The sequence below is a fragment of the Balaenoptera physalus genome (assembly GCF_965194825.1).
Source record: "Balaenoptera physalus genome assembly, chromosome: 4".
Classification (NCBI taxonomy): domain Eukaryota; kingdom Metazoa; phylum Chordata; class Mammalia; order Artiodactyla; family Balaenopteridae; genus Balaenoptera; species Balaenoptera physalus.
The window spans coordinates 48,296,084-48,584,441 of record NC_138891.1 but is presented as its reverse complement, the minus strand read 5'-3'; the positions used below and the strand labels follow the sequence as shown (position 1 = coordinate 48,584,441).

General features: G+C 39.3%; 1 protein-coding gene, 2 long non-coding RNA genes and 1 pseudogene across 11 annotated transcripts; 3 read left to right on the top strand and 1 right to left on the bottom strand.

Moving 5' to 3' along the window:
• Window positions 1-63,588: 63,588 nt before the first annotated feature.
• LOC309659148 lies at window positions 63,589-186,506 on the bottom strand. 5 transcript variants are annotated; one of them, XR_014262621.1, is made up of 6 exons: window positions 181,562-186,506; window positions 150,634-151,884; window positions 77,805-77,963; window positions 76,454-76,690; window positions 74,856-75,060; window positions 63,589-66,877 (listed from the first exon to the last, which is right to left on the bottom strand). It is a non-coding gene; the product is annotated as an uncharacterized lncRNA (long non-coding RNA). The 5 variants fall into 5 exon arrangements; XR_014262622.1 differs by having other exon boundaries at window positions 74,856-76,690; window positions 150,634-150,762; window positions 151,604-151,884; XR_014262623.1 differs by having other exon boundaries at window positions 74,856-76,690; window positions 181,562-181,713; window positions 183,071-186,506.
• Window positions 99,998-103,112, top strand: LOC309659315 (ER membrane protein complex subunit 3 pseudogene; annotated as a pseudogene). The gene has a single exon. The product of its transcript is annotated as an ER membrane protein complex subunit 3 pseudogene (transcript).
• On the top strand, window positions 151,878-171,564 carry LOC309659152. Its single transcript, XR_014262631.1, has 3 exons — window positions 151,878-154,707; window positions 155,015-163,897; window positions 163,929-171,564. It is a non-coding gene; the product is annotated as an uncharacterized lncRNA (long non-coding RNA).
• Window positions 186,507-186,833: 327 nt separating the features above from the next.
• GOLIM4 (golgi integral membrane protein 4) lies at window positions 186,834-261,346 on the top strand. Of its 4 annotated transcripts, none has more exons than XM_082458408.1 (16): window positions 186,834-187,166; window positions 228,722-228,796; window positions 230,072-230,121; window positions 231,834-231,887; window positions 233,193-233,343; window positions 237,479-237,561; window positions 238,404-238,487; window positions 241,675-241,833; window positions 244,042-244,374; window positions 246,231-246,478; window positions 246,947-247,026; window positions 248,923-249,032; window positions 251,726-251,893; window positions 252,222-252,290; window positions 259,207-259,287; window positions 259,627-261,346. In XM_082458408.1, the coding sequence occupies exons 1-16, from the start codon at window positions 186,980-186,982 to the stop codon at window positions 259,774-259,776; spliced, it is 2,082 nt and encodes a 693-aa protein (XP_082314534.1). In that variant the 5' UTR covers window positions 186,834-186,979; the 3' UTR covers window positions 259,777-261,346. The 4 variants fall into 4 exon arrangements, with proteins under 4 accessions (XP_082314534.1, XP_082314533.1, XP_082314536.1 ...); XM_082458407.1 differs by having other exon boundaries at window positions 246,947-247,029; XM_082458410.1 differs by lacking the exon at window positions 238,404-238,487.
• The last annotated feature ends 27,012 nt before the right edge of the window (window positions 261,347-288,358 follow it).

Below are 288,358 nucleotides of genomic sequence, written 5' to 3'. Positions count from 1 at the left end.
CAAGCTGATCCTTATTCACATTCGAGTTTGCGTAGTAATGGCCTATAAGGGAAAAGAATCCAAAAAAGAGTGGATATATGTATATGTATAGCTGATTCACTTTGCTGTACACCTGAAACCAACACAACACTGTAAATCAACTATACTCCAATAAAAATTAAAGAAAAAAAAGGAGTGGAATTAATAATAAAGGAACTCCGTGGAGAAGATGACTGTGTAGCCCAAACAATCTAAAAAACAAGCAAGAAATATGAATACTTACCAGAGGCAAAGGACTGTGTTAGGTGCCATACAACAATATAAAGAATTCATCTCACGGTCATTAATTTCCAGGAGTCTATAATATAGTTGAGATGACATCGTGGGCAGATGTATTCACTGAGTTTAAGCCAACCAGCTGCAGTGCCCTAGCACTGCATGCAAATACAGTGACCCCCTCAACACTAAGCCTGCTTACTATGGGAAGCCGGAGGCAACTTCACTAAGATAGTTCGAGAGCAGAAAGCACGGCGGGGAGGGGAGCAGGATACCAACAGACTCCCGCAGGTGCAGGATAACAGGAGAGATGAATTGTTGTGCTGTGGTCTGCACTGACTGCAACACACTGAAGCATTTTAAGTGACTTCACAATAACCATAAACACATAGGTAAAGGAGTCGCTATACAGAGCCATTTCTCCTGGCGTGAATGAACTATATAATGCCACTAGTTCTGCTGCTTGAGGGCTGTCAAATATACTCCAAAGGTTCTGCAGTACCCTCAACCAGAGGTTTGTAAAAAGTACTGCATGCCTCATCTTAAAAAGTAAACTGCCTCCCGAGTTCTGCAATTAATCATGACAAGCACAAGTCAAGAAATCCCATTTAGATTTAGTACAGTGATTTCCCTCTGGACTTTTGAATCAGCTGTGGATTACAAATTTGATGATATGGGAAAGGGGCAAACAGAAAAGGGAGATGGAAGCTTACAAGGTGTAACCTGTCTGGCTTTAAATAAACTGTCTTTTACATAAAGAGACAGAATATAAAGCGGCAGTTCTATGGGTCCTGAATTCTGACCTATCATTAGCAGCGCTTAATAGAAAGGCTTTTTGTGCATTTCTGCACATGTCATGTGTGCATTTTCAGTCCAAAGAGATGCTCTGAATCCGTGGTGATTCTAAAGATGTCTAAAACTTGACAGGCATGATATGATTGAAGCCCAAAACAGAGTGAAACCACTACTTCTAGCGACAGAGAGTTAGACAGGAAGAATTATAACTTACAGCATAGACAGCCAGGTTCATCGTCCTGCCAGCTCCAACCAGGGCAGCACCTGTAGATGGTCAGCTGCTCCATGCTGTATGCCTGTCTGTAGATGGTGTAGTACCGGGTCCTAAGAAATAGGAATCTAGATCAGTAATGCTTCCTCTTAAGGCCAAAGCTGTCACCTTAAACTCACTAAAAAATTCTCCCTGCAATCCAAATCCTGCCATTTATACACACACACAAAAAAAAATATATTATCTGTATACATTATACATGCACTCACGTGTGCACACACACACACCTCACTAAATATATAACCAAGATTCGATATAGGTATAGGTTATTGAAAATTAAGAGGGGCCTCCAGTCCTGCAGCATAAACTAACCTAAGGGTCACTGAAGCTATCAAAAATGGAACCCAAAATTATGAAGAGAATAATGAAATCCTGGAGGATAATAAGGCACATGCTTTTCAATCTGACAGTGAAGGCCCCGCATGAATTGGTCTCATGATAGTGTGCACTCTCAACAGTGGTGACATCACCCACAAGTGGGGGGACAATTGGTTCTTGGGTAGGAGCGGTGAAAAAAAATCTTAGCTAATACAATGGTCTCTGGTCCTACGAACCAGCAGAGTTCACAAACAGAAACAAAGTATATCTGTGGTATTAAAACTTCATGGGGGAGGGGGACGATTACTAAAATTAAAAAAAAAGTTTACAAAGGTTCCTTATGGGGGCAATAATGAACAAAAATTGAAAACACTACACTATAACTATTTGTGCTGACCTCTTAATAGACCATAATACCAAACATCTCTAAATTGGCTTACTTCCTTTCTATCAAATCGATGTCATATTTACTCTTTATCCCCAAAGTATTATATTCTCTTCCTTTCACAAACCTATCCTCATATCCCCAGCCCAAATCCCCTTCATGTTCAAAGCCATTTTCAAGTTTCACTTCCTCCAACTTCTCTTTCCCCATCATGTCAATATATATTGTTCTTTCTCTTCTCTCAAAAATAGGATTTAATGTCAATTTTTATGACACAATTATTCACCATTTTGAAGTGTCACCTAATATTTTGGAGGTGCATCTCTTCAACAGGGATATAAGTGTAGGTTTGCAAACTTACATACAAACAAAAGGGATATTAGTTTGGCAAAAATGCCAAACATCTTTTAACACTGCCTCAACTCCAAACTCAGTTTCATAAATACTTGCTGAATAAACAGATGTATAAAACTATTAAGCTCTTGAAAATAAATAAAACATGTTTTACTTATTCATGTTTGCTTTCCCAAGTCTGAACGTCTATATTGTAGTGGACTTTCTTTGGTTCAGTGTAATATCAACAATGATTAAACCTCATGGGATGAGTACCAAAAAATCTAAATGAAAAGCTATTTTCAAAAACAGGTACTCTAATACCTACTATGTACCAAGCATTGTGCCACAGGTGTTAAATATGTTTTCAGTTAATCCTCATAATATCCATGTGTGGTATTATTCTTCCAACTTTACAGACTAAGGCACAGAGAAATGTAGGAAATTCTACCAGTGCCACACAGCCAGTAAAAGCCTGAAGTTTTTTCTGATTTAAATTTAATTTAAAGGTCCTGAGTATAGACCAAAAAAAAGACTATTCATCTGAAGATTAAAAATACACACACACAATGTATATGTAAATATCCACAATTATAAATGATTTAATCTTATTTTACTTAGTCCTATATTATCAGTGTTCTGCCATTTCTACACAATGGCAAACCCAGTTATTTACAAATGCCCTCAACTTTCTTTTAGTAATCGTAGTAGTAGTAATAATAAGAATAATAAATTCATTAATCTAAAGCCACACTTTTTTTAACTTTGTTTCCTGAATTCAGACCAAATTGATTCATTTACGTAAAACTTGAACACATTAGCAGCTATTTGTGTTAAGAGATACTTAGATATTTTATAAAATTATTTTAAAACTTTTTTAAGAAAGTCCCTATGAAGCCTTCACGCATAGAAAGTGCATACTTGCTTTTTCTCTCCTCTCCCAGCCAGCCAAGTTAATCCTAATTCAAATGCCATAATAAAGTTAAAGAAGCTCTAGGTTTCAGAGCGTTACGAGAGAACCAAGGGCAGGTGAGATGGTTCACAGTCGTAGATGCCCAGATCCAAGTCATGCTAAATTTAGCAAACCAACACAATCTTCCTTGTTTCTCTCAAGCTTCTGATCTACAGCTTTCAAAAGTTTATTATGTCAAGAGGTAAAATCAGTGGCATCTAACTCCAAATAGCTCACACATAAAATGAGGCATGAACTAAAGTAATAATATAGCCTATTTCTGAAGGAAAATATATAACTTTGAAAGTTCCTGGTGGGCATATGTTATACTCGTTTACTTAATTTTGTAATTATTTTCTAAAATTTATTGGATGAAATCTTTAGATGCAGTTGAGGCTTTGGCTTTGATTTTCAGGAATCAAAAGGACATAGCAGAAGCACCCTTACCTTATTTCAGAACCCACACACCACCGTGGGCCACTGCAGCCCTGTTTCCAGATCTTGATGATGTGTGTGAATGCTTGGACACATGGGTGTGGTAGTCCCACCACAGTCAGCTGCTGTTCTTCGCAAACATTTGGCCTTGGAAAGAAAAAAAAAAAGAATAGTAATGCAATAAAAACAGATTACTTCTTTATGTTTTATTCATGAATCATTTGCTCCTTCATTTTCCACAAAAAGCTTGTGGTGACTTACATAAAGTAGGAGAGAAAAATATGGGCAATGTAAAAAAAAAAAAAAAATGCAGGCCAGGAAAAAGAAAAATCAGAATAGATTTTAAAAACAAGGAAAAATTTAGAAGACACATATAAAAGTCATAAATTCCCTTGTGCTTGAGAAAATTGAGCTGCAAATTAAGTTCTGATCTCTTTGGTAGCCAAAATATCTGAAGAAACACAACTGCAGGATTCCCAATATCCATGAAGAAAAAAGGCAGGCTGATTCATCAAAAGGAGTTAAATTTTTCCTGGAAATTATTCCTGAACAATATCTCCATCGACATGTTTAGTTAATTCAGATTCACCCATAATGCTCATTTAAACACAAATACTTTTCAACCAGCACCATTATATCAATATTTCCTTATAGAAAGTTTATATAAATGTACAGGATTTTAGATATATTATCTTTAATTTTTAAATGTGTGGGGCTAGATAACACTCATCACCTGGAGTGTCAGAATTAAATTCTTTTGTAATCTGAGGAATGCTTTACTTAGCGATGAACGATTTACTAATCCATACCAATTGCTTTGCTTTTGAAAACAGCACTAATTATAAAAGCCATTTGGCCCAAACACTCATACTTTTCATGCATTCAAAGTCACCTGCATGCCATACACTGACCTCCCTAGGGTCAGACTTTGACGTTCTTTTTTTGCTGTCAGGAAACTCATAGTCTAGTTGAACTCTCCATATTCATAATCTGCTGAAAATAGAGATGATTTCTGATTCAGGATTCTAGTCTGTCTCTAAACAACTCTGTGAACCTGTCCAGTGTTAACACTGATAAAAAACAGCTAATAGCGATTCCTGCACTAAAATCAGTTACCTTACCCTCCACAGCTGCAGTCCGTTTTTGTGATCACTTCTTTCTGAGGGTCTGACTAAACCTCACCCTCCGATTTCACTTACAGTCCAATCCTCACTTCCAGATATATTTCTGAAAGGTAATTTTTTTGGACTGTTAACTTCACCTAAACTGAATAAAATTCATGTTGAACGTTATTTATGAGTTTGCATAGCACATTTTAACGCTTTAGGTAAATACTGTAATAAAACAATAAATGTAAAAACTGCACCTAAGTCGGGCATCCATGCGATCATCAAGAATTGGGCAGTGGGGCTTCCCTGGTGGCGCAGTGGTTGAGAGTCTGCCTGCCAATGCAGGAGACACGGGTTCGAGCCTTGGTCTGGGGAGATCCCACATGCCGCGGAGCAACTAGGCCCGTGAGCCACAACTACTGAGCCTGCGCATCTGGAGCCTGTGCTCCGCAACAAGAGAGGCGGCGATAGTGAGAGGCCCGCGCACCGCGATGAAGAGTGGCCCCCACTCGCCGCAACTAGAGAAAGCCCTCGCACAGAAACGAAGACCCAACACAGCCAAAAATAAATTAATTAATTAATTAATTTAAAAAAAGAAAAGAATTGGGCAGTGGACCTAAAGAAAACTTAGCTTTTAAAAATGCCGTATTAGATTGTCTCTAACTTGCCTATACCTCTACCTTTACATGGGTTTATGTGTTTTGGGGGAGCCAACTAGCCCCAGTTAGAAGGAGCTCACCAAACATTTGCTTTTTCAGTCAGTAGTCTGAAATGTTACACCTCATGCAGCCTTGAACTCTATTTTGTAACCTACTTTTTATCTATTATTCCATTTATCCACCCACCCACCCAGCCGGCCAGCCAGCCAGCCATTCATTCATTCAGCAAATACTGTCACCTACATGTGCCAGAAGCACCCCTCACCCCCGCCACCAAGGATTTGAATATAAGTAGTTTATTTGGAAAGTGCAGAAAACATCAGTAAGGAAGTGGTGAAATGAGACAGTGAAGGAGAGTTAGCCAAGAAAAAGGATGCATTACTGAGCCAGCCAACTTTAGCTGAGGAGCTCCCCAAATGGGGGACGGAGCCTGGGCATTTATACACTAATTCCTATCAGTGACTGGTTGAGGGCTACTTCCTCTCCAGCATTTCAGGCAGAAGCACAGGTAGGAAGAGTCAGCTTCCGGATGCCAGAGTAAGTCTTCAGGCACAGAACTGCAAATGCTAGCAGTTGGAAGCCTGCAGGTGAGCAGTGATAAAGGAGAGGGACTTGGGCACTGTGCTGACAGTTTCAGCTGCAGGTGGTATAAACGAAAGAAAGGCCATGTTCAGTTTGCGCCAACAATCTAAGTAGAAGGGAGAGTAAGTAAAAGCACCTCAATAAATACAAAATGTGAAGTGCTAAGATGGAAACAATCAGGGGACTGAAACAGAGATAGAAGAAGCTTACTAAGATTCATTAATTAGGAAAGCCCTCACTGAAGAGGTGACACTGTGACCTGAAAGGGTGAACAGAAGCCAGCCACAGGAGAGCCAGGGGATGCCATTGAGGTGGAAAGAAACAGAATGAGCAGAGGCTCCAAAAGGGGAAAACGCTTGGCCTCCAGAGATCTGAAAAAAAGGCCAAATTGGCTCAAATGATGAGATGCTTGGTAGGGCAAACAGGGCCTTTCAGGCTGAGGGGTTTTGATTTTATTCTCAGGGCACTGGAAGCCACAGAGAGTTTTTATTCTGGTCTCATTTCCTACAGACAGAACGTGGAGATGAGCCTGTGATCCTCTCTGATACCAACTCTCCTCCTTGATAATGACTTAGGTCATATCTGCTCCTGCGCACTAGTAACAGCCCAGCCCAATCCAGCAATGGGCCCCCAAGCCTCAGGAATCCACCAAGCCTTCCTTGGGGTTTTCCTCATTCCTACAAAGAAAGAAGTCCCCAAGGGAACTCTGTACCTTCAGAAGACCCAAACCCAGCAGCACCAGTGAACAAGAAAAAGCACAGCACAAATTTTATGCACCAAAAGGAAAATGTATTAGACTAAAGTTTCTAGAAAATTATATGTAATCCAGATTGTCACCAAATAATTTCGCTGATAACATCATAAGAAATGTTAATGTGACTTCAGAACTTCACATATTATATTACTGAACCATAGCTAACAAGCAACATAGTTTTGGATGAGATGAGTTTTTCTTTTAGGTTAATTCATACTAGGGAATGTTTTGGTAAAGCAGTATCATCCTTGCCTACTAAGCAGACGTGGCTAAATAAAATCAGTCACTTAGTTATTCTGCAGGTGTCCTGGTATGTTTCGATTAAAAAAATTAAGCTCCTTTCTTAACATTGAAAGCCATAAATGTTAGTGGTAAAGAAGCTGGAACAGTGAATAAATACAGAAAGTCAAGTTTGCCCCTAAGATGCTCCCAGATATAACCACTGCTAGTAATCTGATGTATTCATATCCAATTCTTTTTGGGAGCACACAAACATATTTTTGCATAAATGGGATCATAATCTACTATTTTTTAATTGTATAAAAAGTATTTTTAACTTATCAAATAACATGGTATGAATATTTTTCCATTTTGAAATTTATTGAATTACTTTAACCCTTTTTTTTTTCCAGAGTATGGACTTATCAGAATAATATAGCAGAGTTAATTTAGCCAACATCCTATTGATAGACATATAGTTGTTTCTAATAGTTTGTGACTGTAAACAACTCTGATGTCAGTCTCCTTATATAAACAGCTGACTTACAGATTAAATTTTTTTAATATTTTCCTATGAAATATTTGTTTCTTCTGAGTCCTTTCAGTTCAGGAATTTTTTAGCCCCTCTCTTCTGTTTTAGGCTTTCTCAAGTATCAGGTTATCAGTGCCTGTCTATATTTAAGCACGAGGCACCAGAAGCTGATTGGGAGCTATGTGTGATAGAAAGGGCTTACAATTGGTGGACTCACTGTTAAGTGACTAGGGGTGAACTTTATTTTTGAGAAGCTCCTGGATGTCAGTGTATGGAAATCTGATTTTTAGGGCCATTCATTTTTTCAGAAAAGTAGCTCCAGTTTCTTGCCTGTGAAAGCAGACAGCTTGTGGCTGGTGCTTGGGGACCAGATAGCGGAAGGGAGCTATGTTTTTAGTCCATATCCACTCCTAGACAGTGTCAGTCTGCACCCCTTCTGAAGCTTCTCCGGTTCTCGTTCTCCAGAGGAAAGAACCAATCCAACTTCTCCCTCTCCCTCCCCCTCCCCCTCCCCTCCCCCTCCCCCCTCCCCCTTCCCCTCCCCCCCCTCCCTCCCTCCCCCCCCCTCTCTCTCTCTCTCTCTCTCTCTCTCTCTCTCTCTCTCTCTCTCGTGGGACTAGAGCACGGCTATTTGTCCAGGTCTACAGTTTGGAGAAAGGGACCTGGGGATTGCACTAACTTTACATTCACTGTTTCAGACAACTCTCTTCCTCCAGCCCCACACATCTCCCCTGTGCATTGCTTGCCTCCACTCTAAATGCTTAATGCGGAACCTCTCCAGGGTTCCATGTGAAAGGACCAACGACCCACCAGAATGGCATAAAGATTACATCAAAGTGAAAATATCTGAGGTACAGGTCCAGAAAGAAATCTTTTCTGAACTTCTCCTATTGACTAAAGCAGAGATTTACAAGAGCCATCTGCCACAAGTGCCCCCTCCCACCTCCCTCCTCACCACTCCAGGGAAGTCTCCAGTGGGGGGAGGGGGGAGGGGGGAGCAGGGGGAGGGGCAGCTGACCTTGGGCAGTGGGACATTTCAAAGCTAATTTGTGTAAACAAACCTCATCAGAACCTCCCATCCTTTGAAGCACCCCCCTTATTAAGCTAGTACGTGAATCCTAATCCCTAGCTGTTCAGAGAGCTACTCCCTATAGAGTACTCCTGCATGCACGCGTAATAAACTTTTCTCCTGTTAATCTTTCAGGAGATTAACAATCGAACCTCAGTTGACAGAGGAAAAGATTTTCCTCCCAACAGTTTTGGCAACAAGGATTGAATGGTCACAAATCTTCGCTCACTCTGGAGACAGCAGCTGAGCTCTTAGGATCTCTGACCAAGCTGGCAAAATTAAACTTTCTTACCATCAGACTCCCAGATCTCTGCTTGGGGTCCAGTTGAGCAAAAGTGATAACAGCCTCTCATCTTCTCAGAAAGAAAGTTTCCAAAACTTAGATTTACAGGAGAAAATGTTTTGGTTAGAACTCGTCTTGTTCTTTGGGTATTATGACCCTTGGTTTGGATCTTCCAATAAATCGTCATTGTGCTGTCTTTTTGTCACTTTCTTTTTTGCTGTTGTTTTGTGTTGTGATGTCTAAAAGTGTTGCTTGTCATAAGAAGGACAGTCAAAGCAAAGAACACAGGTATAGGTTCCATAAGCCTGTTCAAGCCACCCTCACAGACTGGTGAGTTTACGGTTCTCACTGGACCAGTATCTGCTTGGACAAATTTGCTGTGGGCCACCAATAAAACCAGATGAGTTTTTCCTCCTGTCTCAATTTTGTGTCCTGAGGGCTTAGCTTGGAACCAGAGAGTGTACTGAGACATGAGGTGCACAAGCAAAACTTCCTGCCAACCACTGCCAGCTCTCAGGCAGGTTGTCTAAGACTGAATCCTAAAGGGTCTCAACCCATAAGGTACCTTGTCATCTCCTTCCCAATGCCTTCGTAGTGCTGTGACTTCCGATCTCTGTATCACCCATCTGGTATCATAGATTTGCAGGCCTGTGATTGGAGGTGCCTCACTTTTGTGGGAAGACAGGAACTAAGCATTCTTAGCACCTATGGCAACTTGGTTTTCTTCATTTCACCTCTGGTTGGGAGTTATTTTGAATTATGGAAGCTGCATCTTCTGCGCCCTCTTCAGAGACACCTATTGTGTTCATGACTAAGCCACAGAAAGTCTTATTGGTTTGAGTCACATTTGGAATGGGTTTATCTATGCGGATCCTAATTGTCAATGGCCAGATGATGGATTATTTCAGAAAAACTTTTATATTTAAAGGATTTTTCGAGAGCTTTCATCCTAAGAAAATGTCCTATTAGTACCTATAGGAGATCAAATGGAAAGAACATAAATAGTATCAAAGCTAGCCTAAAATATTCCCTTAACAAAATTAAAGCGCAGAAGTCACTCAACTGATTTAGGCCCCTTGACCCTTTCAGGGATGCTTAAAGGACTCAAGGACCCCCAAAAGCAACTATCTGAAGCTGAAAAGGGAAAAAAGGGGGCCAATTGGAAACAGACTGGATATTTTATCCACTTAGAAGAATTTGGAGACACCCAGACAACTACTTGATGTCTCCTCAATCCCTTGCTCAAATTCTAGTCTACAGCCTCCATAAGATTATATATCAAGGCAAAAGAAAATCTTAAAAACCTTCTCTGTAAATATTGGTGGAAAGATTTGCTCTCATGTTGAGCAGGTAACAACTTATTCCATCTGCCAGCAATGTAATTAGGATAAAACATAAAGTGGGGCAAAGACTAGAACCAACTCTTGTATAAACTAGTGTAATTAGCATTACTATAATATGCCTGACTCACAGCTAAAATTTCAGAATGAAAGCCGCGTAAGATCTCTATTTGCATCTGTTTGTATATTTATGTTTGTCGTATGTTATGTATACGTGAGATATTATCCTACCTCTGGATGGTATTATCAATTTATAAAATCCCTTAAAAGAGTTCTATTATATTTGGCTTAAAGAAAAATAAGCTCTTTTATAAATTAAATATTTCTAGGGCTTCCCTGGTGGCGCAGTGCTTGAGAATCTGCCTGCCAATGCAGGGGACACGGGTTCGAGCCCTGGTCTGGGACGATCCCACATGCCGCGGAGCAACTGGGCCCGTGAGCCACAATTACTGAGCCTGCGCGTCTGGAGCCTGTGCTCCACAACAAGAGAGGCCGCGATAATGAGAGGCCCGCCCGCGCACCGCGATGAAGAGTGGCCCCCACTTGCCGCAACTAGAGAAAGCCCTCGCACAGAAACAAAGACCCAACACAGCCATAAATAAATAAATAAATAAAACCCAAAAGTTTAAAAAAAAAAAAAAAAAAAACCAATTTAAAAAAAAAAAAAAAAAATTTCTAAACCTCCCAGAAGTATAGGAACTATCCCAAATATTTTTCAAATTTATGTGATTTGGATAAATCTTTGTAACTAAGACTGGTGTAATATTATTATTGGTTTAATAAAAATAGGTTTGTCTTCTGAGTTATCAGCATTAAGTATAATACAAGCATAAATTTATCTTACTAGGTTTGCTAGTCAAGTAAGCTAATAGTGTATCTACTAGATATTTAAAATTATAAATATAATGAATTTGATTTTAATCAAATTGAGTCATTATTTTGAAATTTTATTTCAATAATAATAATGATTTATATTATGTCTGCCTAAAAATAATTTCTATAATCTTTTGGTAACCTGTAGCCTTAAAGTGATGATAAGTAACAGATATTCACTAAATAGCTCAATCATTTCTAAATAAGATCAAATGCTGACATTCATTATTAAGCATAAGTTAAATTGTATATACTTTTGCCTTTTTATTTTTACATGGTATAAAGAGGTTAAAGATATAAATCTGTAAATAAACATAATCTTTTGCCGCATTGAGAAACTGTACTATAAAGACGTATATATCTTTAAAATGGTGAGATGGTATATTCATAAATTTTACTATCTGCTACAAAATGCTGGTATATGACAGACAATTCACAACTGCCTACTTCCTAGCTTTCTTTGTAAAAGAAAGTCTTCTGTATTAGTCAGCTTAGGCTGTCATAATGAGATTCCACAGACTGGGTGGCTTAAACAACAGACATTTATTTTCTTGTACTTCTGGAGGCTAGAAATCCAAAATCAAGGTGCCAGCAAGGTTAGTTTCTGGTAAGAACTCTCTTCCTTGCTTAGACAGCTGCCTTCTTCCAATGTCTTCACACAGACTCTCCTCTGTGTGCACACACAGAGAGAGAAGTCTTTGGTGTCTCTTCCTCTTTCTGTAAGGACACTAGTTCTATCAGATCAGGGCCCCACCCTTATAACCCCATTTAACCTGAGTAACCTCTTTAAAGGTCCTATCTCCAAATACACTGACATTGGGAGTTAGAGCTTCAATGTATGAATTTGAGGTGAGGTCCATAACAGTTACTAATTCAGTCTACAACAGTTACTACTAATAAAAATAAATTATAATAAAAATGTGAATAAAAATACTAGAAATAAGAGAGTGAAGGAAAACAACTTTGTATGAAAAGTATGCAAGGAATGTAAGATGCATTATTGTTAAAAGAAAAAGGAGAGTAATTTTGTCCTAAAGTAAGGAAAGAATAGGACAAAACCTGAATGGTATATAGTCATAGAAGGTTTGCAGAAAAGGAATTTTATGTTGAATGGTCAAAGCTGGCTACAGTTAAATGGGTTTATTTATACTTTTTTTTAAAATGAGCTTTATTATTAACAATACCTGAATGCAAAACTAGAGTTTGGTTTCCTCTCTCTACTAAAACCAAACTCTAGTTTTACATTGGGCTATTGGTCTGCTCTTAAGAAGGGACTGTAGAAGGTTTTTCTAGACCCTTTAAGTAATCTGCCTAGAAAACAAAGATTATGTCTTTTGAGAATAATTTCCTGTATTGTCTTCATTATATTCCTGATGGCTTAAGAGAACCAAGTCTTCTAACTATCAAAAGAGCTAAGCTTTATCTTATAACCATGTAACTTCCTATCATTATTTTTACAATCTTTCATTGTCACTTTGTTGAATAGATTAAGTATTGTTAAACAGTGACCTATGATCCTATTATTAATCAAGTGTTCAAACCTTTTGACATTTTTCAACTTGGATATTTTGCCTTCTCAAAGTCAAATCCTAAATAAAATCTTGACATTGAACTGACTGAAACATCCCAGAGGGACCTAAAATATCTCAAAGGATTTGTTTTTTCACCTTGTAAAAAGAGAGATGTTAAAAATTAATTAGGTATGTTAAACTGCATGAAAAGCATTGTTAAATAAGGAGAGATGCTTAACCTTCCCTAGGTTATATTTGTATGGGTAAATAGTATTAATATAAGTATTCAGAAATTCTATGAAGTTCCTTGAGATTTATCAATGCCCTCACTGTCCATGATATGTCCTGGTACTATTTTACCTGATATTAGAAAACAACAGTAAATATTATCAGTCATATCTCCAGTTTTTATTTTAAAATATTTTATGTCATGGAAACAACCAAATTTCTCTGCCAACTGCGTTACTTTTATAATGAACTCTCATCAGATCTTTAACCAAAGCTATTTTAAATCTTTTTTCAGCCACAGATAGTTGTTTTACTCTGATGCTTTCCTGAAAGCTCTTGCAGTCAGCTACAGGCTAGAGTGTTTATCTTAACAAAAAGGATCATTCTTAAAGACCCATGAAAAAGGACTATGCCAGGTATTCTGGGGTACAAGCTTCTAACAGCATGGCTTAAATAACTTTGAGATTATACCACTGAACTAAGTCACGATTTCTAGAACTCTAGCGGAAAAGCTGATAGGTTCATGAAACTGCTAATCCGAGATCAAGCAGAACAAGAATTACATGGGACTGAATGAACTCATAAAGGACGATTATGGCTTTTATTTGGAATATTGATGCTGGATTTAAAGAACACTCTTCGCTTTTCTCTTAAGCTATCTATACCTTACAATTTTGTAAATTATACTTTTGTAAACAAAAATGAAACATTTAAACATTTATCTTTTTCTCTCTGCCTGATACCTCCAGACTTCGGAAGCTCTCATTAGGTATTCTTAGTTTCATGGCAATATAGTTACTTGCATAAATTTGATAAGAATCTGTCCTCCTTGTAACAAAACATAATTGGAAACATGGTTATATAATCAAGGCTTTGACTAGAATGTCATATTTTTAAATGATGCATAGAATCACATATGATCAGACAGTTTGCAGGAACTAAGTTTGACTTGACGGAGCCAAAGCTTACAAAGCCCTGTTGGAAAAACTGGACTTAGAGGGTTCCCAGCCATACGGGTAAATGAGGAAGGTCTCTTCTTCAGAGGCCTTGGAATCAGGATATTTGAGGGACCTTGAGAACAGAGGACTTTACTCACATATATACTGCAGGTGAAGTCTACTGACAAGTTTTTGCCTTGGCTTCCTAGCCTTGAGAGGTTTGAGAGGCTTTTAAAGTCCAATCTGAGATTCCTTTATAAAAGTTCCAGCAAAGCAAATTTTAAAAAAGGCCTATGTGGTCAATTGCCATTCTGGCAGCACTTATGTAAATAATCTGGCCAAATGTAATAAGATCAGACGTATTTTGTAAATAATGCTCATCTTATTTTGATTATTTCTGATTAAAATTGAGAGGATCACAGAGAGAAATTTTGTTTCAAGGGAAAGCTATAACCCACCCTTGTGGGTTATCAGACTCTAGCCCTGTTCGTTGCCTTTGAGGTTCTACTCTCTATCCGTAAACTGGACTAGATCCTGCTATCTTACGTATTTTGTCAATCCTTAACAAATTCTAGATTCTTCTAGTTCCCTTCAATATCTAGCTACAACCCTCTAAGTTAACATTTCCTACTTTTCTCCCACCCTCCTGATTGGAAATCACTGAGAACTAAAGCCTGACTAACCCAGGCAATTCTAGGTTGTCTTGGAGCTGTCCTCTTCCCCCAGGAACTAAAGAAGCCCTGAAAGCTGAAGCTGAATGACTTGACATAAACTTCAAAGGACCCATCACTACAATAGATCATATATGGGCAGCTTTTGTGGCTGGTGCTCTACTGTATGGACTGCTCAGGAAGTTCACCGGAACACCTTCATTCTTCCACGCTCTGCTCCAGGAAGTAACCATGACTGTGACATTGATATCTATGCCATCACCAAAGACATTCAAACTTCAAACCAGGAAATTCGTTGTATTGCCACTGACGTCCTCGCTCCACCACCTAAAAATACTTCAGACCTAATGCTTAAAATCTTATCGACTAGCTGCACTATAGACTTAGAAACTGAATTTATAGTTTGCTCTAAACATTAATCTTTTATTTTCTTTCTTTTTCTCATGCTAATCTATGCGTTTCTCTCCTTCTGCAGATTTTTACCTCATAACTTCTAATCTGAGCCTTCTCTCCAGAGCAATCAACCCAGCTTCTTTCTAAGATGTTTTACGTGGGGGAAATGAAGCAACCAACAACCCACTAAAATGATGTAAAGATTACTTCAGAGTGAAAACCTCTGAGCTACAGATGCAAAAAGAAATCTTACATAAACTTTCCCTATCTGCCTAAAGCAAAGATCTACTAGAGTCATCTGCCACAAACCCCACCCCCTCTACTCCAGAGTTCTCAGTCAGGAATGCAACTGACCTTGGGAGTCAGGACATTCCAAAAAAATCTGTGTAAGCAAACATCCTCAGAACCTTACATCTTTTGAAGCCTTAAGCACCCTCCTCCCCACTTATTAAGCTGGTGTATAAACCTTTACCCCTAGCTGTTCTGTGTGCTCCTCCCTACAGAGGACTTGCATGCCTGAATAATGAACTCTTCTCCTGTTAATCTGCCTACTGTCAATTAATTTGCAGGCCCCCAGACCACCAAACGTAAGTTGGTAGAGGACAAATTTTTTTGCCCGACAGATGGAAGAACTGACTGTTGTTGATTTCTAATTAAATTATACAGATGTCAAAGACTATCATCCAGATGATAGTGATTCTTCAAAATCTATGACTATAAAAAGATCTATCATTCTTGTGTAGTTGTGTTTAAAAGTTTTGTGTACATGTATACTCAGTAATATGTATTCTTTGTAAATAAGAACATGGATATGTGCATATGTACACACACAACACACATTCAATCTTGTGCATTATACTGATCAAGCCTCTACACTTAGTAAATGTTTTCTCTGCTTGGTTTTGGATCATGAGAGATGAATATTGAAATCTTCCATTAGTTACCTTGGACATTACTCTTGCAATTTTGACAGTTTAGTTCTTTATGTATTTGAGGCTATGTTGTTAAGTGTTTACAAGTTGATGATGACAGTTGACCCTGAACAATGTGGATGTTAGAGGCACCAACCCTACATGCAATCAAAACTCCAAAGAGCCCTTGGTATAGCCAGTTCCTCTGCATCCCTGAATTCAACTAACCACATATCGTGCAGCACTATAGTATTTATTCTTGAAAAAAAGCTGCATATAAGTGGACCTGTGCGGTTCAAACCATGTCGTTCAGGGGGTCAACTGTATTGTATATACCTGGTATATTGTTCCTTTTCATTATGCATTGTGTCTTCTAACTCACGATAATGTGTTTGTATTGTTTTGTTTTACCTTAAAATCTGTTTGCTTGACGTTAACATTTTTATACCAAATTTCATTTGGTTTGCATTCTCTTAGGCATATCTTGTTCTGATACTTTAAATCTTGCTATGCATTCTTTTACAACTTTAGCTGTCTTTTAAAAAAATTTGTTAGTTTCTGTCTTTTAATAGGTAAGGTAAATATAGTTAATACATTTTCATTACAAGGGTACTTATTTTTACCATCTCATTTTGTGGCTTCTGTATACCAGCAATTTGTATTTACTCTTTTCTTCTCTCACTCTTATGCCTGTTGGAAGGAAAATGTTTTCCATATTCTCTATTCTCCACAATCTATTTGACCTAGTTTTAAATTATATTTCTAATATTTTAATGGTTACCTTTACATTGGCAGGTGCATTCTTGGAAGTACTTAGCATGAGTCCCCTGGTGTCATGGAGTCTTATGTAAATGAGTGCCTGATTCTGGTCCATGGATGTGAGAACCAAAGTAGGGAGACCCTACAAAAAAAGTTTATAAAGTAGGGCTTGTCAGTACTGAGCTGCAGTAATCCCACTCCATCTCAATCCTCCACAAAGTTGGAAGGTCACTTTGGTTTCGTGCAAAGGAGACCAAGATGAGTGGAGGGGAAGAAGTCATCAGGCTCCATGTGGCTACCGGGTCAAGTGATCACACACCCAACCAAAGAAGCTGTTGAGCATGTGGACCATTGTTAGGACCCAAAGAGAAACTGTGCAGCCCCTCTCTGCAATGATCCTCAAAGATGGACTATGTTGAAGATGACTATTTCTCCCAAGAACGTAGGGAACCTAAAATAGAGGGCACCGACTTCAGACAGAACTCTGCCAGATCCAAGTAACACCGGGCACCACCTCCATGACTAGCAGGAAGTCAGCCTCCTTGACCCCTTCTCCCTACCTTTCCCAAACCGGGAGGAGCTATAGGGCTGTCAGAGGAAATGGGAGAAAAAGAAGATGCCTCAGAGCCATACCACAACCAGCCTTTGCCCTTGCTGATCACTTCAAGCTACCAGGGCTACAGTTCTAGCTTGCCGTGGCATAAAGGAGGAGCCAGATTTTGAAGATTTAAGTTTTACACTGAGCGGGAATAAGTTAATAAATGAAAGTGACTGGAAAACTCTGGAATCAGCTAATGACTTGTAAGGATGGGAAAAGGGGAAGCAACTTAACATAACTGAAAGTAGTGATTAGAAAAAAATAAAAATAAAAACAGTCCCATGTTATACCCCAGCATACTGAGATGTCTTCCATATCAGTATCCTTGGCTGATCTGTAGTTCCTTCCACCTATCCTCCTGGGCACTCAGTCCAGAGCCAGGTGTCTTATCTTGTTAGCTCCGAGTTGCTGCCCCCATGATATGGCTGGGCCTTCTACAGACACGTAAACCAAGGCAGCAGATGGTTTGGTTCAGGTCCTGGTCATGGGCTGATTCTGTCCTCCCAGTGCTAAACACACAGCTTCCTGGAAATCAGTGTCCCACGCAGCAGTTGAGGGGAGGGGGTCAGCCAGGTAGGGATGGCTCCTAATTTCATGTTGTTTCTGGCTTCAGGGTACTTTTATCCTCCTCCAGCCCCTCCACTGCCTAAGCTACCTCTGTCTGCTTCCAGACCCAGAGCCTAGCAAGCCCACACTGGACTTCAACTCACCACTGCTTGGCATTTCTGTCCAGTCTCTGGTCCACCTAGAGATCTAATTTAAAATTTTCACATTACATTGTTTTTTATTATTATGTTTTTAAAATATTTCATCTAGCTTTGGTAGATACTTTGAGCAGAGCGTCCTCAAAATCTGAACTTATAACACCAGATTGACCAGAAGTTGGACTTATTTTTTAACAACTCTTAAATATGATCATTGTTCTCCACCTTCCTCTAAAACATTAATGCTTCCAACCTAGTTCCGTGACCAGCACAGACACGGTGTTCAGTAAGTAGTACCTGAACAAGTAAATGCATCACTGCCTAAAAAGGGCTCCAGTACCCAAGATAACACAAATGAGTTAACACATATAAAGCATTTAAAATAGTGTCTTTACTCTTTCGTATTATTAGTTTTTGTATTTACTCTTTTCCTCTCTCAATTTTATGTCTGTTGGATGGAAAATGTTTTCCATATTCTCTGTTCTCTACAATCTATTTATATTTATATAATCTATTTATATAATCTATATATTTTTTTAAGCTCATAAAGTCTGAGGCTAGATTTCTCAAAAAAAATTTATAGACTTGAACTTCAACATCACTGTGGATTTGTAGTGCAGTGAACCAAATGAAAGTAGATAGTGTGTCATTTTTTAAAAAATCAGAATCTAATATGACACTTCCTAATGAAAACACTAATTAAAATTAATATAAGGCACCATACTGCTGCCGCTGCCATCTGACCCTCTATCCCCCTAGGTATGGTTAAGCTTGTGATCTCCAATGTTATGACATAATTTGAGAACTTGTATCAATTTTCCTGTTCCTTAAGCTATTAGTATAATGTTCTGGAGTCAACAAACAAAGGTGTGGTGACCTGAAGGGTACCATAAGGTATTGAGAAGTTAGAGAGAAATCAAAAGGAGGGGTTAAAAATGAATCCCACCCTTATGTTCCAAAAGTTTATTACTATACGGCACTTCCCTCTTTGTTTTAACGTGCTGGATCCCACCACAGCTGCAAATTAATTTTCTCTGCTCCCTAAATGAATTACACATAACTGTTTCTAAAAATGACTACAGACATGAAAGTCATTTTCACTTAATAACTATTAATCTCATATTTCTTGGTGTCACTTTAGTATGAAATGCAAACAAATATTATGCTAAACAGTGCAAATTTATGGCAAACACCAGCCCTTGATTTATATTATTATAGATGGTTTATTACCAGAAGCAATCTAAGCAAAACTCCATCAGATAGATGTTACAATTTGTATTTATTTCTCCCAGCACTAAATGATTCTTCAATTTCAGAACTATCATTAATTTCTTATAAATGCAAATCTTTATTTCTTATTTTAATCTACGATGATTTCTCTGAGTCTTCAGAAGATTGACTTTTATATAAAATATTCAAATAGCAATTATAAATGATACTTTTTGTTTTCCCTGGTCAATCTATTAGCTATTACACATAAACTATTTAAAAGGAATGGGTGGTCTCTATTGATCAGGGATATAATGGACTAATAATGTAGTCCTCCTTCCTTTTAAATGACCCCCTCCCAACTCTAAATCCAATCATTAAGGAAAACCTTTTCAGTGCTTGTGACTATCTTTAAATTGTTTTGCCTACCTCCTTAATCCTCTACTTTTATTATATTTTCTTGCAGAATCTCTGCAAAGACCTAAGCCACCACATTGAGCTTAATGAAGAGAACGCTGCAGCTATTTATTCTTCGTTTATTTTTTACTGCCATCTCAAAGCAGAAACACTCGTGAATCTCACCTGATGATACATACTCGAGAGCAAAGGAGGCAAACAGCTCAGACCATACTCCAGGATCACGTGTTCTCCTGCTGTTAGTCCATCCTCACCTGAACCTGGCCTCCCAAGCCCAGTGCAGTAGCCAAAGCTCCACTAAAATCATCCAGAAATTGAGGACTTCACTAGAGCAAATTCTCCACCACTCAAAACCTCCCAGCCCTATATCCTCTAAAAATTAGAAGACAGAGCAATAGAATCTTCAGAATTCCAAGCTAACCATCCTTGAGTTGTATTTGTCAGGTCTATCAGGCTGACATCCTCCCTGGCCTAAGCCATTCATCATCACCGTTTTGTCTTCACTGCTAATCTCTTTAGCTTAAGATGGGAGGTCCCTTATGAATATCCTATTGATTCTACACAGAAAAACACTGGTTGATTTAGATCCTGTGTTTTCTTTCTCTAAAAAACAAAACAAAACAAAACAAAAAAACTAGTGCTAAATACACGTTCAACATCAAGTTACTGATAGTGACATCAATAGCTCAAAAATAATGGAAATCACACTGCTTTGAAGATACGGTGATGAAGAATTCATAAATTCACTCCACAAAATTTCCTTGAGCATCCACAATGTGTTATCAATTGTGTCAGGGCTCTGTAATACAGTCAGAAGTGAACTGTCCTTGAAGCAAATGAAACTTAACCTTCAGGGCCCCTCACTAGCCTGGGCTGCTTCCAGCCCTGGAAAAAGTTTAATATTTTCACATTGGCGTAAGTTTTTGTAAAATTTGCAAATATAAGATATATTTGTACTCGTTAGGAGGGCCTCCCAGATTTTATGTCTCAGGCTACATAAAAACTGGGATTTACCCCTGATATCCAAGGAAAAGTTGCACAACTTTTCCATAGGCTAGGTGTTACATGGGGCATTCATTTACTAACTGGAAAACACAAAGGGCACCAAAGTGTATCCAAATAAATCTCTGATATAAAGCCTTACTTGAAAGAGGCAAGCTAAATTAAAGTGATTTCTGCCTGTCATGTCTGGGTCAGATAAACTTCCTTTCAGGAACTTGGATGTCTTCTGTGAAATCTTTCTTGTACAGGTTAAAAGAGTTCAGCCTTCTCTCTTCAAAGATAATTGGCCTTACTATTCACCATCCTTTTGTTTATCAAAATTAAATTAAGGTCAGTATTAGGGTACTAAAGCAATATATTACTTAGACTGGGGATATGGGATGGGAGGAAATAGAGACGATTGATAATGATCTTCAATTATCAATGATGCCACCTTTCTAAGGTCAAAAAGTCTAAGACAAAGATGAGGTAAGTTTCAGATAAAGGTTTTATAATAGATTTTTTTTAATTGAAAAACTATTTGAATAAGTTATGAGGAAAGCTATTGTCTCCCTTCCTGAAAATACTTAAACACAGATTTTCTGATCTTCCACAGAATCATGAATATTCCAAAGGAGAATCCATCCTCCAATAGGTGTTTTTTCCTTCCAATTTACATTTTTAAGAAGTAATCATAGTTTTACGCAGTAAAGGAAGCTCCTAGATTAGTGGTTCTCAAAATGTGGTCTCTGTACCAGCTGCACCAGCAATACCTGGGACTTGTTAGAAATGCAAATTCTTGGGCCCCACCTCGATGTACTGAATCAGAAATTCTCGAGGTGGAGCCCTGCAATCTGTGTTTTAACCAGCCCTCCAGGTGATTCGCATGCATGCTACAGTTTGAGAATCGCAACCCTAGAGACCTACTGAAGATCAACCAGATCTTACTGATCAACCAGATCAGTAAGAGAACTTACTAACTAGTAAGATCAACCAGATCTTACTGATCAACCAGATCAGTAGCACACATACCCTTTCCCTATGGTCATAAGAGAACTAGCTATCTTCCAGCAATTAAAGAATTTTATTTTACTCTAAAAGGTCTAAAAAGGTCAAAAGCCAGATCCAGTTTTGTCCACAGTGGCAGATTCACAATGTTGTACAATTTGCAGTCATGAAATATACATTTCATTCACACATGTCCAGCAACAATCTCAGTTGTAGCTCCATGTCCCCAATGATTCTCCAGCTGTGACAAGGAGCTGATCATCTCTGGAGTCTGACAAATACCAAAGGTGGAGAATCGCTGCTCAGTGAATCCATCTCATTTCAGAGTCTCGGGAACTGCTGCTATAATCCCGAAACTGCCTCTAAAGATCATTGGAGGAATAATAAAACGGGCAACATCCCAAGTCAAGTTCCTGGTTTACTGGATTATAAATGAGATAAAATGTTGAACTGAGGAGAAAGTAGTATGTAAAGAGGACTATTCAAAAAATAGCACACTGTAGAAACAGCAGGGAAAAAATGACAGTCATGTATTTGCTCAGCCTTCAAAACACAAGTAATAGCATGAGAAGCTTTGCATAAACAGAAGTTATGTGCAAAATTCTGCTTTTGATAAAAGGTGATAGTAAGTAGGTAAATGCAATATGTAATCATTCAACAATCATTCATTAGGACTCACTACTGATCTCCCATGGCTGGACAAAAAGCATAATCCCACCTCTAACTCCAAGGCTTATATTAATCTCCTTACAAATCTACCTCTCTGTATATTGTTTCCTCAGTATAAGGACCATTTCTATTAGTCTTTATATCCATAGTATTCTGCACAGTATCTGATACATGGTTGGTGCTTAATAAATATATATTAAATCAAGAAGTATTTGTGATCGGTCATCCAACACAGAAGGACATGGATTTTCTGGACCACCATGGGCCTAGGGACCTTGCATGGAATCCCTAGTCAGTTCAGATGAGAAGGACCTTCCCTCAAACAAGGCTCCAAGAGTCCTCCTGAACCAAGGGTAGTTCTTGGGCTCCAAAGAAATAATCAGTGAGAGAACCAAGTCATTGTTGGGGGAGGGACACTTTAACATTCCCTTCCCCCACAATATCCACAAGACTCCCCAAAACTATCCCAAATAAACACATATAAGCCAAAGTTCTGGGATAAACACCTTGTCTCCCTTTCCAAACGTGCTGCCACGCTAACCATTCATACACCTGAGTTCTGGGCCCCCACAGTCTGGCATAAATGCATTCAGTGGCTTTAATACCCAGACAGGACAGAAAAGACTGTTGAACATACAAGTCTTCTGTCTGACTAAAGATGCTCTTGGAATGTTTTCTCTTCTCCCATCTCTGTTTCGATCCCACAAGTCCACCACATTCAGGTCATATCAGGTCCTAACTTGTTATTCTGCTTGAACTTGGATCCCAAGACATGTGCCAATTAACTCGTGTTTCCTGTTTCTGACCATGTCCAGTCATACGTCCAAGAACCTGTGTGCCAGCCAGCTGCCATGAGCAACTGCCCTCACAGTCTGCCCCATCAGGCACAGAGCAGAAGTTCCTCCCAGGTCACTCCCTGGCCATCTGCACTCTGGGGGATGACATTAGAGGAGAGAGAAGCCTTGGCATGGAGCCCACTCAGGTTCAATGACAGGCCTCTTCTTTATGCCCCCCTCAGAACCATTGTGAAAGTGAGTAATGATCTTAAGCTGAATCACACTAAAAAACTGTTCAGCCAAATCCAAAAAGTATAATCGCAACCAAATATATACAATACCCATAATATAAATAAGCATTAAAAAGACTGGAAGAACTTGAAACCAAATGCTAACAATAGTTTTTTCCAGCTTGTAGGATTATGTCTTTTTGTTTGTTTGTTTTTCATACTTCCTTTATTTATTTTACAGGTTGTCTATGGTGAGAGTACATATATAACTTGAAAAATTATCATTTTAAAAAATGCAAGGGCTGAGTCTTAAGTTCAGTCTTTAAAGAAGTATGAGTCAGACAGGCTGTGAAAGATTTTTATCTGTTTTAGAATGATTAAAAACAAAAAAATAGGGAAAAAGTCAATATGATAGAAATATCTTTTTCAAAAATAACCATCCCAAATACTTAACAGTGTATGTGGTTTGCTCTAGATGCATAGGCATTTTTAATATACTTACATTGTTTATCTTCACTCTAAGGAAGTCCAGGGTTGCTCAATAATAGACCTAATCCCTCTAATATTGAGACACTGGCAGGAATTGATTACTGAACATCAAATTTTTTCCAAATATGCAACCCTCAGTCTTAGATTATTTTTTAGTCTCTCCCATGTGGGTTTTTCTCTCTTCTCCCCAGACTGGATCACTAAAGCCTTGTGGAAAGGTGGGAGAAGAGGATGGAGAAGAGAACTAACACTTACTAAGCATCTAGAATGTGCTAGCTCTGTGCTAGATACTTTAGACACATGATCACGGTACTACTAGAAGGATCTAGAACACAGATTTAATATCTGTTCAAATGAAACTCCCTAAACAGCTAGCTCCTCTACACTTCTAGTCTCCTATTCTTTAGGGTAGAAATCTCTCTTTTTTAAACCAAGTGTGCCTGATTCTGTGCCCAATGTGTGAGAAATACTAGTAGGAAAAAAAGGAAGGAAGGGAGGGAGAAAGAGAGGGAGGGGAGGGATGGAGAGAGCAAAGGAGTGAGGGAAGGAGGGAAGAGAGAGAGAAAGGGAGACATCTGTGATGCCCGATTTATATGAATATAACACATAAATGCATGTATGTGTATGTGCGCATATACAAATAAACTAAATGCATCAGCTGTGAACGGATTTAATTGTTATTCAGTCCTTTTTTAAACAACGGTCAGAGAATGGAGACTCCACTCAAAGGCCAATTTTAAAGTGCAGACTAACTAGGATTCCTGGCCACTACTCTTTCACAGAGCAATTGCTAAGCAGAAAAAATACTGGTACTGTAATTTATTTCCTTATGAAACCCTCTTCTACAATTCTTACCCACAGTGATCACTGCCTTTCCTGAATTCTTACTTCACTTAGGGCCTAACTTATATTACGAAGCAGTCAGTTACATACTATTCCTGGCTTCTCTTCTTCTTTATTTTCTCGTGTTTTAATGTTCTCCTTCCTACAACATTACACAGTCACTGAGGACAGAGGCCACATCTTGGCATCTTCCATCACGTCCAGCTCCTAGACATCTACCTAGGTACCCAACAAATTGTCACGTGAGCCCTAGCCTTATAATTGTCCCCTCCTAAATGTCCCAGGGCACACTGTTTCTCCCACTGTCAACACACGTATGACACTAGGCTTTGCCTGTCAGCTGTTTGGGCATAAGTCTGTCTGTTCATGATGCTTTAAACACCTTAAAAGGGCAGAATCAGTGCCTTATTCATTTCTGCAGCCTCCTCTGGGCTTCACGGCGCAACTGGTGCATCACAGGGACTTGATATATATTGATTGGCTTAAATAGATTAAGGATGGAATTCTGATGTATCCTCAAATCAGCAATGGATAAGCAGGATTTTCCAAGGACCAAAGGGAGGTCAGAGATTCACCATCCCCTTTCGTGGGATTTTTTTTTTTTTAATATTAATCACACATTTTAAAAAGCCACATCGTTTAGTAGAAGAAGCACAAATGTTGGGGTCAGACAGCCCTAGTTGAAATCAGAGCTGCCACCACTTTCTTTTTTAGTATTCTCATTTTCAAATGTTCACTTTGGCAGCAAAAGTCCTGTCTGGATCTTTAAGTTTGTAATTACCCCAAGCAACACATGAATTAAAGATTGTAACAATTTAAGAAAATTAATGAAAGAAACTTGAAAAAATTGTTCTACTTGTTCTTCCCCTGCTCAGCCACCTCAAATAACCACTGTCAGCCATCTAGTATGTTCAATTCTGTTTCTTTTTATCTGTATTAATATACATGTGTCTGTGTGTATGTGTGTATATATATCCACACATTCTTTTTTTTGTATTTTTACAGAAATAGTTCCATATTAAATACATATTGTTGTGTTACATTTTTACACTTAATTTTTATCTATTCAACGCCAATTTACAGGTTTTCTCGCGTTTTAATAGCACTGATGCTTTGTAGTTATGGACCTTTGGAAGGATGATAGAGGCTCTGGGCCTCAGTTTCCGCATCAGTAAACTGGAAATAGTATCTTCTTCAGAGATGGGGTAAAGATTAAATAAAATAATGTTTGCAAGACTTGTGGTTGCCAAGGGGAACGGGGGTGGGGGAGGGAAGGATTGGGAGTTTGGGATTAGCTGATACAAACTATTATACTATACATAGGATGGATAAACAAGGTCCCACTGTATAGCACAGGGAACTATATTCAATATCCCATGATAAACCATAATGGGAATAAATATGAAAAAGAATGTATATATACGTATAACCGAATCACTCTGCTGTACAGCAGAAATTAACACAACAGTGTGAATCAACTATACTTCAATAAAATTTTTAAAAATTTTAAAAAAGTAATGTTTGCAAATCAATTGCTACACAGTTGGTGCTGAATAAAATATAACTATTGTTGTTGCTACTGTTATTACCTTTGAATCATAGCAATTAGACTGAGAAATTCCTAGCTTCTTTCAGTGTTGGTCCTTAGTGGGATTTTAGGGAATCAACAGGAGAACAAAAAACTGCACTATCCTCAATGTCCTAATTCACTGTTTGCAGGAGGACTTCTTTCCCTCACTTACCAAACAGGAAGTCATTGGGCTCCGTGGGAATTTAGATTTGCTCCTGGTGCCTCCGTTCCCTCAGGGCTACAGAAGTGTAAGGGTGAAGAGAAATATCTCCCTCCTAATCGCCCTCCAGGGAATCAGCCACGCGAGTTCACCTTTTCATTAACCAGAGCCTAATATACAAAGACCTGCTCACAGCGGTAGCGGCTTGACAGTAAATCGTGACAAAAACAATACCCACTGGCAGCACCACTGTACAGCTGTTCTCCCTTCCGCATCTGCCTCCCTGCCACAAGAAGTTGAGCCCTGCTTGTCTAAGAGAGCATCTCAATACGTACATTTTAAATCAGATCTGAACTGCTGATCAAAACTGTTTGAAGTTTTCCAGATGCAAGAACATTTATTCTACAGCACTTCTAAAAATAAGGGGGAGAAAAGCCCAGAGCCTGTCAAAGTTAATTAGATTCATACAAAAAGCTTAACAGTCCCATGCAATGTTTTTACTCTATTACATATAAATGTACAATAATTCCGTGAACACGGCGTTTAATTGCTCATAATATTTTAATTAAGGTTATGCTTTGTATAAATATCAACTCATCATTTACTGTGACTACAGTCCTATTTAAATGATGAAGTCAATTTGACAGTACATTCATGAGAAAGAGAGCCTTTTAAGAGTTTTGCTCTTATGTGGCCTAGAATACTAATGGAGGTTAATTGTCAAAACAAGCTCAGCACAGACTTCAGAATTATCTTCACATTTTAGTGACAGAACAACGTAACCACATTTTTATGTGACCTGCTGACCTAATACCGTGAATAACATAATGGCTATTATAAATCTCCATGTCTGCTTCCTGAAAACTAGAGAGCTCTCCTTTTTAATATTTACATTTTGCGGCTGCCCTTTAAACAGACACCCTTTAACTACTGTATTTGCGATTCAGATGATCAGATAATTAGATGTAAGATTAGATGCAGTCTGTGCCTCTGCAAATCACTACTTGGTGTGTAACAGAAAATATCAAATTAAGTTTTCAGAGGCAGGGAAATTTCAAGTCTGCAGTCATTTTAATTCCATCTGAGGCAAGGATACAATTTATTACTGTATTCAGAATTCATGTTCTCTTTTTCCAAAACACCTATTTTAATTAGAGAACAGAGACCCGAAAGAGGAGAAATAGGAAAAAAAAGGCCTTCTAGTGCCCCACAGGGATCACTCTCTACTCCTTCTAGAGACAGTACCTGTTCTGAAGTCAGCAGTTGCCCTGAGTGAATATCAAAAGATTAGATTCAGTGAGCCTTTTCCTATCAAGTGGCTCTCAGGGCCTGCAAAAGAGCAGTGAGGCATCTCCCATCTGGCAAATACCTCCACTGTTTTTCTTCTCTTTGCTACTGGTTTTTCATATTTAAATTTCACAAATCACTGTCTTCCGAAATGATCTAGTAGTTTGTCTCATCAAATACACAAAGATGCAAAAAAATCTCATATTGCCAACTATATGTACTTTTTATAAATAGAAGAGAATTTTTAACAGAATAGAAACAGGACATAAAAATAGACCAGAGAAACTAGAAAACAGATGGTAACAAAAGATACCAGTATTTATCCTTGGGTGCTATTAAGAGGGAAGTGCAAAATAACCAGCCCATTTTGGATTCTTTTAACATTTTGGAGTAAAATAAATTCTTAGAGCTTCTACTGAAGTCACAGGTCCTTTAAAGATAGGGGATGGGTGCGTGGTGTTTAAAATTTCTAGTTCACAACTGCCGGATGTGAAATCCAAAGCTGGAATCCTACACTAAGATATGACCACGATAAATCCGACCCTGAAATCATTTGAAGGCTTCACTTCATCTAGGAATGCTGTTATTTGAAAGTTGGGGTTAAATTAATTTAAAAAGGTCACTCTATTTGTTCATTCAACAAATATTTTTGAAATACAGGAAAGCTTTCAAAAATGAATTATCTGCAATGTAATTCCTAGGGAAAAGAAATCTCCATAAATAACAAGAGGGCAGGAATAGCTTGTCATAAACTTTTTTAATATTCCTCTGATCTCTGAATATAAGGGTGACAACACATGGGAGATATGCTAACACCTTCAAGGGTACCTGAAAGAGAAATCTGGTTCAAACTAGAACCAGAACCAATGAGCTTGACCCCATTTATTACCTGGTGCACAACTAAAATAGAGCACGCTTTGCACATCCACTTCTAAGTTTAGCTTCTGCCGGACAGAGACCTTAACCCACCATTTTTCTCTTTTGCACTCACACGGTAGTTATATTATCTTTAACTGTGTGCTAATTATTTCCGAACTATGCATAGATCCTATTCCCCAAACTAGATGGTGAGCAATTAAAAGGCAAGGGGATGTCTTTTGCATGTTTTTATTTCCCTTCATTACTTTACATTGAGCAGAGCAGGCACAAAGCAGAGGCTTCATGCAAGGGATAAAAGGGAGGATGGGAGGGAAGAAAGAAAAGCAGGCAGAAGAGAAGCAGGTTTTGATTCCAAGGACTTGCTTATCAATATCCTTTCCGTCTCTCTAGTTTTTATCAATGGCCTCAACATTCTACTAAGTATCCTCCCATCTTTGGTTCTCTCTGCATTCCCCCCTTTTCACCTACCCAGGTCTTTCTCACAGTTTCTCCCTCACGACTCTTGTCATTTTCATTTCCTTACCTAGGACAAGCCATCATTCCTTTGCCTAAACTAACTCAGTTGCTGCCTAACTGGTCTTCCTGTCTTCTCGCTCCTTCAAGGTTATCCTGCTCTTTCCTCCTTTAAAAGCCCTTGTTGGCTTTCGGAAAACACCACACATTAGGCGTAGAGCTTCTCTGTACTACCAACCACTGTTCTCTGCTCCTAGGACGCCTGTCTTCCTCTGCTTGCATATCTCCATCCGTCAAAGCCTCCATCTCCCCTCCAAGGCCCAGCCCAAATGCCATCCCTCCAGGAAAGCCTTGTGTGTTCTCACAGAGCCCACACTCACTGCCGCCAGCTCTCAGCTCTGGTAGAAATGCCTTGTGCCTCCCGGGGGGCCCTTATGGTGTCTGCTACCGTCAAATCTCCCTGATGATCCTGCAAGCTCCTTTTGAAAAATCCATCACATCTTTGGAACCCATGCCGTTTTCCTTAGTAGTGTGCTTAGTAAACATTTGTCTAATGACACCCACATGCACTCGGAACCTCAGAGCACACACTCAGCACCAAAAATCACAATAATGATGAAGGAATCATAATTTAAGAATTGATTGTAGGAGACCATTGATTTTATCCTTCTCCTTGAAAGCCCATAAATATCTCAGCCAATTCACAATCTATCACTATTTAATATTCTTCAGAGAAAGTAATTCAAATGTTTTAAATAAAGAGCTATTTACATTTTATACATATTTTCCAGACACCAAACCAAAACATTTCTACAAGCACATAACTGTTTGCTATAAACACAGCAAGCTAACATTTTAATTCCTCTCCCTTTTTCTCGATCTTTTTTTCACAGTGTGTTTTGCTTCTCTAGACAGTTCCTTCTGTGCCTCTTTTATATTCTGATGTGCATTAGCACCCCGACTCTTCCGCCATCCCTGAGATGATGTTTTTTTAGCCTAGGAGTGATTCTTTGCTATTCCTCTTTCTTTCTATCAAGTCCCGAAAATTCTTTGTAACCGTAGCTTGTGTACTTCTTTCACGTAACTTTTTCCCACTGCTCTCTAAAGACTCTTACTGTAATGCATTCAGGGGTCAGGGGTACCTGCAACTCCTCTGCCCCACTTTTAGGCCTGCAACGTCTCTTGGGTAACACTTTCCAGTGTTTAACTATCCTACCAGAATATTATTCCTTATAACCAATCTAAATCTCTCACACTGTAGTCTGCAGTTTAAAGACATTTTCTCCTCCTTTTCTAACCTTGGTGGATGTGGAGCACGGTAATTTTCCTCTGCATAATTAGCAGGGGGAAGTTCAAAGTATGTCCCAAGAAACTCTTTTGATATTATTTTGGTTTTCTCTTGGACAATATTGCCTTTTCTATTATTTATCTGCTAGAAAGAGAGAATATGTTAACTTTTGTCTCTGCGAATGACGTCCTATTTCTTTTATCCTGTCTGCACAGTTATCTTGTCTAAGCTGATGGTTCCTGTATTAAAAGTCTATGAAGGATCGAAAGATTCACCTTAAAGCTTGGTGAACTGTGGTTGCTAATCCACCCTCCACACAACATGGTAGTATGGCCAACTCTCCTTAAGATATGTGTGATCTTAATGAAGAAACGGAGAAATCCAAAACAGCTTATTAGCTTAGAGGATTTACATGTATTACCAGCACATCTGAGGTGTCCAATTAACACTGTGTTCTCATATAATATACCAACCAAGCCCTACTAAAGAGTTCACTCACCTGGGTCTAGAGGTTCAGTCCCAGACAACCCTGGACACTGTACTGGCCTCATGAAATGTCCTCATTAGATGGGAGAAGATTACAGGATGCACTCCCTAAAGAGCACCATGGAGGATCTATAATCAGGTCTAGAAGCTTTCTTGCCTTATTTCCTCCAACAAGACATGGCTACACAAGAATCCTTTTGGAACAGTGGATCATTCAACTCTCTTCCCTCAATTTGAGGAACAAGGAAAAGTTAACCAGAGCTGGAATTTTCCCCCAACAGATTATTTGGAATAGAGTAAGAAGGGACTTTGCTGATGACACCCACAAATTTAAAAAGCAAACAAACCAATAAAAACCCTTCATGGGCAGTCAAAGATCTGCTTATAGCTCCTGAGATCCACTAGAAGGGACTACATGTTCTATTCACTTGCTGTGTCTTGATCACAATAGCCCTTGAGGATGAGCCCCTGTGGTTATCTATCCATCATCCCAATAAATAACAAGGCCAGTCTGATAGACTTAAGCTTCTGAAAAATAACCTGACTTATCCTCTGCAACTAAGCAAAGAGGTCACTCCCCAGCTTAATGTTGCTCTCATGCACCAAACTGCCCACTCACCTCGTTGGGAATGTCCATTCAAGTTAGAAGCCCTGATGTTCACACCACCACATCACTTACTCCACCTGATTGGCACTTAAGTCTGAAGTACCAACTGGGACTTCCCTGGTGGCACAGTGGTTAAGAATCCGCCTGCCAACACAGGGGACACAGGTTCGAGCCCTGGTCCGGGAATACCCCACATGCCATGGAGCAACTAAGCCCGTGCGCCACAACTGCTGAGCCTGTGCTCTAGAGCTCACAAGCCACAACTACTGAGTCCACGTGCCGTAACTACTGAAGCCCACACAGTGCTCTAGGACCCATGTCCGTAAACACTGAGCCCGCATGCTGCACCTACTGAAGCCCGCGCGCCTAGAGCCCGTGCTCCACAACAAGAGAAGCTACCACGATGAGAAGCCCACGCATCGCAACAAAGACCCAACGCAGCCAAAAAAAAACTGTTTTTAATAAAACAATAAAAAATAATGTACCAACTGAACACTTACTTAGCAGCCTAATTCCCCTTCATTTTACAATGCAATGACACATGTAAAAAACTTCTGTACATTTTTGTATTTTCATAACCAACCCCAGACATACTGCTTGTCATTTCATAAAAACATTAAGAGAGAAAAATAAAAGATTTCATGATTCCTCCAAAGTTAATAAAGCAAAGGATGTTCCAATGAAGTAATTATTTCCTACTTACTTGCCACATAGCAATTTATGAGATGTCTAAGGAAACTATACAGACACATATACACACATTTTTTTTTTCCGTTTTAGTTACCGACATTTTGTTTTCCATTCTAGGTACTGGTTTTACAGATGTTATATAATGAAAAAGTCAACCATTTGGGGCAACCTGATCTATTGCTGGTGGCACTTTAAGGTGGTGTATTTTTGCAGAAGGACAACAATTTAAATTATATATACATATATATATTTATATGTATATATACACGTACACACACACATATGTATCAAGAGCCCCGAAAATTTGACTCAGTAATTCCACTTCCCAGAATTTACTCTCAAGAAATTATGAGACTTCCACTCAAAAGGTGAGTTACAAAGATGTTCATCATATTTTGTAATTGTAATAACTCAAAATACCAATGATAGGGAGAGATTAATACATTATAGTATAACTACAAGATAAAATAGTTTGCAGCCCTAAAAAAAAATGTTAAAATAATATTTGACTCAGGGAAATGCTTATGATTAAAGTTAAGTAAAAGCAACAGATACAAAGCAATGGTTAAAAGGGATACTGATTTAAAAAAAAAAAAAGATACATGTTCTTTACTCTGCATGAAGATTCTAGGTGGAAAGTCACTCACCCCAATATTAACAATTGCTATCTCTAGGAAGCAGGTTTACAGGTGATTTATAATTTCTTATTTATATTTTTATATACTTCAACTGGTAAATAGTGAATGTGTTTTATTAATTTTAATCACACATTTCTCCACCTCCTTAACCCTTCACACTCTAGGATCCCTGCAACTGTTTATACCTAAATTCTAGGACACTATACATGGAGTTTGTCCAGGACAGTCCCTTCCATTTTTGCTTATTGTCTTGTCATTAACTACTTCCATACTCAAAGGGGTCCTGGTTTACATAATAAATTAACAGTGACCCTATCCTAACTGAGTTTTTAAGATTAGGGATATAAAAGCTTCGAGCAGGGGTAAAAGGCTCAAATATACAACCAGTCTTATGTTTAAAGATGTGCTAAAGCTCTATTCCAAGTATAGAGGAGGGATTGAGAGAGAAAGGCCTCATCTCTATTTATCTGTATTTCTCCATTTCCTAAGAGATTAAAGACAGCTTTTTATCTCCCTTGAATTGTCCTTAACACTGAGGACAGGGACTAGGTGTGACCTAAGCTATCGATACATGAGAGCAGTATGGACACCCAGTTATAGATGCTTCTGCAAAACTTGCATTTTTTTTTTAACATTGGAAGAATGAGGGTTTTCAAAGCAGAACAAATAATCTCTACTGGTGTGTGGAGTATGGCTGCTGTGTTTTAGTGTCTCAAGTTTGTTGTAAATAATCAGATAAATTGCATGCAGTCTCCATTTCCACAGAGATTAGAAAAGTAATTATTATCCTGTATGTTGATACATGGTTTTATTTTCATTCTTCTAGTTTGGTCGAGGAACCTAGAATCCTAGGTTGGTCTAGAAATATATAATTTGTTCTGTTTTCTAGCCAAAGTTAAAGTTAATAGGTTATAGATTAGTATTAATTACTCTAAAACTAAAATCAGTATCTGCAGAAATTTTTCTTTAAAAGGCAATTGGAATTTGTCTGTTTCCCCCTTTCCGCACCCCTTTCAGGAGGTAATCTGTGCAACTAATCATTTGGCTAGATCTTCAGAAAAAGTTCTTATTAAAATAAACCAATCCATGAGAGTTTCTTTTGGATTTTTTTATTGCCAGGATGACTAACTAGACCAATATCACTATGGCCATGCAACATGATGGTAGTTTTCCAAATTTTTAAACAAAATAATTTATTTTATTGTTTGTCGCATAGTCTTTTCCAAAAACCCAATGTGTAAAAATAACTAAAGCTGAAACTGCTTAATTTTACCCCTCAAGTCTTTCTCTTCCTTCACCATCCCCTGTCACCCAACCAAGTGCCCTGGCACCTCTCATGAACTCCGAGCTTCAAGATTTGGTGGAGAAATAAATTATGGTTTTCTTCATAGTGGGCTGACTTAACTAGCTTCCGAGCCGATTTTTAAAGCATACTGGTCTTGCTAAAATTCCCAACCGGAGAAATGACTTGAAAAACACTACTGAAGGATATACAGTCAACCTCTAAACTAAATCTTGGATCAAGTCAGACTACATGAAGTTCACATACATAGAGCAAATTAGCTTAGCCTTTTATAATAGTGCCTTTGCTGAACTGACATTTAATAATAACTTTTAGACTTTTTTCCTAAGGTTGTTTTAAGAAAGAGCATTTGCTTCAAAACATATTGTTGAAGGAACTGCCTATTAAATCAATACTCACTATTTATGGTCCCATGTGAAAAATCTCTTTTAAAAATCAGCACTAAGGAAAAATTCCCCTGAGGAACCTATTTACTTTCTAGTCTGGGATAATGACAGTGACACAATGGATCCTATCTCCTTTGTCATCTTGGCTGCCAAGAACCTCAGAGCTCAATCTAAAGCCCAGTGGTAACATATAATGTTAGATCCTAGGTCCCATGCTTGGGCTCTGCTGTGCCATAGTGCCAACTTTCTACTTTTATTTACATGTTATTTCTTTCATTATTGGTATTCTAATTGTAAACTCCTTCAAATTCCTGATGCAACAAAAAATGTTCATGAGCCATTAATTAACACTGTAATTGTATGAGCACAAATCTGCAAATCCAGCTAACGGTGTTATAATCAAGTCCATCATGTGCACAACCTTATCATTAGGTTTTGTTGGATGGCTTTTGAAAATACCATTTATTTCTTAATTGTCTTCAGAAATATCTCCAAGCTTCCAAGATGATTACCAAAAATGGTTCTATCATAACCTACACACATTATCTCAAGAATCTGGAATGTAATTAGTCTAGGTTTAAAAACCTCAAACTGGGGCTTTCTTACTATCTCCTGACATCTTGAGATTCAATTCCCCTTCAACTGTCGTTCTACCCTTTCTGATTTGAAGACCATTCTCCTCTTTTAATGGTAAGATTAATCTCATAAAGATCATTTAGTGCTTACTCTGTACCAGGCACTGTTCTAAGTATTTTAGATATAGTACCTCACTAAATTCTCATACCTAGTTTTACCTGGTTTTAGAGAGGAGAACACTACAGCCAAGTGAAATAAACTATCTTACCCAGTGTCACACAGCAGTAAGTGGCCAAGCCACGATCTGAACCCAGGTGGACTAACACCAGAATTCATGCTCTTAACCACTATTCCATACTGCTTCTCTTGAATAGGATGTAAAATAACAAGCTTGAATCCTGCTGTAAGAGATTAAGTAAAATATTAATAAGAAAGTTCCAATAGCTTGACTTATTATATTTTGGAAGAAGGATACCAGGAAGAGTTCTGAAAATAATTTTAATGGCTTCCAGCATTTCATTTCCTTGAGCAGTCTTAAGTGTGAGGCTGCCTGAAGATAAGAATGGGGAAGACATTCTAAAGTTTCCTTCTAACTCAGTCACTATAATTTTTATACTTTTGGATGAAAAGAGTTTTATGCAAATCATGGGCAATTCCCAAGCCTCTGTTTCTTCAACTCTAGTCCTGTATAATTTTTGAAAATAAGCAAGTATGGTTACCATAGCAGAAGATAAAATATTATTACCATTCAGATGATATTTCTGTGCAAGGGTAGGGGTGGCAATAAAAGGCAATAAAATGGGGGAAGGCCATTCTCAAGAGATAGAACTCTTTTGAACATATTTTCTGCAACCAGGGAAAATAGACCAACACCCAGAGGAATATGGGAAACTTTACACTACATTTAAGCACAAGCACATTTTCTACTTCTTAATTTAAAAAAGGAAAGGACAGCATTAAAATGCACATACAAATAAACAAGCCATTTATTTACTCCTACTAATTAACATCTCTTGAGATCTCCAGGGTCTCTTAACTTCTCTAGGGCCTCTCTCAAAGGATGTTCTCATGGCAGGAGAACCAACGATTCAAAAACTTGCTGAGTCCAGAGGGAGAAATGTCAGAGAAGAAAAGACACCCTAAAAACAAACATGTTAATTAAAAACATGAGATAAACACCAGCATCTTCCACCTCTACCCACTACCCCTGGGAGGCCAGGGAAAATAGTCTTCCTGCCATTACCGCCAAGAAAGGCAGCTCCTAAAATGAGAACTAAGCAGCAGGAGTAGAAATTTCCAATTGCTCAGATTTAAAATATACGAGATTAAATGAGTGTCACCCCCCCCCCTTCCACAAAGAGGGTCTAGAAATTCCCTTGGCTACTTCCAGTGGAAGAGAAGGAATAAACTAAGATAGGTGGGAGGCATCCAAGAGGAAATGACCAAGGATGGGAGAAGACCAGTCAGGAACAGAGGGGAGGCTGGGTGAGGCAGTGATTCAGTTATCCACCGGAACACGGTCTTAGTAGAAATACGACTCTTGCTGGTTGAGAACTGAAAGTGATGAGACTCAGGACACACTGCCCCAAAATATAGTATCTTGGCATATTGAATATTTTAAGCTGAAGAAGTTTGAGAAAAGAGCAGAAGCAAGAAGCTTCTCTGACCTTAACCCTCCACCTTCCCTTCTCCCCCGAAGCAGGTCTTAAGACCCTCCTGTGACAAGCACCCTCCCTATACCTGGAGGAAAAATGAACATCCAAGATGCCAACATGCCAAGTTGGAGACTTTGAGAAGAATCTAAAGGAAACAGCCTCACTAAGTTTCCACATTTTATTATACTTATCTCCTACTCTGTCTTATCATATCTTTCCACAAATGTCCGCTCTTCATCAAACGTAGCATAAAAACACTCAGGTTTACCATTTCTTTGGGTCTTCGTTTCCCTATGAAGTCTCCTGAATCACATAAAACTGATATTAAATAAGTGTGTATGCTTTAGTCCTGTTAATCGTTGTTGGTCTCATTTTCAGACCCAGCCAAGGACCCTAAGAGTCAAGGAAAACTTTTTCCTCTTCTACAAAAGTATGGGGAAGGAGAAAAGAATAGGAAAGGAAAGAGAAGAATGAATGAGTATAGGAAAAAATGAAAGTGGAAAGAAAATTAAAGTTGAACAAATTAAGTCAAAGAAAAACTTTTTATGGCACCATTTTGGATATCTCATTAATTTTCCTTATAATAGATATATATATTTTATGTGTCAAAGAAGCAACATTACAAGTTTACTATAATCTTAAGGCATGGTCTTGGGAGGCAGACAATGCTGGGATCAGGTCCAAACTCTCTCACTGAGTAGCTGTGTGACCTTGACAAGTTACTTAACAGCACTGATCTGCAAAATGCTGATAATAAGAGTAATTAAATGACTACTATTTTCCATAAATCTATTTTCATATACATATTTGTGAAAATATAATAATAAGTTATCTACAATTTTACCTGTGTAAAATAATTTTTCACCTAGCATCATATAAAAGCAGTTTCCACATTGCTAAGACCTCATAAACGTAACTTTCAATGCCTCCCAAATTCTGTCAAGTGGATGCATCATGTCCTATAGGCTTCTTTCAGCTTCTCCTTTCTATAAACTAGGCAGTTATGAACATCTTCATGCTGATGTAGTTTCCCCATATTTTACGTTATTCCTTTAGATGAGAAGAGCTTCTCTATAAAAGAGCACTGATTCAACAAAGGGTATGAACGCTATTCTTTAACAACAAGAAAAGGAAGTAGAAATCTAGTTCTGCCCTTACTAATCTAGAGAGTCTGGTTACACTAGTATTCCTAATTATCAAGATCTGTAACCAGTTTCAACTGATGACATTTTGTCATCCTTACACAGGCTCCTATGTTCTTCAAAAACTATCTTGAGTGAATTCCAGATTCTAGATCAATAGTTAATTCATGAACTTTCCCAGCATTCTCACCCTAGCTTCACAGATTAACATACTGGCACATACACAGCACGAGGCTATCCAATCAATATGAAGTGAAAAACTGCAGCTCAGTGTATTCAGCCAAAATGCAACTATGAGATGTTTGCCATAGCAGCTTGTGTATTATTTAATCGAGATCTTTATGACAACTATTCCATTATGGTTTTTGATAAGTGCAATCAATAAGCATATGTACACAGATCGATCATCTAACTACTTTGAATTGTCTGGAAACTTGGTTGAAGTGCCAAGAAAACTAAGAACTATAATCAGTGTAATTGGTAATGCTGGAGGGAAATCAGACTTGGATGTTTTAAGTACGCAGGTGTGAAACATGACTTCCCGTCTATTCTTTACTGTCCCTGCAGGCCTGCTGGATTAACTTTAAGTCAAAAGTTCACCTGGTATTTTTAAGGAAGCCGTCACTTCCCATATTAATACCTGCTCCTTCATATTACTAATAGTTATCTGCAAAGATTACTTCTACCTCCTGTCATATATATAAAACTCATACTAATAGCTTCTTGGGCAAATAACATTGGGAGAGTTTTACTCTGGGTTTAACCACAAACCTTTGAAAGGTCATGATACACAAGATAGAAATCAAAAAAAGAACATAAAACCAATTTCTAAGTTTATGAAACACTTGTGTCCATCTGGATTTTGCACAAGATTATCTGTTTTAAAGCACTTCAAGTTACTCAGTGAGATAGAGAGGTATAATCCCATTTTACAGATGAAAGAAAAATAAAATATAAAATGTGATTTAACATGCATTTGAGTCTTATTAAGCCATACATGAAAGCATTTTGGAATAGGAAAAAAAATGAACCAAACAATATATAACTCATTTTTGTAGATACCATGAATGGAGAACATAAGTCAGAGTCCTACATACGCTTACTGAGATAAAAGTCTCCTATTCTGGAAAGAACATTGTATAGTGGAAGATGTCCAGGATTTGGAATTGAAAGTTTCTGTGTGGACTCCATAATTCATCTGTGTGACTTTGTCAAGTTCACAGTTATCCTAACCTCTTTGAAGATTCCTTGTCTGTAAAACAGGATTATATCTCTTTATCTCACTGCGTTTTATGATAATTAATAACATTTGTGAAAGCATTTGTTCAATTATAAAGTCATTCATGAATTCTAATTATGAACGTTGTTTCTTTCACTTTCTCCAAATGTCAGTAGCATTTCCACTTTAGAAATCAAGGTTTCCTACATCTTCTCACTGTCCGGCTCTGCATGGATGGTTCACAAACGTAACACAATTTTCCTTTGTCCCCAGCTCCTGCTTTATTCGATGGAGATTAACAAACACCAGTTTTACCCACGCAGTGGATGCTTTCTATGGATTTATAGGTTGAATTGTGAATTCTTTCTATGGATTTGTTTTCCTCAAACACTTCAAAATCACTAGGCACAGAGAGTTAAGATAAAAATTCCAAACTTTAAGGCATTCCCCCATCTGATGAAGGAGATATCTAAATAAAACTACATTTATCCAAAAATTTGATCATGAATAAGTATGCAAGCTAGTACTGTGGGCGCCTAGAAAACAAAGCATTTGAACTTTACCTAGAGGTCTCAGAGGCTTCGCAAAGAAGACCCTTAAAGCAGCGGTCCCCAGCATTTTGGGCACCAGGGACCGGTTTCCTGGAAGACAATTTTTCCACGGACCTTGGCAGGGGGGAATGAATGAGGCTGTTGAGATGAAGCTTGCCCACCGCTCACCTCCTGCTGTGCAGCCTGGTTCCTAACAAGCCGCGGACCCATACTGGTCTGTGGTCCGGGGGTTGGGGACCTCTGCCTTAAAGGATGAGTCCCGAATGTTCCCATTCAAAATGGCCTTGTCACACTATTTCAGAATATTTAATGATTAGAAATAATTATGTGAATTTAAACAATCTCTACCCTCATAAAGGCTAAAGGTCTTTAAGCTTAAGTCTCCTAAAAGCACATGTTGCCACCTACACCAAGGACTACCAGGAAAGAGGCAACAGGCATTTGTACAGAGTTAAACATTCCTCCACCAAAGGAGGCAAAGTGACATCTGTATCTTGGGCTTTAAGACTAGACAGAGTCGCTTTTTTGCTCTCTCTCTTCACAGGTTTTACATTTTGACCTCAGATTTTCAAGTGCCTCCTTTCCTGACACAGTCAAACCTCACACCTACATTCCTCCCTCATTTCACTTCTCCTCAAAGGCAAAACGGTAAAATATGAAGTGACGTGTTATTTTGTGATAAACAATTACACACAGAGAGAAAAGTGAGGGCAAAGTGCACGCACATCCTAACAAACCTGTGTACCAACCACCCAGGTCACAGACATCACCCCAGAACTACCCCTAATACCCTTTCAGAAGACCTTCCCCTCTCTCTAGAGCAATAGTTATCCTGCTTTAGGGTAATTACTTCCTTGTATATCTTTATAGTTTCATCAGCTTGTTATTCATCCCTAAACACTGTAGTTCAGTTTTGCTTTTGAATTTTCTACAATTGTAAATCAGGAGAAAAATGAACAGACCAGACAGATAAGTTCCATACTGAGATGCTTTCGTGATGCTATAAAGTGCCAGTTTCCTTCCATCTCACCCCATCATGTTCTCCAAGCAGACTGATGTCAGAACTTACTGTCTGGGGTACAGCACATAAATAGTTTGTAGACTTTTAAAACAGTAAAAGAGGATGGTTTTAGAGGCAAAGAAATGACTAAACAGAGCCGGTCTTAACATCTAACCTCCAGGTTGTACAACTTTGGGAAATTGACGTAACCTCACTGAAGTTGAATTTTGCCATCAGAAAAACAGGAGAAGGGGCTTCCCTGGTGGCGCAGTGGTTGAGAATCTGCCTGTCAATGCAGGGGACACGGGTTCGAGCCTTGGTCTGGGAAGATCCCACATGCCGCGGAGCAACTAGGTCCGTGAGCCACAACTACTGAGCCTGCGCGTCTGGAGCCTGTGCACCGCAACAAGAGAGGCCGTGATAATGAGAGGCCCGCGCACCGCGATGAAGAGTGGCCCCCGCTTGCCGCAACTAGAGAAAGCCCTCGCACAGAAACGAAGACCCAACACAGCCAAAAATAAATAAATAAATTTAAAAAAAAAAAAAAGGAGCCAAAAAGAAGGCTTACTCATTTAAAAAAAATAGAGAAAGAAAAACAGGAGAATAATGGTGAGGGACTAGCAAGGTGCCTGGCATATCACAGGTTCTGGCTAAACATGTGTACCTTTCAGCCAAAGCCACCAGAGGTCGACTCTAGCATTGCACTGACTGCCTTCCTCCTTCCTCCACTGTAAGCTCCCTGTGGAACAGCACCTGCTTCCTACTCATCTTTGTATCCTAGTGGCTGGTGTTAGGGGTGATGCCCCACTCTTTGGGGATTAGTATGTCGTCACCACTTGAATAGGGACAGTACAGCTATTTCCAAAAGCAATGGATACTACTGTGGAGCATATGCAAAGCAATATAGCAATAAAATGAATATTAATATGACATTATTACTTTTTTATTTGTTCAACAAGTACTTGTTAGCAACTACTGCATGCTAGATACTTTTTCAAATGCTGGGGATATAGCAGCAAACAAAATGGACAAAATACCTTGCCTTCATGAAGCTTACATCCTAATGCAGGAAATGGACAATAAATATTGAATAAATAAGATAAGCAAAATATATAGTTTCTGAGATAGTTGTAAGTGCTATGAAAAATGTGGAATAAGGAAGGGGGGAGAGGAATGGTCAAGATCTTGGGGAGTTGGAAGCTTTACTGAGAAAGTGACATTTTATTTTTCATTAAAAGAGGTGAAAAAGGAAACTTTGAATAGAGCTATAATCACATAAAGTAACCTCCCCCTTCCTCATCATTTTAGTTTATTTGTCCCTATGGGAATGAGATAGTGGAGACACACAGTAAATGTGAATGAAATGTTACACCACACACTCCACAATTCACCTAACAAAGGTGTATATTTCACTTTATTTAATAAAAATAGATGAAAAAGATTCCATTCTTTCCTTCTCCAAATGGAAGAAGCAACCACACACACACACACACACACACACAGTGTTGCAGTGTCTAGGGACCTAAAATACACTAATTTTCAAAATTTGATAATCCGGTTCCCGTAGCAACCATAAATCAGTCTTTTGAGGGACACATAGGAAGGATATTCTGGCTGGAAACAACATTCTCTGACCACTGAGAAAAATGAAAACAAAGTCCAATCATAACAAACCAAGATGGCATTTATTTAAAGGTCCCAAGTTTCTTCTCTTTGACTGTTAATGCTAAAGCAGGCAGGCGTCCATCCGCCTGCTCAGGAAACCTTGAATTCCATGGAGGCGCAGAGCGGTGCCGCCTGGCCAGCTGCCAGGGAGCCTCCGGCGGCGCTGTGATTGCCTATCGACCTTGCGCCCGCCTCCTGTCCTCACGGGGTGGGTCAGTGGTGAGCTTGTACCAGGCGTTGGCCATGCCCCTCGGGGCAATCCCGTTTCCTAACAAATGCAGCGCGATGCATTTTCACAGCACCCTTCCTCTCTTTCAGAATTCAAACGCACATCAACAGAGCTCTACTTCCACACACTCCACTGCAAATAATTGCTAGAAAGCCTTCGCACAAGATTCGAGTCTCTCCGGATTTGCTCAGGAACAACTAACTCTACTAAGGCCATGTGAGTGTCTCCTGCTATGTTATCCCAAGCAAAATACTGGAAACTTCAAACATTTGTTAGTAGTCACCAACTGGCAATAAAAATGAAATAGACAAAATCAGGGCTAACATTGCTAGAACAGCATCTAGGACTTACCCGGTTTGCTTTGGCCAGTCACAAACAGCACTTTGTAGTTCTTTATTGTTAAGCCTAGAATTTACCCAATTCACTGGGTTTAAAAGAGCATTCATCAGAGGAAAGTTAGAGTTCAATCTAATTTTTTCAAACACTCCCTTCTAAAATTCCTTGACACAAATTCATTGAGTTCTCTCCAGGGATATACCTTCTGCATCTCTTCGTTAGCTTTCCAGCTGCTGTCCTCTAAGATGTGTCCCTTTGAAAATTCAGTTCATTTCCGTTACATCATGATGATCCTTCTCAAGTGAGCCTCCTTACAGGAATTTTCAAGGAATTGCTCATCCCAGCATCTCCTGTTCTTTAACAAACTGATCTCTTCTCCCAGTCCCCTCCGTTCTCCATTCACATGTCCAGTGCAGTAGTCTCATCAACAGGTAACTTCCCAACAGACCACCCTGATTCTAGTTTCTCCCTTGTCTTCCCTGTGCCCTAATCCATCTTACGTATGGTCCTCCGGGTCCTTTCCCACAAATCCCGTTTGATCTCTGTGTTCTGAGAACAGCAGCCTCCGGGGGCCTCCTTCTCCCACCTCTGCCCTTACAGAGCAGGAGACAGAAGATCAGCATCACTGTTGCCCGATATCACTTAATTAGTTGGACGAAGAGCAGCCTCCATATTCTAGCCTAACCAAACTTCTCTCAGGTTCTGGAAAGTACCAGACTCTTTCATAACTCCACACATGCTGGTTCCTTTACTTTGAAAGCTCTGCCCCCTGTTCCCTGCACCTGGCTGATCCCAACCTATCTTCCAGCTCAGTCTTGCCATCACTTCCTCAGGAAGATGCCCTGACCTCTCTGCACAGAACTGCGGGCCTCTGCTCTCCCTACAGGAGTGTGACTGTTTGTTTCAATGCTGGTCTCCCTCACAGGAATGCAAGCTTTTTGGGGCACGCACTCCACCTCTCCTGACCCCCTTGCAATCCCAGCCCATAGCATGTTGTCTGACACACAGTAGGTGCTCAATGCATAGTTTTGAATGAATGAATGAATGAAACAAGTAAGCTTTCTGTTATCTAGCTTCATGCTCTTTCCAATACACTGTTGTGCCTTTGAAAGAGAAAGTATCCAAATGAAAGGTGTTACCAGTGGTCATGTAGGAAATAGCTTGGTCAGCATGACTGCAGGGGGGTTTTCCTCACTCAGGAGGCTCCCTGCACGGTGGTCTGACCTGCTGAAGAAACTCTTCAGATGATCTCATATACTTCAGGTCAACATCCAGGGGTCCTACTACCCCTAACCCAGACCAATACTCTCAGGAGAGGTTCTTAGCCATGAGAAGGCAGAGTCCCTCCAATGCCTTACTTCATCATCAGCCGGAACACAAGGATGTTAGACTTCTGGCCACCTACCTTCATACACAGCCTAAGACCAGAGTTCCTTGAGAGTATACTCAGCTTACGGCCCAGTGCCAGACACAGAAAATACTGAGGGAAATCTGATGAATAAATGAGGGGTTCCTTTAATTCAATGCTCAGTCCTCTCCCCTGTCCTAGTTCTTTCTTAACTAATATAAAATGCTTTAGATTCACCCATACTTTACTTCTGTTTTTAAACATTTTAATTTATTTATTTATTTATTTATTTTTGGCTGTGCTGGCTCTTCGTTGTTGCACGCGGGCTTTCTCTAGTTGCGGCGAGCGGGGGCTACTCTTCGTTGCGGTGCGCGGGCTTCTTATTGCGGTGGCTTCTCTTGTTGCAGAGCACAGGCTCTAGAGCGCAGGCTCAGTAGTTGTGGCGCACGGGCTTAGGTGCTCCGAGGCATGTGGGATCTTCCCAGAGCAGGGCTCAAACCCATGTGCCCTGCATTGGCAGGTGGATTCTTAACCACTGCGCCACCAGGGAAGTCCCCTCACCCATACTTTAAAACAAACATAAATATTCACTCGACTCTCTATCTCCCCCTGACCACCATCCTTATTCTTTGGCTTCAATCAAGTCCCTTAGAAAAGTGGTCTCCACTTGCTCACTCCACTCTCAGCTTGCATTCATTCCTCAGGCCAGGATCAGGATCTGGGCCCCAACACACCAAGGCCACCAGCAAACTCTTGTAACAAAAAAACAGAGGACACTTTCTAGCTCTTACGTGGCTTGTCTTTCCTGTAACATTAATACAACTGATCTTCCTCTGGTCCACTTTAATTTTTATGACCCCCTCTCCCCTCACAGATGTCCTCCCCTACCATTCTGACAATACCTATTCTCTATTCTTCACTAACTCTTTTTTTTTTGGCCAAATTTCCCTTAATCATTATAATGTTAGAGTAAAGCCACAGCTATCAATTTTTTTTTACTACAAGCCAGTCTACTACATACACTTTAATATATTAACTCTTTATGATTCACAACTACCCTACGACTGAAATATGTGCCATCTCCATATTATGGATGAGGAAACTGAAGGACAGAGAGAATAGGTAACTTGCCCTGGTAACTGGTGGAGCTAGGATTTGAACCCAGAAGCAGAGCCCACACCCATATTCTATGCTGATCCTTTCAATGATGGTGGTCCTCTAGGACCCCTCTGAATCCACAGACGCTTCCTGAGTGAGCCTACCCCGCTCCCTGGTTTCACACTTGTATTCCCAGACAACCCCAAATCTATTGTTCTGGTCCACAGCTGTCTCTCATCTCAAGGTCCACACATCCAGCTGCCTGCTGAGTACATTCAAAACAAACTCATCATCTTTGACCTGCCCTCTCAATCTGCTTCATTCCCTGCATTCTTCACGTGTAGAAGACACCACCGTGTACCCAATCACCTACCCTGGAGATGATGATGTCACCCTCTCTCCCACCCACTCCCTTGCCTCCCACATCCAACAATCAGCAAGTTAATCAGTTCAACTACTTTCTCTCCAGCACCTTAGTTCAGATCCTGATCGTTTCTTATCACAACTGAGAGCCTCTTCATATAGCTGCCAGAGTGATTTCTCAAAACCACAGCTGTTCTCCTCAAGGATCCACTGACAATATATTCAGTGACTCCTCATTCCTTTAGGATAAAATTCCAACTCCTCAGCATGGCATACGATGCCTCTCTGATAGGCCATGGCCAATTCTCAAGCTTTGTTCCGCCTTAGATCCTAATCTCCATGACCCTAAACACCGCATGTTTGCTCTGTAGTCCCCAAAATCTTTTATACATGCGGTCCCTCTACCTGAAACATACTTCATCACCCTCCTTCCCCTCATCACTCACCTACCTTCTCACTCTCAAGACACTTCACGCAGGCATCTCTACGGCCAAAGAAGCTTGACCATGTGCTTCTCTAGCCCCCTAAGCTCACTTCTCTCCTTGCACCTGTCATACTGAATGGCAATTACCTTCTTATTTGCTTTTTTTCATCGTTAGACTGGACTTCTCTGAGTACAGAGGACACATCCTATACCTCTTTGCATTAAATAAGCATCTAACACAAGGACCCACACAAAGTAGGTGCTCGATAAATCTTTGTCAAATGAAATAGCAAATGAAAACACAGCTTTTGGAAGCTGGTCCTGCCCCTCCTCCTGAATTAAGTAGGCTGATGGATACAAAGCTAACTGCATCTCAAGTGAAAGAAGCAGATGGCTTTAAATTACATCAGCTCCAGCCAGGGAATGTATACTCTTCCTTTCAAAACACTCTTAAATTATCACTCTCATTATTGATCCTTTTTTCTTTACTGAAAAAAAAAGGTTACTTTAAAAGGTTTAATCTAAATAGAGGAGAACAATGAGAGCTCTGTGGCATGAAGATAACTCAAGTACATCAGTGCTTCACTGATATAGCATAATTAAGAAATGAACTGATTCACATGAAATAATTTTCTGGATTAATATACATTTTTCCTTAAAGCATCAAATAAATGTTTCAGGTTCTTTTTTAATCCTTTCTGGAAGAAAATCATTCTCAAATATATTATATACCTCTTTACTTTCATAATCAAAGAACATTTTAAAAAATGCTCACACGATAGTGAGGACAATATTAAAAAGTAAAGCATGGTCCCATTTTGTTAAAACATAAACATACATATTTATATTTACATTTGTATTTATAGTGTGTAGCTTTTTCAAAATGTTAACAGTGGATATCTCTGGTTGTGAGATCATGAAAGATTTTTATTTTGTTACCTCGTCTGTAGATTCTAATATTTTCTCAATAAAATGTATACGTTATATAATAAAATTAGAGACTTGTCAAAAAAATTAGGACTATATTGAACTTAACATTTTATTGACAAGATAAATCTACCATGATCAAGTTCCATATTTAGTCATTGGTACACTTGATAAAGTGAACAAGATGCCTTACCTAACCAATCCAGAATATAATGCTTTCAGAGATCTTGAGAATATATTCTAGTTTTTTTCAGCTCCTCTTACTGTCCGTCTACAGCCATATCTTCTTTTTTGCTATCAATTCCTGCTTCTAGAAGTCCTCTCTTCCTCTTTTCAAATATGTTATTTGTAAATCTGCTAAAGTCATTTGAAAAATAGAGTGATTCTTACTTGGGAACTTGAAGTTTAAAATCCAGTATTTTCTGAATAGAGACTTTGTGACATCAGTTTGCACTTTTTATTTACTCTAATAGTTAAGTATACGTTTGGGCTTTGGAATGTAGTTCAGTTTCTAGCTCCAGAGCAACTAGCTATGTGACCTTGGACAAGCTACTCAACTTTTCTGAGCCTCAGTTTTCTCATCTGTAACTAGGGAGAGCAATACAATTGCATTTGTCTTTTGTAAAGGCTAAATGAGATGATGAGGTAAAGTACCCCACAGAATTTAAAACAATAACAAGTACCCAATATGGGTTAGCTACTGTTATTCATGTTACTATTATTATTTACTTCCTGATTCTCAATTATTTTCCAGGCAGATAGGCTGCCAGAAAATTGAGTTGCAGGTAAGCAAAATAGTGCTACCTGTAACCAACTGGTTACAGAAGTAAGAGTCACCTAAAAGCCAAGTCAGGTTAATCTCATCCTTTGGAGTAGGAAAAAATGTGATAAATTTGTTAAAGTATTTAGCAATTTACAGCTAGTAGATTAAATGTTAAGACTGTAACTCTGAGTTAGTAACTATAGGTCTGAAGAAGCCATGTTTATGGCCTACTTGTTCCTGAATATGGTTATGTCAGTTAATCGTGAGCCAGATTACAAGACTGGAGCCCATGAGGTAAAGCTACCTCTTCTCGCCTTGCTCTGGGATGCTTCCAGAACTTTAAACAGAGGACACTGCCTGCATCTTTTTTTTTGGACCATCAATGGAATAAATCATAGCAACCCAGATAGAGCACACAATGACATGTTTTTAATGAAATACAAATGAACCATAAAGGTTCTTACCAGAAATAATTTTGTGGCACTGGTGGCCTCAATAGTAGTCTTACGAAGTTGTCTTCTAGTGGTTCTGGTCAGTAATATATGTCAGGTCAGAAAACTATTTCAGAAGCAAGTTGAATTTTTTTAAGTATTTATCCTGAGAAAAAAGTAATAGATGTTCATTATAGAAAAACTGGCAAAAACTGAGAACTGTAGATGAGGGGATAAAAATTATCCATAATTCACCACCAAGAAATAAAACACTATTAAAACATGTTGATGCATTTCCCTCCTTTTGTGCTTATTGTCTTTATATTTGTACATTTCTGTATAAAATAATGTTGTTACAGACATTTGTATCCTGCTTCTTTTTTGACTTATTATAAGCATTTTATAGAACGTTAAAATTCTTTGTAAACATCGTTTTTAATAGCTGCATAAATGTTCCATCGTAATGGATATACCATAATTTACCTTACTGTTTCCTCGCTGTTGGACATTTAGGCCATTTCCAATTTTTTTGCTAACACACAGAAATTTTAAAGATGGTTTTCAAAAGAAAACAAGTTTTATTTCGTAGGCAAATGAAGTACACAATGAAACAGACAGTGATGATATGTTCGTGTAATAGATTCACTGCTAGCCTCCGGTTCAATCAGAATAGGCATTTATCTTTCCTTCAAACAATAATTAATTTTAATTCAGACTTTCCATTCCTAGCTGCTTTCTCACAAATATGTTTTCCATCTCACACAACTGCAAAGACTCAGCCATAAAGCTCACATTTTTGACAGCTGGCATTTAATTTGTCTGTAGGTCAAAAGCCCTACTATCTCTTGTTGCCACACTGAACAGAGGCAGGAAGCCTCACCTGCAATCCTGCCCATGTGTAACCCTCCTCCCTTGTGAGACTGTTTACCTCCTCTTCATGTTCAATTCTTGGCCAGTCTGTCAGATGTAAAAGTGTCTTCCTTGGGCTTCTGGGGTCCTTCAGAATTAACTTTTCTTCCAGACCCTTAGGCTCTCTTGAAGTGTCTGTCTCCATGGGGACCAGAACTCCCTACCAAGGGACTTACCCGACCTTAAGAGGACCCCTATTTTCTTCAGAACAGGCTTCTTTCCTGCTATGCTAGAAAGTCATGCCAGAAACATAAGTGCCCCACCTACGCTACCAGATGAAGAGCTTAAACTCTGAGATAATTGAAGTAGTCATAGCAAGAAGCAAAGCCTTGGGGAGGCCATTAATAATGCAACATGTGGTCACGCAGATTCTACATACAACAGAGAATATCACAAGCATATTTAATTTGAAATGCAAGGACTACAGCAAAGTGAGTTAGGAATTTTGGTTGACTCTCCTTGGAAACTAATAGCTTACCACAGTCTAAACAGCTATGGATCTATCATAAATGCAATCTCAAAAATATAACGGCTTGCTGGAGTCAAAATAAGGACTTCACAGAACAAAATAAAATTTATGAAGAAAGTGAAATAGGAAAGTTTGTGAGGCAGAGGAGAGCAAAAGACTTCGAAGTCCACTTCTATTAATATTAATCTGGTACTAGGGGGTCCAGCAGACTGATCCTAACCAGACCGCCTTACCTTTCAAAAGACCAGCTCACCCTCTGGAATTAGACATCATAAAAAGTAACCAAGAGTAGGACCAAAGAAGTTTTATCCTTACTTCACAGAGAATAAAATTGGAACGAATAAAATATCTAAATTGTAGAAATGGGTTTTGTTTTGCCTTATCGCTATCCCTAAATAATGATTTTTCAACATTAGAGGCATGGTACAACTGCACAGAGTTTGTTGTTCAGATGAAATAAAATGAAACAATATAGAAAACCCTTGTCATGTTGCCTGGCGTGGAGATCCTGCTCAGTGGATTCCTTTGATTCTGCTTCTTTCATACAGAAGCAATGGGCTTAAGAGAATAACAATAAAACTCATTTTCATGCATTACCCTTAAAGGATTATCTAATCTCTATTTTCTGATGATTAAAATGGGAAATTTTTTCTTTCTTTCTTTCTTTCTTTTTTTTTATTTTTGGCCACACCATGCAGTGTGCAGGATCCTATTTCCCTGACCAGGGATTGAACCCATGCCCCCCACATTGGGAGCATGGAGTCTTAACCACTGGACCACCAGGGAAGTCCCTGGGAACACTTTTCAATGATAAAATCCGCTAACTTTTTTTTTTTTTTTTTACTTTTGACAAGGTATGTTATAAAATGTTGGGATTTCAGATAAAAAACATCCATTAACATTATGATAATGTTCTTTTTTACTCTGGGGAACAGAAGAAGCTGAACCTTCCTTCTTTACACCACCCAACATCCAGAATTTAAACAAACAAAAATAGGTGGGTACTTCTTTGCTTAAAAGCAATTCCTCATTTTATAAAAGAATGGTATGAATAAAAAAACTCCTAAAAATTTAAATTATCCTGTGAAAATCAGTATGTTCTTCAAATATCATATTTACAAATATAGGTTACAAGTATCTGAATTTCTTGAGGCCAAATTGCTTTGGAGTTCAGAATTTTTCAGATTTTAGAAAGGCAGTATGATACATATGTGCCCAGAAGTGTCTAGAGTCACACCCTAACCAAACCCATTAATATTTATTTAAAGAAACTTGAGGATTCTCATATTGAATAAAATAAAGTCTATAATTAGACTCACATCAGCTCGGTGTAGGTTTTGCCACCAAATTAGTTTGTGACAAATAACAGCAACAACCAAAAAAGTACCTGCCAGTATTTGGAGCTCTTTGGATTTCAAAATTATGGATAAGGGCTAATGAAACTATTTTTTTTTTGAACACACACTGTCAGGTAAACCAGTCTAGTGTGTAAATGTAAGATGGGTAAGTAATTTAAGACATAAAAAGGGCAGCTTGTGTGCTGATATCATACAGACAAAATCTACTGGAAATAGAAATAACTTTTAGGAAAACTACAAGACAAAAAAGAAATGGTGAAACCAAAGCACATACCTCCTAAAGCAAAAGAATTTCAAGAGCCTCTAGTGCAGATTTGGCCTGTAAAAGTACCACCTTGGCATAAGACTTCTTAAAATCTACTCTGGTCATTATTTACCACCACTAACCAAAATCTTCTGGCAATGAGTCCGAAGCCATTTTTTTTTTTTAACAGACAACCGAAATTTATTTCCTACAGTTCTGGAGGCTGGAAGTCCAACGTCAGTGTGGCAGCATGGTCTGGTGAGGGCCCTTTTCCAGGCTGCAGACTTCTCGTGAAGCCATTTTTTGAAGGCGTAAAAGAGTACTTGGAAACTGAGCACACAGTGTGGGCAAAGCCCATAGGAGATACTTCCAGAAACTGACAATCACACAAAACTAGTTCACCTCACCCTTCAGGTTTATAAACACACAAAAATCACATGGTAAAAAGGATAAATGAACACACGCTCCCTCTTATTACTGTTTTTGTATAATCTGCATCCTAATATTACTGCCAAATCCCAGGATTAAGAATAGATCCTTAGCACCCCAAATAACAATTTACAGTGAGATGATCTTGGATCTTCCTGGTGTTTAATGCACTTTGATGGTGTACGGCTTCTGGATCCCCTTGATGTTAGACTTTATATCTCTCCATCTCAGTTTTCTCTTAGAAAATCAAATATTTTATCTCTATAAGCAAATGAGAGTGTTTCATTATTATCAACCAGAAACATTCTTTAGAGAAAAAACATCCTTTAACTACATCTTATCAGGGAAGGCTTAACATAGAATAAAGCCAAACAGAAAAAATAATGTCTTGGGCAGACATTTCCTTACATTTAAGGGACCAATGTTAAATAATCACATATAACAAATCACATTAGGGACATATTTTAAGGCTGGTTAATCCTTGAAGAACATGTAGTGGCTTGGCCAAAAAGTTCATTTGTGTTTTTCCGTAAAATGGTATGGAAAAGCACAAATGAACTTCTTGGCCAACGCAGTATCTCTTGGAACATCTGTTTTAACAGATAAATGAGAAACTAGAGACCAGAGATGTTACAGTCTCACCCAGGTAATAAGTAGCACAGCCAGAACAAGAACTCCCAATGCTTACAAATAAGTTTGGGGTACTTTTTAATCTACGAGGGGGCAATAGAGGGGCTGCAGAAACAGATTACCAGTGATTAGTTTAAATTCAACAAACAATTACTGGGCTCACACATTGCCCTCAATGAAATTAAAATCTACCTGCAGAATTAACATGGCCAACTAAATAAAAACTGACAGAAGACGCTCAACAGGACTTTAGGAGACCCTAGGATTCAGATAAGGGAGAAGGGGGGGAGACTTTTCTGGTGGGATTGAAATGGGACAATGCAACAACTAACTGGGAGCACACCTGGCCACTACAAAGAATCCCTCAGTTGTTCAGTGAGCCAAAAATATATTTAGAGCCTTCACAACCATCGCTAGGTCATTAGAGTAGACTATGAACTTACTGGTCCCTTAACTTTTAATGAACCTGAGCCCTTTTAAAGGTGGCACTGACAGCAACTTTAGCTGTGAAACAATTAAAAGGTTAATGGTGTTTCTACTATAAATAGATTTATCAAAGGAGAATGCTGACTGAGTCATTTCCTGGTCCCAACTTGTTACTGTCAGTTGAATTCAAGCAAGATGTGCTTTACAAGAGATGTAAGGCATACCTTTTAATGGCTGCTGCCTATTGTGATTCCTATTTCAAAATTCATTTCATATTGCATATAACATGCCTAAAGCCCAGTACAAATACTATTCTGTTATCACATAATAGGCCAGTGTGTATTGCTGTGTCTTGAGTCTCTACTTGTTTTATTTTACATGTGGTATTTCAGTCCATTGAAAGGAAACCCGTGTTCATTTTTGCTCAGCCTGATACAGAGAGAGTTCAAAAGTTCAAAAGATAAGAAGCGGTTCTCAGCATGAATAAACCGTGAAAAGCATTAGAAAATAAATTTTTGATGTCAAGATACATTCCCAGTTTATTCACGCTGAGAACACTTTTCTTATCTTTGGGACTTTGTAAGCTAGGATAGCCAAAATTTGTTTAAACTCCGCAATAAATAAAAAAGCAATACAATTTGACTATTATTCTATTGTCGCATACCTTTGTCTATAAATCAAACCCTTTACAGTATAATGACAATCTGGAAGTACTGCAAATAAGATTAGTGCTTTACGCTCCAGAGGAAAAAACAAATTCAAAATTAGGTTGCGTTTCTCCTGATCCTGATCAGAATCTACTACGTTAAACCATGAAAATAGTGCTCTTAATATTCAGAGAAACCAAACCTCAAGTCTCCTGGGACTGCCTCTTCCCTCAAGAGTAAAAGCCACTAAAGCTCAGAAATACTGTCAATTCTTAATTAACCATATCAGTGAGGAGGAACACTTAACACCCCTGAAAACTGTCCACTGAAGAGTGACAGAAAACACTTCCCAGATCGTGAGTTGACAAGCCACATAATTTATAAACCAGGAGCTGACTTTACAAACAGTTGGCTGGAAAAGTCTTTACTTATTCCTAACATGTCCTCATCATTATCACATGGTTATCAAATAGATTTCTTTAAGAAAACTAGAGATCTTCACATACCTATGACAAATACAAGTGACAGCTCAGATTGCTGGGACAGACAGAGAGTCAACTAATCGTATCTGAGGGACCTGGAAGTTCTCTGTGAAATAGATGACTTTTGTGTTGGGAAGTTCATTGAGAGTAAAGGAAAATGTGGAGAACACTGGGGGCCTCTGGGGGGTACCCTGGTGAGGGGAGAGTTCCAAGGGCATGGGAGCAATGATGGCAACACCATTTAACCACAGTATTTATCACCCCTGGAAGATACTCCGCCCTTCCAACAGCCTCCGAGGCCTTGCCGTGCTCTGCTCTCTTCCTGTAATGGATGCCCTTCTGCTTTGATTCCTACCTCGCCTTCAAATGCCACCGCTTCCATGAAGCCTTCCATGATTTCCTCTCATGAGTTTGGTTTCTCCTTCCTTTTTAATTACACTCATACTTTGGTCTAAGTATCCTACAACAAAGAACACAGTTTTAGAAGTTCCTTGGGGCTGGGGACTTTATCTTGCCCATCTTGACAATCTCCTCAGAACCAAGGAAAATGCTTTGGCGATTGTGAGTTGATCTTAAAGTGTGCCCCATCTGTAATTTACGCTGCTGGAATAGGACAGCAGGAAGTCCTTTGCCCTGTCATGTCTGGCAACGGGAATAGTGAGGCCGAGAATGATGGCAGACACTAGTCCAGCACAAACTCAGACACATGCAACCACTCTCCAGGAGTCTCCACTTCTTGTCACCACAACCGCAAATGACGGCTGCCACAGGTAAGTTCTCAACTAAAACAAGGTTCTTCCATCGAGTGTGTTTGGGTAACTCTAAGTCAATTACTTTCCAGTAGTGACAGCCTCACTTTCCATGTTCCTCTTTTATTTAACGTTCCTGAGGCCTTCCATGGCATTTACACTCCCTCCTTCCTTCTTCTCAGGCAGTTTCTTAATCTCCTCCTTGGGTCCTTTTTCATCTGTACTCCTCTCATATATTACAATTCCCCAGGTTCATTCTTCAATAATCTTTTCTCCTCACGTTTTATACATATTTGTCTCCTGCCACTTCAACACCCAAATATAGCTCTAGCCCAGACCATTCTCCTAGCCTCAAGCCCTTTTGTAGAGCTTCCCCAGAATGTCTCCATCTGAGATCCCACAGACACATAAGTGCCCACAGCGTCACTGCTGAACTCACCTTCTTCTCGCCTTTCCTGTGTTTCTGATTTTCTCTGTTACCCAGAGGTCACCTCAAGTCTTCTTTCTCTCTCACTCCCTTTCTTCCACACATTCACCAACTCTTCTTTGGAATCTGTCCCTTCTTTTAATCACCACCACTATTTCCTTTGTTAATAAGACTCACACCACTTCTCCCTCTACTACTGAAGGAACGTCCTAATTAGGCTCCCTACCTCTGGCCTCTTCCCTCTCCAGGCCATTCTTCATTCAATAAACACAAATCTGAATAGGTCCCTCCCCTGCTTTCAGTCAGTCACTTCCTGGCTCCTCACTGGTCCACTGCTAAATCCAAAGCTCTCTATTTGATATGTAAGATCCTTCCTGAGCTCTATCCCCTCTCAGCTGCCCTAAACCCATTTTCTACTGTGGCTCCTTTTATATTCTTCTCTCCAGACATACCATTAAGAAAATGATTTACGGTTTTTCCTAAAGGAGAGGAGACCTCCTTCTTCCTGCACATGCTCTTCTCACCAACTAGAACCCACCAGCACCACCTTTATCGTCTATCTAACCTTTACTCAATGAATCAGCTTAAGAAAAATACACTCTTGAAAACCTACACTGAGGCCCTGGATTCTTTCCAACTAGGTTATATGTTCCATCTCTGCAATTTTTTTTTCTTTTGACAGGTTCTAGTCTGTTCCTTGATCTCCCCCCAGGTCTATGAGTTGCTCAACGACAGAGGGTCACCTTATCCTCTCTGTATCCCCAAAGCCCAGCAAAGTAGTTGACATTGACCAACTATTTGTTAAATGGAAGTAACAAGAAAAAAAAAAAATCAGCTACACATTAAGCAACTAGGTTAGTGATTTGATTTCAGCTTCAGTGGAGAAAAGACAGATACTTGGGATTTGAACATAGCCCCTTGAGTCAGCTCATTAAACCTCTGTGTTCATCTAGTTCCAGAGTTTCCCACCTATTGAAAAAGAAATGGAAAAACAAGTGCTGGATTTAACAAAAAAGAACAAAACTAGATTTAAGCTTTAGCAAAGCCCATGCTGCTGAAATTGGGAAGGAAGATGTTAGGGGCGTTGGGAGACAATTCTTCAAGGTCTCTTACATTTCTTCATACCTTGTGAAGACGCTTTGATGGCTTTTGTTCTAGAAGGATGTTTGTATATAGCAAACAGCTTTGGAAGACTTAGAGAGTGTGTCCTGCCAGGGCTGAGGACGGAGTTGTTTCCTGAGCAGGATAATAAAGACGATGTCTCCCTCTAAGGGCAAAAGTTGGGCAAGGTTGCTATCAGCCCCCTTATAAGATTGGAGATTTTTTAAGGCCCAGGTTCCTCAGCTGCGACATAAATCCACTATGTACACAGTATCCATTTGGGCCACCCCTCACTGCCCCATGGAATTCGGGGTGGGGGGGGATGGAAGCCGGTGCAAACATGAAGCTCACACTACCTGCTATGGCTTGATTAATAAAGTCCTTTGTCTCTGATCAGGAGCCTCATATCTTCTGTCAGCAGCTATGTACTGTGGCAGACTAACTTGTTACCTTGAAGGTAGAGTAAAATCTTATACACTGCAGAGTTCCTGACAAGGAGAAGGGAACTAAAGGAAATTTTTTTAACTCTTTGATAAATGTTTATGAAATCGAATACTACCAGAAAGATAAAGTCTTAAATAGAGTATAATAGTTAAGGGCAAGATTCTACAGTCAAACAGTCTGGGTTCATAGCCTAGCTTTTAAAATTATTAACAATATAAACTCTCCTGAGCTTTATACCTTTATATGCAATTTCTCCAGAAAACCTTAACTTCCCTAGATCTCAGTTTCCTCATTATAAAATGTGGATACCAATATTACCCTCTGATAGGGTTGTTGTGAGGATTAAATGAGTTAACATATGGAAGGTACTTAAATTGTTCCTGGCATTTAATAAATGCTATTTAAGAAGAATATTCTGATGCTCAAACTTTACTCCATGGACAATCAAAGTTTTTAAGAAAGGAAATGATGCTAGTAAGTCTTTGCTTTAGAAACCAACTTTGATGAAAGTTAAACCATATATATAATAAAAATAAAGAGGGTCCAGAGAATATGAAACAGAAGACGACCCAAGAGATGACTATAGCAGTCTAGGAGTAAATATAGCTTGGCTGGGCTTGAGTGCTGGCAATGGGGAAGAGAACTAATTCAAGAGATATTTCATTGCTGGTGTTTCTAGAATTTTGGTACCTGATAGGAATATAAAAATTAATTTCTAGTTATCCATTGTCATATACAAAGGCCTTTTCATAATCATCTCACCTAAAGCTCATAATATAACTACAAGGTAAAGTGGGAGAAAAGTGACAGATAAAAGATTTCAAATACGAAGGGAGGGGAAGATGAGGGAAGTACCTCAGAGGGACAGAACGTTGATAACTAGAGATTATCTAAGGACATTTTGAGTCTGAACCCCATGGTGATGATAAATCTATCGTTGAAAATGCAAGTCTGTAGCTCTGAAGAGAACGGGGCTAGATGTACAGATCTGGGTTGCACTAGAATAGAACATATGATAGAAGCCAGTGGAAAGGAAGAGATAAACCAGGTAAAGTATATAGAACGGGAAGAGGAATGAGGATAGAAGGTGAGAGGAAGCAGGGGCCGGTGCAGGAGAACTACAGATGATACGGAGTGTACAAAGGAAAGGAACAAGTGCAGCAGTGGAGAAGTGGGAAATAGGAATAGGCAGTAATATCACATACTATGGGAAAATGAGAGTAGGGTGAGTTCTGGGAAAAAGGCAGCCTCTGAGAAGGAATTTCAGCAGAGGAGGCCAGACTGCAGTGGTTTAAATGATCAATGATAAGATCACTGATAAGCATCAAAGAGCTGTTCTTGAGAAATTGAAGGTGAAGGAGAGAAGCAGGGTCAAGATAGATCCACATATAGACACAGACATATAAACATGGAACAGAAAGAGATGTAGATAAGGAGACTTGGACACATTGGGGAGAAGAGGAAAAAACAGTAGAAAGGAAAGAGTTGGCAATAAAAGAAAGAAAAGAGATGACTAATAAAGAAAAATTTTAAAGGTGGAATGTGGAACATATAGGGAAGGGATTACCTTGAAAAAAGCAGAAAGTTATTCCCATGAGACACCTAAGAAAGAAGTAAAGATACAGAAAACAACATTGAAGCTGAGGACAGGGAGCCTGACAAAATATTATACATTAAATAATATAATGTCAATCTCATCAATAAAGTATGGGTTGAAGTTGACTGCTAAAACTACATGGCCGAGGTGAGGCTTAGGTCCACTTGAAGCAATAGGAGAAAGAGTAAACTACTGCTAAATATAAGCAGGAGGGTCTGGGAGGCTGGTAATTTGAGACCCTAGGAAGCCTAGAAAGGAGAGGTCAAGGGCAGAGGGACCATCACAGGTAACAGTGATTAGGAACAAGTCTCTGGGGTTAGAATGCGTCCAAAGCCCATCCCGCCACTTCTCAGCTATGAAACTTCAGACAAGTTACTTAACCTCTCTCTCTGCCTCAGTGTCCTCATCTGGAAAATAGAGATGATAGTATTATCTACCTCAGAGGATTGTTGTTAGGATTAAAGATATCAATAAATACAAACTACTGGAAATAATGCCTTGCCCATGGAGAGAACACCCAGCCTTCTCTACTTCACTTTATACTCAGTGTGGCTGACTTCATGAGAAAGGAAAATATTTCTGAACTAATTTACACTGAGTAAATGACAGACCACAGACCATTCTTAAATTATTTGTAAATTTAAAAGTGGACTGTTATTAGCCCCAGATGTCTCTAATTGGCTCAATTTCAGGCTTTCTCAGAAGTAAAAAACAAAACCAAAACAAAATAAAACAAATTCCAACATGGTGTGATTCTGAATTATTATACCTTTTTACCTTTCTCTACTTCTAAATTTACTCATTATTTGAAAATCTAAATCTCTGCCACTCTGACCACAAGTTTCTATATCAGCTACAGAAGGCTGAGGTGAAACAGTTCTACAGGCATGTGCTGGATGCGAGGGTAGAGTGGATAAACTGTATCATATCAGGCACATTTTGGATTTGTATGTCAACCTGTATTGGATACCTACATTAGGGAATGGATGTGTGCTGTCTTAAACAGTTTAGGAGACTGTTGAGTCACAAAGTGACCATACCTTTTTAAAACTCCCCCCAAGTGTCAGAGAACGCCAAGTATCTCAAGTCCCAGGAGCTTCAGCTACTGGATCTGCCTTTATAGACTTCTGCCTGTGTGATATCTATCTGCAACACTCTCATGTTTACTACTTCCATCATGTTGTATACAATAATTATGCAAGTGTTTACAAGAGAGCACTACAAAGGATAAATTTTAATAGACTGTATTACAGCCAGTCATTTTCCTTTGATGTCTCAAAGATGTGGAGTAGAGTTTATTTCCATCTATTTAATCCTTGAGAAAACATTTGCAGAGTACCATTAACATAAGTAAACTCTTCAATACCCCTTTATCAAAATGCCATCACCAGGACTTCCCTGGTGGCGCAGTGGTTAAGAATCCGCCTGCCAATGCAGGGGACACAGGTTCAATCCCTGGTCCTGGAAGATCCCACATGCCTCGGAGAAACTAAGCCCGTGTGCCACAACTACTGAGCCCGCATGCCACAACTACTGAAGCCCGCGTGCCTAGAGCCGGTGCTCCACAACAAGAGAAGCCACCACAATGAGAAGCCCGTGCACCGTAACGAAGAGTAGCCCCCGCTGGCTGCAACTAGAGAAAGCCCGCATGCAGCAACAAAGACCCAACGCAGCCAAAACTTAATTAATTTTTTTAAAATGCCATCACCGGTTACAACTCTCCAATTCATAATATACTTGCCATGGATAGCTTTCCCTATTCCATAATTCCCAGTTTAAGCCGAGCCCATTGCTTTAAGTGTTTTAAGTGTCTACAGCCATGAGAGAGCAGGAAATTTCTTATGAAGAGTCTCAGTGAGGAGAGAAAGCAGATCTTCCTCGTGTGGAACGATCTTACCCACTGCAGGACAATCAGCACCCCAACCCACCTCCATACCCAGCACCAAACGCCAACAGAACCCTATAGCTTTCACAACAGTCAAAAAAGCCCCACAGGTTCCTCAATACGCACTAGGTAGAAGGTACCAGCCACCCTCCCACTGAGAACCCCCCGCAGTGATTACAAAGAACTTCTTAGAAACACTGGCTGGGCCTGGGTGTTCTGAAAGGGAAGATATTTGTTGAGAACTCCAGCACTGGAATTCGAACAACCTGGATCCAAATCTCATGAATTCTAGGAGTGTGAACGTAACCTGACTGTGTCTCTTCCTTCATCATAAACAGAGATGATAATGATGCCTACCTTGTAGGGCTATTTCCAGGATAATATGAAATAATACATGTAAAGTAGTTAGAAATTTGCCTGGCATCTAACTAAGAATTCAAAAAGATTAAGTATACATTACCTGTGATTTCCAACGTGGAATCACATAGTAGGTACGTAGGCACTCTTTGTGAAATACTGACTTTATGAATCTGCCTAACCTTAGTTATACAAGGTTTCCTAAAAGTGAAAAGACAAGGTTATCTGATCAATTATCATTAGAGTTGGAGGGCCTATATGTCATATGTCTTTTGCTTCATTAGTAAAATTTCCTTTGAAAATGAGCTTACCTGTGGAGTAATGTACCGTAAATACAATGCATTACGTTTAGGCTGACTGTTATTTAGCTGCACAGTCATTTCCTCTTTTCAGTTGTCACCCCAGCTCCAAAATCTGCTCAAGTACAGGATCAGCTACACAAAATTTTTACCTGTGTTAATGACCTATAAGTGCCAGTCAGTAGGATGATGTGTTCTCATTAGTGGTCCTCATCTCATTAGAAGCCTGCTCTCACTGATAATGGACCTCAGAGGTCAATAAAAATCTCAGGAAGAATTCTCTTTAATTTAATAGATGGACAGGTGTGTGGAAGCCAAGTGCTATACACGGTTGTATTGCACATGCCTACAATGATAGCAAAGGCATCTGCAGAAACCTAGCACTAAATCCCAACATGGTTCCTGCTGAAGAAACCATTAACTCTAATACCAGGGCTTCCTACCCAGATTTCAGAAAGTACTGAGTCATCAGAGTGATCTCAATAACTCCCAGAAAGAGCATCTCTATTAAACACCCAAGAATTTATATTGGTTTTAATATCCAATCTCATCTCACCTGATAAATGAATGAGCTGCAGCAGCAGTGTCCTTTAAAAAAAATGCAATATCATCCTTCCAGCATTTTCAACAAAAGTTATCAATACTGAAACATGAGGTAAAATATCCAGGCAATATGAAAAGTGAGGTGGTATTTCTGTTGGTTTTCAGTGTCCCTCCCCCAAAGGGATTTTTCTGTGTCATGTGCATGGGTAGCTACCTAATGAGCCAGCCAGGGTCCACTTCAATAACAGCACTTGTAAAAGTAAGAGCATGGCTAGCCAGCAGCAAGCATGCTAAAAAAGCAGCTGCTAAAAAGTGGAGGCTTATGCATGTACAAGCTACCCAAAGTAAGATGTGTTTCCTGAGATAAACTGGAGAGGAAACGCCTATTCAGATAAACAAGACACATCTTATCAATGTAAAATAAATCACCTACCCAGAAATTTCTTGCATTTCTGCCAAAAAACGTATTTACAAACTATGTAGGCAAGTTGTTCTGAGATGCCACCGCACTGTGGCCATGTCTCAAGATTTACAGTTGGTGACATTTGCAGTAACCAGGTAGCAAATCGAATCTCACATGAGAAGAATGAAATATGGAAATGTAAAGTGAATCCAAGAATAGAATTTTTTTGATAAGAAAAACTCAAGACCCAGAAAGGTATGGATGGCTTTGTGTACTCCTCTAAACCATTTTTCTACTATAAAGCATTCACATTTCGGAAAATCAAAGATGAAGCAAAGAAATAGCAAAGACGTTTAAAGGTTCAAAATACCCTGGGGTCTATTCATAACCGCTCAGGAGCAGGAAGGAAAATCAGTTAAATTTGGCTTCTCTCTCAGACAGTTCGATGACGATCCCCTGATGCTACAGAATTTAGTGCAAACTTCTTCCGCCGGTCAAGGTGACCGGGCAATTGGTAAAGATTCACACTTCCCCTGAGCTTCTCGCTACAGTTGACACAGTGACCAAGAATGAGTATCTGCTGCCTTCTTCACTTCTAATCTGGAAATGAAAGCATGCCCCACCCTCAGAGGATGCGTTTCAGTCATCTTCCTACTCTAGTTCTCTCCTAACCGGGCCAGCATCTAAGTGGCTGCGCATTCAGTCCTTGCCATACTCTCTTCCCCAGCTCCTCACTTCTGCGAATGAGCCGGGGTTCGCCTGTCGTCAAACCTGTGGAATAATCCACTCCTTCGGACTCGGAGATACTAATCAAAAAAAAAAAAAAAAAGATTATATATATATATATGTATATATATATAAACTCTTTGGTCTCTAGAAAGGACATGTCAAGTAACGATTTCATTCAAAACCCTTTCAGAAAGTGGAACTTAGCATTAGCCCATTACTCTTCCAAACAGGAAATTAACACACACACACAATTTGGGGGAAAATTCTGTCAGGCGCTGAGAAAGTCTGTCAGGTGGAAAGCACCCAGCGCCCCCGGGTCCCCGTCTCCGACCCGAGGACGCGCTGGGGACAGCGTTCCCGCCGCGCTCCGCCTGGGACTGCTCGCCGACCCCGCCCGGTGCCCGCCTGCCACTCCTGCCCTCCATCCCTTCCGGGAGGGAACGGCTGCGGCCGCCAGGACTGCGGCAGGTCTGGGGTGGGCGGAGGCATACGGGGCCGACTCTCCCCCCAACCGCGTCCCGGAGCGCGCGGGCGCCACTTACATGCCGGGACGGAGCTGAAGGGCTCTGCCTGGCGGCCAGCCGGCGGCCACCCAAGCGCAGAAGCACCAGAGCCACAGTCGCCAGGTCATCTCCGCCGGGCGGAGCTGCTCCAGCCGCCACGCCGGCTGCGCGCCGCGCGCCACTCCGGCTCCGCAAGTCCGAGCCCCGCGCAGAAGTTGAGCTCGCTGGGCGGGCAGAAGTTGGTGTGCGGGGCTCGCGGGTCCGACGAGATGCGTCTCCCTGCGGAGGGCGCGAAAGCAGCTCGGGCCCACTAGGCATCACCCGCGACGCGGAGAGCGCGGGCGGAGCGCCTTGGCGAGTCCCCGAGGCGCCCGGGGCCGCCGAGATGCGCGCCCTTGCTCCGCCGGGAGCGACTGGCAACCTGCGAGCCCAGCAGCCCCGCAGCTTCCTCAGCCTTGGTGCCATGGAAACGCGCTCGCCGCCCTCCGGGCCCGGCCCCTCCGGAGCGCTTAAAGAGACAGCCCCGCCGCCACCGCGGCTCGACTAGCTGCTGGGCGCCCCCCACCCCCGCGCCCTCCTCACCCCCTCCTCTCTCCCGCGCCGCCAGGAGGAGGCGCGGCGGGGGCTGGACGCCGGGGGCTGGAGGGGCAGCTAAGAAGAGATTTAGGGGGCTCTGCTCAATCCTCCCGCCTAACCCTGCTCCCTACCTCTTGCTACCCACCCACCCAAGACACACACCCAAACCTCGCCAAAGAGGCGAAGCGGCTCTGGCTTCCCCTCACACACCAACCTGCTCAGAACCAAGCCAGCTGTACATCTGCCACAAGCAGAGACCAAAGGAAGGCTGACTTTTGATTCTTTCTTGCTCCTCTCGCTCCCAACCCGAGTCTTGGGAGTCGGTCAGAACACAGGCCGGGGGGTGGGGCGGGGGGGGGCGAGGTCGGTTTGAAGTAGGAACCAAACAGCAGTTGATTAAGTCAAATCTCCTGCCAAATCGACAGTTGCAGGACACCTCGTCGGCTCATCCAGAAATCCTCGTTACTCCAAGTGGGATCATCTCCCTTCCATTTATTTGCCCACCGTCTATCTCACCCCCTTCAGGCACCAGAGTTATAAGGAGGAGCCAACCCTTTTCCAAACCTACTCCCTCCTTTCCTTCAAACCAGCCCCTCTGCCCCCAAATTTGCTGAGGAGCAGTCAGTTGCGAGCCCCTAGAGCCCTTCCAGAAGGGAACAGCGTCTGCTCGGAACGGGAGGCTTAGGCTGCGGTGCTGGCCCGCCTGCCTGGGACGCATAGCCAAGCGCCGCGCGGTCGCCAGCAGCTCCGGCCCGAAGAGATGCCTCTGCCCGGCGCCAGCTGCTGTCTGGAAGGCCACAAACCTCTGGAGTCTGATTCGTGAAAATAAAAATCTATGGTGCATTGTGCCCTCCAACAAGGACAGCCCGGCTCCGAAGCCATAATCTGCAGTTCAGCCCTGCAGGAAACGGATCAATCTGCAGCGGGACAACTTTTTTCTCTGAATCCTAAACTTACCAAAAGTGGCTCTCCAATGACTCACTCCTAGTCAAACATTTAAAGTGGTACCACCTGATTTCCTCAATCCTAGGAGCCCTAAAAGGATCTTCCCCAAATGGTCTTTTGGGCTTCCCTTTGCCCTTCATAGCTGAATTAACCATCTGGCTCTTAGTTTCAGTCTTCTGAGCCTTTGTTCTCCCTTCTTTTCTTTCTGCTTTTTCTGCAACTAAAGAAGCAACTGGGTATTTACAGGGGAGACTGAGGAGAAAACTTTTGGGGTTTCTATGAAAAGAAAGAAAAAGATGAGGGTGCGTTAGAACCATTCCACTCCTGAATTATTTCGCATTCTGTGACTTTGCCCTCCTTGACGTGGGGAGTTGGAGTTCACACCACCCTGCAGTCTTCTCTATTTCTCTTAGACATATTTATTCTTTTTACTTTTTTTTAATTGAAGTTAACTTAAAGTGAAAAATCATAAATATACAACTAGGTATCTCCATCTTTTGACAGATATCTTTAACAAACAGAATTTTGAAGCAATTTGCACAATAGAAATCATGATTTGAACCCCTTATTTTATAAAACAGGGATTCATTCTTTCTTTTTTTTCTAAATACTTGTTATACATGAACCAAACCTTCTCCAATCACAGAGCGGACTTCGGAAAAGTGCTGACATCTGTTGTAGAAATGCATTGTCACTTGGCTAACTCTTAATTAGTTCTGATAATGACATGCCCAGCATGGGTCGCTGAAACACATTGATAATTTTAACATCTATTTTTAACTCTTAGTTTTAACTTCTCCTGAACCTCTTTGTCACCTTTGTTACCAAGTAACAAAGTTGAATGCTTAATTTCACATCCTCTTCTTTTTCCTCTCCCTCTTCTAGTGAGGTGCTAATGAACAGTGAAATGACCAAGGGCAGGCAGGGCACGGTGAGGGCGGAAATGAAGAAAAGGAAACTGGTAATTCACAGTAATGGTGATTCCTGAGCTGTGTGTACTAACTACATAAGGTGAGGCTGTTTTTCTTCCCTTCTGGATGTAAGTAGAGGTGAAAAGGTTAATTCTTTCCATTGATTCAACTTTTAGTTTGTCTTTGGATGAAACCTAAAGACTCCGGGTTATTTCAATACAGTTTTATCTTAATTGTTTTAATGAAAATGTACAGCACACCTAAAGATGACAGTATAGCTTAACTGTACCCTGGAATTCGTATGATTTGCTAAGCCTTTCTTTGCTTCTGGACTAGTTTTAAGTCCGTAGGGCTCTATCTTCAACTAATCTCATTCTCTCCTGGAGTGTAAAAAGTTTCTAATCATTTTTTTTCTTTATATTAAAGAAAGTCTTGCATAAATAATAGACCTTCTTTATTACAAGGCTAAATTTTATGTAAGCCACAGCTGAAACTCAGAACTATTTTAAGAGCTAAAGAATAATGGGGAAATATAGGAATGTATGTAAATTATCTGACTGCATGTTTGTTTAATAAAGGGCATGCTTAGTTTGGGTACAGGGGAAGTGAATCAGTAAATTGAAAATCCCAAATTAGAAAAATTTCCTTTTATGTACATTAGTTTAAAACCATGTTTATTATAGATGAATATTTAAAAGCACTTCAGATGTGATGCTAAATGTGATTACTGTATATTTCATAAAGTGAGGTTGATTTCAAATTATTCTAGCATGGATAATAATATAACACAACGCCATGTAAGCAATTACCATTAAATGAAATATACTCTTCCAGCATAAGGATTTAAAATTTTCCATGAACTGGGAAGCACTAATTTGAACTCAGCTCTCCTTCTGCAGTTTGTCCATACAATTTAAAAATAATTGGTAATTTGGTTTTATTGGCTGGTTATGCTATTCTCTTAAAAAAGGGTGCATTATGAAACCTGTTACTTACAGTCTTACACAGTAAAAGAGCAATGCAGTTTGGTGGTTTGGGGATGCTATGAACACACAAAATGAAGCCAGATACAGACAAAACCATTCATTCAGCGTTTATTGCCCAACATGAAAGAAATTTTAAAATTTAACAAAGCAAGGGAATGAGCCACACACACAAAGAATCAACTTTTTAAATTAAGAGAGAGAGAAGTTTTGTGTTGATGGCATCCGTTGCTCAGACATAAATTTCATGGAGGAAAAAACAGACACATCATGAATTGGGTTTTATTTTTGTGAATGGTATTTTACACTGCCAACCTGAACAGGTTTTTAAAAATGGGTTTGCTACAGCAGACAAATGTTCTCTCTGAGGAGAGCCCAAAGGATTTGGGGGGACCTCCGGTGGGAATGCCACATGCTACCCCGCTCTCTCCAGACCTGCATCAAAGGAGTGATAAATCTAACTAGCTTCTCCCTTGTAAGGAGGAGTCGGGGTAAGCCAATTTCACGCTGTATGTATGCTCGTTGTAAAAAGGAATGCTTACCTAAAAAGAAATAGATTCTGACCAGATGTTCCAAAATCTTCCTCAGCTGTTGCTTGAAGCTTTCCAGTCCCCGCATACTTTATCTTCTCGTCTATCTTCTTCTAATTGAGAAATTGTTGATCCATGCAGTTCGACAGGCAGGCTGCTGCAAAAACCTTCCTGCCAAAGCTTTTCAAACCCTGCTCTCCTGCACACAAAAACTTCCAGTGTCTGTACGGGGACAGGAAAAGAGAACAGGCCACTTCATCTGGCAGGTGTTGTGGGTGGAAAGAGGAGGAGGTCAGAAAGCCATTCTTCAAAGGACAGATTCTGTCACCTGAAAGTGTAATAAATTGCCATTATAGAAATGCCTACAAGCACTAATGAGCCATGTACATTGAAATCTTGATGTCAGGCAAAATAGAATGAAATTCACCCAGGAACCCACTGGGATTGTCACACCAAGATGTGAATAATCATTCTTGCTTTGGTTTCATCTGCCACTATATTTTGTCCCTACAAACCAATAGCTCTCTTTTTAAGGAAAATGATAAATTTAGCATAAAACTCCTAAGATATCTGTCTAGTGATTAATACATAATTTCTCAGTATTGTGCTACTCATTGGCCGTAAAGACTTGACCAATCAGATGTGAGTTATAATAGAATTACCAACTCCAGAATTATGTATATTTATTAGAACATAATTAGAAGATCAGCCCAGATAAACATTTGACTTGTACTTTTTTGGAAACTGTACTTTACACAGCTAATTTCGTGTGTGTGTATGTGTGTATGTTAAAAAAAAAACATGTAACATTAAATTTACTGTCTTAACCATTTTTAAATATACAGTTCAGCAGTGTTAAGTATATTCACGTTGTTGTGCAATAGATTTCTAGAACTTTTTCACCTTGCAAAACTTAAACTCGATTCCCATTAAACAGGAATTCCCCCTTCCCCAGCCCTTGGCAAACACCTTTCTATTTTGTTTCTATGATTTTGACTACTTTAGACACTTCATGAGTAGAATCATACAGTATTTGTTCTTTTATGACTGGCTTATTTCACTTAGCATAATGTCCTCAGGATTCATCCATGTTGTAACATGTGACAGATTTCCTTCTTTTTTAAGGTTGCATAATATTCCATTGTATGTATATGCCACATTCTGTTTATCCATTCATCTGTTGATGGACATTTGGGTTGCTTCCATTGTATGTATATGCCACATTTTGTTTATCCATTCATCTGTTGATGGACTTTTGGGTTGCTTCCACCTCTTGGCTATTGTGAATAATGTTGCAATGAATGTGGGTGTGCAAATATCTCTGCAAGATACTGCTTTAAATTCTTTCGGATATATACTCAGAAGTGGGATTGCTGGATCATACGGTAATTCTATTTTTGATTTTTGGGGAAACCTCTATACTGTTATCCATAACAGTTGCACCTTTTTATACTTCCACCAGCAGCACACAAGAGTTCCAATTTCTCTACATCCTCGTCAACACTTGTTGTCTTCTATTCTTTTGATAGTCACCATCCTAATGGGTGTGAGATGGTATCTCATTGTACTTTTTACTGCATTTCTCTTACAATTTGGGATGCTGAGCATTTTTTCATGTGTTTGTTGGCCATTTGTATATCTTCTTTAAAGAACTGTCTGTTAAATCCTTTGCCCATTTTTTATCAAGTAATTTGTTTTTGTTGTTGAATTGTAGAAGTTCCTTCTATATTTTAGATATTAACCCCTTATCAGATATATGACTTGCAAAGATTTCCTCCCATTCCTTAGGTTGCCTTTCATTCTGTTGATTGTTTCCTGTGATGCACAGAAATTCTTAAGCCTGATGTAGTCCCCTTTGTCTATTTTTATTTTTGTTGCCTGTGCTTTTGGCGTCATGCCCAAGAAATCATTGCCAAATGTAATGTCTTAAAGTTTTTCCCCTTTGTTTTCTTCTAGGACTTTTATAGTTTTAGGTCTTATGTTTAGGTCTTTAATCGATTCTGAGTGAATTTTTGTATATGATGTGAGATAAGGGTTTAACTTCAGTCTCTTGCATGTGGATATTCAGTTTTTCTAGCACCATTTGGTGAAGAGACTGCCCTTTCCCCATTGTGTAGTTACGGCATCCTTGTCAAAATTGTTTGGCCGTATATGCAAGGGTTTATATCTGGGTTTTCTATTCTATTCCATTGGTCTATATATCTGTCTTTTTGCCAGAACCATACCATCTTCATTACTGTTGGTTTGTAGTATATTTTGAAGTCAGGAAATGTGAGGACTCCAACTTTGTTCTTTTTCAAGATTGCTTTTTTTTCTGTCAAAGAAGAAAAAGTGAATACAAAAATCCCTTCCCTGGAAGCTTTTATTCTGAATTCCAAGTTTTAATGTCTGAATGCCTTGGGTAACTGATCAAATCCTAACAGCCACTATCAATGCCTCTACAACTAACCATGCTAATGTTGAATGGATCTAATCCTAAAGAACACACAGATGGAGCAACACAGCCTGGTACGTGCTTCATAGTGGGCCCAGTTATTTAGGCCCTGGCTGCAATAAGCTACTCATACTGTGCCATTAGCTCACCTTTTATAAGCTAAGCATTCACATCCAGGAAACATCAAAATCAATCATTGATAGTATAGAATTTTCCATTCCTCTCCAACTCAATATGGATCAATCAGAGGAGGGTTTCACAAGAGTGAATCACTGAGCATAGTAGTGACGAATGAACCTCAGTGTAAATAAGGAAAATATATCCACCTAAGGAAAAATTATCAAACCTAATGTGGTCTTGAGCCTATCCATTTAAACCCCACGTAAGAAGATAGGAAACATTGTCGGCTATTCTCTGGAAGGATAAGCCCAAGTTATAGCTGAGGCTCTAAATCACCAACCCAAAGCTAGTGTATCTGAAAGTTCATTATCCTCCACTTTCATACAAGCATAGTACACGCTTGCACCTGGAATATCTTCTGTAGTTTTGACTGTGTGTTTTCTGAAGCATATGAGACAGACAGCTTCAGCTATGGCGCTATGGTATACAAAGTGCAATCAGCACACTATCAAGAAAGTGAAAAGACAACCCACAGAATGGGACAAAATATTTGCAAATCACATATCTCATTAGGAACTGGTAGCCAGTATATATAAATAATGCTTACCACGCAACAATAAAAATGGGGAAATGATTTGAATAGACATTTCTCGAAGAAGATACATAAATATCCAATAAGCACATTGAAAAGATGCTCAATATCATTAGCCACTAAGGAAATGCAATTCAAAACCACAATGAGGTACAGCTTCACTCCTACTAGGATGGTTATAATCAAAGAGACAGTAACAAGTATTGACAATGATGTGGAGAAATTTAAACCCTCACACATTGCTGGTGGGAATGTAAAATCGTGAAGCCACTTTGGAAATAGTTTGGTAGTTCCTCCAAACATTAAACACAAAGTTACGATATGACCCAGCAATTCCACTGTACGAGGATGAAAAACATATGTCCACACAAAAACTTGTACAAGAATATTTGTAACGGTGTTACTTATAAAAGCCAAAAAATGGAAAGAACCTAAATGTCCATTAGTTGATGAACAGATAAACAAAATGTGGCATATCCATACATCATAATATTATTCAGTCATAAAAAGGAATGGAGTATTGATATATTCTACAATATGGATGAACCTTGAAAACCTTATGCTAAGTTAAAGAAGCCAGATACAAAAGGCCACATACTTATTTATGATTCCATTTATATGAAAAGTACAGAGTAGAAAAATCCATAGAAACAGAATGTAAATTAGTGGTTACCAGGAGCTGGGAGAGAGTGGGAAATGGAGAGTGTTCCTGGGTACAGGGTTTCTTTCTGGAGTAATGAAAACACTCTGAAATTAGGTAGTGGTGATGGTTGTATAACTTTGTGAAAATATGAAAAAGCACTGAGTTGTACACTTATTAAAAGGGTAAATTTTAAGACATGTGAATTATACCCCATTTTTTAAAAACTTTTATTTATTTATTTATCTATTTATTTATGGCTGTGCTGGGTCTTCATTTCTGTGCGAGGGCTTTCTCTAGTTGCGGCAAGTGGGGGCCACTCTTCATCGTGGTGCGCGGGCCTCTCACTATCGCGGCCTCTCTTGTTGCGGAGCACAGGCTCCAGATGCCCAGGCTCAGTAGTTGTGGCTCACGGGCCTAGTTGCTCCGCAGCATGTGGGATCTTCCCAGACCAGGGCTCGAACCCGTGTCCCCTGCATTGGCAGGCAGATTCTCAACCACTGCACCACCAGGGAAGCCCCCCATTTTTTTTTTTAAGTGCTGTTTCCTGACCAGTGCCAAACTGCAACCTGTTTCATACTCGTCCCTGACGAGATGAGAAGCTTTTGCCAGAATGAAAGTGGACTGCATCACTAAGTGCACTATTTAGTTCAGCTGATATTTTTTAATGGCAAGACTTTCCCAGTGAAGTAAGCAGTCCATTGATTTCCTTCTGAGGTAAGCTCCTTATCATCCTTGGGACCAGGTAATGAAGAGTTCACAGATCAGCTACTTTGCGTAAAGCTGCTGTAATCTGCATGCCTGACTTCAAGAATGTGCCTGCCAATGGTTACATGACACACTGATGAATGAATTAAGACATTCACAACTTCTGAGAGAAACCATTCCAAAGTTGCGTCCTATGTATCAACTGCACGTGGTAACAAAACTTCCGTTCATCGTGCCTCTATATGTGAGGCAATGAGTCCCATAATAGAAATGAAGAAGGAGGAGCAGGGGAAAGAGTCAGAGGAGGTTGGGAACTGGAGGGAGAAGGGAGGGTGGAGAAGGAGGAAGAAGAATGTAAATAAATAATAAGACAGGTGCTACATGCACGAAGAGTTTACTTTCTTCTATGGAAGTCAGACATGTGACTTGTCCTATGTGATTAGTATAACAAGTAGCAATAAAATATAGAGGAGAAAGGGGTTAGTTTGGGGGAGGATATGCTTTCTATATGGTCTGCAAAGCCTTCCAGAGGATGTATATGGGGTAGGTGATAAAGGATGATTAGGAGCTCAGCAGGCACATACTTCTGAATACGAAAGACTAGAACCAGAGTAAATTAAACCAAACGTCCATACATATAAATTGGTGTTTGTCAAAGTGGGGCTTCCAACCCAGCAGCATCAACATTGCTTGGGATCTTGTTGGAAATAGTTCTCAGGCCCATCCCCTAACTACTGAATCAGCCAGTCTGGAGGTGAGCAATAGCAATTCGTTTTAACAAGCCCTTCAAATGATTCTGATGCACACTAAAGCTTGAAAACCACTGTTTTAGATAAACGTAGCAACTAGTTTAAAAAATAGATGCTGTGTCCTGAAAAAAAAAATAGTGTTTCAGTTTAATACAGCGAATTGATCATAATATTTTATATCTGTTCCCTCCCCAAATTTTACTAAATGAAGAGTAAAGAAATGTTTTTAGATACTATCCTCCAATACGAACGAGAGAGGAGACAACTAGTCAACTATTTCAAGAAGAGTTTGGAAGATAGAAGCCTGATGCAGGATTACTAACTGCATTGGTAGATAGAAGTCACAAAAGTTACAAGGTAGGTGCCTGTAAAAGACAATGCCTAGGAGAAGAGAAGTGAGCTAGTTCCCCAGAGAGAACATCTGAGAAATCTGGTGCTTGAAGAAACCTGGAAGGAGTGAGTGATGCCTAAAATGAGGGGTATGCTTGTAAAATATGTAGGGTAGTTGACTTCCTGATGTTCCCTCTCCTTATAACCCTCAAGACACAGGTGATGTATTCTCTGGAAAAATTGAATTGCAGGGGTTTATCCTTGACACAGTGGAAAACAGAGGTTGGCAGAGGGCTAAACGCAAGAGCGTTAGGTGGAAAGTCCACAGGATAAACTGAAGCCCTCTCATGGTTCTTCTCACTTGTGGTCCCCAGAAAACCTGTATCCAACTGTATATCTTGCACCATGCAGGAGGTTGGAGGACTGTTTTCTGGAGACCCCAATAAAAAGGTCAGTGATTGATAATCTTCCAGTTAAGTCTACCACTTGACTACACCCACCCACAAAAGCAGAACTTCTTTCTAATAATCTTTGTAGTGCTTACTCTTAAACATAATCAGCCAAGGATCACCAGATATAAAGAAAGCTTCCAGTATGTAGAGACCACATGAAAATAACAGATAAAAGAAACCTGAAAGAAAAGGAAAAAAATCCCCTCCCTCCCAAATTATAAGTATTATCTTAAGAAAGAGGATATGTTACATTCACATACACAAAAAAATGTTTTGCTATGGAACAGGAACACTCTGAGAAATATCTTTTTGAAATTAAAAATAGGATAGCTGCAGTGAAAAAACATTCCATAGAAAGGTTAGAGAAAATCAAGGAAGTCTCCCAGAAGATAAAAGGAGAGACAGACAGGCAGAGACAGGGAGGAAGAGAGAGAAACTAAGAAATAAAAGGAAATAAAATGAGTGGATTAATCCAGGAGAAGCAGAAAGAGAGGAGAAGAGAAAACAAAGGTAAGGAATCATCAAACAAATAACTTAAGAACCAGAAGACGTGAATCTCCACATGGACCGAGTACACAGAGTTTGTGGGACAACAACTCACAGTGATGCATCATCTTGAAATTCCACAACAGCAGAGACAGAGAGAAAATTCTAAAAGGGTCAGAGATAGTACGATACGAAGGACATCATTCAGAATAGCATTGGGCTTCTGAAAACAAACACCAAGTGATATACAATAGGGGAATAATAACCTCAAAGTTTTGAGGGAAATGGTTTTCAACCTAGAATTCCATACTAATCTGAACTATCAATCAAGTTTAAGAGAAAGACATTTCAGACATACAAAAGCTCAAAAAAACTGACCACTCACATATACTTTCATAGGAAGCTAGTGGAGAATATATCCCAGCAAAATGAGGAAGTGAGCTAAGAAAGGAAAATATGGAAACCAGAAAATATGGAAAAGAGGATTCTCAGGAAGGTGACAAAGGGAAGTTTTACAACCCAAACTGTGAGTCAAAATTAAAAAGCATCCTACAGCCAGCGAGTAAGTAGAGAATATAGGAAAAATCTCTGGAAGATAAAAGGGGAGGAGGGTCATTTAATGTGCTTGGGAGTTACAGAAATTATTTCTAGGCATTAGAACACTTGGGGAGAAAACTAACTACTGATCAATGAGAAAAAAAAAACACAAGAAAATTATTAACTGAAGAAAAAACAAAGTTTATTGAGAAAGTAAATATCCTGACATTATTTGGTGTAGTTGCAAACAATATGCCATCTATAAAATAATGCAAATATTGATGCAGATTTGTTTAACAACTACTGAAGGCATAGTGGAAAGCAAGGTTTGGAGTGGGGTATAATGGAGCCAAAATAGGGAGGAAGTCAATAAATACTGCCTAATATGATAAATTAAGAAATAATAGAATAGGCTACTCTATCAGATAGACGTATATGTATGGAAAAATAGGAGAATGTTATAGAACAGAAAGAGAAAGGAGAGGCAGGCTATTGTGTAGTGTGATCAGGCCTTTTCTATGTAGATATCTGCATTCTGAAGGAGATATCTGAAGGAGGCAGTCACACCCAACCTGAGGGACCAATATTACAGAGAGAAGTAAGAGCAAGCGTTAAGACTTTGAGGCAAGAATAAACTTAGTGTGTTCTAGAAAGGCAAGAAGACTGGTAAGCATTGAATGAGGTCAACAATATGGGGAACAGTGGATGAAACATGTCCAAATGGGAGGAAAAGCATTGGAGCTTCATGACCTGCTGTGTCTAAGAAGATTCCATGATTCAAAGAAAAACAAAGCAATACCATATCTGTTTATTTTAGTTCGTGGATTTCTCCTGCCCTGCATTCATTTATCCTACCTTCTTTACCACTTTAGTACCATCAACCATTAACACCACCGGGCCCTGTAATTGTAGTAAACATTCAGAGGGAAGTTCTTTTTAATATATCTGAATCGTTTGCATGTCTGGGAATTAGTCTATTACCACATAAATCATAGGCTCTCTGTTTCTCTCTCTACTCCATTTTGCATTTCTCAATGTCATCTTCATCATACCAAGTTCCTATTTGCATTTGAAATAGTAGTAACCTACAAGATTTCACATTTCCTGAAAATACAAGACTCTTGTGTAGAGATTATAATGAGGCTGGCTGGGCAATGTTCTATTATTAGTAAGAATTGTGATTTTTAGAGTTGTGGGTTAATTGCTAATAACTGTATGCAGTGTTTTCCCTCAAGATGTTTTCTATTACAGTAATTACCTGAGCAGCTGGGAGAGCAGACATTAACCATTTGTCTTCACAGTAGCCCTCACTGGGGACTCTCCCCAAACCTCTGCACATGACTTTATTTGCTGTTTGATGGATAATGTAGGAGGGAAGCATAAAAGATATAGGATCTTCATACTTTGGAATGAATATCCAATTTTAAACAATTTTTTCTTGTTGAAGGGATTCTTTCTCACACCTGTGATGAATAGATTACAAGAAACATAGAATGTCTTTTAGATATATGGATTTATTTGACTAGTTTTTATGTGCCTATTTCTCTTCGTATCCTCACATAATGAAATTTTGTCACAGAAATTGTGTCAGAAGCCTCAGCTACCCTGAAGACACCACTGGTTTATCTGTTTACAAATTAGATTGGACCAGTGAAAGCTGGCTGATACTGAAGAAATCTGTTAAGAGCCACCTTGCCTGAGAGCCCTGTTCTTTTTCATGACACATGAATTCCCATTTGATTATCAATGCAGGACCCTGATTTTAGTATCTTGAATCTCCCTCTGGGACTCTTGGTGCTTCCTTGTGTGAATTCCTGTTTACTGTGTGATGTGGCCCTGCTCTCAAGACTATATGCCAATCTGATGCTTGACCCCAGGTTCTCCCAAGCAACTCTGCTGTTGTCTGGACTCCATCTCTGCCAAGTTATTTTCTACATCATGCCTTTTGTTAATGCAAAAGGCTGTTTTGTTTTGTTTTTGTTTTTTATAAATAGGGAACATTTTATTTAACATTTTTTAATGAAATGTCCCAAACCACAAGCAGAGACTAAATACAAAAATAAATAAATAAAGCTATGCTTTTAGGAAATCGTTAAGTATATAAGAATTTTTTGTCTTCTCTCTCATTGAATAAAACAATACATTTACTACTGTTCAGATCTCATTGCTTTTTTACCGTGCTTTTCCAGAAGCTACAATTTTCTTTCTTCTTAACATGACTCCATTTCTTTAAATCCAGAAAAGCTCTGGTTTTATACTGTCTTAAGTATTTGGTTGTAAGAACCTCAATAGAAAGAATGCTATCTGACTTATATTAATTCCACAGAAGTCACACAAACAAGAGTATGCCAGGCCCCCTGGCAAATGAGGCAGAGGCCACAGCTTTCCTTCTCCTTCCAGAAGGATACGGGACCCTGACCTCTATGCTGTGGTCGCTGGCGGCTCAGCACAACTTACTGGGGCCACCCCCTCAGTGTCAGTGCTCAAAAGAGAGATCCACCTGCTAATCAGAGACCACGCCCTGGGTCTGAATTCTGCAAGTCTCAAAGGCCCACCTGGTACTAGGAAGAGTATCATACACTGAGGGTTTGAACCCAACACGTCTGGAGGATAATGGGAGGGAAACTTCCACACAGACTTAAAAAGTGGAAATCCCACAAGAGCCTGGGCCACTGGCTGGAATGACCCTGGAGACTGGATGACGAGACACTCAGAGTCGGGTAGAACTTGGAGTCTGGTTACAGAGACATTCAAGAGGGCAAATTGCAAAGTAGTTAGAGGCGAGAGATCAGATAGAGAAGTGTAAAACTGTGGTCTCAGGGCCAGCAAGAGCTTCAAAAAAAGTAAAGCAGTAACCTGGGTGCCCTCATGGAAGTGGAGTTGCTCTGATGACTTGGTTGTGGACGAGGGAGCTCTGAGTCACTCTGCCTCTTCTTTTAGAAAATCTTGACTCCATAAGCTGGTGCTCTCTGTACAGCATTCAAACCTAAATGACGCTATCTTCTTACTTTTTTATAAACAGTGCCTTGCAATGAAATGCTTTAATGAATCCTTTTTGATTTACTGGTTGGTTGAACCAATTTTGGAAAAGCCCTGCAAAACATGAATTAAAATACAAATTGAATTTAGAAAATATCAACTTGCATATTCCAAAGAAGATAAGCCCTTCTTAACTCAACCTCACAATTTTTCCTCATTGCAAACTCCTTCTCAATACACTCATAGTAACAGCTAATATTGGAAGGCCAAACAAACAAACAAAATCTGCAACATTTTCTGTCCACTTAAAATGAATTTCATATGCTAAAATCTGAGTTGATTTTTTTCATATTAATATCCAAGTGTTTCAATTTTACTGTCCACTTCCTCCATCTAAATTTATTGTGAGCTCCTTAAGATGAGAAATATCTTATTTATATCCTTCAGAGTACCAGACTGTATCAGGTGAGGTCATGTTGAGTGATTGAAGTGTTTTAGCTAAAACTAACGTTTTCTTAAGGCCAGCCTAGAGAACCATTTAACAAATGAGCTGATTTATACTGTCATTATTATGTTGGTTAACAGATAAAAAAAGAAGCATAAGATAATAGCAATGCCTCTTTGGGCTAAAATATAAACACCATCCCACTTAAGAAATGAGAACCAAGGACAAGTCTTGGCATTTATTGAGTCCTTCATAAAACAAGAAAACACATGAGATTTTGCTATAATTCAAGAGCCATTCTTGTCAGTGCCTTCAAGGATAGAAATTAAGCTATATTAAAGCTAGTCTTGGCCCAATTATAGAATAAAAGTGAGGCATCTATGTCATGGTTCCAGGATAAGTTTCAAATCAGTTTGGATTCAGCTGCTTGGTCCTTACTAGGACTTCAGGGGACAGCCAAGAATTACATTTAATTCATTATCTTGTTCTGAAAGTGCTACAGTGGCTGCTACACAAATTGAAAGCAGCATTTACACAGGATAATACCTATGGTAACTTTCCAATTTATCTTTTGGGCATTATCACCTCCCAGTGTCCCTCCTTGAAAGTTTGACATGTGCCCTGAATTCTTATTTTGTAGGATGATAGATACTCACCCTGAAGAGAACACTGAAGAAAATGACCCCATGTTAAAATGCTAAGAATGCTACCTGAAAGACATTTTCTTAAAATTTGAAAATAGGTACAGTCTTGTGGCAGAAATTGTGTTACATATATACTTGCCTTCTAGGCAGTCTAATCTTTCTGGGTGGAAGCTGTGGCATTATTGATTTCATTCATTGCTGTTTGACTCATGTCCAGCAGCCTGGTATAGTTTCACAGTGGAATTATTGGTTCCCTTTGAGAAATATTCAGAATCACTGATTTTTGTTTTCCATTGTTCTTAAAAAGAGAAAAAAAATTAGACACTATGTTTGTCTCTGTGATGTGAAAGTAAATATGACCTGTTGAAATTCAAGATAGGAAAATGTTTCTTTAGGAAACTAGGAGGGATGATACAGGAAGAAATGTTGCCCACATACAGAGTGATTTCTAATAGCTCATTGATCTCATGCTTTAGCATCCCCTTTTAGAGTGTGCATTAACAAAAACCCTGCATGGATATTAAATTGACAGTATAATCTTAGAGTGTTTTATGTAACTAGACACTAGCAACAGAGAATACTGTATTGACTCCCAGATTTCAGGCAATGGCACTTCAAGCGACTCATATTGATGCTTTATATTGATATAAAAACTTTCTTCCAAAAAGTACAAAGCACTTTCTTAAAATTGCCTTATCGGGTTTTGTAACAACTCAGCAATGCACAGTATCTGAGACCACGGTGTGTTGAGCTGAGATAATACCTTAAGTTTCCTGATTTCTAATTTAGTATTTCAAACATTTAATCATTAGACATCCTTTCAGTTTCCAAAAATGCCAAAAATTATGCATTCTATACAAGACTTGAGAAAGGTTTTACTTCAGAGACGATCCTTTTAGAGTCCATAAACCAGTAAGTAAAAGTTTAAAAATCAATTGTAAGAATTCAAGTGACTTTTTCTTTCAGCCAAGGATGTAAGTCTATTATATTCCATCCCAAAGAAGAATAACACAAATGTTAAGGAAAGATGAACAAAATAAATATTTTCCAATAACTACACAAAATATTCCAAAAGTTTAGCACATTCTCTACTAATTCAAAACGCTTGACTAATCTTTTAACTGCAGAAAATTTTCACCAGACTTTAAAAAAGCTAAGGATCAGCCATATTAGGAAGTATTTAGGATCATTTTGATATAGATAGCGACTGGAAAAGTAGTTCTTTCTTTTGGAAGGTAATCATGTCATACTTTCTTATAACATTATTTCTAGCCTTTGACTTAACAACATGAAGTGTCTAAGTTATAAAATCTGCCACCAGATGTAATGAATGCATCCAGAAATGAACACTAAAAGAACAAACTCTATACAGGTGCAAGGTAAAGGGAGCCTTGGAGGTTCAAAAGCAAGGTATATGCATCAAGGCCTCAACCATTAATTTGCCTTCTTATTTTGTAGGGTTTAATACGATAAGCTAAGGTCTAACCAAATGCACTGTCCATCTCTGCTCTTCTAGAATACATGTTCCCTTATTGCCCTCTTATTCACTTGGTCTTTTAAAGATATTTACATCAATGGGGAGGAAAAACCCTTTCCTAGAGCTAGCAGCTGACGGTTAGCAACTCACTGAAATTTCACACAGAGGAGCATTAAGCAAGTTCTTTTACCTTAAATTTTGATAAGACGCATGATAGCCTCACCAACACCTGCCATTGCAATTTTGTTTACCCTTTGGACCAAAACACAGCAAAGAAGAAAAATGCATACATTTCATTTAGGTTCAAATGACCTCACACTAGCACAATCATGTGCCATCTTTGCCTTTTCTAGATTCCATACACTTTTTCTTTCATTTGGAACAACAGTGTGTTTGGTTAATAACCACACCGTTTTCTGCTGTTAAGTGAACTGAAGTACCATTAACACATATTAAAGTACCATTGATTCCATTAGTGCCGACAAGCACTAAATCCCAATTTCTTTTTTAAATAAGCATTTAGACAAATGCAGATGTCCTTTATGAACAAGTAACATGCTGAGCAACCCTTATTGCAAGAGTTTAATATAGGAAGGATGTCTTAAGGAACAAGTTAGCATCTTAAGGAGCTGAAACGCTAGCACCTGGGTACCATGAAGGACAAGTGAAGGAATCAATATGAATTTTCTACACGCACAGGAATCTATCCAAAGGGCCATTTTTTCTCTCTCAGATTCGAGTCCTTATCACTCTTCACCTTCATATGTCTCTGCATTTGTATACTATAACACAGATAATACCACAGTAGTGAAGACACACAAGCTATAGAGTACAATAGACCAATTTATGAATGAAGAACCTAAGCCCAGGAAATGGGCGTGGCTTAGATGAGCTCTTACTCTGTGGTTTAATCCTGGTCCCCATGATTAGATGCTCCCACAGAATAGCAGAGCACTTTCAACTCGAAAGAATCTCACAAGGAAGATAATTATGTGCCTGGCCGTTGGACCTTCTTGAAAGATGTGCCCATTCTAGGAAGCTTTTCCATACCCAGAGAACTTAGAAATTTTCAGCATAAACCTTAGAGCCAAATTTGCAGCAAAAACAAGTATGCTTCATCTTTCGTATTAATCTCATCCCTAAGCACTGTTACCGTTTTTCTCTTTGTTTTTCATCTCTTCTTTACCTGTATCTAGTATGGATTGTGCTATTTGTATGTATTCCTTGAAATCTGTTTATAATATTTTTTTTTTCAAATAAAGATGAAGATAAAGATACAACAATGAGAGGTATTAGCTTGTTGTGCTTGCTCCTGAATTTGCATATTCTGGAACAGTGCCTGAAAGAAAGGAGATGCTCAGTAAATATTTGTTGAATAAATGAAAAAAATGGTAGATGACAGATAAGTAGATAGAGATGGATGGATGGATAGATAGATAGATAGATAGATAGATAGATAGATAGATAGATAGATAGATAGATAAATATATATAGAAGATAGATAGATAAAATCGGTAGGAAGCCAGGAGGGAAGGAAGGGTAGAAGGGAATGCCCGTGCATTTAGCTAGATATACGGGCTCACAGCTGTGGAGATTTTATCCTACTTAAATGAGTTTGACAGAGTGGAGGGAGGCTGGAAGCTGTAGAACACTGAATGAAATAGCTATGCAAAGTGAGTAAGCAGCCTTCTGCAGTTCCGTGGTTGCTAGACACAAGCCTCTTCGTCAGAAACAAAGGCCTTTATTACTCACAGCAAAAGCAATAGCAGACATATCAGTATGTATGTGCTGGTTCCCTAAGCTCCAAATTCCACAGGGCTAGACAAAGAGTCAGATAGAACCTGAACACGGAGTGGAGTGTGTCACAGGAGATGAACAACAAGCTTAGGGAATCCATCACTTTTATAGCAAGCACTTTTATATGGTCTGCAAGGAGAGCAGACGTGTCGTAGGACCTGTGATTCATTACCTTGCTTTCCAAGATTGCCACTTTTAGGATTCCCAGTCCAGGAAGATGAGTAAAAAGGGCAGAGGCATAATGGAAGATACATCTGCTACAGTATGTAGTTTCAGAGATAAAATTGTGTTGAGCTACAATGTATGATCAAGAGATAAGCTGTGATTGTGTGTGCCATCGGAGCTAGAAGACATGCTGAGAGGTGATTGGCCAAATAGATGAATAATAGCGGAAAGTTATCAGCACATTCATCATACGGAATAGCCTTAGACAACTTGGAATACAGAGTAATGTCTCCACTCAAACAAAAAAAAAGTGTGTATTATGGATGATTTGTACATTGACATAGGCACATATAGAAGGCATTGGAGTGTTATGTAGAGTGTGACAAGAGGTGCTGGCCTGGAGTGACAGGGGAGTGAGGGAGTGTCTTCGGGTATAATTGGTACGTTGCTTCATTGGAAAACACTGAAGCTAAAATTGAGTTTATTTCCTGGTTGTTCAAAGGAATGGTTTCATTGCAAATGTTGGGGAAGTGAAGGTAAAGTTTGGGCATCTATGTCCACAAGGTAATGTTCTCTCACCAGACCTCTCTGGTGGCTCGTGTGAGCTTTCTGCAGGAGGTTTTGCGCTAAACCCCTCCCCGGACTCTCACTTCAAGTTTTTCAAGGTTGTCACTATCTGCCTCGGTTCTTAAAGAAGCTTTGAAAATATTCTGAGTATATTCTCTTTAGGAAAAAAACTGTGGCTCACTATGTTTGATTTTTACATGTAACTACTTTCTGAAGGATTTTGTTGGACAGCGGGGAGGCTGGAAAAGGAGATGCAATAATGAAATTTAAAAAGAACATCTTTTTATGTTTCAGGGTTTTAGTGGTTTGGGTTCATCTCCTGAAATTCTAACTTCTTTTTGATATCCAGATCTTAATTTCAATTCATTGGCTTATCAAAAACAAAACAGAGACCATGCTCTTTCAGCTGAGGAAGAAGCAGCAGGCTAAATGAATTTCTCTGCATACTTCCCTTGAAGTTTTTGTGGTCTATAGTTAATACCTTGCTATTCAGCTTGCTTAAAAAAAAATTAAAAAAAAAAAAAAAACCTCAGAACTACTATAGCTTCACACAGAAATTCAGGTGGAGTAACCAAAAAAATTTTGCTACAAATCTTCCAGATTTGTATTTCTACACAGGTTTCTCTAGGTCCAGGATGCATCTGTCAGCGCATTTATTTTTTTACCTCCGTGGGCTGCACGTGTCATTTCCATCACTGTAGGTATGGGGGGGGGGGGCACATCCTAAGTGAGTTATAAGGGTTTCCCAGACTGTGTCTTCTGTTCATCGCCACCAACTTATTAGAACTGCATGAACCAAGCAGTTGTTTGGGTTTGAATTTTAAGATAAAATAATGACAAATCTCCAAGACATTCCACAGATACAATTTGATAAATATGCCCATATTTGTTTACAATATGTTAGATGACTTCGTTCATTTAGCTGTAAATAAATAAATCTAAGAGTAAAAATTCTAGAAAGAAGCAAACAAGAAGCTAATTATCAGTAGCACAAAATTAGGCTTCTTACTTCACTCATAAGTTTGCTTTTATCTTGAATCTCACTGAAAAGAGCCTTGAATGTTTTCACATGGCTGTAGTCCTGGTGATCATTCTACCTGGCATGGCTTTACTACTACTTAGCCAAGGGGCGCAAGGTCTTAAATTACTTTAATTTGTTTAAGTTTCAGAGTGTCTTCTTTCAAGTTATCCTCCAACTGAAACACCCTGAAGTGGAATGTCTCAGACAACAGGGTGAACACCTTCAAAAGTGCATGAAGTAAGAAAGGAGTGAACATCCATATTTTCCATTTATACTTTTTCTAATTAATTATTGATAAATAACAAGCTCAGATAATAAACTACACAAAAGTTTGCTCCATACTTACTTACATCAGTAAGGGGAAAAAATTCTATAATAAGGCAAAAAAAAAAAAAAAAAAACAACCCATATCTAATTCTCTTTCTTTTTAAAAATTTTTATTGGAGTATAGTTGCTTTACAATGTTGTGTTACTTTCTACTGCACAGCAGAGTGAATCAGCTATACGTATACATATATCCCTTCTCTTTTGGATTTCCTTCCCATTTAGGTCACCACAGAGCACTGAGTAGAGTTCCCTGTGCTATACAGTAGGTTCTCATTAGTTATCTACGTTATACATATAGTATAAATAGTGTATATATGGGTACATACAGTGTATCAATAGTGTATATATGTCTAATTCTCAAACATGCTGGTCAGAGGCCAGAGTGGCAAAAATCAGTGAAAACTAAGTCTTTCATTTCTTTACATAGGACAGTCTCAAATGACTATTTTCTTATTAACCCCTATGCAAAACTAAAGAAGGTAATAATAGTCATCTGATGAACCTTTCTATAATAGGTTTGGTCTCCATCCCGTGGATAGGCTTTCGAAGGCCACCGAAACCAGTTAAACAATCGCTGAACTACAACAATGAACCTGCTGCTCAGCGGGAGCCACGGGGATACGGGCCAGCGGGAGGCAGGGAGGGTACCTCTTGCTCGAGCTCTCTCCCTGTCTCTGGCTGCTCGGAGTTATATGCAAAGGCCAGACTTTGAGCATCCCTCTGTTTTCGCAGTGCTTTCTCTGGTATAGGGTTTCTCAACCTTGACACTGTTGACATTCTGGGCAGGACAATACTTTATTGTATGGATCTGTGTAACAGCATCCCTGGTCGTTACCCACTAGACATCAATAGCATCTCCTAAGTCCTGACTATCTAAAATGTTTCCAGACATTGCCAAATGTACCCCAAGAGGCAAAATCCCCTCCCTTCCCCCACTCCGACCCCTACTACTGAGACCAACTGAGAGCTACTCTGTCCAGGTTTATTAACAGTTTCCCCCCATTGCCCCTTCAGGCCTAGGGGTAGTAACACGTCCCTCATTGCCAACACTGCAGTGCCTCTCTAGCCCTGGTTGGTTCCCTTTGTTTTTGTAAATAGCCCTTTTATAAAAATTCTCCTCAGTTGCCTCATCTGAGTGCATTATGTGTTTGCTCCTGGGATTCTGACTGATATACTCTCCACCCTTCTCCAATCCCACTAATCTACTTACTGTCCACCCCCAAAACACTTGTTCACTTTCTTTGAGTTCTTATACAAGTCCTGCTTATAAGAGAAACGAAGGCAGCGTTAATTGAGAGCCCACTACATGTCAAATACGGTGGCTGGTGCTTACATATTGTGGTAAATATTAGTGGTTGATTGTCTCACCAGCATCCATTTTCTCCTTCCAAAAAGTACCTTAATTTCGGTTCAAGTACCCACCCCTTCCACATATGACCCAGGTGCTTCAGGCAGAGCTGGCCCTTCTGCTAGCTTCAGAGACTGATTATTCTAAGGATAATCCCTTTGTCCCTGAAGTGATGGGCACAGGAACCCAGGCCTTGAGCAGTCAGCACACTGCATTAATTGAGAGTTTGACTCAAAAATGAGCATGTGTTACAATTTGGTCAAATGAGACAAGAAGAGAACCTTGATGGGAGTTCTGGGAAAGACATTTCCTCACTCCAAAGACAGAATCACCAAAAATGTTCTCTTTTTCTCTGAATTTTCTTTGTCTAGGACTCTTGCAGCCATCAGTACAGCTATGAAGAAGTCAGCATGGGCAGGAAGTCAAAGTTAGAGAATTACAAAAGAAAAAAAAAAAACAGGGCTATCAATTCAACCATAATTAATCATTGCCAAGTTTCTGGACTTTCTCAATTATGTTATCCTATATATTAATATTTTATTCATTTTGAAGAGCATCTGAGTTGGGTTGTCTGCCACTTGTAGCTAAAAGCCTCCTAGCTGAGACATTCATTCAATTCATTCAACAATTGCTTATAGACCACTATAAGCACTCACTATAGACCAGGCCCAGTTCTGCAATGACCCAAAGAGACCAAAATTAATGAGTAGAGTTATGTAGTTAATTTTTATATTGCTCTAAGAGCTAAATGTAAGTGCCTGATGCTGAGAGAAGAATTCTCAGCTGAGAGGTGTTAAATGACTTGTTTAAGGAGAACAAACTAGAAAGTGCTGGAACTGGATGAGGTTTGTCTGACCACATGGCCTTTCAAGTCCACCCCTCTCAGTGTGAATCATCCACATTAACCATTCAGCTGCCACTTACTCTAGACCAGTGTGCATTCAGAAGAGACATAGTTAGGTAACTTTGACAAGGAAGAAGCAGTTAGATAACCCAGGAGTCTGGAGCAGTTTCCATGAGTTCAGGGGAGAACTAAAATAGCTGTGGAGTTGCCCTCCCCTAAGGACTTGACCCAACCTTGGTTCTCACTGATTCAGAGCTCTCTGAGTCCTGTCTATGTTCTCCACTTCATAGCATCAGAGTAAGCCAATGGCTCTCAACCTTCTGCTTTCTTGTAGGGGCCAAGAGAACATCTGTAGCCTTTCCACGTCTCATGGAACTTTACACAATTATGTCCTGCTTCCACTTTTACTCTATTCCTATGTTTCAATGGGAGACCAGAGTACAGCTCTGCTTTCAGATTTCCTCTCAAAATGGCTGCCACTGTCCCAGATGCCCTCCGGGGTTTTCAACCCAGAGAAAGAAAGGCATTGCAACCATGTCTGACCAATCACCTCCCCTCATTTTGTAGCCTTTCCTCCTTCCCTTTCCTACATGGGGTGAACGGGGCCGGCTTTACCCATCTTTGGGTTTGTCAAGTGTTTTTCTATTTCACATCCCTGACTTTGACCTTTGCTGAGACCACAGGGTGGACCGTGTGCAGAGAGAAAAGCTACTTTTCTGGTAATATTCCTCATGAAGCATTCTAGAAATATTTCCCTCATATCATTACAAATGCCAAAATACTGACCAAGTGGAATTGTTTCCAAAGTAAAATGAGGTTGTATAAATGCTGTTGATAAAATGTAAGGGACCATAAAATGTAAGCTCTCATAGCATCATTGTTAAGTCACAAAGGAAACAGTCACTTAGCCCTGTATTCCAATTCCAATATATTTCTGTACTGAAAACAAATTATGAAATTTAAAGATGCCAACTATATACTGCTATAGTCTGGAGTAAGAAACCACTCGATAGAGTATATCAGTAAGTTATTAGTAAATCTTTGACTCATCGAATTCCACTTTAGAGTGAGATGCTCTTATGGCTTCTCAGTCAGTGGTTCTCAGCCCTGGCTGTACAACAATCATATGGGGAGCACTGAAATCATGCTAATGCCAGGCCCTTCAAACTAACTAGAATTAAGTGTTCCTTCTTGAGAAGAATGATATTACATGAAAGAAATAAAAGAATCTAAGAGTTATTAATATACGATTTTAATTTTTAAAGTTTAGAGCTCCTCTGGAAAATCAGGACCTCCACGTAGGTGAGTAAACTACAGTAAAAAACCTGAGGTCACTTGGCCAGGCTATAATCTTATTTCTGGGGCTGGAAAAATAAAAAGTGATTCTATCTAGACATAGTTTCATTCTTAGAGCAAGAAATATGAAGACTTTGCCAGATTTGTCCAAAGTTTTCCTCTGTAACTCACATTCTACATTCCTTGGATTCCACCAGGACTCTCAAAGACAGCGACGGTGTCCCTGACAGAATCTCTGCCCTCTGACTCGGGCATCTCGGCATCAACACACACTTCTCTGCCCCTCACCCAAATGAAGGCACTACTTCAGACAAGTGTGAAATAGTTTCAGTTCCTCCTCACACTTAGATTGGCCTAACACATGAGCTGATCAAAAACACAGATGCCTGAGATAGAAATTGCCGTGTCTCCCTGGCTCCCAGGGCCAGAGATAAATGGGGTGGAGGCCAGAGCAGCAAAGGAGGTGCTGTTGGAACCAGCATCCCAGCAGCAAAATGAATTATCGCTGCCATCCAAAACGTGTCCAAAAGAAACCAGAGCTTAAGGGGAAAGGAAGCGGGTTTTTTTATCCCGTGACGCCATAGATGGTGGTGAAAACAGCTGTGCTTCCTCCCCTTAGAAAGTCATTTTAGCATTAGATTTTCCCTAAGGAGGAAGCAGATGGAGAGAAGCTTGACTTGCACATATGTGACTGCTGCTGGCTTTCTTACTGCTGTTACTGACCCCAGATTATATGGAGAAACAGGGCTTTGGAGGAGGGAAAGGATGATTATTCAAGAGGCTCTTTTCAGACCTACTGACCTAAAGCTCCAAGGGTGCATTAATATTAGGGGTTAACTGTGTATTCTTTGAAATTCTTCTAAAGATGGTGGCAATAGGCTATCATTTTGTGTGAAATGATAATACCTCCTGATTCCCTAGTAAACATGACAGGCATGACAGGTGTAATAGGCAAGGTAGCTACAAAGATGAATAGCATTGAGTTCCTGGCCGCAGAGAGGTTATAGTCAAGTTTTCTGGCAGCACAATGAATTGAATTATAGGCTATGTTTTGGCATAATAACCAGCATATTTTCTTTTTGCAGACAGAGTACTTCTCACCCTCACGTTATCCTACAGAGAAGCACCAAGTCTGTGCTGCGCATATTACCCAGAAGAGTGACATAATTGGGTGAAAAAAGCAAAGAAGAAAAAAAGTCTTCCTTCTTTCTGACTTTGCTTCCAAAGATTTAACCCTAAAAGGACATAGTGAACTCCTATAATGGATAAAATATTTGCTTCAAAGATAAAGATTCTCCTTTTCTTTCAGGGAGGAGAGATGAAAGGGGAAAGGATGAGGGCAGAGAGTTTAATGAGAAAGGGAAGAGAGGGCCAAATTCACTAAAGCCATGCAAACTGAAATATATTTTCAGCAAAGGGCAACTATGGCATTGTTCAGGCATCCGGGAGATGAATGGGAGCTGAATTTTCATCCTCAGACTACCAGGCCTGCAAAACATTCCACACTCTCAAGATAATGCTAGCAGTTCCTGCCACTGGTAACTGCATCTGTAGAGGATTTCGCTTCATGGGCAACCAGCACTTTGTCAAGGGGAAACACAGCAGTTGACATCTGTCCCAATCCAGAGACTTAGCTTTTACCCTTCCTGTGTGCTTCACATAAACATACCTTTGCTACATCCCAGAGAATGAGAGTGGGCACTGGTACCCAGCAGGGTTATAAGGAACCATAGGAAGTCTTTACACCTACTGTTTAGCACTACTTGGAAGAACAAAAGAAAATCTGGTCAAAATCCTTACTCTCCTGAGTAAGGAGACTAGTAAATATATGCCATTATAGGCATTACAGAGAGAATGATATAAGCATGAGTAGAGTAGAATGGGAAAGAAAAAGAAAGGGTCATCCATGTTTCTGGGACAAGAAAAGGAACCACTTCTTTGAGGAAGTGCCACTGGGCCCCAGTCTAGAAAGAGGAGTGGGTAGAGGCCCTCCAGGTGGAGAGTGAAGCAAGAAAAGCATCCAGACCAATAGAAGGACCAGAAAGTTGTATGAAATAAAACTCAAAAGAAGGAATATGGAAGTAGGGGTAAATCACATCAAACACATCAGAAGTTTCCTAAGAATCTATTGGACATGAAAAGTGTCCTTTAGACTTAGCCATTAAGCATTGGAGTTAGCCACAGGAGAGCACTGGTGCCTCTTGTCAGAGCAATGTCAGTAGATGGCGAGGCTGGAAGATAGATTGTGCTGTACTGAAGAGTGAATGAGAGGAGACTGAACAGTGCACACGAAGAGCAGCGGTTCTCCAAGTGCAGCCCCTGTACCAGCAGCATCAGTATCACCTGGAAACCTGTTACAAATGGAAATTCTCACACTTACACACATATTCCCCAGCCAGTAATCTGGGGTTCACAAGCCCTCCAGATGACTCTGATACTTCCTAGGGTTTGAGAACCACTGATTCTTGTGAGGAACTTGAAGTGGTTATTTAATAATAGTGAGGAGGAATTTATACTAAGTCTTTACTTAAGAATATGGGGGGCTTCCCTGGTGGCGCAGTGGTTGAGAATCTGCCTGTCAATGCAGGGGACACGGGTTCGAGCCCTGGTCTCGGAAGATCCCACATGCTGCGGAGCAACTAGGCCCGTGAGCCACAACTACTGAGCCTGCGCGTCTGGAGCCTGTGCTCCGCAACAAGAGAGGCCGCGATAATGAGAGGCCCGCGCACCATGATGAAGAGTGGCCCCCACTTGCCGCAACTAGAGAAAGCCCTCGCACAGAAACGAAGACTCAACACAGTCATAAATAAATAAATAAATAAATAAATAAATAAGAAATAATCAAAAAAAATAAAAAAAGAATATGGGGTGGGGATAAATTAAGAGTTTGGGATTAGCAGATACAAGCTACTATATATAAAATAGGTAAACAGCAAGGTCCTACTGTATAGCACAGGGAACTATATTCAATATCCTGTAATAAATCATAATGGAAAAGAATATTAAAAAGAATATATATATATATACATGTATAACTGTATCACCTTGCTGTACACCAGAAACTAACACAACATTGTAAATCAACTATACTTTAATTAAAATTTTTTAAAACAGAATATTGGGGGTGAAATTTATATTAAGATCATCCTGATAACCAGTGAAATACTTCTTAATGATTTTTCATAACGGTTAAGGAAGCTCATCCAATAGATGAGATCAGTAATAGGTATGTAAACCCAGGAAATTCCTAAGGACAGATAACTAAGGAGTTAAGAGACCCACCCCAAATCCAGGCAAGGTGACTCAGGGGAATTTCCAGATTGCAGACCTAAAATTTATTTGATTAAAGGTAATTGATGTTTGTCCTTTCTGGAAACAAGGATCTGAGAGTCCATATAAAGCTTTCTAGGCAGAGTGGAGGGGCAGAGAGAGTGTGTGATGGTGGGAATTACTGGTAAGGAGATGGAGGAGAGCAGTAGTCAAGATGGTGGGGGTGGAGGAGAAGTGAGTGGTGATGAAGCCAAACTAGCAAGAGATGAAGCAAGGACAGAACAGCTGAATGGCATTAATCAGTGTTAGGAGGGCCCCTACACTGTGGTCTGAGTCAAGGTCACCAGCATAGAGCACCTGAGACAACTTACGTCTACTCTGGGCATCTGGGCTGGCTCTAGCATCATGTTCTGATTGCCCAGGACCCTAGAGTTCCTACCTAAATGGCTCCAAGTTTGCCTCACTAGTCTGTACTGTCTCTTCCCTGGGTCTCACCTCCCAAAGGCAGGCAGAGGAATGGCCAGTGGGCGGCTGTTTGCTGGTGGAACGGATTAACTTGTGCTTGTGTCAGTTGAGGTGTTCACAACATACATGTGAGATGCTTGGCAGGCCATGGAAAGATCCAGGGATGAAAAGAGATGGGTCAGAGGCTGGCGAGCATAGGCATGGAGGCTGGGAGCCATGAAGCTGGCTCCTCCCCACAAGGAAAGTGAAGAATTCTAATCCTAACCTGGCCTTCTAGATTATAATGAAGGTACATTTGTCAAGGTAGGAAGACAGAACATATTTTGATCAATCATATATTAATTTATTACTCCTAAATGTTTACATGGTATGTGGGCCCCGATTAGTACCCTTGTCTCAGCCCCACACGGTTAGGGGTGGGCCTGCTAATACCAGGGATGGTTAGTCATAAATATTCTTGTGATAAGAAATATTTTCTATTATAAATTAGTATATTGGCCTTCTTATTTGTAAAGAAATCCCTAGTGGGTCTCTTGATTGTGAACCACTTCCTCAGCATCCAGTCAATTGAGTCCCCTAGTCCTGTGTCCTTGAGAATGAGATCCAAACCACAGGCATCATATAAGACAATGGCACCCATGTGCTTTGCCTAAGTGCTGGCTGACATCTTGAACGACATTGATCTTGTCTATAAGTAGGGTAAGAAAGAAAGGCAGAAAAGAGGGATAAACTAAAGGAGAGCTGAAGCCAGATATGAAGAACTCTTCTTCCTAACACATAAAAAAGAAAAACGCCAGCCATTACTCAGCCTCATTTTTAAGGTTTTAGAATTAATGGTGAAAAACAAAAGTTCTGATGCATCAATCTGGAAAAAGCTGTTATCAAGTACTAAGTGTCCCTTAAGTAAAATTATGGAAAATTGGAATAGAAATTCAATATATTGTACTAATAGAAAATTATGTAGGAGGCATAAAAGGAATGTGTTAGTATCTACCTGAACTCTAAAAATTAAGAATATCCTACTGAACCCATTTCTTTACTGCTTACCAGAGACCACTTAAAGTGACTAAAGCTGACAACATCTGTGGGAACTGCGGTGCTGTTAAGGCCGAGTGCATGTGGAATTGCCCCAGGGCTGAGGCAGGGGGCAGTGGAGATCAGTGACCACTCCCACCAGCAGAGGCAGATCATCTGCACTATTTTCCTCTGCAGACTCTCCAAGCTGAGATTGTTTTAAATGGGAATTGTTTATCATAACGGTAGACGATTTTAATACTTTTCAAAGCTGAAAGGAAGCAGTTAGAACTTGTAACATGTCAGAAGAGTACATTGGTCTCTGGCACACACAGCTTGAAAACACAGTTTTTCCATCTGAGCTAAAACTCACAAGGAGTATTTTAGACCACAGCTCAGTTTCTCACAGATAAATATTTGGGCACTAGCTGCTACAGATTGATGGAATACCATCTGTATTTGTCAACTCTAATTTTTAGAAAGATCCCAAATATTAGCTACTCTACCCTGTACCAATTTCATTTGAGAAAGTAAGCAGAGAGTAGAGAAAAAAAAGTAACAAATAGGAAAGGGGAAAAAAGTATAGGCAATATAGTAACACTAATAATATCTCACACTTGGATATAAAGATTCTCCATTTAAAGGATTTTTACATAAGTCTGTTATTTGTTTGTTACAACTAGCGCATGAGGTTGATATTACTACATTCATTTTACTGAAATAAAAAATCTGCGCCCAGAGTTAAATGACTTGTCCAAGATCACACAGAACAGTTGTGTGAAGATTGAGCCAGAATCAGTGAAATAATTTCCAGGCCTGCAGTCATAAGATTAATGATGATGATACTTAACATGGTTTGATGGATTGTTATGGGTTGGGCATTATAACATCTAATCTTGCAAAGCAATGGGATAGGAATAGTCAATGTCTCAATTTCACAGACATGGGGATAGAGGCTAAGTAACTGAGTCACCCAAGCAGCAAAGAGTCAAGAAGCCAGAACTGGCCTGTTCTGCCCACCTTTGTTCATCATTACAGCCCCATGTGCGGTGCAGACAGGTGAAATTCACCTACCTATCTTTGGTTTTCAAACATTATGAAGGAACAAGTCATGGTTATCTTTTTCTTTTCCTTCATGTTAGTATTCTTTCCTGCGCCTCTTCCTTTATTCCACACAAGTCAACCTCTAACCCTTTGAAAATAAAAAATAGCTTTCTTGGTGCACTTGGGCCAAACGTCAACCTCTTCAACATTCCCGGCTAGTATTTTCAACCATCCATCCATTGCTCTACATTTCCCTCCAAGAGCTTTTCTTTATACCCTAAGCAGTTAAATATGGGATCTTTTTAGAAATGCATTTTCTTATTCCACTCTACGTATACTCTGCAGAACAGTCAGTATAAGGTAGAGACTGCTGGTCACCTACTAATATCGCTAGTCTCTCCTTCTTCCATACAAATAGAGAAGTGGTTTCATGACCAGCTAAAAGCTGTTATTTCCAAGCATTCTCAAGATAGGGGTGGTCATCAGGCCCAGTTCGGGTGAAGAAAATGTAAGCAGATGCCTGGAGATATCTGGAAGAGCTTTGCTTTCCTGATAAAGACACCACCCTTTCTCCATGTGGCTTTGTTCCTCTTCCACTTGTAATGCTCAGGAAAGGCTAGAGATCAAACATCTGGGATTCATGAGGTGACCGTGTGGATAAAAGTCATAAGCCAAAAATAGAAGAGCAGAAAGAGAGAAAGCATCTAGATTCTGATGTCAACAAGAGCCACTGTAAAAGTCCTGGATGGCTGATCCTGGTCTATTTTCTATGAGAGAAAAATAAACCCTCATCTGGATAATCGACTATGATCCCTTTTATGCAGTTGAAAATTATCTGACACCGTGTGTCAATGCTCAGATAATAGTGTAGCCACACTGGTACAACAACAACAAGAACAAATCTAATAGCAACGAAATCAACAGCAATTATGTCAGAAGAGTACACACTGTGTTTTCAGGGGTGTGAGTTTAGACTCCAAAAATGAGAAATCAAAGCTGATTCCTAAGGGTATGTGGGAAAAAGAGACATTTATTTATTTATATTTAATAGATCTTTATTGGAGTATAATTGCTTCACAACACTGTGTTAGTTTCTGCTGTATAACAAAGTGAATCAGCTGTACGTATACATATATCCCCATATCTCCTCCCTCTTGCATCTCCCTCCCACCCTCCTCCCTATCCCACCTCTCTAGGTGGTCACAAAGCACCGAGCTGATCTCCTTGTGCTATGCTGGTGCTTCCCACTAGCTAGCTATTTTACATTTGGTAGTGTATATATGTCGATGCTACTCAAAAAGAAACATTTATTGACAGAAGATATAATGAAGAGAGAAAACAAAGGGACATTACAAGAAAACACAAGTGTTAAAAAATGATGTAAAGTGTACAACAAACATGTCTGTTTTATTCCTATGTAATTTTCCTATGCATGTTTAAGGCCATAGAGTACTAAAGCAAATATCAATAAGCTAAATTCTCTGGGAAGAACTCTGCTTAAAGGCAAAATTATGAATTTTGGAAATGCTTCCGCTGATGCCCTTAATTTCTTTCCTACTCCCCTACTGATTTCTGATAACCTCAGCCCCCTCCAAAACCTCATGACTTCTGATGTATCAATAGTATCTTATATGTGTGTCCTCTGGCTCAGCCAAGGAAAACACCCAAAACTCATTTGTTCCATTTTTCAAACCTTCAGGACTCTGCACTTTCCTAGGAAGGACATGGATATCCTAAAGCTCCCTAATATATTAATTAGAAAATATGTCCCCATCCTCCACTTGTGTAAAATATCCATGAACACTTAACACATGACTAATCACAGGAGTGTCAAGGCACCCCAATGAGGCTTCCAGTTCCCATTTTAAGTGACCCTCTGTAGGCAGCTGCCTATTCCTATTTGCAGAGCCAGCCCTGTCGCCAAAGGAAGCCATCACACAGGTGATAATTTGACAAAATAGCATTCATCACTGACCCCTGTCCCATAGGCAAACTCCTTCAGGATACCCCAAAGTTGCCCTTTCCTGAACTTTTCCTTCTGAGCTCTGCGTGGGTCTCTGGTGGCCACTGCGTAACTCCAAAACTATCTTACTTTGGTCTTTTAGCATCTAATCCTAAGCTTACAAAATCAGCAGTTTCTATAATTCAATGCACCATTTTCCTTCACTGACTTTTGCATTGTGTTAGTTATTACACTTGTTTTTTGAGTCCCTTAGGATGCAGGGATTAAAATGACTATGAGAGGAACTTTCATTTCTATTTAATTGTAAGTTACTGGCCATACAAGTGGCCTATGTAATTGTTCACATGAGGTGTTAAAAAAAAAAATCCATACTGTATTTTCCCAGACCTAAGCAGATCTGTATGATTTTCTCTAACTTTGATATGCACTTCTTTTCCACACAAACCCTGAACTAAATGACCTTGCCAGTCTAGTTTAAAGCTCTAACTGGGAAAAGAGTTTTTTTTGCTCTTGAGGTTCTTTTGTGACTTCAGCCTTTATTTTTTCAATTGATTAATGGATGAGAGTTTTGAACATTCATTTAAAGTCCCTATGATGGATGATTTTAAAAAATCAAATAATTCTAATTCCATATGGTTCTTCTTAATGACTCTTTATAACTGCAGCTATTTTATCCATTGTTCCCACTTCTTTCTCCCTTCCGAGAATGAGATTCAGCACTTGCTAAAGCAAAGTGCCCGATGAACAATTACACTTAATGTGTATTTTCTCTTTTTTCTGTCTCACAGTGTATTGAAGTTATGGATTCAGACAGAATCTCTTTGCAAATGTGGACAGCAGGCTGCACTCTGTCTTTTCATGCTGTCATATTCCTTTGTTGATATCTCTGTTTTAAGATGAGTTTGCCCCATGCATCACCAATTGTCTTTTGTTTTCACGCTGCAGGGAAGACCGGGCTAATCCATATGTCACTATGAAACTTCAGGCCTCTCTGTTTGACAGGTAGCAAGGCTGACAGCAATCTATTGAAAATGCATTTCAGACTATCACTGTTTCAGTCTAATTTACTCTTAATAAAATGACTTCGAAGACAAGGGGTCCACTCTGTGTTGGTTTGCTTCTTTCGGATAATTGCATTTTGAGAAAGATGCATTGACAGTTTTCACAAATATAAAATGATGAAATTCCTTCGGGAATAAAACAAGATAGCTTCACAATAAGTAGCATCTTTTAGCCTAAGTGACCCCAAAGCACTTTGGGAACTGTGGACGTTCAGATGACTCCCTAGGGTAGGGAAGCAGCCAGATATTCGTCTAAGCTCTAGAGCAAGACACATTCTATTCTGTGCAGTGGAAGAACACGGCACCATCCCCCATGCACACACACCTTTGCAAAACAAGGAATATTTATGTACTCTATGTATATGTATGTGCATGTTACAATTGCTGGCCAAATTTTACAAAAGAGTATACATACGAAATATTATAAAAATATATACACAAAACTGAGTTAACATCAAATTATTTCTTAACATGTCTTCTTTTGTAAAATTCACTTCATGCTGTGCATTTATTCATAGATCATTTCTTCCACCTCCAAAGAAGAATCAAAATAGTAAATTTTAACATCTATTGTTTCTTTATCCATTTTCCATCCCCTGGCAAAGTCTTTAATCACTCAGTACCCAGCTCTCCAAATTTGAAAGAACGAATCCTTATAGATATTTCCTCATATGAAGTTTTGACTAAATTTTGCCAGATAGACATTTGATCACCCAGTAAAAAATGTTAATTTATAAGGGGTGTGGTATTTTTTAAGCCACTGAAATATTACTAACAACAACAAACAACCCTCAAGGTCTCTTAAACTGTCATCAACAACATAATTGTTAATTATGTTGATTGAAGAAAAAACTATCCCACAGTTAGAAGATAATACCAAGAAGATATGTTAATTTCATTAACTGTTTTAATCATTTAAATGGTCTCTCATACTATTTTTGCTATATTAATGATAGCTAAATGTTGAAACGGAAAAAAATTACAGTTACATTTTAAAACTAGAGAAAATGGTTAATTTTACTCTTCTGTTTAACTAGGATGCTGGATGCATACATTTGTTTTCACTTAATCTTAATTATTACTTTGGTAAGAGGGAGCTATTGTATTTCTATTCTTGACATGCTGTTCTGTAACAAGCAAAGCTTTAGCACTAAGAAAAGGACAGTGAAGCAAACACAAGTGAAAATGACAGTGTCCCTGAAAATATTCATGTTCCTCATTTTGTAATGTCCATCATAGTCTTTTATCCAGAACCTAAAGAGCAGAAAATAAAAAATAAAGATCGTTTACTGAGAAAGGTTCGCGCTCTCTCTCTCTCTCTCTCTCTCTCGCTCTCTCTCTCTCTCTCTCTCTCGACAAAATCCAAAACCAAATATTCTGGGAGGTTCGAGTGGGAATTTTAATTTCTGTTGAACTGGCACCTGGCGCTGTGCCCATCTCGTAGTAGTGGAACCTTTGGGCTTTCTTGAAGGTGTACTGAGGGCCGAATACTTGGAATATAATGTTTTGGTGCCATCTGGTGGATAGTTTTCAGGTTAGCAGCTTCACTTGAGAATGATGAATTGTTTCTGAGGAAGGACAGAGGGAAGGACCAGAGGAAGGAAGGAAGGAATTATTAATCTCCACTAGTCATATAATGTGGAGCCCTCCATAAGACATGCTGGGAACTACTGGGAAGGAGGTGGAGAGGAGGTGGCAGGCTAGACATGGGCAGAGGGGAGCCTTTGATGATAAAGCCAAACCAGCAAGAGTGAAACGAGGTAGGAGCAGCTAGACAGCCCTAATCAGCATCATGAGGGGTCGCACGTTGTAGTCTGAGTTGGGGTAACAAGCCTAGAGCACCTGAGCTATCTGAGGTCTACTCTGGGCAGCCAGGCTGGCTCTCGGATCTGCAGGAGGGAGAGGTTGAATCTGAGGGGCTATAGGGCATGTCCAGTGAATGACTGGACAGCAGCCCTTGACTGTCAGTCTATGATGACCCAGTTTTCCCACAGGATAGGAACTGAGCCAGGAATGGGGAAATTAGAGGTAGGGTACTGGTGGGATAAATTGTAAGTCAAAGCTAAAACTCCATTACCAAAAATCTTTGAGAACTGAAAGGTGCTTTAACTCAAAATTCATGGTCTTCCCTGCTACTCTCAACCCAATCCTTAACAAAACAAAACAAAACTATTGCTAGCCTTCCTTTTTTCAATGATTGCAAACCATCCAGTTTCCAAGTCAGAAACATAGAGTCTGCTTAATGCCACCCCTGTTTCTCACCCCTCACATGGAGTCAATCCCAAAGTCCTGTTGATTTCACCCCTTAAATGTCTCTTGAATCCGCCCATCTCCCTTCATCACTGTCACCCCCTGGTTTAAGCAATGCCTCTCTCACCTGGTTGACTGAATAATCTACTTCTTCCAACTCCTTCCACTTCTCTCACTTCCAATCTGCCCCCCGCAGGGCAGCTAGGGCTGTATGTTCAAAATGAAATCTGAGCATGGGGCCACCCCTGCTTAAAATGCTTCATTTTAAAAGTCAGAACCCCTTGCCTTTAGGATAAATATCAAGCTCTAACATGTACAGCAAGACTCTGCATGACCAGGCCCCTACCTTTCCAGCCTTGCTCTGTACACTGCCCCACTCTGGTGTGCTCAGATTTAGCCACTCAGGCCTTTACAGCCCATTCTTCTTCCTACCACAGGACTTTTGCATATGCTGCTCCTATTGCCTGGGCACTCCTCTCTTCCTGCTTCATCTAGTTAACTCTCATTTATCTTTCAGAACTTGGTTCAAAGTCACTAATTCTCCCCTGGCCTTTCAAATCAAAGCTCCCACTTTAAGCTATAATAGCTCAAATTTCCATTCATTTAGGTAAAAGTCACACTTGCAATTTTAATCTTAGAAATTATTTAAATAGCTATCTCCCTCCCACCCCGAGAATATAATTCCCATGAGGGCAGAGACTGCATATATTTTGGTTCACCATTATATATCCTGGGACTAACACAGTCCCTGGATTAATAACAACTTGATAAAAAAAAAGAAAGAAGGGAGGGAGGAAGGGAAGAAGAAGAAAGGAATGGCAGGAAATTATTTAAAGTATTATATAGTGAAAAACTGTAAGTTTTTCAAAGATTGATGTATAAAATTAAAATTTTTCTTATGCAGACCATCCTGAACCTTCTTTATGATCCAATGTGTATTGTGAATGCCACCTATAACTCCTAACAACTAAGGGCCCTGCATAATGCAGTAGTTAGGCATGGCCCTGCCCGGGTCAGACAGCCAGATCTAATCCCATCTCCTGCCCTCTCCAGCTGGGAGAACTCAGGCCACTACCCTCACCTCTCTAAGGCTCAATGTCCTTATGCATAACAGAGGGATACTCACAGTACCTGCCTCACAAACCTGAGAAGAATAAATGAAGTAGTCCAAATGAAGCACTCAGGAAATCCTCAGCCAATACTAGCTTTAACTTTTACTTGTAATCAACCTCTGCTGTAACACACTGTCACTCATGAGAATTAGCTCCAGACACATTTCTTTTGCCTCTGGTTTCCCACTCCTTCCCCTTCCCACCATCTGAGCCTATCATGGTAAAACCCTCTTCAAATTCCAAGGCTTAATTCAAATGCTGCCTCCTTTCAGGAAGCCTTCAATGCCCCTTTCATAAAAATCCACATATATTTAGTTAATGAGTCCTATGTTAGCCCATTCATACTGTGTAAACTCATGTATGGTACTTACAATAGGTACATGGGAAAAGCATCAAATTGTCAAATTTTCATTTAAAGAAACATTCTTAAAATGTATATATAGTATAAGGTGCCTAATTTGGAACTAGATAAATATGTCTTTTCATACAATCCTCTCAAACCTGGTATTTCCAACTGTGGTGATAATAATGGCATTTAAAAAAAAATAAATTTATTTATTTATTTTTGGGTGTGTTGGGTCTTCGTTTCTGTGCATGGGACCTAATGAAACTTAAAAGCTTTTGCACAACAAAGGAAACCATAAACAAGACCAAAAGACAACCCTCAGAATGGGAGAAAATATTTGCAAATGAAGCAACTGACAAAGGATTAATCTCCATGATTTACAAGCAGCTCATGCAGCTCAATAACAAAAAAACAAACAACCCAATCCAAAAATGGGCAGAAGACCTAAATAGACATTTCTCCAAAGAAGATATACAGATGGCCAACAGACACATGAAAGAATGCTCAACATCATTAATCATTAGAGAAATGCAAATCAAAACTACAATGAGGTATCATCTCACACTGGTCAGAATGGCCATCATCAAAAAATCTACAAACAGTAAATGCTGGAGAGGGTGTGGAGAAAAGGGAACCCTCTTGCACTGTTGGTGGGAATGTAAGTTGATACAGCCACTATGGAGAACAGTATGGAGGCCACTCTTCATCGCGGTGCGCGAGCCTCTCACTGTCGCGGCCTCTCTTGTTGCGGAGCACAGGCTCCAGACGCGCAGGCTCAGTAGTTGTGGCTCACGGGCCCAGTTGCTCCGCAACGAGAGGCCGCGATAGTGAGAGGCCCGTGGACTGCGATGAAGAGTGGCCCCTGCTCGCCGCAACTAGAGAAAGCCCTCGCACAGAAACGAAGACCAAACACAGCCAAAAATTAATTAATTAATTAATTAATTAATTGGTTTTTTTAAAAAAAAAAAGAAAAGAAAACGGGGAGTGAGGGAGAAAGCGGCAACTGGAAGAGAAGGCACGGCTTGTATTGGTAAGTTCTCATGGGGGCCCCGAAGGATATATAAAATGGCCAAGGAGTCATCCATATTTAACTGCCAGGGCCAGTGTGCACAATGCCATCTTACAGCAGTAGCAAACAAGGAAGAGCTTTCCTTCCCTCCCTTCCCATCTTTCGGATGAAAGAGAGGAGAATATTGAACTTTAAATCAAATTTGGAGTTTTTACTGGTATGTGGGATCAGACCATTTTCAGAATTAAGGTTATGTTTGCAACCTTGAAATCTTAAAAAGGTCTTAATATCTAAAATGAAGTCGAAAATTCATCCATCAGCCTGTGTTTTCAACCAGCAGCAGAAGAAGGACTTCTCTTCTAAATAAATTTTAAAAGGATAGTGGGAAGTTAAAATAAGGATGATTTCTAATTGTATCTCACGAGTCTTGCTTGTTCGTCATACCAGATATACACATATTATTTACTTTAATTCTCATAATACTGAAGTAGGCTTAGTATTATTAAGTACCATTCCCATTTTAAACATGAAGAAACTGATGCATTGAGAGTTTACATGTTTCCTCAAGACTCACAGCAAGTAAATGTGAGATTCATGGTCTGAACTCAGTAATTGAAACCAGGTTATGTTAAACCACTCTGCTACAGGCGCCTCGATAAAATACTATCTTATGCAAGGAATTAAGCATTTTAAGTTTATTTTTTATATCCATAGTTCCTTGTCTTCCCTTAAAATGGGATTCTATACCAAAGTTCATTTTATTGGCTGACTGAAATTTTTGGAGGCTTCCCTGGAAATCTCAGTGCCTGGGATCCCACCTCCCTAGGGCACCATGAAGTCATCTCTCTCCTCTCAATCAACCCAGAGGCTGCCATGAGGCTGTGGGTAAAGATCTCTATTTCTATAGAGCGCACAAAATTATCTTCCTTTCTGAACCCAGGAAAATCCCTTTTTAGTCACGGGGAACCTATCTCTTCGTCTAGTTCTCTTCTCCCAAGTAGGCTGGGGCCAGTAGTTCTTTGTACCAAAAGTTGGATTTCCTTTAAAAATTTGGACGTCTGGCTTCTCTGGGCTCACAAAACGAAACAAAAGCTGGGGCAGCGCAGCAGTTGCCTTCTTTATCCAAACCACATGCCCTCCACTCACCACAGACCCATCCAGCTCACTCCTCCCTTCACTTTGTCTGCCAGACCCCTCTTAGTGTTTGGATTTGTTCATCTTGGCTTAGGCTTTTGGAAACAAAATCCAGGAAGGTTGGCTGTGACTTCTTTGGAAAGTGTCATAATCCTCCTTGGAAGGGATGAAGCAGAATAAACTACCTGACTTTCTGGATGACAGGGAGAAAAGATTCAGGGCAAGAGGGGGGAAAAAAGTCTCAAAATTTGATCTATCTGCTACTTCTCCCTAGTAAAGGAAATGTACTTTCCTTCTTGTACTGCTGTGTTTCCTGTATGAAATGCACACCTGCGCCCAGTGAAACGCAATGGCTTATATTCAGCGTTTGGCAGCATACGAAGTAGGACTTCAGTAAATGTTTACTGAATCAAGTGCCCCGGTAGATTAGTACAAAAGTATTTAACATCAGCATCCATGCCTAAACACAGACAAGAATTTGTTCTATAAATGTTCTCTGTATCCAGACTCACACAGTGCTAACAAGTTTGCCAACTCCCATCCTTTGCAGTTGCAAGGTATACAAATGAGAAAGACAGATTTGATCTGTGGGTAAATAATTAGTTCTCTGGGCCCTAGAACATTATTAATGTGCCATCTATACAGATCAAATCCACACAAAGTAACAAAGGATTCTGAAGAGTTCTGTGGGTAAATTCAGTCACCTGGTATTTCCTCTGGGTAAAGATGCTCCTGACTTGTCAATAAAATAAGGGCTTGCGGGCTGCCCGGCGGCCCCGGCTCGCCTGGCTGAGGGGCGTGAGAAGGCCTGGAGGCGAACTCCACGAGGAGCCCCGTGCCCCCAGTGAAAATCAACCCGGCTACAGCCAGCCAGGAGCCGGCTCTCTGTGAAGATGGAAGGGCCCGAGCTGCTACTCGACTCCAACATCCGCCTCTGGGTGGTCCTGCCCGTCGTTACCATCACCTCCTTCGTGGGCATGATTCGCCACTACGTGTCCTTCCTGCTGCAGAGCAACAAGAAGCTCACCCGGGAACAAGTCTCCGACCGTCAAGTCCTAATTCGAAGCAGAGGCCTCAGGGAAAATGGAAAATACATTCCCAAACGGTCTTTCCTGACACAAACATATTACTTCAACAACCCAGAGGATGGATCTTTCAAAAAACACTAAAAGGAAGGATGTGCCTCCTTCTCCTGTGATTGATCCCACTATGCTCACAGACATGATGAAAGGCAACGTCACACATGTCCTCCCTACGGTTCTTATGGGTGGATGGACCAACATGACGTTTTCAGGCTTTGTCACAACCAAGGTCCCGTTTCCACTGACCCTGCCTTTTAAGCCTACGCTACAGCAAGGAATTAAACTACTCACATTAGATGCCTCCTGGGTGAGTTCTGCATCCTGGTATTTCCTCAATGTCTTCGGGCTTCGGGGCATTTACTCTCTGATTTTGGGCCAAGATAATGCTGCTGACCAATCACAGATGATGCAGGAACGGATGACTGGAGCAGCCACGGCCATGGCCGCAGACACCGACAAAGCTTTTAAGACAGAGTGGGAAGCTTTGGAGCCGACGGACCACCAGTGGGCACTAGATGATGTCATAGAGGAGCTCGTGGCTGAAGACCTCCACTTTGAAGGCATGTTCAAAAAGGAATTGCAGACCTCTATTTTTTGAAGACCAAGCAGGGGTTGGCTGTGTCAGGAACTCGGAGTAGCGCTTAACCCTGTAACTTTTCTTTGAGCTGGAGCCTCTCGGAATAAAAAGGGGGACGCGCGAGCTGGCGGGTGTGCAGCAAGGATTGTTCTTGTTTGAGCCGGCTTCCCCTTTATGTTTGAAACCACAGGAAACAGGAGTGTGTGCTGGGTGACTTAGCCAGAAACAGCTATTTTTGAAATATTTTAGATTTTCCTTCTGGTGACTCTAGTAATAAAAGTAAGGGGGGGGGGAACTCAAGCTAGTGATAATGTATAAAACTTAGCAAAAATTCAGAAATTTCAGAAAAAGTTTTCTCAATTAAACTTAATTATTATGCACCGTCATTCTGACTTCTAAACCACAGTAAACTCCTGTTTTCTTGAGATTCAAAAAAAAAAAAAAAAAAAAAGAAGGGCTTCTGGTCTTTGGTTACCTTTTCCAAGTAATTCAGTGTATGCATATATGACCCAAGAAAGAGAAAATGATAGCAAGGAAATGCCGAAAACAACGAGCGCTCTATAATATGAGGATGTTTGCGGGGATCCATTGCCCTCACAGTTAATTATAGGCTGCCTCTCCAAGAATCCTCTCGAATGCTGGCTTTTGCTACCAGTCTAGCTCAGCCGAGCAATACACTGCCAGCTCTCCAAACCACCTTCCTTCTTCCTTTTTCACTTTTTTCCACAGGACAAAAATACTTCAAGGATTAAATCATATGTGGCCTTTAAGAACAAATACTAGACCCATTATGTTTTCAGATCTCACTTGCTGTTTGGAAGCCCAGATTTTTACCATAGTAGTTGTACTGGCTTATCATCTGGGTTTGGCAAATACAGTAGTAGGTAATAATAATAACTGGCACTCATTGATTATCTATCAAGTGCTAAATATTTTGCACGTGTTTTAAATATTATCTCATCAAGTCTCACAACAACTCCTGGGATCAAAGCTCAGAAAGGCAAAGTGACTTGTTCCAAGTCTCACAGTAATTGAACTATGAGTTAAAAGCATCTCCTCTGCTTTTAACTCATGGTCCAATTCACATAGTATCCCTGAACCCAAGGCCTCCACGGGAGTCTTTAAAACACTCTAGGGAGGCACAGAGAAGAGTTACGGCATTATGGCTTTTGATTAAGGGATAGGAAGAAGATACTTTGTTCCTGTACTTGCTTGAAGGAAGAAATGAAATCTGAAATGCAAGATCTGGAGGATTCATGGCAAAAAAGCACTTTGAGTCAGGGAAGGCAACCCAGTTACCCCCGATGTTAGCCTGAAGCCACGCCCTTGGCTGAGGCTGGAAGTACACATAAGGTGCTTTCGTCTAATCATTTTAAAGTACTTAATTAGCATCGCCTAATTACACATTTTAGCACACGTGACCCGTCTTCCATTTTATCTTAACTCAGAAACAAGAATTACTGAGGTCTTCTGAGAAGAGAAAAAAAAAACAAAAGAAAATGAGATCCAAATTTTTAAAAATAACAGTTACAAAATGTCTCACTCAGAAAAGAGAGATTTAGAATTATGTATGTGTAGGGATACTTTAAGCCTCAGAATAGGGAGAAAAGTGTCTAGGTTGAGATTCAAATGCAGGTTCTCTAAGTTTTTCAAAGTTTGGACTGTGGTCTCTGGAGATACATGGCAGGTAGGTTGTTCTTTCACATGCAAATCTAGGTTGGGCCATCAGATTTCCTGAACTGAGATTGAAAGGAGAATGAGGCTGGGGAAAAAACGGAAAACTTTGGGTCAGATAAACAGTTGTTTCTCCCCAGACTTGAAAAAAAGTAATAGAAAAGAATTTCTCGAAATGGGCATCTCTTACCACTTGTATCAGGTCACCTGGGAGTGCTTATTAAAAATACAGCTGCCTAAGCTCCATCTTCAATGTTCTATATCCGGATCTCTGGGGGAGGGGCCCATGAAACAAAATTCTTAACCAGAACCTCCCTAGTGATTCTAATGCACAGTAAATTCTGAGAATCTCTGGTATAGAGAATATTTAGAACATTTATTGACTAGAATGGCTTGCCTCAAACCATATTTTGATAAATGGCAAAAATCAGTGTTGGTGATACCTCATGTTAAAATCAATTTTTGAAATATACATATCAGAAAAACACTGAACAGTTATTTGTCATCATTACATGATTGTCATTACATGACAATCCCCCCCATAAGGAATGGTGTGCAACATGAGAGAACACAAGGAAAGCTCATGAACAAAATCATGTGCACGTAGATATGAAGAGTTGGATGTGCCGATTTTTGATTAGACACCATTTGCTAACTAATCATTGCATTCTATCCATCTGTTTATATTTGATTATGTTTGGTTATGCATTTGAACCAGCCCCAATCCTAGCTCTAGGGCCAAAAATCACGGTCAGTATCTATAGAGCAATTCTCATTCTCATGTAAATCTCATGCTTCATACACATGAGATTACTACGTAATTTCCACAACCCTCGGAGGTGGATTTCATCATTAGCCCCATTTTACAGATAAAGAAGCTAGGAATCAGACAAGTTAAATAATTTGGACATGCTCACACAGCCTAAGGAACTGTACAGCTTGCACTCAAATCCAGTTCTGCCGACTCTAGCCTTAAGATGAACTTCCTCTTAAAAATAATTTCTCCCTCCTCTCTACCCCATTTCTCACTCTAAGCCATATATCACTGCGGAAATTCCACCATGCAGAATTCTTTTCTGGGGGGAATGGTATTGCTAATCAAACACCAGAACTCTTCCTTTGCATTAAAACACTGATTGGCCAGGGATGCTAGCTGTCAGTCCTTCATTCCTTACTGTGCATGCGTCATCAGCGGGTCCTGCACCACTTGCTGAACTAGATGAAAGGGAAGTGCATTGAGGGGCAAAGGATGGCGGTGTGGTCGCGGGGGCACTGCCTTGCTCAGGGAGTGGTGGCAGAGTAAAACCCTCTTACTCCTGAGGAAAGTTTGCAGGTCCTGAGTGCTTGGGGTCCAGGGAAACGAGGTGAGAACCTGTAAATGTGCTTCCTGTGATTTGCCTAGGTCCTATTTGCATGAAAGTAATGTTCTACTTTCAAACATATGTTTAAAGGACTTGGGCTTGAGACCTAGCTCTGCCATATTGCAAGTTGGTAAAGTTGAGCAAATCTGTCCCTATTGTTGGAACCCTCACTTGGGAGTCATGTTTTTTAAGGTCTGGGCCTGTTGTTAACATTCTTAGGGGAGCAAATGGCCTCATAATATGTAAGATACCATGGGAGTAGGCTAGCCTTATCTTAAGCCTGACTCATTTTTATGGAAACTTTCACTAAGATTTTATTGATGAGAACCCAACCTACTTTTCCAAGATTGTCCCTCATAGCTACCTAACCTTATCTCTCCTGTGTCTCTGCCCGTTGCCACATCCTATATTCCAAAATGAACAGTAGTAAGTAGAAGCTTCTGATATTTGCCTTTTCAAAACCTCATCTTTCTAACCTCCACAGCGTATAATGTTATCAAAAACAAAACAAAATTAAAAAAAATACATAGCCTAAAACCAATCTCAGCTTTTTTCAAACTATTTAGTTTTTATATAAGATACAGGAAACATGGTTCCCTATAAGGGCCATAAAAGGATATAGCTAAGGAAAATACAGAATATAGTACTAGGAGTCTAAAGAATTAGTGGAGAATATAGAAGAGCTCAAGTTTTAGGGTCAGATGGCCTGGGTTGAACCCTGTTTAACCATTTACTAGATGTACACCCTGGGGTAAATTACTACCTCCACGCTTCAGTTTCCACGTCTGTATTATATACCCACCACTTAGGGTACTGTGATGATTAAATGTGCTCATTAAACGTTTTTTTATAAAGCTTACGAGTAAGCTTTATACTAGTAAGAACTCAGTAGAGTAAGAACTAAAGTAAGGGGGCTTCCCTGGTGGCGCAGTGGTTGAGAATCTGCCTGCTAATGCAGGGGACACGGGTTCGAGCCCTGGTCTGGGAAGATCCCACATGCCACGGAGCAACTGGGCCCGTGAGCCACAACTACTGAGCCTGCGCATCTGGAGCTTGTGCTCCGCAACAAGAGAGGCCGCGATAGTGAGAGGCCCGCGCACCGCGATGAAGAGTGGCCCCCGCTTGCCGCAACTAGAGAAAGCCCTTGCACAGAAACGAAGACCCAACACAGCCAAAAATAAATAAATAAATAATAAAAATTAAAAAAAGGAATTCCTAAAAAAAAAAAAAAAAAAAAAGAACTAAAGTAAGAACTCAATAGATGGTGGCTAATACTATTAAGAGATATAAGCAAAGGACAAACAGCAATATTTCTTTCTCTTATCCCTCCCAGAGTTAAGTATCTTTACCCACTTAACCAGGAAGAATTATAGAATACTCATAATAGTCTCCTTTCTCTACATGTCTTCTTATGAGACCGTGGGTAATCAAATGATCCATTTCAAAAAAAAACTGAGACAATAGGAATAAAATTATCCTAGCCAGCTCATCTAATCTTTCTCAATTTCCTTATCCATAAAAAGGAACGAGAACACCTATCAGTGTTTTATAGATAAACTTAGTTCACATATGCAAAAATGCTTCATAAATTACACGATACAGTATAAGTTATTTATTATTTGGGATAGAAGTGACTGAAGATATAGGACGTGGTTTTAAATATGAGAACAGAGCACACTGAATAACTGCCTCATCAAAAAGTGGCATTTTCTGTATAATTTTATCCTTATTAATAACTCAAGGCTAAGCTACATCACCTTTTTTAAAAAAAACTTATCAATGGCAATGATAAATTATGAGATTAAAAATATATTAACCGGGCTTCCCTGGTGGCGCAGTGGTTAAGAATCCGCCTGCCAATGCAGGGGACACGGGTTCGAGCCGTGGTCCGGGAAGATCCCACATGCGGCGGAGCAACTAAGCCCGTGCACCACAACTACTGAGCCTGTGCTCTAGAGCCTGCGAGCCACAACTACTAAGCCCGCGCGCCACAACTACTGAAGCCCGTGCGCCTAGAGCCCGTGCTCTGCAACAAGAGAAGCCACTGCAGTGAGAAGCCCGCGCACTGCAATGAAGAGTAGCCCCCACTCACCACAACTAGAGAAAGCCCGCGTGCAGCAACGAAGACCCAACGCAGCCAAAAATAAATAAATTAAATAAATTAAAAATATATATATATATATATTAACCACTGGGAAAGAAGAATTATCACCACAGGGTTTCATTTCTTTATAATATAGTTTCCCAGGTATGTTTGATGAAGAGAAAATCACTCACCTGCCAGCCCCTATATCAGCATTCTGGAATAGACCTTTGACCAACATCCTTCCCCCAAGAGACAACAGCTCCTGAATTACATTCTACAATTAGTACTTAAAGATAACATGGACATTTGCTTAGCTTTTAATATTTAAATGAAAAAATTTCTGTCAAAGGGGTATTTTACTAGCACCAACTTGAAATTTTATTTATTTAATTATGTTTTACAATATAATGAAATCTGGCAAAGTGAGCAATTCTAGAGAAGAATGCATTTTCATCTTACGTTTTTACCTAAAAAAAAACCCCAATACTAAACCTCCTTCTAAAAAGGCTATCTTGTGTCTGTGTAGAGCCCAGGTGGTTTCCCTGACAAGGTCTTCACTAGGACTCACTTTGCCAGGCTGATGAGAATATTATAGACTGTACTTAAAACTTGAATGTTTATGTATCACAGTTTATTTATTGAAGGAGGTGAAATATTTTTAAACTCTCACTCGCGTTTTATAGAGGGCACAATTTTCCTTGGAGAGAAAGACTATTATTAGCATGAAAATTAAAAGGTGTGATGATTTACAAATAGCACAGTGGTGAAAAGAGCAAATTCTAGGGTCCCACTGCCAGGGTCTGAATCAGGCTCTGCATGCAGTAGCTGTGTGACTTTTGGCGACTTTCGGAACCACTCTGTGCCTTGGCTCTCCCATCTTTAAACTCTTGTGGCATATATACACAAACCCTTGTAGCATGTCATAGACTTAATCCTTAAGCTGAGTGGTTAAAGATAAAGAACACCAAGGGCAACAGTGAGAATTTATACACGTGCACGAACTCTTTGTGCAACCAATTCGACATGATACTTTTCCTTTCCACTAAGAAGGCAACAGCTTATTCAGCTTTGCTCAGTGTAGGCTTTTTAGTTAGTGTCTAATATTAGAGCTAGAATAATTTCTTTTAGGAGAGAAGTGAAAGTCATTACCCTGTGGTAGCATGTTTTAGTGGTGTTTATACACACAGTGTTTTCTCCTGCAAGCGAGTTAACAAAGCTGTTTTCTTCCTGTTGGTTTCAAGAACATTTACACTGAAAGAACTGTGAGCATTTATATGCTGTCTTCTGTGTGCCCTGCACTCTCTGAGAATTACGTTTTACATTTCACAGGTAATCCTTCCTTCAAGGGGGGTAAACTCCTGCCCATGGACCAAATCGAGCTCACTGCCTATTTTTATATAGCCTACGAACTAAGAATGATTTTTATTAAATGGGTAGGGAAAAAAAATCTAAACAATAATGTTTCATGGCACATGAAAATTACCATTTCAGTAACCATAAAAAATGTTATTATTCCTTTACATATTGTCTGTTGTCTTGGGTGCTTTTGTGCTACAACAGCAGAGTTGAGTAGTTAGGACAAAAGTCATACGGCCACAAAGCCTAAAATATTTAGTGTCTGGCCCTTTAAGAAAATGTTGCTGACCCTCCTGTTTAGCCTAATTCTATCCCAGAAAGAAAGGAAGATTGGCACTCTAACAAGATCATAGCCAAGGTTCTCCTAAGTAGAGGATAAGCTGGTATTTATCTGATGACTGTAGAATAATCTGCTTCAAGACAAGAGAGAAGATAAAGAGGACCAGTTCTTCGCCAACCGAGAAATTCCACTTGATTTTGCATCATAAGAATTTTCCCCAAACTGTCTTTCTTACAGCTTTGGTTATTCCATCATAATATCACAAAGACAGCAAGTCAGAAATTCAGGCAATAAAGAGCAAATCCAAGCCCGCCCCATATCCCAGGCAATTGATGACATGTTAAATGTCTGCCAGGTTCAAACCTCTTCTGGGAAAGTGGTGTAGAGAATCCCTTCCCTAGGAAGAATTGCCATGATGGGGACCGTTTAACATTCATCAAATCACCTTCTACTCTGTTCCAGGCATTACTCTGAATTCTGAGGCTACAGGGATGATCAGAAAAGCAATGACCCTGTTTTCATGGAAATTAAAATGCAATTGAGGCAACAAACAATAAACAAATGAATAAATAAAAAAAGGCTGAAAAGTGCTATAAAAACACAGGGTATAAAATACTGTATGATTCCGCTTACGTGAGGTATCTAGAATAGTCAAATTCAGAGAGACTGAAAGAGAATAGTGGTTGCCAGGGACTGTGGGGAGGTGGAAATGGGGAGTTTATATTTAGTGGATAGAGAGTTTCAGTTTTGCAAAATGAAAAGAGTTCTGGAGATGGATGGTGGTGATGGTTGTACAACAATATGAATGTACTTAAAACCACTGAACTGTACATTTAAAAATGGTTAAAATGGTAAACTTTATGCTATTTGTATTGTACCACAATTTTTTAAATTGGGGAAAAAAACACTAGAGATAAAGAGATGGTCCTAAAAGGGGAGGGGGAAAAAAGACAGGTCTCCTACAGAAAAAAAAAAAAAAAAGCACATTCAGTTTCTCATCAGAACACCAGATACTAGAAAATAATGAAGAAAAAATATATTCAAAATTCTGTGTTAAAATTATTTTCAACTTAAACTTCTATACTCAGACAAATTATTAACTAACTGCGAAGGTGGAAGAAAGTCATTTTCAGGCAAACACATGCACAGGGAGAGTGATGGCGGCTGGCCAAGTCGCTGCTGCTCATATGTTAATGTACTTTCAGTTTAAAAAAACATTTAGGGGCTTCCCTGGTGGCGCAGTGGTTGAGAATCTGCCTGCTAATGCAGGGGACATGGGTTCGAGCCCTGGTCTGGGAAGATCCCACATGCTGCGGAGCAACTAGGCCCATGAGCCACAACTACTGAGCCTGCGCGTCTGGAGCCTGTGCTCTGCAACAAGAGAGGCCGCGATAGTGAGAGGCCCGCGCACCGCGATGAAGAGTGGACCCCGCTCGCCGCAACTAGAGAAAGCCCTAGCACAGAAACGAAGACCCACACAGCCAAAAATAAATAAATAAACAAATTTTTAAAAAAAGAAATGCAGGTTCATTGAGATTAAAACATATGCACTTTGCATTAAAAAAAAAACCATTTAGAATAGGTGATTTATTCACATGCTTTAAAAAATCAGAATATATAAAAAGATATATGGTAAATCTCCCCTTCCAATGTTCACCTCCATTTTCTCAGGTGTTCTCACTGCTCCTTCCCAGAGGGAACCACTGTTGTTGGATTCTCATGTAACTTCCAGAGTATCACTAGGCATGCATAAACACATCTGAATATAGATTCATTCTTTTTCTTCCCTTCCTTTAAATGCTTGGTTTAAAAGGGGTAATTAGGTATGGCCTGAGTAGCAGGAAGATTGAGCCAGATGAAGAGGAGAACATTCCAGGGAGAGAAAAGAGAGAGACCAGAGGCTCCAGGACAGAAATTGGTGTCTTGTGTCTAAGGATCAGAAGGAAGATCCAAGTGATGGATGCAGAGTGGATGAGGGAGGGTGTGGCAGAAGAAAAGGAAGAAAAGGAGGAAGAATACATGATTCCCCCTAGAATAATAGTGCATAGCTGTCCAACCCTGTCTTCAATGAGAAACTATCTACCATGGTAGCCATCCCTGCCCATTATGTGCCATTATGATAGTTGGACCTCAAAAAGAGGATCCCATGGACCCCCACTTGTTCCAGGAAATAGCCACCTCCAGAACACCCCTACTCCTAACAACACTAAACACATCTTCCTCTTTAGAAATGTCCCTGGGTGGCTCACTTGCCCCCTGAAGCCAACCAAGGAATTATGAGTGTGCCTGGAGTCCAAGCAGCAAGTCCCCCTCACTTGCAAAAATCCCACCTCCAGAGAATGTCTGCAGTCAGAGACTGTGTTTCCTCTCTTTGCTCTGTAAACGTATTCTCCTTTCTACCACCTTAGAACTCCTGCTGAAATGAAAGCGATGACAGATGGGTTCCCTTGCCCAGTTTATGAATCAACAGCCTTTGCTCATTTTGTCTCTGACACAGTTTTGTCTTTGACATCATGAAACAGTTCCACCTTGAGCCTAAGGTCGGGGCCCCATCTTACCCCACCTCCCAGGAAGAAGAGGGAGGAGGGGAGAGAGAAATCAGCAGATGCTTTTTTATTTTATTTTAGTATTCTCTGTGTTTCTTAAACTCTACTATCTCCCACTATTATTTCCAAATATTTATTTTATTTTAGTCCCAAATTTGGCATTTAGAGAAAAGTTCTTTTTTTTTTAGACTGAAAAACTCTATTTTGTCCAATGCATACATAGACATAAACTCATGAAAGTTTCCAAGCTTTATTTAAATAGTTTTCTGATGTGGTTTCCATAAAGCAATATTATGACTCAGTGTTCATATTTAGAGAAATTATGATGATTTCTTTTAAAATTCTAATTATAGTTTAAATGACCTAATTGCTATTCAAAATTAGACACATTTATATGCCCAATTCAACATACTTCTTTAAAATATTGCCAAGGATTAAAATAAACTATAATGTACAGTGCATAATTTCACCTTAATTATGTATTTCTGTGATTAGTCTCCAGATTCACATTTCTTTTATCTCTGTAAACCACCTTCCTTCTCCACCATATTTCTTGCTTGATAAAGGGGTAATGCTGAAAAGATGAGACTCTTAAATTTTTAAAATGTTTTTTATTATAAAGTAACGGGTACTTATAAAAATTTAAAACAGTATGGAAGTGGGTAAGTAGGAGGTAACATTTGTCCCTGTCCCCATGAATTCTACTGCCATTAAGTAATCAAGATATGATATGTGTGTGTATTAAATTAAAATCAAGAGTGGGACTGGGAAGAGTTTAGCCAACTGTAAAATTAGAGGGTACACAGAATACACAAACCACCCCTCATTTCTGACACCAACTGCAAGTTTGTGGGGATCCCAGAACCACCCTCAGTTTTGACAATTTCTAGATGGACTCACAGTTACAGTTTATTACAGGGAAAGAATACAGATGAAAGTCAGTCAACAGAGGAAGCACACAGCGTGGAGTCCAGGGAAGTACCAAACATGGGGCTCCCACTGTCCTCTCCCCATGGAGTCAGGACACATTACTTTCCTGGCATCAGTATGTGACAAAACACATGGAGTGTTGCCAGAAAGGGAAAGTCAGCCAGGCCTCAGTGTCCAGAGTTTTTACTGGGGCTCCATTACATAGATATGATTGATGGGTTCACTGCCCATGTGGTTGTCTGACCCAGCATAACTCTAAATAACATTGCTGGGTTTTCTAGTGTGGCTGGCTCCACCCTAAGACTATCTGGGTATAGCCAGTGCCCACTATGTAGCATAGTGCTAGACTATCTGGTGAACCAAGGCCCAGGAAAATAAAGACACTATTTTCAGGCCTGTAATTCCAAGGGCTTAGTGATTACCTCCCAGAAGCCAAGGTCAAAGGCCAGAATGCTTTTTGAGCAAGGTTAAATTCTTTACTACACAGGCTTCCTAGTGGAAAAAAAAAAAAAATTAGAGGAGTAAAAGCATCCAAACATTATTTTCAATTAATTTCAGACATTATTTAATGATGTTCCTTAAAGGAGAGAACCAGTAACTGTCTTCCTGCCACCATATAGAGTATCAGGGATAGTAGGGGAGAACATATTTATTTGTTTTATTCTTTTCCTCTTTGTCATTATAGGTCTCTATTTCATTTGATTCCCTTTCTCCCCTGCTCCACTTCCACTACTGTTAGTTCTGATTACTACGATTAGTCACTCTGAGGTAGGGACCACCTGTATAAATACCCACAGAGGTGAGTAAAGGAGTGAAGCTCCCATTTGATATTGGTTCAGCATTGATATACTTCATTTACATACTAAACACAAAAGAATATCCTTCTTTTCCAGAAATGAAATCTGTTTCCTCACTTTTCCACTAACACCTCCTTTCTTCTTGAATGGTTTAGCTCTCTCAGCAAATATTTTATTTTCTTGCTTTTGATGGAGCTTGCAGAGAAATAGTTCTCTGCTACAATACAGTCAAAAGCTAGGGCATGTAGAATCTTGGCCCTGACTTTTAGTCTCAGACTCAAGTCAACAATTCAGGGTTTGGCAATGTGGTCCCTAAAGCACATATTGTCATCTGAACAAGTAGTGGCCACTCAGCTCTAGCTGACAGTTACATAGTGAGAATCAGAGAGCAGTTTCCCAAGAAAGGTAGAAAATCTGAAATCACTCCATTCATTCATTTATGTGAAATTCACATAGCATAAAATTAACGATTTTGAAGTGAACTGTGGCTTTTAGTACTTTCACAATGTTGTGCAGCCATTACCTCTCTCTAGTTCTGAAACACTTCCATCACTCCAAAATAAAACACCATACCCATTAAGCAATCACTCCCTGTTCCTCCTCCTTATAGCCACTAAAAACCGCCAATCTGCTTTCTATTTCTACAGACTTATGTACGCCAGATATCTCATATAAATGGAATCATATAGTATGTGATCTTTTGTGTCTGGCTCCTCAAATTACTCCATTTTAAATGTGGTCACAGTACCAAAAAAAAATGAACAACAACACTGGGTTAGATAAACCAAACACGTGTGAGGGAGAGTATGGCCCACTTGCTGCTAGTTAATAGCCTCTGCCCTGATGCAAAGAGTGATAGAAGGGACCATAGCTAGACATTGATTAAGAGGAAGGAGCCTGGAAAAGATGTTCTCTAGGAGGACAAGTTATTAAGCTAGGTCACCAATGATTCACAAATCCGGTCAAGAACAGTCAAGGACACAGAATTCAGTAGAGAGAGCCTGTTAGAACCATGGTTTAGACAGCCAAGCCAAGTCCAGCGTTCTAGAAAGTCCTGGAAAGCAGAGAATTCAGGAACTTTATTTGCAACAACTTTGTGTGTGTGTCGGGGGTGTGCGGGAGACACTGTTTGAGGCCAGTGAATCCCCTCAATCAGAATGCATAGGTTAAACAAAGCTTTTAAAAGGTGTTTTTAAGCACGTTATACGACCTCAAGGTTGTTGACCTGGTCATCTCATGCCCATCCGTAGCTCTGATTTTCAATCATGTAGACTCCAGATGTAAAAAGCATGCAGGATAAAAAGGGAAGATTATGGGGTAAAATAGAAATGTTAGGGATGATGCCAATTGGAACTCAATGTGAAGCACAGCCTTGCTTTGATACTTAACTTTTTAGTCTCAGTTTCTCCAACAGAAAAATGAGTATAATTACCCATTGTGCTGGATTGTTGTTAGAATGATACATATTGTCTATGCAATATATGGTGCAAAATGAAAGGCAGTAGGTATGAATTATTATAATAATAAGACTGATATTGACAAACAATTTAAACCACTAATTTTAGGATAGTCATTTGCTCTCGGACTTCCTCTCTGTTCCCTGCTGCGTGCAGGTGAAACATCATACACAGGTAAGGCAGTTCCTCAAAGGGTTTAGTAGGTCCTCATTATAAGGATAGAAATGTATCTTACAAAAGTATATGAAGCAACTTTACCACTAGTTCAGGGGAATGGTCATGGGTTTTTAAATTAAATCTAAAATAATTTTACTCATTGGAAAGAATGACAGATGGACAGTGTGACCCCCTGTAATCCTTTTTAGTTGTGGAAATGGCAGTTAGTTGGAGGGATTAAGCCTGTCAGTGTCACACTGCCAACTGGACAGATCTCAAATTTAGAAGGACAACTCTTGTGTCAGACTAAGTAGGTCACATTTTTGTGCCTTTTCCATAAAGTCCTCTCTGCCAAACAGAAGGTGAAGATTCAGGGGCGCTTGTTGGTTTGACAAAATTTAGATTTAACTTTTTCAAATTCCTTTAGTAATTATCTCAAATTTTAATGGTAATAGAGAATTAAATCAACACGTCCATAGTACAAACAATATTTTGCTCTATTTAAAAGCAATTTTGCATCATAAAGAAAGAGATCTAAGACATGATACCAAGTCTCAACTATTATATAATCTTAAATAATGTATTTTTTTTGAAAAATGCAGTGTGCTCTGTATAATGTGGAAATGAAGGGTAGGACCATCTTTTACTCCTTAAAATTCTATTTTCTGATTAGCTTTGTGTACATTAATGATAAAAGTCTAACATTCTTTTCAGAAATTGCGTCTAGTGAGTTAAGGAGAAAAACGTCTGATTTCTATAAATCAATATACCAAAGAAAAGAAAATCAGGTCTGAAACTGTCATTTCTCTCTTAAAAAAGGAAACCCATGGATTTGTCACGTGCAGTCCTTTCTTTAGGGATTTCTGTGGTCCTTGGGTGGATGTTGACAAGACGGATGTAGCACCTACAGGACAGATTTGGACCCAGTAATTTTAAGAAGTAGGGATCTTAAGGTGAGCCAGTTTTTGTTAGATCCTCGGCCTCAAGAAATTTATATGGCTCTTTGACTGGGCAGGGGTAGGAGCAAAACTGCGGGGAGTAAATTCTTAGTTTCTGATTGATTAACTGATTGATTGCTTGATTAGGCTAGGATTAGCAGGGGAGCAGGAAGCAGAAATTATTTAAACAAGTATTTCCAAAAATATAGCACTTACTACAGGTATTAAACAGATAAAATTAGATCGCATAATACATGATACATTAATAATTTTAATTAACCTCTCTATGACAAACGACACTGATTTTCTGTTTATATTGGTGATACATAATTTTGTTTTACATTTACTAGGTTAAGTGAAAAAAGTTTTATAAAACATGACAAAAATTATGAAGGTTGTATATGAATGACTGGTTTGTGAGACATTTATTTCAACTTAAATAGCAGATATCTTTTTTAATTGAAGCACGTCTAACCTTAAGAGGCACTGGGCATGTGAACTGACATTCCGAGATTCTGGGGTAAAAACCTGTCGGAACCACTGGATTTGGGGGGAGCTGGATTGTGATTTTTATCTTTGTGTATTTTAATTTTTATATCCTATGAATATAGCCCAAAAGATAAAAAACAGAAAAAGATATCATTTTCCCAATATCCAGGATGAAGATGAATCAGAAAACATCAGTACAACTTGATGACTTTGAATATTAGCTAGAATGAGATATAATAGAAGTCAGCTACCATAGCACATGGTAGATACAGCTACCATGGTAAATACAGATATCTGTATCTACCAAACTGATATTTTGGTATTTGCTTAACAAATTTACACATTATGAACTGAGAATTATATCTACAGTAATATAAAATCAATTCCCAATTAAACACTATGTTTAATCTAATTCAATTACGTTAATCTTATTTCAAAAATGAATTCATGTGATGGTTTGAGATACAAACAATAGAACAGAATATTTAAAAGGTGGCTGAGGACACTGGCATAAAGGAAAGATGACATGAGTGGGGTGATGTACAGCTTGCATGCGGTGTGGTCCGTGCTGGAAGCGGACTGCAAAGTTGGGTCTGAGCTTCCTAACAGCCAAAACAAATACAACTGTATAATTAGTTACAGCAGGGGTGGCAAACTATGGCCCTTTGGCCAAACCCCATCTGCCACCTGGTTTTGTAAATAAACTTTCACTGGAACACAGCTGTGCTCATTTGTTTCTGTATTGTCTATAGCTCTCTGTGGGTTACAATGGCAGAACTGAGTAGCTGCGACAGAGACAGTACGGCCTGAGAAGATGAAAATAGTTGAACTCTGGTCTTTAAGAAGAAGTTTGCCAACCCCTGAGTTACAATATTACAGTATCTAAGACATCTTTTAAAAATTCCCTGGCTCAGTGAATTTTTTAAAAACCTGTTTTTCATTATTAAAAGCCATTGATATTGATTAAAATGTTTATAAAAATTGATATGATATTTTTGCCATGAAATTTATGTTTATTTTTCCATACCAATGGCTTAGCAGTTGTTACATTGTAAATCTCAGTTACCCAAAGCTCATCTCTTGTATAAATAAAATAGTATATATTCAATACCTTCTTAAAGTATTAGTCTTAAAAGGGACTGCCTCCACAGGCCCAGATCTAAAACAAACCCGTTACCTAACAGTTATCCTTTACACAGGATTTTCAAATACAGTCTTCCACCTTTTAAGCTGCATCACATTAATCATTAATTTCAGAGGAAAGTAAATCTCTTATTAAAGGACATTTCCTTCTGCTCAGTCTTAAGGACAGATCAACAGCAACAGTCATGATGAATTTAGGGCAATACACTGGAAGAAAAGGATGAGAATGTCAATAAAGCTTCTTTTAAAATCTTTCTATCTACTTGGACTTCAGAGAAGGCAGAAAGAGAAAGTAGAGTTCACAGTTCTAGCTGTGAATATGTGAAGTGTCCCTTCTTAGTTTTGACTTCTAGAAAACTAAATTTGAAGCCCACTTTACTACCTGAGCATACTTTTCCGATCCAAGAGTGGACCTGACATAGGCTGGATGGTCAGATTCTCTCTGCAGAGAATTAAGAAGAGACTGGGATGCCGGTGCTGAGACACATCAGCGGCGGCATCCAGAAAAAGGAGCCTCAAGCTTAAGCACTGAAACTTCCCCGACGCCCGCCTCACTGAAGCCTGGTTATTCAGATCTTCCTTAGATCCTGATCCTTTCCTAATGTCTATTACTTGTATCCAAAGGAACTTTATTTAACTTGCCCAGATGGTACATTTTCAAATACTTAAGGATATTTATCATATCCCTCTAAACTTCCCTTCTCCACATAAAACATACTTAATTAATCTTTTCTTCAAAATTACTTTCCTGGGGGAGAAAAATCCCAACCATCTAAAGAAATGAATTTTTAAAAATAGACTTTAATCCCAAATCCAGACCCCAGCCTCTTTAAAATCTTGTGTGGAGAACTGAACACAATGCTTCAGGCATTGTGTGATTAGCAAAGAGTAGGACAAGACTATCACCTCCCTTATTCTAAACCCTTTAATTCTCTTAATGCAGCCATAGGTCATATTTACTTTTTTTGATAGATACATCATACTACTGAACTTACATTTAACTAAATCAAACATGTTTTTATCATTAAAGTTGATACTCAATTTTGTTGTCATTTTTTAATCCAAATATATAAATGTGTATTTATCCCTAGCATATTTGATCCTATTAATATACTCATTTTTCCAGTTTGCCAAGACATCTTTGGATTAGTAATAACTAATTATATAGTTTCTGTGTGATAGAAAACATGTTAAGCATTTTATATCTTTTATATTATTGCATTTTTTCACAACAATCTTACTAGAAATGTGTTTATTTGTTCCCAGCTTCCACCACTCTCTACCCCCTCACCCTTGGAAAGAAAAACATAACTCTTTTGATTGAAGTTAATTTTCTTAGTGGAGGTGAACAGCAATCTTACCATAATGGAATTATATAAATAACTGTATATTAAATAAATAAATAAATAAATAAGCTTCATGAAAAATGTGTCCATACTATGTAAATAGATAAGAACAGGTAGGAAGGTCATAACTAAAAAGATAATGAGATGCCAAAGGAAGAAGAAATAACTGATAAGCTGGACTTCATTAAAATTAAAAATTTTATGCTGCTAAAGACAATGTCAAGAGAACTTAGACAAGCTACAAACTGGGAGAAAATATTTGCAAAAGACACATCTGATAAAGGGCTGTTATCCAAAATATGCAAAGAACTCTTAAAAACTCAACAATAAAGAAAACAACCTGATTAAAAAATGAACCAAAAGGGCTTCCCTGGTGGCGCAGTGGTTGAGAGTCTGCCTGCCAATGCAAGGGACGCGGGTTCGAGCCCTGGTCTGGGAGGATCCCGCATGCCGCGGAGCGACTGGGCCCGTGAGCCACAATTACTGAGCCTGCGCGTTTGGAGCCTGTGCTCCGCAACAGGAGAGGCCGCGATAGTGAGAGGCCCGCGCACCGCGATGAGGAGTGGCCCCCGCTTGCCACAACTAGAGAAAGCTCTCGCACAGAAACGAGGACCCAACACAGCCATAAATAAAAAATAAAATAAAAAATAAAAAATAAAAAAAAATGAACCAAAAACCTTAACAGACACCTCACCAAATATCTACATATGACACATAAGCATTTGAAAAAATCCATATCATGTCTCATCAAGGAAATGAAAATTAAAACTATGAGATACCACTACACGCCTATTAGAATGGCCAACATCCAGAGCACTGACAATACCAAATGCTGACAAGGATATGGAGCAACAGGAACTCTCAAACATTGCTGGTTGGAATGCAAAATAGTATGGTCACTTTGAAGATAGTTTGGTGTTTTCTTACAAAAGTAAACATATAATTTTATCATATCGTCCAGCAATTGTGATCCTTGGTATCTACTCAAAGGAGCTGAAAATTTATGTCCACTCAAAAACCTGCACACAGATGTTGATAGCAGCTTTATTAATAATTACCTAAACATGGAAGTAAGCAAGATGTCCTTCAGTCAGTGAATGGATAAACTGTAGTATATCCAGACAATGGAATATTATTCTGTGCTAAAAAGAAAAGTGCTATCAAACCATGAAAAGACATGGAGGGAACTTAAAATCATATTACTAAGTGAAAGAAGCTAATATGAAAAGGATATATACTGTATGATTCCAACTACATGACATTCTGAAAAAGGTAAAACTATGGAGACAGTAAAAAGATCAGTAGTTGCTAGGGATTAGGGAGAGGGAAGGGTGAATAGGCAGACCACAGAGGATTTTTAGGGCAGTGAAAATATTCTGTATGATACTATAATGATGGATACATGTCATTATACATTTGTCCAAACTCGTAGAGTGTACAACACCAAGAGTGAACCCTAAGATAAACTATAGACTTTGGGTGATTATGATGTGTCAATGTAGGCTCACCAGTTGTAACAAATGTTTGACTCTGGTGGGTAATGTTGATAAAGGGGGTGGCTATGTGTGTATGGGGACAGGGAGTATATGAAAAATCACTATACCTTCCTCTCAGTTTCGCTGTGACCCTAAAAATACTCCAAAAATGAGGTACGTTTTATTAAAAAAAAAAAAAAAAGAAGAAGAAAGGTAACGAGATTAAGAGAGGTTAGGTGACTTGGCCAAACTTACAGAGCCAGCAAGTGGTGAAGCTGATCTTTAAAACTGAGTCTGACTCCAAATCCCATGCATCTAACTACTACTATGTTCTGGTGCCTCCAAAGTTTAGCCAAACAATTGCTTCCTAGATGTCAGTTTTCTTAATCGTTAAGTTTTCTAAGAAGATTTTCTATATATTCATTTACATCATTCATTTAAAAAAATACTATATAGAATAGAGCCCAATGGTAAGCTTCTAGAAGCCCTTTCTAAAGTTGATGTCTTTATTTTAATCAGTACCCCTGGGTACATTAAATCTATTTATTGAACTATTATCTACTCTGCATTTCACAAACTTTTCCATAAGGATGAAATAATTCTTTTCCAAACCCTTCTTTATATCCAGTTACATTACACCTACTATTTTTCCTTGATAGAACAATCAAATTATCTGCCAAAAAGAAGTTGTATAACCTTTCTGGAAACCAATTTAAAAGTATATACCAAGGCTCACAAAAATCATCTTATAAAATCTCCCTTCAGGAATATATACCAAGAAAATAATCCAACATTATGTGCATACATCTTTTTCTGGATTTTACATTCTTCTATATTTCTTCTGTTTCTGTGTTCTGTGTTATTTATAAAGGTTAAAAAAACAAACATAAAAATAGAATTATAAATTACATTATAGCACAAAATGAGCTACTACACAGACTTTTAAACAATGATTTTGAAAAATATATATGGACATGGGCAAAATGTTCATGATAAGACAAATGAAAAATAAGGATGCAAATGTATATAGTATAATCTAATTTTATAAGTATATTTAACGTGTATAAATAATGGTATTATATGTGTGTGTAATAAATAAATAGACTTTCCTATGCTTCATTAGTTTGTAGATCTAATATATTATATATATATATAATATATATATATATAATATATATATACACAAATTTGTATTACCTAGTCCCCTACAAAATTGTCCCTGAGTATTTCTGAGAGTAATCTGGAAGTATACATGAATATGTTCACTTTAACTACCACTATGCACTCCTTCACAATGTTTTCTTTGGGATTGCCCTACTGAGAACTGAAGTTTCTGCCAGGAATTGCCACCATTACCTTTTATCAGACACTATTCCCAAATGACTAAATAATGCTCAAAAAAAGAAAAGCTGTACACTCCCAACAGCCACAAAGGATAATAAGTTCCACCTTCCCCAAAATGTTCTAGATGTCTGTTTTCATGTATTATTTTCATGATGGTTTGCTGATTGTCTGGAACCTACAGTTCAAACTATTGAAAGGCTTAGCAAATCACTGAATCCCAAAAACGTTTGAACTCTCAGATATTTGACAAAGATTGTGACCTATATTTTCTCAGGATTTATGCTTAGCACCTGTTTGGACACTGAGCATCTCATGTATTTCATGACATCAGTCAAGGAACAGTGTTGAGATTATATCACCAAGACATTTGTTCATTTGCCTGCAAGATATTTCTAAGATAATTATATCATCTATTTAAGCTTGTTCTTCCCAATAATTCACATCACAAATCATTTTTTCCATGAACCACTGAAAAGTAGTAGCTGGAATCACATCTTTTAAATTTTGGTAGAGACCCATAGGAACGATGAGTACCATCTTGACCTTCTCTTTCTTAGCCATAAGGATATGAAATATTATTCTGCTATGTACAGTTGTATAGGTTGTACACTGCTCGACCGAAGCAGCACAGTATCTAAGGGAGTATCATTTACATCCTAGTCACTATAGATTTATATAAAATGTTTCATTATAAATAAATCATTACACAATGGAAGTTATTATATATTGTTTTAAGAAGTACAATATCTCATGGAAGGGAGTGACTTTGTCTAATTTGCAAAAAGACATTGCATAGACCTTCAACAGCCCTAGGACTGACTGTAGTCACTTTTAAGTCCAACTTGGAATGGCCCTAGCTAACACTTTAGTAACGAAGAGAAACTGGATTGATGTTGAATGACTTCACTAACTGAGACAGAGAGGGAAAGGAAGAAAAGGATAAACTACACTTCAGCATTGGAAATATGAGACTGGAACTCAGTAGAAGAGTAAAGTGTGCAAGTCTAGGGAGTTGAATTTGTGAGAGTGAATGAGACTACCCAAACAGACGATGGGCAAGAATATACTCAGGAATAAGAAAATCAACAACTTGCCCCAAAGAGACAGAAAGGGAAAAAGGTAGTGAGAAACACAAATAGAAAATGGTCAGAATATTAAGAGGACTAGAAGAAAAAGTATCATAGAAACAAAGAGAAACTCTTAAGAGAAATAGGTAATCAATACTATCAAGAGGAAAGATGAGTCAAGGAAAATAAGGATTGGAAAGAGGTCATTAGCTTCGATAAATACAAGGTCTTTGGTAGCTTCAGCAAGAGTAGATTCTATGGAGGGATTGGTGTGGAAATTAGATTGCAGTGAGTGAGGGAGGAATGAAAAGTGAGTAACTAGTGGTAATAAATGTAGCCTAGATTCTTAAGAAATCTGATTTTGAATGAAGAGAGATTATTATTTCAAGTGCAATTTCTCATGGAAAAAATGCTACATTAGATGTTAATTTCCTAGGTCAGCGTACAGCACTTATTTAGTTCGTAAAAAAATGCAGAAACTGCAGATTTATGATTCAAGCTGGAGGAGAGAAATGCTGTTGCAACACTTGTAATAAAACAAAACCAGAATAATAAATCTTAATAATAAACTGTTTTCTATGTGTCTTGAATGCTGGTAGGTGGGGAAGATAGATTTAATTAAAGAATTATGACTTGGCAGATATTTTTATGTAAAGATTCTGATATGGACTTCCAGAAAATCTTAACGTCTTAAATTTTTTTTTCACTGTGTTTAATTTCACTTTTAAACAAATGATCGTGCTTTACTCTGATTCTCTGTCACTGGCATTAGTTCCATAGTTTCCAGCTCTATTTGTTGCAAGATAGACAGACTATCTAAAGCCAGTCTCAAGATTAGTGTGGAGAACAGAAGTCTCTGTGACTCAAAGGCATTTATTTTCTTAAGGAGCTTCCTATCCAAGGTGACCAAATCTTGAAACAGTCTAGATTCCAATTTTTACTTAAAAAGAAAGGGGTAGAAAAAGCAAAATGATGCAAGATGGGGTCAAAATTGCAAGTGAAGGAGCATTCAATTGATCAAGAAATTAATTTTCCAGAATAGATGAGTCTATTAATAAGATAATAAGAGTCTCATAAGCTCTTACCATGCTGCTGCAATAAGATATTGTACTTCACCTGACCATTGGGTAAAATGAAAAGTGATGAAACCTAGCTACCTCTATTGTCATGGAGAGAAAAGTCAACTGGCGAGGGTAACTTCTTCTTGAATCTTAATGGTTTGTAAGCTACCGGAAAACTGGACTCATTTGAAGACAAAACTGAGTGTGGTAGTATTTGGAAGACTATAAATATGAGACACTACAAAAAAAAAAAAAAAAAAAAAAGAGTTGACCAAAGTAAATTGTTTAAAATATGCAATTACTGAATTGATGACTAATTAAAAAATTTTTAAAAAAATCTGCAATTACTGTACTACTGTTAAGGATCTCAACTTGAAAGCATTTAATGGGCCTGAAGATATTAACATCAACAGTTGCTATAGAATATATAATAAGAAATATTAAAGTAACAATTTAGAAGAGTCTGTCTTATTTCCCCTATCCTTCTCCCCACCCCATCTTCTCTCCCCCTGCAAACAAACCCTCCAGTCTCAGATCCCTCACAGATGAATTCTACTTAATATTTAAGAAATAGATAATACCAGTTCTACACAAACTCTCAGAAAATAAAAGAGGAGGAAACACTTCTCTCATTTTATAAGGTCCGCATTATCCTAATCTTAAAACTTAATAAACGCAAGATAAAAAAATTATGCACCCATATCCTTCATGAAAATAGATGCAAAAATCTTCAACAAAGTATTAACAAATGGAATTCAGCAATATATAAAAAGGTAATATAGCTTGACAACTGGCATCTTTCCCAGGAATGCACAATATTAACAAACTAAAAATGGAAAATCTTATGATCATATTAATAGATACAGAAAAAGCGTTTATAATATAAGCCTATTTCTGATTTAAAATTCCCACCAAACTAAGAACTAAAGGGAATTTTCTTAATCTAACATAATATTCAATAGTGAAAGAGTAAAGATTTTTTTCTCTAAGATTGGGAACACGGCAAGGATATTCACTTACCCTTACATTCAGCATTATACCCAGAGTCCTAGGCAGTATTATAAGGCAAGAAAAAGAACTAAATGGCCTAAAAACTGGAAAGGAAGAAGTAAAACTGTCATTATTCACAGGCACCATGATTGTCTATGTAGGAAATCTTAAGTCATCTACAAAAAAACTGCTAGAACTAATAAATGAATTTGACAAGGTTGCAGGACACAAGCTCAGTAAATAAATCAATTATAATCTATATACTAACAAAGAACAATGGGAAACTGAAATTTTAAAATTTTGCAATAGCATCAAAAATATAAAACACTTAGAGGTATATTAACAATAATGTGCAAAACACATACATTGAAAATTACAAAACATTGCTAGGAGAAATAAAAGAATCCCTAAGTAAGTGGGGAGATACCAATTTTGTTAAGGTGTCAATTCCCCCTAAATTGATCTGTAGATTTAGCACAATCTTAAGCAAAATTGTAGCAGGCTCTTTGCTGTTGAAATTGACTAGTTCATTTTATAAGTAATGTGGAAATAAAATGAAGAACAAAGTTGTAGGACTTTCACTGCTGTAAAGATAGAAATATAGATCAATGGAACAGGAAAAAAATGTCCATAAATGGATCCACACACGTATGGACAATTGATTTTTGACAAATATTTGAAGGCAACTCAAAAGGTAAAGGATAAAACTTTCAACAAGTGGTGCTGGAACAACTAGATAGCCATAAGCCAAAAATCAACCTTGATTGTTACTTCACCACATATACAAAAGTTATAGTAAAATTTATCATAACCTAAACATAAGAGCTAAAACTATCAAACTTCTAAAAGAAAACATAAAAGAAAATCTTTGAGGCACTGGTTTAGGCAAAGATTTCCTACTTAAGACTCAAAAAGCATAAATCACAAAAGCCAAAAAAAATCAATAATTTGAACTTCATCAAAATTTTTAAAACTTTTACTTTTTATATTATTTTTTTCTTCCAGTTTTATTGAGATGCAGTTGACATACAGCGCTGTGTAAGTTTAAGGTGAACAGCAGGATGACTTTACTTACACACATTATGAAATGATCACCACAGTAAATTTAGTGAATGTCCATTATCTCATATAGATACAAAATAAAAGAAAAAAAAGTTTCCCTTGTGATGAAAACTCTTACGATTTACTCTCTTAACAAATTTTATATAGAACATACAGCAGTGTTAATTATATGAATCACATAGTACATTACATCCCTAGTACTTATTTATCTTATAATTGGAAGTTTGTATCTTATTGACTGTATTCCCTATACTGTACATTTTGGCCCCATGATTCATTTATTTTTAACTGGAAGTTTGTTCCTCTTAATTTCCCTCACCTATTTCACTCATCCCTCTCTCTCCCCTCTGGCAACCAGCTCTCTTTTTGCAGATAACATGATTGTCCAGAGCTAATAAGTGAGTTTAGCAAGGTCATAGGATACAAGATAAACACACACAAAACCCTGAGAAAACCATAGTTCAAAAAGAGTCATGTACCAAAATGTTCATTGCAGCTCTATTTACAATAGCCAGGACATGGAAGCAACCTAAATGTCCATCGACAGATGAATGGATAAAGAAGATGTGGCACATATATACAATGGAATATTACTCAGCCATAAAAAGAAATGAAATGGAGGTATTTGTAATGAGGTGGATGGAGTTAGAGTCAGTCATACAGAGTGAAGTAAGTCAGAAAGAGAAAAACAAATACAGTATGCTAACACATATATACGGAATCTAAGGAAAAAAAAAAAAAAGCCATGAAGAACCTAGTGGCAAGATGGGAATAAAGACACAGATCTACTAGAGAATGGACTTGAGGATATGGGGAGGGGGTGGGGTGAGATGTGACAGGGTAAGAGAGTGTCATGGACATATATACACTACCAAATGTAAAATAGATAGCTAGTGGGAAGCAGCCACATAGCACAGGGAGATCAGCTTGGTGCTTTGTGACCACCTAGAGGGGTGGGATGGGGAGGGTGGGAGGGAGGGAGATGCAAGAGGGAAGAGATATGGGAACATATTGTATGTGTATAACTGATTCACTTTGTTATAAAGCAGAAGCTAACACACCATTGTAAGGCAATTATACTTCAATAGAGATGTTAAAAAAAAAAAATCAATTACACATCTAACAAAGAACACGCAAGAAACAAAATTAAAAACACAATACCATTTGTAATTGCCCCAAAGAAGATGAAATACTTAAGTATATACTTAAAACATATAGAGAATCTGTATGCTGAAAATTACAAAATGCTGATGAAAGAAATCAAGGACCTAAACAAATGACATACCGTGTCCATGAATTAGAAGATTCGGTATAGTATAGATGTCAGTTATACTCAAATTGACCTATAGATTTGATGGCATTCCTACTAAGATCCTAGCACATATTTCCATAGACTTAGACAAGATTATTCTAAAATTTATATGGAAAAGCACACGCCTAGAATTGCTAAAGCAATCTTGACAAAGAAGAATAAAGTGCAAGGAATCACTCTATTCAATATTAAGGGATACCATATAGCTACAATAATCCAGAGAATGTGGTATTGCTGGAGAAGTAGCCACATAGATCAGTGGAGCACAACAGAGAGCCCAGAAATAGACCCACACAAATATTTTTAACTGATTTTTGACTAGTTTGTTCTCTGTATCAGAGAGTCTGCTTCTTTTTGGTTATAATCACTAGTTTGTTGTATTTTTTAGATTCCACATATAAGTGATATCATAAGGTATTTGTCTTTCTCTGTTTGATTTATTTCACTTAGCATAATGCCCTCCAAGTCCATCCATGTTGCTGCAAATGGCAAAATTTCATTCTTTTTTATGGCTGAGTAGTATTCCATTGTATACATAAACCACATCTTATTTATCCAGTCATCAGTTGATGGACACTTAGGTTGCTTCCATACTTTGGCGATTGTAAATAATGCTGCTATGAACATTAGGGTGCATGTATCTTTTCAAATTAGTGTTTCTGATTTATTTTGGATACATACCCAGGAGTGGAATTGCTGGGTCAATTAATATATTCTCATGGGGTAAAAACTGGGGTAAGAAACTCACATGGCACACCAGACTGCAGCTTATCACCCTACGGAGTCATTCTCTGAAATACTTAAGGGCAAGAAACAAGTGAATAGAAATTTATTTCCAGACATATTTCTTAAAGGCACCAACCTAGTTATTCCTCCCACTCTTCACCTCCACATTCAGGGTCAACATGTTTGGTTGGGGAAGACGATTCCCTACACCAATGCACTCAGCCAAGAGGTGGGATGAAATCTAGACTACGCTCTAGTCCTCAAGCTGTGTACCCAGGTGTTGCCTCTTCCTATAGGAACTGCCTTTGTCTCATTTTCACACGGGTGTTGTTTGGGCTGGAGGAGATGGGGGTTGCCAAATAAAGTTAGTTCCACCACCCAGTGTCCCTTAAATTGACCAAGTCTTCTCTAGTGCTCCAAGTCAGCATCATGTCATCCCTTACCCAGACCACTGAAACAGCCTTTTATTTGCATTGCATACATACAAAATTATTCAGCACAACATACAAAATATTTTGCAAAGTGGCCTCATCTCCCTTTGCTGTCCAACATGCAGCCTACGACCTAGTCACACAGGGCTATTTAACCGTAATGAGCTCTTCCGTGCTTCAAGAAAATGGGGCAGAGGAAGCCCAAGGGAGATCTGGAGAATCTGAGGTCAAAGGGACCTGTGACCCAGTTCCTAAATAAAACCAAGGGAAGAGGCCTCAAGATGCCAGCATAAAAATGGATGTTCGTGTATCTATGCAGATAGGGCAGTAGACAGCCCTACAGGAGCAGCAGAATGTCTGAGAAGGTAACGGAAGTAGATGAGAAAGAGGCAGACTCGAAGAAACTTATGTACAGAAACAAGCAGATTTCTTTTTTTCATTAGTGACTTATGAGGGCCCATGTCCAAAGAGCAGACAAACAAAACCATCTCAGCAGAAGACAGCAATGCAGAGCGCTAAATGCAGAGGTCTCACTGCAATTAAACCCTAGAGCTCAGACCCAACCAGGGCAAGGGGTGTAGGGGCACTAAAGTGACGAAGGTTAAGTTCTCATCACCAAATGAAATGGAGGTTTAATATAGATATTGATTATGTTATAGAAAAATAAAGTGGGAATTCTTGGACATCTGGGTTTGTGGGCTTAACTGATAATCATTACTACGTAATTCCTAGAACTTATTAATGTGCCTGGTACATAGCAGGTCCTCAATGAATGTTATTGAAAGAGTGAATAAATCTCATAATAATTATGTTAAGCCACCTCCAAGTTCTGAAATCCTGTTGTGGTTCATTTTCTCCGAATCCTCCAGTTTCCCACTAGGTGGCGTCCATTATCCGGAGTTCTTTCTTTCCTGGTTGCTACAGGGGTCTTTCTCCCCAGTGACCCATGGTTTCTTGTTTGCAGTCGGCCAATGTCTTTTACTTCACTAGACTTGTACATTTTCTTCCTCTGCAAAACTAGTGGGTTTTTTCCCTTTAATCTTTCCCAGGCTGCCTCTCTAACTGCTGAGGGGAAAGACTGAAGAATTTAGCTTCAGCTCGTTTAAATACCAGAGCAGATGCAGTAAACACGTCCATTTCACTTTCTTAAAAATGTTCTTTGTACACAGATTTTGTAGTATTTTTCTCCCTCCTGCATGCATTTATCAGGCCTGTCTCACTTTTAAGCTCTTCATCCCTATGTCTTCATCAGAAGTAATATTCTATTTTAACTTAATTTTTTTTTAAGTTTTCTATTTAGAACTGTTTGAATTTTGGACAAGAACCTAAGAAAACAGTTATGAGAAATTCCAAAGAAACTAGACAATCCTAATCAGAAAACAAGCTTCTTGAAATGTAATTAAAAATTTTTGAACATTATATTTTTACCCTTTGAAAAACAAAACTGAGAGAAAAATCTCAGTTACTTGAAGGGGAATAAATGAAGGACTAGAAAAAATCTTGGAAAGAGTAGAGAGAAAAAAATAAAGCTTAAATATGTTGAATTCTTCTGGCCTGGACCCTGGTAGAACATACAGCTTATATCACTTAATTGTCAATGAGCTTTGTGGAATCTTGTAGCTTCTGAGGATTCTTGTCTTCATTCTAATCTACACACTCTGCTGAGGCATCATCCCAGGCAATTTTGGTCACCCACAGATTCCAATGCCTGAAGGCCATTCCCTGCTGACGTGAGCCATCTCTCCATCCCAGAACTTACTCCCCAGAAACAGACAACCTAGTACATCTCCACTTGGATGTCTCCCGTGGAACTAAAATTCAATAGGCTCAAAGCTTGACTCTACCACCATCGCCCTCTGTAGTCCTGTCTGGGCAATGACATCACCATCCACGCAAGACAGAAACAGGAATTCCCCTCAAATCTTCCTTTTCCCCACCTCATACCTAATCAATCAGCCAGTCCCGTCATTTGTATCTACCCTACATCTCTTCTTTGCATCCTTTCCACTCTGTTCCTAATATCTTTCTCTTGGTTTAATATTCATCAACTCTCACTAAGAGTAATGCTGCAAGCTCTTAAATTTCTCTGCCTCACCACCCTCCAACTCCTCATCCACTGTCCCCAGATTGTTCTTTCCAAAACATAAGTGTGATCATGCAACTAACTGCTCTGTTTAAAACCCTGTTCTATCCCTAGAATAAAAGCCCAAAGCCCCGAGTCAGCCCTTGCCTCCTATAATATCATCTACCACTGCTCCTGACCTGAACCCTGCATTCCAGCCTTCAAAACAACTTACATTCACAAAGGGGCCCTACTCTTTCATGTCCTGTGCTTTTATTAATGCTCACGTTACATCCTTTCTCCGGAATGTCCTCTTTCCTTCTTCTCCCATATTTATTTAGAAAACTCCTGATCATTCTTCAACATCCCCTCAATTGATCATTTCTTCCTCTGTTCCGTCCTGGTATCTAGCATATAAGTCTACTACAGTGTCATTATATTATAATGTCAATACTGTGAGTTCCCTGATAGGAGGGACTGCTCCCTATTTTTGTGTTCTCTAGTGACAAGCACTGTGCCTGGTCCTACTCAGAATATCTCAAACAACAAAAGAATGAGGAGGCAGGATATTAATGATCATAATTCACTGACTGCTTAATGAGACAAGCACTGTGCTCAAACTTTAGAAACATTACCTCATTTAATTCTACAGCCCAATGAGGTAAGTTCAATAATTATTCTATTTTGCTGATGATGAGTTTTAGGAAGTTAAAAACTATATGCAAAATCAATATATGCAAAGGAAGGGCTCAGATTCTTTGTTTTGTTTCCTGACCAGAGCTCAAACTCTTAACCTCAAATGTAGGCCTCTTCCCCAAGGACTGAACACAGGAAATACTATTCTGTGACTGTCAAAAAATATTTTAAAGTCACGGATTATGCAAGCTGCCACTTGAGAGTTTTATACTGATTCCAAGAAAAAAGTAAGAGTGACTCTCAAGCATGGTTTGTGAACACTTCATGAGAGAAGTCTTACTAATGCCCTTGGGCATTACCAGGAAGAAGGATGGTTTCTCTAAGAACAAGTAATCCCAAAGCAACTTCCTTCCCTTCTGGAAGACACGATTACTTGACAGGAAAACCAGGGAACTAGAGTCGGTGTGGGGGGCGTATGACTCCCCAGGATCCTCCCCAGCCCTGCCCCACTGCGTAGCAGTCATGCCGTTTTGGGTGTTGACCGAAGCTTCAGGGATAAGTGCTATTAGGTCTAAACCAGTGTTTCTCTAAGCACTGGTGTGTAGGACCACCATCTGCAGTGCCTGATAAAAATTAATTTCCCATTTCCATGCCTAGAGATTCTGAATCAGTAGGTTTGGTGCCAAGGAATCTGCCCCCAGTGGAATCTGATAGACCAGAGCCACACTTCAGAAACATGTGTGCAAACCAACCATGAGTGCCCATCCTTTTGCCAATGGGTTAAGAGAATCAGAATCAGGTTTTACCCTGGTAATGGTCACCGGTCTAGGTGTAGGGGCTAGGGTGACCAGCTGTCACCTGCTAGCCCAGGATCTTCCTGGTTTTAGCACCAAAAGTCCCATATCCTGGGACACCCCTCACTCCCAAGCACATCAGGATTGCTGGTCACTCTAAAGGTCATGTAGGAGGTTGTCCTAGTCAAACTGAAAGAACAGTCTTCTATTCACACTTTCTCCCCTTTCCACCCTCCCTCTGGACACAAACAAGGAAGCACACTCTCCCCACTGCTGCTGGCAGCCAGCGTGTATCCACAAAGGAAACTGGCCTGAGGACAACACATGGGAGAAGGTAAACTACAAACAGCAGAACAGAGTCTCAGCCCTGGTTGTGCTGTGCCTGGAGTCTTCCCTACCTCTGAGCACTAATAAATGTTCTTATTGTTTATTCCAGGCTGATTCAGAGTTTCACCCTTGCAGGCACAAACATCCTAACCGATGCAGTTTGGCAAATTATGATGTTAGGAAGAAATATGACCAAGTCCCTTTTAGACAAAATGAGGAGGTGAACTAAAAAACAACACATAGGGTAAATCTGTCACTTTTGAATGTGCATAAGGAATTCCTCTGGGTTCTGTCTCATTGAAAGTTATAGGGGAAATGCGTGAAAACCTGAATCAGTATGTAAAATAGTCTCTGAAAGTTGATACCATGGCCTAAATCTAACAAGATTAAATTTAATAGCCATAATTGTAAAGCCCTACTTTTAGGTCCCAAACGGTAATTAATTTCACAAGTACAACATGGCAGAAACATGACTCAGGAGCAGCACGTGTGAAAGATTTAGGGATTTTGGTCGACCGTAAGCTCAATATAAGCCTGAGGTGTGATGTGTTTGCCAAAAATGCTAATTCGATTGTAGGCTGCCTTACTGGAAGTGTAACAAAGATTTCCCCCAGGCCACACCAGCCTCAATAACTTTTTATAAAACAGGGTTTTTCTGCTTCTCCGACCAGCTGTGCTTTCCTGTTCGGCCCATGGGAATTCTAGATGCCCTCCCCCGACCAAGTCTTGCTGGAAAGTTTTTAGAGTCTTATTGTAAACTTGTCCCTCTACTTTCTTTTTGGACATTATTTCTTTTTGGACAGCCTGGATTAATCTGGCTGTCTGCTTTTTACATTCTCATGTTTAAGCTACTAAACGCTGAAGAAAATCAGATATATGACAGCGCTACGAACTCTTCTCGCCATCCCCAGCCAGGCCCTCTGCACTGTTCAGCAATCTTTCATGAGCCCCAGACAGAGCTGTGTCCTATTCCCCATTAATTTTCCCTCCTCTCCTCAAGACCCACACCTCACCTCTCCCGGGGATGGCCTAGCCTCTCTCTTCCTGAAAACGTCACCTGCATTAAGATAGCCCTTGCTTTCATCGGCTCCCTCAGGACTTCAGCCCCATGATTTTCTGGACAGCCCCATGGACTGTCCACCCCAAACTGAGAGATACAGAGACCTGTAGAGGCCAACAAGCATCTCAAACCGGCATCTTCTGAGACTCTCCATGTGTTCCACGAACCCCTTTGGTCCCAAGGCTTCTGTCATTGCAGGGCCAGGAACCAAAGTGCCGGCAGGGGTCCTCTAGGTGCCAAGTAAGGCTGTGTCCAACTAACACCGTCAGCTGGTGCCAGCTGGTGCCGCCACATCTCAAGAAAAAGAGCTCCTTCAGCTTGCTGCTAAAAAACAGAGGCGCTGGAAGTGAATGCCTTTTCTCTTTTCCCATTCCCACCTTCACTCGCCCCTCTCCCACACCCACCTGGGGCGAATAAAACTTCTTCTTCATCATTTCACCGAATAAAAAACTCTTCTGGAAACTGACTCATATAACTGACCGCTCCAGAGTCTGTTCCCGAATTTACCCATCGCTCCTAGGCGTGCCTCAGCCCAGCCGTGAACACAACCCAGGCCCAAGATGAGTCTCCTGCCCTGGACAGCTAGAGGCCAGTGAACAGGAAGCCACGTTCCCGACTGCACCTCGGAGCCTCCCACCTCAGCGGACAGGGCTGTCCCTGGCTTCACCGCTGCTCTGTGTGCGACGCCTCTCACCGCTTCAGAGCTTGTGTCTCTCCAGCATCTTCATCTTCTCTCTCTGGACTTTTTCTTTTTTTGTATCTAGACATCCTCAAGTCTTTCCAACCCCTCCAGAAATAATAAAACAAGAAATTAAAAAAAAAAAAAAATCTCTTGACTCAGTAGCACAAACTAATAAAAATGTGTCCCGGAGTAGAATCTAATATGAATCCTCCTCCAAAAATAAGCTCGCATCTTTCTTTCCTCTTTGAGTATTGCTAGTGGGATTGGCTAAGCAGGGACAGTCTTTCGATGGAGGGGGCGTCGGGGGAAGGACAGAGGGCTCGATGTGAGGACTACAGTGAAGTGAACAGAGAGAGAGGCCCAGGGTATGTTTTCCTGCTTCTCCTCCTTCTTCAGTGTTGGAGTTGGGTCGCAGAAGAAGAGAACGTAAGCTCAGTCTCCGGAGCCTGAGTGCCCCCAGGCAGGTGGGCGCTGGGCGAGCCCAGCTTGGCCAGCCCCTTCTGTCTGTTCCCGTGGTGGCTCAGCGCTGACACATCTTTGTTCCCTTTAGTTCCCGCTCCTGGGCCTCCACAGAAGGCCACCCTCACCCCAGCAAGGACCCTGACTCACAGCCTCTCTGCCATCAGCTTAGCTTTTCCAGTGTCACCGTGTTGTAGCCCCCATTAGCTTTTGCCCAGCTTTCCAATGCCCCTCACCCCTTCTCTCCTCAACCAATTTTGTGTTCCACCAGCACCCCAATCTATGGAAACCTTTCTCACTGAGGTCCCTGATGACCACCTTGTTGCCTAATTCAGTTAATGTTGTCTGGAGCCTTTATTCTTGAATTCTCTACAATATTCAATGCTGGCTTTATTTATCTTTTCTTGAAACTTTTCTTCCTTGGCTCCCATGAAATCACTTGCTTTAGTCCCTCTTTCTACCTCCCAGGTCATTTAATCTCAGACTCCTGAGTTGCCATCTCTTATTTCCCTAAGTATTAGTGTTTCCAAAGACTCTGGTCTTTTCCCTCGATCCTACTCTCTTCCCCCCCGATCCTTGAGTGATTGTACCCAACCCCATGGTCTCAACCACCACCTACAGACCACCAACTTCCAAAGCTACATCTTTTATCAATCTCTCATCTGAGTTCCTAAGCCATTTCCCCCCTAAATATATGTTAGAGGCTTCAAATTGAACCCCAAATCATGCTCCCTCCACCCCAGCCCTAGGCCTTCTCCTCCTGTGATCTGAACCTGTGTTAATGATACTGTGTTCAAGACCTGGGTGCCTTCTGGAACTCCTCTGTTTCTGCCACTCACCCACATTTCTTCTGTGGGTTAAAACCTCATGTCTTCTCTAAAGGTTCAAGTTCCACTGACTGAGTTTAATGCCTTTATCACTGTCTAGATGATGGTGACATACTCCTAAAATGTCTCCTTACCTCTATCTAATGCCCTACCCTCTCCCCACTACCTGGCTATTCTCACTATTACCAGATAACATTTTTTCTAATGATATGATCATCTCATTCCCTTGCTTCAAGTCCTTTAGTAGTGGCTTCTCACAGACTTCAAGACAAATGCCAAATCCTTTATCATGAACTGTAAGGCCATTATCATCTGCTCTTGCTTCCCTTTCCAGCCTATTTATTTATCAGCACTCTCCAACTCGGTCCTCATGCTATAGCAAAAAGAAGTTACAATTCTCAGTACCATGAGAATAATCTAGTACCATGAATGAATAAATAAGTCATTGAATTGGAGAAAAAGCCTTTCTTGCCTTAAAAAACATCAGCTTAACCCCAAACATCCTTGTTAATTGCATACCTGTATGTTTCTCCCAACACTAGATTGTGTGGTCACTAAAGGCAGTAGTGGTTTTTTGTTTTTTTTTTCATATTTCTCTCTCTCATGCATAGCTTGGCCTGTAGTACTGTTCAATAAATGGATGGAAGCAAAAACAAAAGAGAGAGAAAAAGGGGAAAAGATGAGAGAGAGAAATAGAAAAGGCGGAAGTGCAAGAGAAAGAAAGAAGAGAAAAAGGAAGTGAAAAAGAGAAGAAAGACAGGAAGGGAGGAAGGGGGAAAGGGAGGAAGGAAGGATGGGAAGGATGGGAAGGAAGGAAGGAAGGAAGGAAAGAAGGTAGGAAGGGAGGGAGGAAGGAAAGACAGGCTGTCCTTAAATAAGGGCACTATTTTACAGTTGCTTTCAAATCATATTCTGGTCTTGGCCTGACTCTGTCTGTTTTACAAACACAAGAAGCCCCTAAAGCTTACCATATAATTTTTTAAGTCACGCAACCTTAAAAAAGAATTTCTGTTTGAGAGACAGAAAGAATATTTTGCCTTAAGCATCTAAGAATCTTTTTGGAAAGTAAGCATCTAAGCATTTGCAGACAGCAGGGGATTTTTTGAAGAAAAGGAGAAAAGGAATTGAGCAGCATTATTAGCTTTGTGTCTCATTAATATTTAAACCAGGTATACCTTTAGCAAACAGGAGAGAGAATATTAAAGTTCCCCTGTCTTCTAATTGACTATTCTAAGTACCCTAGACTCCCAATCTAGGCAGAATGAGGAGCCTGGAGTAAGAACTCCTGCAAGATTAAATAAGGTTCAGTTCCCTTCTTCCAGGTTCCTTATCTATAACTCACACCATGTAAGAGCCCTTTCCCTTTGTCTCAGGAGCTTCACCTTTCCTCCAGCTGATATGTGGGGCATAGGGCATCCTGGATAATGGGGAAGGGATTTGAGCGCCAAAGTGTCCGGGAAAATCCCCCATTGCTAAAAGGCCTGTCATTAGATGTCACCAGCTCATATAAAGATAAGAGGAACTTCCCAGGAGAAATTCCATGGACTAAGGTGAAAATCCTTGGGATCAAGATAATGTGTTCTCTCTCCCAAGACCACTCATGTAATTTGGGAGCTCATAAGCTGACGTTGGGAAGAAAAATATTACATTTTTGACCTCTAAAGGCCTTGGCCAGAAATGTATACTTTCAAGAGGTTTGATTTGTTGTATTGCTTATCTCTTGTTTATGAGGAAGAAATAGAGCTGAACGCTCACAAATGGCTCAGTGAACTACAATCAATGTGACGAAACATGGCTGCAAACGGCATAAAGTGAATGACTCAAGTCAAGGAGGGGAATGGTTGGCAGGAGCCAGGGTGTCTTCACTGGGATGGAGAGGACTTTGGACTTGACTCTGTAGGCAGTGAGAAACTACTCATTGCCGAGATTTTAAGCTCAAAAGTGAAAGAGATCTAATTTTAGGAAGGGGATTCTGGCAGCAAGTTGAAGAAAGAGAATGAAGACCAGGAGATCAGTTAGAAGGTTTTGGCAATAATCCAGAGTAGGTATAATAGAGTCCAAATTTAAGCAGCAAAAATGAAGAGTGGTGGTGAAAATTTGAATGAGAGAAAGAGGGAAATTAAGTAAGAGAAATAGTAATGGTAGTAGGAGACCTTTTCCCCTACTTCACCTGACTCCAACCAAGTTGTCTAATTTCATTAGCTGCTCCCCAACCTTACAAGCATGCAGGAGAGCACATCTTTTATACTCTCTACAAATCTCTGCATTTAAAGCAGAACTTCTCACCAGCATTGCCCATTAGCAGCACCTTACGAACTTTTTAACATTAATGATTCCTGGGCACTGTGCCACTTTCTCTCCTTGTTGCCAGTTCGGTTGGGTACTCTTGGTCAGCAAAATCACTGCTTTAAAATGAAATCACATCAACAAATACGTGCTCCAGACGTTAAAAAGATGAATACTCCTTAACTCTTCAGGAGCCTTGCCATACCATGCCTTTTTAAATTGTCCCAATACAAAAATAAGCAACATATTTGCCTGTTCAAATATTTGAAATGCACTTCCTGTTCTGTGGTTATTTATAGTGTTCTGTTGACTGCTTATGACACATTTTCTTTTGGATATAATTGAAATAAGAATCAGTGAAGAATAATGAAAAACAGAGACTTGCCAGATTACTAAAATGATTTCATATACAATAACACACTTATTCAGTTACTCTCCCACCTGATCCCTGTCAGAATTACATCTGGTGAGTGTTAAACTCTGGGGCCTGTCTCTAGAGATTCTTATCCAAAAGGATTAGAGAAGGAGCCAGAAACTGAATTGTATTTAGCTTCCCCAGGTACTTCTGATGTGGGTGGCCCATAGGCCACGCTTCGGGAAACATGCACTCTCTGTTTTGTACTTGGTTCATAGTGTATCAGTAAGAGGTGTCCAACTTTTGCTTCATCTACAAAGATTTTTGACTCCTCCCTCACTGAATCCAGGTGTCATTAGTTTGGAAAGCAGGCTCATCAAAACCATAAAGAGACTGATGTCAGTCAGCACCATGGTGGCATGAAGAGCTCTTTTTCTCCCCCTCCTCTTCAATCTAGAACATGTGAAGGATCCAGAATTCAACAGAGATTCCTCTGCCCAGCCCACCAGGACACCAGAGAGATCCACACACCTGTACACCTGAAGGTGGGTGGATTGAAATGCACGGACGAGGCAGACTGGGGAAGCAGTGCAGGCAGTGCCCAGAAGCCCAGCTTCCTGACTGCAGTGGCTGAGCTGCAGCCCCAGAGAACGCAGTAGCAGGAGAGGAAGAGGCACATGCTACTCCAGCCTCCTGGCTACATCAGAACCTGTGAGCACAGTGAGCTGGGCAGTGCAAGCAGCAGGGCCCATGACCCTGGTTCCTCCAGCTGGGGTACCACTCTCAACTCCAGTCCCCCACCACTGCCACAGCTGGCAGCACCCACAAACCCAACAACCCCAGATGTGGTAGAGGTACTGGTGACCCTAACTCTTCCCCCACCCTTCCCCTCCCCTTGCCATGGCATCAATGCCCTCAATCTAGGTGACCCTGGGTGCAGTGGAAGCTCCCGCCATCCCAGTGTCCCCAGCTGCAAAGCCAGCAACAGTAGTGACACTAGCAGCTGCAAGGCACCAGTGACCCAGAGGTACAGGCAATGATAATGATGACACCAGTGACACCTCTGGCAGAGGCACTGGAAGGTGGAAAGTGCCAGTTCTCTAATATAGCCAGAGGCAGTTCAGGTAAGAGAAATCAAAACCTTGTGCTGTAATGCCACCTGCTGAAAATCAAAAGAAAGGTTTTAATTACCAACCAGTTGAGTTATTAGAATCAAAATTTTAAAAGCTTTATCTAAATAAGAAAGGTGTTTGCTGTTTCAAATGTACCAGTTGAGGAACAACTCCTCAATCACCATGAAAAACCATGGTAACACAGTTATCACAAAAAGAAAAAGACAATTCTCCAGAAATCAAACTTAAAGTCACAGAATATTGCAATCTGACTGAAAGAAAATTCAAAATAGCTGTCATGAAGAAACTCAGTGAGCTACAAGAAAACTAAGAAAGGCAGTTCAGTGGGCTCAGGAGTAAAATTAATGCACAGAAGGAACACTTTACCAGAATGAACTCTTAAAAAAAAAAAAAAAACACACCAGAATTTCTGGAGCAGAAGAACCCAATAAATGAGATGAAGAATGCATTAGAAAGCATTGGAGACAGGACGTTCACAATGGTGGAGGAGTAAGACATGGAGATCACCTTCCTCCCCACAAATACATCAAAAATACATCTACATGTGGAACAGCTCCTACAGAACACCTACTGGACGCTGGCAGAATACCTCAGATTTCCCAAAAGGCAAGAAACTCCCCATGTACCAGTCTGTGTGGCTGACAGGGTCTTGGTGCTCTGGCCGGGTGTCAGGCCTGAGCCTCTGAGGAGGGAGAGCCAAGTTCAGGACATTGGTCCACCAGAGACCTCCCAGCCCCTTGTAATATCAGTCGGCGAGAGCCCTACCAGAGATCTCCATCTCAACGCTAAGACCCAGCTCCACTCAACATCTAGCAAGCTCCAGTGCTGGACACCCCATGCCAAACAACCAGCAAGACAGGAACACAACCCCACCCATTAGCAGAGAGGCTGCCTAAAATCATAATAAGATCATAGACACCCCAAAACCCACCACCGGATGTGGTCCTGCCCACCAGGAAGACAAGATCCAGCCTCATCCATCAGAACACAGTAAGGGAGGGTGGGAGGGGGAAGCAAGATGGAGGAAATATGGGGATATATGTATACATATAGCTGATTCACTTTGTTATAAAGCAGAAACTAACACACCATTGTAAAGCAGTTATAATCTAATAAAGATGTTAAAAAAAAAAAAAGAACAGAGGAAAGAGTCCCCTCCACCAGGAAGCCTACACAAGCCCCTGAACCAACCTTACCCAATGAGGGCAGACAGCAAAAACAACGGGAACTATGAACTTGCAGCCTCTGAAAAGGAGACCCCAAACACAGTAAGTTAAGCAAAATGAGAAGACAGAGAAATACACAGCAGATGAAGGAGCAAGGTAAAAATCCACCAGACCAAACAAATGAAGAGGAAATAGGCAGACTACCTGAAAAAGAATTCAGAGTAATGACAGTAAAAATGATCCAAAATCTTGGAAATAGAATGGAGAAAATACAAGAAACATTTAACAAGGACCTAGAAGAACTAAAGAGCAAACAAACAATGATGAACAACACAATAAATGAAATTAAAAATTCTCTAGAAGGAATCAATAGCAGAATAGCTAAGGCAGAAGAACGGATAAGTGACCTGGAAGATAAAATAGTGGAAATAACTACCACAGAGCAGAATAAAGAAAAAAGAATGAAAAGAACTGAGGACATTCTCAGAGACTTCTGCGACAACATTAAACGCACCAACATTTGAATTATAGGGATCCCAGAAAAAGAAGAGAAAAAGAAAGGGACTGAGAAAATATTCGAGGAAATTACAGTTGAAAATTTCCCTAATATGGGAAAGGAAATAGTCAATCAAGCCCAGGAAGCACATAATAGGAACATACATATTGATAATTACCTTAAATGTAAATGGATTAAATGGTCCAACCAAAAGACATAGACTAGCTGAATGGATACAAAAACAAGACCCGTATACATGCTGTCTACAAGAGACCCACTTCAGACCTAGGGACACATACACACTGAAAGTGAGGGGTGGAAACAGATATTCCATGCATATGGAAATCAAAAGAAAGCTGGAGTAGCAATTCTCATATCACACAAAATAGACTTTAAAATAAAGACTATTACAAGAGACAAAGAATGACACTACATAATGATCAAGGGATCAACCCAAGAAGATATAACAATTGTAAATATTTATGCATGCAACATAGGAGCACCTCAATACATATGGCAAATGCTAACAGCCATTAAAGGGGAAATTGACAGTAACACAATAATAGTAGGGAGCTTTAACACCCCACTTTCACCAATGGACAGATCATCTAAAATGAAAATAAGTAAGGAAACACAGCTTTAAATGACACATTAAACAAGATGGACTTAATTGATATTTATAGTACATTCCATCCAAACACAACAGAATACACTTTCTTCTCAAATGCTCATGGAACATTCTTCAGGATAGATCATATCTTGGGTCACAAATCAAGCCTCGGTAAATTTAAGAAAACTGAAACCTTATCAAGTACCTTTTCTGACCATAATGTTATAAAACTAGGTATCAATTACAGGGAAAAAAATGTAAAAAATACAAACACATGGAGGCTAAACAATACACTACTAAATAACCAAGAGATCACTGAAGAAAACAAAGAGGAAATCAAAGGATACCTAGAAACAAATGACAATGAAAACACAACGACCCAAAAGCTATGGGATGCAGCAAAAGCAGTTCTAAGAGGGAAGATTACAGCAATACAATCCTCCCTCAAGAAACGAGAAACATCTCAAATAAACAACCTAATATTACATCTAAAGCACTTAGAGAAAGAAGAACAAAAAAAAAGCAAAGATCTATAAAACTGAAAGCTGGTTCTTTGAGAAGATAAACAAAATTGATGAACCATTAGCCAGACTCATCAAGAAAAAAAGGGAAAAGACTCAAATCAATAGAATTAGAAATGAAAAGGGAGAAGTAACAACTGACATCACAGAAATACAAAGCATCATAAAAGACTACTACAAGCAACTCTATGTCAATAAAATGGACAACCTGGAAGAAATGGAAAAATTCTTAGAAAAGCACAACTTTCTGAGACTGAACCAGGAAGAAATAGAAAATATAACAGACCAATCACAAGCACTGAAATTGAAACTGTGATTAAAAATCTTCCAACAAACAAAAGCCCAGGACCAGATGGCTTCACAGGTGAATTCTATCAAACATTTAGAGAAGAGCTAACACCTATCCTTCTCAAACTCTTCCAAAATATAGCAGAGGGAGGAACACTCCCAAACTCATTCTAAGAGGCCACCATCACCCTGATACCAAAACCAGAGAAAGATGTCACAAAAGAAGAAAACTACAGGCCAATATCACGGATGAACATAGAGGCAAAAATCCTCAACAAAATGCTAGCAAACAGAATCCAACAGCACATTAAAAGGATCGCACACCATGATCAAGTGGGGTTTACTCCAGGAATGCAAGGATTCTTCAATATACGCAAATCAATCAATGTGATACACCATATTAACAAATTGAAGAATGAAAACCATATGATCATCTCAACAGATGCAGAAAAAGCTTTCAACAAAATTTAACACCCATTTATGATAAAAACCCTCCAGAAAGTAGGCATAGAGGGAACTTACCTCAACATAATAAAGGCCGTATATGACAAACCCACAGCCAACATCGTTCTCAGTGGTGAAAAACTGAAACCATTTCCACTAAGATCAGGAACAAGACAAGGTTGCCCACTCTCACCCCTATTATTCAACATAGTTTTGGAAGTTTTAGCCACAGAAATCAGAGAAGAAAAAGAAATAAAAGGAACCCAAATTGGAAAAGAAGTAAAACTGTCACTGTTTGCAGATGACATGATACTATATATAGAGAATCCTAAAGATGCTACCAGAATACTACTAGAGCTAATCAATTAATTTGGTAAAGTAGCAGGATACAAAATTAATGCACAGAAATCTCTTGCATTCCTATACACTAATGATGAAAAATCTGGAAGAGAAATTAAGGAAAAACTCCCATTTACCATTGCAACAAAAAGAATAAAATACCTAGGAATAAACTTACCTAAGGAGACAAAAGACCTGTATGCAGAAAACTATAAGACACTGATGAAAGAAATTAAAGATGATACAAACAGAGGGAGAGATATACCATGTTCTTGGATTGGAAGAATCCACATTGTGAAAATGACTATACTGCCCAAAGCAATCTACAGATTCAGTGCAATCGCTATCAAACTACCAATGGAATTTTTCATAGAACCAGAACAAAAAATTGCACAATTTGTATGGAAACACAAAAGACCCTGAATAGTCAAGGCAATCTTGAGAAAGAAAAACAGAGCTGGAGGAATAAGGCTCCCTGACTCCAGACTAAACTACAAAGCTACAGTAATCAAGACAGTATGGTACTGGCACAAAAACAAAAATATAGATCAATGGAACAGGATAGAAAGCCCAGAGATAAACCCACGCACATATGGTCACTTTATCTTTGATAAAGGAGGCAAGAATATACAATGGAGAAAAAGACAGCCTCTTCAGTAAGTGCTGCTGGGAAAACGGGACAGCCACATGTAAAAGAATAAAATTAGAACACTCCCTAACACCATACACAAAAATAAACTCAAAATGGATTAAAGACCTAAATGTAGGCCAGACACTATCAAACTCTTAGAGGAAAACATAGGCCAAACACTCTATGACATAAATCACAGCAAGATCCTTTTTGACCCACCTCCTAGAGAAAGGGAAATAAAAACAAAAATAAACAAATGGGACCTCATGAAACTTAAAAGCTTTTGCACAGCAAAGGAAACCATAAACAAGATGAAAAGACAACCCTCAGAATGGGAGAAAATATTTGCAAATGAAGCAACTGACAAAGGATTAATCTCCAAGATTTACAAGCAGCTCATGCAGCTCAATAACAAAAAAACGAACAACCCAATCCAAAAATGGGCCGAAGACCTAAATAGACATTTCTCCAAAGAAGATATACAGATTGCTGACAAATACATGAAAGGATGCTCAACATCACTAATCAGTAGAGAAATGCAAATCAAAACTACAATGAGGTATCACCTCACACCAGTCAGAATGGCATCATCAAAAAATCTACAAACCATAAATGCTGGAGAGGGTGTGGAGAAAAGGGAGCCCTCTTGCACTGTTGGTGGCAATGTAAATTGATACAGCCACTATGGAGAACAGTATGGAGGTTCCTTAAAAAGTAAAAATAGAACTACCATATGATCCAGCAATCTCACCACTGGGCATGTACCCTGAGAAAACCATAATTCAAAAAGAGTCATGTACCACAATGTTCATTGCAGCTCTATTTACAATAGCCAGGACATGGAAGCAACCTAAGTGTCCATCGACAGATGAATGGATAAAGAAGATGTGGCACATATATACAATGGAATATTACTCAGCCATAAAAAGAAACGAAATTGAGTTATTCGTAGTGAGTTGGGTGGACCTAGAGTCTTTCGTACAGAGTGAAGTAAGTCAGAAAGAGAAAAACAAATACCATGTGCTAACACATATATATGGAATGTAAAAAAAAAAAAAAAAAGTTTTTGAAGAACCTAGGGGCAGGACAGGAATAAAGATGCAGACATAGAGAATGGACTTGAGGACACGGGTAGGGGGAAGTGTAAGCTGGGACGAAGTGAGAGAGTGGCATGGACATATATACACTACCAAATGTAAAATAAATAGCTAGTGGGAAGCAGCTGCATAGCACAGGGAAATCAGCTCGGTGCTTTGTGACCACCTAGAGGGGTGGGATAGGGAGGGTGGGAGGGAGGCTCCAGAGGGAGGGCATATGGGGATATATGTATACGTATAGCTGATTCACCTTGTGATACAGCAGAAACTAACACACCACTGTAAAGCAATTATACTCCAATAAAGATGTTAAAAAAAACCAAAAAAGAAAGCATTGGAAATAGAGCAGACCATATGGAAGAGAATTAGTGAGCTCGAAGATAGAAATATAGAAATGATTCAGGTAAAAGAGGAGAGAGAACTATGATTTTAAAAAGTGAAGAAATTCTACAAGAACTATCCAACTCCATTACAAAAGGCAACAGAAGGATAATGGGAATCCCTGAAGGAGAAGAGAGGGAGAAGGGAGAGAGTTTATTTAAAGAAATAACAGTTAAAAACTTCCCAAACCTCATGAATTAACTAGATTTACAAGTCCATGAAGCTAAGAGATCATCTAATTTTCTAAATGCAAAAAATAACCTTCTCCAAGACATATTATATTAAAGCTGTTAAAAGTTATTGATAAAGACTTTTCAGTTTGGGGGTGGGGGGAAGGCAGTAACCTACAAAGGAACCCCATTAGGCCATTAGCAGATTTCTCAGCAGAAACTCTACATGCCAGGAGAGAGTGGAATGACATATCCAAATATTGAAAGATGAAAACTATCAGACAAGAATACTCCCTCCAGCAGTTATCCTTCAGATATGAAGGAGAAATAAAGGCTTTCTCAGACAGACAAAGGCTGAGTTCATCCCCACTAGACCTGTCTTACAAGAAATGTTGAAAGGAGATTTTTTTACGGGAAATGAAAAGGTAAAAGTACACAAAACTATTAGTAAGTTGATAAATAGACAGAATCAGGAAACTGCAATTCTATATCAGAATAGATTGTTAAACACACAATTACAGCATAAAAGATAAAGGGAAAGAGGCAGTAAAAATACTTTAATTTGGTAACAAATGCACAATATAAAAAGGGATAATTTGAGAAAACAAAAACTTAAAGGGGGAAGAGTTAAAAGACAGAGCTCATTTGCCAAATGAAGACACGATACTATCTGCAGAAAAGGGACTATTTTATCTATGAGATATTTTATACAAACCTCATGGTAACCACAAAACATGAATTTAGAGCACAGACACAAAACATAAAAAGAGGAAACTGAGAAAAACATCATGAGAACCACTAAACTAAAAAGGGGAAAAAAACACAAGGAAAAAGAAACAATGGAGATATGGAGCAACCAGAAAACAAAAGATAAAATGACAGTACTAAGTCCTCATTTATCAGTAATCACCCTAAATGTAAACGGCTTGAATTCACCAATCAAAAGACATAGAATGGCCGTATGGATTAAAAACAAGACCCACCTATATGCTGCCTCTAGGAGACTCATCTCAGCTCTAAAGACAAACATAGGGTCAAAGTAAAGAGATAGAAGATGATACTCCTAGCAAATGGCAGCCAAAAGAAAACAGGTATATCCATACTCAGACAAAATACATGTCAAGCCAAAACAGGTAACATGAGACAAAAATGGACATCACACAATGATAAAGGGGACAACCCATCAAGAAGCCATAACATTTATTAATACATATGTACCTAACATGAGAGCACCAAAATACATAAAGCAATTACTAATAGACCTAAAGGGAGAAATTGACAGCAACACAATAATAATAGAGGACTTTAACACCCCACTTACATCAATGAATAGATCATCCAGACAGAAAGTCAACAAGGAAACAGCAGCCTTAAATGAAACATTATACCAGATGAACTTAATAGATTTATATAGAACATTCCATCCAAATGGAGCAAAACACGCATACTTCTCAAGCACACATGGAACTTTCTCAAGAATAGACCATATGTTGGGACACAAAACAAGTCTCAAATTTAATAAGATTGATATCATATCAGGCACCATTTCTGATCACAACAATATGAAACTACAAATCAACTACAAGAAGAAAGCTGGACATTACACAAGTACATGGAGACTAAACAACATGCTATTGAACAACTACTGGGTCAATGAAGAAACCAAAAGAGATATTAAAAAAAATACCTGAAGACAAATAAAAATGAAAACATGATATACCAAAAATCTATGGGATACAGTAAGCAGTACTTAGAGGGAAGTTTATAACAACAGGCCAACCTCAAGAAATAAGAAAAATCTCAAATAAACAATCTAACCTTAAACTAGAGGAACTACAAAAAGAAGAACAAATGAAGCCCAGTGTCAGTAGAAGGAAGGAAAAAATAAAAATCACAATGGAAATAGATGAAATAGAGACTAAAAAGACAACAGAAAACATCAATGAAACTCACAGCTGGTTCTTTAAAAAAAATAAACAAAATTGTCATAGCTTAAGCTAGACTTACTAAGAAAAGAACGGACTCAGATAATAAAATCAAAAAAAAAAGAGGAGAAATTACAAAGGATACCACAGAAATACAAAAGATTATAAGAGAATACTATGAACAGCTATATGCCCACAAATTGCACAACCTAGAAGAATGGATGATTCTTATAATCAACCAACCTCTGACGACTGATTCATGAAGAAATAGAAAATCTGAATAGATCAATCATTAGGAGATTGAAACAGTAATCCAAACCTTACCAAAAAACAGAAGTTCAGAACCAGATGCCTTCACAGGTGAATTCTACCAAACATTCAAAGAAGATTTAATACCTTATTCTTTTCAAACTCTTCCAAAAAAATTGAAGAGGAGAGAACACTTCCTAACTTATTTTATGATTTATAACAAAATCAAACAAAGAGAACATGAAAAAAGAAAATTCAGGCCAATATCTCTGATGAACATAGATGCAAAAACCTCAACAAAATATTAGCAAACTAAATACAACAATATATTAAAAGGATCATACACCATGATCAAGTGGGATTTATTCCAGGGTTCAATATCCACAAATCAGTTAATGTGATACACCACATTAACAAAACAAAGAATAAAAATCTTATGATCATCTCAATAGAGGCATTGATGCATTTATGATAAAAACTCTCAATAAAGTGGGTACAGAAGAAATATATCTCAACCTAATAAACGCCATATATGACAAACCCACAGCTAACATCACACTCAAATGAAAAACTGAAAGCTATTTCTCCAAGATCGGAAACAAGATAAGGATGCCCACTCTCACCACTTTTACTCAACATAGTATTGGAAGTCCTAGCCACAGAAATTAATCAAGAAAAAGAAATAAAATGCATCTAAATTGGAAAGGAAGAAGCAAAACTCACTATCTGCAGATGACATGATTTTACATATAGAAAAAAACCTAAAGACCCCACCAATAAACTATTAAAAATAATAAACTAATACAGTAAAGCTGCAGGGTACAAAGTCAATCTGCAAAAATCTGTTGCATTTCTATACAAGTACAATGAACTAGCTGAAAGATAAATAAAGAAAACAATCCCATTTACAATCACAGCAAAAATAATAAAATACCCAGAATAAATTTAGCCAAGGAGGTAAAAGACCTATACACCAAAAATTATAAGACACTGTTAAAAGGAACTGAAGAAGACACAAATAAATGGAAAGATTTTCTGTGCTCATGGATTGGAATAATTAACATTGTTAAAATGTCCATATTACCTGAAGCAATCTACAGATTCAATTCAATCCCTATTAAAATCCCAACAACATTTTTCACAGAAGTAGAACAAAAAATCCTAAAATTTGTATGGAATGATAAAAGACCCTGAATAGCCAAAGCAATCTTTAAAATAAAGAACAAAGCTGAAAGTATTACACTTCCTGCTTTCAAATTATACTATGAAGCTATAGTAATAAAAACAGCATGGTATTGGAAGAAAAACAGACACACAGATCAGTGGAACAGAACTGAAAGCCCAGAAATGAACCACACATATATGAATAATTAACTTATGACAAAGGAGCAAAGAACATATAATGGAGAAAGGACAGTCTCTTCCATAAATGGTGTTGGGAAAACTAGACAGCCACATGCACAAGAACAAAACTAGACCACAGTCTTATACAATACACAAAAATTAACTCAACATGGATTAAAGACTTCAACGTAAGACCTGAAACCACAAAACTCCTAGAGGAAAGCATAGGCAGTATACTCTGACATTGGTCTTAGCAATGTCTTTCTAGATATGTCTCCTCAGGCAAGGGAAACAAAAGCAAAAATAAACAAATGAGACTACATTAAAATAAAAAATTTCTGCAGAGAAAAGGAAGCCATCAACAAAACAAAAAGACAACTTACTGAATGGAAGATTTTTGCAAATCATATATCTGATAAGGTGTTGATATCCAAAATATATAAAGAACTCAAACAACCCAACTAAAAAATGCACAGAGGATCTGATTAGACATTTTTCCAAAGAAGACATACAGATGGCCAACAGGCACATGGAAAGATGTTAATCATCACTAATTATTAGGGAAATGATAATCAAAACCACCATGAGATATTTCTTCACACACGTTAGAATGGTTATTATCAAAAAGTCAAGAAATAACAAGTGTTGGCAAGGATGTGGAGAGAAGGGTGCCCTCATACACTGTTGATGGGAATGTACATTGGTTCAGCCACTATGGAAAACAGTATGGAGATTCCTCACAAATTAAGAATACAACTACCATATGACCCAGCTAGTTCACTTTTGGGTATTTATTCAAAGAATATGAAAACACTAACTTGAAAAGATATATGCACCCCTATGTTCATTGAAACATTGTTTACAATAGCCAAGATATGGAAACAACCTAAGTGCCCATCAACAGTTGAATGGATATAGATAGATACGTGTTATATATACATATATACACACACACAATGCTACTTAGCCATAATAAAGATAAAATCTTGCCTTTTGCAGCAACAGGGATGGACCTTGAGGGTATTATGCTAAAGTCAGATGGAGAAACACAAATGCGGTATGATTTCATATGAGGGATATAAAAATAAATAAATAAATGAACAAACAAAATAAAACCAAATACATAGATACAGAGAGAATATAGTGGTTACTAGAGGGGGAGGGTGAAATGGGTAAAGGGGGTCAACTATATTGTGACAGATGGAAACTAAGCTTTTGGTGGAGAGCACACTATAGTGTACACAGAAGTCTAAATATCATATTGTACATACGAAACATATAACGTTTAAACCAATGTTACCTCAATTTAAAAAACTGCAAAAGAAAATCTTTTGATATTCTATTTATTTGGGGGAGAAAATTATGACGTCTTATACTGTGGGTAGGGCTGCACACTAGTTATAGAGATTGGGTGGGTCTGCTCTCAGGCAGCTCTAATGCTCACTTCTCTGAGAGTGGGCTGGCTCTGGCCCCAACATGTGGTGACTTACAGAAGAAGCACTCCATGCTCACGGGGGTGTCACACGAATACGGCATTTACCGTCAGACTTAGTTCAGGATCCAAGAGGTAACAAGTTGCGATTCATGACAAGAGTGGGTCTGAAGTCCAGGGCCGGAAGCTGGGTCAGGAACCAGAGGAAATGGTCAGAAAATCCAGAGAGTATAGAGGGAAACCAAGCACAAAAGAACTATAATAGCCTTGTGTGGACACTAGAGTCATCTGTAGAACATAAACAAAGAAACAAATGACCAGATCTCCTCCCAGACTAACTAAATCAGTAACTCTGGAGGTGGAGCCATGAATAGGCATTCTGAAAGCTCTCCAGGTAATCTTGGCTATGTGAAGCCAAGTTTGAGATTCACTCCTCTAAACATCTCCTTTCTCTGAATAACTTGTGGCGCTGAATGATGATGTTCATTGGCCTAGTTGCAAATGAAAAGGCTCAAATTCTAGCGCCTTTGGTTAATACCTATTAATCTTTCAAGACTCAGCTCCAATACTATGTCTATAATAATGTCTTTCCTGATCCCCATCCCAACCTCTTTGTTCCTCTGTGCTCTATTATACGCAGTATATATATATATGGTTGTATCATAGCACCTATAAATCTCATGCACCTTATTTGTCTCTTCCATTTGGCTCCCAGGGGATATGATTTATATGTCTTTGTATCCCCAGCCCACTTGGCGTATAGTCTGGCACGTGACAGACCCTCAATAAATGTTTATTGAATTCTTAAGAATTTATTTGTTCTTAAATACATATTTAACCACCATGTAACTCATTTTCAACAATTATAAAAGGAAGAGATTGAACTGCATTGTCTTTAATCTTAATCCCTTTGAGATCTAAAAATCCTGATTGTTTTCCTCCCTATATCACACAAAAAGTATGTATATGATCCCAGAAATAATGCTTTAGGCTTGTGTTTCCCAAACTTTAATATGTATGACACTTACCTGGGGATCTTCTTAAAATGCAAATTAAAATTTGGTAGGTCTGGGGTGAGGATGAGATGCTGTATTTTTCATAAGCTCCCAGGTGATGTCGGTGCATCTGGTGAGTAGCACAATTTTAGGAGATGGAGACTGATTGTAGCCCTTACTGGTGTGTTCACATCATACATTAGAAGGCGGATAAGGTTCTCCTCAGCACCAGACTCCCTGGGTTCAGATCCTGGCCCTGACACTTCTGTGAGACAAGGAGTCATCTTAGCATATTTGCACCTCAACTTCCTCATCTGTAACACAGGGACAATGAGAGAGTTTTTGTGAAAATAAATGAGATGATTCATGCAATCCTTACAGTGGTGCTTCACGCATAGTAAACACAACACATGTGAACTCTACACTTTCACTCCTTTTCAGTCTGCCTTTTTCAGTAGTGATCAGTTCTATAGGCTCAGGAGCCCTGATATTTTTTAATCTTGAAAACAGTAGAGAGAAAATATCTTCCCTTCCTTACATTGAGTAAGTAAATACATCCACATACCCAGAAAGGATCAGAAGACAGAAGAAAATTTAACTTGTCATTCTCCAGTAACATCATTCTCTGCCTTTTTACTCCATCGCTGCCTGGTTGCAGCATTGAAAACATTGTGACATTTTACCATTTCAGAAAAGATAAAATGCAGGGATTAAGATACATGATAAAAAGAAATTTTGGCCAGAATATATGAACTGACAGTACAGCATAAATATCAGCACACGCACACACACACACACACACACACACACACACACACACACACACAAAGACACTTTTAATAGCAAGAGGCAAGGCTCATTTCTGACACTAAGATATAATTTAATAGCAAGCATAGGGCTCAGTTTCAGAGACGGAGGAAAGGAGAATCAGAGAGAAAAAAGTAAGGAACAACAAAAACAGAAAATCTGGCATTATTAGTAGCCCTCTGTCACCTTAAAAGGGAGAAAGAGAAAAGGAAGAAAGAGGTTCAGAACAATCATTATTGAGTCCTTACTATGTGCCAAGTGCTTCAGTATATGAGTTTTAAAAAACCAGTAACACTCTCCGTGGAAGATGTTAGGAACCTCATTTTAGAGATGAGGGACTTGGTGTAGGAGGGTTACACCTGCCAGACCAAGATTTGGCAGAGCTGAGATTTGAAACTGCTGCTAGTGGCTACTCTATGACTCTAGTTAGTCCCTTCTCCTGAAACAAACTTTGAAAGAATCTCCAGATCTGAGCTTTCTCAAGTTTAAATCAAGTTTAAGGTCACATAATAAATCACAAGCTAGGACAAAATGAAGTAGGAATGAATACATAAAACAGCTGAAATTATGCCAAAGGTACATTCCACCTTTTAATAGCTTTCACCAAAAGAGTAAGTTCTGAGACCCAAACAAGTTAGTCAGTCTTGTTACCAGTCAGGTCAGCTTGGTTTACATTTCCCCTGGATTCCAACCAGGTGCAGAATGGTATGCACTGTCCCTTCTTTTGCTTTAAGGTATTTTTGGAGAAGAATGTCTGCCCTGCTGAGTGGTCCAAAGTACAAGACTCACCAGTAACTTGTATTCTGCCCCTGGCTTCTTCTTGTATTGAAACTGAGGCTGTTTGGTTGCCGGCACTGCTTTGATTAGTGTAAATTCCATGGGGCCTCTGAGCCCTTGTTAAGTGAAGGAGGTTAACCCAGTGGGGAAAATGAATTCAGGGGCTTGAAAGATGGCTGATTTACACCCAGAGTTTAGTTAACCTAAAGTTCAGCCTACTTACTTATTTCTAAGCAAAACAGAATAGAGAGCCTGCCCTATTGGTTTGATCTCTATCTCACTATGAGTCAAGATCCTTTTTATATCCTGATTTATATACATTCACTGATTATATTACCTGCTTTTAATGCTGAACCTAACATGTTCCTTTTGGTTTTCACTACATTGAAAAAAAAAACTTAGCCCTAGTTAAGATTTTCAGAGAGTCTATTTTTCATACTTAGAAAAGTCCAATTATTTCTTATTCAATTATAAGCTCCTGGATTAGAAGAAAGTCACTAATAGTGATACTGTTAAGGGGATCTAATAACTTGAACAATATTTCATTATTTGGGGTTCTCCTAAATAGAAAACTATTCAAATCTTTTCACTTTGTTTCCCACAGAATATATGAATAAAAGGAAAATAAGTTAGTCATATTCTATAATAATTAGCATGTCAGGAATTTCAACATGCTGTAAAGAAGTACTTGAAATGGAAAATGACTGCAAATTCCAGGGTTTCTTTTTTTAACATATGCTAGGAATAAGGTATTCTAATGTATAGAGGATTATTGTCTATATTATATAGAGAGTAAATATTGTCAAAGAATTACAATTTTCTAGATACTGAAGTGCCTTGGAAAATATAAATAATTTAATCTTTCTTTGATAAGTCAGAGGGTATTTAAAACTCTTACACATTTTGGGGGTCACAAGAATAAATACCAATTATCACATTCTATCCTATTACTGCCAAAAACACAAATGTCATTATTAAGAGAAATGCCAGGTTAATAGAGTGGCCAATAAACCATACTTTACTGTAACACACAATATTTTGGAAGATGTGTCCACTCTTTGTATTTTCATTTAAACTGTACTGTTCAGAAATAACTATTTTAGTGGTCATGAACCTCCACACTTTAGAACTAATCAAATGCAATTGCATATGATTTCTTGCCCCCTGCATGTTGTCATTACAAAAGGGGGATTTGGGGACTTCCCTGGCAGTCCAGTGGTTAAGATTCCATGCTTCCACTTCAGGGGGCATGGTTCGATCCCTGGTCAGGGAACTAAGATCCCACATGCCGTGTAGTGCAGCCAAAACAAAAATGGCGGGGTAGGGGGAGGATTTGGCATGACAAATATATTCCTTATTCCTTACTAAGACCCATGTGACATGAAAAGCCAAACCAGTTAAGAGCCACGTTTCAAATACACAAATGCAAATCTAAGAGAGTCAACGATTTCTCATAAACCAATTCTTAACCTAAGAAGAGGAAACAACTTCCCATTCAACTTATAATTTGTAAGGAATCAACCAATTTTTCTATAGAAACTGGAAACAAACAGGTATACTTTTTTTTTTTTTTAATTTATTTATTTATTTTTGGCTGTGTTGGGTCTTCGCTTCTGTGCGAGGGCCCCCTCCAGCCGCGGCAAGCGGGGGCCACTCCTCATCGCGGTGCGCGGGCCTCTCACCATCGCGGCCTCTCCCGTTGCGGAGCACAGGCTCCAGACGCGCAGGCTCAGTAGTTGTGGCTCACGGGCCTAGTTGCTCCGCGGCATGTGGGATCTTCCCAGACCAGGGCTCGAACCCGTGTCCCCTGCATTGGCAGGCGGATTCTCAACCACTGCGCCACCAGGGAAGCCCAAACAGGTATACTTTTAAAATTATTTCAAGTCATTATGACTCCTGAGAGAAATGTGCTTTTGCAATATTACGAAAGGAACCTCAACTTTCTCATTTGGAGGATTTGGAGGATTTATCTGTAACTAATATTGATATATTGACTATAAAGGGCAGCTCTTTTGTAAATGGACTGCATTAATGCAACCGGTAGCATTCATTGAATGCATTAAACATCCACCAAACTTTAAAACAGAAATATTAACTGGGACATGCTCATCCATTATTTTCACAATAATAACAGACATAGTCTTAACATTTCAGTCATAGAGAGATTTCTAAAATGTTAAATGCCTTTGTAATAAAAAATAATTGGGTGGGAAGCTGTTTTGAGGGTGGAGAATAATAAAAACATTCTGCACATCAAATGGACCAAAGGGAAAAACTCTTGAAAACCACAGCCTCTAAATTAGGGAACAATGATAACAAAAATCAGAATTGCTACATAATCATGGAAGAACTTCATGAAACCAGCTATCTGGAAAGTAGTTCTATAACCGTGCTCTCAGCAAGGTCTTCACAATTTATACAAATGTGTACTGGTTACGGTTCCATCATCCCCATTGTCATCTACACTACTTATTTCTATCTTAGCTTCCTGAAGCCAATCTTCAAAATATATATATTTAAAAGTATGTTTATAATTTCAAACATCATCTTCTAAGAATATAACAGTTTATATAACCAACTTAAAAAGATGTATTAGTTAACCAAAAGTTAAAAATAAAGCATATTAATATTACAAAGTTTTCCCTATTCTTAGTTTTATTTTTGAATAAGCAATTCATTCACATAGTATAAGATTTAGAAGTTAATAATATTTTACAAACTTCTATATATTGTTGAGAGACATGACTATGCCCCAAGCAAGTCCTAAAAATAGTAAACTTCCACTAATATCATGTCTTGCTTTTCTTCCACATCCTGTTATAATATTTCAGCCCTCTAGTTTTAATTCTGCATCTGTATCTTCAGTATTTTGAGGCACTGCTTTAGCCAATATGCAGAATTTCATTATGACATGCTTTATAAACTGTGTAGCATTTAAATTTATATTTACAGACTTTATGCCATCTCTAGGAACTAAAATGACTATCAAAATAAATTGCTTCTCCATCTCATTTGTGGCTAGAGGACAACAGAATGGATAGTACAGCTCTACCACATTTGCTGATTTGTTTGGTATTTGGCGTATGATGGCTTGAAAAGTTAATTACTTTTCATGAGTAGATGACTAGACTCTAGACTGTCAGCTCCTATATTATGGGAATACTTGCATAGGAGAACAAGTATTCAGTACTGGGGCACAAACAATTTGATAGAAAAAAGCATCGTGTACAGAGGTTATTATAATACATTGTTATTAGGGTTAAAATAGAAATGCGAGCCCAATGCTGGGTCAGCTCCACAGTGCTCTATTCCTCTCATATATCTCAGACCTGCTTCTAATTACATTGCACCCAAGGAAGAAGGTAAAATACTACCCAAATAATTGAGAAATTATTAATAATTATAAATATGCTAAGTAAAGTAGAAGTGTATCTGGGAGTTCATAACTGAGAAAAACTCACCTAGTATGCCAGTGAAATTTAAAACAAGACCTGAAGGGAATGTAGGACAAAAAGAAATAGGGGAGAGAGGAATGTTCTAGGCAAAAAGAAGAGCCTGTGCAAAGGCCCTCAGGCAGGAAGAAATGAAGAAAGGGCCCTGAGAAGCTACCTAGGAGCCTAAGGCTTGGCATATCCTCAGCACAATACACACGGCTTCATTTAGAACCTAAAGAAGTGAAACGCAGTGAAAACGTACCGTGTGCCTATCAGGGAATTTGGCCACAGAGTCCGGGTCTGAGGTTTGACTAAACCTCTGGGTCTGGTCTTAATGAGTTTTGGTGGCGGTGGGGGGTTATACTCTCTTCAATCCCATAATCTTTGGGAGATGTGACAGACCTAAAATATTCTGCATTCTCTCCCTAAAAATAGGATTTTATGAGCAGACATCTGAGGGAGAGTGAGGTCAGTCCCACTTGCTTCATGTTTGAGAAGTCAGAGGTGCTAGAACATCATGTTTAATGATGCAATCATTGATGAGCAATTCCTTGATTAACTGTCTTGATATTAAGATTAAAACAAACTGAAGGAGAGCTACCTTCTAAATAGGAACAGGAAGCCTAAGAATAGAATGAAAGACAAATAAAGCAGCTATATCAAAGTCCTAAGTTGTCCAAACTTCCAATTAATTAAATGTGACAGAAAAAGTCATGGCAATGCTGCTATCGTTATTTATTTTTAATTTGTGTCTCCTACACTCCCAAAATCAATGGAAACATCTCTAACGGCTGCACTGGTGTGATTACAGCAGAAAGCAGTTTCTGTTTCTGAGTTCCTGCTTCCTATTATTCAGACATGCTTTGGAATTTTTCTCCACAATTTCAATCTTGGTCGCTGCCCTGTTACTTAGCCAACATTGCATGATTTTAATTGAGTATGGCTGTATCTAAGAGGGAAAGGGCACCAACTTTGAAAAGCAAACATCATACCAGCGTGGCTCAAGATTGCTAGCTGTTCTGCTGGCTGATATAAAATTTCTACAGATGTCAGAAACTGAATTATTATGGAATCAAAGTCCCCATTAAAATGCTCTATTTATCATGCTGAATCAATAGGATGCAATAAGTTAATACTGGTTTCCCAATGCAATGAATCATGAAATATTTTGAGGTTATATATTTAATTTCTTGTTCAGTTGAATTGTGAGTTTATCCAATGACTGCATAAGCATTCAATTAGCCTACTATTCTGCGTCCAGAATTCCTGGGACACTCTCCAACGCATTTTTCTCTCCCATCAAAATAGTTTATAACTAGCAGGTTATATAACCTAACAGCTTAAGTGATTATTGAAACAAATTTCTTCTTTATGGAATTTAAAATATAAAAATATTTAAATTAAAAAAAACCTTTTCTTTTCTTTGAATAGGTCAGCACCAGTCACAACTCCAGTACTGTTAACAATAACAACAGTGACAAACAAACCTATATTGCATGGGATTCAAGACCTTGCTACTGAAAAGCCCTTCTCTCATTCTTCTTTGCCAACGGGATCCCATTTTTGGGGGCTTGCCAATGAGCCTAAAAGGACACCTATTTAAACTCCCTTGCACCTGGGGGAGACTGTGTGACCAGATGCTGGACAATAAAATATAGGCTGGACAATAAAATATAGGCTGAAGTTCTTGGTGCGGTTTCTAGGAAAGCTACTGTTTTCTTAAATGTTAAAAGAACAAAAAGGGAAAGAGACGGGTGGGGGAGGAAGGAGGGAGAGGGAGGAAGAGCGAGAAAGAAGGAAGGAAGGAAGGAAGAAAGGGAGGAAGGGAGGAAGGGAGGGAGGGAAGGAGGGAGGAAGGAGGGAGGGAGGGAGAGAAGGAAGGAAGGAAGGAGAGAGAGAAGGAAAACAGACTTTTCCTTCCTGCCTGGCACCCACAAGTGGAGGCTGGCTATGAAGCAGCCATTCTGCAACATAGAGAGGAAACCTCCTATTACAGAAGACTGAAACAAGATGATCCGTGTCTTTGATGATTCCTTTTGAGCAGCTGTACATCAGTTCTGGACTGCCTCCTCCCAAATTTCTTATTATCTGAGAAAAAAAGTAACCCCTTTATGGTCAGGGAAGAGTGGCCAGGATTTGCGACATAGCTAAAAGAAATCCTCACTGATAAAATACCACTCTATGTGTCCAGTGTGGTTGGGTTACACAAGTCCAGTAAGCATCATTTATTTGTATCCTACACCAGGGGTCCCCAACCCCCAGGCCATAGACCAGTGCCGGTCCGTGGCCTGTTAGGAACCAGGCCACACAGCAGGAGGTGAGTGGCGGGTGAGTGAGGGAAGCTTCATCTGTATTTACAGCTGCTCCCCATTGCTCTCATTACCGCCTGAGCTCAGCCTCCTGTCAGATCAGTGGCGGCATCACATTCTCACAGGAGCACGAACCCTACTGTGAACTGAGCATGCGAGGGATCTAGGTTGCATACTCCTTATGAGAATCTAATGCCTGATGATCTGAGGTGGAGCTGAGGCAGTGATGGGGAGCAGCTGCAAATACAGATCATCGTTAGCAGAGAGGTGTGACTGCACAGAGACCATAATAAATCAATTGCCTGCAGACTCATATCAAAACCCTATCAGTGAGTGGCAAGTGAAAACAAGCTCAGGGCTCCCACTGATTCTGCATTATGGTGAATTGTATAATTATTTCATTATATATTACAGTGTAATAATAATAGAAATAAAGTGCACAATAAATGTAATGTGTTTGAATCATCCGGAAACCATCCCCCGCACCCCCAGATCCGTCGAAAAATTGTCTTCCACGAAACCGGTCCCTGGTGCCAAAAAGATTGGGGACTGCTGTCCTGTACAACCACATGGCCCTATAGCTGTCAGATGCTAAGCATGTTCTGAGGATTCAAAAATTAGTGAAATATGGATTCTGCCTTTCAGACGCTTACAACCTACTGAGATGAATTTGTAAACAGAGAGTTACAAAATAATGTTACCTGTGAAGTCAGGGTCTCATAAAGGGTGTTCCCTGGGACAGCACTCAATTTAAAAAATGGTCTGTCATTACATCAGTTTGGGAAATGTACGACATCTTCCCAATGCACTCTGGCACATTAAAGGCTCCGAGGAGTACTGTAAATAGCCTGTAAGGACATTTAACTTTCTTTGACCTACTGTTTCTTAAAGCTATTTAATAATAAGACCCTTTTTCCCCCCTAAGCAGTACCTCCTATTATCCCACAGACTAGTTTAAAAAACACACTTGAGGAAATGTTATACTAAGTGACTTAATAAAGTTATAACCTTAGTCCTATGGCAAGTGTTACTTGTGGAAATAATTCAACCATATTTAAATTATTCACATATTAGTCCCTTTTTAAAACATCATCTGTTGGTAGTTTGAATTGTGTTCTTCCGAAAGACATGCTGACGTCCTAACCCCTGGTACCTGTGTATGTGATCTACATACATATAGATAGGGTCTTTGGAGATGTAATTAAGATACAAGTTAAGATGAGGTCACACTGGATTAGAGTGAGCTCTAAATCCAGCCACTGGTGACCTTATAAGAAGAACAAAGGATACCAGACGCATAGAATAGAAAGCCGTGTAAAGACAAAGGAAGAAATTGGAGAGATACAGCTGCAAACCAAGGAATGCCAAGGATTGCTGTCAACCACCAGAAGCAAGGAGAGAGCCCTAGAACAGATCCTCCCTCTGAGCTCCCAAGAAAGACCCAAGCCTGCTGACACCTTGATTTGTACTTGTGGCCTCCAGAACTGTGAGAAAATAAATTTCTATTGTTTTAAGCCACCTAGTTTGTGGTACTTTGTTTCCTCAGCCCTAGGAAACTAACACACAATCATACTTCCTATTTGGCTTCTATCAATTCTATTTGTTTGATAAATTTGTTTTCGTATTTTCTCCGCAGTCTAGCGGCTGGATTGCTTGAAGTCCAAAAGAGTTTGAGCCCTGACTCAACCTATTTTGAACTCCGAATTTAGGAAAGTTACTCAGATGTTCCGATTCTTGGTTTTCTCAATTATGAAATAGGGATAGAAACTTTCATTCATTCAAGTCATCCATTCCTTTGGCAAGTACTGATTCAACAGATACTGTCTGCTAAGCACTGTGCAAGGCACACAGATAGATATTAAATAGGCAATTACTAAATTCTGCAAAGGTAAATCAGGTGCTAAGGGAGGGCATAATTTGACCACATAAGCTAACCTTGAGGTGGTTATGAGGATTCAATGAGAAGTATGTGAATGTGCTTTATAATCTGTACTTTAAATATAAACAAAGGTATTATTATAAGTATATAATAATATAAGTAGGATCAGATGGATTAAAGAGAATGCGTATCTCTGTTCCCTCTGGTCAAACTGGTAAATATTAAGTAAAAAAAAAAAAAATGTGTTGGTGGGATTTCAGAGGACTGGCAGGAGAAACTGTTGGAGATCATAAGAGGGAATCAAAGCACATGAGAGATTTGTGAATTATTCATCACTCATTCAACAAAACAGACCCGGTCATGCTCCTCATGGAGTTTAGCCAAAGCCCACCAATCATGTATTGCAATTAAGTGAGATGGTTGATAATTGATCCTTTTTCCTTCCAAAAGGAGATAAAATGGATGTTCATGTTGACTCATTAAGTGGTATACATATAGGAAATAATATCAGTATATCAATAACAGGAAGGTAAAGTAGCTATTGGTGTTACATTGTGAAAACGTGTAATAGAACAGAACAGAATAAATTGTCTTATATCAAACATCTCTGAAGTCAGGCAGCTAAATATTTGAAAGTTCAAGCCACTGGTACCTGCATGATGATGGTGCAAAAATCTCCTCAGTAAACATGTCAGGGGTCGTCATCTGATTTCTTTTGAAATCAGCCAGACACTGGAAAGACTCCCCCCTTGGCATTCAGAACACGTGACTCTCCCACTCTCATAAAGTAAGTAGCCAAGAGTTTTCCATGCAAGCACAAGTACTGTCCTATTAAAACTTTATGAAGTGACATACAGTCGTCTTTCAGAAACCAGTCATGTAGCTACTCTATATTAAAATTCCCAACACAAAGGTTCATCCTCTAAATGAATATGATACTGGAGTACAGAAAGAGTCACAGAGACGGGGCTCTGGATACAAACACTGAGCACCTCAATCTACTGGCCCAACTCTCGGACTTTCCAGCTCAAGGGTCAATAACTTATCTTTCACTTTTTCCCCCCAAAGTTAAAAAAAGAACATAAGAACAAATACTAAAACAATGATAATATGTGTTGGTGTAAATAAATATGCAAAAGTTTATATTCCTACCTATTTCAAAAAAGGCTTTGGAGCTGGGTTTTTTTTTATTACTTTTGATAATAAAATACTTAATTCTGCTATTAGAGGACTTATATTAAGTCCTATAATATATTATAGGTTTTATTAAGAATATTAAGTTTTTAATATCACATATAAAAGTTTTAATATTACAACTAACATTTTTTCGTGTTAATTCATGGTATAAATTTCATTTTAAAAAACTCATATTGGATTTCTTTTGTTTATTCAAGATTCAAAGAAGAGTAACTGTAGCTCCAAGCCTTGTCAGCAGTAATTCAAAATAAACTACCTAATCAGCAAGAAGAGATTTGTTTCATGGACTCTGAGGGAGTTCTAGTTAACAAGGCTCATACGCCTAATGGGCATCAAAAAATTGTAAGGAAAATATAGCAGCATGAATAGCATTTTTGTTATAATTATATCTACCTTAAAATATCTCAATTATATTTATTAATTACCCTAAGATCATCCATACTTCTGAAGCTTTTCTGCTATCATATATTCTGGCCTCTAGATCCTTTTCTTTAACACTTCCATGGCACTTCTCATAGGGTTGACTGGTCCAGCTGAAACTGAAGTGGGCAAATGTGGTTTGAATATGGGAAAGATACGATTGAACAACAAGAGACAATCTGAGAGCCTGAACATTCTACTCAGAGATGGCAAGCGTGTATAAGAGAATATGGACATTTAGAGAAATCACAAGGAATCACAACAGGATCTAGAAGGATCTAGAGACATATGTATATACATATACACATACATATATACATTCAGCTAAGAGGCAAAATATGATATCTAATTACTGTTTCAAACCTCTAACTTCAGTTATAAAATGTTAGTGTTGAAAAGGTATAAGAGGTGATCTATATACCTCATTTTTCTCATTTTACAGTTGTCTTAGTCATTTCAGGCTGCTATAACAAACTACCATAAACTGGTAACTTAAACAACAAACATTTCTCATAGTCCTGGAGACTGGGAAGTCCAAGATCAAGGGACCTACAGATTCAGTTCTGGTGAGAGCCCACATCTCGTTTGCAAAAGGCTGCCTTCTCACTATGTCCTCGCAGGGCAGAGAGAGAAGGCTCTGTTGTCTCTTCCTCTTCTTATAAGGGCACCAACACTATCGGATTAGGACCTCACCCTGATGACCTTAATGAGCCTCCTCACAGTCCCTATCTCCAAATACAGTCACGAGGGGGGTTATGGCCGCAACTTATGAATTTGAGGGGATACACACATTCAGTCCATAACAACAGGTGTGTAACCAAGAGCAGGAAAGGTGAAATTGCTTATTCAGGGTCACAGAGTACGCAGTTGGTTGGAGATGGGCAAGCCAAAACCTGAATAGCCCATGGTTAGGACAGGAGCCTAGACGTCACTGAGCTTGGAGAAGAGGGACTGACCTGGAAAGATTATGCTCCTGGAGAAAATCCTCCCCTTCTCTTTCCTTTTCTCCCTTCCATGGTCTAGGTGCTCCTCTAAAACTACGTCACCAGCCACTTAGTTTCACTCCACATTGTACTTACTGACAGTCCAAGGGTTCATGTTTGTGTTTTTTTTACTGGAAACTAGCACGTCAACTAACAGTAAATCTCAGCAATTCTTTACTCATCTGTGTATGTCCAACAATTATGAAGACATGCTCTTTTATTTATTTGATTGCGTGATGAGAATCTAGAGGTTTTTCATTTCCTTTTTTTTCCTCTTGTGCATTAAAATTGTGCACTCTTCAAGGGGAAACGTAACTGAGAATGTATGTGAACAAACTAAAGTTTGATTTAAACACTACCATTAGTTTTCTTCTATCCACTACCCATAGCTGTTTTTCTTTTTAAAGTAAGTAATTTTTGAACTCAGTATCATCAATATAATAAAATAAAGGCACAGGGCTGGCGTGTTTTGTGGCCCTTCAGCCGGAAAGGTGTCTTGTCTTCTTACTTTTTCTCCTGAGGCTCAGTCTTTTTTTTTTTTTTTTTTTTGAGGCTCAGTCTTTGAAGAGAACAAAGTAGTTCTGGAGTTTCTCTTCCTTCCCCAGAGTCATTATCTGAAGAGCAAAGAAAATAAAGCAGAATGTTGCTTCACCAAGGCACTCCTCAATCTTTCATGCTTGTTTCGTCTTGTGATAGTGGTGGCATTGTTCCAGGCTATGGGGAAAATAGGCTCTTACATGAAGTGCTTAAGCAAAGAGTAATTTATTAATACTAACACAGATGAGTACATAGGCACTAAAAGAAATAAACAAAAGGAAGAAGCCCTTTAGGCATGCTTGCAACAATAAAGCACTATTCCCTCAAGGGCCACCCTAAGAAACAGTATTTTCTCTCAGGTCCTTGTCTCTAAAATTACACACCTCCTACTGCTTTTTCTCAGTGCCCCAGTTTATTCCTAGGTGAACTAGCCAGTCTCTGGTCAGTCACAACAGAAGATTAGAATTAGAAGTATGTAAGATAGGTTATTTACTGCCTCACCTCAAAATGACATAATTGCTCCCTGAAGATTATCAAATTTAAAACTGGTTTAGTTTTTCAGCTTGCAATACAAATTCAATATAGAAATGCCTATCTGGTGATTTGTATCTCATCAATCACCAAGGAGAGAAAATTAGCCCAGCTATTTTTTTCTCAGATATTGGACAACTATAATTTCCACACAAAATTTTCTATTTCAACACATTTTAAGTGGAAATCTTTCTAAAATGCATAAGAAGTTTTCACAACTCTACCAAGAGGGTAAATACAACGTAATTTAAGTTGTTACTAATCTCAGGATTATCCAAGTGGGTCCTGGTCTTCCAGATTAAGACACTGCTTTGTCAAAGAGCAACATGGCCTCTCCTAAGTGAACTGCAGCAAGCCAGGTAGCTACTAGGTAGAAAGGACTCCTATGAGTCTAGGCCAGTGGTTATCAGATACTTGGCATCAGGACCTTCAACTGACATGACTATTCTCAGAAGTTCTGGGAAAGAGTCCTATTTAACTCTTCCAGAGCAAAGACTTGGCATGAGACTACAGCTACCCCAGAGTTACAGATGGGGCTGTCTCGTGATTCTGTGGGAAATTTGCTTCTTTACTTGGCACGTGCTGCACAGTATGTCATTTTCTGCCCACAGTTGGGTGAAAAGAGAACTTCTCTAAGCTCCTCTTTAAGCATGTACATGCAATGCAAAAGCTAGGCTTCTGAGTGCCAAGTATAACTGAATAAAGGACAAAGGAATAAGATCATCTATTCTCTAAAAATACCTTGTGTAATACAACCCAAAGAATGCACTCTACTTTCAAGCCTACGGCTAGTTCAAATAAATGTAATCATCACTACCCTTGAATTAAATGGATAATAAAACATTATAAACATGTTGTAAAATAATTCAAACTCAGTCATAGCAATGATTTTTCTATGTTTTGGGCAAAGGGTTAATCTCTGAAGAATACCAATAGTATAAATGGTTAAAATATCTGTAAGAAAGATACTAATTCAAACCCCTTCACCTACTTGGATATAGTTTGCTAGAAATAAGTTTTGTTGACAGATGTTGATAGAGATACTTAAGAAAACATTATGAACAAAAAGAGATGTATAAATGTTATAGTTCAAGTATAATTCATACACTTCCTTTCCCAAGTTTCTTCATTATACACTAGCTTCAATTTTTTTTAATAGTAGGTGTATTTTACAATACTTTGATCCTCTTCAATATTCTGGCATGACTCCCTTTTTCCTAATGAAGCCCATATTTTAGCATTCTTAAGTTTATATATTACAAATGTAAGAGTCAGGTCTCTCAGTTGCAAAATAACAGAAACCCTCCCAATTCAAAGTGGCTTAGTTCCTAAACGGGGAATTTATTGACTCATATAAACGGCCAATCCAGGGGTGCAGCAGACCTCAAATATAAAAGGATTTACGGACTCAAAGAATTTCATTACAGTTCTCTCTCTCCATCTCTCTACTCTTTCTATATTTCTCTGTCTTCATTATTTAAGGAGATGTTTTCCCCATGGCAGTCAAGAAAGGCACCAGCAGCCTCAGGTCACAAACTCCAGGAAAGATAAACCATTGGCTCTTCTTGGGTTTCATAAAGTCATACCAGATACAGAAATAAAAGCATAATTTCCTAATGGAACTCAAAGACAATAGAAGCATGCTGGACAGTAAAAAACACCCTATGAAATTACACTGCAAATCCAAATTAACTTTTTAAGAATCTTACAGACTAACATAAGGGTTAGCTTTATCATTTTTAAATTTTAGTGAAAACATCAAATCAACAAGCAAATATTATATGACTGTGTATTATGCTCAAGGGATATAAATGTTATAAAAGCCAAAGTTTCAACCACTGAAGAATCATAGTCTAGTTGGTGGCTGACAAAATTTGATGCATGACAAATGAATGAATGGAAGATGTGATTTTAACCAAGTGCTAAATATTACAGCACATATTATAACCTTAATACTAATTCAGGAAAGAAAGGATGATTGTGGAGTAGAACAATCATTGAAGGTTTATAGAGATGGTGAAAACTATTTTGTTTCATGAAAGATGGATTGTCTTTGAATTGTTGGAAGAGGGTGGGAAAGAGTGAGGGTTGAAGGAAAAAGAATGAAATGGCTCAGAGGTGGGCCTTCTATATGTAGAGACCTGATGGTAGACAACAGCCCACTCATAATGGAGCATTCATGTTGAGGATAAGGTAAGAGGGTTACAGAGAAGTTAGCTGATGGAGGATTTTGAATACTGGGTTTGAATTTGAATTAGTTATAATTTCCCTATATGTATGTTTGCAGAAGAATAGAGAGGAAAATCCAGCTGCAGGTCATGATATAATTGGAGTTCATTAGTTGGAATAATATTTCTGCTCTGTGACAGGGGCCATCACATCCATTTATGCAGGTTGTAAGCTGTACAACGCTAGTGGGCACCAACCACGTTGCAGTGTGAACGGTGCTTCTGAAAGTTGGGAAATATACAACCCTTATAAAAATATACGGTCCAATAAAAAAAAAATACGGTCCATCTAGATGACTTCAAGAAACAAAACATATCAATTTGAAGGGGGTGGAAGATAGGTAGGTACTAGGTAGAAGTTAGAGAGAAGGTTAAAGAGAAAAGTGGAGACCAGATTATGGAGTGCCTTGAATTCCAGGCTAAGAAATACAGACTTTATTCTGCGTTTAATGCAGGGAAATTGGGGAGCTATTGAAGGATTTTGACTAGAATAGTGAAGTAGCAATCAGTGTTTGAGGAAAATTAAATTTAGGCTACAGGTCCAGGATTGATTCAAGGGGGCAGAAATTAGCAAAATAGAGAACTATGAAAAGATCATTAGAGCAGTGCAGGAAAAAACTGGACCATAAGATAGAAAGCAAAGAAGATCTTTGGGAGGTATTTTAAAAAGAAAAAAAAGATAAAAAGAAAGAAAGTGGGATTTTGTGAACCTCTTACAAAAGGAACATATGCCCTGGGACATATTATTATTATTTAGGTAGAGAATAAAGAACAGAAATTACGTTTCTTTCAAATCACTCCCAGTGACTTTACTGCTGGCAGTTATGTAGTTCTTTAGAGTTTACACAGTAATTTCAAATATATTATTCCATTTGGATAAAGATATTTTTTGAAATCATGAAACTAAGCACTGTACTAAGCTTATATATAAAGGTAACATCTAAAATACAGAAATTTTTATTCATCACCTATGATAGAATGCAATTTAATATTGTAATGACAAACTTCCATGTGTTTATTTGGACCAGAAAAGAATGGGCAGTAATACCAGCATGCCTGAAAGCAAACTTTCCATGTATTCTGGATCTTATTTCTTTCTGATCTCATTCTTCTTCAGGGACCTTGTTCCCTGTCTTTCCTCTTCCCATCCCTGATCTTCCCTTCAGCATTTTAGAAAAATATTCTTTAACCTATTTCCATCCTGGGTCATCTCTTCACTTTCCATCAATCTAAGCTGCTGACAGCGTAAGTGTATGTTTCATGTCTCTACCTCCTCTGTATTGGCACTTCTCAATCCATTCCACCTCTGTAAGGTTTTCTCCCTGGAGATAACACTAACCTCCTATTTGCTATTTCTGTTGGACGTTTTTCAGTATTTACCATATTTGACCTCTTGGCAGTGGATGAGAGTTTTCCTCTTCTTCATTCTTGAAACTCCTGCCTTGGGTTCCTGGTCTCATTCTGTTCTCTTGCCTCTGTGACTTTGACTTTCTCCTGTCCTTTCCTATTTATAATCCTCCAGGGTTCCATCCTTCACCCTCTACCCTTTCTTTTTATACACACTTTCTCTGGGGAATTTCATCCTCTCCTTCTAAAGCTTATATACTGACCACTGTCAATTCTGTATCTCCAATCCAAATCCGAAGCAGTATATTTACAATTGGATGCCCCATATACGCTCCACAAAACATGTCCAGCACTAAACTTCTCACCGGTACCTCAAGTCCGTCCTTCTTTCCATACTCTCTTCAGAAATTATGGACCCACTGTTCACACAAGGATCTAAGGTAGAACACAGAGAATTGTCTTTGATTCCTTTCTTCTTCATCCTCCATGTGATGGTTAATTTTATGTGTTAACACAATTGTACCACAGGGTGCACAGATTTTGATTAAATATTATTTCTGGGTGTGTCTATGAGGGTGTTTCTGGATGACGTTAAAGTTTAAATTGGTAGTCTGAATAAAGCAGATTGAGCAAAATTACTTTCTATGGGGCTGCATGTTTGCCATCCTTCCTGAAATTATATTGATTTTTCACAGGAATTCTTCCTAATAACACTCTTGCACACAAATCCTTTTTTCAAGGTCCCTTTCTGAGGATTCCAAGTTAGAACAACAAGTTTTAATGGCTGGTTAATATTTTTTTTATACCATTTATACCAGAATTTAACTACTTCCCAATAATTCAGTGTTTAGATTGTTTCTATTTTTCTCTACAATAACTAGCTTTGTAATGATTACAAATAGTTCAGTGTTTAGATTGTTTCTATTTTTCTCTACAATAACTAGCTTTGTAATGATTATCTTTGTATGCAAAAATGTTCTCATGTGTTCTAGATTGCTTTCTATGGATATATTCCTAGAAGGGAAATTACTAAATCAAAAGGATGTGTTCTAGATTGCTTTTTATGGATATATTCCTAGAAGGGAAATTACTAAATCAAAAGGCATGAAGGCATATTTTACAGTGCTTGATCTATCTGTATTGCTTTAAAAAATATTTTTACCACAATAAGCCAATCTTAATGTAAACATTTTTAAAAACTTATTTTATTAGTTATGAGATTATTAGCATTGTTTTCTTTGACCACTGAGATTAAATATTTTCTTACATATTTACTGGTTGTTTACCCTCTGTTTATAAACTTTGCAATTTTAAATTATCCTAGTGTTTTTTAACAATATACATACAATTATACAACTTAAAGTTGTTAAACTTTGCAATTTTAAATTATCCTAGTGTTTTTTAACAATATACATACAATTATACAACTTAAAGTTGTTAAACCTATACAACCTTAAAGTTGTTTAGGTTTAGCATTTATGCAATCTATTTAATCTATGCAAATATTCTATTTGCTTTTAAGTGTTTAAAAATTGTTTAAAATACAACAGTTTTGATTTTTGAGTAATCCAATCTATTTATTTGTTTTCCTTTGCGATTTCTTCTAATGGTTCCCTACTCAGAAAGTTGTCCTGCAATTAAAATCAGATAAATTTTATCTTACAGTTTTTTCTCGAATTTTTTCTCTCTTTCCTATGTGTCTCTTTAACATTTATCTTGTGAATCCCTCTGTTATTTACTTTGACATATGGCAGAGATCGAAAATAGATTCCATCTTGTGTGCCAAGTTTATTCACTCACTCAATAAAAATATATTCAATGTTTACTATGTACCAGGCACAGTGTTAGGCATCATTGTTAGAGACAAATGTTGAGAGGGATACTGAAGTCACATTTGAAGTCACTCAGTGGGAGAGTGCACTTAACTGATTGCCAATGGGAGAGAGAAGAGGGAGGGGAAATATGTGGCCCCTTAGCCTAGTGCTAGGGATTTTGCCCTCTTTTTGCATGTTGTGCTATCAACTCATTACTTGTAGAGAAACAGATCTTATGATCAGGGGATATGCTCAATAATGTTAAAAAATGCAAATGAGTCAAAAGCATAATTATCCTGAAAAGAATAAATAGGTTTTCAGGAGTAAGTAAAAATATCTGCTCCCCCCCACCCCACTGCTTCATTTAATCACTTAAAAGTACTAAGATATAACAAATTGCCTTTTATATAAGTATTTTAACATGGTTGTAATCATATTGTTTGTACAATTTTACATTCTACTTTTTCCATTTAACATTATAAAATATTTTCATATGCCATAAGCTTCTTAGTAAACATAATATCTGATAGTGATACCTAACAGGTTTTAATGGACCAATTACTCTTTTCAAAGCAGAGTTAGTTTCTTTTCTTAAATAAATAGACATTTTTACAGATTCTCTACTTGAGATATTATCAGACAACCATGCCCATTTTTTCAGGTGTACACATTTAATCCAAGTGAATTAATATAAGCACACACTACCTTACATCCTCAAGCAAATTTCTTTTTCTATTAGTCAGGCAGTGTTTTCAATTTTCTTCTTTTTGGTAACTCTGAAGACCATTCATTCCATAATTTATTGAGCCTCTAAAATGGAAAATGATCTATAAGAGGGCACTGCCTTAAGAAATCATGTTCCATATATTCTAATATATTTAAATGTAGCCCTTTACATTCTTAACCTACTCCTCTCTACTAGCTCCTTTCCAAAATGTTTAAGTGTATGCTAATCCAAAAACAAAACCCCAAACTCCAAAACCAAACTTTTTCTCAACCTGGTTTCTTCCTCAAACTCCACCCAATCTATCTTCCTTCTTAGCCAAACATAACAAAAGCAGAGTCCACTCTTACTACTTCCCTTCCCTTAATTATCTATCACCCATTTATTCCCCAAGTACTGCAATCTTCCACCCCACCCCTAATCAGTTAACTTTACTTGACCTCTCTGTAACTCCATCAGTTAAGACTCCCCTCTCTCTGCAAAGTACTCTCTTCCCAACACCTTTGCTTTCACTGTTACTCCTCTCACATACCTTGTTCTTAATCACCGATTCCTCCTTTTATCTCACTAGCCTTTGAATGTACAGTAGAAGCCCTTAACTCCAGGTAACTAATTCACAGCATTAGGGGAGGCTCTTCCCCTCTCTGTAAATGGGTTCCTTCCCCACCACACTTCAGGGCTGAAGGCTCCTGGCACAAAAAAATGAACCTCCAATCCATCTGTGTATACTAACTGACCTATATGCTCAGTCAGTAGAGACAAATAGTTTATTCTAAAAACTGTTTGTGCAATTACACTTGCTGTTTTTATTATGTAATTTAATCAAATGTTATATAAACTAATGAGATATGAGAGTAAAAAAAGAGTTGTTTCTATGAAAATTAATATGAGTGGTTTGGAAAAGCTTCATAATGGTTGGTAGCTTAAAGAAAAATTACAGTCAAATTAGGTGAAAAACAAGGCCAAGAAAAATATTTTTCAAATCTAGACATATTTTACATTGAGTGACCTTACCATGAACATGTCTTTAAGTTCTTGCACCACTCAACAAAGCTAAAACTGGAATCTGAATGATGCTCTATGGTTTAACAGACGAAGGTGAGCTCCAACCGACAACAGATCCACACACAAAGCAAAGACCTTGACCCTGCATCAAGAGAGAATTAAAGGAAAGTAGATTTATATGTTTTAAGATGTTTATGCATCACTTATTTTTCCCAGCTGTAACTGACTCTACTGATTAACCTGTCCCAGTTGCCTTGTCTAAGAGGCATTCGTCAGAAATATCTTGATTACATCATGAGGCCTCTTCTTTCCTTGCTTTGCTGTCTCCTTGAGAAATTTAATTTCCAACCAGAGCTTCAGTGTACCCTTTAAACAAATAACCACCACATCTGCAAGCTCTTCACAGAGGGGTCCAAGGTTCATTCATCATCAAACCCTCACCTTCTGCTGCCCTCCCTGCACTGTGCCTTGCCCACAGTAACTACTTCAAAAATTATTGAGATTTAAAGCATAATGGAAATGTTAGTCCATAAGTTACAACCCAAGAATTAGAAATCTGGTTGAAATTGGTGTATTACAAGAAAACTCCTCTGTTTTGAAGTCATAATTTACCCCCCTCTCAACAATTAAAGGAAAGAAACTCAATCGACAATTATAATCGGAAAACTATCAGTTTTAATTGGGTAGCTGAAGCTAACTTTAAAAATCAACTATAGTTTCCCAGAAATGTACAAATTTAGGTGGACAATGGCAAGTACCACTACAGCTTTCAATTTTATCTAAATGAAGGCTAAAGTTTTGCTAATCTCTTGAATCCTGTGGGTTTATTCTCTCTGAAGCAATTGCCTCTAAGCTAGATAGGACAGATATGATTATCTCTTCCATTTGACAAATGAGAGAATTAATGACTCCTGACTTACCCTTGACCTTATAGATGGTTTGTGACTTAAATGGGATTTGTACCCAGGCATTAGGCATCTTGAGTCACCTTTTAATTTTTCCTAAGCTTCTTCACAATTGGGCAGGAGAATCAGGAACTAAATAGCGAAAATCCAAACTTTTCTATCCACAATTATCACTCCTCTTTTTACCAGGCTGTCTAGGATTATGCCTTTAGAGTTCAGCCCTTTAACACATTTTCCCACAAAATTCCTGGGAGGAATAATAAGTTAATAATGCATTCTTTAACATCTTTCTATTAATTAATATATCCAATTTGCTTTCCTTTGATTAAGTAATTACCTGAGGAAAAGGAAAGGAAAGGAATGGGCATTTTGAGAAAGAATTTGTTTCTTTTTTTTTTTGCATTTTTAAAAATTGAGGTTTCTTGTCCCATTTCTTTTCAAACCCTCATCCTGATCTCCTGTTGAAGACGGAGCCATCTTTGGCTTACAGGCATCATTCTCCATCTAAGATCGACAATGTGCTTACTAAAAAGAAAACTAATGTTAATTGAAACTGTTTTTTGTTTTGTTTTTTTTTCTTGCTATTTACATTTTGCCTGTACCTGTTTGTGACTATCGTTCTGTCCCTAGTCCATGAACGTTATTCTTATGCTTTCAACAGGGAACTCTCATCATCATAATACAATTCCTAGTCACATATCGCCTTTTTTCTGGCATTCCTTTAATCCAACTCTTCCCCATCTCATAAGCCTAAATTTACTTATCACTTGTGCTAGAATAACAAATACATCACACAAGCCAAAACTTAATTAGCATATTTTCTGAAATAATGTGATGTTGAATGAAAAATTCTGCTAATGCACATAAAAATTAGTATAACTATTCAGACCACGAAGTTGTTTATACACTTTGTCTCAGAAATAGCATTCCTGGGAATTTATCCTTAAAAAATATAATTAGCAGATGTGAAAACAGACAAAAAACCAAATACAGCATTTATAAAATATTCACTGTTAATTATTTTTTAAAAAAGCTATCCAAATGTCCAAATATAGGAGAACAGCTAAGTACATGTTACATCATTGAAAAGGATAGATAGGTAGACATTTAAAAGTATAATGATTAAGACTATATAGGGGGGCTTCCCTGGTGGCTCAGTGGTTAAGAATCTGCCTGCCAATGCAGGGGACACGGGTTCGAGCCCTGGTCTGGGAAGATCCCACATGCCGCGGAGCAACTAGGCCCGTGAGCCACAACTACTGAGCCTGCACGTCTGGAGCCTGTGCTCCGCAACAAGAGAGGCTGCGACGGTGAGAGGCCCGCGCACCGTGATGAAGAGTGGACCCCGCTTGCCACAACTAGAGAAAGCCCTCGCACAGAAACGAAGACCCAACACAGCCAAAAAAAAAAAAAAAAAAAAAAAGACTATATAGGAAACCAAAATATTATAAACGTAGTGGTAATTAAAAAGCATTATACTCAGAAATAACTAATTTTCTTGTCAACTGCATTATTATGAACTTTCATCAAATCTTTTACCGTGGTCATTTTTAAGTCTTTTGTCATTTACAGACAGTTCTGGGTGTACTCTGATGATTTTGCAAACATGTTCCTATAAAAGGGTTTCATCTTCAAGAAATTCATGGAAAAGACTCTGACAAGTACAGGTTTCTGGTAACTGACTGTACTGCTGAACTGAATGAATAAGCATTTTCAGAACTCTGATGAAAAACTGATGAACTCATAAAAGTGCTAACAAAAGATCAAGATAAAAAAAACAATTAATTACATGGGACTGAGTGAACTGATGAGGATGAGTATAATTTTTGTGACTTTCTGTCTGAATTAAAAAAAAAAAGCATTATATAAAACAATATGCTGTTTTATAATTTTAATTAAATAAAATATAACTATGCAGATCAGAAATAGATCGTAATATGCAAAAGTGGAAATAGTTGCTGTGCTAAATGAAGGAGTTGTTAGTGAAAATTTTTTTCAGATATTATTATTGTCGCTACTTTGTTTTCTGTTTGTTTGACTCTTAGTTTCATTGATATTTTAAATTAATAAACAACATTAATTTCATGTAAAAAATTGAGGTTTAATTGACATATAATATTAGGTTCAAGTGTACAACATAATGATTTTATATTTATATATATTGTGAAATGATCACTGCAATAAGTCGAATTATCATCCATCACCATACAAAGTTACAAACTTTTTTCCTTCATTTGATGAGAACGTTTAAGATTTACTCCCTTTGTGATTTTCAAAGAAATAATACAATATTGACTACAGTCATCATACTGTACATTACATCCCCATGACTTATTTATTTTATAACTGTAAGTTTGTACCTCTTTATCCTCTTTACTCACTTGCCCCACCTGCCACCCACTTCTGCTCTGGCAGCTACCAATCTGTTCTCTGTATTATGAGTTTGGGTATTTTTTCTGTTTTGTTTGTTCATTTGTTTTATTTCTTAGAGTCCACGTGTAAGTGAAATCACGTGGTATTTGTCTTTCTCTGTCTGGTTTATTTCACTTAGCCTAATACCCTCAAGGTCCATCAGTGTTGTCACAAATGGCAAGATTTCATTCTTTGTTAGGGCTTAGTAGTATTCCATTGTATATGATACCACATCTTCTTTATCCATTCATCTATCAATGAACACAGATTATTTCCATATCTTGACTATTATAAATAATACTGCAATTACAGTGGGGTTGCCGAGATCTTTTTGAGTTAATGTTTTTATTTCCTTTGGACAAATACCCATGAGTAGAATTGCTGGATCATATGGTAGTTCTATTTTTAACTTTTTCAGGAACCTCCAAACTGTTTTCCATAGTGGCTGCACCAATTTACATTTCACCAACAGTACACAAGTTTCCCTTTTCTCCACATCCTCACCAATACTTATTTCTTGTCTTTTTGATAAAGCCATTCTAACAGGTGTAAGGTGGTATCTTATTGTGATTTTGATGTGCATTTCCCTGATGATTAGTGATGTTCAGCATCTTTTCATGTGCCTATTGCCCATCTGTATGTCTTCTTTGGAAAAGTGTCTGTTCTGGTCCTCTGCTCATTTTTTAATTGGATTTTCTTCTGCTCTTGATTTGTATGAGTTCCTTATATATTTTCAATATTAACCTCTTATCATATATATGATTGGCAAATACTTTCTCCCATTTCATAGGTTGCCTTTTTCTTTTGTTGATGGTCTCCTTTAACTGGGCAGAAACTTTTTAGTTTGATGTAGTTCCACTTGTTTATTTTTGCTTATGTTGCCTTTGCTTTTGGAGTCATACCCAAAAAATCACTGCCAAGACCAATGTCACTTATGTTTTCTTCTAGAAGGTTTATGGTTTCAGGTCTTACATTCAAATCTTTAATCCATTTGACCTAATTCTTGTATATGGTGTAAGATAGTGATCTAGTTTCATACTTTTGTGTGTTGCTGTCCAATTTTCCCAACACCATTAACAGAAACTGTTTTTCCCCATTGTGTATCCTTGGTCCTTTGTCACAAATTAATTGATCATATATGCATGGGTTTATGTCTGAGGTCTCTATTCTGTTCCATTGATCTATGTATCTGTTTATATGCCAATACCATACTGCTTTGATTACTATAGCTTTGTAATATAGTTTGAAATCAGGGAGCATGGTGCTTCCAGCTTTGTTCTTGTTTCTCAAGATTGCTTTGGCTATCTCAGATCTTTTGTAGTCCATACAAATTTTAGAATTGCTCTATTTCTGTAGAAAGTGTCATGGAATTTTGATAGGGATTGCAATGAATCTGTAGATAGCTTTGGGTAATACGGACATTTTAACAATGTTAAATGTTAACATCGTTAACATTTTATCTTTTATCTATTTTTATCTTTTTATCTTTTTGGTTAAATTTATTTGTAGGTATTCAGTGCAATTGTAAATGGTACTGTTTTCTTAATTTCTCTTTCTGATAACTCATTTTAGAGTATAGAAATGCAACCAATATTTGTATACTGATTTTGTTCCCTATAACTTAGCTGGATTTGTTTATTAGTTCTAACAGTTTTTTTGGTAGAGTCTTCAGGGTTTTCTACATATAAAATCATGTCATCCACAAATAGTGACAGTTTTACCTCTTCCTTTCCAGTATGGATGCCTTTTATTTCCTTTTCTAACCTAATTCTTGTGACTAGGACTTCCAATATTATGTTGAATAAAAGTGGCAAAGGTGGGCACACTTCTCTTGTTCTGGATTTTAGAGCTGAAAGCTTTTCACCTTTCAGTATGACGTTAGCTGTGGGCTTGTCATGTATATGTTTAGGAACGTTCCCTCTATACCTACTTTATTGAGTTGATTTTTTTAACCATAAATGGGTTTTGAATTTTGTCAAATGCTTTTTCTGCATCTATTGAGATGATCATATGATTTTTATCCTTCATTTTGTATCATGTTGATTGATTTGCAGATGTTGAATCATCCTTGCATACCTGGAATAAATCCCACTTGATCATGATGTATGATCCTTTTTATGTATTGTTGAATTCAGTTTGCTAGTATTTTGTTGAAGATGTTTGCATCTATGTTCATCAGGCATATTGGCCTATAATTTTCTTTCTTTGTGGTGTCCTTGTCCATTTTAGGTATCAGAGTAATGCTGGCCTTGTAAAATGAGTTTGGAAACATTCCCTTCTATTCAATTTTTTCAAAGAATTTGAGGAGGATAGGTATTAAATCTTTTTTGAATGTTTGGTAGAATTCATCAGTAAAACTGCCTAGTCCTGGACTTTGTTTTTTGAAAGGTTTTTGATTACTGTTTCATTCTCCTTACTAGTAATCAATCTATTCAGATCTTCTATTTCTTCATGATTCAGTCTTGAAAGACTGTATGTTTCTACAAATTTATCCATTTCTTCTAGGCTGTCCATTTTAATGGCATACAGTTGCTTGTAGTAGTTTCTTATGATCCTTTGTTTATTGTGGTATCATTTGTAATTTCTCCTCTTTCATTTCTGATTTTATTTATTTTGGCCCTATTTTTTTTCTTAGTGAGTCTAGCTAAAGGTTTGTCAATTTTGTTTATCTTTTCGAAGAACCAGCTTTTAGTTTTACTGATTTTTTTAAATTGTCTTTTTAGTTTCTGTTTAATTTATTTCTGCTCTAATCTTTATTATTTCCTTCCTTCTACTAACTTTGGGCTTCAATTGTTTTTCTTTTTCTAGTTCCTTTAGGTATAAAGTTGTTCATTTATTTGAGATTTTTGTTAGCTGAGGTAGGTCTGTATCACTATGAACTTCCCTCTTAGAACTGCTTTTGCTGCATTACATAGATTTTAGTATGTTGTATTTCCATTTTCATTCGTCTTAAGGTATTTTTTAAATTTCTCCTTTGCTTTCTTCATTGACCTATTGGTTGTTCAGTAGCATGTTGTTTAATCTCCACATATTTGTGATTTTTTGCAGTTTTCTCCTTGTAATTGGTTTCTGCTTTCATATTATTATGGTTGGAAAAAATGCTTGAAATGATCTTCTTAAATCTATTGAGACTTGTTTTGTGGCCTAAAATATAATCTATCCTAAAGAGTGTTCCATGTACATTTGAGAAGAATATGCACTTTGCTGCTTTTGGATGAAATGTTCTCTATACATCTATTAAATTCATCTGGTCTAATGTGTCATTTAAGGCAAATGTTTCCTTATAGATTTTCAGCCTGGATGATCTATCCATCGACATAAGGGGGTATTAAAGTCCTCTATTCTTATTATATTGCTGTCAATTTTGCCCTTAGGTTTGTTAATATTTACTTTATATATTTAGGTGCTCTGATTTTATGTGCATAAATATTTACATATGTTATATCTTCTTATTCAATTGACCCCTTTATCATTATGCAATGCCCATCTTTGGGGCATTAAAAAACTCTATTTTGTCTGATGTAATTATAGCTACCCCAGCTTTCTTTTAGTTTCCATTTGCATAAAACATCTTTTTCCTTCTGTTCACTTTGAGTCTGTGTGTCCTTACATCTGAAATGAGTCTCTTGTAGGCAGCATTTAGATGGATCTTTTTTTGTTTTTTAATCCATTCAGCCACTTTGTGCTTTGATTGGAGCATTTATATTTAAAGTAATTATTGATAGTTATGTACTTATTGCCATTTTGTTAATTGTTTTCTATTTTGAAGTTCCTCTCTGTTTTGTTCTTCTTTTGCTCTATTCCTTTGTGGTTGGATGACTTTCTTTAGTGTTATGTTAAGATTCCTTTCTAATTGTTTTTTTGTGTATAGGTTTTTTTTCTTTGAGGTTCACATATGACAGCCTGTGTTTGTGTGTGTGTGTGTATACTGAGATATATAGATAGATAGATAGATATAGATATAGATATCAGTCTTTCATAAGTTGATACCAAGTTTGAACATATTCTAAAACTCCACATTTTTACTCTCTTCCAACACATTTTGTTTTTGATGTCATATTTCACTGTATATCCCTTAACTAATTATTGTAGTTATTGTTATTGTTACAACTTTTCTCTTTTAAACTTCATACTAGCTTTATATGATTAATCTACTACCTTTACTATATATTTACCTTTACCAGTGAGAATTTTACTTTCACATGTTTTCTTGTTATGAATTAGTGCCCTTTTTTTTCAGCTTAAAGAATCCCCTTTAGAGCTGTTACAGTGGAGGATTACTGGACTGAATGTCAATATTATGACATAGTATGAGTGTGTTTCATGTGTGGTAATTGCAGTCATTGTTGCTTTTGTTGTGGTCATCCATGTACAATGCTTGGTGTCAGTCTATTTATCTCTTGTAAAAATAAAATACAGTGTGTGTGTGTGAAAAAAAGATATTACGAGAAGAAAAAAAAAAGGGAATGACAAATAAAAAAAAAAAACAATCCCCTTTAAAATTTCTTGTAAGGTCAGTTTAGTGGTGATTAACTCCTTTAGCTTTGCTTGTCTGAAAAACTCTGTCTCTCCTTCAATTTTGGATGATAAATTTGCTGGGTAAAGTATTCTGCTTGGAAGTTTTTTTATTTCAGCACTTTGAATATATCGTGCTACTCTCTTCTGGCCTGCAAAGTTTCTGCTGATAGTCTTATGGGGGTTTCCTTGTATGTAATAAGTATTTTTACCTTTATCATTAACTTATGATATCTTAATTATAATGTGTTTTGGTGTGGATCTCTTTGGTTTCATCTTATTTGGAACTCTCTGTGATTCCTAGACCAGCATACCTGTTTCCTTCCCCAGGTTAAGGAAGTTTTCAACCATTATTTTTTTCAAATAAGAATTTTCTGCTCCCTTTCTCTCTCTCTCTTCTCCTTCTCCGACCCCTATAATGCAAATGTTTTTCCACTTGATGTTGTCCCATAGGTCCATTAGGCTATCTTCAATTTTTAAATTTCTTTCCTTTTTGGGGAGGGTGCTGCTCTGTTTAAGTGAGTTCCACTGCCCTGTCTTCCAGGTTGCTGTTCTGTTCTTTGTTTCATCTAGTCAGCTGTTGAAGCCCTCTAGTGTATTCTTTCAGTTTGGTTGTTGTTTTCTTCAGTTTGGTGACTTCTGTTTGGTACTTCATTACATTTTCTGTCTCTTTGTTGAAGTTCTCACTGTGTTCATCCATTCTTCCCCCCAGTTTGGTGAGCATTTTTATGACCAGTACTTTGAACTCTTTATCAGGTAGATTACTTATCTCCATTTCAGTCCTTTTTCTGAGGTTTTATCTTATTCTTTCTTTTGGAACATATTCCTCTGTTTCCTCATTTTGCTTGACTCTGTGTTAGTTTTTATGTATTAGATGCAACAACTACCTTTCCCAGTCTTAAGGATTGGCCTTGTATAGGAGATGAACCTTTCTAGCTCAACCTTGTCCTAGCTCTTGGCTTTCTCTCAAACATTTTGATTGTCTGAGCAGCCTAATTTATTCTTGATAGGTCCCATTTGTTGAGCATGTGTGAAGAGGAGAAATCTCAGTCAGCCTGTTGAAAGCCAGACACTCAGGCAGCATTTTTTTAAGTATGCCAACATATACAGTCCTATGAATGGCACCTCATTTGTAAGCCCTGCTGGCCTCCAGACCAGGTGATCTGGAAGTGTCCCATGGGTTACAGTTGCAAAAATTGGGGCTCTAGATGAGTATATAAGCTCCTTTCTGGGATGTACTAGTGAGCTGTAGTGAGGCCAAGGGAGAACACAAAGATGGCTCCTCCAGCCTCATTCCTGAGAGCACCTCTGTAGCCTCTAGATGTGTGGCAAACATGAAGCCTGACCCACAAGCTGATGCTCTGGGACAAATAAATAGGCCTTTTTCACAGGCAGACTTGGGGTGTGTTTCAGTCTGATGTCTGTGCAGTGCCCTGGGACTGGTAGCCTGCCAAGAACTGTCTCTCCAATTGTTTCGGTCCTGTGGGGCCCAGAAATGCAAGCTCCAGCTACCAGAGCCAGGCAATCAAGGAACGTTTCCTGTGTGGATCACGTTTGCCTACAGCCTTAGTGAGGCAGCAGGGGAGTGCAGGGTCAAGGCATGCCCACCAGCTTTATCGAGGCAGTGAGAGAGCACAGGGTTGGGGAGGACCCACTGTTTTTTGCAAGGGAGTGGGAGAGCACAGGCATGGGGCACACCCGCAGGCTCTAGTGGGGAAGCTGGAGAGGGCTGTGATTGCACATGCCTGCGATGCTAGCAAGGTAGAGGGAGAGTGCAAAAAGAGAGAGCTGCGGGTCAGGCCCCTGACCCTAATGCTTTAAGATTAGCAAATGAACCTCCTTCACATTCAGCCTACAAGCTTTTCAAGCTGCTGCTTTTGCGTTGGGTCCCTGGGAACGTTAGTTTGCACACAAGCCCTCTAAGAGAGGAATCTCAGTTCCCTGCAGCCCTTTGGGTCTCCTGGATGTAAGCCCCATTGGTTTTCACAGCCAGACGTTTCGGGGGCTCTTCTCTCCGGTGCAGGTCCCAGGGGTTAGGGTGCCTGATGTGGTGCATGACAGCTTCATTTCTCAGGGAAAAGCTCCGTATTTGTGAGATCCCTACAGATTGGAGCTCTCTGTGCAGGGGGTGGGGTTTCTGGTGAGAATGTGTCTCTCCCTCTCCTACCTGTCTCGATGTGGCTCTTTTATCCTTTGTTGTGGAGGAGCTGCTCAGCTAGTTTTCAGGTCTCTTTCAGAGGGACTTGTTCCATATGTGTGTCCATGGGAGGAGGTGAATTCAGGATCTTCTACACAGCCATCTTGAACTTCCTCTCAAGACTGGTGGAAGGATTATTTTAGATTAGTATACTTTGTCTTCAAGAAGGAAAGTCCAATGTATTATATGTACATGGGTGGGTGGTGAGGAGTGAAGGGCACAGTCAAAGGCAAGGATTCTGGGAAACTAAAGGCAACTATTAGGATGTTGGATGCCAGGAGTTGGAGTTGAACTAGAGAACAGAATGAGAAGGAGCAGAATAACACAAGACAAATGTTTCTATTTCACAATTTTTATTTGAGCTGAACTTAATCCTGAGGTAACTCGATTCTTCTTATTTATTTGAAAATTTGCTCTACTTTATTTCTAAGTAAAAACATTGATAGTCCCTTTGTTTTCACTCAAAATGTTCCTGGAAACTAGAGCATAAAGAATGTTTATGAAGCAGGTTATGATTTCCTTTAGGAACAGTTCTGAAACTGAATATAGAATATCTGACCCAGGACTCAGCATTAGATACATCATAAATATGACCAGCCATGTCTCATGACGATTAAGAAATTACTATAAATACCTATCATATAACATATAAAATTATAATACCAATTCTATAAAATGGTCATGGATAAACCAAACACCTCTTTAATACAAAGGACTCCAACAAACTATACGTTTAGAGGGGAACATTTAAAGATGTATGTTTCATTGGCCACTGATCTTTTCCGTGGTCCACCTGCTTATCTGAAGTGTTTGAGTTACTGAAGGCAGTGAGCTAGTGAAAAGCTGCCTGAACCAGGCAGCAGAAGATTTGGGAAATTCGCTTCACTTCTGAGTCTCACTTACGGTCCCTTTCCATTCATTCTAACATTCTATGGAACTAAACTATTTTCTAAAATTAATATGTTAGCTATAATAAACATTAAGCAACAAATTCAAAATAATTTCTTGTGCCATCTTAGAATTTGGAAGAGTTTAGAGTATGCTGGATGGTCCTACTTTAGAAGGTTAAAGAAGTTTGAAATGATAATTTCTGTTTCTTTAGCTACACATCCGGTGGCAAGTAGAACCTTCTAAATCATTTCCTCCATTATCAGAGTGTGCTCACAAAGTATTTACCAGTGGTGCTGATGGTGTGGTTTCTGTTATTGAAAAGCATTTTACTTTTCATCTAATCATCTACTTTCCCCTTTACTCTCCTCTAACTCCTTAAATAGTTCAAAGTTACCCACGTGGCAGCTTAGAGACAGACCAAAGCAAGGCACCAAGACACATTGAGTGGGGTTTCAATTGCTTTGTTAAGCGTTTAGCCACAGGCTTACCTTGTTAATCTGCTAACAATTACCACCAGGTCATTAGCAAAATCTTGTAAAAAGGAGTTATAAAAACATCTCTCACAGAATCCTCAAAAAGACAGAATACCTTGAATGTAGCTTCCTTTACCCCTGGAAACAGGCAGGTACAGGTGGCATGCAGGAAGCCTGTGTGCTAATTAGGTGCTAGCCAAAAGGCAGAGATAAAGAGTGAAGTTTCCTATAGAGAAAAAAAGATAGTTGATTTCAGCAGTTTTCATGTGAAAAGGTTAAAACTCGTTTATTAATACCGAAACGCCATTTAAAATTTTATTTACTTATTTTTAATTGAGTATAATTGACATACAGCATCATATTAGTTTCAGAGGTACAATATAATGATTTGATATATGCATTTATTTGAAATGAGCACTACAATGTCTAGTTAACGTCCATCACCACACCTAGTTATATATTTTTAAAATATGATTTAAAATTCATCATCTTAAGTGTTGATTTCTCTTGCAAATTAAAAAATATTGAATTCAATTTGTAAAGAGATTTAAATGAAAAATTTGCTCTAGGATCCTGAACATTATTCATTTAAAGTCATCTATTTTTATAAATTAGCTGTATCTCTTGACTATAATTTTCTTGCCTTCCCCTATTTTGAAAATGAACAAATTTTGTTAGAATGACAAATTTACTAAAACTGGAGAGAATACTAAGGCTCCCAAATGTTGCCTTAGCCCTTCTCAAATGTAAGATCTTGAAGCTCTTTCATTTCTTCCTGTCTTAGGAATAAAACATTAAACTGGTGAAATTCCTCAAGATTTACATTTTTTTAAATTTTACATACTATATTGTTAAATATATGGCATACAGAAATATAATTACATACTATTTTTTAAATGCTAGAAACAAAAATAAGATAGAACTTAAAACAGAGCTAGCAAGACCAGTATGAATAGCTCATCTATTTCAAGCTCTGCCCAAAGGCAATGTTATGTAAATTCAATTTATAGACCTTGAATAGCCTCCCCAATGTTGGCCTTTGAAAAGCTCTACACTGATATTTTCAAGAAACTAGCAGCACACTCCAACCTGAAAGAGTAATACTGTGAAGACGCCGCCATTAGTGATTTTATGTACTTCTACATACCCTTCTTGAATTTGAAAAAATGGATAAGTTCAGGTAATAATTTTTGTTCTCTTTCAAGTTTTATGACTGCAATATTGAGTTGTGTTTTATGACCTACATTTATTATATTCTGTGGAGTCAGCCAGCAGCTTTAGGCAAAGAATACCTTTGGAGTCTGAAATCAGACTTTGGGAAGAAATCAGAGGTTTAAAATGAGTAATCATGTATTCTGGAAGCAAAGGAATTTTCCAAAGATTTTAAAAAACAACCAAATACTGCATACTGTGTAATATATGAGCAATAATTTCCCAGTCCTCTAGACAGTTTCTTTTTCTTTTGTGTCTAGGATAATTATCTATTCATGTATGGGCAAGGATTGTTGCTATAAAACTTAATTTCTTCCAGAGCAGTTTGGGTAGTTTTTTTTGGAGGAAGAGTTTGTTTAGCAAATTGTACACTGACAACGGTGAGGAATTTTTAGTTACGAGGAATTCTGACAAGGTCACAGGAATTACCCAGTCTCAGTTTCCAGTCTCGAGTCACATTGAAAGAGTGAAATTTAAACAGTGGTAAATTCAATAACAAGTAACGTTACGTAATATTTACATGACAGGACAAAAACTAAAACTTCAGACCTTTTTCTCTTTAAATTAGGTTCTCACGCTAATGGACCAGATATAATTTGTTTATATAACTTGCTTAAAAAGAATGAGAACCTGGCTTCTATAGGAGAAAGAGATCGAAAGAAGAAGATTGTGACCTGGCTTATAATCCTGTTGCGCTCCTAGCTTTCTAGAAGGTCCTAGAGCTATCACAGTACTTTGATAAGCTTTGCTTTCTTTATTTACCAGTATGTGAGCCAAATACTTAACCTGGCTGTGATGAGACAGTAAATGAAAGCATTTAAAAAATATAATGTAAGTTATCGTTTATTAGGGAAAAGCACATGCCAGGCACACTTAGTTTTCATGGTAGTATAAACGTCACAGGGTAGCTAGGTTGTAAATTTGGTTTCTTTTATGGCTTTTAACACTAAAAACTTTCTGCACCGGGGGCTGTCTTTAAGTTGTATTTGTGGCTAAACAGATCTACCCTCATTTTGAGTACTCACTGGCCATTATTGATAGTGATAACTAAAATCTGGTTGAAGTATCTCAAAAAGTATGCAGTATGTGATAAATTCCATGACATTACTGAGGCACTTAAGAAATAATTTACTTTTTTAGAATTTAGGTCAAGAGCAGAAGCAAAATTATCATTTATGCATAACCTCAATTTTTTTCCCTCAAGTACATAGAAAGAACAAATGTACTATGGATTTTCTTTGAAGAGGTTTGTAGTTATTACGTTTGTTTTACTTGTTTTTACATAGGGAACATTTGTTGGCCTTTAAAATGTAACTTAGCAGTGTAACTGATGTATTTTTGCCAACAATAGAACAAATACATATGACAAAGTAAATGCATACTCATTTCAGCCTGTAAGATTTGTTTTAAAATTATTCTATTTGCAGCCAGGGAAAACATATGAGATCATTTCTTTCCCCTCTGCCAAAGACAAGCTGATTTCCCCAACCCACGTGTACACTTGAGCGGTAAGTCTAGCATGCTAGCGCGCTCGAGTTTCCGGACTTGTGTCTTGCCGTCTGCGAGGACACACGCATCCGTGATAGTACACTGGATGGGGCAAGACTCAGTAGACAAGGCACCTCCGGTTCACAAGAAAATCGTGCTGACCTTGTAGCTATCCCGTGTGCCTGCCGCATCTGCCCACTGGACAGGGAAAGAAAGGGTGCTTGGTGGAGTGTACACAGCTGTTCCTATCCACTCTCTCCCACTTTATACACTGTACTCCTCTCCCCACGTGCGTTCCAAGGGCAGGACCACAAACATACACACACACACACACACACACACACACACACACACACACACCCCCGTATCTCTCCCAGCCGTCAGCCGGGACGCGTCTCCAGCGCACTCCGACCTCCCCGCCGCTGGCTCCGCGGCCTCTCCCCGCCACCAGCACTCCACGTGGGCGTACCCCGGCGCCAGGCGGCCGCGCGGCCCACGGAGCCCCTCACCGGCCCCCGCGCTCGAGGGAAGGCGCGGCCCCGGGGTCGGACGGACAAAGCGGACGTCCAATCGAGCCCGGCACTGCCTCCCCGAAGGGAGGGAGCGGCGGCTCTGACGGGCCCAATGAGCGGGGAGCCCGAGTGGGACTTCCTCCCGGAATCCCGTTGGCCAGAATAGCGGGGCTGTGGGTGACACGTAAGTTAGGTGGGAGGCGGCGGCGGCCGAGGCTCCGCAGCCCCGTCAGTGACACCGGCCCGCCGTCCCCCAAACCCGGCCGGGGCAGCCGGCCCCCACCCAGCTACTCACCCCCGCGGGCCGCGCGCCGAGGCGCCGCCTGGAGCCCGGCTCCCTTTGTTGGGCGCGCACCCCCTCCTTTTGGTGGCAACAAAGTCGCGCCGTGGGAGCCGCCGCGAGGGGGCGGGGAGCGGCAGAGGCGGGACTCCGAGCGCCGCCGGGGGCAGCCGGGCCAAAAAGTGGGGAGGAGGGAACAAGGCAGGCGGCATCTGCGGACCGGCGCGAGGACAGCCCGCTCAGAAGTATGCGGAGGGCCCCCTCCCGGGCCCAGGCACTCGCGGAGACACAGCCTCGCCAAAGTTTGGCGGCGGCGGCTGCCCCGGCGGCGTCGATGGCTGCACGCCCCGCGGCGCGCGGAGGCTGAGCGGGCGCCACTTCCCTCCGGCCCAGCTTTTGTGTCTCGCGTCTCCTCCTCATGCTGCGTCCGGCCACCTCCTGCGGCGGCCGCTGCTGAGGCGCCCGCTCGGGCCGAGGGGAGGAAGGGACGGCGGCGGCGAGGACGGCCGCGGCGCGGGGTCCCGACGGGACTATGGGAAACGGGATGTGCTCCCGAAAGCAGAAGCGGATCTTCCAGACGCTGCTGCTGCTGACCGTGGTGTTCGGCTTTCTCTATGGCGCGATGCTCTACTACGAGCTGCAGACACAGCTGCGGAAAGCCGAAGCGGTGGCCCTCAAGTACCAGCAGCACCAGGAGTCCCTTTCCGCCCAGTTACAAGGTACGGTTAACGGGACGCGCGCGGCCGGTGGCCAACTTTGCCCCGCGCCTCCCGCCCCGGCTGGAAAAGTGGTTTTGATGAGCTCTTGGCACCGCGGGCACCACCTCTGACCTTCAGGGACATCAGAGGCAAGCCCCGCCGGACCCCGGAGTGTCAGAGATGACACATCCGCATCCTCCCGCTTCCTCCGGTGGTTACATTTGAAATTGGCAGCGCCAGCCCAGGTCCCACTGGGCGATGGATGGGCGGGCACACACTGAGTCTTTTACCCCAGCCCTTGTCAAAGGCCCAGCTGCAATCCGGGCAGACAAGCCAGGATCCCTGCCTCCGCTCCTGCCAGCCCATCCGGAGGGGCACGGTTTCCTGGTTTCTAGGCATTTGCTTTCCAGTTGACGTTGTCAGTAGCCTAAGAAATGGGGAGTTTGGCTGAGATTTCTCAAACTGTGCTGTTTCTTCAAGGGAAATTAAGCCATGACCCGGTGGTCCAAACTAATGGCCCAGTCGAATGGAGCCTAGACCTGCTAGTTTCTTATTTCTGTTAACTCACTAGTGTGACTTTAGAGATGTTGGATGTGTTGGAAAAGTCCACGCTACTGTTCACCATCCTGCAGGTATGTTTTTGGAAAAAGAAAAAAAAAAGTTTTATTAAACTGAGTAACTTTCAGTTTGTCCCGGAGAGGTAGGGTGTGTGTGTGTGTGTGTGTGTGTGTGTGTGTGTGTGTGTGTGTGTGTGTGTGTGTGTGTTACAGCTAGCCTTGAGAAGTGCAAGAGGAGAAACCTGGTTTTTCACTTTGCCAGACACACAGCAAACACAACGTGAGCAATACCTGCAGAAAGACGGAAAGCTCCTATCCTTCTATGTTAGAATCCCATTTAACGTAAATTTCGGGAACATAAATGATGCATGACTGCAAAGTAAGCACCATGAGGCCTTCTTAAGAGCAGAGTCGTCCTTTACATATTTTTTGAAAGCTTTTTCTTGTACTTGTGGTTAGTTTTCAACACTTATGCAGCCCTCTCTCCACCAAAAAAAGTAAAAATAGTAAAGGGCTGTGAGTAGTGAAATGTTGACAGTCCTTGCTGATCATGCAAATATAGCTTATTTCATATTACTAGGAAGATACAAGCTGCCTGGATAGTTTCTGTCATTGTATATTTATACAAATATAAAACAGATACCTTTTCGTTGCTTTAGCTATTTTGAATGTTTTCTAGTAAAAAAAAAATATGAGAGAAAAGGATACACAGCTGATTCTTGGTCTTATTTGCTTTTCCCAATTTAGAAACAAAGGAAGTATTTTTAGCTTACTGAAGCTGTGTAGCCACAGGCAATGAAAATACGTGAGCTGGGCTTTGCTCAAAAGGAAAATCTGTTTTGATTCAGTCTTACTTTAAAAATTTTTTTCTTTAAAACTTGTTGAAATTTACCCATGAGTTACTGTTGGTATGCAAAATATGGATATTTATTTATTTACTTGTTTACTTAGAAGACACCAGCAGCAGTTAGACCAAGGGAAAAATTTGCCATCCAGTAGTACAATGGCAGGACTGGGTTTTCACACACGTGACTGGAAGGGTGTATATGGTGGATTATGCAAGGTTCATGCCTTGTTCTCTTAGTTCAGGAGAGTCATGAGAGCAGGTACTGTCACATTCACCAATACATCCTCAGCGCTGCACAGTGCCTGACACTCAGGAGGGGGTCAATGTATATACTTATTCAGTCAACAAACAAATTTTAACTGTGGTGAGAAAACTAGTCCCAAGCACTTTTGTCTGCTTTCTCAGACTTCACTTCCTTGTCTGCTTTTTGAAAAAAACCAAGTAACAACAATGAAATATTTTGCCCAAGTAGCACATTTGCCTAAACTCCCAGTGCTGGAACTCATTGACTGAGGAGGCCCTGATTTCTGAGTCATGGCCTTTATTTGCAGTATTCCATTTAGAAAATCCATCTCAGTTTTTTTTCTCCTTTTATTTGCCTTCTTTTGGTGGTGGTAGTGGGGGAGAGGGGTGGTAAGTGGTAATACAAGACCATTTAAAATACACAACATTTGCTTTGCTGCAGTAGATGAAAAAAAAATGTTGTAGCTAGTTTGAACAAGTGGCCTTACAGTCCATTTCTTAATTTAGTCTTTTGCCATTTCCTCTTGAATTGTGGTGCTGCACAGTTGCAATATGATTATGTGTGAAGAATTATTTCCCAAGCAGGCTACAGTTTCTTCTTCTTCTTCTTTTTTTTTTTCTTACAATTCTTCGTTTTTCACAATTCTATTCTGTAGCATTTATTTTGGATTTCACATCTGCAGGCCATTTAATGAAGATTTTCTGATGGTACGCAGCTTTTGCTTCCCTTTTCCAATGACAAATGACATTTTACTCAGCGGTGCTATGTACACGTATAGATTTGTTTGTAGGACATTAAACTCTCCATTCTTAAGACTTGTTTAGTTATGTGAGATCTCTTGACCTGGCTTGGATTAAAATCAGAGTTAATTATGAGTGGCCTTCTTTTTTAAAAAAATGCCTCTTGAAAAACGTTAAGTAATTTGGCCATGTAATCTGAAGGTATACATTTGTTAAATGAACATATTTAGGTCATCTTCAGTTTAATAATGGGTTGTACACCAGACGTTATTCTGAAAGTAGGTTATGTCTAACTCCAAGTGTATTTTGGAGTAGAACAGTTCCATAAAAAGGAAATGGCAGGGGTTACATGGGGAAAGTTCCAGACTTTGGCAATGCTCCGTCCACTAAAAACAAATGTCTGTGTCTGCCAGCCTCTCTATCTTCCATCCATAGTGTTCCTTAATTATACTGAGGAGTGGGGCAGAGGTTACCTCTGGTGGCAGAGGCAGTAGTAACAACCTTTGACCAGCTCAGTGTTTAGTTAACTTAGAATTTTTTTTTTAAAAACTGCTTTTGGGACTTCCCTGGCGATCCAGTGGTTAAGTCTTGGAGCTTCCACTGCAGGGGGCGCGGGTTAGATCCCTGGTCAGGAAACTAAGATCCCACGTTCCTCGCCAAGCAGCCAAAAAAAAAAAAGCAAAAATGCTTTTGGGGCCATGCACCATTTTCTGTGTCTATAAACAGTGGTTCTCAGCTTTGACTGCCCATTAGAATCACCTGGGGGCAACTCTCAGTCCAATTAACTCGCAATCTGTGGGGTGGAACACACCTGGCAGTCTCCCCAGGTGATTGCAATGTGCTGTCAAGGTCGAGAACCACAGCTCTGTAATCTTAAGAGTGAGCTGATTCACACGTTTACTTCGCTGGCTTGGCTGCAAAGACATTTGAGGCTTTTTTCTTTTACCCCAAGCATGTGATTCAAATTCTAGCCCTGCAACTTTTTGTGTGATCTTGGGCCTCATTTTTCTTATTTATATAATGGAGATTAGAGTGACCTATTTTATAAAATACTGTGAGGATAAAATAATTAATACCTGTGAAGCTCCTAGCACATACCTAGCGCATAGTAGGTACTGCTCCTTCAACCTTAGCTGTTGTTATCATAACAGTCCCTGTTTGAGATATTTGATCATTTTCTCTTCCCAGGGTCGCCATGGGTAAAATTTTGAAATTGGCAGAATTTGTTTTTATAATTAGCTCCTTTTTTGTTGTACCTAAATGAACATCAAAGAAAATAGGCAGACTGGAATAAATCCAAGTACTTTACTCTGGAGAAGGGACCTTCCCTGACAATTTAAATTTAGAATTCAAGTCTGGTTACTAATTAACTCTCTTTATATCATGTCAGATTAGGAGAGGGTGTGATTGCTAGAGGTAGGCAGTAACCTTGTGCAGTAAGATCTGGGAGAGGGATGTAACTATTTAAATTTTTTTTAAAAAGTAGGGGCAAACAGTCCCTCATTCTTAAAACATTGTATTACATTATTGCAGTGCTCCTGGTCTTCCCAGTGATGACCAGAAACCATCAAGAAAAGGTTCATATGATGTCTTCTATGCTCCTATTCCAGATAAGTGTATTACAGTTATTTAAAACAAACACGTTTGGTGCTTCTAAGAGTGACATGGTTATTCAAGTTAGTTGTCCTTTGCATTATGTTCCCCTGAGACGTAGAATGGCCCATTTGCCTGAGCATGAAAACATATTGTATCTGGTTTCTTCTTTGTTTTCAACCTACCCTGAATTTGCTTTAAAAAAAAAAAAAAAAGTTCTCCTTCAGCTCAGGACCAGCCTTTTAAAAAATTCTTTCATCTCCAGTGCTAAGTGCTTGGCATATACTGTAGTAGGTGATCAATAAATATATAGGTCTATACCTATATATTCATTGGCTCTCTGCCAATGAATGTGCTTATATATGGTGAGCAGTGAAATGTAGTGGATGTGGGCTGAGGAGTCAGAGCTCTTGGATTTGATGTCTTGCTATCTTTTTTTTTTTTTTTTTAACCAGCTGGGTAATCTTGGGTTACTTAACATCTCTGTGATTTGCTTTCATCATATGTAATAATCAGGATAATGGTGTTTATAATAGGTTGTCATAGGATCAATAGTGTTAGTGGGTATACAGTGCTTAGAAGGGTGATAACTTGCATTTTGGAGTACTGGGGAACTTCATGTACAACAGAGTGGTTCACAGACCTCAGTAATTTAGCCCCATGGGTATAGGCAATGCGTAGTAGGGATACTCGTTTTCAAGCGCAAAGTTAGGACATACAAACATCAATTAGATGTTGTCTATTAAATGGGCATTTTCACTGAAGTACATACATTGTGCAGTTGAAAGGTGAAATTTATCAAGCTGTGTTTGTTTAATTCTGTTCTATTTTAAAAATGGAGCAGACATAAAAACTCTTTATGTAAAACCCTGCCTCAAGATTTATTTCCTGAATAAAAGATAGATAACTTTTGAAAATATGACTCAGTTAAGCATTCTGTTAAATATATGTGACATGCACAAATATGTGTGATCCCACACATTGTACCTGCCTTAGTCGTCCTTGTAAATTGGAACTCCCCAATATTGGTTCACCAGGGAAGAGAATTGCTCAGTATCTGTGAGCCTTTTGTTTAAGTCCGAGGTAGAAGACCCAGGCATGTTATACAGTTCACTACATCCAAGTAGATTGGAAAACTTACCTTGACCTTTTGAAATTCCCACCTGCCTTACCAAGAGCTGGGACACAAGACCAGGTTTTAGAGACTTAAGGAATGAGTGAATTGGAGTTTGAGAATGACGACTGAAGCCGGGAGGACGAAAATGCAAATGATTTGAGAGAAAAAAGAAGACGTGAGAGAGAGAGAAGGGGACTAACATCAGTTTATGACATTTCAAAGCATTGGGGAAGATCCTTGCCCACATCTGCATGTCCTAAAAAGAAAGAAATGGGGACTAGTGAAGGGGGAGTGGGTTTGGCATCAGATACCGTTTGAATGCAACTCTGGTGTTTACCAATGGAGTGACCTTGAGCAGGCAGGTAACCTCTCTGAACTTCGGTTTCTTCCTAGTTCGCTGGGGATAGCAATGTCTATTTTGCACACTTGCATGGACTAGAAATAATACATCTAATGTGACTGGCACAAATCCCAGAGCGCATCACTATGACATTTACTAGGTAACCAGCACTGCTGTTGCAGGATTAATATTGGGCTACTTTTTATTTTGCCCGCCGTGTATTACATCTAGTAGGTAATAGAGTCATTATCTGTGGTCTAAATGTGGCTCTTTTCATAGCCATATGCCCACCTTGGCTGAAACTTTTACTTGATTAAAAGACACTCTCACTCTGTCTTTTCTACCACATTGACCGTTTTTTGGTGAGACAGGACTTGAGAACGCTTTGCGTGGTAGCAGCTAAGAGTTGCTGTTTTTCATTTTGACAACTAAGTGTTCTTCTTTTATCACTGAGGACAAAATGTGTTTGCTACTTTTGCCAGTCAGTGGTTTATGGGTTTTGTAGCTTTGTTTGGAAGTGAAAGGTATGTATAATATAACTTTACTGTAAAATAAAAATGGCCAACTGTATTTTTTCTTTCAAGCCACTCTTATTTGAAATGAATTTATTTTGATAGAAATTTGAAAATTTCCTTGAAAGAATTAAATTATGTTAAATACATAACCATTTATTGAGTGTCTGCCACATTCAGGTGCTGGGCTTAAGCACATTACATGCATTTTCTCACTTAACCCTGACTGAGCACTTTGGTGTGAAGGAGCAGTCTGAGACTCAGAGGGGTAAATTCACTTGCCAGTGTCAAGGTCGAATCTAATGACTCTGAACTTGGAACCCCAATGTGACTTCCTAGCCTGTGTTCTTTCCACAGTACTCCATTGCCCTCAAAATTATTTTAGTGTCTCTGCGACAATATTACAGGTTTTGAGAAAGTGGGTTAGGTGGGTCGTGTGAGGATTCAAGGTAAAATTTAGAATCAGAAGTAACAGGTGTGACTATTTGATGCAGCATTTCCAGAGTGTAGGACATTTGGTGCTGTTGAAAAAGGTGATTTTAGTTGATACTGGAGTTGATTTTAGGTGATCTGCAGATGCTGCATAAAATAACATCAAATCACATGAGAAACTTCTGCCCTTTTGAATTCCCTTTCAGTGTTTTCTTGACAAGTCAAGGAGACACTCTCGGTTTGATACTAGAGCCTCTCTCCTAGATATAGTTGCTCATTTGTTTTCAGAGAGCAGACTTCAGGCAGCCAACAGCCTGACAAGTAGACTTTAATAATTGTTTTGTTGTTTTATTGTATTTAAATTTTACGGTTACTACCCATTAATGGCACGTTAAGTCAGATTTTTCATTTACAAAGTAGTAGTGTAAAGTTTCCTTTTTAGAAGTTTATGTTAGGGTAAAAAGTGAGCATTTGGCAACCCATTGTACCTAGACAGGTTTTGCATGTGTAAAATAAGAACTCGTGTTATGAGTACCTGCATGTCTGACGTTTAGGAACGCATCACTTGGTGATGCAGACACTGAATTCTACAGTTAAGAAAACAATCCTGAAGAGGATGGATCACTTAGCATGTGTCTCAAGCTGAGCCCAGAGCCCATTTCCAGAACAGCGTAGCACTCCTCACGGCGCCCGGCTGCGTCTGGAGACCGGCAGCACCCGCCTCTCTGTCTGAGCAGCATGGGTGTTGCTATTTTTAAACAATGCTATGTATTTCTGAATGGCACACTTGTGTTCTTTGTTTTTATTGGCCCGTGGGTGCTTTTCCAGAGGACATGCCAGCCACTGCCCTACACTAATAAGGCTCACTAAATAGGCTCATAGCCTGGAGGGACATGGGCATGAAATAAATTGCTCGTTATAATAGTATGACATTTAAAAAAAAATACTGCTTTAGCTATTTTTCACATATAAAATGTCACAATATGATACGTAGTGAATAGAAAAGTGAAAGATGTGCTGTCATTCTGAAGAATGAGGCATTTTAGAACATTTGAATGACACCATTTCCTTTCCTTTGAGAGTAAGAGAACTTAAGAAAAATATATAATCATTTTAGGAGAGTCAAACATTCTATTTCCCATTTCACCTCTCATTTAAAGCCCTTCTTTAAGTGGAATTTTTGTAAAAAAAATAAATTCTACAAATCAGGGTATGTAAGAGAACTTTGACATTGCTTGTATGCTCTAGACAATAGCTATGATACTATAAAATAACTATTCTAAATGTAGATTAATATTGGGCAGCTGATAAATTGCTTGATTAGTTTGGTTAGTGTAGAACAGTTTATCAAGTTTTACATTAGTGAGATTTAATATTGTAAATCTATGCTTCCTACTGCAATAATCTCTCAACCTATTAACAAACATTTAGAGGTAATTTTTAAAAGGACTTTATATCCTTTTTAAAGGTTTGATTCTGTAAAACATGTTAAATAGTCCTGATGTCAAACATCACTTTTATCAGAAGATGAAAAATATATCCTCTTTACTAGATAGGTGAGTATCAGCTCAAAATCCAGAAGTCATCTAAGTTTTATCCAGATGTGGGTATGGCTCCTTGGATATAGTTCCTCAAGTACAACTTCTCAAGTATAGTTCCTCTTCATTGGTAGATCTGTGAAACTAAACCTCAACATAAGCAACATACAACAGTGGGCCAGGTATACGATACCTACATATTCTTATTCAAAATAGCGGAAAGTGCAAGGTGTGTAGGAGTGGCTGGTCCATGAAAATTCTGAAATCCAGTTAGGCAAATGTTCCTCAACTAGGTCCAGGCCCAGGAATAATTCTCCATGGTTCTTGATTCTACCCTATGGACTACTGAGTCATCCTTCGTTTTTTTCATGAAAGGTAGCATGTGTTGGCAGCTGAGTTTTCTCAGTCAGCTTCCTGCCTGTAGAATTTTGGGGATCTACGGCCTTTTTTCATTTAGGACCATCTGCATTCCTTCCAGTCCAAACTGGCAGTGTATCTGCTGGTAAAATCCTCTCAAAATTTTTGTGGGTCTCCTGTGAAACTTGTTGAGGTTTACTCTGTTAGACAAAAAACCACACCCATCTTGGAGATGATTCCTTCTCTACCTTGAGTTTGTGCAGAGGCAAGGGAGAGACAATGCCCTTTAACTTACCAAAGGCCTGTTGAGAGTATCCGTGAGTCACACCCTTAAAGTTGTAGGAGATCCTGTGGTCTGACTGAATAGTACTCTGAGATGCCATGTTTCCCAGGGCTTACCAAAAGGATTTCAGAAGCTACACCGTTGATCTCACTTTAGACCATGTTTTCTCAGACAGTTCCCTAGAAATGATGTTTGCTTGGAAACTATTTCTTAACTTTAGCATTGTTAGCTATCTAGAGAGACTGAGGATTTTCAAAACCTTCAGGTCCTGCCTCCTTTTTTGTTTGGTAGTCCCTCCCCCGATTTATATTCTCATAGTTTGCTATAAACAGCAAGAAGGAACCAGGTAGCATCTTCAGTACTTTGCTGGGAAAGCTCCTTAACTAAATCACCCAGTTCATTTGGCACTTTTTAAACGTCTCACATAAACGCATGGGTCTGCAGGTCACGTAACTACACATAAGTGTCGTATTGTTAAACCTTTTGCCACTATGTAATTTCTAGTTTCCAATAAGATTTTCCTCACCTTCATTCATACCCTTAATAGAAATCTCTTCAAAGTCCAATATTCTGTGAACAATGTGTCCAAGGCACTTTACACTGTCACTGGCACTCTTCTTAGTCCCACTACTTGGTTCCAAAGCCTCTACCACCTTTTAGGTTTTTGTCATGGCAGCACCCCACTTCTAAAATCTGGATTAGTTATCCTGTTGCATAGCAGATTACCCCCAAACTGAATCGGCTTAGAATGACAAATATTATCTCACAGTTTTTGCTGGAAAGGAATCGACTTAGCTGGGTGATTCTCTCAAGATCTCTGTCTCACGATGTTGCAGTCAAACAGCCGATCAGGGTTGTAGTCATCTCAAAATTTGACCGGGACTGAAGGCTCTGCTTCAGAATTCCCTGATGTGGTTGTTGGCAGGCCTCAGAAGATCCAATTCCAATCTCGCTCATCCAGGCCTTTCTGAAGGAACTTCCATGATTCCAACCTGGAACTTACAACGTAATAGCTGGCTTCCCTCAGGGCAGGAGATCCAAGAGAATCTAGAGAGAGAGCGTGTATGAACCCAAGATGAAAGTGAAAGTATTTTAATCACCTAATCTTGAAGGTGATAACTCATCACTTTCTGCCATATTCTGTTCATTAGAATCTAATCACCAAGTCCAGCCTGTGCTCAAGGGCAGGAATGACAGAAAGTAAGGATCACCTGGGGCCATCTTAGTAGCTGCCTCCCACAAGGTGAGAATGACATTGTCATTGTTGGCATTCTTCGAGCACTTGCTATGTGCCAGGCACTGTTCTAAATTATATTCTTGGAATATCCAACATAATACTTTCGTTAAAATGTTCTATATATTAAAATGTGATTTACCATTTAATTTGACATATATTAGTAAGAAGTGGCATTTGTAAGAAGTCATGGCACTACAGAGGGAAATTATCTGCTGTTTAAACCATCTGACCTGGAAGAATTAAAATTAAAAGAGATTTCCAGGTATCTCTCAGAAGTATAAACCTAATAACTAGGAGGCTGTTAGGGGAAATCCCAAAGTGGAAGCCATCCTGTCCTTGGGGAGTTTCAAAATCCATTGACAATTTGTGAAAGTTTCCCACTCCTACAAATGACTGTATTTCTTTGGCAAGTAGATAGGAATGCAGTGCAGTGTGTTTGTTCATATAGTATTTTCATTTGCTTCTGAATGTTCCTTCTGACTTCATATAGCCTGCAGTCCTTGGTGAAGACTTCATTATTTGATAATCGGAAGATATATTTTTTAATGGAGTTCAACTGGTCTTAGAAAGATAAATATCTTTGATTTAAAGAAAGAGCATTAATTGCATGAGTAGTAATTTCAACTTGTTCATTCATCCCTATTTTGAAAGTCAAGTTTTAAATATTGCAATACATGAGGTATTCTTTTGTGATGTCGATAAAATAAAAAATAGAGCATATGAGCATATTATGAAAAAGTCATTAAATGTTTTATGAACAATTGTAATTTCAAATTCACAGTACCGCCTCACTCTTCCAAACATACTTTTAATAATTAGAGATACATGAGATGAATATTTCTGTTTTCCATTTGACTTCCATTGTACTGTCCTAAACATATTTCTGTAAGAGATTAGATCGGGAAGTGGGTAGAGAATATTTTGTCAAAATGTTTGAGGCCATACTCGATTCACACATCAGGGAGAGTTCTGTTCTTGTCAGTGAGAAGTTGCTGTTGAATTTCTAGGAAATCAGTGATTCTCTTCCTGCTCTCCTGCTATCTATGTGGGTGCCAGATTGCTGCCGTAATCCTCTCTGTTAGGCTGGGTTGCTGGGGACGTCTCTTGGTGATACTTTCAGTGTTGTAAGTCCTTTGAGACATGTGGTCTCTGTTCTCTGTCCCAAAAACCAAAATGGGAAAATTCCCCACGTGTTCTACAGTATAGTACTAACATGTGCAGTGTGGTTCTTAGGGACACCTAACAGGCTGCAGATTGTCTTTTTCTCATTTACCTTTTGCTCCCTGGGTTGGTCAGGGTCCATATGCATTAAGCTAGCAGATGCTCTTTTCTGTTGAAACTGCCCAAGGAAGCAGTAGCTACTAACCCAGTTAGCTAGAATGATGGTATTTGTGAATACATGTGACACCCCGTTTTTTAGCCCCCGAGAAATGTTCATCTGAGGGTCCCACAGTAGCAATACTTTGAGCAGAGACCGAGCCTTTAAAGAAAGACTGCTTTGTTTTTATTGCAGGCCTCCAGCTGTTCTCAAAACTGCCTCCTACCTGGAGGCAGCTCAGTCCTAAGACCACATCGTGGGTCTTGTCTGTGACCCTCTCTTCCCTGAGGGTGGCATTTTCAATTTGGGATCTGTGGGGTCTATGAATTTTCTGAAAATTTATGTCAATTTTGTATAAGTGCCTTTTTCCAAGACAGACGCTGCATCTTTTATCAGATCCTCAAAGCATCAGTGACCTGAAAAAGGTTAAGAACCCCTGCTTTCGGGCAAATTCCCCCTTCTGAGGTTTTTTTAAGTTCATCTTGGAATTTGACCTCCCCTGGTTCCACGCCATGAACCCTCTAGAAAGTGGCCAGGTTTGTAATGGAGTCATCGGTGCTGACTGCTATTCCTCTAAAGCCCAAACCCACTGCACCTCCCTCAAATGTAAGAATCCTGATTAGAGATTTAAATGACATCTAATAAATTGCATTCCTAGAATCCACTAGTAATTGCTTAGTAAATAATAAAAAAAATGCCTTGCTATCACGTGAGACATTTATGCTTTTCAAATTGCTTTGTATTCATGATATCATTTGGTCCTGAAAACCCTGTGATGTTGAGTAAAGCAATATGCAATATTATTACCATTTTGAATTTGGGGAAACAGAAGTCACACAGCAAGACAGTGACGCACTTGGGATTAACGCTCAAATTGCTTGAGTCGTAACTCAGGACTCTTACTAATCCTCAGTTTCCAAGGCTCCCTCACCCTGGAGCTAAAAGGAGGTTTTGACAGTACCTATTCACAAAACAGAGTTTTTTACTTTGCCTCCTCAGAGTTAAGAATATTCCCAGATGGTGCCGCAGCTGGACTTGAGAACTGGCCTCCTTGGGGTCCGCTGCCATCCCCCACCACTTCCCATCTCCGTGTCCTCGGAAGGTGCTGCTGGCTGCTCGCGCTACCGCTTGCTGCTTCACCTCTGCAGCTTTCTACTGTCAGCAGCATGTTCAGCGTGTCCCTCTCTGCATCTCATGCCCTGAAGGATGGAGGCAGGCTCCACAGGGTTGGATCCCAGGGTAATAAGAGTTATAGTCAGTGTGGTGAACTTGGCTTCACCGCCCTTTCCATCTCTCTCCGGCACATTGTCCTTGATCCAAAATTAGTGGCTTGGGCTGTCCCTAACCTTCAGATGATTCTTTCTCAGACTCCTCCGCAACCTGGGGTGTAGACATGGCACGGGCCCACACCGGGATCCTGCTAACTTTCACCACAGGCTCTGTAGCTTCACCTTGACTTCACAGGGGGGCTTTGAAGCTCACCACTCAACTGATTCTCCAGCTGTGTTTTTTAGTTTCCAGATGTAGAAGCCAAATCACTCCTAAATAAATCACAGATTGGAAAAACAGGAAAGAAGCTTTGTAGAACCCAGGTTGCAAAGAGCAGCATATGGATATGTTTTGGTTTGGCCCACACAGTGCTCGGAAAAATTTCACGGTAGTTGTCTACATGGAAAAAGAAAGATGTTTTATGTGAGCATCCGGATTTCCAACTTTGTCTGAAAAGTCATAGGATCCCTCGACACTGCGCTGCATTCCTGCGTGGCCTGTGTTTTGAGTGCGGCATGCGGGCTTCGGTTGGCACACATTTCCGCTGGGAATTCTTCCTCTCGAATACCTCCTTTAGTTTATCAATGAAGAAAGCGAGCCTCAGAGAGATCGAATGACTTGACAACTATGCTGTCCAGTGTGGTAGCCACTGGTCCTGTGTGGCAGAAGCACTTAGAGTGCAGTTAGTGTGTGACTGAGGAATGGAATTTCATATTTCAACTAATTTAAACTTAAAATTTTTAGCCGAAGCATTGTGAAATATTTTTCTGTTAAACACAACTTTATTGCTTTGGTGGCACTACATTTCGATGAACTCTTGGGTCGCATTAGATCTTATTGGTGTATTGCAGTGCACATGTACTTCCTACCTTTTAAAATGTGGCTGCTAGAAATCTAACAATTACAAATGTGGTTCACGGTGTATTTCTGTTGGACAGTGTTGACCTGACAGAGCTCACACAGCTTGTTGGTGGAAAGTCTGGAATTTGTCAGATGATATCCACGGTTCTAACCATTCTTTTTCTCTATTACTACACTCTTGCCCAACTTTCCTTCTAATTCTCAAAACCTTTTCATTATACCAGACAATCTCATAAACCCCTTTAAGAGTTTATTTTTCCTCATTTTTGAATGGCACATGATACAGAAATGATTTTATGTAAATGAAAATTTAGCTTTGTGTATTATCAATGATCATATAATAAAGGTAATTTTAAAGATAATATAATTAATATTCATGATATATAAAGACTAAAATTATTTTTCTCATTTTAATTGACACTGACCATTTAGTTGTCTCTGAATTATTTGTCTAAGAAAACAATTTTCAACACATTCAAAATAACATTGTATTTGATTTTCGACACAGATGTATATTAAAATGTGGTCTAAAATTAGTTACATATTGTAGCTCTTAAAACTAGACAAAATTACTTTTACACTTAATATATTGAGTTCCTATATTTGACATGAGAAGAAAGAAATCAAACACTTCACAAATAAAACACTGGGCATGTGAATAGCCCAATTAAGTCTAGCATTTACTTTCTTTTTTTACATTTTAGTTATTATGAATTGTGACATACATACATAAAAGTGTACAAATTGTAAGCAAGGCAGTTTGATGAATTTTCACAAACACATTTGTATAATCAGCAACCTGATCAAAACACATAACAATACCAGCACCCCGGAAGTTTCCTTGAGCCCCTTTCAGTCACTAACTGTCCCCCACCCCCTAAGGATAATTGCTGTGAATTGATTTTCCCTGTTTTTTTACTTTACATAAATGAAATCAAACAACATATAATCTTGTTTCTGACTTTTTTTTAATATTTATTTATTTATTTAATTTATTTATTTGGTTGTGCTGGGTCTTAGTTGCAGCAGGTGGGCTCCTTAGTTGTGGCTTGCAGGCTCCTTAGTTGCAGCATGTGGGCTCCTTAGTTGTGGCATGCGAACTCTTAGTTGCAGCATGCATGTGGGATCTAGTTCCCTGACCAGGGATCGAACCTGGGCCCCCTGCATTGGGAGCGTGCAGTCTTAACCATTGCGCCACCAGGGAGGTCCCCTGACTTCTTTTTCTTAACATTGTTTGTGAGATTCATCCAAGCTATTACATGTAGTTATAGATTGTTCACTTATTTTAGTGTGCCGTCTTATATGTCTATCACAATTTATCCATTCTACTATTGGTAAGCATTTGAGTAATAGATCTGCTGCTATGAATGCTCTAGTTCCTTTTGACTTCTTTTTTTTTTAAGGGCTAGCGACTTCTTGATGTGCTTGATGACTATTTTGAGTAAGATAATGCAACTTAAGGACTATTTTGAGTGCATTTGCAAAATTGTTATTTTATTATTTCCCTTCTACTAGTGCTAATTTAATATCCTTATGCATCCTGTCTGTATGCACTGGACTATTATCAGTGCAAATTTAAAAATATGAGCAAAAATAAAAACAACTAAAACCTAACATTCAAAACGCAAGTATTGGCGTCATTGCTCAGCCAAGGATAAGGATAAGCTGCCCAAGGGTCCATCCAGATGTGAGCTGACTTATCTGTTCTCTATTCACCATCATTCATGCTCTTTTGATACATTCTTTTCCCATTTGTGTTGTGTAAAAGAGTCATTTTTAAAGTAATTATTTTATTTAAAAAGTGGAAATTACAATAGGCCTGATTACCGCCTTTTGCTATTTTACTGAAACAGGTTCAGAATCTCCCTGATTTGGGAACACTGCCTCTCACTGGAAGGGTCCAGAGGATAACTGAGCATTTGGGAACAATGTTATAGAGTTAATTCAAATATCTGGTGGGTGGTTGAAGTAGCCTTAAGAATCTTTCTAAGCTAAAATATTGTTTTTATATTCTGTGATGCTAGCTTTAGTGAACAATAATGAAAATAAGAATTATTTGTGGTGACTCATGCTCAGCCAATTATTAATATACAGTTTTCACACTATATTAGTTTTGCTTTATTATATATAAATGGCTAAAAAGGCAATGACGTTCTTGGAATTGATTCATGAAAATCTCATTACTTTTATAACTTGTCTTAATTGAATTGTGTTAGGCCACAGTTTGTCTTCATACAAATTATGACAGAAAAAAATTAATAAAATATTTGAGTAAACAAAAATCTACCCTACTTTTTAAAAGAATAGATTTCTAAATCACTTAGCATAAAAAGGAAAGACATCCTCCTAGCCACAGAATTAACAGATGATTCCTGTCTTGTGATTCAGGCAGACGCTAAAAGTATTATTATTCAAAAGTAACAAAACTGTACTTTCTAAACTCTTCTTTAATTCAAGATTTTTACTAATTTATACTGGTTCCCCCTCCTAACACTGCTTAGTTCACACCTGCGAGGTTTTGAAGGGAAGCTATTCAGGAACTGCTCAAAAAACCAGCGGTTTTTGAGCGGTTCTGGAGTATTTCAGATAGTTAGGGAGATGGGTTACTTTCAGTTCACTTAGAGAACTGCTTGGTAAATTGTAGACATATCTGAGGTTACAAAATTATAACTTGGGTTTGTTAAAATATAGTTTATTTGGCATATCGTCGTTTATTTCTGAAAATTAGACTTCATACAATATCTTTCCATGACAACTTTTTCTTTAAAAATTCCTTTATTAAAAAGATTTCTGATTCTGTTTTCTGGAATAGAAGATAGCCAAAGAAAATTACTATTATTAATTTAGGATAGGTAATCCAAGGAGGTGTGGTTTGATGCAACTAATGTTACATGAGTAGCCATATAAAGATACTGAACATTGATATATTTTTGTTTTGTAACAAGTTCAAAATCTCAGTTCCTTAAAAGAACAAGCATATTCATGGTCACAGGTCTGCAGTTTGTTTGTGATTTGACCACTGTTGACTGGGCTTGTCTGGGACTGATTTGTCTGGATCTAGGCGTAGACAAGCTTGCAACTGACTCACTGTCATTTCTATTATCCCATTGACCAGGTAAGACACGTGGTCAATGCCAACATTGATGGACTGGGGCGTGGAAGAACATTCTGCGCACAGCTAGGCACTACTGCCTGGGTGGCAGGGTGTGAGCATATAATTACAGTAGTGAGGGGTGAAAAATTAGGAGTGATGACCCTGTGTACCATAGTCAATTTCAAAATCGGTACAGTGTGAGATAAAAGAAGAAAGCTTCCTTCATTTGAAGAATTATTTTACAGTGATTTGACGTAGACTTTTAAAAAGGTTAACATAATTTTAGTCATATTTGAATTTTCTTGGCAAAAGGAATGAGTTCATAATGAAAAGGCACGTAGCATAAATTATAAACAAAAGGCAACGAGTATATATGTTCTTTTAATCAACAAACTTTTTCTGAAGCACCTGCTGTCCATAGGCTCTCTTGGGGGATATAATAATTTTACTGGTGCTGCCATTAAGAGATAGAACATAAATGAAGTATCCTTTAAAGCTGAAGGCTTTTCTATCGGATTTTTATGATTGCTCTTTCAGTGACATAGAATAAGTAGAACTTCTCCACTGAAGTATTTCAACATTTAATATGCTGATTTTAGCAGCAAAAACAGATGTGATCAAATACAGGATTTAATTTAATACACTGGTTTATGTGGGTTAAGAAAAAACTAGAACAGTATAGAACATGGACCCATGGATAGGCTTGGGCATTTAAATTTTTTTGTAGACTTCTCATGGATATGCAAGTAATGCTTGGCTTTTTAAAAATATTCATTATATATTCACTGGGATTCTTTTCTTTAAAAAAATTAAATGAAAAAATTATGCCAGGGCTTCCCTGGTGGTGCAGTGGTTAAGAATCCACCTGCCAATGCAGGGGACACGGGTTTGAGCCCTGGTCCAGGAAGATCCCACATGCCGTGGAGCAACTAAGCCCGTGCGCCACAACTGCTGAGCCTGCACTCTGGAGCCCGCGAGCCACAACTACTGAGCCCACGCGCTGCAACTACTGAAGCCCGGCTGCCTAGAGCCCAGGCTCCGCAACAAGAGAAGCCAGTGCAATGAAGAGTAGCCCCCTGCCCGCCGCAACTAGAGAAAGCCCGCGTGCGGCAACGAAGACCCAAGGCAGCCAAAAATAAATAAATTTAAAAAATTATGCCGTTAGTATTTACTTGAAGGTTCTAGTGCCTACTATGGCAGCTATATATTTTTATACCCAAGGTCTTGGGAAAAAAATATGGAAAATTTAGAGAGATGGGTGCCCTTTTTGTCAGTCTTTCTGTCTTTTTAAAGATTTATCTAATTTTAAGCATTTCTTTAAAACACCCTTATTTTTCAAGTTGCATATTTATTAATTCCTTCCATTTAATGTGAGATGTATATATATGTATATATATATATATAGTATATATGTGTGTGTATGATTAGTAAGTTTAAGAATTATATTGGTCTTCTGTAGTAAGATAATCCTAATAACAATTTGTTTATATTTTTACTTTTTAAAGCTTGATTCTTCATGTCTCAGCTTGAGAATATCAGAACTTTTTTTTTTTTTTTACTAAAAAAGGGAAGCTGAAGGCTGGTCCCCAGGTACAAAAATATGGCCTTGATTTGGAAATAAATATTTCCTGTGAGTCGTCCTGACATGCTTTTTGTGTATACAATAGAAGAAGCAGTAAGAAAGGCAGGTTTTTTCGACAAATTCACTTCTGTACTTATTGTGAACAACGCCTGCTCAGAAAATTTTCAGAGTAGGAACATGTAGATTCTTGTTAAGCCCCAGTAAGTAAAACTCTAATACTCTATGAAACCAGTGAATAATTGGCCAGTTACCATGTATTTGTTCTTTAACTTAAAGAAATACTTCCTGTCTTTAACTTTGTCCCTTTGGAAATATGTCGATGTGGAAAGAAAATCTGACTTTATTTTTGGTTTTCCTTATCTCTGTTTTATTACCTTTTTTTTTTTTAACTCTGCTATTTGATTGCTTAAATACTTATTTTTTTTAAACACTCTGGTTGGCACCAATTGGACCAGATGCCAAAGAGAACATTTCTACTGACTGCTTAATTATTTTGTAAAGGGAAGAGTCTTACCAGGCCCCACAGCATTTTAACTGCAAGAAATTACAATTTTTAACCATCACACCAAGAATTATGTCTTGAATTTTGAGTTGTGTCTCATTCGATCATATGTAATTTCCCCTCTTTCTAGGTCTGTTCTGGTGTTATCCAGGTGACTCAAAAACCTATTGGCATGGTGTAGACTACGTGCATGCTTTTTATATGGTTGTGTTGCCTTCACTTTGAAAATACATTTCCTGAATCTTACCAATCTGTGATATTTCTGTTTCTAACATCCTAGTCTGATTACCTGTCATCTCTTGACTGGGCTAGTTGCAGTAAGCTTCTACCTGGTTTTCTTGCTTCCACCCTTACCTCCCACATAGTAGCTCAGTAGTTTATAAAGATTATTCATTGTAAAATATAGGGTAGGTAATGTTATTTCCTATCTCTCTTTAAGGAAAATTTCACTTTTCTCTTACCACTTGGTTGTGCTTCACCAACAAGTTTCCAACCACATGGGCCTTTTAGCTGTTGCAGTGACACCCCAAGCTCACAGCCTTCTCAGAGTCTTTAAACCTGCTATTCTCTCTACCTGGAATCTTCTTCCCTAAGATCTCTTCATCATTGACTGACTCCCTTTTATTCAGGCCTCAGCTCAGATGCCAACTCTTACAAAGGCAGCAGTGTTAGCTGTCTATTGCTGCGTAACAAATTACCCCCGAACTTAGCACTTTCAAGTAACAAACATATGTAACCATTAACTGTTTCACATAGCTTCCTGAGGGTCATGAATCTAGGAGCAGCTTAGCTGGACAGTTCTGGCTCAGGGTCTCTCATGAGGCTGCACTCAAGCTGTTGGCTGGGCTACAGTCGACTCAGGATGGGCTGGGGGAGGATCCACTTCCAAACTCGTTCACGTGGTTGCTGGCAGGCTTCAGCTTCTCACTGTTGGTCAGGTACCTCTGTTTTCCACTACAGAATGCCCCTCCATAGATTGCCTGAGTGTCCTCATGAAGTGGCATCCCCCACAGAGTGAGGGATCTAACAGAGGAAGAGCCCAATACAGAAACCAGGCTTTTATAATCGAATCCACTTGCTCTGGATGCTATCAATCACACAGACCAACCCTGGTACAGTGTAGGAGGGAGTGCACAAGAGTATGAGTACCAGGCGGTGTGGGGATCATAGGGAACCATCTGGAAGGCTGGCTACTACAGCAGCCCATGGGAATTTCACTGGTTACTTTTGAGAAGCCCGCATCTTTCGTATTTTTTACCTCTGAACAATCTTTAGAAGTCATAGCTGCGTCTCTTCCTCGATATAAGGGAATAAGCTGAAAAATGATGATAGTTCATTCACCTAAGTACTCTCTATCCCATTATCCTACATTGTTATCTTATTTGCACTGATGACTATCTGAAATCCTGTATTGTATCTCCTTGTTAATTGTATCTTGTTTGTCTGTCTTCCTCTATGAGAGTATGAGACCTTGAATTCAGAAAACGGGTATTTCATGTCCACTATTTTAATCCTTGGGCTTAGAACAATGCCTGAAATGAAGTAGATCATTTTGTGATAAATGAACACATAGGTTACCTTTTCAACCATTTCATATGGAAGTTGTTTCTACAGGCATCCCTGTATTCTAAAATTGAGTGTACTGAACATAAATTTCATTAGTTTAAGTAATATTTGCTGAGTTTACCTTATGTAGAAGGCACTGTGCTAGATACTCTGAAGTTACAAACGAAATAATCTTACCCCCAAATGGTCTTTACCCCCAAGGAGTCCTTTAAGTAAGGAAGGGTATGTGCCATATGAGAACAAGTGAAATAACAAGTAAAGTAAAGAATGAGTGAAATAAAGAAGAGGGAAAAAATTGCAGTGCGAGAGGCAGGGTGCGAATTGGAGGAGGCTTCACAATAGAAGGCCCTCTTGATGTCTTAGGGTCAGTATGTTATTTTGTCGTGTAATATTGTGTTTCTTTTAGCATTCTCAGAATGTAAGAAGGAAAAAAACCATATTTCCTGAACAACTAAAAAGTCAGGAAGCCTGGTCTACAAGAGTATTATAGATATGGTAAATTGTTTAGTTATGTATTTTTAAAGATCACCTTGCTGAAATGACTAAAAATAAAGGAAATCATGTTTCATAATGTGTGGTTGTCATCATATATAGAGCAGTTGCCCATACTTTAAATAGCCTTCAACCAGTGTATCTTTGCAATTCGTTCTCCGAGTAACAATTGTATTCTTGTATTGTATAGTATTCTTCACTGTTAATCAGCTTCTTATGGTAGTCATTCTGTCTCCCTCGCCTTAAAAGTTGCTTCATCTAATTTTGCCGTGGACTTGAAAGCCCAGTAACCACGCTTGATAGAATTATGTATAATAAGAATAAACGAGACTATGAAAGAGTTTTCAAGTAATTAAGTTTTAAGGGAGGTTTTCTTTTTAGTTTAGCTCTTGGTGGCTCATTTTTTCATCTTGCTGGTACTCACCTGTGTTTTAACAACTTCTCTTAATAGACAAGATGCTGTTTTGCTTAGGTTTGCTGTTGAACTTGTTGTCTCTGTTCAATATATCACAGTTGGCTTTGAAGTCAGACTGACTCATAAGTCTGCCAAATTTTAGTTTTACGTCCTTAAACAAATTGTTGTATCTTTCTGAGCCTGATTTTTAAAAAGTTGTATCTTACCGTGTCGATGTAAAGAGTAAATATGTTAAAGGCCTAGAACGTTACTGGCATGGATTTTCTTCCGTCCTCTCTTCCTTCCCCAGTCATCCCCACCAGGTTGAATGGGCTTCACACTCTACCACCTGGTGCCTGGCAACAAATGCCTTGATAAGCAGCCTCCATATGCATGCCACTCTGACAAGAACGTCCTAGCTTATACCCAGCGGTGTAGAGCTGGACTCGGAGGACCAGTCCTGCAGACAGCTTTCTTTCCTAACATTGTCAGCACAACTTGGGGAGCAATCCAAGATTGAGTTTCATGGCAGACTGGTACCAGTAACTTGGCCCTATGGAAAATTCACAGTCCAAGATTGACTGTAAAATTAAACTCACTCTCTAGGTATCCTTTAGAGGTTTGATACCCTGAAGCAGGTATTAGCTGCTACATGGTATTTCACTCCCTGCCTGGGGTTTACGACAGTGGAATTCAGAGGCAGCTCAGCCCTAGAGAAGCATAGGCCGTGGGGCTTTCATGGGGGGATGTATCAGTCCCTGTACATACTCAGAGTTAACAAAACATTCAGAGCAAGGAATTTTTTAATTAAGTTCTACAGCATCCATGTAATTACTTACATTTTTCCACTCCCTCACATATTTTCTCAGTTTATCCACCCTTGTGACTCATTCAGTAGCAAAATCAGTGAAATCAGCATTCTCTTCTAGTCATCAAGCAAAATGGGTCATCTCCCTGGCCTGCTGGATTGTCTGGTGTGCCCCAGAGAATCTCATTTCAGTTTAGGCCTCTTCCTGCTGCCCTATTTCCTTGTTTCCTCTTGGGTGGTTTCCACTGACCGTCAGAAACTTCTCACCATGACCGGTTTCTTCACTCCAGGTTGCTCCCTTCTGAATGTTGCATTTCTTGCATTTATTCATCATTCATGCCTAGAGAGTCCTGCCAAGATTCTGCCCTTTTCTTGCTTTAAATTCAGCGGAAATTCACTGAGTACCTATTTTGTCCCATACATAGAAATAGGCCCTAATACTTACATTATGGAATAGAAGAGTGAGCTTCAGAAAGGTTTTGTGTTCAGAATGACAAAGGTGGTATATGAGAGAAGGAATGTGAATGAAAATCTGCCCACTCTAAATTCAGGTTTCTTTCCAATTTAGCACAACTCCCGTTTCCTCTAGGTGTGCCAGGGCATTGAGAAACTCTGATGATGTGAGCTGGAAGCCTTCATTAGGTCATGCTTAAGTCTGTGCCACTGGCCATCATCCCTTTTCTGACACAGGAGGCTGCTGTAAACACATGTGGCAGATGTGCCCTGGGCACCATTCTCTGGGTCCACCTTGAGTCTGTAATGCCAGCTCCTGGCCTGCAGGATGAAGACAAAGCTGCAGTTTTCAGTGTTGATTTTTTTTTTTTTTTTTTTTTTTTAAGAACTGGTCTTAAAAGTAGATTTAACAATTGAGGGTAAAAAAACCTCCACTCACTAAGAGGAGCGAACTTATTAAATGTAAAGAAGTCGGGGGAACTCCCTGACCTCAATTTTTTCAGAGTATGGTTTTAATCTTTAATCGGAAAGGTGTTACATTGAATAAATAAGCTTTCCCTTGCAGGTTATAAAGCCACGTGCCTCTGTCCAGGCAGGCCGCAGAAACTGTTTTTCTTTTTTTAAATTACTTCTTTAATAACCCTAATGAAAATGAAGGTGGTTTCCATGAGTTGAAAATTAGGCCATTATTGATTAATTTTATCATTGGAAGAGAATATTAAAAATAATTCATTTTGAGTTTTATAATGTGTTTTTAGAGGTCCTTTGAATCTGTATTTGATGAGGCAGACGATTACGTCAGGGACTTTAATGAAGCTACAGTGTGAACACCCAACTCAAGAAGATGAGGAAACTATGCACTTTCCCAAAATTTGGAATGAGTGTAGACCAGGGTTCAAATCTGGACTCCAGAATTAAATACTTGGATGATCTTTGACAGGTTACCTAGCCACTCAGCCTGTTTCATTGCCTATTTGAACAAAGATTATACTTGATCTCTGAAGTTATGAGTCTAATGAAAACATCTATTCTGTGCCTGGTACAGGGTAGACGTTCTGAAAAAGGTAGTCAACTCCACCCCGCTTTAATTAGTTGATAAATTACGACTTCTAGAAAAACAAGTTAAAATACTCCCCTTACTGTTGGTGAGTTAGTAACTTCATCTTTCTATACAAAGGCTTCATAGTTGAAAACTATCTGCGTTACATCAAAGTTTTCATATAACACCAACTTAGAGCTTTATGTCCTATTTTTATTTTCTAATGACACCCTTTTAAGATCTCCATTCGGGAAAGTAAGTTTAGCATATTAAAAGACATGATGTTTTTAACAGGCATTTTTATTTCTCTCATGAAGCATATTTTGGAACGATCTTTGAAAGGCTGCTGCTTCAATCGTTAATTCATTTTACTCAGAGACTGTGAACATCAAAGCAATAAAACTCAATTAAGTGGAATAGTCAGGAAATAGAATATTCTGGTGAATTCAGTTGTCCGTGTTAAATAAAAAACATATTACCTTCTCCACCCATGTGTTTTCTGCTCTCTGTATTTAAATCATTCTATTGAATTTGAGGTTGTATTGAAAGCTCCGTACCAAGTTTTTTTTCTGGTAAAAGAGAAATCAATTAAATACTTTTTGTTTCATGTTATATTATTGAAAAGCATTTCAAACTGTATTAGTTGCTTTACTTCATTGTTAAGAATGGCCATCATTAAAAACAACAGTTCTCCTCTAGGGATGAAAATGTAGATCAGATATGAAGAAGATTCAACTAAATGTATATTGTCCCTTGGACATGGCAATGAACTTATCAACAGATTTTGATCTTTCCCTTTCTTTTAGAACATGAATACAATAAAAAAAATTCCACTTAAGTTATGGTAAAATGAGCATTAGCATAATTAATTATTATGATATAAACTTGAGTAGTTTATGTTTGTGTAGAAATTTGAAAAGTGCAGAAAAATTTTGAGACAAAAAGTCACTCATAATTCTTAACAACCAGAGCAATCTCTAAAGTTTTAGTGTTTAGTCTTTATTTCTAGAATCAAAGGCAAATGGATGTGCAGTTTTCTTTGACTAGTTTAAGCTTTTTAGAATCTGTTTAACTTGATGTTTTGCTTTATCTAGTCATATTTCCACTTTAAGTTTTAGAGAAATTTACAAACGGATGAAAAGAACAGAAATGAAACTTCCCTTTGTGGCTTAAAAACTCTGTCCTTAATCAGTATTGCATTGGGGAAGCAGAAAAAAAATAACAGATTATTTTTAAACGGTTTTTATTCTGCAAGAAGTTGATATGTAAAATAGTAAATCAGGTACCTGCTTTCAGAATTCGGGAAAAAAGTTTCTCTGAAAAATAGAACCATTCAGAAGCCAAATTTTAAGAGGTTTTTTTCCACTTATTTTCTGACTTGGAGTATTGAAAGAAAAGTTTTAATCACAGTAATTTTTTGTTGGCTTGCTTTCAGGTTTTTCTATCACAATAAGGAATGTAAGCCTAACAGAAAAACGCAGCCATGAATTATCAATATTTTCTTTATCTTACATGGGTTAATTTCTGATAATTGACTGTAAGGAAAATCTTGTGAAAATTCTTTCAATCCTATAATACAGTATTATCAGATACATATTTTCATCAGATATATATCATATATAGTGGTACTTTATAAACTCATTTAAATTCAGAGTGAGAAATTAAGCTCATAACATCTTTTATTTCTTAGTTATGAAGTTAAGGAATTAAAAAGTTATTTTTGTATATTCCTAGTGAAACACCAGGCCAGAAAATATGAATGTGCTCTTGTTAGATTTTTATCTATGTTCTTTTCAAATTCATGAACTCTGAAAGACGAAATGATGGAAATACTCCCTTTTTGCACCTCAGATAAATATCATGTATATTTTGCATGTTGATAATGTAGAATTGTCCCTTCTGCCTTACAGGAATCGGTAAGGGCCTTTTTTCCCCCCTCAAATGCCTGTGTTGTTTTCTCTCATGCTTTTAGTATGGGGATGATTTACTGAGCTCTGACAGTACATTGGCAACAATGTTTAGATCAGAGGGTTTTTTTGTTTTTTGGGGGTTTTTTGGTTTTTGGTTTTTTATATCGTGTGCTTGTGTATGTGTATGTGTGTGTGTTTGATAGCCTCAGAAGAAAAACTTTAATAACTGTTTAGTGCTATTTTTTTGTTTGCCTACATATACTGCTAAATGTATTTATGCCTAATGTGTATTTGTAGATTTATTGTTTTGGATCAAGAGCTATAATTCCTAATTCATAAATTTGTGGTGTTGAAGGGATAGACTACTTGTAAGTACTGTAGTTTTTATTTCATCATTGAGTAAGTAACAAAGTAGCACAAAATTATCTTCATTAAAAGTAGAACTCAAAAGTGGGTTCTTTAAAATGTTAAAAAATTTACCTAGTGAGTTCCCAAGATTCTAAAGCAAAGATGAAAGAACCAAGCATGAATATTAACTAAAAATTGTCCCAATTCTCCTATGATAATTCATATTCAGCAGTAATTACAAAAAAAAAAAACCCTTTCTTTTATCTATATACTTAAATTCATACAGCTTTATGGTGGGGTGGTGGGCATGTTGTATCAATGATTTAAAGGTGAATTTAAAGATAATAATTTCTTTCTCACAATCTCTTGAATGACAATCACGAAATTACCGTAATAAATGGATTCCTTTTCTTATGAAGTATCTCCCCAGAAATTCAGAATAATGGAACAAGAGTACACTAAATCACTAAAAAGTTTAATGCTTCTTAAGTAAATGCCTTTTCAGTACTAAGCTAATGGCTAAAGAAAGGTCACTGGATCCTCTAATGAATAGATAGGAGTAATTTCTTATTAGCACCTTGTTCCCCCACAAATTACATGTGAATTGGGTGTAAAAAAGCTCTTTGTATATAAATTGTAAAGGACTATAAAAGCATAGTTTTGCTACCAAAAGTGGTTCTTAAAGGACACTTTTTTCCCCTGAATATATGAACACTCATCTGCAAATGTATTTAACCTCTTAGTGACAGATTTATCTACAAGGTGATAAAGAATAGAACCGAGATCTTTAGTGGAATACCTGTTTGCTCTTCCAGAGAAATTCTGATTTACACTTTGTCAACGGGGAAATAGCATAGCATCAGAGGTGAAGTGCCTAGTATGCTAATGAATCTTGTTTTAAGTTATGGTTATAATTAGTTTTATGCTATATTACTTGAAAATCAAAATGTAGTATAATAATAAATGTCAGCTACTCTTGTCCAAATTACTATAAATATTGAATTGTCAGAATCTGGAACCAGTGAGGTTATTCTGTGCCTGCACTTCCTGTTTTCACCCACCTCCCAATTACTTGCAGCTGTCAAAATAATTTTAATCATTTTCAGATACTTTGCAGAAGAAAAGGGACTTAAGCCCTTCAGCCAAAAAAGATGTTGCCCCTCCTCTTGTGGTCTTCTTTTATAACCCCGCTGGGTCCCCCTAGTCTAGTCAAGCCAGCATTCTTTCTGAGCATCGCTATTATGCTGTAAGATCTTAAACATTTATCCAGGTCATTCCACAGTTCTGATTCTGTGTCCTTGCTTGTTAAACCACATCAGAGAATCAGAGAATCTTAGAGCTGGAGGAAGCCTCAGAAATCAGTTGCTAAGCCCCTTTATTTTACCAGTGATGAAACGTATGACATTAAATAAATACCTTTCAGATTAAAAATTAAACCCAAATCTCTGGACTTCTAGCCTTTGGCCTCTTCCACCAGGAAGTGTTGCCTGCAGATATGTGCAAGTAGACACATGCAAAAACCTGCCTATTCTGAAGAATACCTGATATTTGCATTCTCCCACCTCTGTGTCCGGGCTGTTCACCAGATATGCTTGGTTATGCCCTAGTATGGGAAAGAGCAAATTGAAACATGAATCAGGCAGGGAAAAAAAGGAGCAAGGATGTATGTACTTTACTGCTTTTGTTAGTCATTCAGTATCAAAGAAGGATAATGTGTCTGTATCTTTTAGAGTTGTACCTATAGAAAAGGAGAGCCCCACCATAGAACACATTAAGTATGACACAAGGTCTTAGTTTATATATAATAGTTTTCAACTTATTGAAAATCATAGGTGACAGATAAATCTGAAATAGTATTCTTTTGTCAAAAACTTTTTCCTAAAAAATCAGAGCCTTTCCCAGCATTCTGCTAAATTGAATCTTTCCTCTCTTATTCAAATTTATTTATATTTTTTTAAGATTTTTTTTTGATATGGACCATTTTTAAAGTCTTTATTGAATTTTGTTACAATATTGATTCTGTTTTGGTTTTTTGGCCATGAGACATGTGGGATCTTAGCTCCATGACCAGGGATCGAATCCACACCCCCCTGTATTGGAAGGTGAAGCCATAACCACTGGGACGGCCAGGGAAGTCCCCAAGTTTATTTTACTGAGAATACACAAATCCACTTTGAAATGATTAGTGTACTGCTGATGCCACCTACTCTTCTCCTTTGCTTTAAATATGCATATTTAGAATTTTAGCATTGGAAGGACCTTGATGACTCAAATGTCCAACTACCTCATTTTATTGCTGAGAAAACAGAATTTGAAAGGTGAAGTTTCTTAAATGTGAGCACAGAACTGGTTAGTGTCTGGTAGCATGGAGCTCAGGAATCTTGGCTCAGGCCAGTGTTATTTCCCCTAAATTACTTGAAAAATTCTCATTAAATTGTCTTTTGGCTCCATCTGTTTCTGTCTATTTCTCTGTCAGTCTGTCTCTTTATTCCTTCTCTCTCTTTTTTTCTTCTTCCAGGTTAATCCATCTCAGTTCTACTTAAGTCATTTTCAGTGGATTTAATGTGAATACTAACTATGGAATGGGTTGAAAAGAAAAACTGGAAGTTTAATTAGAATGCTGGTATCATCAACGATGTTTTTCTTTCTTTTAGCATCCAGTTATGTATGCACCTCTCTACAGATCTGGACTGTCTGTTGATTTTACTGTGCTTTCAAAGATCCCCATGTACTTTGTCAATTTAAACAATATAGATATTAGATATATTGTCTCTACCTTTCATAGAAAACCTTGAGAGGTTGCCAATGAATTCCTATGCTTATATTGGTATAAGTCAGCTGTATCAAATTTAAAGTTTCTTAGAGTTGGACTCTTAGGAATCCATCTTGATATGTAACCAAGTACAAGTTTTATATGTAAATTTTGTGAAATAATTGGTATGAAGAGTACATCGTTAACGTCATGTGCTGATTATCTTGGTTCAGTCATTTAATAAACCATCGGCAGCTATCCACTTTGTACCAGACCCAAGGCTGGGTGACAATTTGCACAGATTTGACTCTCTCATAAGTAATTCCACAAAACAGTAAGAGTGACAAATCTGTATGTAAAGTATGATAATAAGACCACGGATAGAGATTTGCTTAGGCCCCCACGGAAGAATAGATGTGGGGCATCCGTACTGCCTGGAGAAGCCTCTGGGGACCACAGTGAAGGTGGGCACTGATCTCACATGTCGGGTTTCACATCGTGGGTGACTGTGTTTACATGACGGAGGCCGATACAATTGCAGTACCTCAAGGGCTACTCACCAGAATTTCACAAAGCCCTCTGCGTCCTCCTCATGTCACATCATCATCAGAAGTCTCCTGCTGTCACCCTAAAACCCACACGTCCTGATATGTAATATACCCTTTCTTAAAGCATGAAGAAAAGATAATGTTTTTATTTGACCTTGGAGGGTCTCAATCAGTGAGCTCAGCCTTCTACTCTTAAGGGCTTTGATGGGCCCGTGCAATGAGTGGAGATTAAAATATGACCCTTGCCCCGAATCAGGCAGTGCCCAGGATTTCAATGCAGGAGATATTCTTATTTAGAGTCACATATGATCTTAGCAAACTGAAAATATTCATTGTTCTGTAGCAAATATAAGGAAAGAAAAGAAATCATACCTAATTATACTCCTATCTCAAAGGAGAGCTTAAAATGTCCAAAAATGGAAAGAGAATGCAGGATATCACTAAGAATTCTAATCAAACTGGTGAAGCAGGTTTTAGACATCTGGTGTTGACTTTGTCCCCACAGTATCTTATCTTCTTAAGTTCCCTCAGTGGGAATTGGTATAAGTAGTTAAGCAGTTTAGTTGTGGGACAAAAAAAATGTCAAGAAATGTACAAGGTGGCTGTGGAAGGTAGGCTGGGGTTTACCTCAAAGGGGTCCTTGTGTTGGGTCTTCTTAGACTTGTAAGTGGTAATGAAATAGACCTTCCCAGCAGTGACCTTCTAGCTACTAGCAACTTGAGTGTTTCTTAGATTACTCTTCCTACTTCCCTGCACTATCTTGGTATCCCTCTCAAGCATTAGATGCATTAGTGGGATGCAGGGTGCGTGATGCCCTGCCCCCACCCACAGAGCTCCCACTGTCCTCCTTGGTCCTGGACCCTCCTTTCACGCAGTAGCATAAGCCGGAAATCTTTGCACCATCCTTGGATCCACTTTGATAACGTACTTTGAGTCAGTCACTGAGGCATTTTGCATTTATTGCTTAAATACATTTTGCTTCTGTGCATTCCCCTCCCTCCATCAATAATTACTGCATATACTTGAATATTACAAAGCTAGATTTCCTTCCTCCTGCAAAACTACTCCTCAGAAAAGAGGGGGTCTCGTTGTCCTGGAGTGAGCATAAAGCCTCTGCTATTTCTGGGAGCTCTCCCAATTGCTTTATTTTAAACCACAGGGCACTGTGTGAGGGAGACACACTGGCCCAAAAGGGCCTCGTTTAATGCGACTAGATATTTATGAAGGGCACCTGACAAAAATCTTTTTTTTGTTTTTAAAGGATGTGGCAACATTTAAGATAGTGTGGGTATTTATTCCCAGGAATGTGATCTCACAATGGTAAATGCAAAATATCTTTATAAATAAGCCTTTTCACTACCCTCCCCACCCCTGCAAAAACAAAACAAAACAAAAACACCCCCAATACGTTCAGGAGTTAGGGCTACCAAAAGCATGAATCTGCACCTCCAAGACAAATGGAGATGTCAGCTATCCTAATTTTTACCAAATATATGTGACTTAGGACATTTCCAGTGACCGCATCAGACAGAGATTCCACTAATGCTGTATTCCAGTGAAGATGGGTGTGCTTCAGAAAACTGTCAGAGGACTAAAATGCTGACCTGAGGTGATGCAGACGCAGATGTCAGACATGCCTGTGAAGAGTTTGAATCAAATTGGGGAGACGCGGATGGAGGGACAAAAGTGACCTATCTAAATGTTTTATATTTCCCTATTAATTTCACTTATGTAACTGAAAATAGCAAGGACCATGATCTTACGTAAACACTTGTACATTGAGAAAAGTACATGAATCTTACGTATGGAGCTCAGTGAATTCTCACAAAGCAGACAGTGTGGAATCAGACCAGGAATCAGACAGTTGCCAGCACCCAAAAATGCGCCCTCCTGCGCTCTTCTGGGAACTGCCTGTGCACCTCCCACTGCCAGTAGGCACGGTGTGAACAGGTCCTTCCTGCTCTCGCCACGGGCTAGTTTCGCTTATTTTTGAATTTTCTGTAAGCAGACTCATTCAGTAAGCGCCACTTTGCTGTCTGGCTTCTTTCCTCAACATTATGTTTGTGAAAAGTGTTGCTTCATTCAGTTTCTCCACGTTGCGGAGTGGTTATTTCATTTTATGAACAACCACACCTTATCCATTCTCTGGTGATAGATGTTTGTGTTGTTTCCATTTGGGGAGGGTTGTGAAGAGTCTTGTTCTTCCGAGTCTCCTCTGTGACTTCCGGTGACTGCATGCCAGCATTGACTTGGGTACCTATGTGGGACTGGGATTATAGACCACAAAGGATATCCCTCGTCAGCTCTGACGGGTGCTGGCAAACAGGTTTCTGAAGTGGTTGTACCAAGCTCCATGCCCATCAACAAGGTAGGAGGGCGCCTTTCTCCATATTCTTGCCAGCTCGGTACTTTCTGTCTTTTTTATTTTAGTCATTTTGAGGGGAGAATAGTGGTATTACGTTATGATTTTAACTTGATTTCCCTGATGACTTAACCCAGCTGACCACTTTTTCAAATATTTAACCACCATTAGGATATCCTTAAGCGTCTGTTCATATTCTTTTTCACTTCCCACTCATTTTCACTCCTCTAAAATTTTGTATATTCCAGTTGGAAAAGAAATCAACTTTTTTTTAAAATCAGATTATCTTCTTGGCAGAACTGGACATCATCTTATATTGGGGCAACATGGAAGTTATTGAGGTGACCTCCTAACTGATCCGTCAACCTCTCCTCTCTCTCAGATCCTCTGCTCCATCTTCCGTGCTACCCATAAAGTTATTTTCTATACGCAGATCTGATCAAGTCAATTGTAGCCCTATCCCATTCATTCTCTCCCCTCCCTGATTACCTACCTTCCTATTGATGCTATGCTAAACAGAGTGTTTCCAGAACTCCCCTTTGAAGGGTCTTGGGGAGCAGGCGTTGGGCGGGTGTCGAGGCACACTTGCTAAATATTCAGATTATCAAGGCTCTTCCCTGGAAATTCTGCTTCAGTAGCTTCCAGTGAGGCCCCAGGAATCTGTGTGATGAACAAGCACTCCAGGTTATTCTTATTTTCAGGGAAGTTTGAGGAATACTACAAACAGGTTGATTTTGTTTTTGCCTCAGTGCTCTTACATGTTCTCTGTCCACTGTCTGGGTTATTCTCCTCCATTGGAAGGAAACATCCGCACAAATGTTGCCTCTGGGAATCTAGACTGACTCCTGCAGGCTGAGTAAACCACTCTGTAGTCAGTGAAGTCTTACTCCCGATCTTTCTCATGAACCTAGTCCACGGTGGCTTTCCCCATCTCAGCTGATTACATGCGCTGGTTTTACCTTCAGTTTAAATTCAGAATCGGCTGCAGCTTGCGCACGGTCCTACTCTCCCGTTACACTCGGGCCTGCGTGACTGCAGAAGCCCGCGACTAACTAGCTTTCCCGCTTGCATCTTGGGTCAGAGTGATCATTATTTTAAAATCTAAGTTAACATCACATGTTCCTGCTCAAAACGCTCCAGTGGCTCCACATTTCTCTCAGAGTAAAAGCCAAGTCTTCATGAGGTCCTACAAGACCCATCGCCATCTGACGCCTTCCCCACCTTCACCCTATGACCTTCTAGGCTCACTCTGCCTCAGTTGTTCTGGCCTCCCTGCTTTTCTTAGAACATCCCAGGTATGGTTGCACTGTAGAGCTTTTGCACTTCCTGTTCTTTCTATCTGGAACACTTGCCCTGAGGCGTCTGTAGTACTAACTCCTTCACCACGTTTTTCAAGTGTTGGCTCAAACGTCTCCTTCTCAGTGAATCCTGTCTTGACCACCCTATTTAAAAGTGAAACCTGGTCCATCCTTCCCACAACTCCAACCTCTTATACTCCGTTCTTTTCTCCCCCCCGTGGCATTCACTGACTTCTAATGTACTCTTAATTATGTTTATCATTTACATCTTTCTGCAGAATATGAGTTCCCCAAAGGCAATATTTTCTACTGTTGTGCTCACAATATATTCTCAAATATCAGAACAATGCCTGGCATATAATAAATGCTCAGTGAATATTTGTTTGACTTGTAGAATGTAATATTCAGGATGCAATAGAGAAGAGGCCTTACATAGTATCTCTTTATAAGCCAGGTTTTTTATGAAGCCTTTTCCAAGATATGTTGCATACCTTCACATTTTGAAGTGAAAACTTGACACTGGCAGTTTGGATGAAGATGGGGTTGCTTGTGTACTGCTTCATTGGTTTGAAGGAGAAGCCAGTTGCAGCCCAGCTCATCCTCCCTGAGTTGTGTGTATTCTCTGAGATACAGGTATTTTTTTGTTTTTTTTTTTTAGTTAATTAATTTATTTTATATTTATTTTTGGCTGCGTTGGGTCTTTGTTGCTGCACATGGGCTTTCTCTAGTTGTGGTGAGCGGGAGCTACTCTTCGTTGTGGTGCGCGGGCTTCTCACTGCGGTGGCTTCTCTTGTTGCGGAGCACTGGCTCTAGGCGCGCGGGCTTCAGTAGTTGCAGCACATGGGCTCAGTAGTTGTGGCTCGCAGGCTCTAGAGCGCAGGCTCAGTAGTTGTGGCACACGGGCTTAGTTGCTCTGCGGCATGTGGGATCCTCCTGGACCAGGGCTCGAACCCATGTCCCCTGCATTGGCAGGCGGATTCTTAACCACTGCACCACCAGGGAAGTCCTGAGGTGCAGGTTTATACAACAGGGTTGATACTTGAGTCCTGGATGTTAGCTTTTTCCCTAAAAAATGCCAGCAAAGATGCTGGCATTACTTGAAGTGTCCGTAGAGGCAGGTTTCCATGAAGAAATCAGATAACTTAAAAAAATTAAATGTCTTTTATGTTTGGTTCAAGCACATCGATTTTGAAAAGTTTATGCATAAATTCTTAGTCCCATTATAAAACCAATGTGCTTTTGCCTATTTTAGCCCATCTGAAGAGCATTCTTATATACCCTTGCATCAGTTTTGGGTGACCAGAAACCTAAACTTCTCTCTCATGCATTAATTCTTGAAATGCTGTGATGCAGTCCAGCTGAAATCTGATTGCTAGATAAGCATATTACTCTAGAGGGTCTATTTATATACATCTGATTTTAGAATAACTTTTACTTCTATTACTGTGAATTCGTAAGTTTCTAATATATACGCATATGTACTTATTCATGCCTTTGAGAATGTAACTTTTACTTTGTTGAGTACCGCATTTTCATGGGACAGGAGGGTAATTTTTCTCTTAGCTTACCAAGAGATAATATGTAAAAATCTGCTGGCTCAGCAGGTCATTCTGTCATCCTGGCTTACCTAACCTTTGGTGAGCTCTGATTGTCTTCTTACTGTTTTAACTGTCTTAGCCTCCTCTCACAACCCAAATTTGTTGATTAGAAGCTTTTTATAAGAGTAATGCCTGTACTTTAGTGTCTCCTAAGGGGCCTGGAATACTGCTGGTGCTATGATAGCTCTGAGCAGCTAAGAGTAGAATTATTAGTAGCTCACCACTCAAAAGAATGCCAAGAAAAAGACTTGTGTGAAGACATATATCTTAAGTCAGCTAATATAATACTTGTCTGAAAAAGCCGAATCTCAATTAGATAGTGTCATGAGGGAAAGCCTTCGTGTAGTTTTATCCAAAATAAGAAAGGCAGTTAGGCACCAATTCAAATCATGGTTAAAATTCCATTTAAATGACTTCATAAACTGTATGCATTAGCAAACTTAAAAATAGACACTTCGTGAACTATTATAGGAACTTTATTGTGCAGTAAAAAAAAAAAAAAAATATAGCAATTGCCATGAAGTAGAAAAATACCTAATCAGACTGTCCTTTTTTTCTCTCATCATTCTGAAAACTTCTATATTTCAGGGCTGTGATTTAACTAATGCTAATCTTATGAGCCTATACATCAACAGATAAATTTATATTTAGTCTCTATTCTGTTATCTGTCTATTCTCTGGGATATGTGAGTACTAATGAGCCAACAAATATGGAAATTCAGTTAAAAATGCTGGGACTTAAAGGATGGCAGGCAAATGAGGAAGAGAATGAAATAGCTTCTAAATGCATTCATTTATTTCACAAGAATTATTGAATACCACTAGATATTAGGAGCTGGGGGATTGGAACTGAAGTGGTAGTGAGGGTTGGGAATATAGAAGAGAAGGAAAGAGGAGCTAGCCAATCCCAGCCTTCATGGCACCCATAGTTCATTCATTCATTCATTCATTCATTATCTGTTGAATGCCTATAACTCACTGTAACAGGGATACAATACTGAAATAAACCAGAAATTCTTGCCCTGACTGAGCTTATATTCTAATGAGATAGAAAGGCAATAAATAAGGCCCCCAAAAGTAAAAAATTTAGTAGAAAGAGTTAAGGACTAAGGAGAAAAATGAAGTGGGCAGGGAGCCTGGAAGTGTTGAGGGTGGGAAGCAGGTGGCAGTCTTAGACAGGTTGTCCAGGAAAGGACCTGATGAGGAGGTATCTTTCTAGTAAAGATCTGAGGGAAGTGAGGGAGCTAGTCGCACAGATACCTGGAAGAGGGGCAGCGGGGCTGCCAGGAAGTGGCAGTGTGAGGTGCTGAAGTGAGAGCTCGCCTGGCATGTTCGGGGAATAGTGAGGAGGCCGCTGGGGCTGGAGCAGGATGGACGATGGGGTGAAGCCTCGTGAGGGCTGTGGGTTTCGCCCAAGGCGTGACGGGAAGCCATTGGGAGGTTTTGCCCCCAGACCTGCAATGTGACCAAGGGAACTAACCATAATTCAATTCAGCCATCAATGGTCGAGCAGACCGGAAAGGTTGACTTGTACTGGAAGTTGTAAAACCAGAATGGGGTGAGAAGCCAAAGCTGGACTTAATGTTTTAGGAGTTACCTGTGAGAAAAACGCTCCATGAGTCAGGAGGATGGGGCAGACTTTGTGGAAAGAGTGGGGTGGAGACACCAAAGAAGAGCCTTAGGGGCGCCTTTGCCCACTCACAGGGGCTGGAGGGGGATCCGGTGTGATCCTCAAAATGGTAATAGGTGTCCCCCTTCTTTTGTCTTTTCACTTGTTTTATATGGGTTGTTTTCTAAGAAGATCTTTGGTATTCTTTCTCAGACTTCTTATGAGGTGAAATTATGAAAGAAGGAAGGAAAGATAATTGGAAAACTGTATCTATGATGTTGTCTTCATGTTAATTACCAGCTCATGGTGCAGCGGAGGAGGTGGGTGGGCAAGTGGCTGGCCTCCAGCCCACTTCTGGCCAGTTAGAACCACAGTTGAGAACTGTTCGTAAAGACATAATATCTATGATTTTAGGCCTAAAAAACCAAAATAAAGCAAAACCTCAAGAGTATTATCTTCTGAGAACTATAGTGATTTCAATTTATTTTCCTTTTTTGTCACTGCTCTTGCTATCCTACTTATCTTCAGCCACAATTATCAAAACACAAATTTGTTCATTTTAATTTTTATCACCTGTAAAATGATAAAGGTACTCGCAAATCAGTGTTTGCACAAGTTGAATTGTGTGCCTTTCATACCAAGACTCGGTTGTGTGTTTTTTTTAAATAAAGATAAAACCCTGTATTGTCGTCAGGACTGAAAGCAAAATTTCACAGGCCGTTGCTTCTGCCAAAGAAACCTTGCCCTCTCTTGGCTTAAGGTGTTAAAACACTTAGCAGTGTTTTCTGTCTAATTTTAAACTGTTGTTTTCTAATTCTGAATTGGAGCAGTTTGTCATGGATGAAATGTCATAGATGTATATTTTACCCCTATGTGGATGCATGCCCCTAATTTCTCTGTGCCTTTCGGATGGAAGTCAGAGTTAAAATGGAAAATTGCTGTCGGAAGCTGGCGTATTTTTAAACTCTTGAGTGAGTTAAGGGGGGAATAAAAACTCTTTCCACCCTTGACTGCATGGAAAATATTAAACTCCTTGTCAGTAAGCAGGGGAGATGATGAGTATTGTGGATTTTCATCTTCCTCTCACGAGTTCTTATGATTCACATCCTATCCCCGTTGTAGTGTTGGTCTGCATTAATGATCTTGAATGCCGAGATTGAACCATTATTTTTATACTTATTTTTTTCTTGAACCTGATGGGTGCTTTGAGAATATTAATTATATACCTTTTTTGTTGCAAAGGTTCTAGCAGTTTGGTTTCATCTTGACTGATGCCCTTGACTTCAGAGTATAAATAGAAAAATAGAGATAGGTGACAGGGATTGATTAGCAATCTTCCTTCTAAGCAAAACAGTAAATAAACCTATCTAGATAAATCACCAGCCCCAAAGCCTGGAGAATGCATGCTAAAGAATTAAGGGTTGTGTGGGTGTGTGTGTGTGTGTGTTTAATTGATAGGGAAATTTTCTAGAAGAGCCACAAGAACACAAAGATTCTATCTGGTCCGTTTTGCTGTTCTTCAATTTTTATTAGAAAATAGGCTTATAGGTTTTACTAAGCTATTAGAATGATTATTCGCAACCCTCCCCCCTTTTTAAGGGAATTTTTTTTTTAAAGTAACAGGAAACTGAGATCAGTATTTCATTGCTGTTTCAAGTCTCTCTCTCAATATATATGTGTATTACTTTGTTATTATTAGACTTTAATTGTAGGGTTGAAAGAGCTCAGGGAATCACCTGATTCATCCTCTGGCACTTTTAAGCCATCACAGATAGCTGAAAAAATATTTTAGTATTTTTCTGGCATTTACTCTGTGCCCTGCCGTGTTTGAAGCACTTCACGTAAATTAACTCATTTAGCCCTGACATCCACCCAAAGGGATGGGCACTGTTTTTATTCCCGTGTACCGTATAAGGAAACTGAAGCACAAAGAAGTTCAGCAACTCTCCCCATAAGGAATGGATCTGGGACTTGAACCCAGACACCAGAGTCTGTGCTCTCGACCTTTACGTACCGCCTGCCTCTTTCCTTCTCCCATTCTTTCTAGAGTTTCCAATTCTAAGGGTTAATTTTTACTCTCACTTTCCTTTACCTAACGTGGTTTCCTCAGCCTATAGTTTAAGGTTCCTTTTCGGTTTTGGGGTTTTTTTTTTTTTCCTTTTTCTGAGCACTTCTCCAGCTTTCCGTCAGTCACTGCTGCCCCATTCTCTCACCTTCCTCCTCGGTGATATTCTCCAACCCTCAAACCATTGCTGAATTCTTAGATTGTATATCAGGACTAAAGCTGGTGGCTGTCATAATGGCCAGTTCTGAGTAAGATAATATTAATCGTACAGTTACCTCACGGTTCCTCACATTCAGCCTCTATTCCTGTTTACCACATCTTTTTTCTGCTGCATTTGCAAAAGCACGTTATTCATGCCTTAGGTCACGCTATGAGTGATGCCATTTTATGGATTCGTGGCTAGTCTCAGATTTCCCAAGACCTTTGGACGCGCACTGTAATCCATAAACACGCTCTCCTCTTTGTGGACATTGTATAGCATCTCTTTAGGTGATTTAGGAAAGTTTCTAACTGTGTATCCTAGGATCTTCTAGCTCTTGAGACACGCTGCTCTTAAGATGTCGAATGTGTAAATCCCCATTATACATACAACTGTCAAAGACAGTTTGGTCGATGGGGACTTTGGACCGGCTGTTGGCACATTATCCTCCTGGCTGAATCGTAGGGAAGAGAGTAAAGCACGGAGCACTGTCTCCCCTACCCCCCACATAGAGCACTCCTCACCCCAGTCCCCACACCCCCTCTCCGCTAGGTGGGATCTAGTGGACCCTCCGCCCTTATCGAAGATGAAATCCTGCAGATGAGTTTTCTGCTGCCTAAACCAAAGGTAAGCGTTCCGCCGTCACCAAGTGCCACGTGACGTTGAGTGACTGCTGCCGTATTTTATTAAGTCAGGATGAATTTCACAGGATTATAAGTTGTAATGACAACGTTTGCCGCCATCCTTACCCTTCCATGATAATAGTTAACATCTAGAGTCTGAGGTGGCTGGGGATGGTGGTGAGCAGTCCCCCACATATGTTTTCTTGGCTGTGCTGCTGCTGGGTTTTGTTGTTGTTATCTTGGGTGTTGCTGGGCTGGATTGTCTCCCCATAATGGTCCTGACCCCCATTCAGGAGCCCCCTAGACTCAGGACCCCTGCTGCCACTTTTGACTCCATTAGAGCAAGGTCTTGACTACTTTGCCTGTTGACCCTTCTTTGAAAGTGATGTACATGCTTGCTGAAATTGTCTGCAATATGTCCAATTAGTGCACCCAGATTCCCTATTACCCGGCATGTTTATGTTCCTGTGATCCTCTACCCAGACCGTGGGAACTTTGGCCAGTGGATTGGAGATGAGGGAGTGTTTTTCCTTCCAGCTGGGGAGCTTAGGTGTTCCCATGGGATCCTGTTCTTGCCTGTGTATATCATGATAACACTGTAATTTATCTATTCCCCTGTAAATCTCCACTACCTGACGGACATTCTCAAAGACTGTGAGCAGGCAGTTCTGGGTTTGGCTTGGGGAGGTTCCCCAGCACTAGTCTTTGTTTTCCCCTCCTCGTTCCAAATGTCATTCAAGATGGTAGTGTTAGTACCAATCCAAGGAACCTCTTGGTTTTAATAGGCTTTCAGGAATTGGCCAAGAGACTTATGTACTGTACACCTATATGGTTGAAAAAAGTCTAATTTCTCAACAATGGACTTGGAACCAAGCTTTTTGGAACACAGCTGCCTTTAGTCCGATTTCAGCACCTCTGTGTCTTTGCCCCTGTGATGTGTCTTCCAGCAGTGCCTTTCTCCTGTGGTGCTCCCATCTGCCAACTTGTTCTTCACTCTCAAAGCCAGCCAAGAGATTGTCGCCTCTGAGAATCTCCCCTCGCTCCTCTCCCATCCAGAGCTCACCCCTCTCTTTCACTGGGTGAAAGAGTCCCGATGGGCTTCTGCCTGTTTTCGTTTCATTATGCCAAATGCATTTAGCTCTAATTATTTAAAATTACCTAATCTATCTCCTGTGTTGGACTAGAGCTTCTTGAGGCCAAGGCCCATGTCTATTCATTTTGCATTTCTACTCATAATATGGTGCCAGGTCCATCGCAGCAGCTCAATAAATGTGGAGCTGGATTAGATCCCTTTGTAATAATAGCACTGGGGGAGGGGGAGGGATCATCTGGTGAATGGAATAGGAACCCAAGTGGAGAAAGGGAATGGAGCAGGTCATTATTTCGATGACTAATGGGAGGCTGAATTGAGGGGAAAGATGAGTTTGGGGCAGGCATGCCATCAGGGGACGACACCACACCAGTTTGGGTGGTGGCAGGCCTTCTAGGAGTTCTAGGCTGAGATGTTAGCAGAGGTGTGAGGAGAGCGAGGGGCTGTGGGAGTCGTAGATGGAGCCCTGGGAATGGCAGGTTTCTATGGGACGCCAAGATGAGAGGTGCAGTGTTGGGAGAAGGGGAAGGACCCTGGAGATGATGGGCGTGTTGGAAGGAGGGCAGAGATAGCTGGTAACTGGCAGGGGTGGCAGTGGGGAAAGGGTGGGGGGAGGGACGGGGCAGGGGGTCCATCGGCAACAAGCAGATGTCAGGGAGGGGAGTTGCTGGGACCACGGCAGCTTCAGGCGGCCAGCAGTGTCGGGCAGTTGTATGCACTGGACGGCGGACAGTCAGTGACTGGTGATTGAATTGTATCTTTGGGAGTCATGGGGAGCTAGGGATGGTAAAAGAACCAAGTGACGGGCTTGGCTGAGCTTGCAGGGAATGAGATCATTTGTGACCATAATGCTGAACAAACAGGATTAAAGGGCGCGTCAGAAACGTAACTTTGTTCTCTCTGCCTCTCCCCTCCTCTCCCCTATTCCAACCACTCTGCGGAGCTGGGTTTTCTGTCCCTGCATGAAATCTAAGACAGACTTCACTACTTTTCAGCTTCTCTCAGATCAAAAAAAATCTTCCAGTAACTTCTATCCATAAACACAGTCTTAGTTTAGTAAGGATCATGTCTGGTCTAGTCCAGTGCAGTAATACATAGTTTTTTCATTTAAAGGTAAAGCTTCTAGCACTCTTGCAGCTCCCATTTGCTGTAGATGTGAAACCTGTAGTGGGGGAGAGAGTCCCGATGGGCTTCTGCCTGTTTTCCCCCTAACACATCTGCTCTCTCTCCCCGACTCACCAGGCAACTCCAGCTACTTCAGAGTAGATGGGGGAGGTGGGGTTGGTAAAGTGCAGGAAGGTCCTACAGCAGGACATCAGTTTGCCTTGGGTTTCCTGCCATGGCAGATGTAAACCTGACTTGTTCCTTTGTGGGCACTTGTTTAGGTTCTTCAGTGGGGAGAGTCTCTCCCTCCTTCATCTCTGTGGCTATCTTACCTAAGTTTTTCCTGACATGGCGGAATCCACCTCTTCTTTCAGCAAACCTTAGTATGCTGCTGAGGTTTCCTCACCCACCCAGGCATCTTTAACTGAGACTCACTCAGCTCATGTTGACTTGGCAGTACTTATGGGATATCTGGCTGGAAATCCTCTCCTAGCACCTGAGAGAGAGGTGGGAGCTGGACACACAGATGTGAGGGTCAGTGCTGTGTAGATGTTGGCTGAAGTCATGAGCGTGGACACGCTTGTCCGGGAAGAGACCTGGAACCTCACAGAGACTCATGTTCCAGAAGCAAGAGGTCAAGGAACTGGCCAAGAAGGTGGAAGCCTCTTCCAGAGTGTTGGTTTTACAGAGGGGCAGACTGCATAGGAGTCAGCCCAGAATTATGTCTATTATTGTTTCCATCTTTTACCAAGAATGTGGAACTTAAAATGCATGCATTTTAATTTTAATTGTGAAAGGACTCTAAGCTGTCTTCTTCCTGTTTTGAAAATTGATGTTAATTTTACCTTAGAATTTCTAATTCTTTGAAGATAAATTTTAACTTTTTTTTTTCCAGTTGTGTATGAACACAGATCAAGATTAGAGAAATCCTTGCAAAAGGAAAGACTTGAACATAAGAAAGCGAAGGAAGGTAAATAATGTAATTTGTGTTCTGTGTTTTTATCATACTCTTCTTTGAAGCATCACGTACTTGCTTTACTATTTTTTTGCTAAGAAATTTTTCAAATCACCCAAAGTCAGTTTTATTTGGTGGATGGAGAAGGAGATACCAAGCAATATGCTATACGTTGTGCCACAAAATAAGTCCTGCTCAAGACTAGATTTAGAATCTTTCATTCAGTTGGTGCCACTTTGAGGTCATTCATATATTGGTTATATGTATTGCTTTGGAAATAACACACAGTTTTTCTTTGAATATTATCAATGCATACGTTACTAACACCTGAAACTTCTGTCCACAGGCATCCAGGAACGTAACAGCATGCATTGTCCAGAATATGACAAACGTTATATAAACATATACGTATACATGTACATTTCGAACGTAATGAATTGATCTTATCGTACGATGTCTTTTAAGTTATACGCCTGTTTTCATCTTGTGGTAAAGGCTTTACTGGCACAACTGATTGGTTTGGTTTGAAAAATTAACATTTAGCACAGGTATTAGGCAATGCTGTTGATTTTTATCAGAGTTTTTCTATAAAGCATGGAGCTTATACAGGTTGTGATTTGAAATTACCTGCATTCTATTTTTATTTATTCATCTTTTTGGTAAATCTTGAGATTGAAGTGAGGTGTTCCGTCTGATTACCTTGGTGTGAGGTAGAAGGAGGGAGAACAGAGGAGGGCAGTGTGGGCTAGGATGTTTTACTGAGATGTTTAAGATCATTAAAATGCTTTGATAGGATTTGGATTTCCCTTGTCTTCGAAAGCAGAGTGATTTTATAGAGCCATCTAGTGGATAATAAAGCTTTAAGAGCATTAAAGATGGTTTGCACAGCTTGATTTCCTTTTCAGGTCCTGAATGATTTTCGTGTGCCATCTAGTGGCTGGCAATAAATCATCTCTGTCCTTAGGTGCACTTCATGTTTTTTTCTCCTTAATTTCATGGACAGTTCATCACCAAGTACACATTCTAAATGCACTTTTAATCAGTTGGTTATAGTGTGTATTTTGTTGATTCAAGACTCACAACTTTAAGGTAAAGAGGAAAATTATATAACAGTTTTTTTCAACTCTTTCTAAAGCATTAAAAGACAAAGTATATAAGTCGCCAAGTAGATTGTTTTAAACCTGAAACATTTTTTAGGTCTGAGTAAAGTACGCCTATGTTCTTTTAGATGTCTAAAAATGCCACAGTGAATTAACTTTTACTCTCTTTTCTCCATTTTGTATTTTCTAGATTTTCTGGTTTATAAATTAGAAGCACAAGAAACACTAAATAAGGGAAGGGTGAGTTTTTTTTTCTCCCTTAATTTTTTATTTCACGAAACTTGAAAGAGGGGGAAATACAGCGTAAAACCTTTTACTCTGTTGATCATTAGGATTGAAGGGCTGAAATACATTTCCCTGCCTCCCTCCTTCCCTCCCTCCCTTCCTCTCTCCTTTCCTTCCTTCCTTCCCAAGAGATTCTCAGAGGAAGACCTAAAAACTGTTCTTTTAAAACGTACCTTCCTTTGTTTGTCACATTACTGTGATAGTGATAAATTGGAAATAGCCTTAATGTTCAACCATAAAGAGATTATTTTTATTCACTCACTTATTCATTTGTAGTCTCTCTTTTCTACAGAATGTGATATTTATTTTCATTTGCCTTTGCACGACGTTACTGTCACTTGCATAGACATTGCTGTGTAATGTCTGGCATGGTACCTGGCCTAGAGTTCCCATGTTCAAAAACATTTGTGGAACGAATGAATACATAAATGATATTGGCAGTTTAAAAAGTTTTAAAGTCCAAATTAACTGGAGAAAAACAAGTTTTTCTCTTACGTTAAGAAAAATATGTAAGCATTGGTTGAATAAAGCATTGGCGTTTTGGGGTATTAAAACTGAGAAGAGCCTATCCCTTGAATAGCTAGGAGGCTGTCGGCTTTCAACTCTTCCCTGCTTTTAAAAGCCCTAGCCAGAATTGTGTGTGTCCTGTTGTGCATTTTGTAATGTAATTTATTACAAATTAAAATGGTAAAGTGATCAAATAAAATGATAAAGCAAAAACGCAGTTCATCTTAGAAGCTGCAAGAATATGAAAGAAAGAAGTAATTGAGGCTGTGCTTGTACCGATGACGGGTAAGGCAAGGAGTGGGGCACATAAGACAGAACAACACAGCAGCCTGGGGAGAGAAAACTTTCAGGCGGTTTGTGGTTTGCACACTCACTGGTTATGGTTGCCCAGGACTGCACTTGTGTGAGGTCCACACGTGAAGATGCTCCACTGGCACACAGAGACACACTCCTGGAGCGCGTGCTTCAGCCATAGGCGTAGGCTCAAGTTTCGGTCCTGGCTCTGCTACTAAAGGAAATGTTTGCCCTGGCCTGTTCCTTAGCCTTTCTGTTTCTCACTCTGTGAGCTGGAGTCTAGTTGGGGTAAAGTCACATATGTAGAATTTCTTAGCGCTGAAGCTCAAGGCAGGAAAGTGCCTTTTCTCTCCCTTCCCGGAAGCCAGGCGAAGCTGGTGAGGCCTGGTTTATCTCCTTTTCCCCTCGGAGCACCGGGCACAATATATTGCGCCATATCAGCCACATGCGGTGCTGCATCTCAGGACAAGTTCCCCTGTGCCTCTGGCATCAGTTTTTCTTCTCAGTATGAGAGTGGAAGTAAATCACCTCCAAGGGCCCTGTCAAGCTGCTGTTTGTTTCTTTGTCCATGTCCGTGATTTTTCCATGAGGGGAAAAAATGGATGGATCTAATCCGTGGATCCATCAGGATCCATGTCCTGATTTTTCATTATTAAAGTCTAGCAAACTTAGAGCAATGCGAAAACTTCATTTCTGCTATTAAGTAAGGAGATGGCCTCAGAATTGTCCTGTTTCGAACTTAGAGTTCATTTTCACTTAACACAAGTGAAATGAGTGAAATCCTTCCATTAAGACCTTTAAGCTCTGGTTAGCAAAAGAGCCAAATTTGTTACTTTTGTGTTAACTGTTTGCTTTTCAATTTACAGCAAGATTCTAATAGCAGGTACAGCGCATTGAATGTCCAACATCAGATGTTAAAGGTGAGTAATTTAAAGTTGTTCTTCGAGAGTGAATCAAAGGATTAATTAAGTAACTTAAGTGATCAAGGAAAGTTTACAGAAAGTTGATTTGTATTGTGATATGGTATATTAAAGTCATTTCTGGCTAAAAGTGATATATAATTGTAATGCTCCATCATGTTTATCACCTGATTACAAAGAACATATTTAGCTCATTACACATTTTTTCTAAATCAGGCTCTCTGGTCACCTAAGTTTTAATTTTGTTCTCTATCCTTTAAGGATTTTTGTTTGTTTTTTAAATCTAATTTCTCAGAGTGGGTTTTCTTAGGTATTTTCTTTTATCTTAGTCGCGCTGGAGGCAGTAGAAGTATTAAAATGCTGCCTTCCTGTTACTAATGTGTAATAAGTGTTCTGCCTACCACAGGAGCACAATTTATGTTTAAAGATTCTCCTTCCATGGTTCTTGGATAAAACTCATTATTGTGTCAGGAAAATTGAAAAAAAGAGAGAGAGAGAGATGCATTATTTCTGTTCAGGCCAGAAGAGATGAGCAGCAGACATTATGCCACCCTGCAGAGCAGGGAAAAAAAACATGCCACTGTCTCCAGCCCCTACCCCCCAGCTTTTTGTTTGGTGTTGTCTTTTCTCCTATATCAGTAGGGCATATGCTTTTTATAGAAACCAGCATCTTTCCTATTATCAAGAAAGCAATACATGAATTAAAGCCAGACCACTCTTTCACATTAAGCATTTGGAGACTGTAGAATTTATCTAGATTGTGATTACAGTATTATAATCAGGAGTAATATACGTAAGAATCATTCTATAAGCAATAGATTTATTACTTCCCCCAAACGGAAAAAAGTGTTTTTTTCCCCCTTCTTTAAACTGGGTTACCAGGAAGGCTGAAAATCAAAGAAGGGAAATAAAAACTGTTGCTGGGAAAACATCAGATTGAAAGAGGCAGTCTAGAGTATCCACGGAGGGGTAATTTTTTCGTTAGCTTTACCCTGTTTCCACAGTAACTTGAGTCCCTGGGAATTTCCCCAGATCCCTTCCTTTTCCATCTCTCATGCAAACGTCCAACTTCTTGTTGTTCCCATTAATGTTAAAAATGCAGGAGAAAATTATTTTTGGCCATGATCGCAAACTATTCATTTGGAATGGAAGGGAGCCGCACAAATTCAAAGCAAGCTGAGGAAAACTAAGTCTACTTCTTCATTTGTGCTTACTTTCTGGCAAGAGAAAGGCTACGCTATCGAGAGACAGATTCTGATACAATTTAGAGAATGTACATCCCTGCTAAAGTTTTCATCTTTGCAGAGTCAACATGAGGAGCTAAAGAAACAGCACAGCGACTTGGAAGAGGAACACCGCAAGCAAGGAGAAGACTTCAGTAGGACATTTAATGACCACAAGCAGAGATACCTGCAGCTGCAGCAAGAGAAAGAACAAGAGCTTTCTAAGCTAAAAGGTATTTGGAAACCTAATTAGTCAGTGTGCGTGGAAATGAATACTCATATTAACGTTTGAATAGAACAATAGACTTTTGTTTTATTTTGCTTGTTGCTTGGTGATTGATTACCTTACATGTGGTCCTTTACCAGTTACTTCTTACTTCTTTATGAAGTTTCACACTTACACTTATCTCTTTGGGTTTGTTTAGGGAAACAGAATAGAATACTTAGTGTTTCTCAGCGGGGCACACTGACCATGTTGGGCAAGACAGTTCTCTTTTTAAGTGTGTTGTGAGACATTTAGCATCTCTGACCCCACCCACAAAATGCCATCAATGCTCCCCAGTTACAGTGACGCATTTCCAAATCTCCACAGGGGCATAAAGACTCCCTGTTGATCGCTAATAGTAGCTTCAAAAAGCTCAGGCTCTGGAGTCAGACTGCCCTGGTGAATCTTGGCCTCTTCAATGACTAGTTTATATATGACCACAGGCAAGTTGTGTAGTGTAAACCGTCCTCATCTGTAAAAGCGGGATATTCATAAAAAGTATCAACCTTGTAGAGTTGGTGTGAGGATTACATTATGCAGAGCACCTAGAACAGTTACTGGTACATGGTAGACCTTCAGTCTATATTAACCACCATCAGCATCAGCATCAGGTATTTTCATAGTAATATGGAACAAAATATATCACTTCTAAGTACATGTGAATTCTGGAAAAGGGCAATAGCATATTCTTCAATCACCTATTCAGGTACTAAATAAGTTTGAAGTATGAGATTTGGTTTAAAAACGTACATGGTGCTTGCAGAAACACAGGTGAAATCCTGGTGCTTGCAAAAACACGGGTGAAATCCTGGTGCTTTGCAAAAACACGGATGAAATCCTGGTGCTTTGCAAAAACACGGGTGAAATCCTGGTGATTGCAAAAACATGGGTGAAATCCTGGTGCTTGCAAAAACAAGGGTGAAATCCTGGTGCTTTGCAGAAACACGGGTGAAATCCTGGTGCTTTGCAGAAACACGGGTGAAATCCTGGTGCTTGCAAAAACACGGGTGAAATCCTGGTGCTTTGCAAAAACATGGGTGAAATCCTGGTGCGTTGCAAAAACACGGGTGAAATCCTGGTGCTTTGCAGAAACACGGGTGAAATCCTGGTGCTTGCAAAAACACGGGTGAAATCCTGGTGCTTTGCAAAAACATGGGTGAAATCCTGGTGCGTTGCAAAAACACGGGTGAAATCCTGGTGCTTTGCAAAAACACGGGTGCAGAACAATTTCCTGGTTTTATATAAAATGTCATCATAGAAAGAAACCGTGTGAAGGGTCCTTTGGACTTTTCTGTACTTTTATTTTACAATGCTTTGTCTCGAAGTATTACAAAATAATAGGCTAATAACAGTATTCCAAAATAATAGGAATACTTTGTCTGTAAGTATTCCAAAAAGGCACCTGGGAGTTAAATAGCCACTGAGGCAGTTTACAAAGGGCTGAGGTGGTCTTGATGGAGCAAGATGTCAGCAGATGACACCCAAGAGATGTAGATATGTAGGGACCTTGGCTTGTTGGTGGTGAGCCAGGTGGTGAGGAGTCAGTAAGATAACAAAATAGAGAAAGGAAGAGACTAAACACTGCAAGTCCTTACAAAGGTGGTAAAAGGAAGAGAGAACCAGAAGACTCCATTGCGCAGATAGCACTTGCCACCCTGGGGATGCTACACCTTTGTGTGGTGAAGGAGGACATTTGACTTGTAGGATCCACTGTTTAGCATTTTCAAACCTGAGCCAAGCTGAGGAAATATATTTAATTATATTGCTATTAAGGAGATCCATTAAGGAGTGAGAAGTAAAATTTTCTAGGTGTCTGACCTTGGCATGCTTTACATAATTTAGTTCATTCAATTTTAGTAATAGCCCTAAAAGGCATATTATCTTGTGTCTACTCTATAGTTACTTCTTTCTTTGAAACCAAGTCCATGTATAGTAAAATTTTAACAAGAAATCAGAACCATGGAAAATAGGAGGATACTTGTCTGTGAGTTCTGCATACTCAGATAGTTCAAGCCTGATGGCCTGGTCTGAGCTTCCTAGAACCCAGAACAAAAGGAGAAATACAGTAAGTGATAGGGCTCTTGTCATCAGAAGAGAGAATCTACCAATACCTTGGTGGATGAGGGAGCGACAGAGAGAGACAGAGATGGAGACAGAGGGCGAGAGAGAGAGAGAACAGTATTTTTGGTGTCAGTTAATTTTTGGAAGAAGTTTCTCAGAGAGACTTCAAACAACTTAATGTGACAGTGCCTTTGATGACACTTTGATAAGTGATTTTCACATCAGCACTTTTGTTTGATTATGGTCCCTGATAGTAAATTAAAGATAGACGCATCGTGATAGACGTGGGTCGGTAGCGGCAAACCTATGACGTGTGTAGTCCGAGTAGTCTTTGGCAGATTACTATGACACGAGGAGGGAGTTTAGAATTTAGAATATGGATAGCTGTGAGCTGATAGCATATAAACTTAGATGATTATTCTTCCCATTATCGTTATAAGAATAGCTGACACTTAACAAATGTTTTCCATGTGCCAGTACTGGGGGAAACTCTTCGTACTGGTATCTTATTTAAGTCTCATAACAACCTGCAAGGTAGGCATTATATTTAGTCTGATTTAACAAGTGAAGAAATTGAGGCCTGCTCAGGTTAGGTAACTTGCTCAGGGTCACACAGCAAAGGCACAGGAGACACCGTCATTAAGGTTATAAACTGAATTCCTTTAAAAGTCAGCCAAGTTCGGGTATTTCAAGTGCACGTGTGCCTGTGTGTAGACTGAGGGCCCATCCAGCCGATGACACACTTGTGGTCCTCTTCAGTTGCCACAGTGTCCTGTTTTGACCTTTGAGAAAATCCGGTGTGACGTGTAGGTGGACAACCCAAGCACTGGCCACAGTTCCCACCTTGTTCTTGATCTCTCCCCAAACCCAGTCACGAAGCCAGCGCCCAGGGATCAAGCAGGGACTCGAGTGGAGTGAAAGTGGACAGAAAGTACGAGGCGGGATGGTGACTGGCACCTTCCCTCTGTGCTGAGGGCCACCCTGGAGGCATAAAGTTCTGCCTGCAGCGAGCGGCTGCCACTCTGGGGACGGTTTGCCCGACGTAGCGCAGGTCCACACCTGCTGCTGTCCCAGCGTAATTCTTAACAGCACCCCTTCCACTCTCAACAGTCTCTCCCGTTGGAAATGAGTCATTATGGTCACCCAGCCACCATTTAACTTCTGCTGAGTGCTGGCTCATGAGAACCGGCCTAATGTTGCCAGAGTCTTCTTAGACCCAGATTCTTGATTTTTAAATGGTGACAGCCCTTCAAATGTGGAAGACACTATGTGTAGGCCAACACTGCAGGGGCCAAAAAAAATGTTTGTGTGTTGGATTTGGCCCAAGCACTGCCAGTTCATAGCATCCAGATACAGAAAATGTGGGAAAATTAGCAAGAGGTTGTTCCCCGAACAGTGGAGCTTGTGGTTCAGGAGGTTTTCAGACTTTACTCTGATTGCTACAGTCTCACATGGTAGCCCTGGAAAGAACTGTCCTATAGCTATCGGAGGGAGAATTTGGATCAGTCAAGAACTCAATGGTGGGAGAAAGAAAATATATTTAGAATTTTTGAGCAGATGGGGTGTCTCTCTGTCTCTTGTTTATTTCTTGAGTTGCTTTTGTAACTGAAATACCTTTTGGGGACTGTGGAAATTATTCATGCTCTGAGAAATGTGGTTTTGCTTTTTGATAGCCCTGTTTTTAATTTGTGAAGAGATCAAAATCTTAGATGACTCCTACCCATTACATTTCATTCCTAAGTGTTTGCTTCTTAACAGAAACATTTCATTTTCAGCACAGGAGTAATTAAAAATCCTTAACTTCTGCGACGTGTAGCTTGTTTAAATGTATTTAAACCACTGAACCAGATTGTATTGGGTTGTCCAGCTGAATCCATGCCACATCCCAAAATGGTATAGGTTTTGTTGATTTGGAATATTGTACTGTCAAAGTTCAAAACAGTCCTAGAAAAAGTTATGTGAGGCTTTAGATGTGAAAATAATAGAATCAAGAGCCCAAAAGGCCCAGGGCTTTACGCATGATTTTCCTTTTTCTAAAATAGAATCCGTGTACAATTTGAGAGAAGAGAACAGACAGCTGAGGAGAGCGCATCAGGACATGCACACACAGCTGCAAGATGTCAAGGTAAAAAAAAAAACCCAAAACCCCCAGCATTTGACTGTTTAGTGTTTGCCTGCTTTACTTTGTAGAGTGACCTTAAAAGTCGTTCCCTATTTGACATGCTTTACAATGCACACTGTTATTTTGGGCTTTGCATAAAGTGGACCAGGCCCAATACTTTTACCACTTCTGCATCATAAGCTAAACGATGATCTGGAAATCCCAACATTTCCATTAGTACTGAAATGATTCTTTTGCTAGATGGCTGAATCTTAATAAGCTTTTTTTTTTGACAATATAGAAATACCTTTAATATCTTAAGTGAAAAATAAGTACATGAAATAGAACGCAGGCTATTATGATAGCTATATACAATTATGTAGAGAAGACCGAAAGGAAACAGATAAAATCGTTTGTAACTTATTTAAGGAGAGTGGGAGTATATATTTCCCCATCTATTTTTCAAATATTCTGCACTACTGTTATAATGTTTTAATAATAACAATGTTAATTCTAACATTATTAATAATATTTTTCACTTATTTCCAGTATGGCTGTAATGTTGCAGGTTTGTTAGATTAATAAGCTTTTTATTTACAAAGGTTTATTAATAATGAGAGGTATTTTTGTGTGTGTGTTGATTTCACTGTACGTGATTGTGATATTTGGGTAGCACGTTTTAGATTGTGGAATACTACTACATTAATCATAGTCTTCCCTCTACAAAGATTTTGGAACTTAACAAATACTGCAAAAACAAACCAACCAGCAAGCAAGCAGCATCTGGGTGCTCATGCCACTGTCTGCCCAAGAAGAGTTTGTCCTAGAATGTTAAAACTCAACCTGTAAAATTCTTTTCTGTGTAGCAACAGCATAAGAATTTACTCTCCGAGCATGAACAACTTGTAGTGACTTTGGAAGACCACAAGAGTGCACTAGCTGCTGCACAGGTTAGAAGGGTAGCGGCCTCTCTGGGTTCTTTTTAAGTCTGCTTAACATTTCTGAATTCCTCTTTGCGTGTAGTCTCTTAAAGGCCAGGCTTCACTGAGTTCCTTAGGACAGAGCTTTCCTGATCCTGAAGATCATGCATGCTTTCAAAACTTGATCAAGAGAATATTAAATAAACCTTTGATTTTTTTTTTTTTTTTTTTGCACTGGCAGTGTGGTGCATATTACTTTTTCTACCCTCCTCCAGCCCCTGCATGCAGTAGTCTAATACTTGTTTCAGTCACAGAAATTATCCCACATATGTGGTCTTTTGCCACCGTATGACCTGTATTGACGCACGCTATATGATCTGTAGGATTTTATGATGCTAGCTACCTAAATAAATGATTGTCAAGCTCTATATTTTATTCCTCCCTCCCTTGCTCCCAGCTTTACAGCCTGCACACACTGCTTTTGGGACTAGGCTTATGTGTTGTTTGGTCAAATTACAGGAAATAAGAAGAGCTCTCAAGTCAATAGAGAAGGAAAATGAGAGTCGTAAGCTTCATTTGTTCAAAGCCTAGAACAGTCCTCGGCACAAGGCAGGCCCTCAGTAGACACTTACTGAATGAACAAATGAACAAATACAAGTGTTGGAGAGCTTATTAAAGTAATATCACATTGAGTGTTTTACAGCTTTCTAGTCGAAGCAAAGAAATGGGAATGGCTAGTTTAGTTGCTATGTCTTCTTAATCACCGGTCTTCACTTTTCTTCTCTTGGAAGAATTAAAAGAAAAGGGCAAAGGAAAACCAACTATCTGTGCTTACCAGGAGACCATGTATTATCTTTTGTCTTTATAAAATTATTAAAAGAATCATATGCTGGGCCCTGATTCATCTCAGAGGCTGTAGCATCTGTGTCTGTGGGGCCCTTTTTCAAGGCAGTCATTGATTATCTCCCTACAAAACTGTAGCTGTGTGGTAATTTTTTCCATGGGTATAAATTAAATTGACTTTAGAGGATTTTATTACGTTCAAAACCTTCTTTATAAAATTTTTACCAAGTATTATTATTTTCTCTGAGGCTGCTTTTCATACTGAAAAATGTGACAAACCAATTTGAATACTCTATGTACTATAATAGCCATAAATATTAGACTAAGCAACAATGTGAAAATTCAGAAAAATGTAAGTAAAATAGTTCATTTAATGACCAAAACCAGATTCTGTCGTAAGCATCCTGGGAGTATTGCCAACAAGGTTTTGCAACAGAAAAAATTTTTTTATTTAACTTACATATGATTTTCTATTTCTTTCAATAGCTTTTTGGTTCTTTTGGGTGGGGCCTCCAAGTTTCTCCTGCTCTTTTACCCCCGTATTAAAACTTTCCCCAGATCTGCTCAGAAAACAACTGCTATCTCAGGCATCTACGTCTCTCATGTAAATCATTTTATGAGATTCTGTCTTGACAACCTGATTTTTAAATGTAATAATTAAGGGCGGGAGAAAGCAGGAACAGAGTAGAATTTGAGAGTTTACAATTTATCAGGGATTATCATAATAACTTTATGTACAGAATTTTATTTACTATTCACAACCTACTGAGTTATAAAATATTGTACTTTTTTATATCTAAATAAAGTAAGGTCAAAAGGAGTACTGTAGCTGGCCCGAAATCATTGCCCAGAACCAAGCTGGAAGCTTAGGTCATCCGGACATCAAAGTCACACTTAACTCTTCAGCTGGAATTTGTGGAGACTCCCTGTATCACAGTTACCTGGGCCTTGCTCCAGACCTACTGAATCATCATTTCTAGGGTGGGGGGGTCCAGGAGCCTGCATTTTTAACATGATCCTTCCATAATTTAACATGATTCTTAATGCACGCTAGTATTTGAGAACCACAGCATTACTGCCTTCAAAGGTTATGTATCTAGGAGGAGGAGAAAGAAGAAAGACTAGAATATTTATCTTATTAAAAGTATCACTGTGTGGATGTCATCTTTTTTTCTTTGACCTCCAAAGTTGGTTTGCAAATGTTTTGGTAGATTTCTGGGCTAAGGGCCACTGTTAGCCGTATGGCACGCCTTTGTTCAAATGATAAAGAAGCACTCCCCTGAGACAGATTTAGCAAGCGGACTTCTGCACCTCTGTGTGAATTAGAAAAAGGCAGAAAGGGGGTGGGAGAGCACCGTGCAGGTGCACAGCTGTGGCCGCAGGAGCACGACTCAACCAGCCTCGACTCCCGCTCTGCTGTGCACACTGAGGGCGGCGGCCCTGGCCAGCAGGCTCTTTCTTTCAGAAGAGATTTCTGGGTGCTTTGTGTTCATGTAAGTGTGTGTTTACACACACAGTATTTCTGTTTTAGGGTTACAGTGTTGGTGCATATGATGAGCTAAGTATAGTCTCTTGGTTTTCCTACTTAAAGTGTCTGATTTTTTCCGTCTTTCTAGCTTCTTGTATTAAAAATATCACATACACACACATCCTATCACATATACACACAGGTACACACATATGAGTGTATGAGTATATTCTAGACCTGTGCCTTCATTAGTGCCTTTGTTGCTCTAGAAGAAAAGGGCATTCAGAATTGAAGAATAAAAATCCAGCCTCATTTCATGCCTATGCTATTGCTTTCCAAAACTGCAGAGCACAATACAGGAAGCGTTCTGGAGAGGAAGGGACCCTATGTGAGCACATATTGACTGGAAGAAGAGGGTGGTCTGAGTGATTTTACATATATATTCAGTTAACTTATTTGAAGCCTATGGTTCTTTTCTGCTGAAAAGTGTTACTCAGACCATATTGGTAAAAGATAATCTGCACTTATACTTATATAATTGTGGAATTTTAAAATAGAGTTTAATGTCATAAAACTGATTGCATAGCTTTCTTACTTTTAATAATGATATTTAGACTAGAAATTTATATATAAAAATCCTGACTTAGTTTAATGTAGCATGGGAAACTAACATCTGTCTTAGATACTTTTTCTCTGTTCCCTTTAACTCTAATTTGCATGTGCTTAAAAATGGTTGAGCATGTCCAAGTAAGTATAGCTAATGCATGGAAGCAGTCTGCATAGTTATCCTTTCTTGCATTTAGGTATAATATTTTTGTCTAGTTTTCCAGTGAACTGTCTATGAATGATATCCTTTTCCCTCCTCAAATTGTGCAATTTGCATCCAATTGTGCAATTTGTATGCAGACTCAAGTTGCAGAATATAAACAACTGAAAGATACTCTGAATAGGATTCCAAGCTTTCGAAAACCAGAACCAGCAGAGCAGCAAAATGTTACCCAGGTGGCACATTCTCCACAAGGTGTCAGCGCAACAAGGGACAAGTTACCCGGAGAGCTTCGGGAGGTAAGAGGCATGAACTGGTCATCTGTGGTCAGGTCAAGCTGACCTGTGCTTTCCCTGTCAAGCTGTGCTTTCCCTGTCAAGCTGTTCTCAGGTGAACGGCTCTAAATATTGCCAGCTCTAACTGCAGAACACCGGTTCTCACATTTTAGCATATATCAGAGTCCCTAGCAGGGCTGTTAAAACAAGAATAACTGGGCCCCAGCCCACAGTTTACAGTTCAGTTAATTTGGGGTGAGACCTGAGGATTTGCATTTCTAGCTGATTCGGCTGGTCTGGGGACGCACACTTTGAGAACTGCTGTTCTGTTTCCTGGAAAAGACTGAACTGGTTTTGTCTTTCTTCATGTGGGTATATTTGTCTGAAAGGAGCTGTTATGTCTGAATATTTTAGGGGTTTTTTTGGGGGGGGGATTGGGGATAGAGTGAGAAGGTTAAATGATCATGAGGATATTATATGACAATCAGCCCACTTAAGTATTAAAGCTGATAATGTATTTGAACTTGATGCTGTGCTTGGTCCATACAAAACATGTCAAAGTTTGTATTATATAGCCTTCATAAAACTACAAGAGTGTAAGTGCTAGTCACAGAATCCATTTTTTGTATTCTGTTCTTCATAAAATTAAGCCTTGTTGCTTAAGAATATCTCCCAAGTGAAACATCAAAAGTGATGTCGCCCATATGATTAATTCTTACAGAGGTGTTTTTGCAATCACACCTGTAATAAAAATGGCAAGTATGATTATCTTTCCCCCGACAAAGTCGTTTTAAACAATGAATGTTTGAGAAGACCTTCCCCAACTCACCTTCTTATCACCTTATGGGAATAATTAAGTTGAAGTGAGTGGACTTCGTTTGAATCTTCAGTCTGAGCAAAGCATTCCTTCACAGACAGATTCTGTATCCTCCTGGATGCTTGTTCTTTGTCTGGGTCTTCTGTTGCTCCTAACTTAAGAAAGCACAACCAGAGCCCTGGTGTGGAAATTGGTTCTATTCTCTATCTAAGTTTAACTACCAGTTTACTGGATTAATCTTTTAATGACTCAGACTTTTTAGTTCTTCCATCTGGGAGGTGGAGATAATAGTCATCTGCTCTAACCTTTCTCACGGGGATGTTGTGGAGATAAGTGACAGGTGTTGGAAAGCACTTAGGGCCCTTCAGAGAAATATTTCCTGTAAAGCCAGGGCAGTATCAATTCAAACTTGCCAGGTTTGCAAGGACTTGGTAAAATGTACACCTCCAAAAGCTGTCCTCAGATGTCTGAGAAAGGACTTTTTTCCTTGGCTTATTTGTTTATGTATACAATCCAGTTTCTAAGTTATGTTTCTGCTAATTTAAGAACAGGGCTTCACATTTATTTCAATTACGGGACAGCAACCTGACCAAAGAAAGTATTCTTTCTGCTAAAGAAGGTTGGTGGGAGGGAGGGCAGTGACACATTTTCCTATTGATATTATACCATCTCTCTTTTGCCTCTCTTTTCTAAGTAATGAAGACCATATAGAAATCTCTGAAACTTGCAGAGAAAACTGATTTAAATCAACCAGTTTTAGAAGAGGAGTTCTCTGTAAAAAGACACATCTTTTTTTTTTTCTTCAGGGTTTTCTGTATTAATAATATAAAATACTCACAAAAGACTTGCTCTGGTTTACAAAGAAATACCACTTTAATACGTCAAAAATGTTTAATTATGGCACTATTATAGCCAACGTGGATGTCCATTAGTAATGGCATTCTTTTTTTTATATTAGCTAACAAAAAAGCTAACTCATCCTCTATTTGATCTTATCCTTTTCTTTTCAAATAATTATTGAAAGCAAAATTTACCTTGAAGAAAATTATGTAAGTATTTGATCACTTGAAGTATGAGGGTTTTTCCCTTTCTATTCTAAGGGAGAACAGGCGTTAGATTGCTTTCGAGGGTAGGGTCTACTGAGATGTGGTCACTTGTAGGCTTTACTTTTAGGTTATTTACGGTATTCTTTCCACGATGAAATTTTGCTTATGTTATCTCTATTTTGTAGGTGAGATCACACAGTGAGAAGAGTTAAATGACTCCATTGCAGCCATACTTTTCAGTCAGGACTCTGTATTGCTAGACTCCAGGATTTTGCTTATGTTGTAACCCGGTAGACAATGGTAATAAAGAAATTCTGTCACTACTTTCGAAATAGAAGAGTGTCATTTCCAGTGATGTGCTTGGCCTAGGTGTCTCGAAACGGCCAAGTGTGGCAGAACCGTGAAGCAGTCCCTGGAAGAACGGAGGAAGCAAAACCGTATCCCCCCACCCAGAAGGAGGCAGGATCCCAGGCCCCCGCAGGACTGACCCGGCAGGAAGCGGGAGGCGGGGAACCCGAGGAGCGCCAGGTGGAGGAGGAGCACCGGAGGGCCCTGGAGGAGGAGGCAATGGAGCAGGTCGGGCGGGCGGAGCGCCTCGAGGAGGAGCACGACCCGCCGCCGGAGGAGCAGCGGGGCCGGGAGTGGACGGAACGGCGCGAACAGAAGGAGGCCAGACTCCCGCAAGGGCAGGCTCGTGCTGAGGTACGAGGCCGCCCAGCCAGCTGGCTGGGATGAGGGGTGCGCCGCTGTTTCTACGTGCACTTGACCCTTGAGCAAGGCAGGTTTGAACCTCACGGGTCCACTTATACCAGGATTTTTTTCAGTAGTAAATACTACAAGATCCGTGGTTGGTAGAACCTGCATGTGGGGAACCGCCCAGAGGAGCCCCTACAGGGAGGCTACGGAGGAACCCTATAAACAGGGGGCCGACTGAACGTTATAAGAAGATTCTCCACTGCACGGAGGGCCAGCGCCCCAACCTCCCGCGCTGTTCAAGGGTCAGCTGTGTTAAGGGAAAAGCCCTCATGCATAACAGTCTATAAAATAAAATTGGGGTGATCTTGCTAAATGTTACATGTACGTATTTAAATGTTCTATTGTGATGCTAGTAGCATAGCTTCCTTATCCCAGAAAGATGGTTGGGGAAAAGAGAAGGTGCTGTGCATGTGTGTATGTGTTGTCTTTGTCAAGGGTGCGCAGTGAGAGAGACTCAGGCACATCCCTTTAACAGCGTAGGAGAGTAGACGGGCACCTCGTCCCGCACCTTCCCCTCTGTGCTCGAGTCCCGTGGGCATCTTGAGGCCGAGAAGTGACTCAGTTTCTGTGATCAAGGGTACTTTTCTCCCCGTTCACTTACTGTCAAATCCTACGTTGGCTTCTGCACGCTCGCCTTCAGGGTGGTTGGTTAGCAAGCCATCAGAAAGCTGACTTAAGGACACGCCACCAGGTGAGTGTGTCTAACCAGTCTCCGCTCAGGCTGCACCACTGAGCACTCCCCTCTCACATAAGTAAGACTCAGAAAAACATCCATTATTATTATAAATGACACTTTGAAAGAACTGAAAGCAACCCTGAATGCAGCCAGGTGTACCTTCCTTACACAACCTCGAAGGTGATACCTGACGGTAGGCTACCTGGCCCTTACGTGGATGCCGGTCACCTTTTATTTATAGCTCTGAAACTTTGTTTGGCCTCAAACTTTCCAAGACTTCAAGCCGCTAGAGGCTTTGGCTGGGCAGATGTGAAGGCCCCTGCAGGTGCACTCTTAAATTGTTGCAAACGTGGCATGAAGAAGCCTCTCTCCCAGTCTTGGGTCCTTCATAGCCTTCCTCAAAGGTAATTCCCCACTAGGTTTAATTTCCCTCAACCATGCACCCTCTTTCCTTCGCTGAGAACTGCGTGGACTTGTATTAGTTGAGGGGGTGGAGGAGGGAGTGGTAGACGGCTTAATGGAAGCAGAGTTTAAGAATTCCTGTATCAGGTTTTCCTTTAATCCGAAAGTTCTCTCTTCTCGTCCATTTTTGGTTTCTTTGAAGAAAAATGGTTCTCTGCTTTTCCACCCTAATCTGAAATTTGACTTGTTTTGGCTCCGCTTAGCCTGAGATTAGTGTCTGCATTGCTAGAGTTAATTAGCTTCCCTAGGTCTTTAGCGCTTCGTGGAAAAGCCTTAGCCTCAGCCTCAGCTCACAAATCACCCCATTTAGTCTGAGGTTATTAAGTGCCCACATATACCAGAGCCTTCTGAGCATAAATTTAATTAGGGTTGAAACATTTCTTCTGTTGCGTCCTCCTCCATTTGAGAGGGAGCAAAAATCTGCCTTAATGCCAACAAATGGAGAAGACCAGCTGCCGAAAGAAGCCAGGGGTGATTCAGAGCGTTGGGAAACAGGAGTGGAGTCCAGCCGCGGGTGGCTTTGGACCGCTATGACAGTTGACCTGACAGATAGGTGTTCATAAACCAGCCCCGCCTTCTGCGTGTGTCGCGCGAAACGGACGAAGGGAGGACCCAGGGCACCCGACAGACAGCTCTTGCTCAGCACCGACTCTCTGCTCCCCAGGTGTATCCTTCAGGCAGGCCGGTCGCCAAATTCCCGTCGCCATACGAGGAGCGGCTGCAGCAGCAGAGGCTGGCGGCGCGGCGGGCGGAGGAGGCCCAGCGGCTGAAGGAGCGCCAGGAGGCCCCGCCCCAGCAGAGGCTGCAGGGACCCTCGCCGCAGCAGCACCACCGGCCCCTCGCCGGGGAGACGGCCCAGCAGAGGCAGGCTGGGCTCGCGCAGGGCTGGCCGCAGCGCCCGGAGCACACACGGTAGCCTCCTGATGGGCCTAGGCAGCCCGCCTCTGGCGTTCACAAGCAGCATAAAGACAGCTTCCTGTATCTGTTACCCTTGAACTTGAGGGGCTCCTAGTGCTCATGTAGCTGAGGCAGAACCACTACCTGAAAATTACATTCCAAACATTGAATTTTCAGAATAGTCAACATTTTTTTCCCTGCTTAAAAATGGCAGTGTATGTCTCAAAATAACCTATCAGGTTTTGTGCTAACTTCATTTTATTTGATCATTTGAAAGGTATTTTCTCTTTTATAAGGCATGTTTTGAAAGTATATCTGGAATCTTTATTAAACCTAATTGGATAAGCTTAAGAAATATTTTTATGGCTTTTAAAAAAGTGTCGAAAAATTCACTGATAACTCTCTTTAAAGATAAATGACTTATGTCAAACGGTGCTACTTAATTTGTGTCCCTGAGGTGATGATTGTTTGTTTCCCTTGCAGGCAGCAAGCTCGTTATGATGCTGTAGATAATGATATTGTTCAGGGAGCAGAGGACCAGGGCATCCAGGAAGAGGAAGGAGGTGGTGAGCTTCTTAGATGATGAATGTTTTAATAAAACTGCTTGGTAATATATAACATCAACTCAGAGTTATATGTGTATCTGCATACATGTTTCTCCCGCTCTCTGAAAGCAGAGCGTTCCTGTGAAACCTTTTGTAAACGGAAATGGTGTAAAGCAAAGAAGCAGTTACCATAGGACACATCTTGCTAAGGGATACACAGAATAAATCGAGGTAAAGCACAGATGCTCACAGGCACAGTTCAGAGCTCTGGGGGCTGATGCTGAGCCGCTGAGTGTAGGTCCTGGGGAAGGAGCTGGACGATGCCACTCTCGCCGCTCTGCTCTGGGTGTGTACTGTCTCCACGAGACTCTCTCTCTCTCTCTCTCTCTCTCTCTCTCTCTCTCTCTCTCGCTGCAGAACCAACGCTAGTCGCTATTTTTGCTTTTCACCTTTTTCCATAAAATTGGAAATCCTCTTGCGAATTCTTTCGGTTACCCAAAACAGGTACTAATGTAGGTCTTTCGTGAAAGTGAAGTGACGTAAAACGAACTTTCAAAAAGTGGAGGATACCTGTACGTACAGAGATTTGCGTACCATCTGTCTTTTGTTGTTGTGGGTATGCTTTTCTTAATCCTCCCAAACAGTTCACGTTGGTAGCCTAAATCACGCAAGATAGTCTGTTTGTTCCCTGACATCTTAGAGAGGAAATGGTAGTTTAAGCTTTTTGTGTGCTAAATACTTATTTCCAACACATTGTCATAGGACTGTTATGCTTTGGGAAACTTCTACATTTTCTTCTTACCTTGGAGGTGTTTAGATTATTGCCTTGAAAGTTTTTCAAATTGAGTCAATAGTAGCTTTCATTTGCAGTGCGCATCTATGTGTCATTTATCAAATACCGCTTACTGTGATAATAGGACTAGACAGTAACCGTTTCCCTGGCAACACTAACACTTAGCTCTGTATCCTTTCCTAAAGAATCTAAAGGAAGGTGATTACCCAAACTCCCTCTACAGCCTGTTCTGATATTTTATAGCCCTTATAGTCAAGAAATTGTTTTCCTTATGTCCCCCCATGCAGCACTTTAAGCTTTTTTGTTCCATTATCAGTAAGACTAGAGAACCATTTGTTCTCTCTTTTATTTAATGGATCCCTTGGTGCACTTGAAACCTGATGGAAAGTTACCTGCATCTTTATTTTCTACAGGCTGAATACTCTCCCTATAGTTAACCTTTCCTCTTGCATCTTACCGAAAGAAGTTATTTGTTCCTCTCTTTGTGTGCTCTTATCTATCAATAAATTCTCTTAATTGAAATAATTTTTTTCAAAACATAGTAAGTAAATGTGTGTGTGAGTATAAACATGCAATGCTTGTGGCATTATCATTACCGCCACCTCAGAGAACACAGGACGACGGGCTGAATTTGTTTTTTTAGCTCCACAAATGGGGTTGTTATTTCTTTCATTTCCTGAAATAGCATCAGTTTCTTCTTTCAGTGCCTTGCCGTTTTCTCTGACGTTACCAAAAATTAGTTGATAATTTTAGCGATGTCCAATTGACTGGGCTTTATTTTATCAAGAAAGTTTTGATCGTTGTTTTTGGCATAATGGGGGGAAAATGCCGCTTTTGTTGTAAACATTTGTTTTTGGAGAGTTAGAATGGTGTCACTTACCCACACTGTCTCTGTAGACACAAGGCCTTTCCACACTATCTCTGTAGACAGAAGGCCTGGGGAAAGGGCATAACTTTTCCAGAAAAACTGAAACATAACACCTTATGTTGAGCTAACCTAGCAGGAGGAGAGAGTGGGTGAAGTGGTCTGTAGGAAAGCCCGCTGGTGACTTTGCTTTGCTTTGAAAGGAAGAATCCTGTCTGGTTTGTTCGGGCTGATATTAGTTCCTTTGATTTGCTAGCTTATGAGAGAGACAACCAGCACCAAGACGAGGCAGAAGAAGACCCAGAGAATGGACATGAGCTTCAAGAACAAGGGCCCCACGAAGCTGATCCAGAATCCGAGGCAGATGTAAGTGTCCTCTCTTCCGGTCTTGACACTCGGGAACTCACAAGGCAGAAAGGAAACGTGAAGGTTTACCTGACACCGTGACTCTGGCTCCAGATATGTCTGTTATTTCATCAGAACAGAAGGAAGGTGGCTTACACAATTATCTGATACGAGCAGTGTTGTTAACTGTAAACCATGGGGTGTGTGTGTGATGAGAATGGGTTAAAGGTTGCTCTGGGAAAACATCCAAGGAGGTTCCCTCTGGGGACTTTTAGATTAGTCAAATTAAAATAGAAAAGCAAAAAAGAGGCATTGAAATATGTAGTAGTTCTGAAAGATGAAAAAGAAAAAAAAAAAAGCAAGTGTGGGAGTTGGAGAGAGAACCAGAGAAAGGAGATTAACCACTATGGAGCACGTGGAGCCGTCTGCTGGGGTGTGAATGTGTGTCATGTGACTCTGTAATCTCCCAACAGTCCAGTGACTATTTTAATAAATACACAGATAAGAACGTGAGGTTTGAGAAATGAAAGAAAAAAATTTCCCAGACACCATGGTGCTATAGAAAAATTAGAATATTAGCAGGTAGAGATATAGTAACCAGAAATGTTCTTTTTGTTTACTCAAAAAGGACGAAGACTCCCAATTCAGTTGGGTGGTCTGGGGCCTTGGCCTTGCCTGCAAATGAGTGTGTCCTTACGCTTATGTGTAGGTGGTTTTCACAGTGTAAAATCCTAGCTCTCCTGTCATCTTTTGCTAGGAAATCCACCACCATGTTCATAAAATTCAGTCTGTGCTATCCTATGGGCCCTGTCCATATTCTTCCTTGATAAACATTGAGAAAGTCTTCCTGATAGATGCTTGAAGCCGCCCTGATGGAAACAGCTTTTGCACATAACTTGCACTGAGAGGTGGCAGAACACATTTACCCACCCGCCCCTGAATTGGCATTTCTCAGAGTATGCTCCAGGGAACCCTAGCCCTGAAATATTTTCAGGAAAGAGCAAGAGTTATAGATAGCAGGAGAGTGTGAGAAAGCCAGAGGATGTGAAAGAGAGAGCAAGAAAGCGAGTGTGCAAATGTCTGAGAGCGTCCTGAGAGCGGTGAAGGGGACAGGGGAAGGGTGGGTATTCCAGTCACTGACTGTGGGAAACGCTGTGTGTTTCAATTGCTTACCTGACTGCATAATCCTTTACTGTCCTTTCATCAGTTGACTTGCTCTAGATAACACGCTGGGAAACGCTGGCCTTTCTACCATGCCTTCTCTTAATTAGAAATTATTAGCCTGCTTGTCCCTCTCTTTGTCTCATACTTTATCCATTTATTTTTAAAGTAAAAACAAACTGAGATTTAATTGATCATCTAACTATTTTTTGAACGTTAACAACCGTGCCTATTAAACCTTTTTTACCACTTGGTTAGAGTTGGAACTAATGTGTACATTTTCATGTACTTTTGCAAAAGACATCTTGTACATATTTTCTGAAGAAAATGTGTTACGTTTTTCCTATATTTCCACACAATTTATTGATAACGTACAAAAAGTGATCCATATAACAAGACTGTGGAGTAACTGGAGTTTAGTGTGAAGGTTATGATTTGTCACTCTCTATATTCCCAAGAAAAGTGTCATTTTGCTCTTGAACAAAGTACATAGCCAGGGATGTGCAGATAATACATCAGCTGAGACTGCAGTGAGCTCTTGTACATGTTCAAGGCTCTGAGGTGAACTGAAGTAGAATTTTGTGGTCTGGAGACTAACTCTCACTCTGAGGCTTCACCGTCTCTGGGAAGCATTTGCTGCTTCCGTGAAGTGTCCTATTGACGACCCTGGTGTGATCAGGGAAGCTCTTACAAGCATCGCCATTTCTGCCCGGCTCAGGCTCTAAAATCCGAATCTTTATGAGGGCATGTATTCTTTTGAAAGGTGCTTTGGGAGCATAAGTGGGACATCCAGATAATTCTAAAGTTGATAATGTGAAGGGCATTCATTGAACACAATAACAGAACTACTGCTTGAGAGGTGGGGCGGGGAGGGGGAGGTATTTTTCAAAATATGTTGCCGGAGGCTGAGTTAGCCCGGTCCCTTTTCCCCTGTCTCTTGCCAGTGCAGCCTCTCTCAGCTTCACGGTAGTGTTCATTATAAAGAAATATGATCCACACTAGAACGTGATCATCTACATGTGAATTAGCCTCCTCTCGTCTCCTCGTGGGCCCTCTTCTTGGGTCCTTTCTGGTGTGGGCTTCCTCTCTCCTCAACTGCTTTTCACTCACTTACGTGTAACAGCTGGTTTTGCAAAGGATAACTCGTCTGTAAAAAAATCAACATACCAGTGAAAGAAGTTACTATTTGCCTATCTAAATCTCTCATTTTAATTATTTCTCCTACTCGGTCCTTTGGCTTTCATTAACTGTTTTTCTTGTCATCTAGTTATGTTCATATTACTTGTGATATTAGAGTTTTGAGAACGATTTTGGAATCGCTTGCAGGAAAGAAATGCTATTTGAACTTAATTCTGATGCATCAGTCTCTGACAAATAAAGCAGAGGCTTTATCTTTTGACAGTGGGATGAATACTTGTGAGTCTTGGCAAGGATAGATCTGAACAATCTGGTGAAGGACAATTGCATTTTCTGCCAGTGTGTGGCCTTTCAAATGAAATTAGACTTGATCCTGGAATTTGAAGTGGTGGTTGCTTTTCATTAAAATTTTACAGAGGGCAGCTGTAGAGGATATAAACCCAGCAGACGACCCTAATAATCAAGGGGAGGATGAATTTGAGGAAGCCGGGCAAGTGAGGGAAGAAAACTTGCCAGATGAAAATGAAGAGCAGAAACAAAGTCACCAAAAGCAAGAGAATGCAGAAGTGGAGGAGCATTTGGTGGTAAGCGGATGCCACGATGGAGGGTGGTTTTCACTCGGGTATTTTAACAAATGCCTGGTTTTACGCAAAAGGTTAGCCATAACCTCGTGGACAGGAGGTTCACCTCTTTGGGTTTTTTTGGGGGGTCATCATGTGAAATGCCCACCCTCAGAGAGAGCGGGTGATGGGCATCCTGGGCTTTGTGTTGAGAGTGGTTAGTCATCATTTCCTGGCCACTGATGCGTCGAAAGTGTACTGTTCATGGTGGCCTGCCTGTTCTTTGTCCCAGAGGACTGGACAACCCATCTCCAGTGTTCAGTAACCTGAGCCTCCCCTTTTGTTTCAACAGATGGCAGGGAATCCAGACCAGCAGGAGGACAATGTGGATGACCAGTACCAGGAAGAGGGGGAAGAGGAGGTAGGAAGGGGGAGGGCAGGAGGCCAGACTGCTGGGGGCCTCACGCTCACCTGAAACAAACCTCGGCCGCGAGGGCTTCTGTAGAAAGGTCCAGAGAGCCGTAGGCTGGATAAGGAAGGGTGGTTTCGAGGGGAAATGGACCAAGGCCGTGGAGACATGTGGTTAGAAGATAACAAAAATGGGGTGATAAAATCCTCCTCTCTGGTTTTCCCTAGAAATTTTGAATTGGGAAGACACTTGGCCTTCCAGAAATGGCAGACTTAGGTTTATGTGATCTTTGTAAGAATTATTTCCTCCTGTCTCTTTCCCTCACAAGAAAGAAGAGCAAAGCTGTGCACACTGAGGGTCTGGACTAACCCCAGAGACTTTCCCTGTAGACACGGCCACAGTGCCTGTGTCACAGGGGCACCCCATGGTGTCTATCAGAATACACTTGACACCCCCAGACACTTAAAAAATTTTATAGCCTCTCCTTTTAGCCTCTGCCCTTCTAAGAATTTAGCATCTTAATCAAGTTTAACAAAGAAGAAAAGGAAGAGTATGTAAGGAGCTCTGTTGAGTAAAATGCACTTGGGTGGAATTTCTTAACATTTCATTTTAGTTTGCTTTTTATTGTAAACCTCTGGCATATCACTGTTAATTAGGTTTATAGAGCATCTACCTTGGTGCCACAATCATGTAATTGACTGATGAACGCTGTTGGTTGTAGCTGGTTAGTCATGGCGGGGTACTGTGTGGACCCCTGAAGCTCAGTTCTCGGGAATATGATACGGGTGAAGCCAAGGCCCCATGTTTAGTCTCTCTCTGGACCAGCAGATGGACCAGCAAATTAAAGCCCTGGTTCAGAGGCACCTTTCAGCCAGGCCTCTTGCAGACGTGTGGCTCTGACCCTAAGGGGAACGGCAGGAGAGGATGGACAAACGGCAGCCTGAACAAACCCCCCCCAACCCCTGAGAGCCTGCTCAGAAGGCACGAGCTGCTACACTCACGGGCATGGTTCCCTTGACTAGGTCTGCCGTCTCGTTTAGATTGCATTTATCAGCTTTTCAGAGCTGATGCTGAAATTTGTGTTTATCCCGGGAAAACAGAAAAGAACATCATTCTTTGCAGCCGTTGGCAACATACACCTCTAGTCACGTGCAGTCTACCTGGCTTGATCTTCTTATTCTCTCTCCTTTGTCTCATCCTGCTGTTCATCCTAATGAAGCCCCTGAGCTGTATTATCAGAAGAGAGCGTTAGAGAACCCAGCAGCCTTGAATATTAAGACATTTCGCAAGAGAAAGATATTCATCTGGACCTCTCTTGTAACAGGATGTCTAGACTAATATGACTTTGTTTCATTATTGTCAGATGCCAGGAATCTTTGGGAGATTAAAAGAGAAGAGATTGACCTTGGCTTCTTTTTAAAAATTCAGAAGGGTAAACATAAAATTTTAATCAGTATTTACTGATTATTTTTTTTTTTACTTCTATATTCTGTCAGTTAAGGTGGAGAGAGAAATCCTGGGATCCAAGAGGGATCAAAGATAGAAAGAAAACAAAGGCAGAGAGGCGGGAGGGAAGGAGGATGGTGACCAGGCAGAGCCTGGTGCCCGATGCCGCCGTCCCTCCTCCCTCAGGTGGGCTGACTGACTGGAGCCCTTCCCCCTCCCCCGCCCGACCCCTGGTTCCCTGCCCAGAGCTCCTAGCTGTGGCACCCCTGTCCCCACTTCTTAACCCTCGCACAGAGGCTCCAGGTCAACACGCCCTCTCATTTAGGGTGGTTGCCGTGTGAGCTCTCAGCGGAAGCCCAGCGTGCCTCTCTTCTTCCCTGGGTACCTTTCCCCTCCGCCCCCTAAGTGCCCCTTGCTCAGGCTGTGTTATATTTTTCTGGTAGTTCCTGTGGTGTTTAGTTATTGGATTTTCCCACCTCTTTCCATTGTTCTCAGCTCTTGCCTTGAGGAGGGAGAAGCACTTCCATATACCAGGCACGGACTAGTAACAGAGACGAAGTTCTCAGCAGACTGCAGCAAAATAAGAAAAACAAACAGGGATGCAATACGTGAGAACACATAGCGTGTTGTTTTCAAGTGCTGTGTGTGTGAGCACTGAAAACCGTAAAACGCTGTGTGATTTGCATCATTCTTATCTTCCTTAAGCCTCAGAGTCTTCCGCTGCCCCAGCTGACCCCTGGGATGTAAGGCCCATTGCTGCCGTGGGGTCCCCTCCCTTCCAGCCCACAATCAGCCTGACTTCTGTCACATTTGCCCCTAGGGAGGAGTTGCACCTTGCCAGGGTTATAAGTGTTCAGAGGTACAGCTCATCAGACTGATTGAGCTCTGAGAGTAGAGGACCCAAAACAAGTGTGCATTCTCCCTGCCTTCTCTTATCTGAGTGCAACAGTGTTATCCTTCTGAGACGTAAAGACGATGGCTATTAACACGCATTCATTGTTTACTGTTTGGGATCCTTAGAGTGAAAGACATTCATATGGTGTGCCCATCCTCACGTTGCTTACTTTACAGATTTTTTATATCCTTATGAGCAAACGAGACAAACTATGACATTGCCAAAAAGTACTATGTGTGCTTTAAAATTATTTAAATGTTTAAAAATATATAGAGACTAAATGACCGCTTTGAAAAACCCGAGTGCTCAGTTTCTCCCATCTAACTGAAAACAGATTGATCTGAACACTCACGTAAGAGCAGGTACAGGGTTACCTGGCTCCCTTTAGTGGTATGTCAGCCTGTGAATCACCACATCAAGAAGCTGTCCAGATAGCAGAACCTCTCCTATTAAACATTCGCCGGCAAGCAGGGGTGTTCACCACCATAGTGGACATTGTTGGAAGGCCCTTCCATTGTCACATCCCATCCACTTCTTTGGATTCCAGGATTCTTGACTACTTAAGGTGCAGCCTTCTGGTTCCTGGCTCATCCCGTAACATCTTTGATGCATCAGAGAAAGGCACGAATACATACGGGGACTGGGTAGCTAGCCAACGCCCATTTCAGATTCAGAAGATCTGTTTTATCTTGTTTTGTCTTCGCTATTTATTAAACTTTGCCACATCACATAGGGACCATTTCTAAAATGCCTAAAACATTAGATTTAAGTAATGAGTAATGAGGAGCAGTGTAGGGAGATATTTAACAAAATGTTTGTGTCGGCTTTAGCAGGATAATAAAGAGGGTCAAGTGTGGAAGGCATAATTGGCGTGTCTACATTGTAAAAGAGTCACATTTGGCTTCTGGTTATTAGTGTAAGCATATTTTAAAATGAGAAACTCCATATCACTTTGTCCCATTTCAGCAGTGCCTTTAAGATGGATTTGAATTAACTTTTGCCCCAAACATGAAGAATATATTACTAGAATAGAAAAGGTACATTTATAAATTTGAAAATCTACAAAATTTTCATTTGTGCAATCCCTAAATTAAAAAGTAATTTAAATCAGTGGTTCCCACCTCAGATTATATTGACAACTGGACAACCTAAATTTCCTACAGTAGATCCCAAGAGAAGAGAAGACAGAACTCATAAACAGGTATTTATCTCTCTAGCCAGAGACATTCATTGTCACTCAAGCGAATGGCTTTCAGGCTTTGCTATGGCTAAGAATCACCTTGGAAAGTGTGTAAAAAATACAGATTCCTGGATCAGACCTTACCCTTGGAGATTTTGATCCTATCTGTGTGGGGTTTAGGAGTTGGAGTTTTTCACAAGCCCCCCAGCTGATGCTGATGTTTCAGGAGCACGCTGTTTAGAGAAGCAGGCCTACGACAGGTCAGGTCTGTAGCTAGACTTTGGGAAGTCTGAACCTCCTGAAACTTCCATGCAAAATTATGTGTACCTATGCCCATTTACCAAAGACTTCCTAACCAAAGTGTTAAAAGGGTCCATGACTCCCCCTACCCGTCCCCCCTCCTCCACAGAGAGAGAGAGAGAGAGAAAATTAAAAATCACCGCTTTTTATCTAACCCTTTCTTTGACAGATAAGACATTTGAGCTTCAGAGAGGTTAGGTAAGTTTTCAGAGGTCACACAGCTTGTTATTGTTAGAACCACGATTAGACCCTACCCAGGTCTGCTTTTAAAAGCTACCATGATTAAATATACTAAGCATAGTAACTAAATAGCTGATATGGGCAAGTTTTTCTTTATAGAAGTTAGTCAATACAGAAGGAATGATGGAATTAGAAAGTCACCAGTTTTGTAACCCCCTAATTAAAACAGTTGATTTAAGAGCAGTCATCAATGGATGATATCACCAGATGGATGGAGGTCAGGGGATTTTACCATGGAGGGATCAGGCTGTAGCTATCTGAGCTCATTGCCCAACCTTAGCTTCATTAAAAGTGGGACAAGCATTATATGCCTCCTGATGTGATGAAAATATGAAATCTACAGCATCACCTCTGAAAAGTCCTTGTTTTGCAAATTGAATCTGAATTCATTCAAGCCTTTAAGCTAACTTCCTTTTATAAGAAATGTGGAGGCTAAAAAAATGAGTTAAGTGATACCTTAAAGAAGCAAATAAATCCAGAATGTGGGTCATTTTACTGGACAACAATTCAAGATAGCATTAAGGGAAAAAGAGGGGAGCGGAACTGGTGTTAGATGTGGCCTTTGTTTGGATCATGATTAGAACAAACCAACTATAAATAGACATATTTAAGACAATCAGGAAAATGTAAGTAAGGACTAGACATTAGATGATACCATGGAATTATTTATCAGATGTGATAATGGCATTATGGTTATATAAGAAAAGTCCAGTGTGTTTAGAAATACATTCCAAGAAGAGTAGGGGTGAAATTACATGATATCTAGAATTTTAAGAATAATTCATCAGAAAATAAAGAAAAGTGATAGGTGATGCAAGCGTGGCAACATTGAGGTAACCTTTGAGCCTTGGTGATGGCTCTAAGGAGTTTATTGAATTATTGCCTTTATTTGTGTGTGCTTGAAAATCTTCACAGTAAAAACAAATGACCTTGTTGTTCATACAGCCTGGAGAGTTGAGGAGCCAAGGTTTTAACACAGGTCTGTCTGACTCCGTGGTCTGCAGACTACAGAGTCTGGGCCTGTTTTATCAGTGAAGCCTTATTGGAACACAAGCCATGCCTTCTTGTGGCTTCTTCTTCTTCTTGCATGTTGTCTAAGGCTAATGCTGCACTAGAGTTGGGTAGTTGCTAGAGACCTTATGGCCAAGAAAGTCTGCAATATTTACTCTCTGGCCCTTTGCAGCAAAAGTTTGCCAACACTGGTTCTTTTCACCATACCACAGTTTCAAGGCAGTTCCCTCCCAACCCCAACTAAAGCATGTTTAGTGTTCACTAGTATATTTTCATTATTAAGGCTGTAGAAGACATGTCTGTTCACTGAAATTGACTGGGGACACTTCAGCAATTTTCAATTAGTGAGACCTTAATATAGTCTGAAATAAGTGCGTCACTGTTTTCGTTACAATGTCCTGGGAAATGCTGTCATGAGATTCCATGACTAAGGGCAGAAGAGATGTCATTGGCCACTGATAGAAACTGCAGGTAAGACAGAGGTGTCTTCTTTATAGCTCGCTCTACCAGGACACATGAATACAAAATATACTCTATACCTGTCCCCACGATGTATTTATTTGGTGCCAGCGTGGTGTAGGGGCTGAGAGTCCAGCCAACAATTGACTGGTTAGAAGAGGTTCGTGAAGGCTGGGCTCCGTTAGGGCATCTTGGAAGGGTCATCTTTGTAAGCTCCTAACAGGCCAGGGTCCCTCCGAAGTGAGTCTGGTGGGTTGCAGTTCACCCTGCTGAACCTGGGCTGGACACCTTGAGGCAGCCCTTAATTAGTCGTTCCTTAATTGTAACACCTGTATACTTTCCTTCCCTTGCCCATTTCTGGGATACTTATCACACATACACCCCGCCCCCCAAAATTAGGTAATTTTGTGTGTTATTCAAGAAGACTTCCTTTTATGCCGCTCTCCTCAGAGAGATCAGGGTTCTTTCTGGTACCTGGACACTGCATTATGCTTAATTGGTAGTCAGCGATTTTTTGAAATGTATTCAAATGACTTAAACCTTTTGGCATATGTATAGTTTTCAGAATAGTTAAGTTAGAAAATATTTTACCCTCTATTTGTGTGGAATGTGATCATTAAATAGAGATTATTTAGCAAAAATATTTGGATGCTTTCTTTGATTTGCATTTTGTAAAAAATCGGAATCAATGACACATGATAGTAGTAGCATACATGAAGAAAACTACTTAAAACAGAAATGTGTTAGGACACTAAAGAGATGTAGGGATTTGAGGTAGCTTAATAACTATTTTATGAAGAAATTGAAATGTGTTCTAGATATTTTAGCCAGAGAAGTTTATTCTTAATGTTAGAAATGTATACACACAGGTTTTCCTCAGTTTTCTACTACATTATATATAGGTAGTGGTGCCTGATTTCTGTGCCTTTACAGAGCAGCTATTTTTTGCATTGATTCATTCATTCAACAATATTTATTAAGCAATTGCAATGTGCCAAGTATGCATCTAGGCATTGAAGGCAGTTAGTTGAGTAAGACAGACGGTTCCTGTCTTCGCAAGAACTTACATTCTGTCAGAGCCTTCAGACTTCCAGCGGTTCTCCCATTTAATTTTATAAGGTGAATTTCTTCAGGTGTTATACTTGGAGTGTTAAACAAATCAGAAACTCAAAACACAAAGGTCCTAGATTCTGAATCACGTTGATTTTTTTTGTAGTAGGTGTATTATACATTTCTTCATGGCGAATAGACCAGTCAAATCTCTAACTTTCTTTTCAAATTTATTTTTAGTTTAATTTTATCTCTGCTGCTTTAAATGAACTTTTGGGAAATCAAAACATGTTGTTGCAAGTGTTGAAATGATCAAGGTGTCACCTGATGTCTCTGGTTTGTTTTAGGTTCAGGAAGATTTGACTGAGGAGAAAAAAAGGGAATTGGAGCATAATGCTGAAGAGACCTATGGTGAAAATGATGAAAATGTATGCGTAGGATCTACCTATTTCTATTGTGCTTGTGTGCCTGTGCGCTAAAGTATGGGAGATACGTATGTATAGTTGGAAAGATACCAGTGGGTACATCTAAGGTGCCGTAGAGTTTAACAGGCCAACCTAGAACTAGGAAAATTTGTGACAACGTGAAGATTAGAAAAGACTGTAGCACTCGCCTGTTGGAACATTTTTCTGCACTTGTTTTCTTTCTCCAAAAATGAATAACTTCATACTGGTTTTTTGGGGTGTTTTTTTTTAGAGGGAATTATTTATACCACTAACTCTGTGCCCTCTCTCTTAGTTTTCCTTTTTTTTCTTTTTAACTTTAAGGCCGATGAGAAAAACAATGATGGAGAAGAGCAAGAAGTTCGAGATGAAAACCACCCCAAAGGCCGAGAGGATCACTACGAGGAAGAAGAAGAGGAGGAGGAGGACGGAGCCGCTGCTGCTGAGAAATCTCGGCAAAGAGCTGAAATGTAGCCGTGTCCGATTTCACAGACAGAGCTCAGCCGACGGATTCTTTTCAAGCTGCTCAAAAATAAATCTGCCTACTGAACTCTAGGATATTTAACTACAAAAATTAAGAATTTAGACTTTTTTTTTAACTTTTGTATTAGAAATGCTCACACATTTATATGAATATATTTTGTTAACCTAGGTTAGAGCTTCTTTTTATATTCAAGCAAAACATGAATGAGAAGAAGAAGAATAAAGCAGACCTTAGGCTCTGAATCTCATTTTTCATAGATTATGTGACGTTGGAGAAGACATTGATTTTGTATATGTTTCAACTTGTTCCTTCTCTGTCTTCTACGTTCCAAGCATTCTGTTGTTTGCCTTTGATGAAATGCAGGATAGAGAATACTGAAAAATGCTGTACAGACATTGAGGAGAATGGCCAGTTTACTAATTGCTGCCTTTCCGAGGTTCTTATGCATAGTCCTGATAGAATTTTCACCAGTCTGTGTATCTCTAGGATAAGATTCATGGACAGAGTGACATACAGTTAGAAAGATGTTTTTGTTATAGAGACATTTTTTTCAGGCTTTTCAGATCAGTTAGTTAGAAGAAATGTTTCGCTTTGCTTAAAATCACAGCTCTTCCTCTTGAGAGGAATTAAATTTAAATGTGAGATAGAACTAAAACTCACTTGACAGTATTCTGGACTTAGATATTTCAGGATTCAAACAAGGTATGACACATCAGCGTATTAACCTTTTTGAAGGACTGACACCTTGTTTAATAACTAATTTAGTGTGTATGGGTGGCGTTTTCCACGTGAGCACCCCCTTTTTTTCTGTAGTCACCCAGTGATAGCTTTGTTTTAGTATCTAATTCTCTACAGTAATATATATTTTCCCTGTGAGCTTTGTGCCTCTCTATGTACTCACTGATGACAAGCATGAATATGAAGACATATCAAATTGTACAACTGAATAGGGTAATTTTCAAAAACTATACGGTGAAATACACATGGTGGTATGGTTGACCCTTCTGACTTTTCTGTTTGCTGGGTTGGGTCTGCTTTATGCCCATGGATAGACTTTTAATGATTATGAATTATACAAGTCCCTTAAAAGAAAAATATTCAAAATCAAAAATTTCCCATGGGATAGAGACATATTGCAGTCTCCGGTATAAAGATTTTTAACTAAATAGAATTAGGTTACATCATTCTTATGTGTGTGGTTTTATAATAGTACTTTCAAATCAATAAAAACAGATTTCAATTTCTACCATTATCGTATGAATGTAATTTTATTTTTTAATAACCACACTCATGTATGGTTTTGATTATCCCAGTTGAGTGATTATGTATGTATGCCTAGGAATGTTTTGTTCAAATGTATTTTGGATTTTCGGTAATCATGAATCAAATCTTTATGTATAAAAACCCTTTATGTAATGTAAAATGTATAATATTGTACATAATATTCAGAATACAATTATTTTGGTAAATTAGTTTGTATTTTTAATGTCCCAATTGCAGTATTTAATTATTTGAAACTTGGTAATAGTCAATAAAGCTATAAAAAGCAAGTGATAAATCTTTGAAAGTATGTGATTTTTTATTACTTTCTGATCCTGTAACATTATTCAGTTCTTTTTCATAAAAGGAAAAAATTTTAAGAGGAACCAATGTATATTAATGAATTATAAAATGCCTTTCCCAATCTTTCTCGACTTGGATTGGCACATGAGTTTTTTTTCCCCCCCTTTTCAAAGGAAGAGCTAAGAATTTTTATTTTATTTGAGCTAGTTCTGGAGGAAGAAAAAAGAGAAATGTAAGAGAGTGTCATGTGCAAACACACAAAATAAACAAAAAAACTATTGACTCCTCCCTGGGAAAGCAAACAGAACGATCGCAAACCATTCTACTCTATATGGCACCAAGTTACAGGGCTGTTTAACCTAATGTGTGGAAGAGAACTAATCACCCAGAACTGATCTACATTAATGAGATGAGCAGAAATAAAATGCCACTTGTATTTACCTTGCCAATTAATCTATGACTTTTGGTGCAACCCATATGTCAAAGGATTTGGTACCAGTGACATAATCAGAAGGGAAAAAAAGGTACTTTTTTTTAAGGCCAAGTACAGTGGAGCACAAAAATGCTATATTAGTACAGATGTAATGACTGGATATTTATGAGTGATTGAGTAGGACCTAGGAGTAAGTATAATCTGAGCCACGTGGAGGTCACATTGACTCTGTTATAAAGGAAAATGATGGACACTTACTGAATGCCTTCATAGTGTGAGAAATGTGAAAAAAGGACCCACTTTATCCCCTCAGTGCTCCTTTAAGTTTGATGGAATTCCTTTCTTATCTTACAACCAAAGAATTTTGATTTCCTGAAGCTTTGAGTTCTTTGTTTTGTTCTTAATTCTCATTACCTTGTGGTACATTGTCGTATGGCATGTTGCACAGCATTTTTTTTAAAAAAAGTCAATTTCTACTCTTGAATTATCTTCTTTTGGCTTCCCTTCTACTATCTGTTCTTAGTTTTCTTCTAACCATCCTGGCTACTCTTTCCCAACTTTTTTTTTTTTTTTTTTTTTTTTTCAGGTATCTCTTCTGCCTGCCCCTAAAATATCCGTGTTTTTCAGCTTTTGTCCTGGAGCCTTTTCTCTATCTAGCCTACTTCTCTCTCATGTCTTGGACATGTCTCCCAATCCATCTCCTCAACCTAGCTTTCTATGACCCGTCCTACCTTAAATTTATAATTTTCAAAGTTGAATTTGCCTTCTTTCCTTCCTAAAACTTACTTCTCTTTCTAGGTTCTGAATCTCAATTCACTAAGTTTCCCAAAACAGAAGCAAAGTTTGTCCTTGATTCTGTCTTCGCTCCCTATCGATGCTACCAAAATATCTTTACATTTGCCCATTTTTTTCATCCCTACTGTCCTGGCTCAGGTCCTTGTTATCTATTACCTGGACTATTGTAATAGTCGCCTAACTTGTCTCCTCATTTACCCTCTCCTATCCCTAAAATCTGTGCTACTGTGATATTTCTAATGATAACACTAACACTACCCCATTATAAAATTATTTAATAAATCCCTATTGCACATAGGAAAAGTTCCAAACTCCTTAATATGACTACATAGTTCTTCATAACCCATCTTACTTCTTCAGCCTTATAATTTGTACTCTAATTCTGAATCATAATAAATATGACTCATCTTTGTCAAGCACCAATGTCATAGTAACCGACCTTGACTCCTGTCTTTAGGTGGGAAGTTGATTTTGACCAGAGCCAATAATATTACCCCATATCCTGGGACAAAGTGCTTGATCCAAGATGGGCACGTGACCCAAGACACACAAATTCAATTCCTTCCCTGGGATTTTGTTTGGAGGGCAGTTCTCCGTGGTGTTTCTACACATCCTGTGACAGCTTTTATCCTGGACTATCTTTTCAAGGATATTTGCCTATCAAACAGCCAGACGTTAGAAATAGTATCTCCCTCTGGGTCAGAGGACATTTTTGTTCCCTGGCTAGAATAATAAAGATAATGTCTCCCCGCAGGGTGAAATTTGAGCAGGTTTGCTAGCAGTCCCTCTCTAAGATGGAAAGTTTCTTAAGATCAGAGATCCTTAGGGGTGACACAAGCCCACTGTGGGTGCAACATCTACCTGGGATGCTCCACATCGTCCCCATGATGCTAGGGGACCAAGGGGGAACTGATGTGAACAGTAAGCTCACATTGCCCCGCTGTGCCATGAGAATTACATGTCTTTGAGCCAGCAGTCTAGAGTCCTCTACCAGCATCCATGTAACTGTGGCAGGCTAACTTGTTAGCTTGTAAGGTAAATCTCAGACCCTGCACAATTACTGACATTTTTGCAGCCTGGAGCAAATGGAAAATAGCACCTCTCCTTCCTTTTCAATAGCAAAGCTACTGTTTGTAAATTCACATCAGTTGGTATCTATTTTCTCAGTTGTGTGGAGAAAATAGTCTACAGAAGTAGAGAATAAACCTCACCTGCAAAGACAAGCAAAAGGCAGGAGCAGAGATGAAGAGAACTGTGACATTTTTTTTAGTCTTTATATCTTGCCATCCATGATGCCAGCCAAGTAGACCCATAGGTTGATTAATGAGCCAATAAGTTCTACTTTTTCAGTTGAGCCAGTTGGAAATGCATTTCTGCCACTCACCACCTGAAGATTCCTGACTAATACTTGACTAACGTTCAGTTCCTTTAAATCACCATGCTCTCCTGTATTATGATAAATTTGCTACCCCCAAACACTGTTCAATCATTATTCACTCTCCTCTCCTTTCCCTGGCTCACTGCTTTAGGTCTCACCTTAATACCAATTCTGGGAAGTGTCTACTTCTCACCCCCACCCCTGTCTAGGCTGAGTATCATTTCTATGTCCCCTTATAGCATCCTGTGTTTCATATCACAGTACCTCCCACAGTACATGGAAATAGCCTATCAATGTGTCTATACTCTCCTTGACATACATGTTCTGTGAGGGTGGAGAACTTATTTCTCTTGTTCATTGTTGATATTCCAAGCACTTCAATAAATATTTACTAAATTAAATCTTATAATCCTCATCTATGAAATGAGAGTATTATTTAAAGATCATACAACACGTAAGTCACAGAGCTAGGATTTCTTCCCAGGTGAATCTGATTCCAATGTTAATTCTAAATATAGCCAGGGTTGTATGGATCATTACCCAGTGTCACATTCTGAGTTTCATATATTAAGATGTGTTTTAAATTTGGCAAAAACAAATGTTACAGAAGTAAAAAAAAAAAAACCAACAACAAACAAAAACGAGTGAACTCTCAGCTATAGGGTCTTGAGGAAGAACCAAGAAATTGGAATTATTTGCCCTGAGAAAGATACGGTCAAAGGAAAACGTAACATTGTATGTCTATCTTCTATGAAGCGTCAAGTATAGCATGAAGAATAAAGAATTTCTTGAGAAACAAGTGAATGGAGTTGTGAAACCTAGAGAGGTTTTCAAATCAGAATATATTAAATAATTACGATTTACAAGAGCCATGCCTAAGCCAAGGAAGAGATGGAATATCCTCTTAGAATTTCCTTGGGTCTTGTCACTAACTGTTACGGCAGGGCCAGTTGGTACTATGGAGTAGGCTGTGTCCATCCATTGCTTGTTGTTTTGTCTTCACACCATTTCCTCTTCTGTTCTTCATCTGTAGAAAGTCCTGTAACCACTGGAGTGGGCCCCAAACCAATCATTGTACTTCATCTTCTGGGATTTCTATACTGAGGTTAGATAAGAGAAATGCTCTCTTGGCTGCTCTAGTGATGACAGGAATCATATATTTGGAGCTTCCAGGAGTCACACTCCTTATGACATGGAGAAAACTCAGTTGCAGCAGAAAAACTGAAGCCAACAGAGAAAGACGAACAGGATTGGGGTGTAGGGGGGAGCGCAGGAAAGGTGGGAAAGGGTGAGAGACAGAATCATAAAGAAAGAGAAGAATGGTGTTCAAATTCCCAGGTTCTGACTCCCTTTAATTTTATTTGCTGATAAATGTCTCTCCCTCTTTTTCATGAAAATAGTTTAAGGTTCTTTTCTATCAATTACATACTAAAGAGTACTGACTTACTTCCAGATTACATTTTTACTTATGGGATGAGAGGAAATACTCTCATTAACTTTTAGTCATATTGCCCTAAATGTAGCAAGTTTTAATACATAATGGCATGCTTTTTGCCAGTCTCTTGATCATCATTTTTTCTCTTAGATCTGTCTTTAAGCCCAGAGAATCTATCATAAAAGCTTTGGGATTATTGTAATGAAGTTAATAATGCTCATATATCCCCATCTTGAGTCTGTAAGATTGGCAAACTTTTTCTGTAAAGGGCCAAATAGTAAATCTTTTGGTGTTGTGGGCCATAGAACCTCTTTTGCAACTACTCAGCTTTGCTGCTGTACTGTGAAAACAGCCAGGGTAAATGTGTAAAGGAATGAGCATGGCTGTGTTCCAATAAAACTTTATTTACATAAACAGCAGGCCAGATTCGGCCTATAGACTGTAGATATCTAGTCTAGATGATCCAAATGCTTGCTGTAAAAACAATTATTTCAATAGAAAATAGAGCATTTTGAGATCTTCTGGTATCAAGGCTTTCTAGTTCTTTCCTATAATCCTTTCTATTTTAAGTTGGCAAGCACTCAACATTATCCTAGCTGCTGCATTTGTACACTATTTTAAGTGATTGGAAATGAAGTACTTTTGTCCTTTACCACCTTGGCTGACCTTGTTCTCACCACTCTCCCTATTCCCTTGTTCTCACTAATGGAGCTTGAAATTAAACGTCATTTCTGTTTATCTGTTAACAACATGCATAGCATTCCCCATAAAGTACATGTCTCTTAAGGAACTGATTCACTGTAAAACAGGGGTTTGAGCAAGATGAGATGACTTCTTTTGGCCTGGTGTGTTCTTTCTCCTTCTTAAGACTTAAGGTATGAGAACCAATTGCCATGGCTGCCCATTAATACATTAAAAATCATGAAATTTGTGATCTCCACTCCGAGAGTTTTTGCATTCTGTAGGTGTCTGATTACTGTTAAGTTGATGCATCCTAGTGGAATTAGACTTTTTTTTTTCATAAAGGCAATGTAAGCACATTTTATATTCCCTTAGCCATATCCAATTATCTTCTGTGGTGGTTTTAAGATTTGTCCACAAGATCCGACAGTTTTCCTTCAAAAGATGGAGTCTAGTTTCCCCTCCCTTGAGCGTGGGCTAGACTTAGTTACTGGCTTCTAGCAAATAAAATTAAAGAGGGTTGATGGTGTGTGACTCAGAAATTTGGTCCAAAAAGACAATGCAGCTTCCTCTGTGCCGTCTCTTAGAAGCCAGCTACCATGTCATGAGGGTATTCAGACAGCCTTATGTTGAGACCTACACCCACGTGGCAAGAAATTGAGGCCTCTTAGCAACAGCCACGTGAATGAGTTTAGTGCGGACCCTCCAGCCCCTGTCAAGCCTTCAGATTACAACTTGATTGTAACCTCATTAGAAACCCTGAGCCAGAACTACCCAGATAAGTCATTCCTAGATGCCTGGCTCACACAACCTATAAGATAATAAATGTTTATCATTTTAGGTTTTGGAGTAACTGGTTACACAACAGTAGACAACTAATACATCTTCTAAGGGTGTTTATGGCTCCAAGCGGAGAGGCCAGTGGTGAAGGCAATGTGCAGCTGCATGGTATAAATAAGCATCCAGCCAGTTGCTCAGCTGGAAGCCAGGCCCAGATGTGCAGGCGAGGGAAGATGGAGTTCAACTTAACGAGTTGAATAAATTTAAGCCAATTTATTTGTTCAGAATTATTAGATTATTTTTGCCAGATATTAGTAGCCTCTAATACAGTGGTTCTCAGCCTTAGCTACATATCTGAGGAATTTCAAAAGTATCAATAGTGATACGTGGATCCCACTCCCAGAGACTCTGAATTAATTGTAGTAGGCTGTAGTCTGGGTATCAGGATTTAAAATTTCCCCAGGCGTTTCTAATGTACAGCTAAGACTGAGAACTACTGCTTTAAAAGTTAGAAGTTGGAAAGCATAATGTTTTCCCCCAACATCTCTCTATCGGATGGTAAATTACAAAGAAATCAAGTCTCATACCAAATTTGCAAAGCAAACATTTAGAGGTAAGCAGAGACAGAGACATCAAACTTCTCTGAAGTCTCAGTGAAGTCACAGATACCTATCCTTTTAGGCACTCTAGACAGCCACGAGGCATAAAGGATTTGCTCATGCAGATCCTATAATATTCTAGGGACAGAATTCAGCTAAACGTCTGGTCAGATCCTGCGCCTGACAATCTTCCTTGACGAGGCCCATGGCCTTCTGCAATGGGTGATGGGCTCACCAGGTGCCCAGTCCTCTCTGCGGGGGGTGGGGGGAGGTGCCTGGGCAAGACTTCTTCCAGGTCACTCACATATTTTGAGCAACATTCATTTCTACAATGAAAAAAAAAAGTCTTTAATAGCCATGATCCCAACTAAACACATACTGCAGATTTGAGCTGAAGTGAATAGAAGATCTTGTGATAGCAGCCTCGGGAGTGTGGGCTTATGAGGGCACCAGCTTCTCAGCCCTGGAAGCACATTAGAGCCACCGAAGAAACTTTTAAATAAAGATCCCAATACCAACCCCACTCTAATTTAATCAGAAACTCTGAGGGCAGAGCCTAGGCATTGGTATTTTTTAAAAACCTCTCAACAAATCAAGATTGGCATTGGACCCTGAAGGGGTTGTAATACACACAAGGGAGTTTTTTGGGTGGAGAAACTCTTCTATGTTCTGATTGTGAGAGTTTTATACAAATCTGTACATGTATTAACACTCATAGAACTATACAACAACAAAGGAAAAGGTCAATCTTATTGTATGATAATTTTAAAAATAAAATATTATACCTATTAAATTCTTTAGAAAAGTCTCAGAGTCTAATGTACAGCCAGGGTTGGAAGTCACTGGCTTAGATTCTTTCAAGGGCGGATCCACCAACTCTGAGAAGAGCATTCACAGTTAGTGTACCACCAGCGTTAACTTCTTAAGTTAATAAACCTCCCCTCACCGTACATATGCACATGTCCACATATATAAACTCACCACATTGTCTATGCGAAAGTATTTTAAAGTAAATTATAAATACTGTAATACTGAGGTAGAGCTGTCTTTTGCAGATTCACACTGGGGAGTTTCAGAATATTACAGTGGGGAATTACATGAGTTAATAGTTCTATTAATCTCTGCACTTGGAGAAAAAAACTCATAATGCAATTGCTTTGCCTCAGAACGATGTTTCTCAAACCCATAAACTGGGGTCTTTATAGAATAACAAAGAATCCCCAAAAGAGAGTAGTTTGGCAGTTTAATTAGTTTCATTTCTGAGTAGGATCACAGGAAGAAATAAAGATAGTTTATATCACAAAACAGTGTGCATGAATATGTGTGTTTAGATTACATAAATGAAACAAAAGTTTCAAGAAACAACTCATGCCTCTCTTACTTTATTTTATTTCATGGCAGTGTTGGTCATGACTCAGTATCTTGCTATCATGATGCACTAATGGTGAGAAAATCACAGTTAAAACACTCTGGGAGAATATAACCAGGTGCCTATGCTTCTTCCTGCCACCAGGCAAGGAGACAGATAAGAATTTGACCACTGGCTGCACCATTCTCTAGCTTTCTGAAGTTAGACAAAATTCTTTATCTTTGTGTGCTTCCATTTGCCCACTCGCAAAATGGGAATAATCACAGAAAACTTCATGCTGTGGTTGCGATCACTGAATCCTCATCTGACAAACTCAACTCTTAAGTTTCTCTCCCTCTACATTTAAGACTCACTGAAAAAGAGACAGGACATGGACACCCTGAACTATTTCTGAGTTTGGAGGCCAGAAGGCTAAACCTGAATTTATCGTCTTTTTCCTTTGAATGATGAATGATGAAAGTCTTTATCAGAGCTTTCAATATGTGAAATATCCAAAGTTCTAAAAATTTTTAAAAGGTCTAAAACTTCTTTAATCTCCAATGATTTGAGACACTCTGGTTGGCACTTTGCTTGGAGGAAGAAGAATAAATTAAGCAGTTGTTCTGGCCAAAGAGAACTGAGCAGTGATCTAAGTTGATCTGTCCCATCCACATCCTTACGTTAAAATAACCAGGAATATTTCACTTCTATGAATTTGCCTTATGGAAAACCAACAGTATATAAGGGAAAATGAGACGATTATCCTAGCTAAAGAAAAAGGCGTGCAAACAGTCTCAATGGAAGGGCATGGCCACACAAAACAGTTCTGGTTGAATTCCTCACCATTCACTCACCCCCAAGGCATCCCAGGGCATCTGGGGACCTAACCGACTAAGCAGAGTTTATTCACATATTCACCAGGGCACTTCCTAAAGCTTTATAGACATGGGAAAATATGCTATATGTATAGAAATATAAATCATGCAAAATGCAAGTGAATACTAAGAAATAAATCACAAGGCAGGCAACCCGGCTACTTCGTTCAGCCTCTCACTTGTTATTTTGGGCAAGGGCTGGGGGGTGGGTAGATGCTTATTGTCTCACTGGCAGCCAGTCCTGCTCTTAATTCACACCTTGGGCAGCAGATCTAATTCACTAACATGTGCTGTTCAGCCTGATGTCTGTTCAGGCCAAGACCAGAAAGTTCTCCAAGTCCTGGAGGAAAACAGTGACCCTGATGCAAATTTCGCGGCTAAGTTAGCCTAGGTCAATACATTTAAATCTCCAAACTGGCGTTCAGATTGCAAAAGCTATCAAAAAGATTGCTAATCTTGTGGCTTCCCTGGTGGCGGAGCGGTTGAGAATCTGCCTGCCAGTGCAGGAGACACTGGTTCGAGCCCTGGTCTGGGAAGATCCCACATACCGCGCAGCAACTAGGCCCGTGAGCCACCACTACTGAGCCTGCGCGTCTGGAGCCTGTGCTCCACAACAAGAGAGGCCGCGATCAGGAGAGGGCCGCGCACCGCGATGAAGAGTGGCCCCCACTTGCCGCAACTAGAGAAAGCCCTCGCACAGAAACGAAGACCCAACACAGCCAAAAATAAATATAAATAAATAAATTAAAAAAAAAAAAAGATTGCTAATCCTGAGAGAAAAGCAGGTGTTGGTTCACAATTCTGGGAATCCCCCCACCCCACCCCCGGGGCGAAATCTGAAACTGGCCCCTCTACACAGAGGGCGGGGAGAGACCGCCACTCCAGATCGGTAGGTGGCAGCTTTAATGAGCAAGGAAACTTACACTGGAGGCTTGTCTCTGGAGGCCGCAAAATGAGCAATCTCCGCACCCGACCGCCAGAATCTTAAAAGTTTATACAGAGGCTCTGACTGGGTTCAGTCACGTTTTCAGTCCGGATGGTCTCAACACCACATTGCTTTCTCAAAGCTGCGTCCTGGAAAACAGCTCCTTGTGCGGGAAAGCTGGGCAGAAGGTACATTCCAAGCACGGGGAAGGGGGGAGGAGCCGCCGACTTCCGGGTCCAGCTTCCGGGTCAAACAGCGATCACATCCTCCCCACGATCTCCGCCAAAAGCAGGAGCAGTAGGTTCTTTGAAGTGAGACAAAATTACCAAGGGGGCTAAAGAGCACAAACCGTGCTTAATAAGAATGAAACTGAATTGGGAGGAAAATTAGCTATAACGTACATTTCGAAAGGGAAGAAACGTCAGTGTTGAACCTGAAAACGATAATTTTCAAATGACGCCTGGGGCCGCACACGAGGGGACTGCAAAATGAAATCTTGGCTTCTCACTTTGAAAAGGCACTTGAGTTTAACATGAACGTACACATTTGACTTTTGCATTCTGCCGGTTGGTTACACCACAGGACAGCCCGGGTCAGCGACATCTGTGTCTGAAAGCACTGGAAACCTTCTCCGGGTCTCTCAGAGTCTTTCTGGTCCAACATCTCACAGGGTTGCTGTAACTTCAATGAACTATACCAGGTAATCCTCACTTGTTCTTTTTCCTTTTCCTCCTTGTTTTCTTCTTCTTTTTTTTTTTTTTTTTTTGCTAACTAGCTTACTAAGATTTGAAATGGCCTTAACTGAACAGGAGGACTTGAAGGCTTCAAGTCCTCAATGAGGAATGAGTGGTGTAGTACAGGGTTCCGTCTGGATGAAGTAGGTTATCCACCTCCAAAATCTCACGTAACTAAATGTGTGTCGCTGAATCCTGGTGGTTTGGGGTTGGGATGCTGCTAGGTGAACAGCCAGAGAATGCTGGCTGCCTTGAGGCTGGAGAAGGAGGAAGGAGGGAGCAGATCGATGTGCCTGAAGCCTGCTCGCCTTGTTTGCCTTTAGCTGTGAGTAAAGTAAAAAAATATAAAAATTAAAAAAAAAAAAATTTGCATTAAAGTTCAAAGATTCTGACCCTTTGCAAAGTCTAGGAGTAGTACTTTTATCCCAATGGATTGCAGACCTTGATTTCTTAAATGGGTTGCTTAGTAACTTTGTCCTGCACCCCTACTTTGGTGTGGGTTTTAACAACCCCTGGGAGCCTCTTCTATTCTGCCTCTTCATAGTGTCTTGGCTTCCATTGGCTCAGAGCTGTAGGAAGGCACACGGGCAAGGTCAAAGCTAATGGAATGGAAACCATGATTCCCATTCCTTTCCTCAGCTTTTTATACTTTCCTCTGCTTTTTACTCCTTGGGCTCCACGTCTATAAATATTCCTGATTTTGAGGACAGACATCTGAATTAATAAAAACCTGTGCATATGCACGTAGCACAGCAGGGACATATGTGGGCTTTAATCCTTTGGCATTTCCCTGTTCTCAGCTCTTGAACTGACCTTTGCTTCCTCTTCAGAGGGAAGCTTGGCTGAGGCCCCTTTCCTTGCCATCCCACCACCTATTCTTCTTACCTGGTAGCCTGCTAAAGGCAAGATTCTGTGAGCCAGGATTCAGTGTGACGGACCAGCTGACCACTGGCCAACATCCCATGGTTTCTTGACCTTTTTAGTATTTTTAAAAGTTTGATACCATAAGGGTAACAAGACAAAATTTGCATTAAGCCAGGAACCGGCTTCTGGAAGGAATCTTAATGTTATACTTCTTTGTTTTTAGATAGCTTAGAAAAGCAAACATCCTATGGCTGGAGATCAGTACTAATTTTTATATAATGTCTATGTTCTAGAGAGTTTTCTCATTTAATATAGAACTCTCAATAGCCATTTAAGATGGCCATAGACATTAGTAAATATATTCCAGAAAAACTGCACAGTATAGCATTAATTTTGTTTATATCTGAGAGTCTGATGTAAGCATACAATCTGTTTTAATGAAGAGGTAACTCAGCAAGCTCATGCATATATAGAATTGATGAATTAAGAGGGACTACAACATTTACTTTTGTATATTCCCCAGCCCACAATTTTTTTGAACATATACCACTATTTTGCCTTTTTAAAAACAGTATCGTTGTGAATTATGAATCTGTAAATGGTGATTGTTTGGTTCTACTTATTTTGAGGTTTATTAAAATGATTGTGCATCCTAGTTTTTTGACATGCTTTTTTGGTTCAATATTATACACCTGACATTCATCCATATTGATGTATATAATTGTTCTTCGTTCAGTTTTGTTGATGTATAGCCTGCTTTTAAAATGTATTCATTCATGGCTTTGTCCAGGTATTTGGGAATAAAGGAATAGAAGGGGGAAAAAAGGAAATTCAGATTTTTGAGAAGAAATTTTCAGAGAGCAAAACTTTTGCACATAGGGACGTCACCAGCCCACAATTTGAGATCATTCAATTATAATACTACCTCTTTAATACTTCCTTTACCTTACATATGAAAAATTAATGAACTGTAATTTATATTTTGATGGTTAGAGTAAAGAACTAATCGTCACCTTCATCTCACACTCTTCTCTCATCACTTGCTCTGTGTTATTTCCCCAGGGATACAGTGTCTGTATGTCTTTAAATCTATAGGTGATGCCAACAGCCAGTAAGCTTTTCTAGTGATTCATACACACTTAAGTCCCAAATGAAAAATTTGAAAAAAATTCCAGCTGTAAATATAACTTTTATACCAATTGAAAAATCATGTATTTCTCCCTGTTGCTTGGAAATGGCACTCAGTCTCTTAAGTGGTAGCTCTTAGAGAGCCAAGAAATTGCTAAAATAAGAAAAAAAATTAGTAATTCTAGGTTTCAATTAACATTGCCATTATTTTAAAGTATATTTAAGTTGTATTTTCAGAATTTAAATGCACTTGCCAAGTAGTATCAGAAGCAAAATCTAAATATGAATAAGTTTTCTTTGTCCTTATTTCAAACTGAAAATATTCCTGGGACTTGTGCAAATAAATAAAACAAATGGTTAAAGTGTTTTGTATAATTACAAATGGCTTCATGTAGTCAGAACTGACTTGAGCAATTTTTTTGTCAACTTAGTTTAAAATAATTGCCAAAAATTCATTATTCAATAATTTAACATTTAATTAATAAATTGATAAAATGTAGCTTTTGAAATTGTTTCCAAAGCTCTTGTATTATCTTTTAAAAACAACCAAGAAGGAAAGGTCATTATTTTGAAGAAAAAATGGGGTAGGTCTGACTTGCCTTTGACTAAAGTTTCTATCGAATGAATTGTAAATATGAGAAGCCCAAAGCTTTATCTGTTAGGCAGGAATTAAACAATCTATTGTTAATATTAATGGAAAAAATATAGAACTAGTTCACATCACTATATAGCAACAAATCATTAACTGGCAGAAATTAAGCTTATTAAAAAACTTAAATACTGCTTCAAAAAGTGGTCATCTTAGATAAATTAAGACCATGTATGTTTACAACAGGAATAAAAACAGTGATATTTAATTATTATTTATTTATTATTATTATTTTTTGGCTGTGTTGGGTCTTCGGTTCGTGCGAGGGCTTTCTCTAGTTGCGGCAAGTGGGGGCCACTCTTCATCGCGGTGCGCGGGCCTCTCACTATTGCGGCCTCTCTTGTTGCGGAGCACAGGCTCCAGACGCGCAGGCTCAGTAGTTGTGGCTCACGGGCCTAGTTGCTCTGCAGCATGTGGGATCTTCCCAGACCAGGGCTCGAACCCGTGTCCCCTGCATTGGCAGGCAGATTCTCAACCACTGTGCCACCAGGGAAGCCCAAAACAGTGATATTTATAAAATAGTTTTCCTTGCTGATGTCTCAACAATTGAAGCAACAGCAAATTTCTGTCTAATAATGAACAAATACTAAAATTTGACTTTAGTGTCTACATTAGTTCCCTAGGGCTGCCATAACAAATTACCACAAACTGGGTGGTTTAAAACAATAGAAATTTATTCTCTCACAGTTCTGGAGACTAGAAGTCTGAAATCAAGGTGTCTGCAAGGGTGGTTCCTTCTGGAGGTTCTAAGGGAGAATCTGTTCCTTCCCTCCCTCCTGGCGTCTGGTGGTGGCCGGCAATCCTTGGCCTTCCTTACATTGTAGGTGCATCATTACAGAATCTACCTCTGTCATTACATGGTGTTTTCCTTGTATTCTCTCTGTCTCTGTGTAGGCACATCACCTTCTTATAAGGACAAATCTAATCTAGTATGACTTCATCTTAACTATTTACATCTGCAAAGACTATTTCCAAATAAGGTCATATTCTGAGCGTCTGGGTAAATATGAATTTTGGGGGGACACGATTCAATTATTCAACCCAATATCTCAACAATTGCAAAGAAAAAATTAACAGTTCAAAAAAGTGGCTCAGAATATATTTTTGGTATTCATGTACTTGAAGTGGCAGTTAAATAATTTTATTTGGGAAGTGCGTTGCTTAGTTTTTATTGAATTTTATCAGACTAAAGAATGAGGAAGTAACTTAATAATACTTACTATTTTTAGGAAATATTGGCATAGTCTCCATACACTTTATTAGAAAGAGCCAACACATATTTATTGAACTTTTACTATGCTCAAAGCACAACTTTATGGAATATCAGTCTTTCATTTATCTAAGACATGATTACTATTGATTAAAATATTTATCATATCTCTTCGTGATTGCTTGCAGTATATAAAGAAGGACGTGAGGTATTGGCAAAAGGAAAACAGAAAAGATATAGTACTTTTCTTGAAAAGCTTTTAAATAAAGGTATACTATATTATAAAGAGAGAGGGGCAGTTTGCTAAGTTGGGGCATAACAGGCTGCTACTGACTAGCCAGGTGAGTCAACTTCTCTGCATCTCAGTTTCCTCATCTATAAATGAAGGCAGTAATACTTGTGCCTGCCTCCCAAGACTTTTAGGAGGATTAAATGAGTAGATGCATGAAGAGTGTTTAGAACCATGCCTGGACACAGGAAGCTTGGTATAAGTGTTAGCTATTGTTACAAGAAAAACTAGTACATATAAATAGTTAAGAATAATGCAGGACAATATTGGAAAGTCTTTTGGGCCCCAAATATTTATCAGAAAATGGTTTCCAGAGAACACTGGATAACTTGGTAGTAATAAACAAATTATTTGTGAAGGTAATTGATTTTCTTATTGATAGGAATCGTATGTCTATTTCAATGTAATGAGTGGTTTTTGCTTGAATAGTATAATAATTTATTCTGGAGTTGAGTTTCCTGTTAAAAGTTGATCAGAAAAATCAGTAAATGGAAAAACTTTTGAAGAATTTGAATTGTATTGTTTTTTTTTTTTTCTTTTTTATATCATGTGGGTTTATTTCCCTGTGTGAGGTCTTCTGACAATGGTCATGATAAAAGTCTGGACTTTCTGTTTTTTACCCCACTTAAAAAAAAAAAACACTGAAAGAGGAAATAAGACAAAATAGGACAGTCATCTTGAGCATACCCTTGTCATGGGTTCTTGTCTCTAAAGAGGAATCTTCTTTTTTTTTTTTTTTTTTTTTAAATTTATTTATTTTATTTATATATTTTTGGCTGTATTGGGTCTCCGTTGCTGCGCGCGGGCTTTTTCTAGTTGTGGCGAGAGGGGGCTACTCTTCGTTGCGGTGCGCGGGCTTCTCATTGCGGTGGCTTCTCTCGTTGTGGAGCACGGGCTCTAGGCACACGAGCTTCAGTAGTTGTGGCACGCGGGCTCAGTAGTTGTGGCTCGTGGGCTCTAGAGCACAGTCTCAGGAGTTGTGGCGCACGGGCTTAGTTGCTCCGTGGCATGTGGGATCTTCCCGGACCAGGGCTTGAACCCGTGTCCCCTGCATTGGCAGGCGGATTCTTAACCACTGCGCCACCAGGGAAGCCCTAAAGAGGAATCTTCTGCTGCCATCGATTTCTCAGACCAGCTATACTTCCTTGGACTTCTACTGCCACAGACAAAAACATACCAAACTAGAGCAGTTGAATTACCCTGATTTTAATGTTTTCTTCCCCAAATCCAGCCAAGACTAGTAGGGGAACTGAAATGAAGGCTGAGTGACCGTAAATCTTGTATGAGTGCAACTCCACCACTGGCTGTTGGGCAGTGCATTTTGTTTTGCATTGACCAGCAATATTTAAGGAGGAAGTGAATCGAGGTGGTTAAGGCATGCAATACCTGCTGCTATAGCTGTCATCAACTCTGTATATTTGTTAAGGTGCCGCTGAGCTGGGAAACCTGCGATAAGCCAGGTTCTACCAGTCGCTGGAGGATGGTGGGCCAGATAATTCCGGAGCTACAAGTTCACAATGTCTCCAACCAGAAGAAGGTTGCACACTGCATCCTTCTCCTATGTGCTTAAATGTGTCTTCATTTTCTTCTACCACATCTACTTCCTGCAGGTGCTTTTTAGAGTTGCTATGAAGAAAAGGACAGGACCAAAGTGTCCAATATTGTCCCAGGCAAACATGAATGTATGGTCACCCAACTTATTGTATGTCATATTAGATCCTTTAGGGTGATAATAAATATTTGCTTAGGAAGGAGATAGTGTATAGCATTTCCAAAAAATGTTTGGAACACATTGAGGGTCTAGGTGGACCACTGTTTGTGAAACGTTTTATGAAACAAAACATATGTTTGTGAAATGGATTTAAATGTTTTCTTAGAAACAATGGATTCTGCATCCGCATCCTCATTCAGATTTAAAAAGAAACTACATAAAAACCAAAGGAGGGAATTATCACTTCTATATCAATTTAAATGCCTGTGGATGATGTTCAATTCTTTAATGAGGACCTTAATTGTGTAATACAAATCTTTGGGATTAAAGGTTTCTAAGGATGACTGATATCCCATTAACTTTTTAATAATGTTACAGTACCTCAGGAGGAAATTAGGTCTGTCCCTAAAGATCATTAGAACAGTCTGCCTATTTTGCTTACATTTTCATCATGGTGACTTTTGATTCTAAGAGTCTTTTATGGTTGTTTCAGGAAAATGGTTTATTGTAAGTCCCATTCATTTATGGGTATAAGATCATTTAAGTGCAGATTTCCCTGTTGCTGGAAGTACCTCTCGTATAATTCTAGCAAGTGTTCCCAATTTTATAAGATGATAATGAGAGTTTAATGGCTGTCTACCCCCTAGAGGAAAAATGGTTTCTAGCACATTAGAGATATAAGGACTTTGCTTTCTCTAGAAAGACAAAAACCAAAATTGACCCCATTCTCAAACTTTAATCCTCCAGTGGTTAATTGGATATTATTCTTAGCATGTTTCAGTCTGTTTTCAATGCTTTCTTATCACATCTGCTGTAAACTGATTGATGATTGATGATTTTAGAGATATTAAATTATGGGAAATATACACATCTTCAAATAAATGAAACTTATTATCTGCCTTTCCAAACTGGAATAGACTCAAAAGGAAGGTAGAGAGGAAATAAACCCTATGAAGGTTCAGGGTCTTTTCCTCATCAGTGTAGGTTATAGGACTCCAGTGGCCTGGGGGCATGTTGTGATATCCTCTCAGAAATAAAGAACAAATTGTTGTATGTTGCACCTCTCCCCATTTAGAAGGATTCGTGATGCTTGGTAGGCCACTTCAGCTTCTGGAGGCAGTATATTCCAGGGTTGGAAAATGTTTCTGACTCACTTACCAAGTGACAGAAAAGGCCGCGAGCACTGATTGAAACGTGGCCTGGGAAAGGTTTCTGCGGCAGACCCAGGCTGTAGTACAGGAGGTCTTCTGCTGGAGCTACACCACCCAGAGCCTCTTTGGTATTAGAGGGACCATCTGTGGGAAAAGGTAGTTGGGGTTCGGGAATCTTCTCTAAGGAAACACTACTTAGAAAAAAAGAAAAGAATGAGTAGGAGGAGGGAGAGCAACAGAAGAGGATCCTATACTTAGATGTTTCTTACCATATATATATATATATATATTTTTTTTTTAAATTTCTCTAAGTGTCCATGCATGTGACTCCTCACCATGGCTTTGCCAAAGCTATCCTTTTACAAACTAAAATTTGCAATATCAATCTAGTATGGACACATGACAACATTTCCAGAGAGGTGAGCTGCTTGGCCCTCAGACATCAATAGTACGTCAATTCAAATATGGTTGAGAGTAAGAAAGAAGACTTACAGTAGTTTTATTAAGTAGCTTTTCATAGGATAGCTAACAAACGTAAATTATTGTTTCTCACAATACTAGTTTTTTTTAACATTTTAAAAATTTATTTATTTATTTTTGGCTGTGTTGGGTCTTCGTTGCTGCGCGCGGGCTTTCTCTAGTTGCCGCGAGCAGGAGCTACTCTTCATTGCGGTGCGCGGGTTTCTCATTGCGGTGGCTTCTGTTGTTGCGGAGCACGGGCTCTAGGCGCATGGGCTTCAGTAATTGCAGCACACGGGCTCAGTAGTTGTGGCTCACAGGCTTAGTTGCTCCGTGGCACATGGGATCTTCCCGGACCAGGGCTCGAACCTGTGTGCCCTGCATTGGCAGGCGGATTTTTAACCACTGCGCCACCAGGGAAGTCCAACAATACTAGTTTTATTATAAAAAATTAAAAACAGCTTAAATGCCAAGGACAGGAGAATGGTTAAGCAAATTGCTGCACCTTCAGACTTAGGGATACTATGTAGTAATTAACAATAGTGTTTAGAAAAAATGCTCATGTTAAAATAAATATATATATTCTTACTATATATAATCTCTATATATGTATCTATATACGTATGTCATACTATCTATACAGTAGTTGCATAATAAATTATTAACATCATCAACATCATCAACATATTCATGATAGCAACAAAAAACAAAAATATCAATCATTTATTCATTCTACAGATAGTTTATTGATAACACAATGCCTAGGCACTAATTGTCAATATAATATCCATGACAGTGGAATTTTTCTCCTTTGTTTCCATATTCTCAAAGCCGAGAATAGTGCCTGGCACATTTTTAGGAGCTCAGTAAGTATTTATTAAGTGATTTCATTCAATCTTTATGACAGTATATGAGATAGTTTTTAATTGTCCATAAGTTTCTTTAAAATACTTTATCCTAGACAGTGGACTGTAAGTGTGTATATTGGTTTTTACTTCTAATCCAAAGACATTTGGTCAACAATTCAATATTCAGATCGGAAATACACAATCCAGAGGTGATTGGTAATATTTGAAAGATGTTAATCAGGAATCTCTACTGCAGGGGTATCTATACCAGGTTTCAGATATCACTATGTGATTTTTTTATTAGAGAGTTCATTAGTTAACATAAGGAATATTAGTGGTTATTTCTCATGGGTGAAATGAGTGGTGTTCCAACTATGTTGATCAGTTAGAAATACTTTATATTAACCTGTAAATTTGCCTGAACGATGTATTAAACCTGGAAAGCCCAGCAGCCTAACACCTCCGGAGTAGTGTTTTAGATGTCATCATCTGTTCCCACTAGGAGGATAGTCGATCCTCATCTTAGAATAGTGTTAACATCTTTGCCTTGGAGTGTAACTTCCAAGAAAACTGCTGGGAGGTTACCTAAAGAGATAGAGAACTGGTATTCCTGGTCATCATGAAATGTTCGTATGTTTGACAGAAATCAGTCTGAGCTTTGCTCTCATTGCTACAGATCTTTTGACAGCCAGAATGTTGGAGAGGAGTTCTAATTATGGTAGATTACCAATATTCACCAAAAAGAACGTGACAATTGTGAGGACATATACTCAGGTCAGATCACAACAGACAAATGTCAGTATTATCCCCATTTTATAGATGAGAAACTAAGGCTTAGAGAATTAAGTGATTTGTCAAGGTGACAAAAATAAGTCAGAGGCAGAACTTATTGAGATGGGATTTTAAATATCATTCTAATGTCCCTCTCCTTGTACTTAAAACTACTAAAAAAAAAAAGATACCAAATTGTATTATTCTAACCATGGGGGACAAATAACACCAAACCAGAAAATATTCATTAAAAAAACAAAAGGAATTATACCAAAAATATTACTAATAGTGGTTTTATGGGCAATTATTTTTCTTTCTACTTTTCTGTATTATATACAAAATTTCTGCAGCTAGCATTTTTCATTTATAAAGAGGGAAAAACCCAAACTTTATTTTTCTTTAAAAAAGTTTCTGGCTGAAGCAAACTGTTCTACGATGTTCCTCAAAATAAGACGTGTAGAGATAAAAATACATTCATAGGCCAAATAAAATTCTTCTTGTGTCATAGTCCTAAAATATACTTATGCTGTTGAGAGAATTTTTGAAAGTCACACAGAATCCCAGCCAATGTATTATTTTTTCTGTTGTTAGAGTATTTTAAAATTTTCTAAAATTCATTTCTTAAAAACAGAATATTGGTTTTATTGACTAGAATATAGTGTTACTCATTATTTCAAAACCACATCAGAAGACAGTGTTGAAAAGGAGTAGAAATAAATCAAACCTCCACGTTCTACTTTAAATTTCCTTTTGCATAGTTTATGTGAATATAGTAATAAAATGCATTGCACATCTTCCTAAGGACACCCTGGATGAAAGAGAGGGTTATATTTATGTTTTCTGTTGTTGTTAATAATATGAGAGCTCTGCTATGTTTCACTTAAATGCCGTTTGGAATTTCCAAGCTGATGAATTGGAACATTATAAATATGTGTGTTATTGACATGACGGGTAAATAACACCATTATAGTGACAATCATTTTCCAAAATTGTTTTCAGTAAAGCAGTTGCTCACTAAGTTTTGTATTAAGTAACTTTGCAATGTGTGAGATATTTTAAAATGTAGGCTTTTGGTTATGCTAAGAAAAAAAATGTAAGCCAATACGATAGTAGGATTTTGTTTGTAAAGTAAGGGGTGGGTGGAATGACCACCTCTCTTCTTCTGATGCTTCTTTCTCCACTTATATATGTGTATAATTATTTATGTTTACATGTATATGCTTGAACCACATTTTTGTATTATTTTGATTTATTTCAATAAGCATACTGTCTAATGTTTGAGACATGTTCTGATCTTGGTAACAAAAAACAACAACAAAAATGTTATAATACCAGTTGCTAGAAATGCTAGACAGTGTCATTTGGACTATTTCTATTTCTTCAATACAAAAGTAAATCAATACACTGATTATGTCATTCACCTAATATATTAACAGGTGTATGAAGACCTGTTTTTTTGTGGTGGTGGTGGTGATTATAAAATATGGAAGAATTCAGTTGAAACAAAGAAATGAATGAAATTGCCTTTAGCACTGCCAGGGAAGGAGACTAGCCTCAGTGAGGGTTCATCTGAGATATGAGAGCATACCTCTGGCCAAGATGAGTCACTGAAGTCTCTACCATTGCTTAGATTCCAAAGATTTTAAAGTTGCCTGTTCTAGAATGTGAGAATACAAGCCGGGGGAAATAATAAGCTAGTCTTTGGCCTGTTAGAGTAAAGAATGTCTACTGGACTCCCAGGGATGCTAAATACCTTCTCACCATTTCACTGTACTGCTCCCTTGGAAGCCCTTCCATATGAAGCAAACATTATACTATGAACTTAGTCATAGAGCACTTGGGGTCCATTGAAATTCTGCTTAATTCCTGGCCAACCTAAAAAAAAAAAAAAAAAAAAAAAGAAATTGTATACCATAAATGAAAGTTACACTAATTTTTTGCTTATATAACTATGGAAGAAAGGCACTTTATCTTTTAGATATAAATTTATCTGATTAGTTCTTTGAACTAACAATACCAATGGACTTGTTTTCTGTTTTATTAAAGTTGGAAGAACTTTCAAATTATAACTAATTTGTATCTTGAGTTCTCTTTTAGTAGAACTAATAACTATTTTTCAATGTTTTATACATTTCTTTAGCTTGTTTTTAAGATGGCTTTTGTGTGTGTATTGCATTATTTGTTTTGAAAGATTAATCTCCAGTTCCCCAAACATGTCTTAGACTGTATTGTGTCATAATTAGTTTTTGCATATTTCTTTCCAAGTAGATTGTTAAATTCCCCGAGGGGAGAGATGATTTCTAAATTTTTTAATCTTTATAATACCACTAATAGAGTCCTGTACCTATTTGGACTTCAACAAATACTTGCTAAATTTAATTGAATTTACAGATTTAAAAAGAAAGGAAGAAGGAGAGAGAGAGAGATTGAGAGGGAGGAGAGGAAGGAGGGAAGAAGGAAGGGAGGGAGGGAGAGAGATTGAGAGAGAGGGTTTGAGAGGGATGGGGAGAGAGAAAAGTTGGAGAGAGGCAGAGAAGGACAACCAAGATATTAATAGGGGGGAAAATGCCCTTTTAGAAAAGGTCAAAGGAAGTGGGATTATTTTGCTTGTTAAGGAATTAACCTCGTTATAGGTTTCACATGTAAAAAATTAAGATGGGCTTCCAGGGTAGCAGGCAAAATGACCTGAGATAATGAAGAATTTTTTTGACCAGAAAAAGGGTTAGAATGGTAGCCCAAAATAAATGAAATGGCAGTGATCTCTATGCTTTTGACCTGCATTAGCGTTTAGAAAGAAAATTAAGCCAGATGCAAGAAAGATTGCTTCCAGTATGGAGAGAGGAGAGAACAGGGAGGATTCACAGAGGAGACAGTTAAAAGGATCTAGAAGAACCCTACAGACTTGGGCCCTCAAAGAAGAAAGGGAGGCAGAAGGCCTGAAGCGGAAGGTTCAGCTTGAGCAGAGGCCCAGGACTGTGGTGGTGGAGGGGTGTTGAGTAGGGTACAGCTGATACACAGGTGTATCAGGGTTTGAACCCAGGGCCAAATGTTAATTCTCTTCTGTAACTTCAAACTTTGCTCTTAAATGCTCAGAACTCATTTTCCTGGAGTTTCATAGTGTCAGAGTATGAAGTTAATGGAGATTTTTTTGTCTAGAATTTCTAAACTTAGAGAAGGGATGGAGTGGGAAAGTCAGGTGGCAAAACTTCTGGGCTTGTCAGTGTTTGTAGAGACCTTCTGGTTCTCTCTGCTTTCAAAACTGTGCCCATTAAAGCTAAGAGAGGTTAGACAACGTGGAAAAAACAAACAGCTGGTTGGTGCAAGACCCCCATTGGTCTGCTGTGGGCTCCAAGGACCTTTCTTTATGGAGGGCACAGTGGTGTCATGGGAAGAGCCCGGATTCTAGAAGGCTGACAGGGCTGGGTTCAAACCCTGTCTCCATTACTCATTACTATATGCGAACTAGGAAATTTCACTGAAAGATGGAGATAAACTTATTTGCTTCATGGGTTTGTTTGTGATGAAACACTATATCATAGTGGTTAAGGATGTGATAAATTTCTGTGCCTTGATACCTGTTATGGACTGAATGTTTATGCCCTGCCCCCCCCACCATGTAAGGACACAATGAAAAGACCTCCATCTGTGAACCAAGAAGCAGGCTCTTGCTAGACACCAAATTTGCCTCCACCTTGATCTTGGACTTCCCAGCCTCTAGAACTCAGAGACATAAATGTTGGTTGTTTAAGCTACCCAGTCTATGGTTTTGTTATAGAAACCAGAACTGACTAAGACAATGCCCTCATATCTAATGGGAGGATAACAGTACCCACCCATAGAACTGGTGTAAGGATTAAATTGGTTAATTCCTCAAAACATCATTAATCCATGGAAAAAATTTTAGGACAGTGCCTGATACATAGTTAGTGCTCTGTAGGTATTAGTTATCATAACCATCATCATTACTGGAGCAGGATCTAGGATTTGAATCCTCCTTCCATCACTTCTTATTTTGGGGACCTTGGTGAACATCTCTGTGCTTCAGTTTCCTCATCTGGAAAAACTTAATAACAGTACTTGCTTAATAGGGTTATAGTAATGATTAAACAAGCAAATATAGCAAAAGGTCTAGAGCCTGCTTGGTACATGCTAAACACTCTATAAAACTGAGAGCTGCTATTAATTGTCTGAAAACCACCAAAAGATTGCCTTGTGGCTGTCATTTAGTATGTAAGTGATATAATTTGTGGTGGAATCTACAAAAACTGTAGAATGACAGGTTTAGAAAGAGTTTTAATGTAAATATTGAGATGAACTAAGGAGAAACACTTAACACACAAAGATCTGAGTAAAGAGTGATGCAAATCCCAACTACTGACCATATGAAAAGAGATGGCATTTTTAAAAACATTAAACTGGTACCAGTAAGTGCTTATTCTGAGGAATTCATATTGCTTCTCTTTGCCCTGAGGCTCTTCTCTCATTAAAACCGAAGCAATCGTAGCTTCAGGGGAAGGTAGATATTCCAAAATAATTGCTCAACTTGGAGCAATTTTTTAATAAAATTATACAATATTTATACACACTTTATTTTGGAAAAAAAGGTTTATTTAAAATACAAAACAAATGTTTTTGAAGATAAAAAATGTATTTATAGGTTTTACAGTCACATGGTTCAAAAGTCAAGAAGTATAAAAGAATATCTGGTGAAACTTTTTCCTCCCTCTTCTGAACATTATTCCCCCACTTCCTCTCTGCACAGTCAATCAATGTTATTGGTTTTGGTGTAACCCTCTAGATATAACATGGAGATTTTACAAATCAGTACATGAAAAGCCACATCATTATTTTTCATACTTTCATTATATTCCATTCATGATTTACCATAATTTTTATTTAACCAGTGTCATATTGATAGTCATTTAGGTGGTTTCCAAATTTTCACTGTTACAAGCAATCCCATAATGAATAATTTCATTAAAAACTCATGTATCTGTAGTATAAACTCCTAAAGGGATAATTGCCATTCAAGGCCATGTGTTTTTAAAATTTGTTAAATATTGCCAAATTATCTTCCACAGAGGTGGTACTGATTGATATGCCAACTGGAAATGTATGGGAAATCTTCAAACTAGATTTCTTTTTTTTTTTTTTAACATCATTATTGGAGTATAATTGCTTTACAATGTTGTGTTAGTTTCTGCTGTATCACAAAGTGGATCAGCTATACGTATACATATATCCCCAAATGCCATTCCTCTGGAGCCTCCCTCCCACCCTCCCTATCCCACCCCTCTAGGTGGTCACAAAGCACCGAGCTGATCTCCCTGTGCTATGCAGCTGCTTCCCACTAGCTATTTTACATTTGGTAGTGTATAAATGTCAGTGTTACTCTCTCACTTCATCCCAGCTTACTCTTCCCCCTCCCCATGTCCTCAAGTCCATTCTCTATGTCTGCGTCTTTATTCCTGTCCTGCGCCTAGGTTCTTAAGAACAATTTTTCCTCTCAGATTCCATATATATGTGTTGGCATATGGTATTTGTTTTTCTCTTTCTGACTTACTTCACTCTGTATGACAGACTCTAGGTCCATCCACCTCACTACAAATAACTCAATTTCACTTCTTTTTACAGCTGAGTAATATTCCATTGTTTATATGTGCCATATCTTCTTTATCCATTCATCTGTTGGTGGACACTTAGGTTGCTTCCATGTCCTGGCTATTGTAAATAGAGCTGCAATGAACATTGTGGTAAATGACTCCTTTTGAATTATGGTTTTCTCAGGGTATATGCCCAGTAGTGGGATTGCTGGGTCATATGATAGTTCTATTTTTAGATTTTAGGGAACCTCCATACTGTTCTCCAAAATGGCTATATCAATTTACATTCCCACCAACAGTGCAAGAGTGTTCCCTTTTCTCCACACTCTCTTCAGCCTTTATTGTTTGTAGATTTTTTGATGATGGCCATTCTGACTGGTGTGAGTTGATACCTCACTGTAGGTTTGATTTGCATTTCTCTAATGATTAGTGATGTTGAGCATCTTTTCATGTGTTTGTTGGCAATCTGTATATCTTCTTTGGAGAAATGTCTATTTAAGTCTTCTGCCCATTTTTGGATTGGGTTGTTTGTTATTTTGATATTGAGCTGCATGAGCTGCTTTTATATTTTGGAGATTATTTTGGAGATTAATCCTTTGTCAGTTGCTTTGTTTGCAAATATTTTCTCCCATTCTGAGGGTTGTCTTTTTGTCTTGTTTATGGTTTCCTTTTCTGTGCAAAATCTTTTAAGTTTCATGAGGTCCCATTTGTTTATTTTTGTTTTTATTTCCCTTTATCTAGGAGGTGGGTCACAAAGGATCTTGCTGTGATTTATGTCATAGAGTGTTCTGCCTATGTTTTCCTCTAAGAGTTTGATAGTGTCTGACCTTACATTTAGGTCTTTAATCCATTTTGAGTTTATCTTTGTGTATGGTGTTAGGGAGTGTTCTAATTTCACTCTTTTACATGTAGCTGTCCAGTTTTCCCAGCACCACTTATTGAAGAGGCAGTCTTTTCTCCATTGTATACTCTTACCCCCTTTATCAAAGATAAGGTGACTATATGTGTGTGGGTTTATCTCTGGGCTTTCTATCCTGTTCCATTGATCTATATTTCTGTTTTTGTGCCAGTACCATACTGTCTTGATTAATGTAGCTTTGTAGTGTAGTCAGAAGTCCAGGAACCTGATTCCTCCAGCTCCATTTTTCTTTCTCAAGATTGCTTTGGCTATTCGGGGTCTTTTGTGTTTCCATACAAATTGTGAAATTTTTTGTTCTAGTTCTCTGAAAAATGCCATTGGTAGTTTGATAGGGATTGCATTGAATCTGTAGATTGCTTTGGGTAGTATAGTTTTCACAATGTTGATTCTTCCAGTCCAAGAACGTGGTATATCTCTCCATCTGATTGTATCATCTCTAATTTCTTTCATCAGTTTCTTACAGTTTTCTGCATACAGGTCTTTTATCTCCTTAGCTAGGTTGATTCCTAGGTATTTTATTCTTTTTGTTGCAATGGTAAATGGGAGTGTTTCCTTAATTTCTCTTTCAGGTTTTTCATCATTAGTGTATAGGAATGCAAGAGATTTCTGTCCATTAATTTTGTATCTGGCTACTCTACCAAATTCATTGGTTAGCTCTAATAGTTTTCTGGTAGCATCTTTAGGATTCTCTGTGTATAGTATCATGTCATCTGCAAACAGTGACAGTTTTGCTTCTTCTTTTCCAATTTGGATTACTTTTATTTCTTTTTCTTCTCTGATTGCTGTGGCTAAAACTTCCAAAACTATGTTGAATAATAGGGGTGAGATTGGGCAACCTTGTTTTGTTCCTGATCTTAGAGGAAATGGTTTCAGTTTTTCATCAGTGAGAACGATATTGGCTGTGGGTTTGTCATATATGGCCTTTATTATGTTGAGGTAAGTTCCCTCTATGCCTACTTCCTGGAGAGTTTTTTAATCATAAATGGGTGTTGAATTTTGTCAGAAGCTTTTTCTGCATCTATTGAGATGATCATATGGTTTTTGTCCTTCAATCTGCTAATATGGTGTATCACATTGATTGATTTGTGTATATTGAAGAATCCTTGCATTCCTGGAATAAACTCCACTTGATCATGGTGTATGATCCTTTTAATGTGTTGTTGGATTTTGTTTGCTCGTATTTTGTTCAGGATTTTTGCATCTATGTTCATCAGCGATATTGGCCTGTAGTTTTCTTTCTTTGTGACATCTTTGTCTGGTTTTGGTATCAGGGTGATGGTGGCCTCATAGAATGAGTTTGGGAGTGTTCCTCCCTCTGCAATATTTTGGAAGAGTTTGAGAAGGATAGGTGTTAGCTCTTCTCTAAATGTTTGATAGAATTTGCCTGTGAAGCCATCTGGTCCTGGGCTTTTGTTTGTTGGAAG

What these genes read in the sequence shown, in the direction of transcription:
- GOLIM4 (XM_082458407.1), top strand. Translation starts at nt 186,980, where the DNA reads ATGGGAAACGGGATGTGCTCCCGAAAGCAGAAGCGGATCTTCCAGACG. An exon ending in ACATAAGAAAGCGAAGGAAG is followed by an intron (nt 228,797 to 230,071) that starts GTAAATAATGTA and finishes TGTATTTTCTAG; the next exon opens with ATTTTCTGGTTTATAAATTA. An exon ending in GTGCACTAGCTGCTGCACAG is followed by an intron (nt 238,488 to 241,674) that starts GTTAGAAGGGTA and finishes ATTTGTATGCAG; the next exon opens with ACTCAAGTTGCAGAATATAA.